The sequence below is a fragment of the Paramisgurnus dabryanus genome, chromosome 5 (genome assembly GCF_030506205.2).
Source record: "Paramisgurnus dabryanus chromosome 5, PD_genome_1.1, whole genome shotgun sequence".
NCBI lineage: Eukaryota > Metazoa > Chordata > Actinopteri > Cypriniformes > Cobitidae > Paramisgurnus > Paramisgurnus dabryanus.
The window spans coordinates 21,179,203-21,467,560 of NC_133341.1; the positions used below are offsets into that span (position 1 = coordinate 21,179,203).

General features: G+C 36.5%; 12 protein-coding genes and 1 long non-coding RNA gene across 16 annotated transcripts in view; 8 read left to right on the forward strand and 5 right to left on the reverse strand.

Annotated features, from left to right (window-relative positions):
- Positions 1 to 5,968: 5,968 nt before the first annotated feature.
- tacr1a (tachykinin receptor 1a) lies at positions 5,969 to 41,414 on the reverse strand. The gene is made up of 5 exons (XM_065250278.1): positions 40,692 to 41,414; positions 33,079 to 33,273; positions 19,820 to 19,970; positions 15,475 to 15,671; positions 5,969 to 15,242 (listed from the first exon to the last, which is right to left on the reverse strand). Exons 1-5 carry the CDS (start codon positions 41,093 to 41,095, stop codon positions 14,912 to 14,914), a joined length of 1,278 nt encoding a protein of 425 aa, XP_065106350.1. The 5' UTR covers positions 41,096 to 41,414; the 3' UTR covers positions 5,969 to 14,911.
- A 23,977-nt stretch (positions 41,415 to 65,391) lies between these two features.
- LOC135732327 (tetraspanin-15) lies at positions 65,392 to 85,897 on the forward strand. The gene is made up of 8 exons (XM_065250279.1): positions 65,392 to 65,685; positions 68,864 to 69,049; positions 69,379 to 69,453; positions 69,533 to 69,628; positions 76,531 to 76,647; positions 79,026 to 79,076; positions 79,578 to 79,694; positions 84,477 to 85,897. Exons 1-8 carry the CDS (start codon positions 65,599 to 65,601, stop codon positions 84,801 to 84,803), a joined length of 1,056 nt encoding a protein of 351 aa, XP_065106351.1. The 5' UTR covers positions 65,392 to 65,598; the 3' UTR covers positions 84,804 to 85,897.
- LOC135732329 (uncharacterized) lies at positions 80,408 to 83,241 on the reverse strand. 2 transcript variants are annotated; one of them, XR_010526743.2, is made up of 6 exons: positions 83,062 to 83,241; positions 82,219 to 82,364; positions 81,782 to 81,879; positions 81,557 to 81,642; positions 81,361 to 81,476; positions 80,408 to 81,194 (listed from the first exon to the last, which is right to left on the reverse strand). It is a non-coding gene; the product is annotated as an uncharacterized lncRNA (long non-coding RNA). The 2 variants fall into 2 exon arrangements; XR_010526742.2 differs by having other exon boundaries at positions 80,408 to 81,221; positions 83,062 to 83,236.
- Positions 85,898 to 97,612: 11,715 nt separating the features above from the next.
- On the forward strand, positions 97,613 to 136,369 carry slc4a5a (solute carrier family 4 member 5a). 2 transcript variants are annotated; one of them, XM_073814695.1, is made up of 24 exons: positions 97,613 to 97,840; positions 100,764 to 100,896; positions 102,242 to 102,402; positions 102,828 to 102,980; positions 103,261 to 103,344; positions 103,944 to 103,999; positions 107,595 to 107,752; positions 107,927 to 108,014; positions 108,103 to 108,257; positions 108,338 to 108,466; positions 109,183 to 109,357; positions 111,674 to 111,807; positions 111,997 to 112,268; positions 112,710 to 112,771; positions 114,345 to 114,536; positions 115,514 to 115,627; positions 115,721 to 115,882; positions 116,081 to 116,259; positions 128,824 to 128,896; positions 130,821 to 130,889; positions 131,383 to 131,556; positions 132,026 to 132,199; positions 133,430 to 133,485; positions 135,435 to 136,369. In XM_073814695.1, the coding sequence occupies exons 1-24, from the start codon at positions 97,687 to 97,689 to the stop codon at positions 135,613 to 135,615; spliced, it is 3,288 nt and encodes a 1,095-aa protein (XP_073670796.1). In that variant the 5' UTR covers positions 97,613 to 97,686; the 3' UTR covers positions 135,616 to 136,369. The 2 variants fall into 2 exon arrangements, with proteins under 2 accessions (XP_073670796.1, XP_065106355.2); XM_065250283.2 differs by having other exon boundaries at positions 112,737 to 112,771.
- Positions 136,370 to 136,495: 126 nt separating this feature from the next.
- Positions 136,496 to 139,290, reverse strand: ogfod2 (2-oxoglutarate and iron-dependent oxygenase domain containing 2). The gene is made up of 7 exons (XM_065250282.2): positions 138,955 to 139,290; positions 138,820 to 138,876; positions 138,613 to 138,723; positions 138,439 to 138,538; positions 137,798 to 137,922; positions 137,409 to 137,666; positions 136,496 to 136,972 (listed from the first exon to the last, which is right to left on the reverse strand). Exons 1-7 carry the CDS (start codon positions 139,066 to 139,068, stop codon positions 136,691 to 136,693), a joined length of 1,047 nt encoding a protein of 348 aa, XP_065106354.1. The 5' UTR covers positions 139,069 to 139,290; the 3' UTR covers positions 136,496 to 136,690.
- A 356-nt stretch (positions 139,291 to 139,646) lies between these two features.
- Positions 139,647 to 142,914, forward strand: LOC135732330 (gypsy retrotransposon integrase-like protein 1). The gene is made up of 8 exons (XM_065250280.1): positions 139,647 to 139,973; positions 140,156 to 140,349; positions 140,429 to 140,540; positions 140,622 to 140,763; positions 140,856 to 140,910; positions 140,989 to 141,246; positions 141,352 to 141,468; positions 141,908 to 142,914. Exons 1-8 carry the CDS (start codon positions 139,805 to 139,807, stop codon positions 142,154 to 142,156), a joined length of 1,296 nt encoding a protein of 431 aa, XP_065106352.1. The 5' UTR covers positions 139,647 to 139,804; the 3' UTR covers positions 142,157 to 142,914.
- Positions 142,915 to 143,784: 870 nt separating this feature from the next.
- abcb9 (ATP-binding cassette, sub-family B (MDR/TAP), member 9) lies at positions 143,785 to 146,409 on the forward strand. The gene is made up of 4 exons (XM_065250082.1): positions 143,785 to 144,455; positions 144,975 to 145,089; positions 145,831 to 145,961; positions 146,156 to 146,409. Exons 1-4 carry the CDS (start codon positions 143,825 to 143,827, stop codon positions 146,407 to 146,409), a joined length of 1,131 nt encoding a protein of 376 aa, XP_065106154.1. The 5' UTR covers positions 143,785 to 143,824.
- A 478-nt stretch (positions 146,410 to 146,887) lies between these two features.
- Positions 146,888 to 159,529, forward strand: LOC135732188 (ABC-type oligopeptide transporter ABCB9-like). Its single transcript, XM_065250083.2, has 18 exons — positions 146,888 to 147,060; positions 147,212 to 147,340; positions 147,435 to 147,623; positions 147,694 to 147,867; positions 148,087 to 148,246; positions 150,378 to 150,514; positions 151,514 to 151,815; positions 153,671 to 154,353; positions 155,073 to 155,187; positions 155,417 to 155,547; positions 155,751 to 155,956; positions 156,196 to 156,393; positions 156,520 to 156,648; positions 156,741 to 156,929; positions 156,997 to 157,170; positions 157,351 to 157,510; positions 157,775 to 157,911; positions 158,991 to 159,529. Exons 1-18 carry the CDS (start codon positions 146,932 to 146,934, stop codon positions 159,297 to 159,299), a joined length of 3,651 nt encoding a protein of 1,216 aa, XP_065106155.1. The 5' UTR covers positions 146,888 to 146,931; the 3' UTR covers positions 159,300 to 159,529.
- A 429-nt stretch (positions 159,530 to 159,958) lies between these two features.
- Positions 159,959 to 174,870, forward strand: vps37ba (VPS37B subunit of ESCRT-I a). The gene is made up of 4 exons (XM_065250284.1): positions 159,959 to 160,142; positions 164,051 to 164,222; positions 172,221 to 172,303; positions 172,439 to 174,870. The coding sequence occupies exons 1-4, from the start codon at positions 160,038 to 160,040 to the stop codon at positions 172,928 to 172,930; spliced, it is 852 nt and encodes a 283-aa protein (XP_065106356.1). The 5' UTR covers positions 159,959 to 160,037; the 3' UTR covers positions 172,931 to 174,870.
- A 537-nt stretch (positions 174,871 to 175,407) lies between these two features.
- Positions 175,408 to 214,144, forward strand: ppp3cca (protein phosphatase 3, catalytic subunit, gamma isozyme, a). 2 transcript variants are annotated; one of them, XM_065250285.1, is made up of 14 exons: positions 175,408 to 176,127; positions 183,413 to 183,610; positions 187,238 to 187,362; positions 192,819 to 192,930; positions 197,760 to 197,905; positions 197,993 to 198,132; positions 201,014 to 201,091; positions 201,361 to 201,455; positions 201,658 to 201,783; positions 202,212 to 202,289; positions 204,139 to 204,223; positions 204,909 to 205,006; positions 208,104 to 208,130; positions 211,645 to 214,144. In XM_065250285.1, the coding sequence occupies exons 1-14, from the start codon at positions 176,073 to 176,075 to the stop codon at positions 211,806 to 211,808; spliced, it is 1,527 nt and encodes a 508-aa protein (XP_065106357.1). In that variant the 5' UTR covers positions 175,408 to 176,072; the 3' UTR covers positions 211,809 to 214,144. The 2 variants fall into 2 exon arrangements, with proteins under 2 accessions (XP_065106357.1, XP_065106358.1); XM_065250286.1 differs by lacking the exon at positions 208,104 to 208,130 and having other exon boundaries at positions 175,409 to 176,127.
- Positions 214,145 to 216,501: 2,357 nt separating this feature from the next.
- On the reverse strand, positions 216,502 to 238,188 carry adam28 (ADAM metallopeptidase domain 28). The gene is made up of 22 exons (XM_065250288.2): positions 237,871 to 238,188; positions 229,537 to 229,762; positions 228,950 to 229,136; positions 227,935 to 228,023; positions 227,498 to 227,571; positions 227,223 to 227,301; positions 226,692 to 226,768; positions 226,230 to 226,425; positions 225,973 to 226,035; positions 225,676 to 225,747; positions 223,309 to 223,478; positions 222,857 to 222,938; positions 222,324 to 222,454; positions 221,532 to 221,709; positions 218,063 to 218,152; positions 217,778 to 217,973; positions 217,590 to 217,692; positions 217,345 to 217,501; positions 217,136 to 217,216; positions 216,887 to 216,977; positions 216,705 to 216,807; positions 216,502 to 216,628 (listed from the first exon to the last, which is right to left on the reverse strand). Exons 3-22 carry the CDS (start codon positions 229,008 to 229,010, stop codon positions 216,517 to 216,519), a joined length of 2,205 nt encoding a protein of 734 aa, XP_065106360.1. The 5' UTR covers positions 229,011 to 229,136; positions 229,537 to 229,762; positions 237,871 to 238,188; the 3' UTR covers positions 216,502 to 216,516.
- A 9,550-nt stretch (positions 238,189 to 247,738) lies between these two features.
- Positions 247,739 to 248,771, forward strand: tcima (transcriptional and immune response regulator a). The gene has a single exon (XM_065250291.2). It carries the CDS (start codon positions 247,895 to 247,897, stop codon positions 248,195 to 248,197), a length of 303 nt encoding a protein of 100 aa, XP_065106363.1. The 5' UTR covers positions 247,739 to 247,894; the 3' UTR covers positions 248,198 to 248,771.
- A 37,126-nt stretch (positions 248,772 to 285,897) lies between these two features.
- zmat4a (zinc finger, matrin-type 4a) overlaps positions 285,898 to 288,358 on the reverse strand; it is a 93,658-nt gene continuing 91,197 nt past the window's right edge. Inside the window, exon 7 of the mRNA XM_065250292.1 lies at positions 285,898 to 287,157. Coding sequence (XP_065106364.1) covers positions 287,130 to 287,157 — 28 coding nt within the window. The 3' untranslated portion in view covers positions 285,898 to 287,129. The remainder of the gene's footprint in view (positions 287,158 to 288,358) is intronic.

Here is a 288,358-nt window from a genome sequence, read left to right on the forward strand (position 1 = left end):
TAAACGCTCGTTTTTTGGGGTCAACAGCTTATAAAAACTTATTTCTGTTTTTTTTGTACATCTTGTCACACAGCAGCTTTTAGGCATTATTCTGTTTTTTGTTATAAGCCAGAAATGACAAGGAGGCAGCCTCTCGCAATACAAAGTCAATGGAGACGGATGGATTGTTTTCCCCCCGGTGGGCGTGATTTTCAGGTTATGACGTGCTGCGCACTCTGTCTCTATGATCGGTGTGGTTACAAACACACCTCAAATATCTTTCTTCGTGTTCATCAGAACGAAGAAATGTATACAGGTTTGTAACAACATGAGTGTGAGTAAATGGTAACAGAATTTTAATTTTTAGGTTAGCAAAAGTTCCTTTAAAGTGAACTGCAAGGTGTGCAGGTAACATACTGTGCACTGGTCTCTCAATTATTTGTCTTCAGTCTTTTGGATAAGTTGAGGGAACGGCTCTCCTGATTTTGCCAAGTGGTTGATGTCCTCAGGGGAACATTATGTTGACCCTGGGACAACATTTCAATCAACCAATCAGATTTTAGAAATAAGTTTACAGTTTGTTTTAAGTTTAAGCTTAAAACCAGGTTAGCTGTTTCTAGACCATTGTTTTTCACTTATCATGTCCCTCTGATTTTAGGGTTTGGTTATGGTTAGGATTGGGGTGGGTTTAGGTTTTATTTAGAAAAATGTTTCCCTGAGGTCATCAACCACTTGTCAAAATCAGTTCGAGCTTGGGGGCACGCATGTTTAGGGACTTGCACTCTTTGTAGACAACTTTTTCAGTTAACCCAATATGTTTCTATTGGGATTTACGACACAGGATTAAATGAGTTGATGGGTTTCTGGCAAGCATTACAGCACTTTTGGTATAATAGTGGCATTTATTTTTAATGTTATGCTTTATCATTATCCCAGGACTCATCAGGCTCCAGCAATTATCCAGATGTCATACATGTAAGCTTTGTCATTCCTTTCATTCTCAACACTGTATGCAAGGGTAAAATACAGTTCAAAATTGAAAGTCAAGGTTAGGAGAAATGTTTTATACATGTTTATATGATTTATTTTATGCATTTGTGTAATAATGAGTGATTGTGTAAAAGTAATTAAGACATTTTCAGTTGCCCTTCTTATTCTTTACTCAACACTGTCATAAAATATGGTCAAAAATGGTCCTTTGCTGTCACTGGGGCACTACCCTTTCAAAACGTACACCATACCTAAAGAGTTCATAATAGTACTTCAGAGGTACACACAGTAGCCTATTGGTACCATAAAGCCCAAAGTATAGTCTGATTTTATAGAATTAACAGTTTGATTTCTCACATCATGCCCCCTTTATTTTTACCTTCATTGGTGGTCTGCTCTGCCCCTCCTGTATCTGCCTTCACTTGTACTTTAATGTACTTTATCCAGTGGTGTGCAAATAGTACGTGCACACTCTTCTAATGACAAAAACAGTGTTGGGGTTACTTGCATTACGTAGTAATATTACTTTTCTGAAGTAACAAGTAAAGTAACGCATTACTTTAAAAATGTAGACATGAATATTTGAGTTACTTTTTAAAAAGATGAGACTACGGGCCTGTTGACTGCTTTATTCTGATTGGCTTAGAAATGTTTCATGGGTTTTGATTATTTTTCTGTAAATTGAACACCTAACCTGTCAAATGTCTTTAAAATAGGCACCAAAGTGATGTTTGTGGTATAAGAGGAAGAACTGACTCCTGTCCTTTGAATTATAAGAAAATAATGCACACCCCTGGTGTTGGGTGTTCATTATTTTCAAATAATTCAACGGCCCGTCATCAATTGTTCCTTACATATTAACTTAGAATTACACACTCTATGCATCGCGGCTGAGCGGGAACAGTTTAAGACAGAAAGGGAGATGGCAGGACAGAGCTTAATATTTTTGCGAAGGAAATATGCAATTTATGAATGCAGAACTTCTCTGTAATAAAAACACCTTCAAAGCCTGAAAGAGATCGAGCCTCAGCCAAGTTAGAAAAAGTAACGCAAAAGTAACTTAAAAAAGTAATGTAAGCATTACTTTCCATGAGAAGTAACTCAATAACACAATTAGTTACTTTTTTGGGGAGTAACTTAATATTGTAATGCATTACTTTTAAAAGTAACTTTCCCCAACACTGGACAAAAATTGCATCACACACACTGTAAAAATGCGTACGCATAAAAATGAACTATACTTTGGCACTTAACAGTGCACATTAGTAGCTACATTGGTACCAAATGTACGCATATCTGTACCTAAATGGTACTTATTGGAACTTTATAAAGGGCTCCAGGGACCATTTTGGCGATAAAGGCCCCTGTTGTTTTTCAGTATTTCCATATATAGCTTTGTTACCTCTTATCTACCTATAACTAAACATTTTAACCAGACATGAAAGAGAGAGATGTAAAAACCAGCAAAATGAACTGCACAAATAAAAAGTGATGAGTACATTTTTCCTTCAAGAATTGTCCTTGAAGCATGTTTGTTTTGTGTATGCTACTTGTGTACGCCTGGACGGGTGTGTGTATCTTTATGAATGTCTAAGTTGTTTTCTGCTTGCTGTGTCCAGCTGGGATCTAGCAATAGTTTTTTAATTCCATTAGTGAAGGAAGGAAAAGTGCTCATGGAGAAACAGGATCCATATATTAACTGCTGGCATTTCCCTGACACACACATATTCAGTGGGCATCCAGCTGTCTTTTAAACCATCGGTTTACTCACAGGAACCCAATTTGTTTATGTCACCTCAGTAATGGTTGGCTCCTGCAAACCCTTTCTTTGGAAAACCTTCATCTCCAAAGACATGAATGCAGCATGAGAGAAGCAGCATGTCATCTTAATATCACCATAAGCAATATCAACCTAAACAGTAAGATTGACTTTGTATGTGTGACCCTAACCAAGCTTTTTACATAAAATCATCCTACATAATGTAAATAATATTTTGTGAAAACATAACCTTGATGTCTTTAATACTGACTGAGTAAGGGCATGTCAAACATTGAAATTAAAGTGTAATCAAACTTTAGCCTTGATTTCACAGACAGTGTTACATATGTCACCATTTGACAAACAAAGAATCTGTCTACAGTTTACAGTTTTCTCAAAGAAAAATTAACAAATACGTATTTGTTTGGCACAGGGACATTTTCACTTCCACTCTTTTATTTCCTAGTACGCTCCTGGCAGAGATGCAAATGCTGCCATGTTAGTATTTCATTACTAGGCACCCTTTGTGTTCAGAAATGGCATTTGAAGATGCTAATGATAGGGTCGATGCTGTATTTATTGCTTTTAGTCATCATCTACTACAGTTTATTCAAATTCATAAAGCAACGCATTCAGTTTAGTACTGTATGTCTACAGCTGTGACATGGACCATAATGCACCTGCTCCCATCATGAAGTGGTTTACACCATTTCAGCATCTCACAGTATCCTAATGTTTAGAGACAGTATTATAGGCATACCTTTGCCATTAAAATGCTTTAACACAAAGAATGCTTTTCCCTGGAAAACCACTAGGTATTCGCTGTTTAGCTTCACTGGGAAATTCCACAGTACTTCACATTTTGACATGGTAGTTTCTCTCGGCTGAAAAATTATAAGCAAGCGGGGAAGCGGGAGGAGGATAATGCATCCCATGCTACTCTTTTTAAGGGTTGTGGACCCGGTAGGGGTTATTCCACCCTCCTTCAGGCTGGAATGTCAACATCTTCTCCTGCCGAGAAAACTGAAAGGATGACAGAGATAGAGGAGGACAGAAAGTGATTTAGAGAGGAACAGATGAGAGAATGCCCTTTTCGCTTTTCCATTAGACCGAATAGAGCAGCAGGAGAGACCTTCAGCCTCATTACGGTCTTTGTCACAAACAGGTGAAATTTCTGTCTATCCATAGTAAGGCAACCGCATTCAGCCTCAGTTGAGATCAGTGGCTGTGTCCCAAATATATTGGGAGCTCTTATTGCTTACTATAATGTTATTGCAAAAGTTTTTACTATTTTTATTCACGCTTTTAGTAATTGAATGAAGTCAAGTTTATTTAATCAGCACTTCTTGTACTTCGCTCAGCATAATTTTTTAAAGAACTAGACACCACAATGCATTGTGGGATTGCCTTCTCTGCAAAGGATATGTGGACTGTACGCGCCCCCCTTCCCCAAAATTTGCCTATGTTATTATTGTGTCAGAAACGCGCATTTAAGAAACATTTTTATATGATTTAAAAATACTTCATGAAACCTACAACCAGGCAGAATTTGGATTATTCTCGCTTGATGGGCGTTCCTTGGCTAGTATCTAAAAGCGGTATCAAAAGTCACTTTAGAGGTATTGTTAAGTTACAAAAATGATGTTTTTGGATTTAAAAGTATTTATTTCCTGATAAAAGTAACAAAATATATGAGATAAAATGCCAAACTTATCAGATATATACAGAAATACGCATTTTCTGCCATCTTGAATTATTTTCTTCGACTCGGCCATAGACCTATGTCACGCTGCCCCTTCACTCTTTGTCGCATTGCTTAGCATTTTCATAAAATAGCCTTCTTGTCTATTTTGGCGCAGCGCCGAGCTCTTCGCTTGTCGCTGGCAAACGGCCACTCTCCATCTTTTGTAGCTAATGTGACTGGGGGGGGTCAGAAAGCGAATGCAAAATTTCTGTTGCTGTTTCATTACATCTGCAATAAGGATGTAAAATGGGTAAAAAATCATAATAATGGCCTGTGAACAATATTCGGCTGTTTGCTGCAGAAATCCTGCATGACCTTTGAGTTTCTCCATTACAGGAAGTCAGTATTAGATTCAAGTCAGAAATTCAATCAAAATCGAAAATGAGTGAAATATTAAAGGTGCAAAATCAATGGAAGAGATGAGCTATGTGCACGCAGCAATGCAATGAAATCTTCTACTGTGCACATGCTAGGAATGAGAAAGGATAGGATAGGGCGAATGTAAGTTAAAGCTATTCTGACTTGTCTATGGCTAAGGACACAAGTCAACAGTACTCTCTTTTATAATCCAAATGATCTGTCAAAGAAGCAACGTGATCTGTCATGTCCAATGTGATTGCTGTAGGCCGAACACATCATTGCTATTATTATTTAATCAAATCTGGAGATGTTGATGGAAGAGGGAAGAAAAATAGGTTTTTATTCTCCTCGAATTCTTCTCTAACCTCAATTCTGACAAACCTCATGAAAATGTTTGAACCGGGGCCCTCGTGCTCGGGTTATTCCTGCTTTCTGATCGATTTTTGATCCCCTTAGATGATAGCATATTGACATTGACATTTCTCTCTCATCTCCTTCTTTACAATGGGAGAAAGTGAAAGGTTTAAAATGATTTGCTGCCATTGTGTCATTTGTAAACAATATAGCTGTGCAATGCAGCATGGAGACAGCAGTTAAAGTTAAATCAGTGGGGAAACCTAGAATTGTGAAAGTAGTTTTGAGCATAAAATAAATAAAAAGGTTCAGTAAATGGACAGTCTGTGTATTATTTTTGAACCTATTACTGAGATTGACATGTTCACTTCTGGTGTTTACAGATTGCTGATATTTGAGAATGAAAAGAGTGAGTCAGGAGACAGAAACCCAAATATAAAAATTCGTATTTACTTGTTTTGTTTTCTTATTTTTTCTGAGAAACGAAGAAAGGAGTCTTGTTTTTCGTTCTGCAACCATGGACTCTCATGTCATATCCTTTTGCCAGCCCTTGGTCAATAGAAATATATGTTTTATGAACAACAACAACAAAATGCTTTAATAAAACAACAAAAGCTCCACAAAAACAGCATATGGGTTTGGATTGACATGAGGAGGATATTTCTTCTAGTCTGTTCTTGTGAAAGTGTAATAAAACAAGCTGTATTCATCTTGATCTGATGTCAACTGAAATATCCAATCTTTTTCTTTAGAAGAAAACAACATGAACAAAACACAGAACATTGATGGTTTATTTTTTTAATACCCAAGCGATATATTTATGCTTTGATACAATATATCAGAGACCTAAACAACTTAAAGGGACAGAAGCGACTGGTTTTTCTTACAAACATTTTACAATGCCACATTTAAAATCATATCAGCATTGTTTAATGATGAATGGATCAAGTCGTCACAATTTAATAACACTGGACACAGTGTCAATTCGCAAATGTTTAACATCTCACCCATAACATGTCCAACTTCACTGTAATTATTTCTTTGATTCAATAAGTTTTAAGTTTAATCAATTCAGATTTACTATAAGTCAAATGACGAAATAAGTCAACTTCATTTTTATAATAAGTTATAATGACCCATAAATAATAATAAGTTAAAATTACTTGTAAATCCGAATTGATTTAAACAATAAATTTTAAGGCTGCAAAGATTTTTTACAGTGTTGTCCACCCATCTCCTTTCCTGTCTAAGTTTAATATTAAGTTAAAAAAAGACTGAAGCTCTGAGAGGAGATAAAAAAGCCAAAAACACTTGAAGCTATGAGAGGAGAATGGAGGCAGCTTTCAAAGGTCCACATTCACCTCTCTTGCTTCTCAACAAGGATTCTGTAAAAGAAATGTAAACATGTTGATATTCAAAAATGTGCCAGCCCACAGAATTGTGGGAAAAATAACTTCATATATTCAAGATCTTCACTGGTGATTTTTGATCACCCTTACTATTTTAGTCAAGCTGTCAATCATCTACTTTCAAGAAATGCTGCTCATAATCGAATAGGAAAAGGACAGTGACTCGGAGTTAAAACATAATCCTTGTAAAGCCCAGAGTGATTTGCGCTTTCATATTTTTTATTTTAGGCTCAATTATGTTTATTTATTGTTGGTTTATTAAACCTGATCCTGCAGTTAAAAGGCCGAGCTATTCATTTTGTCTGCCTTTCTGAAGCCTGTCATCATGTCATCTATCACAAGCAGGCCTTAACTTGGCTCTTAATTTTTCGGTTTTGTCTGCAATAATTCAATCATCAACAGGCACATTTTATTTTAGCTGTAAATGCCGAGCGCACTGTCAACTGCTGAGCTGAATGCTCAATGACTCATGATTCATTTCACAATCTACATTCTTAAAAAAAGATAACAGCAAGCAAGCAGATTGACTCCAATTCTTTTTGACAGCTGTCGTAGGAACAAAAGAGATCAGTCAGCTCGGCAGAAACAACTCTTTCTTTTCACTTTGAGCCATAGCCTACGTACATTCGTGTCCTTACTCTTTAATTATTAACTTAAATAGGACTTTTTATGTGTCACACAAATAAAATGCAGCATGAAGTTAAAACAACTTGGTTTTGCAACTTGTCCATTGAATCTATTATTTTAAGTTTTGACTTGTGATAAGTTAACCTAACTTATACAAAGTTGAAATGATAAAACTTTTAAAGTAAGTTGAAGTAACATAAAAATATAAGTTGATTTCACATCAGTTTTTACAGTGTGGTTAATATCTGTCCAGACTTTGATTTATCTGAGCATTTGTAATGAAGACGTTCAGATTAAACACAAAACTAATAGGTAGTATATTTGACAAAGCATACAGAAGCATATATACATAATCTCTATCAAAAGCATACATAAATGGGGTCAATACAACACAACATTAAAAGCAAAAATTGCTAAACATTATTGTAATTACACAACTTAGCTACTAGTACTAAAGCATTTTGTTTAGCATATCTAGAAGATGTTGCATCTTGAGTCATACAACATAGGGTCAAAGATAAAGTATGTAAAAGCAAGAATATAAACATTATCTTTAATATACATTACACAAACTCATATTTTGGAAATCATTGAGAAAATAATAAGAAGATATGTACATAATACTATTTTGCTTTGTCGAAAATGGTGAGAATTAAGTTTAGGGTTAATTTGTAGGTTCATTAGTTTAGGGTGAATTTATCAACACTTTTTAATACGTTTTACTGAAAAGTCTTTAGCATAGAGTATGAAGTGTGTAACTCTTAATAGGTCAGCAGTTGATGTATATTCAGAATAACCAATATGTTTTTTTAAATATTATTGTAAATATTACATATAAAAATATTAACCAAAATTTTATGGCATTCTAAACTATTTAAATATACATAAACTAATAATCTGTTTTTATAATGTAACATTAACTGCTGATGGTTTGTTAAAAGAGTCACGTTATCCTTAATCATTCAAAATAACAGTTCTGTAAACTTATTTTACATTTTAAAATAAAGTTTATATTTTACCAAAATCCACCATTGGTGAAGCAAAAAATCTATATAAACATTTTGGTAACACTTTACAAGGTTGTGTTTGTTAACAATTAGTTTATGCATTAACTAACATGAACTAAAAATGAGCAGTACTTCAACAGCATTTATTAATCTTTATGTTAATTTTGGCATTTATTAATACATTTATAAAATCAAGCGTTTTAACTGTTAACATTAATTAATGCATCATGAATAACTGTATTGACATTAACTAACATTAACAAGAATTAAAAATGGCTGGCTTATTTTTGACCCATAATGGCTAAATATTGGAACACCTGCTGGGTTAAAAGTTGACCCAATGCTGGGTTATTTTAACCCAACTGCTGGGTTATTATACCCCATGGTTGTATAACAACAACCCAACATTGGGTTATTTCAATCAGGCACAGGGTAATTTTTAATCCAGTGTTCTGTCCAATATTTACCCATTATGGGTCAAAAATAACCCAGGCATTTTTAGAGTGTGCTAATAAACTATATTCTTCATTGTTTGTTCATGTTAGTTAATGCATTTAATAATGTGTACTAATACAACCTTATTGTAAAGTGTTACCAAACATTTTTACACAAACTTCACAAATGGCAAAGCAGTGAGGACTTTGCAAAAAGATTGACTGCTATTGAAGGATGGTGCAGCGCCAACTATACACTCTATAAAATGCTGGGTTGTTTGAACCCATTGCTGGTTTGTCCCTTTTTGACCCAACACTGGCTTGAAAATAACCCAGCATTATGCAACACATGCAAAAGGCAGTGGCGGCTGGTGACTGCTTATCCGAGAGGCGCAAATTCAAAATAAGTGTTCGGAGTGTCATGTGTGTTGCTTGTGTTTGCAAAAAATGTGTTTGTTGCGTCATGTGAACCATGTGCATCACGTGTTTTGTCAAAATAAGTGCCTGCTGCACACGCGTCAAAACTGTTTATGATAAAAGAGACGCTCACGTTCACAAAATACACGCAAGACACTCCCTTAATAGTAAACTCTGATTACGCATGAGATTATGCGGGTATCTGGCAAACGCAAGCGTCTCTTTTATCATAAACCTTTTAGACGCATCTGCAGCAGGCATTTATTTTGACAAGACACGTGATGCATATAGGTTCACTCGACGCGGAGAACACATATTTTGAATTTATGGACCACACACATGACGGGCCACATACATGTTGTGACGAACTTTACATCCAGCGCCCTCGAAAAAAGAAGTCACCGGCCGCCACTGGCAAAAAGTGTATATGTAAGATCTAAAGTCACTGCAGCATAATGGAAAATTGAAGCTAATTTACAAAACATTTTGGTGCAAGTGGACTACAGGAAAAATTGAATGATAATAAAATGTATAAAAATATGATACGATTCCCTTTAATGTTATTATTGTAAGAGTTTGAAAAAAAATCTTGTTTAATCTAGGTGTTATGAGAGACTTCAAGCCAGCAAAACCAGCAGTCCACTGGTGTTAGGCCTCCTGTGCTGGCTGCAAATCAAAGCACATCTTACTTTGTGAATAACTGATGAACTCAACCAGCTGGCCTAATGTAGGGGAACCTCTAAACAAACGCTCACGCTCGCTATAGATGTTTACGTACAGAAATGAAAAACACCGCAATTTTGAGTGAAATTAAGCAGCCGTGCTGAATGGCTTGGGGCGATGGGAAGCATGCTGGCGGGTGTATTACTATGTGTTTCGATGCTTTCATACACAGCTGTTGTCCTGCCCTCTGTGTTCTGGTCTCTTGAGTAATTACTCTGATTATAGAGAGATAGAGCTGATGAGATCCAATCCTCCTGTGCTCACACTCGCATAGACAAATACGGCCCACCGAGGCACGGCGAACCCAGGCTGGCAGACAAATGAAACCTTTATAACTTTTTTGCCAAATATCTTTTTCTAATTCAGTGTTTTGGTGTTGTTTTCCTGTAAATCCGACTAAACTCTTAAATCTACTGTTTTTTTTTAAGCTGTCTCTATCCACTTATGTCCTGATTCCTTTGAGGGGGTGGTCTTGTGTATTTATACTAGAAGGCAAGAAAATTATTCTTTTTAAAATAACATTTTAGGTTAGGAGTTGCTAATAGGTTTCAAGTATATAAATCAGACGTTGAGACATGCCAGTGATGTGAGAGAGAGAGTTTGAAGGCAGTCACATTGTGCCAAAGCATCATCAAATGTGTTGAAGAGTTTTTTTTTAAATCTCTTTAAAGTGCTGGAACAGAACGTGGTTCATTTGCACCTGGAATAAGCTGTCAGCACCTGCCAAACAATCAGGCAACGCAAATCACGGTCATTTACTGCCTGGAATATTCTGAACATATTGCTCCATAACAAGCACTCTGCCAACCGTCACTTCGCCTCAGAGCTCAACAATGAAAGTACTAAGAAGAGACGTATAAATACTCCGGAGAGGCGGTTGATCAGAACGGAATGCTCAGTCTTGGAAAACGGACACCGCTGTCACTCACCGACTCCAGTCGAAACAAACAGCAGGTGTTTAACCTTCCCCCCAATCCGGTGTTTTCTTGTAACTGTTATAAACCCCTCAGCCCAGTCACCTCTTTAGGCACAATCTCGTGTTACATATTGTATCATCAGTATCGTATTGCTATGACACAACCTTGGTGAATGTGGGAGGTGCCTGAAGTCCTAATTTTACTCTGGCTTAAAAGGGACACTCCACTTTTTTAAAAATAATGCTCATTTTCCAGCTCCCCTAGAGTTAAACATTTGATTCTTACCGTTTCGGAATCTGGCGCTACCAGTTTTAGCATAGCTTAGCATAATCCATTGAATCTGATTAGTCCATTAGCATCGCGCCTAAAAAATAACCAAAGAGTTTCAATATTTTTCCTATTTAAAACTTGACTCTTCTGTAGTTACATTGTGTACTAAGACCGACTGAAATTTAGGCTGCAGGTGCACTGATATAACGTAGTGCCTGAAAATAGTCCCCTGCTAGTGAAAGATAATAAGGGGACTATTTTTGGCTGCTGCGTTAATATCATTGCGCCTCCTGCAGCCATGTTATGGCAGCAAGGTCCTTGATTATTACCCCAGAATAAGAGTATAGTTCCTAGCCATATCTGCCTAGAAAATCTGAACTTTTAATTTTCTGTCGGTCTTAGTACACGATGTAACTACAGAAGAATCAAGTTTTAAAAAGAAGTTTTGCCTTTGATAGCCAGAAGTTGGGAACGTCTTCTCTTAGAAAGCATTTTGAGACAAGACCGGGTGTGCCTCATAAACCTTAAAGTGAAGCCTCTGGCTCTTTGATCGCCCCCTGGTGGCTGGCTGCAGTACAAGTCATAAACCCCGCCCTCTCCATTCAAACGAATGGGACTCTGCTCTAAATAAAAAAATTATTTACACTTCCAATAAAAGTTTCCGAAAGATGGTTTTGGTCCTTTCAAGTAGTTGTTATCACGCTGATATATGTTCAAGTGTTCATTATTGTGGTAAGTTTCATTTTAGCTAGTAATTTGATGCTATAGAAACGGGGCGTGTCGTTTGATTGGCGTGGTTGAATTGGTCGCGCAAGCGTTTGGGCGGAAGTTTGATACCTGGCTCCACGGACGATTTCTTCTGTGCATGCCTTGGCTCCAAACTGACGTTTTTACGTAACATGGCGGCGACCGTCATGGCTTCAATTCATTACAATTGTGGGAGGCGACGTTGCGTCGTCCATCTTTTTTTTACAGTCTATGGACGAGACTTGTAGGAGCACAGCAGGGGTTGTGTAGGTAGATGTATTTTTTGTTGTTCTTTTTTCATTAATATGTCTATTTGGGTATAGTTATCAGGTTCCATAGCCTATTTAGGTGGCGATGGTAGGCTACTTGAATGGTGTAATACAGGGGTCCCCAACCTTTTTTTCACCACGGACCGGTTTCAGCTTTAAAAAAATTTCGCGGACCGGGGGGGATATTGGGGGGGGGTTCGAGGAGTTGCTGTTCAAACGTGCTGAAAATCCTCCTTTTCGAAATTTACGTTTTAAACAGAAGTAAAGATAACAACCATGCATTAGAAAAATTAATAATTGCTTTATTTAGGCTATAGTATAAGAAGTGTAAAACCATATTTTGGCGGATTGTTTTTTACTTTCATTGTTTTTACTAGTTTGGCTGCCCATTTAGTCTTAATAATTAATGGAACCTACACGAACTTGGCTTGCTGTTCTCAAAGGCAGCTCGAATTTTGGCTCGAGACCCAATTCCAGGTAACAGAAGAGAAGAAAAATGCAGTGAAGGAGGAGAGATGCCAGAAGATCTGCGGCTGGGCGCAGAGGCACGGAGACTCACGTTTACCATTATTAATGATGATTGACAAGTTTAGGTTCCTTTCAAACCTACGTTAAAAGTGTAGCCATTAAAATATTATTAGCCTAATAGTTTATTTTGATCATGGTGCTACGATCGATGGATAATACTGAAGTTGTTTTAAAGAAGAATAAAATAATTACTTTTCAGTCATTTGCGCTGTCACACATTTGAACGTCTCCGCATATGTACATCATTGCGACGTACATTTGCAAATGATTCATAAAGTCATACCTCCGCAATTCTTTGATCGATTGTGTTTTAGAAGTACTGTATGCTCAAACTCAAACTCAAGCTCTGTTCAAAAGTGGAAATGATGTTATTTGAAGTCGGCTCTTACAGTACAAAATACCCGATTAACGTATTACGTGGCTATTATACAAATTTTTTCGGGACGTTCTTGCGACCCGGTGGCAACTTGTCCACGACCCAGTACTGGGTCGCGACCCGGTGGTTGGGGACCTCTGGTGTAATACATAGCACTTAAGCCTGTTTCATTAGCCCATTCATGACGCCGTTATGACTGATGTTGAGAGAGGTACGAGATAAAAAAGAAAGCATTTTAATTGGAATGATTTTAGCGTGTGTGATTTATGCGGGTGCGGGTCGAGTAACGGCCAAATAAAGGGGCGGGGTACGCGTTATGATGAAAATTAAAATATTTTTATTTAAAACACTCAAATAAAACTTAATTTTGAAGAAACTATGACAGAAAATGAACACATACTAGATTATTGATAAATTAAATGTTTTTACCTCTAACGGAAATAGCTGTGTGATGAAACTAAAGGGTTAATAAACACAAACTGAAGCAGATGTTGTAGAACATCTGGCGAACGATGATAGATAGCGCAAATGCTAAAAACTGATTATTTCCCACTATTAATTACATTATCTTAAAGAATTGTACATAAATAACGTGGCACAGGCACGTGAAACCTAGCAAGCAGGTTGCTCAAACAACAAAATCACCTGCTAACTTACTTTAAATTTGCAATAACTATAGATTAATACAATAACAGTCTTAAATAAACCCAAAACATAAGTCCACTTACATTTCTAACGGGCACGCGTTTTATCAACTAGATATCCTCCAGACATGACGGACCATTTCGGTTGTGTGGTGTGCGTGCCCGGTTGTGGTGTTATGAGCGTCTGCGCTATTCTCTGAAATGCACTTGACGGCCTATTTTTTAGCAAATTTTTTTTTTTGAACGACCTAGTTAAGGCGGTAGGGTTTCCCAGCTTAGGTGGGCCGCTAGAACAGAAAAGTGCTGCGGGAAACCCTGCTATAGGTTCTCAAGATTAACATGAGATGAGCAGAAACAGCATGTGTTATGTGAGCTATAAGTTACTTGAGAGTAACACACTTCATAACAACCATGGTAAAAATAATGTCTATACAGTTTTTTCACATTTGAGGCAAATCTGAACTAAAATCGCCCCATCTCTAATGCATCCCTTTGGCACTGTTGTGTAAAGCTTGTCTGAACTGGCAGTGGTAACCAATGGGAGAGGAGCTTAGTAATTATCATAAAAATAAATATGCAGGTAAGACCCAAAAAATGATGCCAGAACGGCATTCAGGGCTTTCACCACCGAGCACTTATGTTTCCAGGTACACCTTAAAAAGTAATTTAATGCTGCCCTTTATATTTGCCTTTGAAGCTACAAGGTGCTAAAATTAGCAATTAACATTGTTTATGTTCATTTCACGGACTGGATCGCTGTTCTAACTGGCCATGAAACCACCAAGGCAGTCTTAAAAAAAAAACGAAATCTCTGCCCCCGCATGTTATTGTTCAGTCATTTTAGTTTTTGAAGGCTGAATGTGTTTCTGAACAACTTGCTGTGATATGCACAACAATCCACATCACGGTTTAAGTCCGGTGGGCCGTGTTTGTAGACTGTGGGGATCAGGAATAATATTTTTGTCACGTTTCTAATCACCCACAAAGGTTGTTTTGTTGTTTGTAAGGTGAGATCAATATTCAAGGGCGAATTTCATTTTTTTATTGTGTCTCATTGATCCACTGGGTTCAATGCCCCTTAATGTAAACTTTTTAAAACGTCTTCTGTGATTGCACGATCAATAAATCTGGCCCTCTTTTAGATACGAGTACATCACTTTGGTAAAAAAGCATTTTTCAGGAAAATCAATGTTAAATCATAAAGCTCATTCATAGAGTTTTTCAAGTATGAAGACAGTGACATTTGGTACACCTTACCAGCCAAAAAATCTGTATGCACACATACACTGCTTTAACAGAAGAGGCGTCATTAAAAGATTTAGATAAAATGGAGGCTCTTCTCCTCCGACTGTGTTTTCTATTCTGCTAGGTTATTACTGGAGTAAAAACTGGACGTCTCTGACACGGTTTTGGAGATACTACGAGTGGATGAACCATTGGAGGTGAGATCCCTGCATGGGCTGTGACCTGCATGCCTCCCTCTGGTCCCTTTGATGCTTCCGAAAGTGACCTTCTGGCTATCTTCACCATGCTGCATCACACAGGATACAGTGGTCTCCATTCGACTGGCCCTGTATAGACTGGTCTGGGTTTGAAGGAACCGGGTGGACTTGAGCTCCAGTCCCTCATAGGATCCCTTAGGGACACACGGACAACAGCGAAATGCTTGCCTGAACCCGGCGCGAAACCTGGGTAAAATGGACAGAAGAGGTGATGTTAATGGCTGTAATGATAAAAATCATTTTTGTGATTTGTTTGCTTTCAAAGGTTTTTGTGATGTATGGAAGCAGTAATATTGTGATGCATTACAGCCACGGCTGCGTTTAGGATCATTTTGAGCAAAAATGATATTATAGCCGGTATTACAGCGACGGTGGAGAGTGTTGTCAATTACCGTGTTTTTACTCCAGGTGAAATTACCTGTCATTGAGGCAGCAGTAGATAATGGGGTTGTACATGGTGGAGCTCATTGCCAGCCACATGATAGTCAGATAGACTTGCTGAGTGAAGGAATGTTCAGACAGGTTCGGGTGGAAGTGATAAATCAGGAAATACACATGATAGGGGAGCCAACAAACCGCAAAGGTACACACCACAACAATCATCATCTTCACCACCTGAGGGTCGGATAAGAGGAGAAAGGGAGATTTTCAATATTTGATGTATGTCTCTAAATACACATTTTTCAATATGTCTACTGGATTTCCTGGAGTTTGCATGCTGCCCAAATTCTACAAATCTAGCAGAAACCTTGACAGCTTTCAGGTGGTCCACTGGCTCAATGCCAGCCCCATAATCCAGCTTGAAAAATATGTCTGCATTGAAAGCGTAACAGTGTAACAAATAAACAGGGTGGCTTAGCACACTGTTGGAGAGCCATTCAAAACACCACATTAACATAAATATATCTGTAAACTGATGTGTGTGTGCGTGCACGCGCATGTGGGTGATTCTCGCGAAATTAGACTTATGAGGTGTCATGAAACATTTTGATAAAAAAAGTAAATGCAAAGTAAGAGTATCAAAATAAGAAGCCTACAGTTACAAACATCTCTTCATGTGCTATTTTGCACATGATTTCAAATGACATCATACAAACCAATTTTTTTTTCACATTTAAGGGGAAATTTTCATTACCGCAATGTGTCCATGACTGGATTTGGGTTCTTTGACATGGAAATATATATAATTAAAAAATCTAAAAAATAAAAAGCTTCAGTGCATGTTATACTATAAACATTTACAGTAAAGAAACATGTGGTATTTGGTGATCATTGGTAAATGTAGAGCCAATAATAAGGAATATAAATGTGTCCAAGACCAATTTTCTCATCCTCCGCAACAGTTTTCAATCATTGTTTAATCCCTCAAGGAACTAACATTTAAAAAAAATTTTTTTTGGAAGGGACATAATTAACTGGGACACTGAAGATGGCTACCAGGTAAGCAGTTCTTATTTTTTCTCTCCAGATAAAAGTTGAAATTTAGTTTGTCATAGTACCAAAACATGAGTTTGTAAATGCATATATTTAATGTAATATCACGTTGCGGTAATGATAATTTTTGATTATGATTATATTAAGAAATGTAAATAATTTTATAGGAAATATTTTTAAAATCCTCTAAAAATTAAGGTTATAGTAAGTTCAGACCTTAATCTTATATATGCAGAAAAAAATTGGCTTCAAGGGCTTTTTAAAAATTCTGATGCTGGACACCTTCTAAGTCTGGATTTCTTGAGAATCACATGTGTGTGCGAGCATGTTTTTTTAATGAATAAAACTGTTTTTTATTAAAATTTTTCAGGCTATGGTTAGACCTAGACATCTATAAAATTTTCACTAACATTTCCTTGTTTTAGATATCTGGGCTGTGTTTAGACAGCTATTATACGTCTTTTAAATGCAAAAATTGCTTGCCTGAGTACATGGATTTTAGCTGCTTCGGATCTGTGGGAATAGGGATTGTTTAGTCAATGTTCCCATCTGTACAAGAAATGTTTCAAGTGTTCTGTTTTTAAAGAGCACCTATTAGATTGCTTAAAACATTATTTTGTGTATTTCCTGTAATACAATGTGTTCACGTGGTTTAATAACACATTATTTTCCACATACCGTACATTATTGTTGCTCCTCTATGCCCTGCCTCCCTGAAACGCATTGATTTTGTACATAGCTCATTATTCTGAAAAGCGCTGTGTCCCCCGATTGGCCAGCTAACCAGAAAGTTGTGATTGGCATGAATACCTCTGCCGTCAGTCGGAAATATGTGACGCTTAACTAATTTGGTAGATCAGCTCCCAATGCAAGAATACTGACAGGAGTTAATATCGTCCTTACTAAATTATCAATACGAGCCAAATCTGATCCAGAAAATGCAGATGACCAAGCTGATCGATCAATCTTACCAGCGCAGCTTGAGCAGAAAATAACATATTGGTAATGCTGGGTACACACCAAGAGAGTTTTTACATCTTATAAGATTTTCAAAATGTGATAGACCACAAACATGAGTATAAAAATTTCTAGATTTAACCATTTTGCTCTTATAGTGTGTGGTCTGCCATGATGTGTCAAAGACAGCACACCACACACAAACAGATTTTCAACCAGAGTCTCGACTGTGAACAACAAAAATCTCTCAAAATTTCACAGAAAATTCCAAGGAAAAAAAGAAAAGGGTTTGGGTGAAGTCGTGGAGACAGCAGGAAATGGTCTGTTCAAGTTCACTTTGAATCAACTTCACTTTGTACTGCACCATGACTGCTTCTGCCTTCCATAATCACGCTTTCTGATTGGATATTGTTTCGTTTCACGTCATTTCAAGAGCGTTCATGTTTGTCCTCAGGGTTCTCTCCACATATCAGGATTTCTGATCATAAATATTTTAAATGTTTAATATTTACATTTCGTGATCGAGGCGGGTCCGACTTTCTTCCGATCAGGTTCGGACACTCTTAACACACCACACACCAAGAGAAAATCTGATAAGATAATCTGTAGAACCATCAAGATAATCGGGAAATAGCTAGGATTGTCGGAAGGGGGGAAATCGGCCCAAAATCAGCACCGATTATCTTTTGGTGTGTACCCAGCATAAGGTAACGATACTAAAACATAAATTGGAGACGATAACTCATGTCATCGTTTAATTTGGGACTTGTACCTTTGCATATCTTTAACATGTACTAACACACACTTAAGGGCTCATTATAGTTGTGCGTAGGTCCCACGGCGTAGTCGCAACGCCGTAGATTAGGCGTCGTTTTTCATTTATACTTTTGCATCGTCATCTGAGTCGGCTGGTAGGCAGTATCTACGTGTGTTACCACAGCAGCATGGCGACTGTCAATGAAGAAGCAGCTTGGCAAGATTAACCCACAAACGAAGGAAAAACAGCAAATTGTTGTGTATGTTTTGAGAAGACCAGCAGTGATGGAATTAAATAAACAACGACTAATGTTGCAGTTTGAGTTAAATCACTCCTCAAGTTGGTCCACCTTTGTTCTCACTGTCGCAAACTGAAATACCTATGACGCAGATATTTTTTACCTGACGGGAGGGGTTCTAGTGGACCAATCACTACTCTCGATCCGTGTGTGCTGTTAAAAATTTGGTGAGGTGCATGTCAGGCTACGCATAACCTACGCCATAGACCTTACGCACGACTATAAATTGGACTTCATACACCAAAGGAAGTGTAAAATCATGAATCTGAAAATAGGTGCTCTTTAATACATTCATGTACCCCAAATAATCCATGGCAGCATTATAATACCTGCTGCTTGCTGCAGTAGGCAAAGCTAAAAGGCAAATATCTGTTAAACGAACAATAAAACACAGGGAACTAGAAGCCAGATGATGGAGTAACTATTTGAAGACATTATTTTTGCAAATCCATTTAGAGCCAAAGGGACATGACTCACGGCAGCTACTTTTATACTAACATAATTAATTATAGCAATATTTTCAGTTAGTGACTGCAAGCAGTCTCACTTTGAAACTCTGATGTACTGCAAATCATTTTTAAGGAAACATGAGGTTGGCTGTCGCTATATTGACTGTGGTATGACTGACAACTACAGTCCGGTCCAGCCAGACATCAAAAGATACTTTAATGCCAATGTCTGCATCCCTGACAGGCAATTTAGCTTCGTCTTCAAAGAGTACTAATCCTTTTCTTGCAATATAAAAATACTTTACTAACCTATTACAGTAAATCGTTGCATAATTCAATGTATTTAATAACACACACTACTTACTGTATATAACGTAACTAGACAATATTTGACAAATGTACATGTGCTCTCTATAGTTTGACATTTAATGTGCCTTTGACTTGCTTACTAGTAGCTTAAAAACATCAAGACACGATTGTCTGTATACTGTAGCTGCTTGGAAACAATATGTACTGTGAAATCAGAAACGATGACATGGTTATATTAAGAAGAATAGAGGGCAGGGACTAAATCTTGTCTTCATGGGAATGCGGTGAATAGGGTAAGTGGCCCTGCACGCAGAATGCCAATGAATGAAGCATACAGACCTTCTCGCTCCTGGTGAGTTTCATAGTGATTATTTCATGCAGTCTCGTGTCTGACCTTCCTCTCCTGCTGCTCTGTGTGTGAACTCTGTCTGATCTGTTAACTTAAGGTTCAGTGTCTGACCTGTGCCATGTGTGTGTGTGTGTGTGTGTGTGTGTGCAAGTGTCAAGTGCATTAAGGATGATGAAAACAAAAGTAGCGATAGGACAATACATTAAAGACCTTGCGTTTGGCAGCCAGCTGCTCCTGATAGCGGTCCGACGAATCTCCAGGGATCTCACTGGCCCACAGAGTAAAACCCACCACCAGGTAAGCACAGCCCATTACCAAGAGAGGAAAGAAGTAAATCAGCACTGCTACACACACGTAGTACCTTTATGAGATAGATAGATAGATAGATAGATAGATAGATAGATAGATAGATAGATAGATAGATAGATGGATAGATAGATAGATGGATAGATGGATAGATGGATAGAAGAATAAAGAAAAAATATATTATATAATAAATATTTAAACATGATACGGTTCTAATGGAGTTCTTCACCGTATTGTCTTCTAATCAAAGGTTAATAAAATGATGATAATAATAATTCCAAAGAGTGCACCCGGGGAGCAATTGGGGTTAAGTCTCACGGCCAGCAGGTTGCAACTGAGGTACCCTTGAACAAGGGAATAGAAATGGCAACTTTGGGTTACAAGCCCAACTCTTAATCACCAGGCTACGATCGTACCAAATATACCATCCCGAAAAGGTACCATCGCAGTTTTTTGAACATTTTATATACTGATTTATAAGTGTACAGCCCACAATCCTGTTTAACCAAGTGAAGTGCCATGTGCTCAGATTTAGCTCTGCACCAAATTTAAATTAAGTAATTTTTCCTCCTTTCTATGTAAATCAGGCTTGCCAAATATTTCACCTCATGCACAGTTGTTAGCATTATTTGTCACAGACTCAGTAAAGATTGTGGCGTTTTTGACTTTGAGAAGCAGTCTGTGTTCAGCATTAATTTGGTGGCCATGTTTCCTGCATTGTTTCCTGCTTTACATAATTCCTTTAGTGAATTGGGTGCTAAAATGTTGCAGACGATGCATTAATCGAAGTTGCTATCAGCTGGCTCTGTTCATTTAAACTCCTCCTTTATTGTTTACAGAAAATATTTGTGTTTAGTTGCCTTGCAGATACTGGTTATTCTCTGAACATCTTCCTCTGAACAGGACTGTTCTTTTGCACAATAGATTGTAATGGAAAAGTTTCTTCAGACAAGAGCAAAAGTAAGACAGAAATGGTTTATTTAACTCTTTCCCCGCCCTTGACGAGTTATCTCGTCAATTAAAGACACGTCTAGCGCCCCTAGAGGCCACAAGCACCGCAGCACTGTCACAAAAGAAAAGAAGACAACTCTTTAGGTCACAAAGTCTGCCTTTCAGCATGTCATATGAATATAATTTCATGGGTTTTATTTTTTTCAAACACCAAAAGATCACGAAGCTCACGTTTACAAGTCAGTTGTAATGGTGGTCGCTTGGTTAAAGTTTATATAAAAAATTGCCTTAAAGGGGAATCAAATCCGGATCACCCATGTCGTAGGTCCATGATGCTACAACGGCACCAAAGTGTCATAAAAGTCTCTCTCTAAACTCTCCAAGTAGCCTCCAGAAAAATTCACAATTAAAAAAATCAGGACTTAGGACTCCAGACATGACTTATGCAAGCAATATAATTTACTTACTAGTCCAAAAGCATGACGGCCAAGTCAGCATCGGTCAGTAACCCCTCCTCCTCCTAAAGTTCACGCAAGCAAGCGAACGCTGGACCAGTATTGATCCTCGTTCTTCTTTTTATTCTGTCACTCTCCCGTTTTTTCTTTCTGGTCTCCTCCGACAAAACCTTGGGTTTCTTTTTCTTAGTTGCTGCTTCAGCCATGACAAAAACATCAGGAAAATAAATAGTTGCACTCTCACATCCGAATTTGAGGAAGTGACGTATGCCGTAAGCAGATTTTTGTAGTTCTTTTTGTGCTCTGGGTACTACCTGAAACCCCAAGTTTAAAAGTTCAAGTAAAAGCAATACAGACCCCGCAAGGCTATGGTAGACATGTCATTCAACCTATTTTAAGTCGATGTACCATCACAAGGGTCTTGAAAATATATTATGAAGGTCGAAAAGCTACAAAGTGTCACTTTAAAAGAAAACTCTACAATGATGAGTTTTTTTGGCAATCTATATTTCCGCTATTATCCACTAGGTGGTGCTTTTACCCAACTTATAAATACTTTTTCTACAGATTCAAAACAGTAAAAACTCTGTGGGACCTATTCTAACAATCTAAGCGCACAATCTAAAGCGCACGGTGAACAGTCTAAAAAAGTGTGTCCGAATCCACTTTTGCTCGTTTAGGGACGGACAAATTGTTTACGCGCCTGGCGCCCCACTTTAAAAGGTTTTTCCTATTTGTAATGGGTGTGTTTTGGGCATAATCTTCAATAAACCAGTGAGGGTCTAATCCCCCTAAAAGCAAGTTGCGCTCGCGCCAAGACGACATGAATATTTACAAGTTTGTAAGCGGAAAAATTGTAAGCAGAGGAAGAAGACCACCAATTTAAGATTGATATAAAAAAATTGTGTTTTATTTATTGAAATGGTTATTTTTGTAATTAATGCTTTGGTTCTATTTAAACGTCGTCCTTTCAGTAATAGAGTTATAAGTAAATTATACAGGGTTTTAATTGCTAATAAAGTATGATGCATGATCACTGTAATCTCAAAAAAAAAAAAAAAAAAACGGCAGATGGCGATCTAAATTTACCTGGTTTAGAGCGAATCAGTCACACAAGATACATTTTTTGGATATGCTGCGGTCTGTCCGCTAATCTGATATGTTTGCTACTTTAATGAAGATAAATGTAACTCACTGTTTAAAAAGTAAAATGTACAATTCAATAAATAACTATGTACATGCTTAGGATGTTTGGCTTGTAAAATCGTACAAGCAGACTTTATATATGAAAACGGAGACTGTTTTATCATTAAAAACTAATAACTTCCTATTCATTTAATAGAATGTTTGGGAATAGCAATATGGTGGCACGGTGTCTTCACAATTGTGATGTCATGCTCAATCCAGTAATTTATATGTGTCGAAAAAACAAAAAACCTTTACAAAAATGCAAATTTCCCAGATTCTTGCTCAAAATTTGGTATATTTAAAAATATTTGAAAAGTGATACAAAGAGATCAAATGAAGGAACTTTTTTTCTTTGTTTTGTGTTTTCTGGAAATATATATTGTATTGTTATATTTTTATAAAAGAAAATATTCTGATTTTTTTTTTGAAAATCATAAAAATAGCTGGCACTGGCTGGCAACTTTTTCTTAAAAATGCTGGCAGGGAAAGAGTTAACAACCTCTCACTAAAAGGTTCTTTGGAAAAACCAAAAAATTGGTTATTTTATGGCATCGCTCTGATGAACAATTCTATCACATTTATTCTTAGGAGTGCACTTCTCACCAGTTTTGACACATTTGATTTTACAAAATACACCATGCACCACAACGCTGAATTGACTACAAAATAATACGGCATTCATTCATGGAAAAGCAAACAAGCCATTTTTCGATACAAGCTGCAAACAGCAAATAAGAAATTGTGGAACAAGATGGAACTGACTGAGCTGACAAAATAATCTTAAAACTACAATTCAAACACAATAGATTTGGTCGGCGAGGCTGCGCTGCTTAAATGAACAAGCTGCTGATGTTTTATAACAAGCAGTCCTGGTAGACTATAAAGAGAGTAAACACTGCATGAAATTCCCTAAGGGCTAGACTGAGAGATCAGGAACGGCAACTGCCAATGTGAAGATAACAGAGAGGTCTCTGTAATATTGTTGCTACCAATGATTCTGTACATGTGGGAATGAAAAAATGAGGCTATGATTAATTACTCTTCCATTATTTTCTGTACCTTAGTGAGGCTATAATGCTGTCTGGAGACTGGCACTCCTTTCCAAAATATATAGTGAGCTGCAGTATTTTAAAGCATTTTAAGGAAGGCTACCGATGTGAAGAAATTGGGAGGCAGAAGAATTATGCCCTGTGCCATGCTCAATCCAAAAAATAAATCCAAGATGACAAAGCGAGAGAACTATTGCTTAAAACATAAAATACATAATTATTCATTATTCACATTATATTTATGTGCAGGATGCTGTCTTACTGTAGAAAGCATCCGAATATGGGGCCACTCACTAGGTTTTGGATCAAAGCCTTGCACATGGCCACTTCACCTTTTCCTCTCTTTCTCCAGTAAGCACTTCTCCATAGTGGGACCCATTTCTCATTGTTAAAAGTCTGTAACCAGGAGAGTTGATTGAACTACAGTATGCTACAAAAGAACTCTGATGAATAGAGCCAGGTAGTTTAGTCCTCTCACACTGACCGCATTGCAGCACAGGCCCCTCTCTCCATTTCCTAGCAATTAGCTGCAATGAGGAGAGCAGGAGACTGAGAAAGTCAAACAGAGAGTCAAAAAAATTGAGCAAATGAGTGCGTAAGATGGACAGAGCCAGTGACAGACAGAGAGAAACAACCATCTAATGGCAAACAGATCATTAGGTCTGGATAAAGCATGCAGTGGTCTTTCGATCAATCTGTATTTTTTTTCTTTTAATGAATCAACCAGATTTAAGTAGGTTACAACAAAGAAATAGAATATAACAAGATATATCACTGCTTTTACTATGAATGGGGTGAAATGCAACGCTCAACATGGTCAGACCCAGAGATCGTTTGTCGGTGTTTGTTGGTGTTCGTTGGATCAACGTCAATTTAACAAGTACATTTATATTACCAGTAAAATATTTCATCATAACTAAATTACTTAAAAGGGCTGCCAGATTCATAGATTTCGGGTATTTTATTATATTCAATTTTTTAATTTGGTGGCTCAGCTTGCGAGGTCACACAGGATAGTAAAAAAGTTTAGCTGGAAGTTAGTGTATTTTTTGCGTACTGTTTTTCGAATGCTATGATTTTGGACATACAACTCGCCTCGCATAGAGTTTTGCCTACTACTGTATTTAGTATGGAAGTAGACCATTTTGGATGCAGTGATTGCCTTTACAGTCACCTATTTCAGTGCAGAATTAGTGCTAAATAGCACTTAAAGCTCATAATCATAGGGGAACCATTTTAGTGCTATATAGCACCTGTAAAGCACCTATGAATAACCATACGAGGGTGATTTAGCACCACTATAGCACCAGATATGGTTCTATATAGCACAATATGGTTCTTCACAAGTGGTACAAGGGTGCTACATAGGTGTTATATGGCACTTAAAATGGTTCCACTATGATTTCGAGCCAGTGAACCACTTTTAGTGCTATTTAGAACCGTTTGTATTAGAGTATACACTGGAAAAATGGTTTAGACTTTATACAGAGACATCTGAATAAACTATTGTAATTCAAGTCAAATGTAATGTGCAATATTAATAATATGATAATAAGGCTCAATCCGAAATCATTCCTTCAGGAAACAAAAGCTTTGTATAAATAAATTTAAATTTGAATCTCCTGTTTTTACAGTATAGCAAAGCAAAATTCCATTACAGAGAGAAAGTGCTATTTCGTCTGTGGATTTGGAAACTAAATCAACATTAATTGCGCACTTCCCTTATGAAACATTATATTTGTTAAGTGCATGCGGTCGTGCACTATTGAGTAAATGAGAATGCCATATGTCAGAACACTCAATTCATAGTCAAAGATAACATTGACATGCAGCGCTACGTCAGCTAGACTTTATTCAGCACCAAAGACAAATGTGTCTACTTATGACAAAGTAGCTGACAGTAAACTGCTGCCAGTCTAGAGCTCTGACTTGATATCAAACTTCCCATGATTCCAATCTTTCAGTTTTTGAACTCTGTTGGAATATTTTTCCTTGTGAACAAACAGTAAAGAAGACTGTCACACAGCAGTAGCTAATACTCATTATTTCAGCACTATGTTTAGAATAGCACAACACTTCTATGGTTATCTACGTACTCCATACTCACATATGAAAGGAAAAATAAGAGATGGATCATTTGCTTTTTGAATGCCTTGGAGAATCAATTAAGTAAAACCTAAGAAAGTAACCACTTTTTCGAAAACCCATCCAAACCTTTGTGGCTTTTGGCAACCCCTTTCACCCCTTTCTTTCACAGCCTAGGTAATAGTGGAAGACATTTGTAGTGGAGGTAGAAATTGGCAATTATTTTATTTAAATCTAAACCCAGGAATGCTAAAAGTATACAACAAGACTACCACAAACAACTCAACCAGATGGAAACCTAATTACAAAACAAATAAAGGCTACACTTTCTCATTCACACCTCCCCATGTCCTCTAGCTTTGCCTAGATCTTGCCCAAAGCTTAAAGGTGAAATTTGCGAAAATGTTCTTTTAAGATTTGACTGCTTTGATTTGCTTTTGTTCCTTGTGGATTTATTGTCAAATAACAGAAAAACAACAGCAAGGGAGAGAGGCTGGTACATCTGATATGTGTTGGACTAGGTGATTATCAGTTATATTTAGCCGTCCTTTATATTCTCAAAACTTAACGCAGTTGCCAAATGTCTGTTGTATTATGGCATACTGCCTAGGTTCTTTCAGACACAAATTATATGCCAGGATTGGTCGGCTCTATGCCTCATCATGCCTCATTACAACTAATACTGCTGCCTCATTCTGCTGAGTAGCGTATTGCAATTAATGTCATCTTGTAAAGATATCCAAAAGTTAGTTATATGTCTAAAGCACTGCCGGTTTTTCTCACCGGGGTTTCATGGCGATTTGCAGAAATAAGTGTTATACTGAAAGGGCCCTGTCAGAATTCGGACTGAGCTCGATTTCACCCCGTTCTTTCACAAGCTTTCCAAAGAGAAAAAAAATCAGCCTGCGGCAAGCTTGTGGGTCGCCCGAAAAGCATCTAGGTTCCAGGCTGGGCAAACCAAAACAGACCAGCCACATGCTGTTAGTAAACTGTCAATCTTGACGTGGGGCTGGTATTGAATGTTTTATCTGCGAACTGCTACAGTATCAAACAGAGCGAGATGCCATTAGGTTTCATAGTCATGCGATCTGAGATGACACCACAAAGCCCTGTAGATTTTGTATTCATGCTTCAAGGCTAGGTTTACATGACAATGATGCGGTAAACAACACATAGTACAAATGTGCTTTTATCCAAAGCGACTTACAATGTATACATTTTTTATCAGTATGTGGGATACCTGGGAATCGAACCTAAGGCCTTTGTGTTCCTAATGCAATGCTTCCGATTGAGCTAACCTTGTATGTCTGTATGTAAAATGGGTTTTATTGTGTGCTTGTGCAATACGTTTGGCTGTGCACCCTAGGGATGGATGGGGTAATGTGGGTGAGATGATACACAGCACAATGTTGCCCCACCTCAATGCCTCCCATTGAAGAATGACATTTTGGAGTTTGCATAAGTGTCAGGGTCTGTATGTTAGAAAAAGAGCAAAGTTTACCTAAATGTCAATGTGTATATGTGTGTGAACAATATGTGATTAGCGCAAAAAAGTGTGTCAGCCGGTAAACGCAAGCATGTGAGATTATGTTACAGTATGTCTTATGTGAACTTTCACACACTAGACTATTTATACTGTAGCATATGTCTTATTATAACATCACAGCAAAGCATCGAATAAGAACTGAAGTGTCTGCTGTGCGACGCTCGAAACCCTACACTTGATCATGAGCTGTTAAACTGACCTGGTGTCAGTTTTAATCAGACTCATCTGTTATGTTAACACGAGATGAGTCTCAACTCGATTTGGCACACTTAACCCATCCGCCCCAGTCATTATTGCTTCATTACAAAAATAATAGGCGCTACATGTATTAGACACGGATAGCATAATGCCGTAAGCACGCTATCAATAGCTGACTAAAAGACAATGATACTCTAAAAGTGTAATTACAACCAGAGCAATAGGATGAGGTTTTTTAATATTCAGTTCATTAAAGTGAATGAATGCTCTATTACCCTAAAAAATGCTGGGTAACCCATGGTTGGGTAAAATATGGCATTTTTTAAGGGTTATGACATCAGAAATAGCTCCTTAAAGGGATACTACAGCCAAATATCAAAATTAGTTCATGATTTACTCACCCTCAAGCAATCTGAGATACATATGTCCACCTTGCGATTCATGCAAGTTTTAGCGTATTGAGCGCTTGTTGCCATGGCTACGTTGCGCAGTCCAAGATGTTGTCATTACCAGAAGCTAGATATTCTAGTTTATAAAGTTTAAAATGAAAAGTTTGCTTCCAAAACGCAATAAATCTATTTTGACTAATTTCGGTAAAAACGTGTTTTCTATACCAAGAAAGTGACAAGATGAAAACCACTATTTTCTGTTACAAACTTTTACACAGCATCTTTATGTTATAATAACATAAACAAATTTAAATCCATAATTTGCTTTTCAAATATGTATTATAAATTTTTTTTTTTCAAAATGCTATAAATCTATTGAATCAATATATAAATGTGCAATTATCTTTGCCATTTTATATTAATTTAGTTGACTAGTGGTATACACTGATTTAAAAAAATAACATTAATGGCATTAATCAAAACACTTACTTACTGTCATAAGAACACTGTCATTGCTCTGGTTATACTTGGGACGTCGTCGCTGAACTTTTTTCACAGCAATCATTTTGTCGTTATTATTTTGTTTTTGTTTGTTTGTTAATCACGAAGTATAAGATGAGGAAAACTAGGATTCTGTGTGCATTCAACGTGCTGCCATTGTTGTTTACAGTGTGTGGAATGGTGCGCTGTGATTTGTTGAGCGGATTTATTGCATTCTGCAGAAAAGGAGGAGTGGTGTTTATTGCGTTTGGGAAAAAAGGGAAAAAAAGATGACAGAATAACTCGGCTGACATCAGATTTTGTGTAAAATTAAGAATTTACTTTTAAATACTGACCTGATACAATACTGATTTTGCCGGTAACTCATTTAAAAAAAAATGCTGTTTATAGTGTTTTGTGACCAAACTCTACTTCAAATATATATATTTTTCTTACAATATCGCATTAATTACTTGCAAAATACCTTTATTAACCCCTTGGAGCCATGTAAAATTACTTCTGTGAAGGATAAATGCACTTTTTTGGGCTTTAAGAAGTTGTTACCTGAACCATGTTTTCTCCCATTATAAGATGATGGACATATATATTTTGGATTGAGTGAGTACATCATGAGGTCATTTTGATATTTCTGATGTCATAACCCTTAAAAATAGCTTTATGGTTGGGTTTGTCCATATTGTACACTACCATTGGTTAAAACAGACCAACATGTTTAGGGTAGTAGACCATTCATTCACATTCACCCAAAAACATATATTCTGTGTTCATTTACTTTTAACCTTCTTTTTTCTGTATTCAGTCAATAATATTATGTATGTGTTCAACATTTTCATTTTGGGTCCTATACCTTTAAGGTAATAATTGGAAATGTTCATATTTTACCGTCTCACAAAATTATGTACCTATAGTCGCGTAATTTTTAAAATCTTTTTCATGATACTGTCACGAATTTCCGAGTTTTTGGTAAACGTATCAAGAATTTATGTTTATGTGTCATTGTTACGTATTGGTTACTCAACTGCTTTTTCCTATTTTCAAACCATTTTTGCTTTGGTTTAGGGTTAGATTTGGTGTTTGCGTTAGGCTTTCACTTTAAGAATTCAGATTTTTTTATATATTTCTACATTTTAAACCATTGTCGCCTGGCGTTTGGGTTAGAGTTGGGTTTAGATAAAGATGTCATTTTATGTAAATCTAACCTTAAACCAAACCAACAATGGTAAGAAGATAGGACAAAACAGTTGAGTTACCAATACGTGACAGAAACATAAACAGAAATTCGTTATACGATCAAGAAAAAACGCGGAAATTCGTGACAGTATCACTAAAAAGAATAAAAAAAAATATGTGACTATGGGTACATAATTTTGTGAAACTGGGCTGATTTTACAGTGCTTAATTACTCTGTTATCCATGTGTGAAGTTTCAGTAAATCTGAAATCACAACTTTTTATTTAGAATGAGCTGGTGTTGATAGATGTTGGTGAGTTGATATCGGTATTAAGCACCAACAACTTGCCGTGCTTTAATGATCTCCCACTCAATGCATCTAACCTCAAGTGGCTTTGAAGATGCATATGCCTGTTTTATTTCCTGCGTGCTTGTGACAATCGTGATGTTGTTAGTTCTCACCTGTATGCTGCGAAATATAGTGAAATATACAGCAAAGCGGAAAATGGATCTGTTAGCTTCCATACCCCCTGGTTGAAACATCAGCGAATAGGCTTGATATCACAGCTTAACTGCGGTGTGAAAGGCAGAGTGATGGAAGAGAGGAGTTTGGGGGAAACGTGAAATGAGTTTTAGGCAGTGGGAGACAGAGAGAGAGAGAGAGAAATGGTGGATTGCTTGAAGGAACATGTCTGGGGCTTCAGAAGTGGCCTCCGTTACTAACTAATGGAAAAAAGCGTCCACTTTTCACTGACAGCGGTAAAGGGAGTGAGACAAAGAAATATAACAAGCACACCGGGAAGATATGAATGTTTCACAAAACAGAATGCGGGTGAGATATAGGTAGAGCTGAAAAACGGGGGATTGAATAGTACAAAGGATCCAACAAAATAACAGCCATCAAGGGGGAGATGAAGTAAAAGTAAGACAGTGGGTAGTGTTTGAGGCAAAGGGTAAAGCCCAATTAATGATCCAGCTACGCTGTATGCGTAGGCTGTGCATAGCTCTGTGTTGCCTGAGGCGCACTTTCAACAAAAATGTAACAACGTGCCCATTCTACGCGGACTGTTAGCACTGTGATTGGTCTCCTAGAACCCCTCCCGTAAGATCAAAAAAGATGTCGTTTCATGGCCAGTATAAAATAGAATTTCATGGCTGGTAATTTTGGCATGTGTGGCAAAAATTTAGCTTTAGACCCTTGCTGGTGGATGTTCATAGCATCTTTAAAGCAACAACAAAAAAAAGAATTATTCGACTTGCAGAGTTATCTCCACTTCTAACAGACCTGAACCCTACATTATGTCAGCCTTGTGCTTTTTATACTACAGCACTTAAAATTAAACAAGAACTTTAACTGAGATCTGCATACAAACCAGATTTTCAGATCAGTAGTCCCACTATTTAGAAGATTAGTAGTGATTGGTGTTTGTTCTTGTAAAGTCATTGTATTTAGCCTTGGGCAAGATTTTTAATTATGTTGGCTTTAATGGTCTTTAACTTTTTTTATTCTCTCTCTGAGGACCATGGTGCTCTTAGGACAATCCAAGGTGTAGTTGATGTTGTTTCTTCAATAAAACAATAAAACCTATTTTAAAACCCTTTCAGCCATACTAAATTGAATCATAGCTTTATTATAGTAAAAGTGCAGTAATCATGTTTCTTTGATTCTACTGATAACTATTTGTAAACCATGAGTTTACTACAAAAACACGAATTAACCTTTATTAAGTCTCATATGGACATAAAATGCAAGTCCTCAGGTGACAGTCAAAAAGGCAGATATACAGGGGACATAAAAATGAAGAGTTTGGTCCAATACGCAATAAATCCATTTTGACTAATTTCGGTAAAAATGTGTTTTCTATACCAAGAAAGTGACAAGCTTAAAACCACTATTTTCTGTTACAAACTTTCACATAGCATATTTAGGTTATAATAACATTAAAAATTCAAATCCATAATTTGATTTTCAAAAATGTATTATAGAAACGTATAATTTTTTCCACAAAATGCAATAAATCCATTGCATGCAAGCTTTTATTCTATTGAATCAATATATAAATGTGCATTCATCTTTGCCATGTTGTATTCATTTAGTTGTATACACTGATTAAAACATGAATGGCATTAATCAAAACATTTACTTTGTCATATTAAGAACACTGTCATTACTGCTGTCATCCTTGGGACGTCATCACTGAACTTTTTTTCAGCGATCAGCTGTAAAATGGTTTGGTCCTGCTCAATTTTTGTTGCCTTCAAGTAAAATAATAGAAAGTTTTTTATAAGATCCCCTGGGGTCAATGTGTTAGCTTTGCAGAAGCTTGATCCTGTCGTGTGAGAACAAGCAACAGCTGGCATTTTTCCTTCACCCGAGTGCCTTACGTTTCTTCCCCGCCACAGAAAACCACCACAGGTTTATCAATGCCATCAAAAGTATTATTTTGTTTTTGTTTGTTTGTTGATCATGAAGTGCAAAGTAGATGAGGAAAACTAGGATTCCATGTATATTCAAAGCACTGCCATTATTGTTTACAATGCGTGGAATGGTGCGCTGTGATTTGTTGAGCAGATTAATTGCATTTTGCAGAAAAGGAGAAGTGGCGTTTATTGCATTCGTTCTATCATTCTATTGAACAAATTTGACCCCGTGGGTTCTCCAGGGTTAATGGCGTTTATCGCGTTTTGGAACCAAGCTCTTCAAATGAATCCCAACAGCTTTTGATAAAATATTGACGTCTTATGGAGTTGATGTAACCATCGCTTGATGCAAGAAACGTAACATTGTTTACAACATTATCATTGGATTTGTTGAGAATTCACACAAAGTTTTAGACATGCTATGGACGTTTGGCAGAGGCAGTATAGTGGTAATAATGTTGCAAATAGCTTTCAGTTTCTTGCACAGACTGATCGATCCATTTATATATATCAGGAGCTATGGGGATTCATTTTGTGTCACCTGTTTCTGCTTTTTAGACTTTTTATGAATCACCAAGGACCACGGTTTTAGTTAAAAATCTTTATTGTTCTTCTGGGGAAACCATGTGACCTAGATTGATGGCTTGGGGTAAGTAAATCAACAGCAAATTTTCATTCCTGACCGAACTAATCCTTTAATTGTTAATTTAAATAAAGATTGATGCCGAAGGTTCTCTGTAACAAAACTCAACACTTTAGGGGAACACTTCAACACTTTTCCTTACTCTGAAAGGAAATATTTCCAACAATATACTGAAAACTGGTAAAACCTGTCGAGCAGATTGCCTAAACCTTCATTTTATTAAGTTATTTTATTGTAAATCTGCCTTTAAAAACAAAACAATGTTGAAAATCAGTATGTTCAACATCACCAACCTGATCTCACAGAAATGATACGTATTTTTCAAGTTGTTTAATTCATAGCATGAATTTGTATGGAGTGAATCGATTATTATAAAAAACAATCATTTTAAACCCCAGCCCTAACCCCAACTCAAAGGGGCGAAGCAAATCGTACAAAAATGTACGAATGTGGTACGAAATATTAAGAATTAGCCACCTCATAAAATAAGTATGAATTGCAATAAGATTGCGTTAGCACCACAGATAATAATCATGCCTAATTAAAAATTATATGTGAGATATTTACATCTTTTTGAAGTCCAGGAGAGTGTACTCAGGCCAGTCGATGTAGCAGACAACCCTCCCAGGCAGCTTTTCAATATTGGAGTAGTAGTACTGGGGAAAGGCCAAGAGAAGAGCCAGGACCCAGATCACTGTGATGATCACCTTCGTCTGGGTCGCAGACATCCTCTGCTTCAGGGGATGGATGATGGCCATGTATCTGTGGGAGAGCAACAAAATCCTGTTTAAGGCTTTTAGAGAGTTTATTTGGAACAATGCTTTCATTTAATAGGCTCTTGCAAGCCTTGACAAAGAGTTCAGATCAAATAAATGTTATTTGTAACCAATTTACTTCACATTTTTTCTTCACAAGTCTTTTATATCTCCTACTATACAAAATAGCAGTGCCTTCTTTGCAAAAAAAAAAGAAAGGAAAGTTTCTGTTGCCTTAGAAAACCCTGGTGTTACAATTGACATAATCCGTCTGCATGTGGGTTTAACTCAATTCACATATTTACTTCAATTAAAGCCAATGTTATTTGTGATTGTCATTAACACATCGCAGGCCAGGCTTTGCTGGAAAGCAGGAGGTATTACACTGCATTCGGCTGTTTCCACTGTCAACACAATGGTATCATGCACACCAACATAATTCTGTCCAGCATTCAAAGATGTGTTAAATCTTCTTAAATCATTTGTCCAATATAAAGGTCTATTAAAAAACTAAATAAGAAAGGGCAGACAGAAAATCCCCCACACACATTTTACAAATGTATTGAGCTTCATTAATATTGAATTTTTATAAGACTTTTGTTCATGCTGTAAAACAAACATGTTTATTATTTTGGCTGTACAATATGAGCCCTGTAAAAACAGAGGATCTGCTCCAGTCATCAGTTATACAGACAATGAATATATATACGTGTGATTGCATTGCTTCATTCATTTATGTGGAGCACAAAGACACAGTGTAGGACTCAATGTACCGTACTGCGTTCTGGGTTTGAAGGCAAGTGTAGTCAAAGTGAGACATTTATTTTTCCCAATTGGAAACTGCGTTAGGTGAGCTTTTACCCATTTATGAGCTGTCCACACAGCTTGCTACAAACACAGTGGCTTTTAAAACACTCAAATGTTAATTGCCTCATTTAACTTAATTACATATCGGACCACAGACTATTTCTTACAGTACATCACAAGTAGTTCACTTTTGTTATGGCTTTAAATTTTTCCTATTGAGTAACAGTTTTTTTTTTTGACACCCTCCATTCCTGGGGCATGTTTCCTGTACAACATATCTCTCTGTTCAACCACTAAGGTATAGTAAAATAATAAAATATGTCCTGATATGCACCATTTGGTGTACCAGTTTGGACCTTTGAGATACAGTACAAATATATGTTCCACTGATAAACTAATATGAACTCTTTAGGTGCATTGCTTTACCATTTTTTAAGGGTACCACCCCAGTGACAGCTGGGGTATATATTGACAATTTTTCATGAAAGTGTACGACGCACCCCAACTAACAAACTAAATAGTCATGAGTCATGACTGTTTCCCAAAAGCATGGTACTGTAATTTTGTCACACATCTGCTGTTTGAACGTTGGTGGAATACTGTTTATGTTGGAATTATAACATTATGAATTCATTCAAGATCGAATAAAGGTCAGATTATATAAACATGGCATCTGAAGAGTATTTTCTCATATTTTTGTTCTCCCCTATTTGGATTTATTAATTGATGTTTCATTCAATCCCAAATTGAGCTCTTTCGTTGCTTCGGGTTTCGCGGTGTACTAGAGCTTAGACATATGCACGCTCAAAACAACCTATCCTCCAACCCATACAAGTTTATTGGTTATCTTTCACCAAATACGACCAATAGATGATTTTACTAAATTAGCGCCTCTACCGGCAGCAGGTGAAACTTAATATATTAGGGTATAAAATTATATTTTGAGGTATAATTTTGCTATCATGACATGTACTGGGACAAGATTTTTAATTTAAACCACCAAGATTAATTGTATTTTATTACACATTACACTATTTAGACATTTAGGGCAAATAACATACTCATTTAGTTATTTTATGATATAAACACAGCATACAAAACAGTCACAACTTTTAAAAAATTGACTTAAAATATTCCAAGTGTACCGAGGTCAAACATCGATTTATTTGAAGAAACGATGCAAAAGTGATGACAATCCGCTGTAAATATTAGATCCGATGTACACTAATAAAAAAACTGCCGCCAGAAGCAGCGATGATAAATCATCTATTATTGTGAAAAGGCATTGGCTCTCGTGTCTCGTGACTGATTGCATCACTATGTCAGCTAAGAATGTGAAGCGCTACTGGCTCTTGTGACCGACTACGTCATGCTGGTTTATGTTTGAATGAGATCTGACTGTGTGTTTTGATCACTGTGTTCTTCACATAAAGTAATGGTATGGCTACAGTTCGCAAGGTTTGCAACGCGAATGGTTTGTAATACTTTTATACTGTTTTAGACTGTACTTTTACTTGCATGTTGTGTTTTATATGGTTGAGAAGTGGTTGTGTTTATGGTAAGTATCTTAAAGGAATATTCAATTTTCTTAAAAGAAAAATCCAGATAATTTACTCACCACCATGTCATCCAAAATGTTGATGTCTTTCTTTGTTCAATCGAGAAGAAATTATGTTTTTTGAGGAAAACATTGCAGGATTTTGCTCATGTTAATGGACTTAAATGGACACCTAACACTTAACTCAACACGTAACAATTTTTTTTCAACGGAGTTTCAAAGGACTATAAACGATCCCAAACAGGCATAAGGGTCTTATCTAGCGTAACGATTTTCAATTTTGACAAGAAAAATAACAAATATACACTTTTAAACCACAATTTCTCGTCTAGATCCAGTCCTGAAAGCGTCAGCGTGAACTCATGCAATACGTCATGACGTCAAGAGGTCACAGAGGACGAATGCGAAACTCCGCCCCAGTGTTTACAAGTGTGTTGGAAGAGGACCGTTGCGACCTTGTTGTATGTGGGATGATACTAATTAATGTCTTTGTGTCAGTTTATTGTTCACAATGGTCTGCAAATGTGCGTTTCATGTAACACATGACCTCTCTACAGTACGTCACTACGCATTTACGTTAGGTCACGCTGGACTGGATCTAGACGAGAAATTGTGGTTTAAAAGTGTATATTTGTTATTTTTCTTGTCAAAAATGAAAATCGTTTCGCTAGATAAGACCCTTATACCTCATTTGGGATCGTTTATAGTCCTTTGAAACTCCGTTGAAAAAAAACTGTTACGTGTTGAGTTAAGTGTTAAGTGTTGGTGTCCATTAAAGTCCATTAAAATGAGAAAAATCCTGCAATGTTTTCCTCAAAAAACAGGATTTCTTCTCGACTGAACAAAGAAAGACATCAACATTTTGGATGACATGGTGGTGAGTAAATTATCTGGATTTTTTAAATGGAATATTCCTTTAATGAAACCGTTTCTACATTTACAAATTCATAAAATTAAATGTGTCTAATCTGAAGGCAAAAACCTTAAAACGTAACAACAGGTTGTATAAGCTACTCCCGCTAGAGGACACTAATATACCTTAATAAGTCACTTTACTTCATAATAAGGCGCTTGCACAAATTACTTATGAGGTCGTTATTTTTCTTGAATTAAATTAAAATACATACATTTTCGTTTGTATTTATTTGTAATAATGAATATAAATGTAATACGTGTTTCTTGCTTCTTTTACTTAAGAGTGCGATCTGTATAAATAAATATGGCATAATAACATGGGAACTATGGGAGAGCTGTATGTTGGAACGATGGTTTTGAAAACAATCGTGTCATCGAACTATGCTGGTAACGACAGAACTTGCGATCATAGTTGGCTAACGATGCTTTTGGGAAAAGCACCCCAGAACAGTGTTGATGCAGGGCTCTTGATATGAACGACTGGTGAGCAAAATGACTTGGCAACTTCTGCAAGGTTACTGTTGGCCTCCCGTTCTCATTAAGCAGTTTTCATTATTTGTATATAGAGTTTTATTAGGAGTTAATTTTTGGACCCAATAATTGCCCCACTGGGATATCCAAACGGCTTTGACATTGTTTTGCACTTAAATTTTATTGGTCTTTCTCTTACTTAGTTTCTAACTTTGCCTGTAGTCTTAACATTCACAGCTGCTCTTCATATTCACAACCTGAATAATGATCATGCAACTGTAGAGATTTTATGCATAAAATGTAGTTTTATAATTTATTTATAGACGGAGACCAATTATTAAGCAACTGTGTCCTTGTAGAACTATTGTTAAAAACATTAAATATTTAAAGAACAACAATGTCACGTAAAAATAACTCAAGGAGTACTCAAAATCTGTATGCTATTCCAAACCCATATGATCTTCTATGGAATTAAAAAGGTGATTTTTATCGCACCCCCTCCGCTCTTTCATATAATGGATGTAAAAGAGGAACATGAATACAAGGTTATGAAATTAACCTTTTGTGTTTCACAGAAAAAAAATATGAATTTAGTGCCACAGGACAACAAAACTTGGTTAAGTACATCTGATTGTATTACGCAGACAATGGTTAAACCTTACCATCTAAACCACCTACAGATGCACAGACAAGCTTACATGTGATGGACAATCCGATTGTCTTTTGCATGAATGCGTTTTCAGCCTCTCTAGTCATTTTCACTTAAAGTCATTTTGCTGAAAGACAACATAATTACATACAATGCCAGCGAAGATTGGTGACTAATGAGAAAATGAAAATGGGCTCATGGCATACTCTCCAGCGGGTGAAGAGGTCAGACACAACAGCATCAACAACATTCAAGCACATCTGTCTGACATTAGACAAGCTCAAGGCAACAGATCATGAGCCTCAACAGCACCAGGGCTAAACCAATAAGAGCAACAAGCTATAGGGGGATCGAAGACGGACAGTGTGGTTATATAATTCGAAGCTTGCGGTGCTTTCCTTTCAAATTTAGCTTTTGTCCTGTAATTTCGTTAGGAATCTTATTTGTTTTTTATTATGTGTGTGTTGGGGGTGAACCTTCGGGGCATAATATTTATTTTTACAGAGACAACGTGAAATACAGTTTAGCTGAGGGAGGTTAAATAAATGTTGATTAAAACCGGGGACCATTATTTGTGTTTTTCCAGGCAGTTCCTCTCCCGAGTTCCTGTCCTGCATGACAGTTTTAGCTAGTTACCAGTTGGCCCTTCTACCAAATCTCGCACAAAGTCGCTCTTTAGCAATGCTGTCACAGATCATCATCGGGGTGAGTGTGAGAAACCAAGAGAGATGTGAAATCTGAACAAGTAACAAACGCCTGATGGGCAAGACAGGTGAGATGTTATACTTGGACGAGACAACAGATCTTCTCTCACTGCTATTAGCAGCATGTAACACAATTACATCACAGACGGCAGGACAATGCGAGCGACAGCCTGGCTGCTGTTGGTGACTGTGAGGCAAAGCAATAATGACTCAACCGCAGCAACACAGCTGAAATCTGGGCAAAGAAAAACATATCAAGCAAGGTACTTGGAAGAGCCTGTTTTGCTATAATCATGCATGATTAACTATAGAGTGAATAAAAACTCTTGCAAGCTAAGGCAATTAAAGAGAAAAAAGTGTGTTCGTAATTGCATATCCTTGTAAATAAATACCTCCCATGCTCTTGCCTCTGCTAATACTTTATTAATGTGAACTGCTTTTATGTTTTGTTCTTTGTTGTGGCTCCAGCTTGGACCTGGTGGTTTAGGTGTCTTACACTGAATTGTCAGGAACAGAGAGTATTATTTAATTTTTCAGTCTCATATTGGCAGTTATTATTGTTATTATTCATTAGCAATTCATGGAAATTGCATAATGGAAGTCACTCTCAGATTCTCCTGAAATAATCAAAGCCAAGAACATCCAAACAACTCACAGTGCGTAATGTTAAACACTGGACCTTAAGATAAATCAAGACATCAGTACGATGTTTCTAAAACCCATGATTAATTGGCGGTGTATATATTTAAAATACGTAGTCTAGACAGAATGTGATGTTGGCTAGCTTTGCTCAAATAAATCTTCAATGATAAATGATCCATTAGTGCTCTGACAGGTATTTTCTCTGTGTAACCCATCTCTCCTATAGGTCTCTGAGGTAATAGAATAGAAAAGGCAAGTTCATGTCCACATGTATGTTTGCTGAAAAAATAGAAATCAGTAATGGTTTTTTTATAATATATTTGCTGTGTCAAAAGGTGAGGGACCTTGGAAACAGAAAAGAGTGATATTAGGTTGTACATTAAAGGGATAGTTCAACCAAAAATGAAAATTCTGTCATCATTTAGTCGCCCTCATGTTGTTACAAACCTGTATACATGTTTTTGTTCTGATGAACACAAAGGAAGATATTTCAAGAAATGTTTGTAACCAAAGCATTCAGGGACCCCATTTACTTTCATAGTATTCTTCTTTCCTACTATGGAAGTGAATGGGGTCCATGAACGTTTGATTACAAACATTTGTCAAAATATCTTCCTTTGTGTTCATCAGAACAAAGAAATGTATGAGGGTAACAACATGAGGGCGACTAAATGATGACAGAATTTTTATTTTCGGGTGAACTATCCCTTTAACTGATATCTTTGGTATACCCAGCAACACTTATTATCACTGATAAAATTACGTTTTTAACCATCTAATACATAGCAGTCTGAGCTCTGATTATTCATTATATGAAGCTGAAAAACAACAACATTGCATTGTGAATTTTATGCATGATCATAAAATACTCAACACTACCATTATATGTTTTATGCATGATCATTCTGAAAGCAATTTATACTCTGGTACTAAACATTGCTATACATTTATCATGTTGGTAACATCAGTACTTTTAAAATCTTGCAAAACTTTTCACCACTTTCTCCACCAATATGCAGTAAAACAGTTGTGCCTGCCCAGTTGGTTGAGCTTGGGAGCAAATTTTAAATGTTACTAAAGTAAACACAAACAAATAAAAATGTCTATAAATAGCTATTATTTGTCACAGAGAGGACAATTAAAAGAACTGTTGCAAAGGTAATGGCTTTGGTCCACAGAATGTCAGAATAAAAGGTACAAAATTGTACCTTTATCTGTTGCTGGGTTTGTACCACTTTTTTACCTTTATGGGTATACAACAAATTAAAATGTTGTACCTTTTGGGGTACAATATTATACCTAAAAGGAACAATTTTAGGGGTAAAGGGGGTTCATTTAAAGGTACACAATAGATCCTTAAGGTGCAGTAATGTACCACAAAAGTGCAACATTGTATACCTGTAAAGGTACAAAACGGTACCTTTGGGTACCAATGAAATTCCACCCCTATTGAATGATTTGAAACATTAATTCTTAAGTAACATGAATTTTTCATTATTTAGCCGTCTCTCTTTATCGCACCATTGGCATTGAGGAACGTTTAAATCTGGAATACATTGTTCATATTTTGTCAGTTCTAATTGCAGGCAGCCAATGGGATGTCAATTTCGCTCAGACAGGTAATGTGAAAGTTTATAGGTTGCATATTTTTATATGTGAACTGTGACGATGAAACTTACCTGTCGAGCGCAATCGCCGTCATTGAACATATACAAGCGAAGACTGCAGCTATTGGAAAGAAGTTGTGAAATCGGCAGTAATAAAGCCCGAAATACCACTCGTTATGCACTGCGTACACAAAGTTTATAACGGTGTTAAACGCAGACATGGACGCTTCAGCAAAAGCCAAGTTTACAAGGAAATAGTTAGTCACTGTTCTCATACGTTTGTGCGCCAAAATGATCCATATAACCGTGATGTTGCCAACCACAGACACGACGACAATTGTGCTGTAAGCCACTGCCCAGAGCACTATCCTCCAAACTGGTTGCACAAACTGGTTCCAGTATATATCGGTTTCATTTGCTGTAAAGTCGTCTGTCCAGTTACTTGGCAAGTCAGTGGAAGTGATGAGCGGATCCATTTCTTTAGGAAAAGAAAGCTAAATGTGATTTAAATGTTACGAGGTTTTGATAGGATCTGGTATTGATGTGCAATCTTTCATATTCCCTTGTGAGTATAAAAAATCAGGAATCTCACTTTAAATGGTTATCCACGAGTTCAAATTAGTATTCCGGAGTTGTGTTATTTGGAAAAAGATGGAAGAATCCTCTGTTCTTTCTGAGAAGACGAGAGAACAGAGCGCAACGGCTCGCTCCTTCACTTTTCCTCATCACGAGACCAATTTTAGCTCTTGGTTACACACCTCACTCCTCTGAGCGAGCGTCGCTCCCAAGCGCTCAGCGCGTGCCAAAAGAGAAGTCGCGCGCTCGAGCACAGGCGCAGATGCTGGAAGCACGAGGTTTAAAAAAAGAAAACAATCGTCGCATCTGTAATCATTTATCTCTTTAATACGATATATAATTGACATGCATATAAATAGACTGAGCATACCAGGTGTGCAATCGAAGATGTTTGGTCGCGCATAATGCATAAAGTTGTGCAAAATGAGAAATGTCTTTGTGACACGAATTGATTCATCTAAATATACCCTGGCCTGTTATTTAGAGTGCACTACGCATGCTACAGAACGCAGGTTGAGGTATATTTGGTTCTTTCAGGCATGACACGCGTGAGAAAAGTAATTTGACTGCAAGGCAATTTAAAGCCAAATGCTAAAACAAGTTGTAAAAGTTTTTATATCGATGACGACTGTGTAACTTATTTGGAATGATGCACTGAGAACGTCCTTTTTTGACATTTCATCAATTAATGTACTTCTGCGGAATACGAAATTAATAAGCTCCTCCAAAATATTCGGAATCGTAATGAAGGCATTAATAAAGGCTCACGATCCCCTCCTGGTGGTTCAACGTGAAATTCGATAAGTCCGGTCAGGATGAATAGAATAGAATAGAATAGAATAGAATAGAATAGAATAGAATACAACCATGAAGTACTTGTTATAAATAGATATTTTTCACTTAAAAAAAATAAAGGTGCTAAGGTTCTTCACAACAGTTTCATAGAAGAACCATTTTTGGTTCTCCAAAGAACCATTCAGTCAAAGGTTCTTTCTTTTGAAACTTTACAGCAGTATCTGCTGCGAGATGGTGCCGGGGGGCCCAGTCTTATAAAATACATAATTTATCATAAATTATGTATAATTAAACCTTAGAAAAATGAAGATACTAACCAACAGCAATATGTTGTATAATTTAATATGTTTTGTTTAATTATAATTTAAAGTTTTATGTTTTATGTCATTCAATTTCTTTGGGAGGGCCGCAAAGTGATGAAACGTGCAGAAGTGGGGGCCACATGCCGAAAAAGTTTGAGAACCACTGATCTAAAGAACCTTTATTCACTACAAAGAACCTTTTGCGAAACAAAAAGATTTATTTGATGTTAAAAGTTCTTTATGGAACCATACAGCCAAAACCTGTTCCTTTATGGCAGGGATCTCCAACCTTATTTTTGATATAGTCTACTCAAAGGGTTTTAGATTTTATTTTATTTGTTAATATGTTTTATCATTGTTTAAAATGTTAACATATATAAAAGAAGCCAAGCTATAATAAAATGTGCTTTGGTGGGCACCTCACAGACTGCGGGCATCACGTTGGAGACCACTGCTCTATGGTATACGCTTAACACATTTTTTAAGAGTGTTAATACTCATTAAAATCAATATCAATAAATAAATGAGCAGATGTGAATGTACACGTGTATGTTAAAACAATGGGGTCAATATGATTCATTCTTTAAAAATTCAAAATGTAGGATCAGGAGTTTTTTTTGTTTTGTTTTCGTGAATCACTTCTATAATCACCAGTACATTGCTATGGGCATCTTTTTTTTAATTATCCGGTATATTGTGTTGTTTGCTATGAGACAATTGTTAATTGCATTGTTTCTTCCTGTTGATCTGTTTAATAAGTTCATTAAATCCTATCTTAATTGAGCTTTATGAATTGATTTCTAAGGTAGCCTATATGATTTCTAAATAGACTGTTACTTCTATATGGAGTGCAAAGTGATTTGATTTATATCTCACGTCATGCAAGACCTTTTTTAGCATCTTTTTTCAACATTATACTGTAGTCAGTGTATTTTTTAATAGACCTAATAGTCCATAACTCCAACGATAAACCTTTCATAATAAATTCAGTGGCATTAGGAGGTTAGAGCTAATCACATGCATTTCATGAATTGCAGGTTCTTTCAAGAATCTCTGCAGGACTTGTGTAAGCATACTTTAATGTGTTGGTGACTCATCAATGTTGATTGCCATCATGACAGTATTAGTGTTGCGGATACAAATGGGTACATTTCCATCACATTTTCATTTTTTTAATTACATTTCAGTCTTAGCATTGTTTTGTTTTTGTTTTTTTAATTAAACTTGCCAAAAGATTACCAGGAAAATTGGATTAAGTGTTGCGTAAAAAAGGGAAAACAGCTTTGCAAGTTCTGTATAATGTTCCCTTTTTCAGTCTTGAGTTTATTTTACCCTACCTTTGATCACAGCAACAAAATATCTTCTAGCAAGTTGCACTTGATCTGTAATCAAGATTTGTCTGACTACTGACCATTTCACAGGAAAAATTTTGAGATTTAATTTCACACACCAACTGTCATCCTCATGGTTTGTATAATGTATAACTTGAGCAAAAAAGAAGACTACAGTCTACAAATCGGGCTTTAATCATTTTAGAAATATTCCAATCTACCTTGAAGCTCAATAGAAATCCAAAAATGCATGCAAGTAAATGTAAAGTTATTTGATACTTTAGAGTTTATCTTTCTTTTTCGCACACTATGAAACTATTAAATATTGTATCAGAGACTTCACTGCCTTTCTAGATTTCATTGTTTGTGACAGATAGCACATAACTTGCTTTCATTGGTGTAGATTGATATTGCTTAGTTGCAGATAAAAGACAATATAATCCAGTCATTGAGCCATTAAAAACTATGACTTTATTCTTCATGGCAGTAAACCTGTGCTGTATGTCATTACACTTGCTTGTTCATTTTTCAAAAATGTAATTACACTGTAAAAAAAAAATCCGTAAAAAAACGGTAAATCTCTGGCAGCAAAGTTGCCAGAGAAATTCTGTCAAATTACGGGAAAAAAATGTTTTTCAAAATAACATACAAAAACCGTTAAAATACAGAGAATCTTTTACAGTCATAATTCATTAAATTACAGAATATTACTGTTAATAACTGTTATAAAACTGTATAAAAACGTAAAAAGTATGTAAAAATACATGAAAAACAACTACCTTTCAGGTTAATCTCTGTAAAAATACGGCTTTTATTAGTTACTTTATTAAGTTACTCTGTATTTATACAGTAATATTCTTTTTAAATACAGTTTATCTATTTAAAATAACTAAAAAAGACCTGCATAAAAACATAGTAAGTATGTGAAAATACATCAAAATACAACTACTTTTCAGATTAATCTCTGTAAAAATACAGCTTTTATTAGTTACTTTATTAAGTTACTCTGTATTTATACAGTAATATTCTTTTTAAATACAGTTTATCTATGTAAAATAACTAAAAAAGACCTGCATAAAAACATAGTAAGTATGTGAAAATACATCAAAATACAACTACTTTTCAGATTAATCTCTGTAAAAATACAGCTTTTATTAGTTACTTTATTAAGTTACTCTGTATTTATACAGTAATATTCTTTTAAAAAACAGTTTATCTTTATAAAATAACTAAAAAAAACCTGTATAAAAACGTAAAAAGTATGTGAAAATACATGAAAAACAACTACCTTTCAGGTTAATCTCTGTAAAAATACGGCTTTTATTAGTTACTTTATTAAGTTGCTCTGTATTTATACAGTAATATTCTTTTAAAATACCTAAAAAGACCTGTATAAAAACGTAATAAGTATGTGAAAATACATGAAAATACAACTACTTTTCAGGTTAATCTCTGTAAATGTACGGCTTTTAATAGTTATTTTATTAAATTGCTCTGTGTTTATACAGTAATATTCTTTTAAAACACAGTTTATCTTTGTAAAATAACTAAGAAGACCTGTATAAAAACGTAGAAAGTATGTGGAAAATACATGAAAAACAACTGCTTTTCAGGTTAATCCCTGTAAATATACGGCTTTTATTAGTTACTTTATTAAGTTGCTTTGTATTTATACAGTAATATTCTTTTAAAATACCTAAAAAGACCCGTATAAAAACGTAATAAGTATGTGAAAATACATGAAAAACAACTACTTTTCAGGTTAATCTCTGTAAATGTACGGCTTTTAATAGTTACTTTATTAAGTTGCTCTGTATTTATAAAGTAATATTCTTTTAAATCACAGTTTATCTTAGTAAAATAACCAGGAAAATTTCATAAAAACGTAATCAGTATGTGAAAATGCATGAAAAACAACTACTTTTCAGGTTAATCTCTGTAAAGGTATGGTTTTTATTAGCCATTTTATTAAAAGACATGTATAAAAATGTAATAAGTATGTGAAAATACATTGTTAAAAAACAGTTTACTCTTAAATATAGCTTATCTTTACAAAACAACTAAGAGCAATGTATGAAACCCAATAAGTACATAAAATCAAAGACTAAAATATTACAAATATATTTTAACAAAATGATTGGACAATAGAAAAATAATCATAGTATGTTAAAATACCTCAAAAGTAGCTACATACATAATCTGTAAATTAAGGTATTTAGTTGTCGTTATATAAAACAGCCATGTCTACCAACATTAATTTTGTGTTAAAATATAGCCAATCTCATGTATAGTAACTAAGAAATGTTATTTCTTGCAGTAAAATAAAAACTATAAAAAATCTATAGGGTACCTCCTTTAAAACAGAACAGTCATTTTAGTCAATTGTAACCAGTATTTAATGTTAACTGGACAGTAGAAATACAAGCAAACCATGAAAAAACAGCTACATTATGATAATTAATAAAATAATTGTGTCAAATAAAATGTTTTACTGGCAAAATAAAAACATTTCATTGAGGAAACATTTCAGGACTTTTCTCCACTCAATGGACTTCAATAACTTTATAATCAAAATTATCTAGCTTCTGCAAGACGACAGTATGCATTCATATGGTGTCAGAAGAATTGTCCATCTTATATTACACAGATTTCAGATTAAAAACAGTCTACTATTTCCACACCTGGGTTGCCATGGTCATCCGATGTAGATCCACAAGCACAGGTTTTTCTATAATCTGAAATCACAAAAGAAGGAAATATTTAAAAAAAAAATAAACTATTAAAATTTAGGGTTAGGACTAACTATGAATAACTCTTGCAGAGTGCACCTTTAAAGTGTAATGGATTAGTTTAAAGGGACACTCCACTTTAAAAAAAGAAAATAAAAAACACAGTTTCCACATTTTCCCGCTCCCTTAGAGTTAAACACTTGATTTTTACAGTTTTGGAATCCATTCAGCCGTTCTCCGGGTCTGGCTTTACCACTTTTAGCATAGCTTAGCATAATCCATTAAATCTGATTAGACCATTAGCATTGCATGTTTAAAAATAACCAAAGAGTTTCAATATTTTTCCTATGTAAAACTTAACTTCTGTAGTTACATCATGTACTAAGACCGACGGAAAATTAATTTGTGATATTCTAGGCAGATATGGTTAGCACTAGGGGTGGGCGATATCTCGATATTCGACCTATAACGATATATTATTGGGACTCGAAATGGATTTTGACATATCGTATATATCGATATGATGTTTATATTAAATTCTGATTTCGCCACTTTGCTTCTTTGCCTTTTCTGTGTGCTGTGCTCGCCCCTGCCTCCTTGCTTTTGTTCCCCCTCCCCTCGCGTGTTTTCTCATTTAACATGGCTGCGCCCGTCACGGAATCAACACTGGCCACCACGAATAGATCTTCCATGATTCCCATTTACATGTATATTTTACTGTTTAAAACGGCTTAAATTCATTGTTGCGAACATTCAGCGCACCCCTCTCTCGTTCCGTGAGGCGCTTCGACAGCGCGCATCTCTCTCTCAATGACAGTGAAAAGGTGGCAGTGCTTTAATGTCCGTTTCTCCGTATACTTTCTTTTTTCACGGATGTTACTGACAGAGAAGACGACTTATCTAGTTTATCATGACCAAACAAAGGTTAGCAGTAGTGCTACATACACACACAGACCCAAACACACGTTTTCTTGATGTGAGAGCTATCTCTCTCCCTATGATGCGGTGTGCAAGTGCACCTGTTCTTAAGTTTTCTGTGTAACAACAACAGTGTTTTCTCTCATATTTAACCCATTTACTCCTAAAACCTATTTTAGTCCAGGATAAATACCCTTATCTCCTGAGGGTTTTCAGAAAAAAAATTCAGTTGTTTTATTTTTGAATAAAAAGACGAAAATATGCATTTTCTTATTTTATAGTTAAAGTATAATTTTTGTATATATTTTTTTAAATGTTGCAGAAGCACTTTGTTCCTACCTCTTTGCACTTCAATAAAAAAAGCCCTTGTGGATTTTGACATTTGTTTTTCAGTATTTTTTTTTGGGGGGGGGGGGGTATTTTTCCATGCAAAGCCACTGGAATATATATCGTCCATCAAGATATAGCAAATATAATTTTCACTCCATATCGCCCAGCCCTAGTTAGCACTATACTCTCATTCTGGTGTATGAATCAAGGACTTTGCTGCTGTAACATTACGCAGTGCCCTGTAATTGAAAGTTACTAAGGGGACTACTTTCGGGCCCTGCGTAATATAATTGCCCCTGCTGCAGCCATTTACGGCAGCAAAGTCCTTGATTATTACACCAGAATGAGAGTATAGTTCTAACCATATCGGCCTTAAAAAAAAAAAACTATTAATTTTCCATTGGTCTTAGTAACCTACACAATGTAACTACAGAAGAGTCAAGCTTTGAATAGGAAAAATATCGAAACTCTTATTTTTTAGCGCGATGCTAATGGTGTAATCAGATTCAATGGATTATGCTAAGCTATGCTAAAAGTGGTACAGCCAGACCCAGAGTGTTTAACTCTAGGGGAGCTGGAAAAGTAGCATATTTTCTAAAAAAGTGGAGTGTCCCTTTATGCATTTTTTTTTTATTTCCAAACTCATTATGGAGGAAGCATTGATATTTTCCACCAAGGGAGAGCTGGAGCTGGTTTGGAGCCAGAGCAAAGCAAACCGGTTCTTAGTAAGCTTGTCAGTTAATCCATGTCTTTCTTTCCTCAGTGGAAGAGAAAAATGATTTCTGAACTTTTCTTCACAGATTGGAGTTATAACCCAAACTCTTCTTAGTTCAAATCAACGCAGTTTCAAAGGTCTTTGAGGTGCTTTCACAGGCTCTGCACGATACCAGCTGAGGACGGGGGGTGGGGGTCTAGCAAAACAATTGGTTAAAAAAAGGTATATACTTTATATACAATAATTCGGATTGAGCTCAAGCCGGGAACGGTCATCACGCTCAATGGCGCATGCGCGAGCGGAAGCACCGCCCCACTCTTTACACACAAACCGGCCGAGCGTGATGACGTACTAACGCCGCAGAACTAGTTCCCGGCTTCTTCCGGCCTGAGCTCAATCTGAACTATCGGATAAAAAGTACATACTTTTTTGTAGAAAATAATCCTTTCGTTAGATTGTTTCGTTAAAATCCCCCTCGTCCTCAGCTGGAATTGTATTGAGCCCGTTGAAGCACTTCAAAGACCTTTGAAACTGCATTGATTTGAACTGACAAGAGTTAGGTTCCACTGAACCCTATTTTGTAAAGAAAAGTCCAGAATGTTTTCCTTAAAAAAAAAAAAACTGAGGAAAGATAGACATCGATATCTTGGATGGCATTGGGGTCTTTAAAGGGTTAGATCACCCAAAAATGACATTTAGCCTGTGATTTACTCACCCTCAAGCGATCCTAGGTGTATGACATACTTCTTCCAGACAAATAAAATCTGAGTTATATTAAAGTGCCCCTATTATGGAATTTTGAAAATTACCTTTCATAGTATGCATCATAGATCTAAGTGAACGAAAACATCCAGAAATGCACTTTTACCATGGATAGATGCACTTTTATCAACTTCAAAACAGAAGCACCCATTGACTTCTAATATAAATCTGGGAAGAGCCAGGGCATTTGTTAACATGATTGTATTATGATTGTATTTGTCTGAAAGAAGAAGGTTATATACACTTAGAATGACTTGAGGGTGAGCAAATCATGGGCTAATTTTCATTGCAGGGTGAACTATCGCTTTAAGGCTTTAAAGGGACACAAGGCAGCATTTTTATGTTAATAAATCATCTTCGTAAGTCGGTATATGGTTAAATGACTCATTACATGACGAATGAAGACTCTCTCACCCGCCCCTACCGTCTGTAGGAAGAATACCCCACTTGCAAGTTCGCTGTATCCGACCCGGTGTCCTTCAGTCTCGTATAGTCTTAGATATAGAACGCATTTACTCCCAGACACTAGGGGGAGCTAGTAGAGAAATAATACTCAGACTTGCCTTGTGTGCCTTTAACATGCAATAAAGGGACAGATTTGTGACCTTGTTTACAAATAGAACTTCAAAATAGAACATTTGAGATTTTTTTCCCCTAAAATAATTGTTTTCTGTACTATTACCGTGCGTTCACACAGACGTGTTAAGAGATGGCAAAAAAAACGCTATTCGCGCGTAGTTGGATGCTTGAACATTTGGGGGCGGTTTCCCGGACAGGGATTAGACTAGTCCTAGACTTAAACACTTTTAAGAGCTCTCCAAACTGAAAATAACTTGCACTGACATATCTTAAAATACATCAGTGCCCTTTGTTTTACCTCAAAATGCACACAGGTAATGTTTTTAGTAAGGCATGTTTGTTAAAACTAGTTATATTTCCTAATTAAACTAAGGCCTAGTCCTGGATTAAGCTAATCCTGGTCCGGGAAACCGCCCCTTGGAGTTTACTCGCTTCATTCACGCCTGAAAACCGCACATGAAATTCTAGTTATTCAAGACATTTACGCGGAAATTCACATCACGGGAGGGGCTTCCGCGACTCCGCTCGCTTCCTGTAATTACGTCACTACTAGAGAAAGCTCCTGATTGGTTAAAGGTAGGGTAACAGATTTGATCCTGAAACATTTTTAGTTATGCTGGTTAAAAGTCTCCTCACATCCTGATAGCAATCACTGTGTTAAGTTGTTTAAATGTATTTGTAGAAATTTATGTCATCTGTGAAAGGCGTAGGACCAAAAAATGTTCAACAAATCATAGATTTCGGTCCGAACGGACGTTTCCTTTTTTGTCCCTCATACGCAAGCGTAATTTGAATTCCCACCGCGCAGCGAGTCCATGCAGACACCATACGTCATCGGCACGTTCACGTGCGCTCACCTCCTGTCTGTAAACAGCGAGAACAGCAAACTTTCTGCTGAATTGACAACCTACACAGGAGCCACAAAACTAAAGGCATTTTTTATAACAACAACGGCAAAAACTGCCTGGATCAGCAAGAACAAAAACCCAAATTAACATCGGTAACTTTACTGTAGGGCTGCACGATTTGGGTAATTTTTCCCATAGCGGTTATTGATGCTAATATTGCGATGTGCGGTTGCGATTATAATAAATGGTATCACGAGTCAAGTTGATGTGTTTTAAGGAAAATCCACACACAGTTTAGTGATAATGCTAAAATGTGTATTTGTAAAACTAGAAATGGTTTCGTATTGCCATGTGATGTAGCAACTGCTCAGTGTCAGTAATCCTAAATCCAAAATACCACCATACAACAGACGTAGATTTTTTTTTAGATACCAGATCACTGTCAATCTCCTCTGGATCCATCTTCGCTCTGGTATTTCCGCAGTGCGCACACACAAGTGACGACGCACGCCACACACGTTCATGCCACACGTGCACTGCCTTTTTTGTTCGTTTTTCTTTCTTTTTTTAAACAGTAAGGAAAATCATCAAACTGTTATCAGAAAATGTGTGTTAACAAGTCCACACATTTATTTATTTAATATAATTGCAACATTTTGCGGTCATATAATCGCACAGGCTGACATCGCGATTGCGATGCAATTAATTGTGCAGCACTACTTTACTGCTTTACCACGAGATGCATACAGCTGCAGGAGGCAGAGGGTCTGAAAGGGTCGTTGCACTGTTTATTTTGGTAAGGTAGGTACGCGATATGTTTGTATTGAGATGGATTCAGATATTCTACTTTGATGAAACGTTGTGTTGCTTATGAAATTTGTGTTCGTTTACGGATTAGAGTAACGATATAGTTACTACGTCTACACAACCGAACGTGTGCTTAAACTAATTCTGATGTAAACCAGTTGTTTATGTTGGTTATTTTGGAAGTGTTATTCACTTTGTACTGCAAAGTTTTCTCACTGGTGAATGAGAAATGAGACGTGACCGTCTGATCTGTGCGTGTTCATGTGTTTTGAAAGAGGCGTGACTTTGGATGGCGATTTGACTTGAGGGTGGGATCGGGATTTCATTGCTAGGCAGCTACAGTTAGCAGTTTAAAAAAAATTTTACCCTACCTTTAAAGGAAGGGTAACAGATTTGATCCTGAAACATTTTTAGTTATGCTGGTTAAAAGTCTCCTCACATCCTGATAGCAATAACTGTGTTAAGTTGTTTAAATGTATTTGTAAAAATTTATGTCATCTGTGAAAGGCTTAGGACCAAAAAATGTTCAACAAATCATAGATTTCGGTCCGAACGGACGTTTCCTTTTATGTCCCTCATACGTAAGCGTAATTTGAATTCCCACCGCGCAGCGAGTCCACGCAGATACCATACGTCATCGGCGCGTTCACGTGCGCTCTGTCTGTAAACAGCGAGAATAGCAAACTTTTCTGCTGAATTGACAACCTACACAGGAGCAACAAAACTAAATGCATCTTTTATAACAACAACAGCAAAAACTGCCTGTATCAGCAAGAGCAAAAATCCAAATTAACATCTGTAACTTTACTGCTTTACCACGAGATGCAAACAGCTGCAGGAGGCAAAGGGTCTGAAAGGGTCGTTGCACTGTTTATTTTGGTAAGGTAGGTACGCGATATGTTTGTATTGAGATGGATTCAGATATTATACTTTGATGAAACGTTGTGTTGCTTATGAAATTTGTGTTCGTTTTCCGGATTAGCATAACGATATAGTTACTACGTCTACAAAACCGAACGTGTGCTTAAACTAATTCTGATGTAAACCACTTGTTTATGTTGGTTATTTTGGAAGTGTTATTCACTTTGTACTGCAAAGTTCTCTCACTGGTGAATGAGACATGAGACGTGGCCGTCTGATCTGTGCGTGTTCATGTGTTTGGAAAGAGGCGTGACTTTGGAGAGCGATTTGACTTGAGGGTGGGATCGGGATTTCATTGCTAGGCGGCTACCGTTAGCATTTTTCAAAATGTGTTACCCTACCTTTAATGCGGGGCGTTTTTCCACCAAAGTTCAGATTTTTCAACTGCGCAAACTAGACACACAATTGAGGTGGATTTGCGTCTACCGAACCACGCTTAATGCCTCATTAGCAACGCAAGACCTCCAGATGCGCGTTAACACGTTTTTAAATTGACATAACATTGAAATCACTGCCGCTTTGTGCCTCTACCGTGGCTGGAGTGAACGCAGCATTATGATAGGAAATAATGTAATAATCTGACCTGGAGTAATTCAGTTTGCCCAGTAGAAAATGACTAAAACAGTCCCCTCTTGGGACCTGGGATGCTGTGGTCATCTGCAGTAGATCTCCACCAAGCACAGGCTTTTCCACATAACCTGAAATCAAATTTAAATATTTTAAAATACTCTTTACATATAGGATTTGCGAAATTGATACGTTTAAGCATTCTTTAAAATTTCCAAACTCATTAATGGAGGAAACACTTAACCTGTTATTATGATTGATATTAAGGTTTGACCACAATACTGTGGTGAATATATCATTTGATAAAAAAAAAAGTTTACTTTACTCTAATGATACAAAATAATATAAATATTTGACCACAGGATCACTTCTAACATTTCCAGGGTGTTAAAGAGGCTAAAAGAACATAACTGGGCCCGTTTTAGTCAACTGGGTGCAAATTTTAAAGAGGATAACACAGTGTAGCCAACAACAATTGTTTTTATTGTTCTCTGTACTGACAGCTAAAATGTTAAAATTGACCAAAGTTCTCCTTTAATGCACTCTAATAGTGTATAAGTAACGTTATACAACAACATTAAATATACTAGATTACATTGAAATATGTTATTAATTCATATTCCTATGATTTAACCTTCTAATGAAACAACTACAATGACATTAGGAACATCCAAATGAAACATACTAGCACCTACCTACACCATGTGCAGGCCTGACCACGTGCGTCAAGCACAGCACAAATCATTCAAATGGATTCTTAAAACACAATGCATGTTTATTAACAGGTAATAAGATCTATTTTCTTTCATAAAAAAATAACTAAACAAACAACATACCTGTAAACAGACCAACATCATCAGTGGATCGACGGGGCAATGTCTTTTCTCTCACTCTGTCCTGAAGACACTGAGCATAATATGATAATTATAAGATTATGAAATTCATAATATGCTTATTACAATTAAACACTTCATCACAACCAACACGATCAAATGCTGTTGAGCACTTGAGCAAAAATATGCATTTGGACGATAAAACTCAGCATACCAGAGAAACGTCCACGAGAAAAGCACCATCACACGTCGTACATGGAGGAACCCGGGAGATGTTCCCCCGAAGACGCTCCCACCCTAAACGAAGACCCGAAGAAAAGTTCCTTTAATTTAACGTTATATTCTCTTACTTGAGAACAATGATATGAACAAAATTGTTTGAGGTTCATTAACATATTTTAATTACAAAACGGAGTATAACCACCAGTAAATTTAAGAAAATAATACAATATAGGAAAAAACGATTCAAATAATTCACACCAGTTACAAATGCATACTTTTTATATTGAACTGAAAACACTCTTACCTTCGTTCGAAACGCAGGAGAAAACATATTCCTTATTCCGAAATGCCAATGCAGCTCCATGATATCCGAGGATGGCTCACCTAAACTCAGAGTGAATCGAAAATACCGCGCAAACCCGTTGACTGCGTTGAGACGCATCTGACATCCGTTTGTAAATTCAAACTTCTAAAACACGTGACCAAATCATTGCTGCTCATTCGACTGTTACGACCTACGACACATTCGCCGTTGTGGGCGGGAATTGGCGGCAAATTTGAATCTGTGTTGCACACATACACACACAAACAAGAGATGTATCGGAATAAAGTGTGCTGTTGAATAAAATTGTGAATGTTAAATAGTTGTATGGAGTTGAAATTAGAATAATGTTATTTTTATTATTCTGTGGAAATATTTTGATCTTTGTCAAAACAAACTCTGAATAGGCAACAAAAGTTACAATCACAATATATATATATATATATATATATATATATATATATATATATATATATATATATATATATATATATATATATATATATATATATTTATTTATTTATTTATTTATTTATTTATTTATTTATTTATTTATTTATTTATTTATTTACACATACGTAGTAGCAATATGTTATAGGCCATATATGTGTGTGCGTGCATGTGTATACACACACACACACACACACACACACACACACACACACACACACACACACACACACACACACACACACACACACACACACACACACATATATATATATATATTTATTTATTTATTTATTTATTTATTTATTTACACATACATAGTAGCAATATGTTATAGGCCATATATGTGTGTGCGTGCGTGTGTCATTTTGCATCATTGAAAGAAGGAAGTCCAATATCTTTGTTGAGGGAGTGAGACTACAAACACCCCTTTTCTCAGTCAAATAGGCACCAAATTCTAAATGTATGTTACATTTTGACTACAAATATGACACACTTTCAATAAAGATGAATGTTTCTACGGGTGAAATGCTTCTTTAAACGTGTAGGCCTGGAAAATTCCACAAGGAAAGATTCTGTTGGGGTTTTTCCCGTATGACTGTTGACCCTATTCTTCATTACATCATCCACCCTATTTTTCAACATGGACAAATCAATTTCATACAAGATAATTTTATGTATGAGAATTTTCCTTAGTCACTAGTTAAACAGCCTGAAAAATAACAAGAGTGTGGTAAACAGTAAAAATTACTTGTGCTTTATGATTATTGTGTGTTTATGATTATGATTACACACTTGCTGCACAGGTTAAATTAAAATCTCTGAGAACTGTGGGCAGGATAATTAAGTGTATTAGGGATGCTTTGCCCCATGCATTAATGTCATGTATAAACTCAGCCCTGGTAGATGATTTTACACCTCAGAACTTGCCTGAGCTGAAGGTGACCCCTAAAGATGGAGGAGATGTAATATAAACCAGACTGCATTGTTGAAAGGGATTTGGTTGTTCATAATGTGGCAAAGAAAAACGTTTATATGTGTGTTAAATCTGTGCATGTTGGACATTTGCAAGGAAACAGATACTAAATGAAGGGATAAAATCTCTATTTGCGAAGAAGTGCATCCATCATGGAGAGTACTGTGTAAAGCTCTTATCTCCAAGCGATGTGGAGATCTTCAGTGTAGAGTTGTGCTACAGCCTCAAATAGATATCATAGTTTAATAAGATTGTTCTGTCCTGTAATGCTCATGATGTTTTTCATATGTTTTTTGATTGTCCAAGACTTTCCTTTATTTGTAATACTTGAAAGTTGATCACAAAATTGGGGTTTTCATATAACAATACCTTAGTTTATATTAGGATATAAATATAGAAGTTCATGGCAACAACACCAATGATTCTTGTCATTTTTTTATGACAAAAGTTGACCTATGTTTACATGTGACTGCTACTCTGAACACTTCCAAGATCACATTTATGTTCATGCAAACTCGTTTTGTGTGTTTGTTTTTGCAAATACAGCTGCTCCATTATGTCGAGCAGAGACGAGTGCTCGGAGGTCAGCAATTTTACGCGTGTTTGACTTCATGTGGCGCTGCAAGAACCGATCAGACGGATGATGTCAAGGTACCGCCAGAGCGATTTGAAATTAGACTAGTGATTCCTCAACTCGCTCTCGCGGTACTTTGACGTCATCGATCACATACGGCAACAACTCCTCCCTCCAACATGAACCAGTTTGCGTCACCACCAGCGCTGCCGGTGATTGGCTTACGTGGGCTTGAGCTTTTCTTGACGGCATATATGCACGGGTACGTGTAAATAAACACTTTTCTGAAAACTGACATGTGTGCACGATATTATTTTGGAAACCGGAGAGGTTGAAATGTCCGTTTATGAAAATAGCCGCCCACGTGTAAACATAACCTTAGTGACGTGATACTGCATGTCTGTGTGGATGAACGGCAAAAAAAAGGTCACGGTTATAAAAATACCCGTGTCCGTGTGGACAAGGCCTAAGTTTGCCATTTTGAAATCCCACCAAAAGGCAGGAAAATAAGGCCTAGTCCACACGGACATGGGTATTTCTATAACCTGAGTTTTTCCTCCAAACAAATCCTGTCCACACATGCTCAGTTTAAAAGAAATCTCTGTCCACATGAAAAAGCAAAAACACGCTATCAAGCACTGTCAAGAGCATGCCACACCAGCAGGCGACAATATAACCTCTGACGTCAAATACAGCAGATAACGGCGCACACTCTGACGTCGCACGACAACACTGCAACCAGCGTTTTCTTAAAATCCTCACCTTGGCAGGGATTTTCAAAAATGTTTGGTTTCAGTGCACTGATACTGCGTTTTTGCGTGGACAAACGGCCGAACCACATAAAAAAATAACACGGTTATAAAAATACTCCGGTCCGTGTGGACTAGGTCTAAGTCTTTAATAGAATCTGTGTCCATTTAGTTTACATATTACAAATACACAGATAGTGATGCTTTGTTTTGAATGGAGATGGGGTGTGAGACTGACTGTGAGTGTGTACAAAAGCTTAGTTTTTAATAATGGTTGTTGTGGATCCTGTATAAAATTTGTCTTAAGCCCTGTTTTCTCTCTCTCTCTCTCTCTCTCTCTCTCTCTCTCTCTCTCTCTCTCTCTCTCTCTCTCTCTCTCTCTCTCTCCCTATACTGTAGTTTGCAATGAATTGTGGGAGCATGCTAAATGCAAATTTTACAGTTATGTCTGCAATACTGTATTTTTGAAATAGGCTAATATGTAAATGCTACAGGACAACATGTAATGACACTTATTATTTTATTTTATGTATTTATTTAAAAAGTCAGCTGTGGCACTAGTTTGGAAATAAAAGCTTTGGCACTTTACAATAACTGCAATAAATGCAGCCTATTAAATGAATTATAAACATTCATGTAGATTCTGATAATGTACATATCTTTGTCAAAAATGTTTGATAAGAAACACATTTAGACAACATGTGTGCGTAGCGCAGTACGTGTGATGTCACGACGTCATCAGCAAATTTGCGCCCGGTGCACATGCGCATTGCGAGTTTGCGCAGACAGGTGTCTACGGTCGGAGTGGAATGAAGAAGTTGCATCTGATAATTCTTCCATTGTGTAAGTAATATTTTTAATTTGTCACATTACAAACACCAGACTGTTCATCAGAGTTAAGTATTAGCGTTAGTTTCTCTGCTGAATTTATTGGGCGAGTCTGTAGCACATTATTTGATGTAATATGCGCGTGTTAGTTTGATGCACATGTTGGAAGACAGGGCTCTCGTGTCAAGTCGCACGCATTCACCGTTAGACACACGCATTTCAGTCAGTTCACACGCTCACACGCCACACCTTGTATTTCTCAGGCTGAGAAGTAAGAGATAAATTATCCTGCTTCGAGTTTTTTTGTGTACTCAACTTTACGCAGCGCCGCATGAACTGACAAAGATGACATCAGAGTACCGCGAGACATGTTGCGGAAGAGGCTGATTCCTATCGCTCTCGCGTTACTCTGATGTCATCCACTTGTCGTTTCTTGCAGCGCCTCGCCTCATGAAGTCGTACTTTGATCAAAGACAAGTACAATCCTATAATCTACTCAAAGTGCTCTTTTTTCATGTACTAATTTTGTACTTAATATAGCCTACATTATTTGTTCCTTAGTACATATGAAATATGCTAAAATGTAATTTAAAAATGTATTTAGGTACCACTTGTAATACATTTGAACCCATCTTTGTATGAAAGATGAGTACAAGTTTACTTAAATACATTTATGTAATACAAGATAGTATGTTAAATGCATTTCACTTCATATTCATGACATCTCAAACACGGAGGAAGATATTTTGAGGAATGTTTGTAACCCAATCTTTAATGAGCCCCATTCACTTCGAAAATAAGAAAAATAATTAATACTTAGTCCTTCTAATTGATGCTATTTCTTTTTTATGTCCTGTTTGTATGAAATATAGTTACTTTTTTTTTTTTTTAGGGAGCAGCAACTGCAGCTGACATGGAATGAGGATTATCGGATTCACCTCTCACTGATCATCCAAGGTAATTTGGATACAATGAATACAAACTATTTTTTGCTTTCTTTTGTAATCATTAATGTTTTTTTTATTTTCTAGTGTTATCTGTATTTTTTTGTTTACACAAGGTACCTACACTGCAATAAAGAGCTTAAGTAAATAAGTAAATTTACTCTTTGTATAGTCGAATAATCCAAAAAAGATAATTTTAAATTATTTTTTATTCACTTAATTTAGATTGAAGCTAGACAAAATTTCTTTCTTGATTTAAGAATTTGAATATATTTAGACTGGAAAAAAGACAGAATTACTAAGCTCTTCTTTGCAGTGCATGCCATGAACCATACTGTCACAACCATTATTAATCCAAGTTTACTTTATATAGGTGAATTGATGACCTCAAGCAAATGGATGTTGTCATCTGAAGAGAAGGTTGTCCTGGGCCCATGTTTAGAGGCATTTGGGGCATATCTGACACATATCACAATCAAGCTGCATGCACACTTGAGTTTATTCAGAGGTAATTCAGAGCATAAACTCTTAACCAATATCTATTGTATACTTGCAAGTTTTTTTGACTTCTAGGTTAGGTTTTTTAGTTAGTGACTTCTTTTTTCAGGGGAGCAAATTCAAAATATGTGTTTGTTGCGTCATGTGAACCATGTGCATCATGTGTATTGTCAAAATGAGTGCCTGCTGAACACGCATCGAAAGGGTTTATGATAAGTGACGCTCACGTTCACAAAATACTCCCAAGACACTCACTTAACACATCACACATGAGATAAAGCCAGTATCTGGCAAACGCGAGCATCTCTTTTATCATAAACCATTTAGACGTGTCTGCAGCAGGCTTGTATTTTGACATCTTGCGTGATGCACATACATTTACATGACGCGCTAAACACATATTTTGAAATGGCGAGCAACACACATGAAGAGCTAAATACATGTTGTGACGAGCTTTGCATTATGTGCCCTCGAAAAAGAAGTCACCGGCCGTCACTGGCTTTATCATGAGTTGACACATAGACAGTGATTATGCACTGTTTATCTATAAATCCCTGTCATGTTTCACACCAAACTCTAGAGCAGATACTAATAACTATGACACTACCACCACTGCATTATGGGTTGAAATTAGTCAAAATAACAAATACATGGACATTTCCCGGCGAACTTGATGCACGTTACAACTGTATTTTACCATACACAAACAAATGCCATAAGATTGGAATATATGAAATTCAGAATTTAAATGAATGTGTATTGATTTGTACAAATGGAGACATGTATGTGAATAAAATGTTTAATTTTTTTGTTTTGTATTTATATATATCATAATTTGCCCATGCAAAAAAGGAGATGTGAATTTGTGGATCAGGTGACACGCCTACATTTATCCCGTTCTGTTCATTTGGATTTTGAGATTTTCATTTTGCCGTTTAAAGCATTTTATGAGCCAAATACAAACAACTATCAATGAATGAACCAAACAAATGCGTTTCATTTTGTGTTGGAATTTAATTATGTGCATCAAACAGGATGAATGCACATGCATTGCCTGGTTCACAAATGCACATTGGTGGTTTTGTTTTTGCATGCACAAATTGTGATATTTGTGAATTTCAGTGATTATATTTTTTATTAGTTTATTACAATTTGTTAGTGCTGCACAATTAATCGCATCGCAATCGCAATCGCGATGTCAGCCTGTGCGATTATATGACAGCAAAATGTTGCAATTATATTAAATAAATAAATGTGTGGACTTTTAACACAAACTTTCTGATAACTGTTTGATGATTTTCCTTGCCGAAAAGAAAGAAAGAAAAACGAGCAAAAAAGGCAGTGCATGTGTGGCATGCACGTGTGTGGTGTGCGTCGTCACTTATACCAGAGGGAAGATGGATGCAGAGGAGGTTGACAGTGATCTGGTAGCTAAAAAAAAACTTTACGTCTGTTGTATGGTGGTATTTTGGATTTAGGATTACTGACACTGAGCAGTTGCTACATCACGTGGCAATACGAAAACATTTCTAGTTTTACAAATACACATTTTAGCTAAACTGTGTGTGGATTTTCCTTAAAACCCATCAAGTTGACTCATGATACCATTTATTATAATCGCAATTGCACATCGCAATATTAGCATCAATAACCGCAATGGGAAAAATTTCCCAAATCGTGCAGCCCTACAATTTGTGTATGCAAAAACTTCAATGTGCATTTGTGAATTAGGCGATGTACATGCATTCATCCTGTTTGGTTAAATACAAACCACGCAACAAAAGTCGCAAAATTTGAATGAACCAAACATGTGAATTTACATGCATCACCTGATTCACAAATGCACATCAGCATTTTTGCATGCACAAATTGTGATATAATGATACAAAATATAATCACTGAAATTCACAAATGTCTCTGTTTGTACAAATCTATGCACATTCATTTGAATATTGAATTTTACGGACACAAAAATGAAATGCATTTGTTTGGTTTATTCATCGATAGTTGTTTATATTTGGCTCATATAATGCTTTACATGGGGAAATGAGTCTCAAAATCCAAATAAACAGAACGGGATAAATGCAGGCGTGTCACCTGAACCACAAATGCACATCTCAGTTTTTGCATTTTTATTCACATACATGTCTCTATTTGTATAAATCAATACACATTAATTTAAATTCTGAATTTTATATATTCAAATTTAAGACATTTGTTCGTGGATGGTAAAATACATTTGTACTGTTCATCAAGTTCACCAATTTTTATTTTATTGTTTTAGTATATGCTGATTTTTTATAATAAGATCTTCTGGTTGTTGTTTTTTTTTAACAGAGAAGTTGTGGGCATCAGTCCTGAAACTGGATAAAAAATTTGCTGCTGGAATGTGAGACAAATAAAGGCATGGAATGAACCCAAATGTATGAACACTGCTACGAAAACTAATGGACTTTGAATGGCTTGCCAGTTAATTCCAATGGAATTGAAGAAGAGACTCTGACAAGATTTTCAAGTTTGTGTTTAATTTAAAAGTTTATCTTCATAGATAAGCAATTTAAAGGTAGGCACAGTTAAAACTATTTCTTGTGTGTTTGTTTAAACTGTAAATTTATGACTGAAGTTTGGTCACTATGTAGTAATGTGTTCCTTTGTGGTTAATTAAATGCTGCAGTGCTTAGTGGTATTCGTTGTTGTATTTCCAAGGCTAAAGCCTTATTTTGTGATCTGCATTGTATTGGAGAGTTTTGGAAACTAATACTTATTATCTTAATGCATTGGAAAGTTTTGGACTATTGAACAATAAATGCATTTGGCTACATCTGTGATTTTCTGTTATTTTAAGTGTTTTAGTTTACATTACATTAAATGATTTATCACAGCAGTTAAAAAAAATTACAGTAATTTTTTTTACAGTGTAGGCTACCATGACACAAGTTGCAGCTCCAAAAACATTTCTTAGTCAAGTTGTATAGCTACAAGCAGCACAAAACCAAAGAAGTGGATTTGATGAAGTCATGTTGTAGTATTGCTGAACAATGTTCACCAGTTAGAGATTGAGGTGGAATGTGAGTTAACAGTGGATGTGGTCTTACTTTGCAGCAAGAGCAAAACCCTAAAAGTTTCAATGCTGAAGAGGGATACATTTTAAACACTATAAATTTACTGATTTATGTAATTTTACTTACATTTCTACAGAAAAATAATCAATAAAACATTTACAGAAATTTTCTGTAAAAATAATTTTTTAATCTGTAAAAATGAACGGCAAATTTCTGTGGAAATTAACGGCAAATGTCTGAAAATTAACGGCAAATGTCTGAAAATTAACGGCAAATGTCTGTGGAAATTAACGGCAAATGTCTGTGGAAATTAACGGCAAATGTCTGTGGAAATTAACGGCAAATGTCTGGAAATTAACGGCAAATTTCTGTGAAAATTAACGGCAAATGTCTGTGGAAATTAACGGCAAATGTCTAAATATTAACGGCAAATGTCTGTAAAAATTAACGGCAAATGTCTGTGGAAATTAACGGCAAATTTCTGTGGAAATTAACGGCAAATGTCTGAAAATTAACGGCAAATGTCTGTGAAAATTAACGGCAAATGTTTGTGAAAATTAACGGCAAATGTCTGTGAAAATACATTTTTGATCTGTAAAAATAGTATGAATTGCCTTTAAAAAACATAATTTTGATGTGATTGTTAATTACAAGGAAATACTGTCATTTTAATGGTAAATCTTTAAATAACAGAAAATATCTGTAAAACAAAAGCATTTTACTGTTTAATGAAAAAATTGGAAAATTCTGTAAAAATATACAGAATATTACCTGTAAAAAAACGTTTTTTTTTTACAGTGTACTTAAGATGTTAAGTCAATTGCACAGAACGTTGCACGTTAAATAAGAGTGATGTCATACATTTCTTTAAGGTGTGGGTCAATGGCCCAAAATTATGGCCATTACTAAAACTCTAGTTTCTAAGCATGCTAAAATAAATCAGATGGGAGCTTCTCCCCTCCAGTAAAAGCTGGAGAGTTTAAGGAGCACTGTGAAGAAAAAGATTTTGAGAAATATAAATGCAGTCACAAGCTACCTGAGAGAGATAATCAGTGTCTGTTTGAGAGCTGTTTGGTGCAAGTATGTGTGAATTGAATAAGGATTATCTATGAAACACTGACATATAGGCTATTTCTCTAAGAAGTAAACCACATGAGGATTACAGCTATTGTGACATATTACATTATTTCCTGGGAGTATTTAGGAGGATATTATCCTTCAGGGTAGACACACACTGTCATCTTTCAACTGTTTGGAGTGGAACTGCAAAGTCAATGAATGTTTCAAGCTGTGTAGTAGTGGTTGATGGGAGTCTCATTAACTTGCACTCAACCAATGTTTGCATCAAAATCTCTTTCCTTGATCTTAAAAGAGTGGGGATATAAAAATAAGATAAAATAATGTATTCAGTTGTAATATAAATGACCTAAATTTTATATTTAAAAAAAAAACTAGATTTATTTTCGTAGGTCATTTTTCTTATCAAAAAATACATCTTGATTGAAGAAATTTTAGGCATTTCTATTGAAAACAAGACAAAAATACCAATTACGAAAGTCATTTTTTGCAGGCGGAATAAAATTACGCAGCGGCGAAAATATTCCCCTCGGTAACTGTAAATAGCTGGTTACTATTTTCGGGCACTGCATAATATCAATGCGCCGATTCTGTGTTTAGTAGTAAATCGCCATCACCTGATTTCAGATGGAGTTACTACACAGGGCCATATTTCTCAGCGAAGCTAGGCACTAGAATAAGAGTTTAGTTCCTAGCCATACTGGCATAGAAAATCGCAACTTTTAATTTTCCATCATTCTTTGTACTCGATGTATCTACAGAAGAAGTTTTAAATAGGAAAAATATTGAAACTCCATCTGGTCATTTTTGAGCGCGATGGTAATGGTCTAATCCGATTCAGTGAATTATGCTAAGCTATGCTAAGCTAGTGGTACCGCCAGACCTGGAGATTCAATTCAATTCACTTCAATTTATTTATATAGCGCTTTTCACAATTTGGTAATTGTATCAAAGCAGCTTTACATAATAGATGTAGTGAAAAGCACAGAAAATCGACAGATAGCATAACATAATACACGATAGCACAAGCAGCTAAATTTGCTGCGGCTATAAATCAACATTATAAGCAAACGTATCAGCTGAATGAATTCCAAAACGGTAAAACTCAACTCTAGGGGACCTGGAAAATAAGCCTATTTTTTTGTGGAGTGGAGTGTCCCTTTAAGACCCATACAATACTCTTCTAAATTTTAAATGTCCCATTTTCTTGTGTTTTTGAAGCTATTATTGTGTTTATGGTACGCCATATAACATGTTTTCATGTTTCTTGTGTAGAAAAAACGCAGTATTTTTGAAACATTTTACTTATCTCTATAGCGCTGTTTTCACTGTCCTAAAACAGGCTGATGTCTTCCTTGTTTTATGAAGCCCCTCCTTCAGAAATACGTAACAAGTTCTGATTGTGTAGCTTGTTTAGTGTGTTGTGATTCAACAGCAGCTTAGCTTAACCAGAGCCGTTTGAGCTTAGCTAAGGACTGATGTATTCGTGTGGGCGGAGCTTAATCAAAAACTTTTATTTTGACTGTAGGCTTTGAAAGGTACAGGGACTTTTATAAAAGAAAATATATTGCTTGGCATTGAACTTTGAGCTCTATCATTTTGCAGGTATTATTTATGCTCTAACACACTTACTAAAGTTTGAAAAAATAGGATCAGTAAAAACGGTACCTTTAAAGTCACTACTCTTCCTGTATTAATCTTTCAGTAAAATGCAATCTTGGTATTTTAACAACAATCAGTTGTACCTACTTTGTCTTACTTTTTAATCTCTCAATTATCTTATTATTTTTTCCTAATTTTAGACTAAGATTCATCTAAACTATATGAAATAAACAAATAATTATATTCCTATACAAAATATATATATATATATATTTTAATTAAATCTTTGTTTTTGCAATTAAACTACTATGTTTTCCTAATTTCAAATATATAACCCATCTCTGTGTGTGTCTCTTGTCTCTGCACGCTGGCCCTTTAAGAGACTCGTCCAGTCTGTGCTGAATGTTGTTATTGTTTAGCAGCAGTGCGGAAGTTGTTATAGGAATATGACCGCTGCTAATGTGCTCATCCAAACAAATTAGCTTTCTCGACAGCAAAACTAAACACTTGAAAGTGACCATTATGCATTCAGACCCATTTTAAAAGTCTTTTGAGCAGTTTGCTGTCTTTAAACAAAGCAATCTTAGCATCATCGGCTAATATTTGAATGCATTTAATGCTAATAGCTGTTTGGCGAACAGAAATTACTAAATGCTGTCACCATGCCTTCTTACAATGAATGGAGAAAGACCATTCACTTTTACTATTTCGTTAAATTCTCTCTTAATGTCTATTCAATGCTGTTCTCGGTAAGTGTGCTTACAATGAAAGGTGTCCTAGCCTTGCTTTGTTTTTCCCACACATTCACACCCTGATGCGTTTATGTACTTGTCTAGAGTTTATAGGGAATATTGAAGTAAGTAAATGTAACAACAGTATTATATTATTTGGTGAAAAATTACTTATTTTGAGCTTTGTGACTTTCAAAGGCAAGAAACGTGTCGCTGACAGATTTAAAGGTGCAGGACACTATTAAAGTAAATGTGTCAGTCACATACTGATCACTGTGAAGGGATACATTGATTTGCTCATGCTTTCTGTGAATTATTGGGGCTGATATATAATAATCTGTCCATAATAATCCAATGACACATGCTTATACATACTCTCTATAGATGAAACTGTATTATTTCTTGGCTTTGATCTCTCTGATTTTTTATTTCATTTCCTGATTCTAAGGGACTGTTTACACCTGGTTTTAAGGTGAACTTTGGTCGATCGGATCACAAGTGGATGACTCTAAATACAGGTGTAGATGTATTTGTCAATGTTTTGAGCTCGTCCACTTTCATTACCAACAAATAAGAGGTAGCCGAAAATGCATTTGACAGGATTGCTTTTGTGGTGCACATGCAACAAAAGACCGCCTACTCTCCACCTTTTGATCTAATGTGTGATGTACCATGCAGAATGTTCATTGTACATCGGTGAATCATTGATCATTATTTATGTTTCATTTTGTGAGCATGTGAAAGTTGCGCATGCTTATAAGGGCCTCATATGCAAAAGCTCCTAAACGCCACCTCCATCACAAATAACTTGATGATATTAACTGGATGATGACGGCACATGTTCTATGTTAATCAAATACTTTCTCGTCAAATTTGCTTAATCCAAAAATACTGGCCATTCAGAAACACTGGTTTGTTGGCAGAATCCATTAAATGATAAAAAAAAGCTTTACTTACAAAAAACATTTCTGTGCACTTACAGGGTTTTGCATCTAAGCTCTTCAGTTGCTCTAAAATATCTGAGAAAGCTCTTACATATCCATGTACAAAAGCATGTGCAGCATGTTAACTAACAACACAAGCAGAGGTACTTTAACATAATCCATCCATTCTCCCTCTCGTGTATAAACGACCATCCCCTCAAATTAATCATGACAGAAGTGGTCGAAAGTGGAGAAAAGAGACAGATTTAAACAGCAAGTGTGGACAGGAAAATTTTTCCCATCCACTTGTGATCCGATCAACCAAACGCAGCTAAATACCAGGTATAAACAGAGCCTAAGATCTATTCTTTTTTTTTTGTAAATTATGTTAGATTTGATTATCGGTGTTGCTGCTCTTTGCCGTTTTTTTCAGTCACTTTTGTGCATTTCTCAGATCACAAATTAAACTCATTATTAGTCACTTGTGCACATCTTAAAACCATAATAAGATTCATATTTTAATCGCCAGTATTTTGGTACTGATTTTGCATTATCCTTACCTTCATATAGATCAAAATATAACATGGGTTCTCTGTTGAAAATCTTACCCTTCAAAACACCAATGCATTGGCATTAGTCTATTGCATAATAATCCAAAATGGTAAAAACATAATTAATAATAATTCATAAAAAACTAATTTTTTATATGTTTCTAATACACTTTTTAATAATGATATATAGTTTTTGAATTTGAATCTTGTCTTTTACCAATGTAGAGGATGCCCTGATTTCTGCCTAAGGGCTGTTTATCTTTATAAAGTTTTATTCTTTTATTTGTGCTGTGAAATATATTTTTTTCTTTGCAATAACAGTTTCCCGTCATTTGTTGACAGGCTCTTGCGTTCAGTAACTTTGTTTCGAGTATATGCAATATGGTGAAAATATTACAGCCTTGCACATTTTCAGTCATCTAAACCAGAATCAATGTAACGTACTCAAAGATTACATAAGTAAATACTGGCAGTGTACACTTGATAACATGGCTAAGCATTTCGTTTGGTTTCTAAAAATGGTTTCTAATGGCACTGATATGCAGTTGTATCTCGTGACTGCTCATCCGAGGGGCGCAAATTCAAAAAAAGTGTGTCGTGTGTTGCTTGCGTTTTCAAAATATGTGTTTGCTGCATCATGTAAACCATGTGCATTACGCGTTTTGTCAAAATAAGTGCCTGCTAGCATGCGTCGAAACCGTTTATGAGAAAAGAGACGCTCATGATGGGCTACACACATGTTGTGACGAACTTCGCATCGAGCACCCCGAAAAAAGTCACCGGCCGCCACTGCTGATATGTTAGTTAATTTTTACATTTTAGAGATAAATTACGGTTTGTAAATAAGATACACGCTTTTTAAATCTATACTGTCTGTACAACATGTTTCGTGAAATAGCATTTACTGGTCCGCAAACATTAAGGATGGTTTGAGAAATGAACCAAAACGACTGAGAAAAACAAAATGAACCACCAATGAGTCATATTATTTTGATATTTTTATTGCAAAAAGGAAAGCCAATTATTTTACTTGGCCCAACCCCAAGATTATTTGCATTTTTAGGGAAAGTGCTATAAGTCACTGTCTTTTGGGAGTATTTTTACTATTAGGGTTTTAGGAGCATGATGATACACGCAGTAAAACCTCTTAGGATGCTGTTCAGCTTTCTCCTCTCAGGTTTGCCTTGTAGTCCTAATGCTTTCTTTATCTTACAAATACACAAATAAAAGGGCCACCATTGGTAAAAAAAAAAAAAAAGGAGGAGAAGAGAGAATTAATTAAAATTGCCAGGAAACAGAAATTGGCAGATGTCAAAGTTAATCAACCATCCTGACTTATTAATTAAATTAACCTTCCAAATGAAGAGTCTGGGACAAAAAATAAAAATGAAGTGGTTTCAATTAGCATGTCTTGTACTAATATATTCTCTCATTCAAATACGAACTGCTGTTAGGCTCTCTACATCAGTCTTATTTATGTTTTGCGTCATCCCATTGATATTGCTAATGTCGGTTTAATTCTGCACACCGAAGAGTCTTTCAACAATTAACACAAATGGGTCTTTGTTTAGTTTTATGTAAGATAATTAGATTTAAATTGAAGTTCGAGTTCATGTTCATTGCATGTATATATATATTACTGTAGCAATCACCTTGGTTATAGAAAAATGTCTCTTGTTAATTGTCACAAAATGTTTTACCCACGTCACCTTTGTCTCTTAGTTGCTAGGTCTGTGTGTGCTATGTATTGGAGTGTATGCAGAAGTGGAGAGGCAGAAGAATCGAACCCTGGAGGGGGTGTTTCTAGCTCCTGCTGTGGTCCTCATACTGCTGGGACTTGTCATGTTCACAGTGTCTGTGATGGGCATGGTGGGCTCCCTCAGGGACAACAAGACCCTACTGCACATGGTGAGATTTGTTACTATGTGCATATGTGACACTACCTGTGATATCCAGGTTAAAATCTAATAGACTAATTATGAGATTAGGGGCATGAAAGTTTGATTTCAGTCTTTGAAATAACCTAAGTCAGTATTAAAGATATCAAGATTATATTTTTACAGAATGTTTTTTACATTATGTATCATGGTTTTTTTGTAGAATTCTCAAAAAATGACTTTAGCTGGGTTTTCATAGATGGGGTCACATTTGAGTGCATATGTGTTTATTAAAGGTAGATCTGACATTTTACCAGAAATAATATTTGCGCTATGCTAAAAGCAAACTTATTTGTACAGTTCCTGTGTGTGCTCTGTGTTCTGCTGGCTCTTCAGGCTCTGGCTCTTATCATCGCCCTTATCTTTGAAAAGACGGTAAGGAGTTTGGAACGGGGTGGGAATTTTTGTGTGGTGAGGTTTTGTGTTTAACAAGTTTACATTTCTCTGTTTATAGACAGTCAAGGTGTTCCAAAACAGTATACGTGAGGGAATCAAGCATTACTATGATGACCTGGACTTTAAAAACATATTGGACTATGTGCAAGAAAAGGTTTTTATCTGTTTAATCTTATCAACCCTATTCACTGCATGAAAAGTGGGATTTTCGTCCCCGTAAGCGCCTGTAGGCTCCCGAAAATCTCCCGAATTTTCGGCAGCTTTCCTCAATTTACCAGCAGCGAGCTTCGCGTTTGTCTGTGTCACAAATCGTCATAAACGAACCATGACGTAGGTGGAGAGCCCCGCGCGGGTGCGATGCCTCTAATTAGCATATGAATAGCAGCGAAATCTCTGCCGGCCAGTTAGAGCGTCTCTGGCCTAATTAGCATGTGAATAGCAGCAAAACTAGAGTAACGGCCCACTTGAATGTAATCACTCAGTATTGGCTGAAGCCACAACTTTTAAACAAGTAAAATCCCCCGTGAATGGTTGGCAGATGACTTCAAGCCAATCACAAGGGATTTTTCTTGTTTAAAAGTAGTGGCTTCAGCCAATACCGAGTGAGTAAATTCAAGTTGGGCCGTTACTCTAAAGAGGGGGGTTATTGGGCACCCTGGCTCATTATAAATGTAAACCCCAATAAATAATAATAATAATAATAAATAATTTATGTTATCATTTTTTATATATTAATGTCATTGTGCTATGTACTACATTATTCACAACATCAAGGAATATAAGAGAAAACAAAGAGGTTTATTTATAAACACACAGCTGTTTATTCAAAGAAAGAGCTTTATTTATAAACACACAACTATGTACAAAGCAGCATAATGTCTCTTATATTGTACTCCAAACACGTCAAAAAGTGCCTAAGATGTTCGGGAAAGATCCCTAAAAATCTTTTTCAAAGTGTTGAAAAAAAAAAAAACTCAAAAACGTTGTAAAAAAGTCACTTTTTCACGCGTATATGGTGAGTTGCCCGGTACTTTGGTATCGCCTCTAATCTGGATTGCAGCGTGGCACAGAGCTCGGAGAGTTCCAGGCTGCGAGAGGGCGGTGGCCGCACAATCCATCCAGACACCCCGCCAACAATGCCGTATTCCTCATCAGATATAAGATCTATGGTGACGCACTTCCAAATGTCCATCTCATCCTCAGCCAACACACTTCGTCTCGCTTCCAGCAACTGTAATACAATCAATAAGGACAATAAGTGACCTGAAAAATACTCACATTGACAAAAAACTGATCTAATATAATAAATCTTACCATTTTTCTTCTGGATCGACTCCGAGCTAAACTTTTCGCATTTTCCGCCTGCGATGCGAGTTCAGGTTGTTTGTATCTGAAACTCCGGCGTACCGACTCATAACACGTCTTACGGGCAGCTGGAAAACAATTAAATGAGACTTGTATTAATAAAAAGAGTCACGGTACAATTAAACAAGAAATGAGGAAAAACATTAGAAGTTATACTTACAAACAATGTCGTCATTCTCAGCAGTAAATCTGGACTTGCTGAAATAGCCCCAAGCAAATCGGAGGTCACGGCTTTGTTATGAGGCGACGTTAGTCTGTGAAAACAAAATGTGTGGGTTTAAGCTCGGATCTATTAACGTATCTATTTCCTTATACAAGAATAAAAACATATTCTTTAAATCGTAACGTTACCTTTGCTCTGGTTCATAGCGCCTGCAGTGTGCCTCAGAGACGCCGTACTGCCTCCTGTAAATTACAAGACAAAAAACACCTCTTAGTTATAAAACACACAGCTTGGGCTACTTCAAAAAATATGCTTATACATAAAATTATTCTTACCGCAATCTTGGGATTGTGCACCCGTCTGCTCTTCTTGGAGAGTTACGAACACCAAACCAAACGTCTGTTACGCTTGTCGACACTGCTGTGTGAGCCGTGACCATGACCTCGCACATGATTGGACGAAGGCGAGAAGCCTGTCGGGCTCCTCCAATCACATGCGAGGTTATTGATATAAGGAAAATCTTGTGAGACGTGTGCGCATGCGTATGATATAAACAACAAACGCGATGTGCCGGAAGCTCTGTGTGAAATCAACACAGTGTGCTGTCAGTTGAAAGATGTAAGTCCCAAGACTGAAGAAACGACCTCGGCGCTTCTGTAAACATTGCAACACTGAAGTGTGTCATACACAGTATTTTGACCACAGAAAGCGCTATTTAAAAAATGAAGTTTGGGAGAAAAAAATCCAAAAGGGCTACGTCAGATAACGTACAGAGCCTGCTGCTACCCAGTCATGAATCCGCTGTGAGTGATGTCCCGTCATGTGTAAAGACCCGGAAGATAACTTTACTGGAGTTAGAGAGATTGGTGAAAGTGAAATGCACTCCGAGGATCCAGAAAAAGAAGTGATTGAAGAATTTGAAGAAACGCACCCAGCGAATTTCAGTTCAGACAACGGTGAGCATAAATACATATTTTTTATATAAGCTTGGCTTGCTTTACGTATGTTATCATTTTAAACAATACTAAAACATATCAACAAGTAAAGTAAAATAAAATCAACAAGTTAAACAAAAACGTTGGAGTTAAATGTGGTTGATTATCACTGTTGTTGTTATTTTAATAGTAAATTATAATTGAATAGGAATATCGCGTTATAATGCATAACGTTATCTTCTGTTTGTTGTTTTTCAGACGAAACAGCAGATGACCAAAGCATTCGTCTTTTCCTGGACATCTCTTGTTGTGTGGTAAGCATGAAATTACATTTGGATATACTAGTATAAAGTTCAATACATGCTAATCCAGAGCTGAAATGGGAAAACCTAACAATTTTCACCCACATGATTGTTTTCCACTCTTAAATTTCTGTTAGTTAACTAATGAAAGCAACTAAAGTATAAACACACTTTATAAAGTATTAAAAAATCCTAAAATGAAGTTGAAGTGGATGAAGTTCCCACAAAGTACTTAACTGGTTCATTGCACTAAAGCTAGCTGTTTGAGATGCACATGATCTTTTTCAACTACAGTTTTCAAATCTTTTCATACTCAAATGGCCCTATTGATGAGAAATGAACATATTAATTATGTTCTTTTTAAATCTCAAATGACCATATTAACAATGGGCTTTTCAATCTCAAATGGCCACATTTATGATGGACTTTTCAATCTCAAATGGCCACATTCATGATGGACTTTTCAATCTCAAATGGCCATATTAACGATGGGCTTTTCCATCTCTAATGGTCTAATGGTGGTGCTGAGTATGTGCATTGCATGTGTTTTAAATATGTCCTTTAAAATTTCATAGGATGACTATGTGGATGAAGAGGGGGAAATCCTTGCTGAGGAGCAGAGTGAACCCTATCCTCACATACAAGATGGGGAGGAGCATGGAAGTGATCAGGCCAGAAGTGAAAAACCAGAACACTTGTTAATGAAACTTTTGGGCATGATGAAATTGACTGGTATCCTCCGTGACGACTTCTTACAGTATGTGGGTTGTCCAAAATGTATGACAGTGTACATGCTTACTGAAACCTATGAGCTCAGACGGGATGGTACAAAGGTTTGCAGGACTTGTGGTCACATCCCATTCTATAATCACCCACAGCAGAGGTCTGCATTAAGGAAGAAATGTGGCTCTGCCTTGCTAAGCAAGACTACATATTTGAGCAGTGAAGAGTATGTCCATCCAATACGTTCTTACTGATACAAGAGTGTTGTGCAGTCTCTGGGAGGACTTGTTAAAAGACTTGGATTTGAAGAGAAATTAGATGAAAGGCGAAAGCGGGAAATGCCAAAGGGTGTGTTAGGAGATGTATATGATGGACAAGTATGACAGGATTACACAGTATTTGAGCTGTGATGTAATTGCACAAGTTTCCTTGCTTCATTCCCTTCCAGACAGACATTTTGTTGTTTGACATGTTGTTTGCATAGAATGCACAAATTGAGCCTGATTAAAACTCTGTTAAAACAATTAAAATTGTTGAAATAAATTGTTTTGTGTATCTTTTTTTTTACCTAACATTGGTTATTGCTAATGACATACAGATATATTCATATATACTGTTGGCCTGGACAAACTGAATCTACTTAAAGGGATAGTTTAAAAAAAATTAGGGAAAAATATTTTGATAGTATTTTGATAAATGATGAAGAAAATATTTTGATAAATGATTGTCATTAAACTTAAAGATGATTTTGAATTACTCTGTCCAACATCTCCGCTTAGTTAACTGAGTTGAAAGATTTTCTATTTTTAATTCATTTATAATTATAATTCTCTTAGTGTTCTAAATGGTATTATAACACAAAACTCATGAATAAGTCAGTCATTGAATAAACTTGATTCTCCACTGAAACACACACAAAACTGCGAAAAATACAGTACAATGTGCTGTTTATGTCAATAAACACTGATCACCTGAACGGTGACTTTCATTAACAAAAATGGTAATTTATCATTTAAAACTAAACAACATGAATAATATTAGAGCAAAAAACCTCTATGACATTTTAACAAATATTTAAGTAGTTAAAGTTCTTATTAGTTCTTAATTCTGTAAAAAAGCTTAAATAATCATAATATTCAGGGACAAAGGATTATGGGTATAATATATTTTTAAGTATATGTCCAAAACTCAAAATATTAAGTAATGTTTATATCATTAAGACAATATCTGGGTTAACAGTGTAGCATACTTTGAAAATAAATCAATTCAAGCTACAATTTAAGAGTTTGTAATTTGGCTATACTGATACCAGAGATTTTATTAAAATCAAAGTTTAAAACCTCTCAGAATGTCACCTGAGTAAAACTCCCCCAGCTGCTACCCTCATTTGCATTTGTATAGCTCACAGCATGTTCATTTACATGTTAAAGCCTCCCCTAGAATTAGGGGAAGGGGGGACAACTTCAGAGCAAGACCCACGTCAACTTCTGACAACTTATGGCAGTTTTCGGTGTTGGCTGCAAATTGTCAAGCGCAGTCGTATACTTGGAGTTTCACAACAATCTACAGTGCCACATTCTGGCGAAAATTCCACTTTTCATGCAGTGATTATAATTTAGCATGAAGGAATAATTCATCCAATAATGCACATTCTCCCATTATTTACTCACCCTTATGCCGTATAGGACTTCTTTCAAACAAATAATTTTATATTGAAGGGCACCTACTATGCAACAACCCTACGATAAAAAAATCCACCATTTTAATCCCCATTAAACCAAAGCAGTCTGATTGGACATTCCATTTTGATTCTCTTATCAATATGACATCACACTGATAAAGCCCTGCCCACAGCCACTGACTGACAGTCCTGCATTACCATAGTTTCCTCCCTCAGCAAGTTGTGTGCTGTCCACCATATCTCAAGAGTGAGATACTATTGTCTCAGACTGGTTTCACAGAAATCAGATCTATTTTAACAAAAAGTGCTCACGGTCTCTTTTGGTATGGGAGTGATGAGTAGTTGCTCATTTGCATTTAAAGGTGCACACACAAAAACTGTGCATTTTTGCTCCCACCCAAATAGGGGCATTTCTGACATCTTTGGGATATTTTTGACCTGAAGCTTCACAGGCAGCTTTTTGGCGCTTTTTGTTGAGCCCCCTAATAGAACTTAAACAAATAATTTTATATTATCATGCTGTGTTCAACTGATGAAAGGAAGTCTCTTTCATTCACGTTATTTTAGACCGTTTCCTGCTGGAATGATCTGCCTGTCGCCACAATATCAAAAGGCAACCTTCAAAAAGCGACTAAAGACACATTTCTTTCGTCTACACCTGACCCTGCACTACTACCTGTAACACTTACTAGTTTTCCTATTCTGTTCTTTCAAAAAAAATTCCTCTTCCATTCAGCTTTGTGTACCGTGTTTGCTTAACCGAGACTGGATTCAGATCATTTACGCACTGCTGCCCTTTTGTTAATGTGATTGCTTCCATTGTTTGCCTCATTTGTAAGTCGTTTGGATAAATGAAGAAATGTAAATGTAAGTTAAATATATCTGGCTGATGGCATGACGGTGAGTAAATTATGAGAAAATGTTCATATTTAAATAAACTACTTCTTTATAGTTATACTTACAAATTATAATAAAAGCACTAAATTAAGGCTTTGAAAGGCACACTCCACTTTTATATTTTGAAAAAAATGCTTATTTTCCAGCTCCCTTAGAGTTGAACATTTGATTCTTACTGTTTTGGAATCCATTCAGCTGATCTCCGGGTTTGGCTGTACCACTTTCAGCATAGCTAAGATCCATTGAATCTGATTAGACCATTTACCATCGCGGTCAAAAATAACCAAAGATTTTTGATATTTTTCCTATTTAAAACTTGACTCTTCTGTAGTTACATCGTGTACTAAGACCGACAGAAAATTAAAGTTGCGATTTTCTAGACTGGTATAGCTAGGAACTATACTCTCATTCTGGCGTAATAATCAAGGACTTTACTGCCATAACATGGCTGCAGGAGGCGCAATGATATTCCCTTTGGTAACTTTCAATAGCAGTGGACTATTTTCGGACACTGCGTATTGCGTAATATCATTGCGCCTCCTGGAGACATGTGACGGCAGTTAAGATTATTACGCCAGAATGAGAGTATAGTTCCTAGCCATATTGGCTTAGAAAATTGCAACATTTAATTTTCCTTTGCCCTTAGTACACGATACAACTACAGTAGATTCAAGTTTTAAATAGAAAAAATATCAAAACTCTTTGGTTATTTTTAGTGCGATGCTAATGGTCTAATCAGATTCAATGGATTGTGCTAAGCTATGCTAAAAGTGGTAGCGCCAGACCCGCAGATCAGCTGAATGGATTCCAAAAATTGTAAAAATCTTTTTTTAACTCTAGGGGAGCTGGAAAATAAGCATATTTTCAAAAAAAGTGGAGTGTCCCTTTAAATATTACAAAAAATTTAGATTTTTATTAATACTATTACATTACCTATAGTTAAAATCTTTCTTTTAATCTTTTAGTCATTGTCTTTGTTTGTTCTCTCAGTTTTCTTGTTGTGGGGGAGATGAGTTCAAGGACTGGGAAGTAAACCAGTACCACTTTTGCAACGGCACGGGTGCTTTGGCCTGCGGCGTTCCCTACACCTGCTGCGTCCGTCACAAGGTGAGCCACTCACTCCGTGCCTTTTCATTCCGGTGAGATTTCAGATTTCACCTTTCCACACGGGAGTCTGATGAGAAGGCTGTTTTTTTATTTTAGCCAGTAATCTTTTTCCCAAAGAGAGTATGCATTTTTTAGTGAAACCACATGTGGACAGAGTGCAGGAGTTGATTTCTTACAGTAGCTTTTTCCAAGTGAAGTGTAGGCTGATTTCTGGTAAGCGCTGTTCTACATGAGTAGTGATTTGAGTCAGTAAAGGAGTACATCATGACTCTTTGGATTTCATTTGCCTGTCCAGTATGCTCCATAGATCTCTCTCTCTCTCTCTCTCTCTCTCTCTCTCTCTCTCTCTCTCTCTCTCTCTCTCTCTCTCTCTCTCTCTCTCTCTGTGTCTCGCTCTGCCTTAATGGTGTTGATTGAGCACTAATGCACTGTTCTCTTTATGGCATGACAGCTCACTACACAGTGAGAGAGCACAGGTTTTTCCAAACTTGGAATGAATAATCAACAAAATAATCACATGTACCTACATCCTGTCCAATTGCTTCCATTTTCATCCTAGGTGATGCATAAGGATTTGATGTTGCATAAGTTTAATGATGCATGGCACATGATTGCTAAGTAGATGTCTTTCATTTAATTAGTTATTACTTCTACATGTATTTCTAAATTTTAATCCCTGTACCTGGTCTCTGCATGCAGGTCACAAGAGTTCACTACAATATAGAAAGTGCTGGGTTGTTTCAACCCAATTTCTGGGTTGTTGTTACTCAACCATTGGTTAATGCTTTTTTACCCCAGTGGTGTGTTCTGTCTAGGGGTGCATAACAACTAATCGAAACTAATAGTTTGCAGAATAAAAGTTTTGGTTTACATAATATATGTGTGTGTGTGTATTGTGTATAATAATTATGTATATATAAACACGCACACATGCATGTAAAATTTAAAGAAAAAAATATTTGTATATATTAAGTATTCATTTTTATGTATATATAAATTATATACACTCACCTAAAGGATTATTAGGAACACCTGTTCAATTTCTCATTAATGCAATTATCTAATCAACCAATCAATCACATGGCAGTGGCTTCAATGCATTTAGGGGTGTGGTCCTGGTCAAGACAATCTCCTGAACTCAAAACTGAATGTCAGAATGGGAAAGAAAGTTAAATTAAGCAATTTTGAGTGTGGAATGGTTGTTGGTGCCAGAAGGGTCGGTCTGAGTACTTCACAATCTGCTCAGTTACTGGGATTTTTCACACACAACCATTTCTAGGGTTTACAAAGAATGGTGTCAAAAGGAAAAAAACATCCAGTATGCGGCAGTCCTGTGGGCGAAAATGCCTTGTTGATGCTAGAGGTCAGAGGAGAAGAGCGACTTTGACTGAAATAACCACTCGTTACAAGTGAGGTATGCAGCAAAGCATTTGTGAAGCCACAACACGCACAACCTTGAGGCGGATGGGCTACAACAGCAGAAGACCCCACCGGGTACCACTGATCTCCAATACAAAAAGGAAAAAGAGGCTAGAATTTGCACGAGCTCACTAAAATTGGACAGTTGAAGACTGGAAAAATGTTGCCTGGTCTGATGAGTCTCGATTTCTGTTAAGACATTCAGATGGTAGAGTCAGAATAAGAGTAGAGAACATTGATCCATCATGCCTTGTTACCACTGTGCAGCCTGGTGGTGGTGTAATGGTGTGGGGGATGTTTTTTTGGCACACTTTAGGCCCCATAGTGCCAATTGGGCATCGTTTAAATGCCACGGCCCACCTGAGCATTGTTTCTGACCATGTCTATCCCTTTATGACCACCATGTACCCATCCTCTGATGGCTACTTCCAGCAAGATAATGCACCATGTCACAAAAACTCGAATCATTTCAAATTGGTTTCTTGAACATGACAAGGAGTTCACTGTACTAAAATGGTTCCCACAGTCACCAGATCTCAACCCAATAGAGCATCTTTGGGATGTGGTGAAACGGAAGCTTCATGCCCTGGATGTGTGTAAAGAATTTGACACATGATGAAAAATGGATGAGATGAATTGTACTGGGCTTATGGGAACTGGTATGTTTATTGTCTTGTAATCTGATTAGTTTGCCCCCTGCTAATCAGTCCTATTGCAGATTCCAGCACGGAAATGGCCCTCTGGTTTAAAGTTTGCATTAGTATGGTTAAGACAACACCTGGAAATTCCCTATACAGTTCTGTAATAGAAGATTCACCATAGGATCAAGAGTCACCATTACCCAACACTCTTCTCCGTAAAAGGCATCTATGTAAAAACTGATCATGTCTTTGAAAATTTTCAAATGGTAATAAAAAAAACACTTTTTTAAAATTAAACATTTGTGTATTTTTCATCAGGTCGGAGAGGTTGTGAACACACTCTGTGGCTACAAAACTCTCAACGAGCACGTAAGTGTAATTTCACTTTGAATAGATGTTATTTTGTCCTTTTCAAAGCAAAGAAATATTAGGTCTCTGATATATTTCATTTTAAAGTACACATCCAAAATGAAAACTTGCAAAGGTAGCAATTTTCTGTAACCACTCAACACTGACTGGTGGCTGCATTCATTTTACATAATACTCACTCTTGTACTTTTTCCCACTAACGCATTTGGAGAGAATCGTTTGCCGTACCTTTTTCAAAATTATTTTTAGAGGATCTGTGATAGGAACACAACCCATCCCATCCCCTCCACCATAGTCATTTTCAGCGCAATCATCTGTAATGGTGCCTTTATTCTCTTGTTTATTCAGTAGATAAAAACAACCAGACCCCATCAGAGCCATTACAAGCACCATATCATGCCATTACTGTGGACTTTAGTTAAAATGTTGGAACCTTTATCCTTTGTAGAATTGGTGCATTATCTGTCACGTGTGTAATTCAATTTCTTATTTGTTTTACAGCGTGAAACTTTAGATGGCATAATACACGTTCGTGGTTGTATCCATGCTGTCAACTTGTGGATGGGTGACAACATTGGACCTACGATCGGAATTTGCTGTGCCGTTGGACTGCCACAGGTTGCTTGATCATATTTCTCCTTTCCTTCCTTACGTTGCTCTCTTCCTGTCTTAAAATTCATTTATCCCTCCATCTCTTTTTCGCTTCGCTTTCTTTCTCCCCCGACATGCAACATTTCCATTTTGATTGCCTGCTACTCTTCTCTCATTAGAGCTTCCTCAGCCACACAATAAATTCTATGAAACAGGCATCTGCACTGGCCAGATGCAAATACCCAAAGAGGCATGCATGACCCTTGGAGAAGCTGTTGGCCAATCTTTCTAAAGGGCAAGCTAAAAACTTTTGCCTGATATAATTTGCCAACTCATCTCTCAACTCAGATGGTCTTGTAATAGGGGTCTGGAATGGGAATATTGACGTGACTAGCTGGCAGCATCCCTCTATAACAGCATTAATACTCCAATTAAAGTGAAGGAAGAGCCTACAAATGCAAATTTGATGAAATGTGGAAAAGAGCATTTGTGTAACAGATCATATTGTTACATGGCTTTTTGAAATGGTTTATTATGATGGGTCACTTCTGGCATTCTGGTGTCATATAATTTCGCATAATGACCTTTAAACTGTATATCATGTGCGTAATAGCATTTTATGCTACACAGCAAAATCACTGGTGTTAAAATAACACCCAGGGTGTCAAATTTAACACTGGAAAAGTGTGTATATGTGTCCACACTACACTGTGTTAATTTAGTTAAAAGTGTAGTGTTAATTTAACAACACTCATTATATGTTAATTTAACACTCAATATTGTTAAATTTTACACTTTGTTCAACACTATTCATTGTTGTTTCCACACTACACTGGTGTTGGCACAGAAATACAGTGTTAAAAATTAACACTCCTAATTTAAGGTCAACACCAGTGTAATGTGAATTCAACAATGTTAAGTGTTAAAATACTGATTAATAGCCACTTTTGTTGCTAATGGGTTGTTTCTATAAAAGACAAATGACAAGAAATATTGCAAAACCTCTTTTTATTAAAGTACATCACATTTAATATTTACATTGATACACACAACACTTTGCATTTAATACTGCTTATTTAAATACCTCAGCTACAATTAGAATACAGAATACAGTATGGAATAATGAAAGTTATCTTATACCACAGCGCAGTGACATGAAAACCACTTATTATAAGGTCTTTAATAAATCAAATGAGAGTTAAAAAAATTAGCCACCCTACTCAAAACTTGAACATTAAAATACACTGCAATTACCTTACTGGCAGGCAGAAATGCTTATCCTTCACAATACTAAAGATTTTTCCATAACAAAACAGACATTTCAATTCAAAAGACGTTTCATTTTTCTTAAATACGTTCCAACCTGGTATTTAGTTCTGTAGTTGTTTTACTCATGATGTAGTGGAAGGCTGCATCAGTGGTCTTCATCATGGAGGGAATGGCTTTTTGGTCCAGAATGATGCAAAAATTCTGGATGCAACTTCTGTTCCCAACGCAGTGCAGGCAGGGCTGTGCTGATTCATCCACCTCAAAGCATGGATTGATGCTCATCACCTAAGTGTTTTAAAAGAGTGAATTTGATGAATGTATTTGATGTGTATTTATGAACTTGTATGCATTTACATGGGGTGAACAATGCAAGCAAACTAACTGCTGAATAAATAACTAGAACAAAATACTAAAAAAAACTTACATAGCACAATCAGTAGCTTCAGTTGCACATTGACCCTCTCCAGTCTTTCTTCCTTTCACAAATGAAAGTCAAGAGGTGAATGAGCCAGGGAAGAGCTGCCACATCACTGTCCCATCCTAGCAAAACAGAATTTAAACACCATGAGTATACAGTTAAACTTTAAAACTGTAAAAGTAGCAAACCCATGTACACTTACCATATTTAAACTCCTGTTGACCAGACAGAGGGTCATCCATATTGTTGTATGTTGGCTATTTTGCAATACATCACCTCAGCATATTTCTGCAGATTTTCAAAGACAAAAAGAGTCAAGAAATACCAAAAAGGGTGCAGTTTTAACCGTTATTTGAATCAAAATCATCTCAGTATAATAAATCATGTTAGAGACAGTGTACAGTACAAATGTACTGTGTGTACTCACATAACTAGTTGGTAAGCTCTTATCCTCCAAACTGGGTTAAGGAATAACAGTTCCAGAATTCATGGGTATGCCGTATTCAAATATAGTCTGGTAGGGTCCTGTCACAAAAAAATGACAATAAAGATTCTGAAAACTCAACATTCTTTTTATATTAAAAACAGCACTCAAGACAAGATGAATCTTCATTTATACATTTTCAAAATAGTAATCAATTTGATTACTATTTAATATGACATCAATAGCAAAACGATGTATGAGAAGATAATATATCTTTATTAAAGTTGGCAGCAGGTCATGTGAGTTTCTTTCCAGATTAATAATAATAATAATAATAATAATAATAATAATAAGCAAAAAACTACATATACTAAAAAGATTGGTTAACTGTTCAGTTATGTCAAATAAAATGATTTATATGTATAAATATATAAACTTACCTTCTGTAATGAATTTATATAAGTATTAGCAGTCGTTTCTCATTGGAAGTCATCCATGTCAGGTCTTCTTTAATAAACTGCCCTAAAAACAGCATCTCTTCTGAATGATTTGAAGCACTCAGTGTGAACTTTCACCAAACTAGCATCTATAATGACAGAAAAAAAACAAATGTTCGCCATACACGTTTTACACTATCGTATGTATTTGCCATTTGCATCTGTCTGACATAGCGCCACGAAAAGCTTACAACACACAATGCATCCAATCTGTGCATACAAATGCTGATATATTGTGAGGTTTTGGTCAAATTAATTGTTGGTTTGGCGATATTTCCCCTGTTTGCATACATCTTAGAAAAACACATGACGATGCGGTTGCGGTTTTCTCCGTGTTTTTCAGTAATTTGAATAATTAACCGATATCCGTGCACTCACGTGCATGTAAACGACATCGTTAACTCACGGTATCTAGCCTATATGATTACCTCATAACGAGCATCATATGGTAAATAAACGAGCTTTCATTTAACTTAATTTCATACCTTCAATTTGTAGTGCATGTCGCGTTTTATCATGGTTCAATTCTTTCGTTCATATCTCCTGTTAAAATTATCCTTCTTGGCTTTAAACTTTTAGCTAGCAGTTTAACTTTATACTAAACTAACAAGGGAACAACGTAACACAAGGTAGCTCTGATTAAACTGAACCAAATAACGAACAAAGGGGAAATAAAATGGGAAAAATATCTTATTTAGGTTTTTTGGCATATGGCTGCGTAGAGTCAGACAGAGAAATAACAGTTTAATTTAGCTAAACCATGTGAATATTATGAGACTGATTTACCTGATCTCTTCAGTCCTCCTGTGAAAGAAAATGGCGGTAAAATCCCTGACAGGAAATGTTTAGTGGAGGCGTGGCTTGATTTACACCGCTCAGAGTGAAATCTGATAACACCCTTGTTTAACACTGACACTGTCGTGAATATAACACTGGCCTGGCAATGGCAGTGTTATTTTATTACCAGATAGTGTTAAAACAGCATCAACACTGTGTATTTAACACCATCCCTGAAAATTTAACACTGGTGATTTTGCTGTGTACCTTTCTTTTCATAATGTTTTTTTTATTATTAATCTACGCTACAATTTGTCAATGCCACATATCTTATAATATAGTCATACTACACTGTAAAAAAGTGCTGCAAGTAAGTTTAAACAAAGTCAAGAACCTACTATTTTAAGTTATTAATTAGTCTATAATTGACCTAAATTATAAATAAGACAAAATTATTTAACTTAATTTGCTAAATTAAAGTAAACCAAATTTTTTCAATTTGGAAATATTTTATCTTGAGTGATGAGTTGCGGTAACTTATAAGGTTGAATTTGCTCAAGTTATTAGGTTCCTCAAATCCTACCCTGGTAGGCCGGTGCCCTGCACAATTTAGCCCCAACCTTGATCAAACACACCTGAGCAAGCGAATCATTTTCTTTATAATCACAAGAAAACCATAGATAGGTGTGTTTGATAAGGGTTGGAGCTAAACTCTTTATTTTATTTTTGAGGATTTGAGGAACCCTGAGCTACAGGTTCTCATCTCTAGTCAAGTGGGGGAAAAATCAAAGATGAAATGACTTGTACATGACTTGATTATACTTAAAAAATATACTTGGGGTGGTTTCCCGGACAGGGCTTATCCTACTCCCAGACTAAAATGCATGTTTGAGCTGCCATAATTTAAAAAAATCTTGCACTGACATATCTTAAAGGAAACCACCACCGTTTTTTTATATTTTTCTATGTCCATTCCTCATCTTAGATTAATTAATATATCCATATCTTTTTTCAATGCGTGCTCTTAATCTTTGTACAGCGGGTCGTGAATGTGTTAGCATTTAGCATTCATTCCTTAAGATCCAAACAGTGATGAATTTAGAAGCCATCAAACACTTGTATGTTTTCTCTGTTTAAAGAATGTTACATGAGTAGTTACATGAGTAAGTATGGTGGCACAAAATAAAATGTGGCAATTTTTTAAAAATGAGAACTATATTGTATGGCGGAGAGCACTTTAGTTTGCAGCACTACGACATCAGCATGCAGTAACATCATCAGTCCTGAGTCTGACTACTCCCCCTCTCGCATAAACCTCCGTCATTACTGCGCCCGAGGTCGAAGTGCTGCATATCATTGAAGTAAACCATCTTTAAGTAAATGCATTTGTACCATCTTGACATCACCCCTTCATTTCTCTTTAGCTACTGGGGATACTTCTGAGCTGTATCTTCTGGAACCTTCTGGTGGAAATGAGCGAGTCTGTTGACATGGTGGACTTTAAGTTCCTAAAACGTGCCGGTTTCGACTACAGCAATCTGGACCTCTCGGGGGCCGGTTGGTGTATGTGTCTACCTCGGGAAGGTGGTTATCTACCTGTACATGTAGAAGAGCCTGACACCTGGGCTCCGGATCCCATTCCTTTCGACCTGGACCAAGAGCAGTCCGAAATACTTTTCACAGATTTTAAACCGGAAAGCCAAGGAACAGAGACGCTTGTGGGAATGGATGAAGTTGACAATCATGCCTAAGAACCACAGAAAGCATTTCAACACGTTTTTTTATCGCAATCGTACAGTATATAAGGTTTTCACATTTACACTGTGTGTTAAGATAAATTATTAGTTGCACTACATGTTGGTAAAACTGTCTTGAAACAAAATGATGCTAGATTGAATAGGTTTGTATACAATGATTAGTCATAAAGGGAATCTAAACATGCCTCTGCAGGCTTGTATTTGGGAAACTTTTAAGAATATATCACTTTAAATGCTGTATTTGTTTTATACCATTTTTATCAATTCTGTCTTTTACGAGGTTAAAGGGATTCGAATTGTTTAATGATGTTTTTAATAATGAAAGGGAACATAGAAGGGATTCTATGAATAGATGGTTTGCAATCATTTCTGCTCATTTTTACATAATTTAGCAAAATCAGGGAAGTTTACAGTTGAAGATGAAGCTGGGCTTTCATCACGTTGTTTCTAAAACATTTTGTGTGCTTTTTTATTTTTTTGTTTCTTTATTACACTACTGTCACGTACCCTTGATTTTTTTATTTTTATAAAATAGGGAACTTGATAGATCATGATTTTCTTTTAAGAGGGACGTGAGGTGCTAGAATTCATTTGTAATGGTACCTAAAATTAACTTAATTTTTATTTATTAAAATGTTGCCTTAAGTACAACCGAAGCTTTGTATGGCTTTTAGCCACAGATGCTTTGCAGGTAAATTGTTAAATGAAAAGTTATTCTTTCTGGCCATGTGTTATATACTCCTTGAAGTTTAATTGATCATTGACTAATGCTCAAAATTATTGTTTAATAATTGTAAACTGCTGTTTTAATGTGGATTTTGTGTTTTGTTTGGTGGTTGATGGAAAATGTTTGCCAAATTTAGGTTGAAGGGTGTCATAAATTGAATTGCTGTTAATTTATAAAAGCCGCCTTTTAGATGTAAGTACAGTAGTCATTTTGAAATACCTCACGTTCATACCTTTTTGCTAACAGACTTATTGATGATGTCTCTCAAGATCCAGTACGCATCTCCAGCTAATGTACTGTTGTTCTGATTTTGTAGTAACCATAATGTAACTCAATAAAATTTTGCTTGAATTAAAGAGCACCTATCGTCTGGTACACAATTTTAAATGTCCTTTAGTGTTTAAGTGTTCATTAGTACATGCAAAAGGTACAAACCCCAAAGTCAACGATGACACGAGTTATCGTCTCCAACGTTAATCTTTTTTCTTGGACTACAACAAACATACGGATTTTAGACAACAGTTTACTTCTTGGGCCGGTTACATACACGTGTACTGTATAAGACCGACATTATCATATTTCCTCCCACTTTGACTCAAAGCCTGTAAATTAACTCCTGTTTGCATTGTGCGTAAATCTTTCAAACATGGTAAGGAGCGTCACATTTCCGGCTGACGTCAGAGGTATTCAGGCCAATCACAACGTACAGATTAGCTGGCCAATCAGGGACACAGCGCTTTTCAGATCAATGAGCTTAGTACAAAATCAGTGTGTTTCCTGAAAACAGAGTTATTTGGAGCTACAAAAATGTATGGTGTGTGGAAAATAATGTGTTTTTTGACCATAAACCACGTGAACACATTGTATTATACCAAATACACAAAACAACATTGTTTTTAGCAATGAAATATAGGTGCACTTTAATCTTTTAAATAAGCCTGTCTGCATTATAAAAAAAACATGAATGCAAACTTTTTGGTTAAGAGCTGAGAAAATATCAGTGTTTCTCAATTCTTCAACTGATATCATATGTAAGTTGCTTTGGATTTAAGTGTCTGCCAAATGTAATCTATAAATTAAGTTCTATAAGGTTAATGTATGTTTCATATTTCAAAATCAGCTTGTAACAATGCAACGCTAATTAAAGATCATCTTTTTATAAAGCTGATTACTGTGCATCATCACATCCATCCAATCATATTAATTCATGTGTAATGTTACTTCAGCCTCTCGCCTATCATTTTCCTGATGCTCGCTGTATTTTCCCCTTCATGGTGATGACCATCAAGAGTCAGCTTGTGGAATAATTATAGCGGGTGCTTCAATGGGAGGAAATGAACTGCAGCATCGAAAATAACACTGTGTGCCAGGAGAGCAGGGAACAAAATGCATCCACACTGGCATAATTATGATAATAACAAGAGAGTTAATAACAGTAATTAACAATTGGCGACTTGGGACTCAAGGACGACTTCTCCATTCTCTTCATCAGATGAATGATTACAGCAGAAGAGTGTGAGACGAGCAAATGAAGTGAAGAACTGCAGAAGAATAATCAATACTCAAGATGTCTTCTGCTGTATGGGGTCCAGGAAAGCAGACGGGGTGACGTGAGGGGAGTAAAAAACCTGAACAACCAAGGAGAGGAAGCACAGAAAGCATTAGTTCATCTACATAGTTAATTATAAAAACTCTAATATTAGAGAACATTTTGACATTTTCTCAAAGAAGCCATTCTACATTTTATAAGCAGCTACTGTATAAGCGTATTTGACAAAGCTATCTTTACAATAGAGTTAAAGCTATAGGGAAAGCTTAACAACGGTTTTTCAATGTATAAACAAGTATACACTCACCTAAAGGATTATTAGGAACACCATACTAATACTGTGTTTGACCCCCTTTCGCATTCAGAACTGCCTAAATTCAATGTGGCATTGATTCAACAAGGTGCTGAAAGCATTCTTTAGAGATGTTGGCCCAAATTGATAGGATAGCATCTTGCAGTTGATGGAGATTTGTGGGATGCACATCCAGGTCATGAAGCTCACGTTCCACCACATCCCAAAGATGCTCTATTGGGTTGAGATCTGGTGACTGTGGGGGCCATTTTAGTACAGTGAACTCATTGTCATGTTCAAGAAACCATTTGAGCTTTGTGACATGGTGCATTATCCTGCTGGAAGTAGCCATCAGAGGATGGGTACATGGTGGTCATAAAGGGATGGACACAGTCAGAAACAATGCTCAGGTAGGCCCTGGCATTTAAACGATGCCCAATTGGCACTATGGGGCTTAAAGTGTGCCAGGAAAACATTCCCCACACCATTACACCACCACCACCAGCCTGCACAGTGGTAACAAGGCATGATGGATCCATGTTCTCATTCTGTTTACGCCAAATTCTAACTCTACCATCTGAATGTCTCAACAGAAATCGAGACTCATCAGACCAGGCAACATTTTTTTCAGTCTTTAACTGTCCAAATTTGGTGAGGTAGTGCAAATTGTAGACTCTTTTTCCTATTTGTAGTGGAGATGAGTGGTACCCAGTGGGGTCTTCTGCTGTTGTAGCTCATCCCCCTCAACGTTGTGCGTGTTGTGGCTTCACAAATGCTTTGCTGCATACCTTAGTTGTAATGAGAGGTTATTTCAGTCAAAGATGCTCTTCTATCAGCTTGAATCAGTCGGCCCATTCTCCTCTGACCTCTAGAAGACATTTTCGCCCACAGGACTGCCGCATACTGGATTTTTTTCCCTTTTCACACCATTCTTTGTAAACCTTAGAAATGGTTGTGAGTGAAAATCCCTGTAACTGAGCAGATTGCTGGCCCTTAGACCAAATTGCTTAAATCACCTTTCATTCCCATTCTGACATTCAGTTTGGAGTTCAAGAGATTGTCTTGACCAGGACCACACCCCTAAGTGCACTGAGAAACTGCCATGTGATTGGTTGATTAGATAATTGCATTAATGAGCAATTGAACAGGTGTTCCTAATAATCCTTTAGGTGAGTGTATATGGGTCTCCAATGGTTTCCATCTCAAGACTTTTCATAACATGACAAGACAATGTTCTGAAGCAGTAATTTTCCATTGTCTTTGCTTGGTATAATAACACGTTTCTGTTTCTAATCACATAAAGGGTTAGGTGAATGCAACTAAGATGGGGTTCCCAAACTCGGTCCTGGAGGGGCGGTGTCCTGCAAAGATTATTTCCAATTAGTACCCCTAAACTAACTGAGACTTTGTCTCCTGCCTGCTTTTCTTCCCTTCGATGGTCTCCATTTCTGCTTGAGTAGAAGTGTTTACTCGTATCACAGTTGAATATATCTGAGAAACAGACAGTGTAATTTTCCTAGTGGGTTGGGTCTAAATCTGGCATAGTTGAATCGATCAGTATATTTTGGCATGGATGAAACTGACCTTTAGTCTATTAGACTTTAATTAGACTTCTTGATGGTTAAGCATTAACATTTTAAGACAGTAATGATCGTGCTGCTACCGAGGAAGCGTAACGTTATTAAAAGGCCAGGGCTGTATGTGGTGTCTAATAAGGGGTCTCATTCCACCAGCAGCTTAGAAAGCTGTCTCTTATCTATGTAATGAATCCTGCTCCTCTCTCTCAAATGGGACTATGAATCTAAGCAGTCAATTCAAAGAGATAAGTGGTATCACTTCAACAGGGATTTGGAGGTTTTCAGTTGAAATGCTTTTAGCCTCTGGATAAAGATACGTCAGTGTTTATCTGAGACGAGTGATTTCAATATGATGTTGATGTTGAAAGACAACTTCTCTTTATTTTCTTCTCTCATTTCACGGTTTATTTCTATTTAGTTGCACATTTACAACGTGGAAAAATGCTAACTGTTTATATTCGAAGTAGATCACCCTTGAAATGTTATAGATCACTATTTATACATTATATTCTGTACTTGTATATAGAATTTTTAGTAACTGTATTTGTTACACAGGTTATGGGTAAGGATTATAGCAATAACAATTCAATTATGCAAAAATACATGCAGCTAACCCTAAACCAAACCCTGAACATATAGTACATGTTGTTCCTGCAACATGATCTCACAGAAAGTCATGTTATAGTCAAAAAACAAAATAATTTGATTAATTTATTTGTGTCCATGGCATGGAATTCAGCTTTTTTTTGCCTTAAGCACAAATGTCTTTGAATTTCTATAAAAAGTTTTTTGTGTCCGTTGCACAAATTTCTTTTTCGTGTCATTTTTAATTTGTGCGAGCGACACGACAAAGACATTTGTGCTCAAAGCACAAAAAAGCGGAATTTCGTGCCATGGACACAAATAAATTAATCTTATTTTTCGTGACTAACACGACTTTCCGTGTTAATGAGTTCTCTGTAAATGTGTATTATTACACTGTTACAGTGATACCTCAAAATAAAGCGTGACCATATTTTGTATAGCTTATCTTTATGTAAATATGTGAACATTTACTAAAATATATGTAAATATTTACTAAAATATTATAATGCACTGATGAAGGCTAGCCCAAGGGCAAATTAGTTGTGCTTGCACAGTGACAACAAAGTTGACAACAAAGTTCTAACTTCTGTCCACGGAAAAAGAGTTTGAGGAGACATTTAGCTTCTAGAGACATTTAGTCACAAACATCATGTCACAAACAAACAACCAAACCGTTCAGTACCAATGTTGGGAAAAGTTCCTTTTAAAAGTAATGTAAAGTAATTACAATATTAAGTTACTTCCCAGAAAAGTAACTAGTTACTTTTCATGGGAAAAAATACTTACGTTTCTTTTATGTTCCTTTTAAGTTACTTTTGCGTTACTTAAATTGCATATTTCCATCACAAAAATGTCAAGCTCTGGCTTGCCATCTCTGTTTCGGACTCAAACGGCTCAGGCGCGTATGCATTTTTTTTTTCAAATTAATTAAACTGAAAAGTAACTCGCATTACTTTTTTAAAAAAGTAACTCAAATATTAATGTGTACATTTATAAAGTAATGCGTTACTTTACTCGTTACTTCAGAAAAGTGATAAGGTTTGTAACATCTAAAAAATTTAAGTTTTGTCAACAAACTTTAAGTTGAATAAACAATTTTTTTGGGGTGTTACGTATTTTTGAGGTTGATCCAACTTTTCACATTTTGTGTGTGAATGGTTTTGCATCCGATCTTGGAACTGCTTATTGACTGCAAGGACAAAATGCAGCATGAAGTTAAAACAACTTTGTTATTCAAGTCAATTTAACCTACTATATTAAATTTTGACTTGTGATAAGTAGACATAATTTGTAAAAACTTTTTTTTTAAAGTTAAAATAAAAATATATTTTGATTTGATATAATTTTTTACAATGCGTCATCATTGATTATAATGTAAAAGTACAAAAAAGTACACAAACATTAGTCCAAAAAACCATTATTTTGTCTACTTTCTTATTGGTGCTGTATGGTGTGTTGCATCATAAATCCTGTACTGTATTGTTGTTAGACTGCAGCCTGGAGCCAAGTCATATTGCAAAAGAAAAAAAATAATATTTAAATATTGGTCTATTAAAAAATCTTCAGTATTCAGTAAAGCATTTTTATCCATGGCAACAGCTGTGAATACATGATGAAGTTTTGTATAAACAAAAGTAAAAAAAATAATGTGCAGGAAGAGCCTAAATCAGGCTTATAAATAAACCTAATAAAATAATGGAGGTACAATTTCAACTTTAACCGCAAGAAAATGGGTTTAAAATTACAGTGCATCTGTGCCCTTCAGTAGTGTAATTTCCCACTTTGCGTTACCTGTAGCCTACAAATCTACAGTTATATATGACCCACATTTTTAAACTTGAATGTCCAAAACATCGGAAGCAGCTTTTCCAGATCTGATCATAAGTTTCTTAATCAACATCTAAACATTGAGGTTTCCATCTCATAGTTCAGACTGGCAGTGTAATAGGTATGCACTCTGCCTTGCCTTGCCATTTTCCCTAAGGTAATATGCATCTCTCATCTCTCATCATCTCCAAACAAAAAACCCATATGGTGTTATCACTGAACGAATCGAACTGGGACAGCCATGCTCCGGGCCTCAGAATGAATTCAATCTCAGCTATGAATATCATTGAGTGGCCCTGATTACTCACACAAATGCAATGCAAAAACTAAAATGGATTCTGTCGTAGGCTCCTGTGTGCCACACAATGAAAATGGGTTTTTATTTTCATCCACATGTCATTTTTGCTGGAAATAGTTTTTGCGCAGAGGACTGAGAGCTGTCTTTCGATTGTCAGCTGTCAAGTGTATCTGATGGACGAGTCAATAAGGACCCCGTGTGGTTGGATGATAAAAGAGTAAGAGGTTATTATTGCTGGCTTTTCGGATCTCGTAGTCATGGTGAGCGGTTATTAATTTAAAATCATTAATAAACATAGCGTCTCAGAATGATGTTTAATCAAATGTGTTAAAGGTTTTTCCAACTTGCAGGTAATAAGAGACCTTTAAATAAGTCAAAGATTGTCCTCAGTGTCCTTTTTTAATAATATGAATTAAAATGATTTAAAATAAAGGTCTTGAAAACAACAAGATCAGTTCAGGTCAGGCCAGAATCAAAGCCTGGATCCCTTAGGATAAGATCATCAACCAATGAGCTGCTGGATACAAGTTTATCTTCATTCCGTCTCTATTTTGTTATTGACGCATGTGTGCTTTGATAGGCAGTGTGTGTGAGGAGTTTCTGTGCTCACTGCTTTAAATTGGATTTTTCCTAGTAGTCAATAAATGTCATATCCTGACATTATCCTGTCTGATTTGGACTATGGAAAAATAGCTTGAGGCCTTGAAATGAAGTATTTCTGCTTCAGAATCACATTCAAAATCTCTCTAAAAATATGTTTTAACACATAAAAAATCTATTAAGGAATAAAATGATTTCAAATAATAGTGAGGGATGAATCAAAGTTTATGACTTTTATTTCTTTGACCATTTTATATATGCTATGCTAAAGCAACATTGCAATAGTGAATAGTCTGGTTAAAGGGATAGTTCAACTTAAGATGAAAATTCTGTCATCATTACTCATCCTCATGTTGTTCTAAACCTGTATGTTTTTTTTCTTTTTTCTGATGAATGAAAAAGAAGATATTTTGAGAAATGATGGTAAACTCACAGCAGATAGTGACTATTGACTTCCATAGTAGGAATAAAAAATATGATGGAATTTAATGGATACTGTCAACTGTGTGCTTACCATCAATTATCAAAATATTATCTTCTTCATTTATCACAAAACTTCCAAACTATTTTTTTTCCTGCTATGGACGTCAATGGTCACTGTCTGCTGTGTGTCTTTTGTGTTCATTAGAAAAAAGAAAGTCATACAGGTTTAGAGCAACATGAGGATGAGTAAATGATGACAGAATTTTCATTTAAGAGTGAACTATCCATTTAAATGAGCTAATGTGGAAATAAGAGGCCGATGTAAAGAAAGTCAGTTAATTTGGATCTCAATGGTTCATTTGCCTGAGTCCCAGTTATCTACTTATTGACCCTGTATGTCCACCATTGACTCACACTACAATTGTGTGTGTCAGTGACAGAGAGAGAGAGAGACTGAGAGAGGGAGAGAGAGACAGAGAGAGACGGGGGTAAGTAATTGTTTATTCTGTTACATGTTTAGTTTTTGTCCCATGCCCAATAGAGCTCTGATCCTCAGTGATGTTCTGTACTGATGAATCCTTTTGATCAGCAATTCACTTCAGCACTTCAACAGTGAACTGTGCCTGGAAGCAGGTAAGACTTTTTTAGTTGTTTTTACAAACCTTTCAAAAAACATTTCTTGTGTGCATCTTGACACTAAAAAATGGCACTGATATTTGTTAAGATACGTCTGTGCAAGATATTTTTTTTAAATAAGGCAGTTTAAACATGCATCTTACTCCAGGACTAGAATAAGTCCTGTCCGGGGATCTGCCCAAAGATGTTCATGGTGAAAGTTTTTTCAAATCCTACTTTAAAAGTTAAGTTTTGATGTGTCGACCATAAACTAGTACAATTTGAACAATGTTTGTGAGAAGCAACAAGGTTAGCAGAAATTAAAAATAAATTTACAGTAGTGCATACTGTATAGGCAGACTTGGGAGGTTACTTTTAAATGTATTCTGTTACAATTCACATTTTCAAGAAACATCATCCTTTTTGATTTATAAGCTTGTTTCTTCATGGGGACCTCAAAATGTCCCATGTCCTGCATGCTCACGTAAGTCATCACTGACAATAGAAACAGGAACTATAGTGTACAGTCAAGCAGTGCTTGAAAATAAATGTTAGTTTGCCAAAATAATGAGTTATTTTAAGTGAAACTATTGTAATCCTGAAAGTATTCCCATTTTTTTCAAAATGTAACTGTAATCTGATGACTATGTTTTTTTTACGAAAGAAATAATTGACGACGGGTCATTGAATTATAAGAAAATAATTAAAAGAAAAACTCAGCTTCGCGTCGTGCCGCATTGCACCTTGGGTGTGCATTATTTTCAAATAATTCAAAGGACCGGAGTCAATTATTCCTCTTATACCACGGTTACCATGCACAAACATTGCTCTGGTGCCTATTTTTAAAACATTTGACAAGTGTGCGGTTATCAGAAATTAATGCATACCCACGGAACATTTCTCAGCCAATCAGAATAGAGCATTTAACAGACTCGTGGTATAAATAACTTTAACAGATTACAATTAGGTTTTTGTATCCTAAACAGTGTTTGTATTGGGGGGGTGTAGTCTCAGACCTCCTATAAGCATTGAGGTACCTCTATAAAGCACAAAAATATAAATTAGGAGGTTAGCTAAGGACCCGCCATAATCTTTGACATTATTCAAACACGGGTCCTGAATAGGTAATCCGGTTAAATGTAATTTGTAACTCCCCAACCCTGTGTATAGGGTGAAGAGTTAAAGCTGCCGGTGTTGATAGGGCTTAGTTGGTTGGGCACAAATGGCTCTGCCGACCCATTGATTTGGCCTCTGAATGAGGAAGGCCGACAGCATCCAGTTTCTCTATTGTTCACTCTCTCTCTCTGCTGGCTGGCCATTAGGTGTGAAGGACACTGATGTGACAACTAATTATCCAGCTTGGTATCCAGCGGAGCTTCACTGCAACAGTGCACTTGCTTTATAAACAGTGGCAGTTACCTGAGCAAAAACTTAGCTGAACCTATCTGAGCTGTATAACAGTAGTAGGAACATTTAGAGGAATAAGATCAATTTGATACATTATAAATTGCTTTAATTAATAACATTCTGAGAACCCTAATAAACATATTCACATCAGGAGATACAATTTGTGACCCTACCTGTGAAAAACTCAGATAAAGTAATTTTTGTGATCATCCTACAGAATGTAAAGAACAGTATGTAAAAATTTAACCTTGATAACTCTAATATTGACTGAGGTCATGTTAGAGATTGAAATCAGTAATTAAAATCAAACTTTGATGCTCCTAGTCTCATTATTAAATTATGAGCATGGATTTCAAATGCATGGTCACATTTTTTTTTTTTCATTTTCATGTTCATTTGGAAATTCCCCAGTAATCCATATTTAAAACATGATAGTAGAAGTACATATTTTCCATTCAAATTGCAAAACATATTGATAGACGATAAACAATATTGCATTTATGTAAAAGCTGCAATTGCACAAAATCATTGTGCAGATCATCATATCATAGGATCACCAGCTGGATGGCTTTATTTTTAGATCATATGAGTTTTCCTCTGGATAATTATGCATCTTTCCGTTGGCTATTTGTTCTGTTAATTATTTGACTATTGATCATTGAATGACAGGGATTCAGCAGGCGGCTCAATGCTCAGTGTGTCACTGCCTCAAGTCATGCCAACCACTTTCTGCTGTGCATGATTACAAAAGTCATTACAAAGCCATACAAAATGGGATTGTTTTGAGGAAATTGTGAAATCTGAATACACTGTAAAAAATTCTGTAAAAAAACAATAACATTTTTGTCACCTGGCGTGCTGGAAAAATAGAGTAAAAACTGGTCACAATAAATTACAGAAATTTTCTGTGATACAAAAATATTTTTTTTTTTCTGTAATTAGTATGCAAGCAACCTTTTTCATACTTTTAAAGCCACATCTTTATCAATATTATGATTCCATATTTACATTCTCACAGGATGGACCATGATCGCGGAGTGGGCGACAGTCACTACCGCTATGAAGAGGAGGAGGATGAGGGTAGGAATTAGACACACAGACACACAATCCATTGACTTCCATTGTTCTATATTAAGCTAATGATTTTCTGTTAACTAACCCTGAACTCCAGAAAAAAATGTATATCTGTTGTCATGATCATCTGAGTGTTGAATGTTATATGATGCTTGATATAGGCTAAAATATACAGTACAGTTTCATATATGAACTTAAAAAGACTAACATAAAGTAATGTTGTTATACTGTAGAATTAGTAAAACTGTCTTATACAAACTATTATTTAAAATTTATTTAAACACTTTAACAAGATATTTCTCATGCGTTTTATAAAAATGTATTTATAAAAATTTATATTAATTTATTAATTTAATTCCGGGCAAGGAATGCTTGAGGAATGCTTAATAAATTGCACTCCATTCCGCGTTTTAGCTACAGCATTGACTTCAACACTGCTGTCTCCTCAAATCCATTCCACTTGGCTCATTCAGAGTCCTTATAAATTATTATAAACTCCATTTCGTGTTTTTACTACTGTCGGGTCCTGCATTCCCGCCGGCCGCATAGCAGCACGATTCCGCAACAGAGTCAGCAAGGTAAACAATGCTTTTGGGCTGTAAAAGCATATATTTAACTTAATTAATCAACCAACCAGAAAATACCAATGATCTACCTCTACCTTTTTGCTTCCGACACAGGACATTATGTGAAAATACAATAACTTTAATATCTTTAATATAGAGGGTGTGCAACGACGTCAATTTTCCACGTGACCACGCCGGAGTTCGCACTGTCGAGTGGCAAAACTTTCAACAAAATGACTGGTTTTCATAGCGGCTGCTGACTATTATCAGCTTAAATTTCATTTATTTGGCCAGTGACCCTAACAACTTGCCAAACAACCAGTAGTCTGTGGACATTGGCATATAGCCACACATTGCTTTTCCTGACATATGTTTGTCTCGATTAAACGATCCCACTTTTGTAGAACACAATTGGCTCATTATAAGGGGTGTTTTTTTTAATAAAGGCTCACTGACAAAACTTTGCAATTACACAGAATAAGAGTATTGGTGTATTTTTCATAGGATTTTTTATCCCAAAATTTTACTTGTTTTATTGCTACTAGAAAAACTACTGATTTACTTTTTCTTTGAGTGTTTTTTTTTTTTTGCAGTCTAAAAAATCTCCCAATTTTTGTTGAATCTGCTAATTTAGCACAGTCGACCACACAACTACTTTCCCATTTAGACGTTTTTCATGCTATGCTAATGCTGTCATTCAGACTTTTGGCCACTCAGTGGGCGTAACCGCAGTCACTTTCGCCGAAGGTGACGTCACGTGCATACCCTCTATTGAATGTTAATTAATGTCTAGTAAATTCATGTCAAAAATTGAAATCATAGTGAAATCAATGATTGAAATCAAACTCTGATGCTCCAAAACTCATTATTTTTAACTTTAGCCTAGATAAACAATTGTTGTTTTTTAGATTCATCTTTGAAAAATTGTGTAAAAGTTTTGTTCCTAGACACAGATGTCTAGTAACTGTCCATGTTTGAGAAGCACTGGAAAGTTTTATCTGAGGTTTATTGTAGTGCTGATATTTATTGAGATGTTACAGTGTCAGTTATGACAGGGACAATATGTTCAGCTGCACCAACAGGCCTTGAATAAACAAAACAAATACTTTTTATGAAGCATGAAATTACTTTTTAAAATCAATGTCCAAGACATCATGCTTTTGTTGTTGTTGTTTTGCCATTATTATAATTCTATTTAGTGAAATTTTAGGGAAAACTTCAGATGCCATCATACCAAATTATTTAATGCTCTACCTCCCTCAGACCCCCAGTCGATCTACATTGGTGTGCCAGTGCCCAGCGGTTACCGTCGAAAGCGCAGACGGAGACGTTCATCTATGTCAAGTCGTGAAGCGGATATAGAGCGAGGACTTCATCATGACCATCACAGACATGAACACTATGATTTTGATGAGAGGGACCGCTATGATCTCGAGACGGGAGGCCTGGATCAACCAGACCACAACCTGCAACCGGACATCAGCAGAAACAGTGAGTCTAATCATCTTCACAACAATGCTTGAAGTGATTCACATGATGTCTGGTATTTTACTTCCCCCACAGGTAAAAAAATTGTATAACTTTACCTTAAAATCTTATAACAGTACAACACTTTTGCCAATGTGGTATAATCATCTTGAAATAACAGCACAAAATTACCCCATATGTGACCCTGTCTGTGAAATCCAGGCTAAAGTCTCATAAGCTAACTAAAGTTTGATTTCAATCATTCATTTCACATTTATTTCAAACTTTGACATGGCCTTACTGAGTCAATAATAATAAAGATATTAAGCGTATATTTTCACAGAATGTTCTTTACTTTTTATGTACAAAAAAGTATATCACAAAAAAGACATAAAATGCAAGGCATCAGTTTGCAGTTTGCACCGAAATTAGTACAGAAATATGGAATAAAAAAACATTCACATAAAACACCTTAATTCAACACGTTAATTTATGCTAAATTAATATAATAATAATAATTATAATAATAATGTTAGTGATGTATGAAATAGACTCATTATCCAATATAAAAACAATTCTCACAGCTTAATTATTTTTTTGACAGGAGTTTATAAAACAGACTGTAACCTAAGTTCCCGTTGACATGAAAGTCAATGCCATTGATCTTTACCCGCCCTTATTCACAATTACAGCTCATCTCAGTGGTGTGAAAACGAGTTCAGTAGACACACCATCTGTGACATAACGAAACTACAATTTAACAGTTTGGACACAACTACTCATTTTTATTATTTATTGGACATTTTCAAAAAGAGTACAAAGAACTCAAAAGTATCAAACATATGTTCTAACTGAAAAATGTTAAATAAAACGTATCTTATAAATATGCCTCTTTTTTCAGCCTGGATTACAGCACATGCTTGGCATTGTCTCAGCCAACGCCTTTCCTCATGACCTTCACTATCTGTTCCAACTCATCCATTAAAATATAAATGAGAACATAGGCACAATTTCTCAAGCACAATTATCCAAATCAAATCAATCAAAAGAGTTGTTTAGGATAATGAGGAACATTCATTTAGTAAAGTATGTCTAAACTTTTGACTCATAGGCCTGGTTTCACAGACAATGCTTAGCTAAAGTCAGGACAAGGCCTTGTTTTTAAAAAATGTTTGTAAACATGACATACAAAAATATGTTACTGGTATGTATCTCAAGACAAATCAATGGAACTGGCATATTTTAAGATCTGTTAGTGCAAGTTATTATATTAGTTGAGATGGCACTGTAAATTCTGCGGGGTTATTAAACCCAATGCTGGGTAAATATTGGACAGGACACATGTTGGGTAAAGCCTATGCAACAACCCAGCATAGGTTTATTTATAACCCACCATGTGTTCTGTACAATATTTACCCAGCATTGGGTTAAAATAACCCAGTAGACTTAAGAGTGAGTTCAAACATCCGTCTTAGTCAAGGACTAGCCATAAGCCTTGTCTCTAAAACCAGAGGATGATGTTAATCCAGCTTTAATTGATAGAGGATTGCACTCCACTACTTGGAGTAAACATTTAACTGGTAACACTTTGCAAAAAGGTTTTATTTGTTAACAATTACACTTTTTAAAATGGCTGGGTTATTTTTGACCCATAATGGGTAAATATTGGACAGAACACACCAATGGGTTAAAATTAACCCAATGCTGGGTTGTTTTAACCCAACTGCTGGGTTATTATTCCCCATGGTGCAAACCAACAACCCAACATTGGGTAATTTTTAACCCAGCATGGAGTAATTTTTAAAGGACAAGTTCGGTATTTTACACTTAAAGTCCTGTTTTCAGATTGTTTATGATGAAATAGAACGGTTTTGACTAAAATTTCGACATATGCGGCTGCCCCGAGAATTTTCGGGTGTTTCTTGTATCACCTCCCACCTCTATAATGGCTATAGGTGCACTGGAACAATCCTTCCTAAAATGCATTAAACTTTCGTTTACAAAGACGTGAAACTCACCGAGTGGTCAGGGGTGTTCAATGATATGCTCACACAAAAATCACTGCAAAAGATGCTTTCCAACAGGTGTTTTACCTATTTTAGACCTATTTTTCCAAACGCCTCACACCCGTATATTCTTTCGTCGAGAGCTTGAATAATAGACACTCCAGCCCAGTTGGTGGCGATAATCCGCCTTTGCCAATTGCAAGAATACGCGGAGTAATACCGTACCTCACAGCACATCTAATACAAGTCAATGGAGTTGGACAAAAACTACGATAATACCTGTTGGAAAGCATCTTTCACAGCGATTTTTGTGTGAGCATATCAGTGAACACCCCTGACCACTCGGTGAGTTTCACGTCTTTGTAAACGAAAGTGTAATGCATTTTAGGAAGGATTGTTCCAGTGCACCTATATAGCCATTATAGAGGTGGGAGGTGATACAAGAAACACCCGAAAATTCTCGGGCCAGCATCATATGTCGAAATTTCAGTCAAAACCGTTCTATTTCATCATAAACATCTGAAAACAGGGCTTTAAGTGTAAAATACCAAACTTGTCCTTTAACCCAGCGGTGTGTTCTCTCCAATATTTATGGGTCATATATAACCATAAGGCCATTTTTAGAGTATAGTTAATGCATTAGCTAACATGAACTAATAATGAACAATAAATCTATAACAATAATTTAATTGTTAATTATACAATTTAATTTCAGCATTTACTTACACTTTTATAAAATCAGGAGTTGTAACTGTTAACATTAATTAATGCACCATGAACTTTTATTTACAATTGGTATCCACATTGTTTCTCCATAAGTATTGCAAATACCAATGTTGCATGCAGTTGCATGATTTTATTTGTGGATGTCAGAAAGCATTCTTCTGTCTAACTGAGAAACAAAAAATGATTTTCAGTTGCTATTCCTGTTCCTCTCAAAGTGTCTCCAGCAGCAGAGCGATTGCGCTACATATTAGGGGACGATGAGGACACCATGCCCACACCCACTCTCTTCACTGAAATGGACACACTGCAACACGAGGGAGATGAGCTGGAGTGGAGGGAATCAGCTAGGTATAAAACACAGACGAGTAAGCCAAAACTGGATAGTATCTTGTATATATAAATAGCTGTTTTGAAACAGGATCTTGATCAACTGGTTACCAAACAGAGTACCAAAAACCATAAAAAATCATACAGAGAGTAAACATTGTATAAAAATTTACAAACATCAAATCATGTTCATGTATTTATATTACAGCCCACATTCAGTAATAAAGGTACAAAGCTGTAGGGTGGTACACTTTAGAGCATGGGTCTTCAACAGAGGGTCCGGGTGGTGTTACAGGGGGTCCTCCAAATAAAGTGCATGTGCATGTCCCCGCTTGCAATTCAAACAAAATGAATTAATATGCTAATAACAAAAAAAACTTTAAATGAAAAGCATAAAGTACCCAGAATAAAACATATTCGGACAAATTAAAATGTAATGTAGTATGCCAAAAATTATTATTTTAGTCTCTTTGTAACATCACCATAATAACAAAGTATGTATTATAAATAATAATAAATACAGTCCTAATTTGATACATGTACTGGGGGTCCCTGTTCCTTCTCTCAATTCATTAAAGGGTCCCTAGCCTGGAAAAGGTTGAAGACCTTTGCTTTAGAGAGTACACATTTGTACCTAAAGGATGCATATTAGTAAATCCTAAAGATACATATTGGTACTTAAAGATACATATATATGTAATCATAGGTACACATCTGTACCTAAATTGCACATAGTACCGTCCCAATACCAGCATTTGTACCTTTATTTCTGATAGTGAGCTGTTCCAGGTAGATACAGATGCAGATTGGTTATGGGTGTCAACTCCCAAAGTGGGCGGTACCTCCAAAAGGGAGCAGATCAGGGTTAGGCGGGGATTGCACGTGTCATGTCTGATTGCATTAGCATCTGTCAATAAGAGGTTGCCACACCCAGTTTCTGAGTTTTCCGCCCCCATTTGGAGATCTCCAGGCTTTAGGTATACCCTTCTCAGGTGTATGGGCACAACAATATGCAAAAACTGTTAGTGTGACTAGACATAGGCTGAATAAGAAAATTAATCATTTTATGTATGCCTATTTAAAAGCATAAGTGCGATTTACCTGTGAATCTGTATTAAATGTAATCTGGGGTATTTTTGGGGGTCCTGTAACCTATTTTGGGCCATGATTCATCATGACCTATTTGTTCAAATTTATCGTTTTTAGGTGGGGCTCACAAGTAAAAAGTCATGCTTTATTAACAGGTTTGTGTGATGGTTTGGGGCTTTAAGTTGTAGATTCTTTTATACTGTATTATGCATTATCTTGGTGTGAAAACAATAGACATCCATAATATGCCCTCACTAATATGTGTGTGATTGTGAAGATGGGTGAAGTTTGAAGAAAAGGTCGAGGAGGGCGGTGAGAGATGGAGCAAGCCCCATGTTTCAACACTATCTCTGCATAGCCTGTTTGAACTGCGAACATGTCTACAGACAGGAACCGTGTTGCTAGACATGGACGGTTACTCTCTTCCACAGATAGTCGGTGAGCAATGTCATTTAGTTACATATTTTTAAATAAACAGCATGAGCACATACATCTATCATTAAAGTAATCCAAAAGTCTCCAGTAGGTAAATTTTTGAAAGTAGAATGATTTCATTTTAACCATTTTTAGACATTGATATGTCAGTATCCATGGCAACACAGATCAGTCTTTTTAGTTTAAATATGGCGGCATGTCGATAATGTTGAATCTCATTGGTTCTTGTTCTCACTGATCACAACTAGTCATGAGACACGTGAGAAACAGTGAGATTAATTTTTATCCACAGTCCGCCATATTTTGTAGTTGTAATAAAGTTTCTGTATTACGTGTCCAGAAGGAGTTATTACATCTGACATGACATGAAGGTGAATAAATTGTGAGAAAATTGGGCACATTTTTCCTTTAACGTCTCTCTCATGTAGATGACATCATTGAGCATCAGATAGAGGAAGGGTTGATTGGTCCTGAACTGAGAGATAAAATCAGCTTTGTTCTGCTGAGAAAACACAGACACCAGACAAAAAAGCCCATCCATCGCTCCCTGGCAGATTTGGGAAAGTCCGGCTCTGGAGGCAGTGAGTTTTCTGTCTCTTCTGAATGATATAGGTGGAAAAAGTTGATGAATAAATAAACTATCTGTGGTATCGCAGTGAAATGACTGTAGTGATTTGTTATCTTATGATGCTTCATTAAAAGAATGAAAAATCCATATTTTGAGTGAACTATCACTTTAAAATCTTTTAATTGCTGTAGCTTTTTCATTGAATCGGTTTTCCACAGTTCATTAGCATCAGCTTATTAGAAGAACATTGCCTGCTTAATAGTTAATTGAAAAGTTTTTGTTGTTTCCTATAGCCCGAACACCAACCGCTGGTGCAAATTTCATCCGCTCAACTGAAGATCTACGTAGCAAGCAAGCATCCAACTATGGCCGACTACGTGAGTCTGTGGGCCACTTTTCATAGTTTCTGTTCCTCTGGATGCTGTCTGCTTCCATTCAACCACATTCTAAAAAAATCTGGGTTATATTTAACCAATAATGGGTAAATATTAGACAGAATACATGCTGGATTAAAAATCAACCCATTCTGGGTTCAAAATGACCCAATGTGCAACCATGGGTTATAATAACCCAGAATGTTGGGTTAAAACAACCCAGCATTGGGTCAATTTTAACCCAGCGGTGTGTTCTGTCCAATATTTACCCAACATGGCTTAAAAATAACTCAGCCATTTTTAGAGTGCATGTTCTCTGGATCTATTGACTCATTACTGACATGAGTTGTAGTGAAAGTATGGTTAAAAGCACGAAAGTTCATTCAATAGTTTATTGTCATAACTGGCTCTTTAAAGATTTAATTTTCATAAAGCTACCATATCAGAAAGTATTTAGGTGCTTTATTGGTTAGGAAACAGCCAACACTTTATGAATATACTTTATGAAGATTGCTCTTGTCTAATGCATGGGTTAGGGTGACTATCAATGACAATTTTTGGCTATCATGCATTTATGTTTAGTTGTGCTTCTCTGTCCGTAGACCATGCACAGAGCAGAAGTATGAATGACATTGCAGACACACCGAGCACAGACCAGGTGAGTCTCATGAAGTCACTGCTTGGTTATCTGTACATTGCCACAAATTCACAGATAATTTTTCGATGTTCAAATGCTTAAAAATATGTTATATTAGTACAGTATGTCTATTAAAGTTATTTAGTTGCCATAACCAGTTTTTTGACTGACATATTAGAGCGATTCTAGAAATCAGGGACGTATTTGCTTTTTCAGCCAGTATAATTTTAATAAATTTAACCTTTGATTTTAATGGCGATGAGGTGAATGTAATTGTGTGGCTTTGCCTGTTAAATATGCTCAGCGTTACTGTGGGTCAGGATTGATTTGTGATTGGGGAAACGTGTTCCGGTCACTGTGTGGTCCTCGTGCAAAGCAATCACATGCATGGAGACACCAGAGAGCTGCAGGCTGTTCCCTTTGGAAAATGTGTCACTCTCTCCGTTGTGTTCATGGGGACACAATGTACAGGGAAAGCTCTGATTACTGTACAGCAATCATTCATAGTGTACAGCATTTGTTCTTTAAGATATACTGTAAAAGGAAAGTTTTATATTTCATTTTCAGTCATTCACGACTAAAATCAATGACATGCTTTTTAAATGACAGCAAGATTTTCAAACTAACATGATCAATAGAAGTCCTTGTTATTAAATAAAAAGTAATTCAACATTCATTTTTGATGTAAGACTCTCGCCCAGCTTCTAAACCCATTTCTGCTTGTTTACTGGGCTGAGCAGGAAGATGAGATGTTGCTGTTACCCATAAAGATATTGTTTTATTGCCTATAGGCCTATAAACTGTACATAAAGCTCTGTCTGTCTGAAAAGCAATATAGCGTTGCTAAACTCAAATTGTTGTTGTTCAAGTACAATATAGATATAAAAATCTCTCCAAAAGCGCTAGAGGACATCATGTATTATACAGTATGCTTGGTTTACACTTTGTTTAAAGCAAGACAGGAGGAGAACAATGAAGCAAAGCCTTTAATCCAGAGGATCTTAGAAGTAGTACCATTAAGTAAAGTAATAAAGTGTGAGAGTCATTAGCAGTAAAAGGCCGTTTTGTCTTTTAAGCACATTGTTCCAGTTTATTTGTCCTAAAGTTGTCCGATTAAGACCTACACATTCTCACAATCAAGCACAGCCAAATGGGGAAAAAAATCGAAAAATACTACTGCAGGTGAACAAACTAATTCATGTAAATTAGGATAAAACTCTCTTAATAAGAAAAGATTGAATGCAAAATTGTTTGTAGTGATACTCACAAAGACAGCTATTTTGAGACATGTTAATGTGTGCTTGTCCGTAAACCTTAAAGAACATGAACTAATTTTGCTCTGTGCACGCGTACTATGGTTGGGTAGGAAGCGCCATGCTGCGCACACTATGCGTTGTCAAGTTCAAGGCAGCAGTCCAGTACAACACAGTTAAACTCATCACAGTAAAAGATCACTTCAAGAATAAAAACATGGTTCTGTTGTAAAACAGTACAAAGAGATAAAGAAAGCACAATCCATAAGCATAGACTTTATTCAGTCCACAGAAAGACAAATACTATGCATCCTCTACCAGTCTAGGGTGAAATCATTATGTAAAATTTGCAACGTACAGCATACGTGTAAGGGTCTCTTGAGAGAAATGCAAAATAATATACAAAACTATATTATCAGTGGTGTATAAAGACCTTTTTATAATGAACCAATACCTTTTTATTACCTTAGAATGAGACGTTTTTATCTACATACACAGAGGGTCCCCTTACATGAAAGTCGCCATTTTGTGCCGCCATGTTTCTACAGAAGCCCTTAACGGACAAACTTTTTTTACTAAGTTGTCTCTGACGATGACATGTTTGTCTGGTGGCAGCTACCGTAGCTTCTCTATGAGTTTCAAAAGTGAGGGGTGAGCAGTAAACTGAGCCATTGGTTGCAATTTGAAACCTCACCACTAGTTGCCGCTAAAATGTACACACTGCACCTTTAATATTTTATTTTAACAATGCGCTGTGCTGCAGCACGTCGAAACAAACATATCAATTAACAGGAAATATTTTTTTTGAGGGAGTGAAAGTAGCAAATTAAAATTTGAAAGCCCTCTAGCTCTGCCACCTTATCAGAGTATTCCACTGAATTGCATATATGAGCTAAACGTGATGAAAGTCGCAGAGGGGAAAGAGACAAAGTCTGCCCCGCTGCCGATTTCAAAAAAAATTTTAAGGGGACTGAAGCGATCACAAATCCTTGTACAGTTTATGGACCTAACATAGAAACATTTTTAGGGGGGGACTGAGAAGAATTTGGGGGGCTAAAGTCCCTCTAAAAATGGCCTAACAAAGCCCCTGCTGCTATTTTTCCGTAGTACTAACGAATTGTGGAGTGTGTCATGAACCTTCGTCCTGTCATAGTTGTTCTTAGTCATGTGGAAGGATCGTGACCCATGTTTTGTGTGGTAGCACATGGCCTATGTTTGGGCTGTGTACGTCCATGTGTCGTTTATGCCCCTGACCCCTCGTCTCCTCGTTAGATCATCCAATCATTGTTTGATTAGTTTCCACTGTTCCCTCTTGATTTTTTCCCGTATATAATACCCTGTTGTCTTGCATCCTGTGCTTGTGTGTTATATGAATTTACAATTGTATATGTATATTTCTCCTGATCATGTTCTTTGTGTCGTCTGTCAGGTCTCCCCGGATCACGTCGATCAGCTTGTGTCCAGTCCATGTTTGGGTCGAGACCAGTCCGTGTTCCTGTCAAGTCCTTGTGTTCCTGTCAAGTCCTTGTTTCAGTTCTGTTTGTGATGCCAAGTTTGTTAGAGTCAGTCCTGTCTAGTCTGTTTTATTTCTAGTACTGTTTTTCCAACAGTTTTTTGATTTGTGTTTGTATTATAATAAAAGTCTTGTTGTGTGTCCTCCAACCTCTTCTGCGATTGGATTTGTTCCCCCTCGCTGTCTCTCCCAGTCGTGATAGAGCGACCGTGCGTGAAGTTCATGACAGAGTGTGACTGTTAAACAGTTTTTCACCATTTCTGGGTTAAGGATTATTTGGGCCGGGCTAAAATGTTGGCACGATGATGCACTGGAGCCACCGAGCATTGCCCCATTCCTAACACAATCACGAGCAGGTTTTAGTGGTATTTGAAAGTTAAAAGACAAGGGTTGTGGCTACAAGAGATATATCAAACGCCTAAATCTAGTGAAATATCTCCCGATGAGCCTGTTTTTATACTAATTTTACTCCCAAACCTAACCCAAAATTTCACTGGATTTAGGCCATAGCTGTATCCAATCTAGACAGAACTACTGTTTTAATCATAATCCTACCCCAAACCTAACCCCTTAACATGTCAGCCATTGCTGTATCTCTTCTAGCCAAAACCAAAGAGAATGCAGCTTACCCGTGAGTGAGTGTGGTTTCAACACAGCAAGATTTCAAGATTTTTATAATTTATTTTATTAATTTAGTGATTTTTTTATTATTCAAATTTGGCTAGGTGGTTAAACACATTTTTCTGTAATTTAACATACTCATAACAAATATCTAATATCACTTTAAAAAACTTAAATAAAAAGGGAAAATTTTGACCAATTATTCAGTTTCTTCTTTGTTGACTTTTAGCTGAAGAACAAATTCATGAAGAAAATCCCCAGAGATGCAGAGGCATCAAATGTCCTGGTGGGAGAAGTGGACTTCTTAGACAAACCCTTTGTGGCTTTTGTTCGCCTGGCTCAGGCCACAACTCTTGGGGGACTGACTGAAGTCCCAGTGCCCACCAGGTAACAGTTTTGTTTTCTGTGTTGACTCAACAGCGGAATAGTTTACACAAAAATAGCTAATTCTTGTTATTTACTTAAGTTGTTTCAAACCTGTATGTTTGTCTTCTATCTGAGATGTTTCTCTCATATGTTTTAAAAAGGGATTCACATTGATATATTGCATGTTTTGAACAGATTCATTTTTGTGCTTCTTGGGCCTTCTGGTAAAGCCAAATCTTACAATGAAATTGGACGTGCCATTGCCACTCTCATGGTGGATGATGTGAGTATTTTCAATATGATTCTTTTAAAAAAATGTTGTTTAAAGTGGTCCAATTTTCCTGACAAAAGTGTGTCTGTTATATCTGTAGCTCTTCAGTGATGTAGCATATAAAGCCAGGGACCGGGAAGATCTGATTGCAGGAATCGACGAGTTCCTGGATGAGGTGATTGTGCTTCCACCCGGAGAATGGGACCCCAAGATTCGCATTGAACCCCCCAAAAAAATTCCTTCGGCTGACCAAAGGTAAACCTCACTCTTTGCAACTTTATTGAAGGGCCCATATGCGTTTCATCTTTAACACTGCTCTTGGTTTTGCGGAAAAGGAAGTCTGTGTTTTCTCTCAATGAGCTGGGTCATGTGAATGGATCCGTGGGTGGTGGAGGACCCATTGGTGAAGATGAGGAGATGCCTGTGCCACATGAGCTTGGAGAAGAGCTGGCGTATACTGGGAGGTGTGTTTGAATGCGTTGACAGCGAGGGGATCATCTTTAGTTTAAATATTGGCTTATTACAATAGACTGTAAATAATATGGACGTAGTGTACATGATGTCACCCATAGGTTAGTGGAGAGGTTTTTGAGCCTCAAGTGGCCACGCCCTTAATTATGCAGAACTTTAAGACTAATAAAAAATGTATTCATACAAAATAATCACTCCTCTCACAGTTTTCATGAAGGGCAAATTACACTATATAGATCAAAAACATATATTTATTTCTGCTGTGAAGTTGGCCATTTTAACATAGGGGTCTATGGGATTGACTCCCTCTTAAAGACAGTCGATGAATTGCAGCTTTGCGTTGACTTCACGATAGAGACAGAAAATTGCCACCTTGCCCAAAACATCTCCGAAATGCTTTGGTAGAAAGGTTTAAAACCCTAAAGCTCCGAATTATTTTGTCTTATCTGTCTTTACATATAATTGAAAGATACTTTAAGGTTCACTCAGCCGAGTTCAAGTCTTAACCATTATGTCAATATAAAGAAAATGTAACCGGTCATTTGGCACTTCTGCTAGAGGGTATGTCAGGACAGATTCAGAAAATAGCAGTGCTCTGCCAATACTTTGTGATAATAACTTAAGATAGAGCTCACCTCTGCCTGTCTTCATAATATGAGGTAAAGAGGAGAGCTTGCTGATGAATAATGCATTTCTGTTTGTCGAACAGGTTCTGTGGCGGCCTTGTGCTTGACATCAAGAGGAAGCTTCCCTGGTACCTGAGTGACTTTTATGAAGGCTTCCACATTCAGTCTATCTCTGCAGTGCTCTTCATTTACTTGGGATGCATAACCAATGCAATCACCTTCGGGGGTCTTCTAGGGGATGCCACAGACAACTACCAGGTAAGTCCTGCAATTTTCTGCTTTTCTGACTCAGGATTTGGCACTTTTGATTAAAGTTGAATGCTGTTATCTTTTATTGAGCACTTTACGAGTAGATTTGGTATAACCCTCTTTATATTTTCTTAACCACTATTTTTTAAACACAATATTTTTTGAGTGGAGAAAATCATTAAAAATAAACAAATAAAATGCAATACAGGATTACATGCTCAACTGTTGCCACCAATTCTGCTGTTGTTTTTTTCAGGAATCTGAATCAATATCTCTTAATATCTCAACACTGTAAACAATTCCTTGTTGCACTTCAATCAACACGAATTTACAATTCATTTAAACTTTCTTGACTAGTGAAGTTATTTCAACTTTATTTTTATAATTTATAGCAACTCCTTGAAAGTCAAATTAATTTCTAATTAATTAAACACAATAATTTAAGTGCAACAAGGAATTTTTACAGTGTAGAAATAAACACTACCATTCAAAGGTTTTAAAACACATAATTCATCAAAACTATGCTATTTTTTAGCATCTTCAAAGTCATAATCCTTTGCTTAGAATTTCTAAAATCATACTCTAAGGGTGCGCAGTGATACCCGTAATTGTTAGTGCAGTATTCATAGCTGTGTTTTTTTAATCATAAATAAAATAGCTATTGACCAATCAGAATCAAGGACTAGAACTAACCTGTTTTATAACTTGGACTAACAATTGAAGAGCTCAGATGCAAAACCCTCTAAGTGCATCTGACATGTTTTCTTGTAAATTTGCATTTTTATCAGACCACCCATCTGGTATTTCTGAATGCCCTGAGGGTGGGATTAAGCGGATTGAAGCAAAAGTATTTGATAAAGGTAGTATACATGCCTTGAACTTTTAATATGAGAGGATTTGGTCAAAATCAATTTATATAATTTTTGACTCAGGATCCGACGTTGATCCGGCGTCAAAGTCCAACGTCAAAATCCGACGTTGAACCGGCGTCAGGATCCGACGTTGAACTGACATTGAATGCAAAAGTATTTGATAAACGTAGTATACGTGCCTTGATTTGGTCAATATCAATTATCTCATTTTTGACTATGGCGGCGTTTAGCAGCTTTTACAACTTGGCTCCTCAATTACATTACAGCCGTTCTGTCATAAGACTTAAAAGCAGGGTCCATGATTTTCGAAAAAACGCTTTGGAAAAAGGAGTCGGGCTGAGTATCAAAACATACTTGTAGCCAATCAGCAGTAAGGGGCATGTATACTTATTAACATCGTTGCCTGGGTTGTGTATGTGTGGGTGGGTCTATCAATAGAAGGTCCAGATTTTATTAGGTTAGCGGAAAGCTAATATTTCATAATAAATGTGCACAGACTTTTACTGGAAAAACATTTATGTTGTCAGTTTACTGTATCCACTTGTGTTGAATTTTGACATCAGATCGAAGTTGGGTCTTGACATCAGGCCCAGGATCCGACGTCAAAATCTGACGTTGTTCCGACATCAAAATCCGTTGTTGAACCGACGTGAAAATCAGACGTTGAACCAACGTCAGGATCCGACGTTGATCCGACATCAAAATCCAACGTTGAACCGGCGTCAAGATCCGACGTTGAACCAGCGTCAGGATCCGATGTTGAACCGACGTCAAGATCCGACCTCAGGATTCGTCGTTGAACATACCTTGAATGCAAAAGTATTTGATAAACGTAGTATACGTGCCTTGATGAACTTATAATATGAGAGGATTTGGTCAATATCAATTATCTCATTTTTGACTGAGGTGGCGTTAAGCAGCTTTTACATCTTAGCTCCTCAATTATATTACAGCCGTTTTGTCATAAGATTTAAAGGCAGGGTCCATGATTTTTGAAAAAGGGAATCGAGCCAAGTACCAAAACATACTTGTAGCCAATCAGCATTGACATCAAAATCCAACGTTGATCCGACATCAAGATCCTATGTTGAACCCACATAAGGATCTGACGTTAAACCCACGTCAAAATCCGACTTGGACCGACGTCAAAATACGACATTGTTCCGATGTTAAAATCCAACGTTGAACCAACTTCAAAATCCGACATTTATTATGAAATACAAGCCTACAGCCTAAAGAGTTTCTGCAGGTATTAAATAGTCTTAATTCACCTTGACATCTGCTCAAAATCCAACATTGACCTGATGTCAAAATCAGACATTGATCTGACATCAAGACCAAGGTGATTTCAAATGTCAACAGAGATCGTGAACCTCGCCTTTTAATACCTTGTTTCCCTTGTCTTTAACCTTCTCTTACTCACTGATTATATCTTTGTCTCTCTCTTTCTCAGGGTGTGATGGAGAGTTTTTTGGGAACTGCTTTGGCAGGCACCGTCTTCTGTTTGTTTAGTGGTCAGCCTCTCATTATTCTCAGCTCAACAGGCCCCATCCTCATCTTTGAGAAGCTACTGTATGAATTCAGCAAGTGAGAGAGCAATCCATCATAATTTCACACTCCATTGTTTGAGGACAATACAGAATAGCCTTGATTGTTCACTTCATTAGCTCTCCCATAAATCATGTCTCTTTACCGATGCAAACTAGCAACTTTTGTCTTGTCAGGACATGCGTTCATCACCCAGTTTATGTTTCTTTAAACTTTCCTTTTCTTCAGAAATAATGATATTGATTACATGGAGCTACGGCTATGGATCGCTATGCACTCATGTGTTCAGTGTTTATTGCTGGTCGCAACGGACGCCAGTTACATCATAAAGTACATGACCCGTTTCACGGAGGAAGGCTTCTCTAGTCTCATCTCCTTTATCTTCATCTCGGATGCTATCAAGAAGATGGTGGGAGCCCTCAAGTACTATCCCATCAACACTGACTTCAAACCAGATTACGTTACTACCTACAAATGCGAGTGTGTCGCTCCTGACCAGGGTAAGTCCGTTCTTGGCATATAAGGGCTGATGGTAAAATGAAATAATTTTGCTTGTCAATAAGTACAGTATGAATTGGATATTTATGTCTTCTTTAATAGTATGTTAATTCAGGTGTTTGAAGAAAACTGGCTAAGTGCATGTGATTACTGTAACTTATTTGTGTTACGTTTGTTTTTGCTGCAAAACCCAAACATGGCTGCTGATTGATGTGAGTACTGTTCAATATTCACAAGACTTGAAGCTGTGTGTGAAATTTAGCACCAAGGCTTTTTAAAATGTATATTACACATCCAGGTCTGTTGCAAAAGCCATATGAAAATACATTGTGGCCATACCTGCAGTCAGTTGCCACAGTTGGCTTTGATCCTGGAAGGAATTTTCGTTTGTTCTCATCCTCCTGTCTGTCTGTCTGTTTCATCCTTTCTTTGTTTGTTTTTAGTGGGAACAATGATCTTCGCTGTTGTAGTCCCGGTGCCAGATAATAGCTCTGCTCTGTTTGGTGTAAGTGCCTTAAATATCTTCATCTCACTCACAAATTTTTGTCTTTGACCAGTGGTAGGCAGTGATTTCTTTTTTGAGGGCGCACGATGCGAAGCTCATCACAACATGTATGTAGCCCGTCATATGTGTGGCTCATCATTTTAAAATATGTGTAAACTTATGTGCATCACAAGTGATGTCAAAATACGAGTCTGCTGAGGGTTTGTGATAAAAGAGAAACTCGCGTTTGCCAAATACTTACTTAATAATCAGAGTTTTGTGTTAAAAGTGTTGATTTTAGAACCAAATAATCTTTCCAAATTTACAGAATAATATTTCTTATATCTATCAGGGCATCATGTTTTGGGGGGTAGTTACGACGACCCCCAAAAGCTTTGACACAATTAGCATCTGCCAAATGCAAAAATGTAGCCTAAATGAATTCTGGGATGAATGAATGCATCTGTAGTTTTGACTGCTCATCCGAGGGGCACAAATTCAAAATAAGTGTTCGGAGTGTCATGTGTGTTGCTTGCGTTTTCAAAATATGTGTTTGTTGCATCATGTAAACCATGTGCATCACGTGCTTTGTCAAAATAAATGCCTGCTGCACACGCGTCAAAACTGTTTATGATAAAAGAGATGCTCACGATCACCAAATACACGCAAGACACTCCCTTAACAGTAAACTCTGATTACACATGAAATTATGCGAGGATCAGGCAAACGCGAGTGTTTCTTTTATCATAAACCTTTTAGACGCTTCTGCAGCAGGCACTTATTTTGGCATGACACGTGATGCACATAGGATCACCCGATGCGCAGAACACATATTTTGAAATTACGAACCACGCACATGACAGGCTACATACATGTTGTGATGAACTTCGCATCGAGCGCCCTCGAAAAAAGAAGTCACCGGCTGCCACTGGTTATTACCATGTTCACACTGTAAAAAAAGATTTGATGGTTCAACTTAAAAAGTAAGTTACCTGCTTGCCTTAAAATTTCGAGCTCATTCAACGTACATTTTAGTTACTTTCACGAGTTCGCATTAACATGTAATGATAGGGAATGAGATAAAGCATATTTTGCGTGCTGTCCGAGGAGAGGGTTGCGAGCTCGAAATTTTAGCCCAAACCCGAGTGCTCCCCACTCTTTAACTGGGATGAATGAAACTAGATGAGAATGAGGTGATGGGGTGGAGCAGGGATGCTGCAAAAAATCTGTCACGGGACAGAGGTGAGGGACTGCCATTTATAGGCCCCTCTTTGCACTGATTGGTTGGATCACATGACCATGCTCCTCATGAACTTAGTTTAATAAACTTCATTAAAAAAGTATGTTAATGCAACTTTTTAACCAACAAATCTTTTTACAGTGCACGAGTCAAATCAAATGAATTTATTACAGATAGATCCAATATTACAGGGTTTGCTGTGTTTTTTCTCTGTACTCTGTCCTGTTTTATTTTCTCTCTCTTTCTTTTTCACTCTTTTGTCCACCATGCATCCAACCCTTCTATTCTTTCCTGTCTTTATGTTCCCCCTTGTCCTCGATTTCTCTCTTTCTCTATGTGCCTGCTGTCTATCAGTTAAATATAACAGCTCTGGACTGGACTCAGTTGAGCAAAAAGGAGTGTGTGAAGTATGGCGGCTCTCTGGTGGGGAATTCCTGCAAATTTGTGCCAGATCTTGCTCTCATGTCCTTCATTTTGTTCTTCGGGACCTACAGTATGACAGTCACTCTGAAGAAGTTCAAGTTTAGCCGATACTTTCCCACAACGGTAAGACCAGTGGATAGAGCTTTTACCAAAAAAATTTTTACAACTACAAGAGTTTCCCATTCATCATTATCTTGGATGCTTTTGGTTAGATTTTAAACTTTTCTTTGAAACATTGTCTGAAATCTGATGAAGGCCTTGACAATGCCCAAAATGTTACATGTTTTAACTCTTTACCCAATTTATTAAAAAAACTGCAGCAAAAAAAATATTTATTTATTTTACGCTGTGTGTACGTTTTGATAATCGTTCCAAATCTGATCTCTGACAACATTGCAAAAAAAAAGTATTTTTGAAAAAAAAATCCATATTTTACCCATAGTTTATAAACAGAGAAAAAAAATCCCATTTTGTTTGTTTGTTTGAAAGCAGAGGGTCTGTTCTTTCATTTGACATATTTGAATGTTTATATATTTTTAGAAGAAATTTTTCATGGAAGACATTTTTTAAAACAAAAAATGTTGGCGAGCAACTTTAAAAAAAAAGGCTGGCAGGGAATGAGTTAACCAATAAAATCAGATGTTTCCAGATTACATAAACATTTCCATGTCGAAACCATGGAGAACATCACCAGCTTGAGATTTGTAATTAAATAATGATAATTTTTTACATTCTGAGGTTATTTGCAAGATGTAAATGTTTTACAAGATGTCTAGGCCCTATGAATTCATACAATCTCATTTGTATGTTTTACAATAATCTGCTTTTGCCCCTGTGATGTTCTGGTTAGGGTCAGGGCTCATGTTTTTTGCATAACCATACATTTTTGTATTATTCACATCATACAAATTCATACTTATCCACCACCATGTAAAATAGGTATATTTTCCCATGAGATCAGGTTGGTTGTTATAAATGTGCAAAACTGAAATAGAAAATCCTCTTTCTGTAATCCTCTTGTTTAGAAAAAAAACAGCCTTAAACTACACAATTTCTTGTACTTTGTTTGTTCATATTTGTTTATATCCTTTTCTTTCCAGCTGAGGAAATTGATAAGTGACTTTTCTATCTTCATGTCCATCATGACGTTTGTGGGCTTGGACATGCTTATTGGTCTAAACACGCCCAAACTCATTGTGCCCACAGAGTTCAAGGTACTGCAAGAGTACATAGAGTACCAATCCCATACACTTAATACCAATTTTTTTTCTCAGTGGTGTATTTTATGTGCTTTATGATTCATGCAGCCCACTCGCTCAGATCGGGGTTGGTTTGTGATGCCTTTTGGAAAGAATCCGTGGTGGGTTTATCTGGCAAGCTTTGTCCCTGCTCTTCTTGTCACCATCCTCATGTTTATGGATCAGCAGATCAGTGCTGTTATCGTCAACCGCAAGGAAAACAAGCTAAAGGTATTAGTGGTAATAGATTTAACATATTATCCTACTTTTAACACTGGGAACACTTTTCTTTATGCTTTATCTTCTATACTTTTATAAAAGGGAAACCTGCGGTTAACCAGCTTTCTCAAAGGTTCATTGTGGATGGGTCATTAAATCCCTGTTCAATTCATCACTATTGATTTTTTCCATTCTCTCTGTCTGTTAAAGAAAGCCTGCGGGTATCATTTGGACCTGCTGTGGGTGGGCATTCTGTTGGTAACCTGCTCGTTTTTGGGTCTGCCGTGGTATGTGGCTGCCACTGTCATTTCCATTGCCCACATCGATTCACTTAAAATGGAGAGTGAATCCAGTGCTCCAGGGGAGCAGCCCCAGTTCCTGGGTGTGAGGTGAGACAGGCATAGCAGCTGCATATGTGGTTTTCTTTAATATACTTTCTACCTGTAAAAGAAGAGTGTGGGTACATATACATTAAATGAAATATTGGCCATTACACAACACTTAATGTGCTCTCTTAATGGCTGCAAAAATATCTGAAGTTGTTTTGTTCACATCTGCATGTCTGCAAAACAATTACATTTAAATTTTAAACCTTTAAATTAACAGCATTTTAAGGTTTTGCAAAATGTAAAATATGTAATGCATACACTCTTAAAAAAAGGCTGGGTTATTTTCAACCCAGTTTTGGGTCAAAAAGGGACAAGCCTAACCCAGAACATTTTTATATTTGACTCAACATTGGATTCAAAGGTTAAATTACAACCCAAGGGGCTGGGCTCATCCCTCTTTGACACAATGCTGAGTTAAAAATATCCAAGCATTTTTTTGTCTGTATGCAATTTGCATGTAAAATATATAATATTTAATGTATAATATTTAAAGGGACTCTAAGTAGGATTTTAAGCGTTTTATTAATCAAAATCAATGTCTTTATTCATAAATATGTCCTCATTGGTGTCAAATGACATCTGCCAATGATCTGACTTTTCTTTGTTTGGACTCGGCGCAGTAACACTCTCCCTCTCCCATTATGAGAGGGAGAAGGGGAGCGGATTTTTCAGGCGAGTCGAAGTACTCCGAAAAGTGCTATTCGCCATACAATATAGTTACCCTTTTAAATCCGCTTAGAAAAAGTGCTACGTTTTATTTTGTACCACCAAACTTGCTCGTATAACTACTCATCTTTAAAAGGAAAAACGTTGATGTGTTTGGTCACTTCTAACTTTATCTCTGTTTGATACCATTGAATGAATGGGGCTAAGCTAAATGCTATCGAAGTGTTGGAGCGCGCCCCAGTGCTTACGTGCACGCACTAAGATGATAGAGGTATATATCAAATCTTCTTAGTTAAGGTAATAACATAGTTTAATATTGAAAATGAGTAGACTATTCCTTTAAAACTTGTTATATTTCCTAATTAAACTAAGGCCTAGTCCTGGCTACAGCTAATCCCTGTCCGCGAAACCTTCCATATAAGAGCAGAACCTGGCATAAAATAGAGAAAATTTGTAATGCATGAACAGAGCTCATAAACAGAATGTTGGAAAATAACAAATGAGTTGAATACAATTTCACAAAGAAAATGAATATCAGACAAAGTATTCAGAAGTTATAAGCAGTTATAACCCCTAGGTGGCACTGTACTCAGACTTCCCAGGTACCTTCAGGACATCATGCTGAAGCTCCCTACTGATTTTTGCACTAATATGTCCAATACTTCAAAACATATAGCAATTTATGACACATTTCAAAATGGCGGACAGGCGGTTTGGTCAAACCCGGCATAATACATAGACAGATTCGGCATGAGCCAAGGAATCCATAGACACCAAGATCATTAGAAGTTATGGGCAAAAGTATCCTTTTTTTTATATCTCATGACCCATGGTGGCGCTGTCCTCAAATTTGTCATGGACCCCCAGTTCATGGTCCACATGAAGGGTACCACGTTTCATTTAAATTGATCAAAGAATGACCAAGAAACAACCTCAGAACCATTTTTGGGTCAATATCGATACTCGTTCATCACTCGAATTCGGTCGCCACTCGAATTCGGTCACCACTCGGATGCCACTCGAATTCGGTCGCCACTCGGTCGTCACTCAAAATTCGGTCGCCAATCGAATTTGGTTGCCACTCGCAAATTGCAAAATGCAGATTGCAGTGCTGTGGTTGGATAGTGCAGATTAAGGGGTGGTGTTATCCCCTTCTGACATCACAAGGGGAGCCAAATGTCAATTACCTATTTTTCACATGCTTGCAGAGTGGTTTATCCAAAGTAAGTTACTGGGTTGATCTTTTTCACATTTTCTATGTTGAGAGAAGCACTGGGGACCCAATTCTACAGAAGACCTGTAGTTAACATTGTATTTAATACACATTTTACATAGTAACGTTAGCTCAGTGTAGTTTTTGTGCCTATTTTTTGCAAAATATGTGAATGGCAAAATATGCGCATATTTGTAGCAAAATATGCGAGTGGCAAAATTGGCGAGTTGCAAAATATGCAAGTAGCAAAATATGCGAGTGGCAAAATTTGCGAATGGCAAAATATGCGCATATTTGTAGCAAAATTTGCGAGTGGCAAATATGCGCATATATTTAGCAAAATATGCGAGTTGCAAAATTTGCGATTGGCAAAATATGCGAGTTGCAAAATTGGCGAGTGGCAAAATATGCGAATATTTTTAGCAAAATATGCGAGTTGCAAAATTGGGGAGTGGCAAAATATGCGAATATTTTTAGCAAAATATGTGAGTTGCAAAAATGCGCATATTTTTAGCAAAATATGCGAGTAGCAAAATTGGCGAGTGGCAAATATACGCATATTTGTAGCAAAATATGCGAGTGGCAAAATTGGGGAGTGGCAAAATATGCGAATATTTTTAGCAAAATATGCGAGTGGCAGAATTGGTGAGTTGCAAATATGCGCATAGTTTTAGCAAAATATGCGAGTGGCAAAATTAATGAGTGGCAACTATGCGCATATTTTTAGCAAAATATGCGAGTGGCAAAATTTGTGCATATTTGTAGCAAAATATGCGAGTGGCAAAATTTGAAGATAAGAAAATATGCGCATATTTTCAGCAAAATATGCGAGTTGCAAAATATGCAAATATTTTAAGCAAAATATGTGAGTGGCAAAATATGTGCATATTTGTATCAAAATTTGCGAGTGGCAAAATTGGTAAGTGGCAAATATGCACATATTTTAGCAAAAATGCAAGTGGCAAAATTGGCGAGTGGCAACTATGCGCATATTTTTTGCAAAATATGTGAGTGGCAAAATTGGCGAGTTGCAAAAAGTGCGAGTAGCAAAATATGCGAGTGGCAAAATTGGGGAGTGGCAAAATATGCGAATATTTTTAGCAAAATATGCGAGTGGCAGAATTGGTGAGTTGCAAATATGCGCATAGTTTTAGCAAAATATGCGAGTGGCAAAATTAATGAGTGGCAACTATGCGCATATTTTTAGCAAAATATGCGAGTGGCAAAATTTGTGCATATTTGTAGCAAAATATGCGAGTGGCAAAATTTGAAGATAGGAAAATATGCGCATATTTTCAGCAAAATATGCGAGTTGCAAAATATGCAAATATTTTAAGCAAAATATGTGAGTGGCAAAATATGTGCATATTTGTATCAAAATTTGCGAGTGGCAAAATTGGTAAGTGGCAAATATGCACATATTTTAGCAAAAATGCGAGTGGCAAAATTGGCGAGTGGCAACTATGCGCATATTTTTTGCAAAATATGTGAGTGGCAAAATTGGCGAGTTGCAAAAAGTGCGAGTAGCAAAATATGCGAGTTGCAAAATTGGTGAGTGGCAAATATACGAATATTTTTAACAAAATATGCAAGTAGCAAAATATGCGAGTGGCAAAATTGGCGAGTGGCAAAATTGGCGAGTGGCAAATATGCGCATATTTGTAGCAAAATTTGCGAGTGGCAAAATATGCGAGTGGCAAAATTGGCGAGTGGCAAAATTGGCGAGTGGCAAATATGCGCATATTTGTAGCAAAATTTGCGAGTGGCAAAATTTGCGAGTGGCAAAATTTCAGAGTGGCAAAATTTCCGAGTGGCAAATATGCGCATATTTGTAGCAAAATATGCGAGTTGCAAAATTGGTGAGTGGCAAATATACGAATATTTTTAACAAAATATGCAAGTAGCAAAATATGCGAGTGGCAAAATTGGCGAGTGGCAAAATTGGCGAGTGGCAAATATGCGCATATTTGTAGCAAAATTTGCGAGTGGCAAAATTTGCGAGTGGCAAAATATGCGAGTTGCAAAATTTGCGATTGGCAAAATATGCGAGTTGCAAAATTGGCGAGTGGCAAAATATGCGAATATTTTTAGCAAAATATGCGAGTTGCAAAATTGGGGAGTGGCAAAATATGCGAATATTTTTAGCAAAATATGTGAGTTGCAAAAATGCGCATATTTTTAGCAAAATATGCGAGTAGCAAAATTGGCGAGTGGCAAATATACGCATATTTGTAGCAAAATATGCGAGTGGCAAAATTGGGGAGTGGCAAAATATGCGAATATTTTTAGCAAAATATGCGAGTGGCAGAATTGGTGAGTTGCAAATATGCGCATAGTTTTAGCAAAATATGCGAGTGACAAAATTAATGAGTGGCAACTATGCGCATATTTTTTGCAAAATATGCGAGTGGCAAAATTTGTGCATATTTGTAGCAAAATATGCGAGTGGCAAAATTTGAAGATAGGAAAATATGCGCATATTTTCAGCAAAATATGCGAGTTGCAAAATATGCAAATATTTTAAGCAAAATATGTGAGTGGCAAAATATGTGCATATTTGTATCAAAATTTGCGAGTGGCAAAATTGATAAGTGGCAAATATGCACATATTGTAGCAAAAATGCAAGTGGCAAAATTGGCGAGTGGCAACTATGCGCATATTTTTTGCAAAATATGTGAGTGGCAAAATTGGCGAGTTGCAAAAAGTGCGAGTAGCAAAATATGCGAGTTGCAAAATTGGTGAGTGGCAAAATTGGCGAGTGGCAAAATTGGCGAGTGGCAAATATGCGCATATTTGTAGCAAAATTTGCGAGTGGCAAAATTTTCGAGTGGCAAAATTTCCGAGTGGCAAATATGAGCATATTTGTAGCAAAATATGTGAGTGGCAAAATATGTGCATATTTGTAGCAAAATTTGCGAGTGGCAAAATAGCCGAGTGGCAAATATGCGCATATTTGTAGCAAAATTTGCGAGTGGCAAAATTGCCGAGTGGCAAAATTGGCGAGTGGCAAATATGCGCATATTTGTAGCAAAATATGCGAGTGGCAAAATTGGTGAGTGGCAAATATACAAATATTTTTAGAAAAATAAGTGAGTGGTAAAATATGTTCATATTTGTAGCAAAATTTGCGAGTGGCAAAACTGCCGAGTGGCAAATATGCGCATATTTGTAGCAAAATATGCGAGTGGCAAAATTGGTGAGTGGCAAATATACAAATATTTGTAGCAAAATATGCGAGTGGCAAAATTGGTGAGTGGCAAATATACAAATATTTTTAGCAAAATATGTGAGTGGTAAAATATGTGCATATTTGTAGCAAAATTTGCGAATGGCAAAATTGCTGAGTGGCAAATATGCGCATATTTGTAGCAAAATATGTGAGTGGAAATATTGGCGAGTGGCAAAATATGCGAGTGGCAAAACATGCGCATATTTCTTGCAAAATAAGTGAGTAGCAAAATATGCGAGTGGCAAATATGCGCATATTTGTTACAAAATTTGCGAGTGGCAAAATTGGTGAGTGGCAAATATGCGCATATTTGTAGAAATATATGCGAGTGGCAAAATTGGTGAGTGACAAATATATGAATATTTTTAGCAAAATATGTGAGTGGTAAAATATGTGCATATTTGTAGCAAAATTTGCGAGTGGCAAATTTGCAAAGTGGCAAATATGTGCATATTTGTAGCAAAATATGCGAGTGGCAAAATTGCCGAGTGGCAAATATGCGCATATTTGTAGCAAAATTTGCGAGAGGCTAAATTTCCGAGTGGCAAAAATGTGCATATTTGTAGCAAAATTTGCGAGTGGCAAAATTGGTTAGTGGCAAATATACAAATATTTTTAGCAAAATATGTGAGTGGTAAAATATGAGCATATTTGTAGCAAAATTTGTGAGTGGCAAAATTGCCGAGTGGCAAATATGCGCATATTTGTAGCAAAATTTGCGAGTGGCAAAATTGCCAAGTGGCAAATATGCGCATATTTGTAGCAAAATATGCGAGTGGCAAAATTGGTGAGTGGCAAATATACAAATATTTTTAGCAAAATATGTGAGTGGTAAAATATGTGCATATTTGTAGCAAAATTTGCGAGGTGCAAAATTGCGGAGTGGCAAATATGCGCATATTTGTAGCAAAATATGTGAGTGGAAATATTGGCGAGTGGCAAAATATGCGAGTGGCAAATATGCACATATTTTTAGCAAAATATGCGAGTGGCAAAATTTGCGTGCGGCAAAAATGGTGAAAGGCGAGTGGGGGACAATTTTTAAATGGCAAAATATGCAAGTGGCAAAAGTAGCAAAATAAGTGAGTGGCAAAATATGTAAGTAGCAAAATATGTTAGTGGCAATATTGGCGAGTGGCAAAATATGCGAGTGGCAAAATTGGCGAGTAGCAAATATGCGCATATTTGTTGCAAAATTGGCGAGTGGTAAAATTGGCGAGTGGCAAATATGCGCATATTTGTAGCAAAATTTGCGAGTCGCAAATTTGCAGAGTGGCAAATATGCGCATATTTGTAGCAATATATGCGAGTGGCAAAATTGGTGAGTGGCAAATATACGAATATTTTTAGCAAAATATGTGAGTGGTAAAATATGTGCATATTTGTAGCAAAATATGCATATATTTCTTGCAAAATATGTGATTTACAAAATATGCAAGTAGCAAAATATGCGAGTGGCAAAATTGGCGAGTGGCAAATATGCGCATGTTTGTAGCAATATATGCGAGTGGCAAAAATGGTGAGTGGCAAATATACGAATATTTTTAGCAAAATATGTGAGTGGTAAAATATGTGCATATTTGTAGCAAAATATGCGAGTGGCAAAATTGCCGAGTGGCAAATATGCGCATATTTGTAGCAAAATTTGCGAGTGGCAAAATTTCCGAGTGGCAAATATGTGCATATTTGTAGCAAAATATGCAGGTGGCAAAATTGGTGAGTGGCAAATATGCACATATTTTTAGCAAAATATGTGAGTGGCAAAATTTGCGAGTGGCAAAATTGGTGAGTGGCGAGTGGGGGACAATTTTTAAATGGCAAAATATGCAAGTTGCAAAAGTAGCAAAATAAGTGAGTGGCAAAAAATGTAAGTAGCAAAATATGTGAGTGGCAATATTGGCGAGTGGCAAAATATGCGAGTGGCAAAATATGCGCATATTTCTTGCAAAATAGGTGAGTTACAAAATATGTGAGATACAAAATATGAAAGTAGCAAAATATGCGAGTGGCAAAATTGGCGAGTGGCAAAATTGGCGAGTGGCAAATATGCGAATATTTGTAGCAAAATTTGTGAGTGGTAAAATATGTGCATATTTGTAGCAAAATATGCGAGTGGCAAAATTGCCGAGTGGCAAATATCTGCATATTTGTAGCAAAATTTGCGAGTGGCAAAATTTCAGAGTGCCAAATATGTGCATATTTGTAGCAAAATATGTGAGAGGCAAAATTGGTGAGTGGCAAATATACAAATATTTTTAGCAAAATATGTGAGTGGTAAAATATGAGCATATTTGTAGCAAAATTTGTGAGTGGAAAAATTGCCGAGTGGCAAATATGCGCATATTTGTAGCAAAATATGCGAGTGGCAAAATTGCCGAGTGGCAAATATCTGCATATTTGTAGCAAAATTTGCGAGTGGCAAAATTTCAGAGTGCCAAATATGTGCATATTTGTAGCAAAATATGTGAGAGGCAAAATTGGTGAGTGGCAAATATACAAATATTTTTAGCAAAATATGTGAGTGGTAAAATATGAGCATATTTGTAGCAAAATTTGTGAGTGGAAAAATTGCCGAGTGGCAAATATGCGCATATTTGTAGCAAAATTTGCGAGTGGCAAAATTGCCAAGTGGCAAATATGCGCATATTTGTAGCAAAATATGCGAGTGGCAAAATTGGTGAGTGGCAAATATACAAATATTTTTAGCAAAATTTGTGAGTGGTAAAATATGTGCATATTTGTAGCAAAATTTGCAAGTGGCAAAATTGCGGAGTGGCAAATATGCGCATATTTGTAGCAAAATATGTGAGTGGAAATATTGGCGAGTGGCAAAATATGCGAGTGGCAAATATACGCATATTTGTTGCAAAATATGTGAGTAGCAAAATATGCGAGTGGCAAATATGCGCATATTTGTTGCAAAATATGCGAGTGGCAAATATGCACATATTTTTAGCAAAATATGCGAGTGGCAAAATTTGCGAGTGGCAAAATTGGTGAGTGGCGAGTGGGGGACAATTTTTAAATGGCAAAATATGCAAGTGGCAAAAGTAGCAAAATAAGTGAGTGGCAAAATATGTAAGTAGCAAAATATGTCAGTGGCAATATTGGCGAGTGGCAAAATATGAGAGAGGCAAAATATGCGAATTTTCTTGCAAAATATGTGAGTAACAAAATATGCAAGTAGCAAAATATGCGAGTGGCAAAATTGGCGAGTGGCAAATATGCGCATATTTGTAGCAAGATTTGTGAGTGGCAAAATTGGCGAGTGGCAAATATGCGCATATTTGTAGCAAAATTTGCGAGTGGCAAATATGCGCATATTTGTAGCAAAATTTGCGAGTGGCAAAATTGCCAAGTGGCAAATATGCGCATATTTGTAGCAAAATATGCGAGTGGCAAAATTGGTGAGTGGCAAATATACAAATATTTTTAGCAAAATTTGTGAGTGGTAAAATATGTGCATATTTCTAGCAAAATTTGCAAGTGGCAAAATTGCGGAGTGGCAAATATGCGCATATTTGTAGCAAAATATGTGAGTGGAAATATTGGCGAGTGGCAAAATATGCGAGTGGCAAATATACGCATATTTGTTGCAAAATATGTGAGTAGCAAAATATGCGAGTGGCAAATATGCGCATATTTGTTGCAAAATATGCGAGTGGCAAATATGCACATATTTTTAGCAAAATATGCGAGTGGCAAAATTTGCGAGTGGCAAAATTGGTGAGTGGCGAGTGGGGGACAATTTTTAAATGGCAAAATATGCAAGTGGCAAAAGTAGCAAAATAAGTGAGTGGCAAAATATGTAAGTAGCAAAATATGTCAGTGGCAATATTGGCGAGTGGCAAAATATGAGAGAGGCAAAATATGCGAATTTTCTTGCAAAATATGTGAGTAACAAAATATGCAAGTAGCAAAATATGCGAGTGGCAAAATTGGCGAGTGGCAAATATGCGCATATTTGTAGCAAGATTTGTGAGTGGCAAAATTGGCGAGTGGCAAATATGCGCATATTTGTAGCAAAATTTGCGAGTGGCAAATATGCGCATATTTTTAGCAAAATGTGTGAGTAGCAAAATTGGCGAGTGGCAAAATATGCACATATTTTTAGCAAAATGTGCAAGTGGCAAAATTGGCGAGTGGCAAAATATGCGAATATTTTTAGCAAATATGTGAGTGGCAAAATATGCGCATATTTGTAGTAAAATATGCGAGTGGCAAAATTGGCGAGTGGCAAATATGTGCATATTTTTAGCAAAATATGCGAGTGGCAAAATTTGCAAGTGGCAAAATATGCACATATCTTTAGCAAAATATGTGAGTGGCAAAATTGGCGAGTGGCAAATATGCGCATATTTGTAGCAAAATTTGTGAGTGGCAAAAGTGCCAAGTGGCAAATATGCACATATTTGTAGCAAAATATGCGAGTGGCAAAATTGGTGAGTGGCAAATATACGAATATTCTTAGCAAAATATGTGAGTGGCAAAATATGTGCATATCTGTAGCAAAATATGCGGGTGGCAAAATTGGCGAGTGGCAAATATGCGCATATTTGTAGCAAAATATGCGAGTGGCAAATATGCGCATATTTGTAGCAAAATTTGCGAGTGGCAAAATTGGCTAGTGGCAAAATATGCACATATTTTTAGCAAAATTTGCGAGTGGCAAAATATGCACATATCTTTAGCAAAATATCTGAGTGGCAAAATTGGCGAGTGGCAAATATGCGCATATTTGTAGCAAAATTTGTGAGTGGCAAAAGTGCCAAGTGGCAAATATGCACATATTTGTAGCAAAATATGCGAGTGGCAAAATTGGTGAGTGGCAAATATACGAATATTTTTAGCAAAATATGTGAGTGGCAAAATATGTGCATATCTGTAGCAAAATATGCGGGTGGCAAAATTGGCGAGTGGCAAATATGCGCATATTTGTAGCAAAATTTGCGAGTGGCAAAATTGGCTAGTGGCAAAATATGCACATATTTTTAGCAAAATTTGCGAGTGGCAAAATATGCACATATCTTTAGCAAAATATGTGAGTGGCAAAATTGGCGAGTGGCAAATATGCGCATATTTGTAGCAAAATTTGTGAGTGGCAAAAGTGCCAAGTGGCAAATATGCACATATTTGTAGCAAAATATGCGAGTGGCAAAATTGGTGAGTGGCAAATATACGAATATTTTTAGCAAAATATGAGTGGCAAAATATGTGCATATCTGTAGCAAAATATGCGGGTGGCAAAATTGGCGAGTGGCAAATATGCGCATATTTGTAGCAAAATATGCAAGTGGCAAAATTGGCGAGTGGCAAATATGCGCATATTTGTAGCAAAATTTGCGAGTGGCAAAATTGGCTAGTGGCAAAATATGCACATATTTTTAGCAAAATGTGCTAGTGGCAAAATATGCGAATATTTTTAGCAAATATGTGAGTGGCAAAATATGCGCATATTTGTAGTAAAATATGCGAGTGGCAAAATTGGCGAGTGGCAAATATGTGCATATTTTAGCAAAATATGCGAGTGGCAAAATTTGCGAGTGGCAAAATATGCACATATCTTTAGCAAAATATGTGAGTGGCAAAATTGGCGAGTGGCAAATATGCGCATATTTGTAGCAAAATTTGTGAGTGGCAAAATTGCCGAGTGGCAAATATGCACATATTTGTAGCAAAATATGCGAGTGGCAAAATTGGTGAGTGGCGAATTTACAAATATTTTTAGAAAAATATTTGAGTGGCAAAATATGTGCATATTTGTAGCAAAATATGCGGGTGGCAAAATTGGCGAGTGCAAATGTGTGCATATTTGTAGCAAAATATGCGAGTGGCAAAATTGGCGAGTGGCAAATATGCGCATATTTGTAGCAAAATTTGTGAGTGGCAAAATTGCAGAGTGGCAAATATGCGCATATTTGTAGCAAAATATGCGAGTGGCAAAATTGGTGAGTGGCAAATATACGATTTTATTTTAGCAAAATATGTGAGTGGTAAAATATGTGCATATTTGTAGCAAAATTGTCGAGTGGCAAAATATGCAAATATTTTTGCAAAATATGTGAGTGGCAAAATGAGTGAGTGGCGAGTGGGGGACAATTTTTAAATGGCAAAATATGCAAGTGGCAAAAGTAGCAAAATAAGTGAGTGGCAAAATATGTAAGTAGCAAAATATGTGAGTGGCAAAATATGTAAGTAGCAAAATATGTGAGTGGCAATATTGGCGAGTGGCAAAATATGCGAGTGGCAAAATATGCGCAAATTTCTTGCAAAATACGTGAGTTACAAAATATGCAAGTAGCAAAATATGCGAGTGGCAAAATTGGCGAGTGGCAAAATATGCAAGTTTCAAAATATGTAAGTGGCAAATTTGGTGAGTGGCAAAATATGTGAGTTACAAAATATGCAAGTAGCTAAATATGCAAGTGGCAAAATTTGTCGAGTGGCAAAATATGCAAATATTCTTTGCAAAATATGCGAGTGTCTAAATTGGCAAGTGGCAAAGTATGTGAATATTTTCAAAGTAATATAATATACAGGGGTGGACACCACATGGGATATAACTGATATCTCTTTAATCGATATAAGGTTGGATCACATTTAATACAGCTGCAAACCTTCAATACAATTGAATAACTGAATAGTGTCCATTGTAATTTTGTACCAGACCATTAATTTTTCTTCCAGTTGTTTGAGAGAGGTTGGAGTAGTGAACCTGCTTCTCACTAATCTCATAATTTTGGAGACTTGATTTTGAAACTTTTGAAAGTTTGCAGATGCTCCTGTAAATGAGCTCGATTTGTCCTCTGTGGAAATCTGACAAGCCATTTCACCATTTTCTTGTTCTAAACACGCCTGGACATAATTTGTTCTGGCACAACCTTGCTTTGGCATGCAATCTAAATAATATAATGTAACAAAAGATAATCACAATGATTGTTTTTTCACAAAAAATAATAAAAACCGTATAACAATGCTGCCCACTGAAAAAATAATATTAATTCAATTTCCAAAATTTTTAAGGTAAGTGGCTGCAATCAATTTATTTATGCTACATTTAAACAAAAGTTTTTTTTTAAAATGTAGCTTAAATAAATTGATTGCAACCATTTTTTTTTCAGTGTACGAAGGCAAAAGGCATAGTTTTTGGTTGAAATGAGTTATTGATGTTTTTTGTATATTCAAGACATCCTTTATTATATGGATATCTTGAGTCGATTTTGTTGTTTTCTAAAGAAAATAACTATATATTAAGAAGAAAATAACTGACTACTAATTCACTAAAAAGTCTAAACTTAAAGTTAAGGTCTTTTGCCTTTGTAGGGCAGAACTGGTGTCATATTATTTTGTCCACCCACTGTTTATGCAAATGAAATTATATCGCACTGTACAGAGAATTCAAAACATATGTTACATATCTCAGCTTTTCCCTTTCTGTTTCTCCTCCAATTCCAGAGAACAGAGATTGACAGGAATCCTGGTCTTTGTTCTGACAGGAGTGTCTATCTTCCTTGCTCCCATCCTGCAGGTGAACTTGTTAAAATGACAGATTAATTAATACTGACTTGCAGTGATTAGCATAATAATGTTCAAAGTAGATATCAATGTCTGCTTCGAGCAAACTATTTCAAATGGGCTAAAGGGCACATATTATGCCCATTTTTACAAGATGTTATATAAGTCTCAGGTGTTGCTAGAATGTGTCTGCGAAGTTTTAGCTTAAAATACCCCATGGATCGTGTCCAATATGCCCATATTTGGGTGGGAGCAAAAAAGCATGTTCAGGTTTGTACCTTTAAATGCAAATGAGCTACTGATCCTCGCTTTCTTACACTGCAAAAATTAATGTATTAGTACTTAGTATTTTTGTCTTGTTTTCTAATATTTAAATATCTGAAAATTCTTAAATTAAGGTAAGCAAATAGATATTAAGTCTTGTTTATTGAAATAAGTTATGAAAATCAAGAGCTTTCTTACTTAAAATAAGTCAAAATATCTGCCAGTGCAGTAAGAAAAATAAACTTAATTCAACAAACTTAATTTAAGTTAATTTTTCTTACTGCACTTGCAGATATTTTGACTTATTTTAAGTAAGAACCCTCTTAATTTTCATCATTTATTTCAGTAGACTTAATATCTTAAGCCACTTGCTTACCAAGTAAATGCATCTCAATTTAACAATTTTCAGATATTTATATTAGAAAACAAGACAAAAATAGCCTACTAAGACATTCATTTTTTGCAGTGTACCAACAGACATTGAGCGCTTTCGGTTAAAAATAGATCTGATTCCATTGAATTCAGTCCGAGACAGTAATATCTTTAGCCAAATATTAGATTTTTACTATTTTGGAATCCATTCAGCCGAACTCCAGGTCTGGCGGTACAATTTTTAGCTTAATTCATTGAATCCCATTAGTCCATTACCATCTGGCTCAAAAAATGACCAAAGAGTTTCGATATGTTTTCTATTTAAAACTTGACTCTTCTGTATACATTGTGTAGACAGACGGAAAATTAAAAGTTGCAATTTTCTAGGCCAATTTGGCTAGGAACTATATTCTCATTCTGGCGTAATAATCAAGGACTTTGCTGTTGTACCATGGCTGCAGGAGGCACAATGATATTACTCAGTGCCCAAAAATAGTCCCCTGCTATTGAAAGTTACCAAGGGGACTACTTTCAGGCACATGGTTCAGTCATGGTACAACAGCAAAGTCCTTGATTATTATGCCAGAATTAGATTTTTAATTTTCTGTCAGTCTTAGTACACAATGTAACTACAGAGGAGTAAAGTTTTAAATAGAAAAATATCAAAACTTTGCTTATTTTTGAGCGCAATGCTAATGGTCTATTCAGATTCAATAGATTATGCTAAGCTATGCTAAAAGTGGTACCGCCAGACCCGGAGATCGGCAGAATGGATTCCAAAACGGTAAAAATCAAATGTTTAACTCTATGGGAGCTGGAAAATTAGCATATTTTTTTAAAAAGTGGAGTGTGCCTTTAATCAGTGTGACGTCACATTAATAAGATTAAATGAAGATTAAAATTGAAGTAGAGGGTGGAGTTTTTTCATTGTATGGTTGTTTTGTTCATACACTGCCAACACACATTTATACCTAAACACCTTGCAAATGTGGATTTTGCATAATATGTGCCCTTTAAAAGCTGACAAATTCTTTGTCTATATCAAATTTTATGTGTTTATTAAAAACAGAAGGGCAGCTATGACATTCAGTGTTTATTTTTTGGGACATCAAATATTGTTGTATCATGTTTAAAAGGTCAGACATTTTTAAGAAACCTTTATAACGATGAAATGTATTTGACTCATTGCTATGTTAAAATCAAGGGCATATGCAGCTACATCAGTGCCTCCAGTTAAAGCCCTGAAGTGTAACTGCTGTTACTTTGAAGTCTAAAGTGTATGATTTTTTTTCTGCTTGTAGTTCATTCCTATGCCTGTCTTGTACGGAGTCTTCCTCTACATGGGTGTTGCCTCTCTCAGCGGCATCCAGGTTAATATCCTTTTTCGCCCACATTCCTATAGCATTGTTACCTATCATCTATACAGGGAAAACTTATTGTGCAGTACAGTCATGCTATATCTCTGTGTTGGGTGATTATAAATGAGTGATTTATCCACACTGTGACAGTACAATGATATGGGAACTCATATTTGTATGCTGCCTGGGTTTACCGAAGCAATTTTGAGCTGCATTTTGATGAGGCTGTCAGACTGCAGTGGCTTAGCTCTGATTTGCCGTGTTTTTGTGATCTACTTTAATGTTAGCTAGATGAGAACAACAAGAAGACAAAAGCACTGATGGGCTTTGATCTGCGATCTTACAAATACAATGTCATTTAAATATTAAGAGATTTAAGAAATACTCAAGTGGTTTAAAAACAGCAATGTGCACTTTTCTGTATAATCATGCAATTCTCTTAAACTGTGGGCTTAAAAAGTCAATAATGAGTAACTGTGGTGATCACATATTTTGTCTTTCACAGTTCTGGGACAGAATTAAACTGATCATGATGCCAGCAAAGCATCAGCCAGACTTTGCCTACCTGCGTCATGTACCCCTGAGAAGGGTCCACCTGTTTACATTGGTGCAGATTGTGTGCTTAGCTCTGCTCTGGATCCTTAAATCCACATTCCTGGCTATTATCTTCCCTGTCATGGTATGAGAGCATATTATACTGAATTATCATCTTTTTATAGCACGAACAATACCATACGCATCCATGTATATCACTATTATTAAAATTATATTTGTTTCCATAAAGCTTCCAGAATATAAACTCTTTTGTTGGAATCGTATACCTCATTACTTTATATGATTTCAATTTGTAGGTAAATTGCGATGTGGGAAAAATGTGACCCTTTCTAAGAAAACCAGGCTAAAGTTTCATATTACTGAGATCAGGAGCATTGAAGTTTGAGCTTCACTTTACTTTCCATCAGTAAACTGTCAGTATATTTAAGAAATCAAGATTATATTTTTTTACAGAATGTTCTTTACAATATGTAGGATGATTTTATGTAGAAAAAAGCTGTGGATTCATAATTTCTCAGATTTACTTGAAGTTTGAGGGCGACAAACATGCATTGAAGACACACACAAACACTTTCTGCCTCTCAATCCCTCAGATTCTTGGTCTCTTGGTGGTGCGCAAGATGCTGGACATGGTTTTTTCTCAGCACGATCTGGCATGGTTGGATGATATCCTACCCGAAAAGGAAAAAAAGAAAAAGGAGGATGAGAAGAAGAACAACAAGAAGGATAAAAAGAAACTCAAAGGAGGGCATGACAGCGAAGACGATGTAAGTGTTTTATGCGTAGGCTTGAATGGGTGATGGGGCCGACTGCTGCGTCGCTCAATGTAAGAGTCGCTCTGCTGGAACCAAGAAAGAAAAAAATTTTATTTGTGATTTTTAAAGATAAGGATTGACTGAGATCCCCTCTAGTCTTCTGGATCTCAAAACAACTTTTGAACTTACTTTAAGATTTACACCAGGAGTTTTCAAACTGGGGTCTGTAGCAGGAAATGAAAGATAAATGAACTTTACTATTTTTTCTGTCTTTTTTCACAGAAAGTTTAGAAACTTTCAGTGAAAAAAGACAGAAAAAATTGAAAAGTTAATTTATCTCTCATTTCCTGCTACATACAGTACTGTGCAAGTCTTAGGCCACCACCACTAGACATACTTGTTGTTTTAATGTCCATCCATATTTATTTTATTAAGATACAAACAGAAAAAACAGGAAAATTATAAAAAAACAACTTCTTTAGGCATCTGTGTTTAGTGTGACTTCTCTTGGCACTAAACACATCTTGAGCGTTTTTGAGCAGAATGAAGAAAAAGACTAATTTCTCTAAAATTAGAAATTAAGAGATCCTGCAGTTTCCTGTTATTGGCAGGGGAGATTACCCTAAAAACTTGACACATCACTTTACATTTTATACAGTTTTTAATATTATATACACATTTTCTGGATGAATTTATTAAAAAGACTGAGAAACAATTATATATGATCACTATAACATTGCAAAAACAACAAATCTAATTGTGTCATGATGGCCTAAGACTTTTGCACAGTACTGTACATTTCAGAATCATTTATATTTGCTTTGCATCTTTTTACTGTGTTTTTCTTATGAGTTTTTATAAGGTACTTTTAGTTAATAAGGAATCTGCTATGAAACAAGATTTATTGTTAAATTTGCTGCAATACAAATGAATTTAAATGAAAAATGTTTGTCTTGACGTTAATACACCCAGTTTTACTGTAAGTGTAGCCACTTATATTTTCATTATACATAAAAAATTTGTTTATAAAGTTTAAGGAAGGGGGTCCCTCACCAAAGTTGCATCATGTTTGTATGATCCTTGACATCATAAAGTTTGAAAACCCATATCTAAACTATTGCTTTGTGTTGCACTGGTGCCCCCTTTTGGTAGAAAAGTTTCATGAGTGAAGAAAAAGACCTTTAAGATTATAAACATGCCATTGGTATATTTACTTATCTTTATCCTATCTTTGGCCTACAGGACAAGTACCACCATTATTCAAACTGCACTCCCAATGATTCAGACTTGGACCGCAGGTACTGTGTGCTCAAACTACACGTTCCCTACCGTGACCTCTTACAGGCGCCAGACTCCAACTCCGAGTGGGCAGCACGATGCCAACCAGGCAGTTACCAATACTGATACTGATAAACACATCCTAGTGCTCATAGATTCGTATCACTCGACTAATTTGCATTTAACAGTAGTAGACTTCTCTGAAACTTAAATAAAAGTAGATGCTATAGACTGGAAGCCGCTCAGAATATCAAATGTATTATTGCCAAGACTCATAAATAAAGCGACGCAAGCCTAGCATATATATGCTGAGTATTTATCTTCTATAGATTTTCAAATTAGTGCCCTTGCCATGCGCTTTGAAGCAATGCAGATAGGCTTTTTTTCAAAATGCAGCAATAAAAATGTGTCAAAATTAATGAGCTATACGTATGTTTTATCTTTTTTTTACATTTTACACTTGGTAAAATAGCACACATAAATAATAATAGATTTGAACATGAATATACTTTAAGTATATAATATGTACTGACTTGTTTTATTTTTTTGCAAGCTTTAAAAATTTGTTTTTAGTAGAATATATATTCTGTAAGTGCACCTTTTCCAAATATAGTTTATCTGTTGATATAATGCTTGTGTAGCATCTAAATACATTAGTTCATTCGAGGACTTTTGGTTGTTTCTTTCTCCTGTGTGATTGTGGTTATCTATTATGAGCTTGTACTATAGGTTAAAATGTGATGTTGCCAGTTGTTTTTGCTTTATGAAGGTTTTGTTGCATTATCCACCACTCATCTCCTTATCTTTGTGTGCCTGTTTGCTTTAAACAAGACTTAAAATCAGTTGGGTTTCATGTCTGCATTGCTTGTCAGGGAGCATGGTTTGGATTATATTGTTTGACAGTATTTACCCTTGTGCTTTTCAAAGATAGCTTTGATAACGCATGAAAGAAATATAACTCCTAAAACCCTGAAGATAAGCATGTTAATTAATCTTCTTTGTGATTTGGGATCAGCTTGGATCCCGAGTTCCTCCCTGAAGCATTTGCGTAGTCGCACATTTTCTTTAAAGGGATAGTAAAAATAAAAATTCTGTCTTTATTTACTCAGCCTCACTTTGTTACAAACCTGTATACATTTCTTGGTTCTGCTAAACATAAAGGAAGATATTGGTATTATTTGGAAGATATTTAGAAACAGAAGCACCATTGACTTCCATATTAAGAAAAAATACTACTTTGGAAGGCAATGGTGCTCAAAAATGGTTCGGTTACAAATATTGCTAAAAATATCTACGTCTTTAGCAGAACAAAGAAATGTATAGTTTTTTAACAAAATGAGCGTGAGTGCATAATAACAGAATTTCAATTTTTGGGTGAACTATTCCTTTAAACATTTCTTTTATAGTTTCACAGGGACCCCATTGGCAGAAATGTTTGCTTGTTTTAAGCACAAATTCACTAAAATTGTGTATTTTTTGTCTAAAAACTAGACTTATTTTCTTAGGTAAATCTTAATTTAAGAATTTTAAGATATTTCTACCGAAAACAAGACAAAAATACTAAGTAAGAAAGTCATTTTTTGCAGTGTATGCGTTAACTAGAAATATAAAAAACAAAATTTGGACTTTATAATTCACTATTTTTTTTTTATTCATATAAAGTGTTTTCATCTAACTTGTTGGACAAAATTTGTAAGTGTGTTAAACTTTTGTTAAACACAGAGCTTATTTTTTCCGATAATCCAAAAGTTTATGGGAAAATTAATGGCCTTTTTTGTAAAGGAACCAGTGTACCACTAACTTCAAGGTTAGCCTAAAAAAACACGTCATCCCTGCGGCACTCCATATAATATATACTGCTACATCATCCCAAACCTCAACTGTTCCTCACCTTCTCTTCTCTCGTACATCCCTATCCTCTCTCCACCACTCTTCCTCACTCTTGTAACTGGACGTTGCCATTCCACAGCATCACTCTACACTTAAAGATCTCCTGTCCGTCATCCCCGGCGATGCCAATGGCTAGAGGGATGTCCTGTCCTTTGCCTCAGGTGAAGATTGAGATGGAGTCGGATTATGACGACACGGATGTTAATCCTAGAGGCAGGCACAGGGAACAGAGGGATATGAGCAGTGAAACAACGCTGTAATGAAAGAAGACTGAAGGTTGACGGTTTTCCTGTTGAGAAACTCTGCAATGTGACACGGCCTGCATCGGCTTCTTTGGAGCTCCCATGTGGCTAAATCGTGTTTGTGTTCAACTTGGATAAAGTGTGGATCAGCAATTTAAGAGACATTAAGAACTGCGATGGCATTAGAATTCGAACAGCATCGCAAATATATTTTATATTATTTATTTTAAAGGAAAAATAAGTTAAACAATGAAAAATATATATATATTTTAAGTTTGTGTAACTATGCATAAAACATACCAGGGTTGAAAATTTTTCTAAATTTTTGCATTGTTTAGTTTTTAGATGAACTTGTATTAAAGATTCCGATATCCAATATGTGGGTCTATTAGTGTTGGCATTCTCCAAACAATCATTTGCTTTTCCTTCCTTTCCCTGTCTTTTCCTGCTTATGACACCCAAAACTCAAAGTTGGGGAAAAGAAACAACCAAATAATTACCTTTGAAATAACAAATGAATCCGTTTTTGGTTTTTATTTTCTTTGCTTTGCAGTTTAGGAATTTGTTGATGAATTTCAGACAGTATTAATGCAATCTCTGTATTTTGTGCTGCGTGTGAATATGTTTACTGTAAATGGATGGACTTAGCTGATGTGAGATTTAAGCTCTGGAGAAAGGAAGAGCAGTTTTTAATGTCAGTAAATCTCCTTTATTTGTTTATTTATTTATTTTTTGAGAATGAGTCCTGTAAAATGTCTTTCTCATGTGAATTGAGTAAATCTCTCCTGACAATTTGAAGTCCTAATACAGAAATAAAACAGCCAAAATGTATTTACTTTTTTTTATAAATTTTTGTCTGTACTGTATACTGTATTACTGTATTATTCAAAAATAAAGATACATTTATTAAAATTACTTTATTAAAATACATTAAAAAGATACATTTACAATCAAGTAAATATTAAAATCTGGTGATTTATTTACACTTGAGAACATAAAGCTATCCATAAACGTTTGGTTTTGTTAAAGGCACAATACACCAAATCCAAGTTCATTAGCTACAAAGAACAGTACCCATATGAACTACATCATCTTATGTTACATTACATGACATCTTACTACTAGTGTTACTACTAGTTTCATCAGAGTCCATGGTGAAGCCATCACCGTATCCATCGCTCTCAACTAGTGTGGGTTTCTTACCACACATGGGGCAGAGTTTGTTCCTCTCATATGAGGCTCGCATCCATATAATCAGATTCCATCGTGTACCTGAGGAGATGGGCAAAGCTCCATGCATGTGCTGACCCCTGTGAAGCAGACCCTCGGTTACGTGATGCTCCACCTCCACACACTCAGTCTCACTTAAAGGAACCTGAAATACGCACAAAAACACGCACTTTCAGGACATTGTAAAAACATTTTTCATTGCAATACTAAGCTGAATGCTTGTGCTGGCCATCTCCCCACTGTTTTACCAAAACTGTCTATATGAACTAATGTATTGTATAATCATAAAATAAAGTCCTTATCTGATCTTTTGCTGGTTGTGTTTTTGGGGTGGGTTGAAAGTTAAAAGCAATGCATGTATCAACGCATTATGATACACAAGGTAGTGTTTTTAAGTATATTACCAGGTAACTCACCTGATTATGGACAACAAATTTGTTGACCAAAATTCTATGATCGCATATTTCAGCATTGTTTTAAATCATTCTCTGAGAAACTTGACATAAAATATTGCCTTTATCATCAAAGTGATAATCATTATGATCAAGTTAAGGTGTAGTCCATTCTGTAACTCTCAGCACCTGTCTCATATCTCCAAAGAACAGGTTCCCCTCTGTAAACTCTTTCCCCAGTGAAACGTTGAGAGTGACTTCAGCATTGTCGTAGTGATAGCTAAGGTCCAAGTCTTCATGCATTGCGTACTTCACCACGAAAGCCTTGTGACTGTCCAGACAGTTTCCTCCACAGTCACAGAAGAGGAGACCCGTGAGTGGCCGTAGATAGAGCTCTCTCAGAGGTGTGATGAAGGTCTCATCAAAACCCAGTTCGTTAAGGAGAATCTGTATTCATTTTAAAAGAAATCACTAGTATTATAGAATGTGCTGCTAAAGAATACAGTGCACAGATAGATAGATAGATAGATAGATAGATAGATAGATAGATAGACAGACAGACAGACAGATACTATTACCCCATAATTGTTCATGGTGTTTGGTCTCCCCTTCGGTGCATCCGATTGTTCAAAATGCTCCAGCTCATTTATAAGGTCCTTGCAAAATTCCCTTCTGAATACTGGAAACCGATAGACTCTTGGTGCTGCAAAAGATCATTAATTCAACAAACAACAGAATTTCTTGACACGTGATTGGTTGATAGACGTATATTAAAGGGCACATTTCACAAGCCTTTTTACATAAATCTGTGGTGTCCTCAGAGTACATGTGTGACGTTCTAGCTCAAAATACCATATAGATAATTTATTATAACATGTTAAAATTGCCACTTTGTAGATGTGACCAAAAATGTGTCTTTTTTGTGTGTCCTTTTAAATGCAAATGAGCTGATCTCTGCACTAAATGGCAGTGCCGTGGTTGGATAGTGTGGGTTAAGGGCGGTATTATCCCCTTGTGACATCACAAAAGAGCCAAATGTCAATAAAACATTTTTTCACATGCTTGCAGAGAATGGTTTACCAAAACTTACTGGGTTGATCTTTATCACATTTTTTAGGTTGATAGAAGCACTGGGGACACAATTATAGCACTTAAACATGAAAAAAGTCAGATTTTTATGAAATGTCTTCTTGAAAAGATTTGTGAAGGATCCGCCCACCTGCCTCTTTCTGGATGAGTTTAATCAGTCCATCTACTGTAGCGTCACTTGAAGAACAGTACTTCACCATCTGTAAAAACTCTGGGGCCAGGAATGACTCCTGCAGACAGTATAGTGAAATACTTAAAATGAATGGGAATCACAGATTGTCTGTGCTGTTGACTATAAATTTACCTGTAGGATATAAACATGTTGATGTAGAGGTTTATAAATCTCCTTGATGGCAGCAGTCCTCTCTGCTGACTTCAATTCATGATTCTGTCGTCTCGCGATTTCTGCATGAATCTATGATTGGACAACTAAATAAATATAAGCACCGGCTTACAGCTTTGATGATATTAATGCAAACATGGTTTAATGTTTTTGCTCTTGAGGTCTCACCTTTCCAAGCACGTCGCTGAACTGAGATTCAGTCACGCATCCTGAAGTTCTCAAAGTCTTATAATGGAAATTGCATGTTGTTCAAACAGAAATGGCTATGAATTCCATATTAAGACATTGCTGTATATAACTCACGTTTTGATAGTCCTTTTTGAACTGGCTCTCTGAGACAAAACGAACGTGCAATTTGTATTCTTCAAGAAAAATGTTATCTGTCATAAAGCAACTGCACATGAAAAATCTCTTCATGTTGACCTCGGACTACGTACCGTTGTATTGTACAATGTGTTAAACCTTATAGGCGGGCGGTCTTCATAAATAATTACAGCTCAGGGAACATTTTACTAGTATTAGTACACATTACTATACACACTGTTTGTTCGGGGAGTTGAAGTCCGAGGTGCGTTCGACTTCATGCGGTCCTGCGCAGATCGACACGGTACATGACATCAAATATCGCGAGAATTTGGTTTTCTGAATCTAACACGCAGAACGTTCGAATCTCTCGCGCGATACTTTGATGTTTAAAACCGATAGTTGTGCGCAGCACTGAATGGAACCTAAAGACCCGTCCCCTGAAGGATTGTTTTGGTCCAACACGAAATACTTCCGTAGGAAAACCACTGCTGTTTTGCTCAATAAAAGCACCGCTCATGCTATTAACACAATTAATAATACAACAGATGTGTTTGCATCTGACATTTGAGCCAGATACAATATGAATTTGAATTCTGAAAACGGGAAATATTAACTTATTTGGACAGAGAAAGAAAGACGATAGATTATGTTTACTTCCTGGTACATCAACAAATTCAGTCCGTCCTGCGTTTATTGTGTGCTGCAAGTTTCGAGTCCTTAGTTGTTAGAAATGCATTTAACAGTGTTCGTGTATCGGTGTTTGTGATTTGAATTAAAAAGTTGGATGGTTGGTTTGCTATGTTATATGTTATGCATATAAAGTCAGTAAGGGTAAATTCACGGCACAATGTTGAGTGTGGACTCGTTGCAAGTTGCCGAAGAGGAGGTGGTGGAGTCCAGCTCAAACAGACTGGGGGAGATTTACACTTTCGTCGCCGATGGATGTTTTCCCCAAACCATGAATCCCATTCGCAAGAAAAATCTTAAACGATATGCTCAAAAATTTATAATTGATGGTGAGAGTATACCTTCTCTGGTTTTTAATCTTATATTGTTAGAAAATCAGACTTGTATTATTTTTACGTTTTAAACATTGAAGTCAAAATTAAGTTCATAATTCTTATCTAAATGTTTCATTACTGGTGTACATTATTATTTAAATTATAGGTATACCAATTGTGTATCATTAATTGTTTAGATGGCCGATTGTTTTACGTTGGACCAAAGAAAGAAGAAAAGCGAGAAGTTGTGATTGAAGCAGACCGGAAGAGACAGATATTCTTGGAGTGTCACTTTAATGATATGGGGCATCACTTGGGACAGAAGAAGACTGTTCACAGGATTCAGAGTAAATACTACTGGCTTGGCATTGTCAAGGATGTTGTGGATTGGGTATGGATGTTACTATCCTTTAAAATCCCTGTTATTCATTTATAACTTTATCTACATATCTCTGTTTTATCTGTTTCAGATTAAAGTGTGTGAAACATGTCAGCACACAGAGCGAAATAAAAACCTGGCAAGAACAATACGACCCATCAAGGTGGAGGGTCCGTGGGAGATTCTGGCTATTGAAATAATCGGTGAGGGATTTTTAAGCATCCCCATCTGACAACCAGATGTATTAATTTACAATAATCATCTTTGTTTTTTGTTTAAAACAGGTCCTTTTCCAGGAACTGTACATCGAGGAAACACACACATTGTTATCATTACAGATTACTATAGTAAATGGGTAGAGGCCTTTCCTATACAAAAGAAAGATGGTCTTTGTGTTGCAAGATGCATTTCATCATCTTTTTACAGGTGAGTAAATAATACACTATTAATGCTGTAAAAAATGATAAAACATGCATTATAATGAATGACAGATTTATAAAAATGTGTCATTTTTACAGATTTGGCCCGGCAAGGACAATATTTTGCTCTCAAAGTATTGAGTTGTGTGAAGAGGTACAGGCTTTTTTCAAATACAGATATTTTATACAAAACAAGTGTTTAATTGTCTTGTAACAGCATTGATTATTTTAGGTTACTAAGCACTTGTGTGACCGGTGGAACATAGCATCCAGGGTGTTGTCAGTAGACCAGCCGCAGCGGAGCGCACTGTTTGATCGCAGCAGTCATCTACTCAGAGATGCCATAAAACAGATGGTGGTGGAAAAACAGGTGGAATGGGATGATTTTCTAGATCCAGTTTTAGCGATCTTCAGAACTTCAGTCAACCCTACGACAAAATTCACACCTCATTTTTTAATGTTTAACAGAAAAGCCAGCGTGTCTCATGAGGTAAGACTGATAACGTTTAAACTAATCGTAATTCAGTGAATGAATGACTCAGTTTATGAGGCTATAACAACATTTAACTGGTGTTATTTATGATCTTTTTTTAAGTTAAAGTTTGATCCTCTTAGTTACAATCAAGATCAGGATGGATATACCCTTAATGAAAAAGACACCAACTCCATTCTGTCCTCTATTCAAGAACAACAGAATAATGTCAGACAGATGGTAAGATCTGTATCAGTAAATTAAATGAATTAGACTAGTTTCTTTAACCAATAATTAAAGGGATAGTTCATCCAAAAATGAAATTTCTGTCAACATTTACTCACGTTCATGTTGATCTAAACCTGTATGAGTTTTTTTACTATGTTGAACACAAAAGAAGATGATGGAAAGCACACAGTTGGTGGTACCCATTGACTTCCAAGGTATTTGTTTTTCCTCCTACTATACAACTCAATGGGTACCATCAACTGTGTGCTTACCATCACTTATCAAAATAATTTAATTTTGTGTTCAACAGGATAAAAAACTCATGCAGGTTTAGAACAACATGAGGGTGAATAAATGATTTCTGGGTGAACTATACATTTAAAGTATAGAGTGATTTTGCTGTTTTTAATTGGAAATTGAAATTTGAGAACGTTTATTTTGTCTTTTACAGGTAATTACAAATATGAATGTTGCCTACAGACAGGAGAAGAAGAATGCAAAACACAAAGCTAGAAACATGCCTTCTATAACTCTAACTGTGACGGACCCAATGTTCAGCACAGAGGGTTCATCCTCACCAAAAAAAATTACAGAAAGCCTGTACTTGTCTCTTCCAGTAGAGACCGTCCTTACCACAGTCCAGAATGTAGCTGAAGACAAGAAGAATATCTTAGAATATTCTCTAACAGATGTGCACTGATTGGGTGAGAATTGGAAAGCACAGGGTTCATCATGTACAGACTCCAGGACTATGTCTGCTGTGAGGTGATCCATATGACAAGTGGGCAAACATCTGGCATGGTTTTAGCTATTGGTCACTTTATGTACACACAACTGGGCCTGAACTAAAATCAGTTCCTAGTGAAACTGGGACTTGGAAATAGGTGTTCAAACACATAATGTAGCAATATACAAATGTTTTTTTTTTTTCAACTCAAAGGCTTTCAGTAACACTTATTTTTCAAAGTGAAAGCATTATGTTAGAGTTGTAGCTAAAATTAAAAACACATTTTCTTGTACGTCATAAATCAGATATTCTGAGTATTACATCTGAATTGACTTACAGTATTGTTTTAAAGGATGTCGATATGAAAAGTTTATTAATAATGCCTGTGAACGTTTTATGCTCATGACAACTTATGATTATTTTTATGTCCAACCGTTTGGTATTATTTATTCTCTAACACTACCCTTATGAAAATTAACCTTGGTTTTACTACAGTAAAAAAAAACATGGTTACCACAAAATAACCATGGTTTTGACAACCATGGTTTTCAAAAACCATAGTTTACACCGTGGTAACTGTAGTGAAACACAAAACCATGGTTCATTTTTGTAAGGGTATGAATTAAATATTTAGATTTGAGCAGTCTTTCACAAAGTCAAGTGTATGTTGATGTCAACCTGAGTTTTAAATGTATATTATGTGATATTAAATGAATGTGCGCGTTATTCTTTTTTTTATTATTTATTATTTGATAAATACCGTGGCCAAGGGCGCACGTTGTTGCTGCAAACTACGTGCAACTTCCGGTTTGCCTTATAAAGCTGGTGCTAAGGTGCAAGGCGGTCATGGATTGCAATGGACTTTACGATAAGCATGACCTTATTTTTCCCAAGTGTGCTGTTTCATTCAATCATGCATTGGGTAAGATCACTTGCATCTAAAGTACAAGATATTGCGTATCGGCTTCAAATGAATTAAGTAAAAAAAAAAAAACCAATATAAGCAAACTGCACGTCTGCACGCGTTTTCCTCAAAATGTTTATATTTTACCAACGTGAACAAAACGCTGTCTGATTGGTCGGTCCTGACGAAGGCGGGGCTTTGGTACTGTATTTCCTTTAATTACTCCAATGCACGGCGATAGGGCATAAAATCAGTGAATGTTGGATGGGAAGTATGAGAAACTTTTTACTGAGTTTTTGCTGTCGGGCCTGGGATGTTTTGGAAGGAAATACAAAAATTTACAAACAAGATTCAAACAATGAGGCGATAACTGCGTTTTAAAAATACATATATACGAAAAAAATACATCTGCGTTTTATTATCTAAATACAGACCGGCGGATCAACGTGAAATACGCAGCATGTTGAAATAATGCTTCTTTTATTAAAACCTTTTTTTTTAGATTTGACAGGCAGGTTTCATTCTACCATATCATCGTAGTGTTAACCCTATAGATCCACTTCTAGATATAATTAACGCATAGAATATAAGTGAGGTCGTATGTTTTAAATGTTTTAATTTATTTATTTCTCTTATGTGTAATAATGATTAATATGTAACTAGTTTGCATTTTGCGCGTTTACATAGTGGAGTAAGTTTGTATGGTAGTTTTTATTTAACTCTTCAACCGGTGGAAGATGAGGGTTGCAGTGATTGTAAGTTGCAACCTGTTTTTCACTCTTGTGGACATTGTGGTCTCCACAGTCTTGTATGTCCATGGATCAGACCTTGATATATTTGCAGATGAATTAGAAGACTTTGATATACACCGCTTTACACTGGACCTGTGGGCAACGGTTCTCATACGGGCCAGTCTTCTTTGTGGTGCTTGTATAGGTTTGTTCTTCAACAGGAGTGATGGCCTGATAAGAGTATCAAACCTGGGCACACCAGTTGCTCTTGTCTGCCTTACCAATATAGTTTATGCTGTGGCCAAGATGTTGATTCTTTCTGAGGAGGGCAATCTAATGTACGATCCATGGTTCCTGAGTTTGTTCTCCTGGACTTGTTTGTCAGCAATAGGCACCATGGTCTTATGGAATCAGCTGGCTCAGGCTACAAGTGTTGCATCTGACAGGAATGATAGCGAGGAGAGGGAGAGATTGATGGATGGTGTTGACACAGAAGATGAGTACAGCGAGAAGAGCAAGAAGACAAAAAATGAAGAGTTCCATTCAGGGGCCACTATTGGCCGTCTGTTGTCGTACTGTAAGAAGGACTCTGCATTGCTGACCGTTGCTTTTTTCTGTCTTCTCCTCTCTGCTGTGTGTAAGTTTTCCCCCAAATGTCTTTTTTCAATAATATGACCTAAATATTATTAAAATGACCTGAACATGTAAAAGTGCATAATTATGCAAAGTGTAACTAATCTATTACCTTTATCTTTCAATATTGTTGCATAGTTAAAATGCTAATAATTGCCCAACCATTTTTCTTGTATTATGGACCTCATTTTTTAAGAGTGTGCCCTGTATTTTTATAATGTAAGATGCCTATAGATATATGTTAAACATTTAAGTTAATCATCAAACTTTCAATGAAAGAAACTTACTGTTGTAGATTGTAGAATTCTTACATTTTTCGCTCCATTGGTAATGTTTTAATGTGTGTAAAACTTATATTGTGCTGCACAACAAGCTTGGGATTTAAACTTGGGTTTTGTGTATCCTGTGGTTGTTCCAGTATTTTTCACACCTGGTATATAGCACCACATATATACTGTACTGTACAGTATGTACTTTTCTATTGCTTATCTTTTTATTGCTTTTAATGTTATCTGCCCCACAGGTGAAGCATTTATACCATATTACACAGGGAAAGCAATAGATGGTATGGTTATTCATAAAAGCATTGATAGTTTTACCAAACCAATAGTTCTTCTCGCTGGGTTTGCTTTGATCAGGTGAGGCATTCTTGGATTTATAAGACTTGTCCATTTGCAATGTCACATTGATTGCTTTAAGTCAGAAGCTCCATGTCAAATGTTTTAAGTGATGTAAAAGTGTGCCAAACCACTTGTGGTGTTGCCGTGTTTGATCCTCTGGTGTTTGATTAAAAGTTGGTCTAAACCAGGGGTCTCCAACCTTTTTGTGAGCAAGGGCTACCACAACGGATAAAACAACCTGGAGGGCTCCTTTTTTGATAGTCTACTTAAAACTTTTGCTTTACTTGTCTTGATTTAATTTTTGTGTTTTATCATTTTTTAAAATATTAACAAACATGAAAAAAAAGCATATAAAAATATGTAATTAATAAATATTCAAATTGAGACTATTAATAGAATGTGCTTTGATGTGCAACTCACAGACTCCTTGCGGGCAACCTGGTGCCAGTGGGCACCATGTTGCAGACCACTGGTCTAAACTCTTAAGGAAGATGGGTTGTCAAAAGTGGGACTAGGCATCACTGCCCTAAACCAAGCACTACCTCAATTCTATTTTTAATGACAAACAACAAAGACTCGTAAAAATGTGATATTATATTCTAAAAAACACGAATAAATATTGCGCTAAATCTGCAATGTGATTTTGCAAATGGGATTGTGGTGTTCACTGTCATGTTTATTTTATTTTATGTTTACATTCTGATCAATGTTAAATGTTATCATCTGTTTGTCCCTATGAACCTTTTCTCACTTTATTAGCTCCATAGCTAGTGGGTTTCGTGGAGGAGTCTTCTCTTTAACATTTGCCCGGTTGAACATTCGCCTGCGAAACCTTCTTTTCAGATCACTACTGCACCAAGATATTGGTTTCTTTGATGCCAATCATACAGGTAATATTAATTTTTTTATCAATTATAATTAACATGAAACATGTCATGCTACTGTATATAATTCCTTACATTATACCATGGCATTTTCATACAAATAATACAAACACTGTTCTTTTTAACATTACTGTTTCACAAAAGTAGACATGCAGGGCAGAAGATATAAATGATTCACGTCTCTCTGTCTTGCTTTACAGGTGATATTACCTCTAGACTTACATCAGACACTACTCAGGTGAGCGATCTCATCGCACAGAATGTGAACATTTTCCTGCGTAACGTTGTGAAGGCACTGGGCATGTTCATATTCATGTTTGGGATGTCCTGGAAGTTGTCCCTTGTCACCATGTTTGGCTTCCCATACATCGGTGTCGTCTCTAAGCTTTATGGAGAATATTACAAGGCAAGTAGTGCTGTAGATTCCCACAGAACGGAAATGTTTCATCTGTAATCCATGTATAGTTGTTCATGAATATTTTCATACATTTCGAAGAAATTTTGATAGGAAAAATTTTGTTTGAATCATGTTTTGAACGTCACTACACACATTTCACGCCTAAATTCGTGCATGCTTAGTGAATGAGACCCATTATTTTTTATAAGGAATGTTGTCTGTAGATGACAGAATGAAACAAAAATCATCTTAAACGCATACCTGTCTATATAGTAAATATATGTACATTTATACACACACACACACACACACACACACACACACACACACACGTAGATTAATTAAAAAAGCAAAAAAAGCAAACCTTTGAATGCAAGATTCCTTTACACAAACTGAAATATTTAAGACCCTTTTTGTTTTAATTCTGATGACTACAATTTACAGCTTAAATTCTGTACCTCAAAATATTAGAAGATTCCAATAAAATTATGCATTACTGACATTTTATAGAAACTCAGCAAAGAAGTTCAGACAGCACTGGCTCAGGCAAATAAAGTGGCAGAAGAGACGATATCAGGCATGAGGACAGTGCGAAGTTTTGCAAATGAAGATGAAGAGTGCGACTTGTATCACAGCAAGCTGCAGGAGATGTTCAGCCTTAACAAAAAGCAAGCGCTTGCCTACACCTGCTTTATGTGGTCCAGCTATGTAGGTATCCTCACACAACATTCAGTTATACAATATCATTCTTTTTGCTAACCATTTCTTTCTGTTGAAATTATTGAGGCATCTGATGTACATTTGCCGATCTCTCTTAACGCGAGCTTTTTCTTCTTTTCAAATGTCCATCTGTTTTCAGATCACTGAGTTCGGCTTATATATAACAATTCTTTTTTACGGAGGTCACCTGGTAGTGACCAATCAAATGACTGGAGGGACCCTTATTTCCTTTATCATTTATGAGCTGGAGCTCGGAGAGGCCCTGGAGGTTTGTTTGGTTTTGCTTTAATGTGCATTTGTGTGTCATAGTGTGACTCCTAAAATGATGACTCTCAAGAGACTCGCTCGGTCTTATCTTGCAGAATATATCATCAGTGTACACGGGTCTGATGCAGGGTGTTGGTGCTGCAGAGAAAGTGTTTGAATATATTGACAGGAAACCTGATCATTCTCTTGATGGCCAAGAAGCGCCTGAGACATTTGAAGGGCAGGTGGAATTTAAAAATGTGACATTTGCCTATCCAACACGACCAGAGATGGAAATATTGAAGGTAATGTTTTTTATATTTTATGACAAAAAAAAATTGTAAGAATGTAGCTAAACCCACATTTTGTTTCCAGAATGTGTCCTTCAGTCTTCGTCCAGGGCAAATAACTGCACTGGTAGGGCCCTCTGGTGGTGGCAAGAGCTCATGTGTGTGTTTGCTAGAGAACTTCTATGCCCCTCAGCAGGGCCAGGTGCTGGTGGATGGCCGACCTGCTAACACCTACCAGCACAAATATTATCACTCTAAGGTGTGATTTTCTCATCTCAATTAATCTCTGATATTGTCTGTAACTTTTTTCACCTGTAAAGTGTTCTTTTGCTTCATACAGTTTGTAGTAAATTGTATGACCTTAAGAGGGCAGGAGTGGCTGTATGTACCGTATGTAATCTTCTATGTAATTGTGCTTGTGTTTGTTTTGTTTTGTTTTGTTTTAGGTTGCATTAGTATTTGTTTTGTTTTGTTTTAGGTTGCACTAGTGGGTCAGGAACCTGTTTTGTTTGGCCGCACTGTTCAGATGAACATCTCCTATGGTTTGCCTGAAGCTTCCATGGAGGCTGTGATCAGATCTGCCATTAATGCCAATGTGCATGACTTCATAACTGGCCTCCCAAAAGGCTATGACACTGGTTAGTTAATTTTTCAGCAGATGTTAACTGTACAACACAGTGATAACACAGTGATATATTGCAGTGTTTGTAAATTTCTTAGTGTCTCCATTAACTTTTTGCTATACAGTATATACAGGGTTTCCGCGGGGTTGTAAAAAGTAGTAAAAGGTAGTAAATTAAATTATGCCAAATTAAGGCCAGTAAAAAGTAGTAAGCGTCATCTGACGAGGTAGTAAATTTTCGATTGCATTTTGTAATGTTATGATGCCTGGAAATTAGTTCAAATCACCTGCATATCTGGGCAAATAATCAAAGATCTTTCATCTCTGGGATGTGATCAAAGCCTGAAGTGGAGCCAAATCACGTTCCTCTCTCCGCTGTAAGCGTTCTGTAATCACTACGGACCGGATCCACTCCGGGTTTTCTGACTGTATCACGTTAAGCTGAGGTAAAACTTTTTCAGCTAGCATGGTCAAACTTATAATGCAGGAAGGCTCCGATGTTTTGAAGATCGATAAAGGTGTAAAAGACGATTGACTTGGCTTAGCGAAATAATGAAGATTGGCAAGCCTTTCAGTTCGTGGGATAAGAAAACCAAACAGGTAATTGCGTGTCTTTGCACAGTTAAGTATGACTAACGTAAGGGGTCCTGTATTTTGGGGGTAAATGATTTCTCACGTTACTGATCATCCGCGGCACGCTTTTACATGCTATGCTGATATAGCCAGTGGCTGGTACAACGGGTTTGTTTAACTCGTGGGTAAACTTCATGTGGATCCACAAGAACCAAGAGGCAGATGACATCCAAATCCTGTGAGAGCGATTGACGAGGAATCATAAGAGGAGACTGCTTCCGAAATGCTCTCGCGGGACTTTGATGTCATCCACCTGTCGGTTCTTGCAGTTGCATTTGCGTGTGGTCACAAAAACGTAACATTTGTACATATATTTAAGCACAGCAGTTTAAAAACAGGTGATTTTAAGCCATTCAAACACAAACAACAAGGCGTCCGCAGTTTCTGTGTCAGAAGAGCATGCAAGCCGCGCATTCGATTCTCATTGAGCATGTGTTGTACGTATTTTTGCCGCTTTATTGGCCTTAAATAACACATATGCCTCAAAAATCCCGTCTTTGCAAATATCCTCATATAAACACGACCATTTAGGTCTTAGGAGAAAGTAAACAGCAGAAACATTGCGCATAAACTAGCAGATCAGCGCCGCCTCTATTGTAACATAATATTTTGTTGAGAAATGTGCAGTCATTCAATTAACAACATTCACTATGGTTACAGACATCCTGTGCGAATTCTACACGAGTTTGACTCGAGTTACTCGTTCAGGGTTTATATTCATACATAACGTTACTGTATTAGAGCTGTGACTGTAAACTGTTGTGTGAACAGAACAGACCCTGGATTATTTGTTTATGTTTACTGAATAATATGATATTAAAAAGTTGTATTTGTTTACATTAGTAAATGCATTATATAACAAACAAACAATGAAAAATATAGAGTATATAAGCATTAATTAATTCTTGTTTATGTCATTACAGTAATTGACGGTGGTTCATGGTGCATTCACTAATGTTAACAGTTTCAACTTTGATTAAAAAATTATTAGTAAATGCTAAAATAAATACATTTACAATGAATAAATAATTAATAAAACAATCATTAAAGGTGGTGATATTCATGTTTTCTTTTTATATAGTGAGTTATTTAGCTGTTTCGCCTTAATCTGAAATGCCCTGCAAACTACAGCTACCTATATGCCACATGAGACTTCAATATGGAATTTATGGCAAAAAAATCTCCCCTTAAAATGCTATCGGTCTCGCCTACATAAAGTGTTAGGTAAAGGAATATGACTTGGCCTGAAAAATATTTCAGTCAGAAGAATTTTTTCACTTTAATTCTTTTTTGTATGTTATATATGTCAAAATCTGTGTAAATAATAGAAAGGTCGCTGATTAACACTTGCAATTCAGTGTCGTGATGGTTTAAAAAAATATTCTGAAGGTAGTAAAAAAGGTAGTAAAAAGTAGTAAATTTAACTTAAGGATTTCTGTATAAACCCTGATATATTATCTAATTTTTCTGATTTAAATTCTCCTATGTTCTGCTTTTATATGTCTCTATTACAGAGGTCGGGGATAAAGGCACTCAGCTGTCTGGAGGCCAAAAGCAGAGAGTTGCTGTTGCTCGAGCACTCATCAGAAACCCTCGCATTCTCATTTTGGATGAAGCCACCAGTGCTCTTGATTCAGAAAGCGAATACATAGTAAGTTATGCATGTAGCATTCATATAATGTAGAATAAGAAGCATTTGGTATAACAATGAATATTAGCTCTTGCTTTATAAATTTATGTTATCCTTTTATTACAAAAATACATTGATTTTTTCATTGATTCAAAATTTTCATTACTTCAGAAAATACCAACATGCAATACTCATTTTAAGCTGTGGAGGCCGCCAGATCTTTTTTTAGATCGTTCATTCTTAACTTTTGATCATCTTTTATTTGTATGGTTTCTGTATTGTTCATCATTTATGTTACTGTTCACATTGAAAGGGCTGGACAGAAGATGTTGATGTTCTTGTATTTTTAATGGCAGGTGTCAAGAACATATACCACCACCTACTGTCTGCTTGCTTTTATAACTCTCATCTTCTGTTTCACATCATTTTACAATTTACTGATTGAAGCCTTGTTTGTTTACCATGTTGACCTTGATGTAGCGCAGGGGTGCTAACCTTTTTGTTAGCAATGACTTTCACAATGGATAAAACAATCTGGATGGCTACTTTTTTGATATAGTCTACTGAAAACTTTGTTTTACTTGTTGATTTAATTTAATTTTACTTGTTCATATGTTTTATCATTGTTTAAAATGTTAACAAGCATAAAGAAGCCAAGCTACAATAAAAATATAAATATGTAATAAATAAATATTAATAGAATGTGCTTTGGAGGCCAACTGCTGTAGCATTAGTAGAACGCGTTTTGATTGCAACCTTTTGACACCATGTATTGTGATGTAAAGAAAATGGCGTCCTTCGATTTTTTTAAGTTTATAAAACTATGACATTTTTACTTTTTTAAATTTTACATTCATATAGCCACTTCCAGTGTTATCTGTTAAGCCATGTGTTTATAGTCAGGGTACCCTTTAAGTGTGACCTTAAAATATATATATTGCATTGGCAACAAGTACTAGTGTTTGCTGTGAAGTTGTACATATGACAATAATTGAAACTTTAATTTGTGCTTTGTTTCAGGTTCAGCAAGCTTTGAATAACTTGATGCGTGAGCACACGGTTTTAGTGATAGCCCACCGGTTGAGCACAGTAGAGAAAGCGGACAACATCCTAGTGATTGACAAAGGTACTGTGGTGGAGCAGGGCCCTCATGCCGAACTCATGGCCAAAGGAGGCCTCTACTGCAAGCTTGTTCATAGACAGATTATGGGGGCTGAAATGGCGGTAGAGGATCTCAATCCACCCCCACCTGCACCACGGGCACTAAAAGAAGTGGATAAGGAAAGTGAAGATGACTGCAGTGACAAAGAGTTTGAAGCACGGTATTAAGAGGAGGTTGATAAATTCTTTATTTATTTTTTACTTGGAGGCTTTAACTGTAAACTGATTTTATACTGTGTGTTTGGACAATTACATAGTGTGCTTGTCACTAGACTGGGGTATTACAGTTTTTAAATAAAGCTTTAGGCAATAAGCATATGATATACTTGAAGTACTGTACATTTGTTTGTAAATGTAACTGTCCAAATAACTTATTTTGTTGTTAAGCCCAATTAAAGCAACAAAATGAAACTAAAACTACTTTTTTCCATTATCTTCTGTCTCTTAAATAAAAAACAGAATGTGTTGGTCTTCACTAAATAAATAAACTGAATCAACAGCACATAGTAGTTTGAACAAAGTTTTTTTTAACCAAAAGTTAAAGGGATCCTTCACCCAGAAATCTAATTATGTCATCATTTACTCACGCTCGTGTTGTTCTAAACCTGTATGAGTTTTTTACATCTTGAACACACAAAAGAAGTTACTTTGAAATATGATGGTAAGCACACAGTTGGCAGTTCCCCCCTACTTTTTTTTTAAGTATCAGATTTTTCTACTATAAAACTCAATGAGTACCATAAACTGCGCCTATTTGTCTTTTCCAGTAGAGACAGTCTCACAGTCCAGAATGTAGCTGAAGACAAGAAGAATAGCTTTGAATATAACAGATGTGCGCTGATTTGGCGAGTATTAGAAAGTACTGCTGGGTTCACTACATGTACAGACTCCAGGACTATGAAGTGGTCCAAAAGTGGGCATTGGTCACTTTATGCCCACACAGCTGGGCCTGAACTAAAATCAGTTCCTAGTGAAACTGGAACTTGGAAATATAGTATTTCAAAGACATAATGTAGCAATATGCAACACGTTTTTCAACTCTAAGCAAATGACTAAGATTTAGCTAGATTTATTTGATAATAAATAACTCATACTGCTCAGGTCAAGGGCGCACGTTATTGCAAAACTATGTGCAACTTCCCGTTTGCCTTGTAAAGTTTGTGCTAAGTGCAAGAATGCGGCCATGGATTGCAAATGACTTTACGATAAGAATGACCTCATCTTATTACAACTTGTTACATCATTTTGACAACCTGCCCACAAGTCGTTACATGTGTTGAAGTAGGTGTTGAAACCTATCTTTCACAAATGTGCTAGCTTATTCATTTATTCATGCATTTGGTAACATAACTTACAACTAAAGTACAAAATATTGCCCAAACGTATCGATTATTTAAACGAATTAAATAAAAAAGAAACACCTATAAGCAGACTGTACGTCCACACGCGTTATCCTCAAAATTAATGTTTATATTTTACCAACGTGAACAGAGCGTTGTCTGATTGGTCGGTTCTGACGAAGGCGGGGCTTCGGTACTGTATTTGTTTTTCTTCCTGAATCCTGTCATTGCGTGGCGGTAGAGCATAAAGTCAGTGAATGTTGGATGGGAGATATGAAACACTTTGACTGAGTTTTTGCTTTCGGGCTTGGGATGTTTTGGAAGGAAATAAGCTGATTAAACAATGAGGCGATTACTGCGTTTTAAAAATAGATATAGGCTATAGGAAAAATTGCGTTTTATTTTCCAGGAGTGCCGGGTTTAAGGTTACGCAGTCCATCGGATCAACGTGAAATAGGCAGCATGTTGACATATTCCTTCTTTTATTTAGACATTTTCTCCATATTTGACAGGCAGGTTTCATTCTGCCATATCATTATAGTGATAACCATATAGAAGCCACTTATACATAAGCTAGTAACGCATAGAAGTTTTAAAGGTGTTCAATTGTTTATCTTTCATATATGTAATTAATGCTTGATATGTACTTAGTCTGAATTTTGTAACATTTGCATAGTAGAGCAAGTTTTTACGGTAGCTTCATTGAACTTTTCAACCCGTGTTGGAAGATGAGGGTTGCAGTGATTATAAGTTGCAACCTGGTTTTCACTCTTGTGGACATTGTGGTCTCCACAGTCTTGTATGTCCATGGATCAGACCTTGATATATTTGCAGATGAATTAGAAGACTTTGATATACACAGCTCTACACTGGACCTGTGGGCAACGGTTCTCATACGGGCCAGTCTTATTTTTGGTGCCTGTATAGGTTTGTTCTTTAACAGGAGTGATGGCCCGCGAAGAGTATCAAACCTGGGCACGCTGGTTTCTCTTGTCTGCCTTACCAATATGACTTATGCTGTGGCCAAGATGTTGATTCTTTCTGAGGAGGGCAATCTAATGTATGATCCATGGTTCCAGAGTTTGTTCTCGTGGACTTGTTTATCAGCAATAGGCACCATGGTCTTATGGAATCAGCTGGCTCGGGCTACAAGTGTTGCATCTGATAGGAATGATGGCGAGGAGACGGAGAGATTAATGGATAGTGTTGACACAGAAGATGAGTACAGCGAGAAGAGCAAGAAGGCACAAAATGAAGAGTCCCATTCAGGGGCCACTATTGGCCGTCTGTTGTCGTACTGTAAGAAGGACTCTGCATTGCTGTCCGTTGCTTTTTTCTGTCTTCTCCTCTCTGCTGTGTGTAAGTTTTTTCCAAATGTCTTTTTTCAATGATATGACCTAAATGTTATCATAAATGACCTGAATATGTAAGTTCATAACTATTATAGGTATAACTAATCTATTACAGTATAAAAAAAATGCAGAAAGGTTTAAACAACTTGGTTTTGCAAGTTAATTCAGCGTTCTATTTTGAATAGCTGACATAACTTTATTAATTTTTTTTTATTAAAGTAGCATAAAATATATGTTAATTTGACAAAAATGTTGCATTATTTTTACAGTGTACCTTTATATTTCAATAGTGTTGCCTAGCCATTATTTTCAAGTTTTTTAGTGTATTATGGACCTCATTTTCAAAATTGGGCCCTGGATTTTTAGGATGTTAGATGATTAAAGGTAGATGTTAAATCAAATGAAACTGTTTTATATTATCAGCACACCAAGCTACAGTCTTTATTTTCAAGTCAAATGATACTATAAAACCATTAAATGATATTAACAAGAGAACTTGGGATTTCAACACCTAACGGTCTGAGTACTGTTAGATTGCACATCACTTCAGTGTTGTGCAGTATGTCTTGTGTATCCTGTGGTTGGTCTTATTACACCTTCAGGATGATATATCCCAATATACCATATAGTATGTACTGCAATTACACCATAAGATTGTTTAACATATTGTTCTTGCATCTTTTCATTAATATTCTTTTAATGCTTTTAATGTCATCTACCCCACAGGTGAATCATTTATACCGTTTTACACAGGGAGCGCAATAGATGGCATAGTTATCCATAAAAGCATGGATAGTTTTACCAAACCAATAGTTACTCTCACTGTGTTGGCTTTGATCAGGTGAGGCAATTTTGGGTTCTTAAAAGCATTGGTCTCAAGATTTTACAAGACTCTTAAGTGTCAATGTGATATTACATTCTGAAAACAAAACTAAATAAACCTTTGCGCTAAAACTGCATTGTGATTTTGCAAATGGAATTGTGGTGTTCACTCTCATGTTTATTTTATTTTATGTATATTAAAGGTCATCCTCTGATTGGGCCTTTTAACCTTTACTCACTTTTTGTAGCTCCATAGCTAGTGGGTTTCGTGGAGGAGTCTTCTCTTTAACATTTGCCCGGTTGAACATTCGCCTGCGAAACCTTCTTTTCAGATCACTACTGCACCAAGATATTGGTTTCTTTGATGCCAATCATACGGGTAATATTTATTTTTTTATCAATTATAATTAACATGAAACATGTCATGCTACTGTATATAATTCCTTACATTATACCATTTATATGGCATTTTCATACAAATAATACAAACACTGTTCTTTTTAACATTACTGTATCACAAAAGCAGACATGCAGGGCAGAAGATATAAATGATTCATGACGTCTCTCTGTCTTGCTTTACAGGTGATATTACCTCTAGACTTACATCAGACACTACTCAGGTGAGCGATCTCATCTCACAAAATGTGAACCTGTTCCTGCGGAGCTTCGTGAAGGCCCTGGGCATGTTCATATTCATGTTTGGGATGTCCTGGAAGTTGTCTCTAGTCACCATCTTGGGCTTCCCATACATCGGTGTCGTCTCTAAGCTTTACGGAGAATATTACAAGGCAAGTAATCCCACATCACAAAGCAGACAATAATTAGGGTTGGGGAGGAACGGATTACATGTAACAGGATTATGTAATCAGGATACAAAATCCGTTACAGTAACGGAAAAGACATACTAATCAGCTTACAGTTACATTTTGTAAAAAAAAATGGGAATACTTTCAGGATCACAATGTTTTTTTTAATGTACTTACTTTTACAAAAGATACTATACAATAACAATTTTGATGTTCAATAGAAACTAACCAAAGAAGTTCAGACAGCACTGGCTCAGGCAAATAAAGTGGCAGAAGAGACGATATCAGCCATGAGGACAGTGCGTAGTTTTGCAAATGAAGATCAAGAGTGCGACTCATACTACAGCAGGCTGCAGGAGATGTTCAGCCTTAACAAAAAGCAAGCTGTTGCCTACGCCTGCTTCATGTGGTCCAGCTATGTATGCATCCTCACACAACCTTTAGTTACAATGTCATTCTGTTAAAATTTCTGGGGCATCTGATGTACCTGTGCCGATCTTTTAACACCTGCTTTCACTTCTTTTCAAATTTCTATCTTTCTTCAGATCACTGAGTTGGGCTTACAAATAACAATCCTTTTTTACGGAGGTCACCTGGTAGTGACAAATCAAATGACTGGAGGGACCCTTATTTCCTTTATCATTTATGAGCTGGAGCTCGGAGAGGCCCTGGAGGTTTGTTGCTTTTGCTTTAATGTGCATTTGTGTGTCATAGTGTGACTCTTAAAATGATGAATCTCAAGAGACTCGCTGGTCTTATCTTGCAGAATATATCATCAGTGTACACGGGTCTGATGCAGGGTGTTGGTGCTGCAGAGAAAGTCTTTGAATATATTGACAGGAAACCTGATCATTCTCTTGATGGCCAAGAAGCGCCTGAGACATTTGAAGGGCAGGTGGAATTTAAAAATGTGACATTTGCCTATCCAACACGACCAGATATGGAAATATTGAAGGTAATGTTTTATATATTTTTTGATAAAAAATTGTAAGAATGTAGCTAAACCCACATTTTGTTTCCAGAATGTGTCCTTCAGTCTTCGTCCAGGGCAAATAACTGCACTGGTAGGGCCCTCTGGTGGTGGCAAGAGCTCATGTGTGTGTTTGCTGGAGAACTTCTATGCCCCTCAGCAGGGCCAGGTGCTGGTGGATGGCCGACCTGCTAACACCTACCAGCACAAATATTATCACTCTAAGGTGTGATCTCATCTCAGTTAATCTCTGATATTGTCTGTAACTTTTTTTCACTTGTACAGTGTTCTTTTGCTTCATACAGTTTGTAGTAAATTGTATGACCGTAAGAGGGCAGTAGTGGCTGTATGTACCGTATGTAATCTTCTATGTAATCGTGGTTGTGTTTGTTTTGTTTTGTTTTAGGTTGCATTAGTGGGTCAGGAACCTGTTTTGTTTGCCCGCACTGTTCAGATGAACATCTCCTATGGTTTGCCAGAAGCTTCCCTGGAATGCGTCATCAGATCTGCCATTAATGCCAATGCGCATGACTTCATAATTGGCCTCTCAAACGGCTATGACACTGGTTAGTTAATTTTTCAGCAGGTGTTAACTGTACAACACAATGATATTTTGCAGTATTTGTTTGATTGCTTAGTATCTCTATTATATTAACTTTGCATAACATCTTTTCCTCTATTTGATATTCATATGATGGATTGATAAAGATACAATATAATTACTTTAACATAAAATTATATTTTATATGTAATATAGTATATATTATATAATTTTTCTCATTTAAATTCTCCTATGTTCTGCTTTTACATGTATCTTGTCTCTGTTACAGGGGTTGGGGAGAAAGGCACTCAGCTGTCTGGAGGCCAAAAGCAGAGAGTTGCTGTTGCTCGAGCACTCATCAGAAACCCTCGCATTCTCATTCTGGATGAAGCCACCAGTGCTCTTGATTCAGAAAGCGAATACATAGTAAGATATACATAAGAAGCATTAATATAACAGTAAATATTAGCTCTAAGGCACACACTAGCTAGAAATTATTGATTTTAGACAGCAAAAACATTCACATTTGATAAACTTTGTTTGAGTTTCTGCTTTAATTGTACTTTTAATGATATTTTTGAACTTATAGGGACCTTGCGTTACTACTTACCTTTTTTAAATACTTATTATTCTAATTAAAGGGTACCTCAACTATGAATACTTGTATGCTTTATTACATTATGTTTGTCTTCTACTACTAAAATACATTGATAAAAATATATTAAAATTTTTCATTACTTAGTTTAAACAATCCCAACATATAAAACTAATTTTAGGTTGTGAAGGCCGCCATTATGTTTAGCTCATAGTGCATTCTGGGTCGATTACATGTAATGGATGTAAATGTAGTCGAAATACTACTACAGTAAATAGTGTGGTTTCTACTAGATACATTTTTAAAGTTTCACTCCCAACCTTTTTACCTGTCAGATCGTCTTTATTTTGATCATCTTTATTTGCGTTTCCTGTATTCATAATTATTTATTTTACTCTCCGCTTCACATTGAAAGGGCTGGACAGAAGATGTTGATGTTTTTGAATTTTTAATGGCATACAGGTTTAAAGACCACATAGCGCCACCTATTGTCTGTGTGCATTTATAACTCTCATCTTCTATTTCACATAATTTTGACCTTTTGTTGTCATATACTGTGATGTAAACAAAATGGCAGCCTCCAAATGAGAACAGTTTATAAAACTATGACATCTGTACTGTTTTGTTTTTTTTACTTTTTACATTAATATAGCCAATCCCAGTGTAAACATGTTAATGATACATATGTTTATAGTCAGGCTACCCTTTAAGTGTGCCCTTGAAATATACACTAGTCAACATTTGAAGTGGATCAAAACCTTTCCTAAAAGTTGTCCTAAAACCAATACCCAATACCCTTTCATGTCTTAGGACAACTTTGATGAACGTTTTTGATCCACTTCAAATGTTGACTAGTATATATTGCATTGTACGTTTCACTATTAAAACTTTAATTTGTGCTTTGTTTCAGGTTCAGCAAGCTTTGAATAACTTGATGCGTGAGCACACGGTTTTAGTGATAGCCCACAGGTTGAGCACAGTAGAGAGAGCGGACAACATCCTAGTGATTGACAAAGGTACTGTGGTGGAGCAGGGCCCTCATGCCGAACTCATGGCCAAAGGAGGCCTCTACTGCAAGCTTGTTCATAGACAGATTATGGGGGCTGAAATGGAGGTAGAGGATCTCAATCCACCCCCACCTGCACCACGGGCACTAAAAGAAGTGGATAAGGAAAGTGAAGATGACTGCAGTGACAAAGAATATGAAGCACGATATTAGAGGAGGTTGATAAATGTTTTATTTATTTTTTTATTTGGAGGCTTTAACTGTAAACTGATATTTTATACTGTGTGTTTGGAAACTTACATAGTGTGCTTGTCAAAGAATATGTTTACTAGACTGGGATATTACAGTTCTTGAATAAAGCACTTGATATACTTGAAGTACTGTACATTTGTTTGCAAATGTAACTGTCCAAATAACTTATTCTGTTATTAAGCCTAATTAAAGAAACAAAATTAATTGAATTTAAAATTCAGTTTTCTTTCGTCTCTCAAGTAAAAACAGAATGTGTTGGTCTTCACTGAAAAACTTACCGAATCAATTAAAGGTGACACAGTACATAGTAGTTTAATATGTCGTTCTATCCATATTATCATTCTGAAAATAAAAAAGCACATCAAAGGAACCAGTTTTTATTAAACAATTTCCGAGAATTTATCATTAACTGAAGATAGCAGCTGACGTCACGCAGCTCCTCCTGCTGTCTTCCGGCTGGGATCAGTCTTCATTCGGCGCTGCGCAGACCGATTGACGTATGGCATCAACGTAACGCGAGAGGGATTCGAAAGCCAGGTTTATGAATCGCTCTCGCGGTACTTTGACGTTGGACGCCGATGGGTCTGCGCAACAACGCATGAAGTCGAACACACCTAAAACCTTTAGCCCATTCCGACTCCAACTGACTAGAGAAAGTGGTCCAGAGTGCGGAGTGTGAAATTCGCTGCTGTGCCAGACATGGCAGGCTTTGCGAGCAAGTTGAGCTCTTACTCCTTAGTGCAGTTGAACGAACTCCTCGAAGATGACGAGAAGCTCAATCAAATTATAAACGACATGGAGGAGGTGAGTTTATTTTCCTCGTACACAGCGTCGCGAAAGTTACCGTGTCAAAACTGCACCACTTTATTCAGAGGGTCTGCCTCGCGGGCCGTGTTTATTTTTACTTCTTCAAGTTGTTTGTTTCAATGTTATCGTGTCATTAGTTTTCACTGAGAACTACTAACATCTGAATTCTCGTGAATCCAGTCGAGTTTGTTTTTCAAGTCGCTGACTGTGTATTGTGCCATTCACTACACTGTTTTTCTGTGAAACAAAGTGGCCTTGTCACAGACATATAACATAGACATGCTGAGCTCTGTATGTACGTACGTATACATTTCCTGTTATATGTTTAATCGACTTTTTGTAGTCATTTCTCGGTCATTTTCTCGTAATTTTCGTTAACAGTACATTTTTGACATAACGTTACCAACATATTTCTAACTGGAGTTGTGTACGTTAAATATGAAACTGTCATACGTAATTTATTTTTATTAATCACGTGTTCTTTACTAAAACTGCCTTGTCATAATAGAAACGTCATGTATTAAATAGGCCTACCTTAAAAATAAAAGCTTTAACATACAACACAATGTTTGTAACATCTAGCACTGATTTGCTTAAAGATTGATATATTATTTTTGGCTTTTTCAAATATTATATTAAGTTCTTTTTAATGTACAGTGTATATTATGAAGTGTTTGCTGCCTTGTTACAGCATACAAACTTCCCAGTTTAGTTAATGTCAACAAACAAATTTACTGTTGATGATATGATGCCAGCAGAACTTAAATGTGGTACGAATTTGGAGCAGTGTGACATCTACATCTGGTTTTTGACATTCATGACAGTTATAATTGCTGGGGTGAAAACAAAATGTGTTTACATATTTGAGTCCATTTTCACAGTATCACTACAGTATCGCTGTTTACGTTTGGGGTTTGCTCAGTTGTGTTTGCAGATCAATCGATTAGTTATTTGAATGTGTTCACAGCTTTGAGTTGATTTAACCTCCAAATTCATTGATTGATGGTTGACCTTGATTCCGCCTGTGTTATTTGTGCATGTTTGATTTGGCAACATTGGTTTTGCAACTTTTAAAATGTAACTTGTTTAAAATCTGATGTGCTATAAACTTTTTTATTAACAATACCTTACAATATCTAATTTAACAGGCTGATTAATGACTTGGTTAGTCTTAAAATTGATGTTCTGCATCCCTTGTTTTAATAAACATCACACTTATACCTAAGTGGTCTGAAAAAAAAATTGGCTTGAGCTAGAGAGTAACTGAAAAAGTTATTGCTGGTATGTTGTTTCACAAGCCAAATACAGTAACATCTGCTACTGTATTACATTACCATATAAATGAAAGGGTATATTATTAGCACAGACTCAGACATAGGTCTATTAAAATGCTTTTTTGTGTTTTGTGCTAGAGCCATACTAAATCAGACTGCAAGGGAACAGCCTTATGTAATCAGTGAAACAAAATGATTTACATGTCACTAAGCAAGGGTTTGGTGTATTAAGGAGAATTGGAATGGGAGGAGGCTACCAGTTATTGCGGTTTAATGTCCCTCATGGAAATCACAGGTTAATGAGTCATTGGCAGCAAGTATTTAACCTGTTCATTTGTGAGGTGGTTGGATGTGATTTTATTTCTGAAGAAACTTTTATATGTGACACATATGTGTGACTAACAGGTGTATAAAAATACATCATTATGGATCGACAGACACATCTATTATATTTCTAACAATACGATGCATCGATGCCACACATAATATATCGATATGAGGAACACTGTAAAAATTACCGTAGAAATTACAGTATTACTGGCAACAGCTTGTTCAAAGTTAAATGAACATGAAGCATTTTCAGTCTTTATCTTCTACAGTAGGTTACTGGCAACCAGCTGCATAATTATTACAACAAATTTTTTACAGTGTTACCTTTATTTTGACACACTCCATGTCCTCATACCTTGACATATGTCCATCTACGCATTTCTGCCAAAGTGTGCTTTTTCATTTATTTTTGTCCGCTAGTGTCAGCAAGTGAATGCGTTACAGAAACAGAGCAGTTGTTGCAGTGAAAACACAGCAAAAGAGACAGAAGACGAGCGTGTGTTTTTTTCCTTACATAATGCAGTGTCCTCTCTTTGATCAGTGTTGATCAGTTGATTTTTTTAAAGAAAAAAATCTCAAAAGAGACCACTGCAGCACTTGTTTGACTGATATGGCGCTTTTCCATTGCATAGTACCCCACGGTTTAGTTTAGTTTGGGTCGGGTCAGCTTACTTTTGGGAGCTTTTCCATTGGGTGCAGTACGTAGTTCCCGATACTTTTTTTCGTACCACCTCGGTTGGGGTTCCAAGCGACCCGAGCTGATATCAAACGTGACGCGAAAACACTGTAGGTCACTGATTGTTCTGAGAGAAGCCTCAGCGCTATAATGTAAATATTAGCTTTAGCTTACTGCTAGCTTGCGCTGTCTCAAGCAAACATGTTGTTATCTGTGTTCTGCTATGAGGGTCAGCGGAGCGCCGTCGACTGCCGCCACGGGTCGGGTGTTTGAACAGAAACTGTCATGTGAGAGAGGTAGTTATAAACGCGATGTGCAAACATCTATTTGTGGTGGCCAATTTAAATTTTGTGGCAGACTGAGAAATAAATGAATGTATGGGAATGTACAACAACGCTCTCACTTGTATGATGTCACAGCAGTAGGCAGCGTAAATATAACGACACGCCTATAATCCCTCCCACTCTGAAGTGATACTATACTCGATGGAAAAGCTAACCACGCCAAAGTGAGGTGAGTTGTGTGACAGATCAATTAATCAGATTAGTTTATTTTTCAATGTAATAATTTTTTTTCTACAACTACCTCAGTGATAGTCACTATTGCACATTTTTGTACTAAAAGACTTTTGCTTCATTTTTCTTTATTTAAAAAAATTTTTTTTGTTACTTTGGTGTTGTAAATGTTTCAGTTGGTACAGAGTTCGTGCCATTGTCAAAGTCAGGGGTGTCGGACTGGGGGTAAAACCAGTACTGATTACCAGGGCCCCAAAGGAAAATAGGGCCCTTGATAAGTCTGGAATATATTATGGGGGTGGGGCATGGGGGCCTATCAGGACTGCCTATGCATAGGGCCCGAGATCTTTTGCAACGCCCCTGAGTTTAATTAAATGTTCATGATATATATTTAGGTTGCTTTTGTAATTTATTAAAAATGTAACTGCTTATATAAAATATTGATAAAGTAATTGAATTCAATCGAATCGTAATTGCATCAAAGAAGTCGTAAGTAAACGAAAGTGGTAGTAAAGTTCTGCCTCTCAAACAGTAGTTACAGTTATTGTCATAATTCAGTACAGGGGAAGGCTTAAGGTGGGATGACATAGAAATCCAATAGTGCCTCACTGCAGAACACAATATCTAGGGGGCAGGGTTGGATGCAGGTCCAGGGGGGTGAGGGGAAGAATTCAGGGACATTATTAATACATTAATTTCACACAGTAATATTAGCTCAGTGTAGTATTTGATACGCTTTAGCTATCCTTTGAACTTAGGTAATTACTTGTTATCTATTTTGCCTCTTTTTAGAAATAATCTACTCTATAGGGACTCTGTTATTATTGATTCTTTGCAGAAGTCTACCGGAAGTAAAGGTTGGGCCAAGAAAGCCATTTGTTTTTGTTGTTAACACCGAAACCATCTATACATCAGCAGCAGTAACCACCCTGTCTGTGGCAAAAAATTCATAATGTAATTATAAGATTAGGAGAATCAGAGTTAGATTTTAGTCACTGATTTTAATCTTTGACATGACCTTACTCAGTCATTATTAAAGATATCAAGGTTATATTTTCACAGAATGTATAATATTTATTGAGAAGGAACATCTTTGTTGTGTATTCTCAGATTAAAGGTCTACAACAGAACAAGGAGTTGACATTGGCTGGTAACCGCACTCTGGCTGAGCAAAACCTTGAACTCCAGCCTAGGCTAGACCACCAAAAAAATGAGCTTACCAAACGGTACCAGTGCCTACAAGAAGACTTTGAGGCCTATCAGCTGCGCAAGTCCACTCTAGGTAAGAAAACTGGGGTAAAACGTATTAAACAGTCATAGTTTAATCTTTTTCATTTCATTCATTTATGCATTTGGCAGACACTTTTATCCAAAGACACTTATAGTAGATTACAAGGTATATATTTTTTTTATCTTGCCCATCTTTCTGTGTAGCACTCATGGTGGCATAGATGTACTCACAAACGCTTAGCCTTTTTACAAAACTTGGAAAAGCTTTGGAAGCCACATGGGACAGAAGGTAAATCAGTGAAGTATAGCATGTGACCCCGTTGACTTAAACATCGGAAGGCCTGTTTTTCCAGTTTGCACGTAATTTTCATGAAGACTTGTACAACAAGATCTTTGTGCTTCACTTTTTTCATTTGTTTCTTCCTCGTGGAAGCAGTAGGCAGAACTGTGTCTAGTAGCAGATCACCGTTTCACAATTGAGGCGGATCTGTGACTTCAAAGAGAACAGGGAACAGTATTTAGTGACCTTCCACACCCCTTAGCGCGCTGTGTCTCGGTATCATAAATAATGTTGTCACTGATTGCCTTTTGTGACACACTGGTTGCCTGGAAACTGTTTTCAAACATCATAACAGTTTCATTTTACCATCTGTATAGTCAATGTCATCTGGCTTTGCCTTTGAGTTATATTGTAGCATTGTTGCCTCCCACACTATATACTGGATGCAGTTTTTAATTTGTGTATCATGTAGGGCTGGTGCTAGGCAGGAAATCCAGTATAAATCCATACAATATATTTGTGATGACTGCTGTAATTCGTGGCAGTCGTGGCGTAATAATAGTTAGAATCTTTGGCTTGTAACTGTAAGGTCGCTGCCGGTTCTAGTCTCATGTCAAGGCATCCTAATTGCTCCCCGAGTGCTGCATGGATAGCTGCACTACTTTGGTGTGTGTTCTTGACTTGCAGTGTTTGTGTTCACTACTCAATGGGATGGTTTAATGCAGAGGTCACATTTCGAGTATGTAAATTTTTGACAATCATGTCACTTTCAAAGCGTTAAAAAATAGCTGTAATGGTTCTAATATTGTAAAAGCTAATTCATACTTAAATACCAAAACTGAATTGGATTAATTTAGCTGAATCAATTATTATATAGAGCTGCTCAGCCTTGTGGTCCTAAAAGTCAGAAAACAATCTACATTTTCGTGGGTTCACTCAAATTCCTGTTTTACAATAACGGTTTTTCATTAATAATGGAACAATAAGGTCGGTGGTTAACACTTCAACCTTTGTTCTGCATGAATTAGTGATAATGACATGAATTAGTCATTCCTCAAACCATACACTATGTCAAAGTCGCACAACCACTGTTATAAAACAAGTCATAGCTGATACCATCATCTGCAGGGGCTGTGTCTACTTTAAATATGAGTCAACCTTAGTACTCCGATGTTTCATTTTGACTTTTGTCATGTGTTTTTACTCCTCACTTGTCACTTGCAGACTTTTAGTCTAGAGAAGCCAAACACTTGTTTTTTGATAAAGTCAATGTTGTCATCTATATACAGATATGGGCAATATTACTGATTTTGGGGGAATCCAATTTGGGTCACACATAACCAACTTTTTTTTAGGCTGGGTGGTTATGTGTCCCAGCTCTACAACCTAAAGTATAGTCCAGATTTTACACGTACGCAAGGAAAAGCTTACAATCTGTTGCTGTCCAGTGTGACGCAAATATCGTATCAGAATAGTACTGGTATGCGCACCGGTGGATTTTTTTAACCGCACGTACTTCGTACGCATCGGCCGCACTTGCGCATACAGGATTACGATGTATGCAGGCCAGTAGGGCTGTAATGATTAATCGGGCAAATACACGTTTTTTCAATGTATGAATTTTACTCAATTACTGTGAAATCTCGGCACATCCCAAAGCCAGGGGGCGCTCTTGTGCAGAAACTTTCTTTGGACCACAGAAGAAGTAGCATTACAAACGTTATTCCAGGAAATGTCTATAGGAATCTTCTTCAAATTGTTTCAGGTATTTTCATGATAATACATTTTTTTTTAATGATTTTGTTTAACAACGGTTGCTTTTTTATATGCACGTTATAAACGACTCCGACTCATAATGATTTTAGATTGATAAGGACTTCCTACTGATCACAGAGCCGTAGTACAAGCACAAGCTGTGCATGAAACACAGATTCAGAATCGATTTCAGACAGGCATTTTTAACGGGACATGTTATCAATCGTTACAGCCCTACAGGCCAGGAGAGGTATTGCAATTTGTTGCAGTGCCATGTAAGGCTGTGCATTCGACCGAGCATGTACTTGTTAAAAACTAACTATACTCCAGGCTTAAGCACCCCAGACGGCAGCTGTAGCGTCATAGCATCTGGATGGGACTGTCAGCATTGCTGGCCAGTCAGCCGTTCACTTGACCCAGATAAACAAAAGCCTAGTCTTCAGGCTAAATTGTGTGGTGAGGTTCCTGTGTGTACATTATCCCGCAATCCCCCTCATTTCTAAAGCTGAACCATGACAACAGAGCAACTCCGTGTGGGGGTGTTTTTGAGTCCTTAAAGCACCATTCAGCAACAGTGTGGCTTTGTGTCTTAAGCAATGTCAGAAACACAAGTTGGAGAGGGGGGAACGCATACCCACACACAAACAAACACAGAAACACACACGTACACACACCCACTTTCTGGATTTCCCCTTTTGTCTCCTCTCTCCCACCCTTGCGTAGAGCACAAAGGAAGCGAGGCTGGATATAGACTGATTACAGTCTCATGATCTGCAGAATATTAGTGGGAGAAAGAGGCAAGTGTTGAAGCACAGCTTTTATGCTGTTTTATACCGTTTGCTATTCATGGTCACTTTGGACTTTTGGCAAATATACTGCCATCCAAGTATTCAATGCGTGGAAGTATTCCATGACTGTGAAAGCCCAGCCAAAGTCATTTTTTATATACAAAATTATAGTGAAATCAGCTATTAAAATCTGATTTTGATGCTCCTAATCTCAAAATATGTTTGAAACTTTAACCTGGATTTCACAGACAGAGTTACAAATGTGACCCTGGACCCCAAAGCCAATTTTAAGTAGTACTGGTATATTTGTAGCAATAGCCAAAAATACATTGTATGGGTAAAAATTATTGATATTAACTTTTTATTTATTTACAAAACTTTATTTTTGAGAGTGGCTAAACTTGCTTATGACTTCATTTTGACAACTTCTCAATATTTAGATTTTTTTGCCCCTGTAGATTCCAGACTTTCATATTTCATATAATAGTTGTATCATGACCAAATGTTGTCCTATCCTAACAAAATTGACCCATATGTCACAAATGTGTATACTGTGCACAGTATAAATACTGTATGTTGCACCAACAGGAAACAACAATACGGCAGTGTGCGCAGTATGTTTGCCATATGATCCTTTTAGGCAAATGTGGTTGGTTTTTTGCATAATGCCTACTTTAGAATTTGTTGTATTGTATTCTCATGTTCTAATTGAAGTCCGAGGTGCTGGTCACATGTTCAGATCACAAAAATCTGACTGAGAAGTGAAGGAGGAGAGATCAAACTTAAAGGGCACTGTTATTATACATAACCCAATCGAACCGTGCTCGAGCGTGATGGTTTCCCCTCCCTACTCCCACAGAAGCACACACTCACACTGTACTTTTACCGATCCGAGCTTGGGCACGCTTTCATCATTAGGATGCAATTGTTTTGAAGAAATAGGAAGTAAAGCGCTCTCTCACTAAAGCCCTGAGTGCGCCCTTAGTCATATTGCGTTTGCCAACAAAGCTGTTTTTTCTTCCGGGAGTGATTGTATTTACTTTGCAGTTCAGGCTTAAAGTAAACATAAGCAATAATGTGTGTCTTTGGAAAAACTTGGAAAAATGACACTCACTCAGATGGACACACCTTCCAGTCTCTAAATCATTCAAGGTTTTTGTGCCAGGTCTCATCCATTGCTTCATTTGTTGTCTATTTCTACATCCCATTGTTAGTACATTGTTGTATTTTTGCAATTTTGCACAAGGGACAAGCACATTGACTAGTTACAGTTAGCAACAACCATAAATCTTAGTGTTGTGGACATTAACTCTTTTACCGCCAGCGTTTTTAAAAAAAGTTGCCAGCCAGCGCCAGCGTTTTTCATGATTATCACCAAAGTTTAATGCCTTCCAGAAAATGTTCTTCTTTAAATATATAAACATACAATATACCAAATGAAAGAACAGACCCTCTGCTTTCAAACAAAAAAAAACGTTTCATCCTACCTTTAGTGGTTCTTTTGCAATCAGCTTTTGAATATGGGTAGGTTTTTGCAAAAACACCATATTTTGAGCAAAAAGCAAAGATAATTCAATTTTTATGACGGACTTTTCATAGAGATCCCATTCAGAGCGATCTTTAAAACAGACACGGACATGCAGCAGCTTGCCATAGGGCAATACTTCCGGTTTTAAAAAGTTGCGGAAGGGCGCCACCTGGTGGATAATAGCGGTATTGCGGAAAGACGGAAAATCTCGTCATTGGCGGGGAAGCGTTTTCTCTTAATTGACGAGATATCTCGTCAATGGCGGGGAAAGAGTTAAGGTGATCGGTGGTCATTAAAAATCCCAGGATGTCCTTCGAAAAAGAGTAGGGGTGTGCCCCGGCATCCTGGCCAAACTTGCCCATTGGCCTACTAATCATCCCTCATACTAATTGGCTATATCACTCTGTCTCCTCTCCACTAATAAGCTGGTGTGTGGTGGGCATTCTGGCGCAATATGGCTGCCATCGCATCATCCAGGTGGATGCTGCACATTGGTTGTGGTTGAGGAGATTCCCCCGCTCATATGTAAAGCGCTTTTAGGGTACTGAGAAAAGCGCTGTATAAATGTAAGGAAAAAATGTAAGGAATTAAATCTTGGTTATCTTCCCTTGTCTTGTCAGGCATTTATTGTTGTTGTAAACAAAGTATTACATATGTAGCTATAAATAGATCATTTGTAGAACATGGCATTGATGACAGATACTGGGAATCGGAGTGGTTAGATAACATACCCATATTATTGCTCACATTTTTGTTCCTGTCTTCTTGCTGCTGAAGATTGTCTAGTTAAGAACTCAGTGGTTGAGCAATGTGTGCTGCTGTATGGCTTAGGGGTAGAGCATTGTGTTAGCAGTGCAAAAAGTTGTGGGATTGAATCTAGGGAATAAACATTCTGATAAAACCATACATGTCCCATGTAATGCTTTTTTAGTCAATGGATAAAACCGTCTGCCAAATGCATAAATGTTAATGTAATGTTCACAATACAGTGGCTTATTCACACATAGTTCTGCTTCAGTCAACAGTCTTTCACTTCCTTATTTTGACTTCTTATGTTAATCAGTTAACCTTACTCCATTCTTATTTTTCTGCATGATCTGGCACTCTTAACCACAAACTGCTAATGTAGAAGTGTTTCTCAACTGTTTTTGCTTCAGGAGTCAGCTTTTACTTTGCACATCCAATGAGAACCCAGTGCAATATCAAAATTGCACACAAATTTCATGGCTTTATTCTTGACATCCAATCCTTCACCGTGCAAAGTGTGTTATGGTTTCTGACCCTTTTAGAATAGACCTGCAACCTATTTTTCAGGTCGCGAGAACCACTGAATGATAACCTATAGCCTGACTGCTTTTAACTTATATGCCATGACGTGTCGTGAGGCGAAACCACAGTCAGCTGGTGTACATTTGGTGTGTCGCGGACTTAACCCAAACATAATAACCTAACAACAATAGATACTATAGGAGAGATATGCCTCTGCCTCTTGCCAAGATTATGGTAACAACAACACTTTAAAACTCTTGCATGTTGCCTGTGCCAGGAAAATTAATGTAAATAGATGTAAATCAATAAGGGGTGCTCGATGGCCACAAGTAAAAGTTAGATGACAAAGGTTTGAGTGCTTTCTAAGGGTTTTTTGATTCTATTTTATTAATATTGTTGTTTTATGTCTCATTTGTATTCTCCCAGGACAAACCAACTGAGTTTTAATACCACACCTAAACATGAATTTTGACAAAGAAGTGCTTGTGTATTTCTATTAATGCACAGCCTCATTACCACCAGGGTTGAGCGCTCTACACAAAGCATGTGTGCAAATTTATACTTCTGTGGACATTTAACTCTCAAGTGATGGGAAAATGTTTTTTAATTTTTTTATCTTAATCTTATCTGTACAAAACTGCTACTTTTCTTTTTCTTTAACCATCAATAAATCCAACACAATGCAGATCATACATACACATAATGAAAGAGGTGATTTCCTTCCTCAGTGTGACCCACATTCACACACACACACACACACACACACACACACACACACACACACACACACACACACACACACACACACACACACACACACACACACACACACACACACACACACACACACACACACACACACACACACACACACACACACACACAAACACACACACACACACAAACACACACACACAAACACACACACACAGATCTACAAACAAGAATTTGAATGAGCCTATAGAGCATTTGTTTTTTTGTTTTTTTTTCTAATAAAAACAGCTACACATGTATACATATACACAGTTGTATCCATTATTTTTTTTCAACAATTTTAGCTTTAACTTAAGATTTTAGAACAGTCATTGAAATTACGTGTGTTTTGATTCCATCAGATTTCACAAAAACAAAAGGGAGACTTATTTTGATGGTTTTCACTGTGTTTTAATTAGTGTAATGAAGATTTTAACACATCTTTTTTCACTGTATTTTTACAGAGAAGCTAGACAAAATCGCATACAATATCAGAGGTGATTTTCCACGATTATGAATGCGATTTTGCAATCTTCTTGGTGAAATTTGGCTCTGTGTAGTTTATGCCGCTCCATCTGAAAGCAGGTGATGGCGAGTGAACACCGAACCGGCTTTACCGAGGAGACAGGAGACACGCATGAGAATCTGAGAAACGCAGGCCAATTTATTTTATTTATTTTTTGCCCAGCTTTAGTAAAAATAATATAAAAAGCTTGTTTCATATTTACATTAATATTTAATGTAATTTATATTGTTATTGCATCAGCACCTTTTTTCTGTTCTAATTAGTGGAATGGAGTTTTTATGGAAATCACATCTTATTTTAATTTTGGGTGAAAAACAAATAAAAATGCTTATTTTACATTTTACTTAATGGAGGAATTGAGGTTAAACACAAAAGATCACAAAATAAATCCCAAAATAAATGCATAACTCTATGTTCCCACGGGTCCTTGAAAGTTTGTGAATCTGGGGGAAAAATTCAAGGCACTGGGAAGTTTTTGAAAATATACATACATAGATACAAGTCATTGAAAGTGATTGAATCTATTTTATGCAAGAATTTTTCTGGAAAAAATTCATATTATTCCCTGTGTAGTGTAGGATAAGATCATACAATTCTAGACATTTTAAGTACACATGCTAAACTGTTAACTTTAAATGCTTATATTTTCTGTCTGTGAATGTTGATTCATACCAAAATGCTTTTTGCTAGTTGTGTTTGACACATGAAGACGTCTCGGGTTACATGTGTAACTGATCCATGAGAAGGGAACAAGACGCTGTGTCTCCCTTGCCATATGCCGTCTTTGCAATATTTCAGATAGCGATACGCACTTATCCCTGAATGTGTCCCTAAAGTGTCACCACAGTAACAGCAGATTAGTACAGTTGTAAATAACACCACTTAAGGGTTAAAAGCAGCCACCTTTTAAGTTAGACAGCACATGTAGAATCAATCATACAGTACTCCACTCTCCCAGTATAATAGAAAAACTAAACCTACATAATGTAATTATATAACCAACTGGAAAGGTATTTAAGTTCTGCATTATTGTTTTAAAATGAAATAATGGCTGGGATGATTGTCATTATTTCTTAAATGTAATAATTATAAATGAATAAAAGGCTTTTGTTCTGTCCATCTCACAATGCTTTTTCTCTGTCCCCTCACAGACCACAAGTCTGGAAACACTTCTTTGGACACATTGCTTGCACTTCTACAAGCGGAAGGGGCCAAAATCGAGGAAGAAACTGAGGTACTTCCACAAAACCTTGAATGTTTCAACATGCTTTGAAGCTATGCTGAATCACACATTATTCTGTAGACCGTTATTGTGGGCTAACTGAAAATCTGATTGTGCCTTTATCTCTCTTTCCCTTTTTCGAATCAGAACATGACAGATTCTTTCCTTGACGGTGCAACCCCCCTTGACGCATTTATTGATGAGTACCAGACTAAGAGGAAGCTCGTGCACCTGCGGAAAGTGAAAATTGAGAAGCTTCGGGAAATAGTGCTAAAGGGACCCCAGGTAGCCCCGGCCGCACCTCAGCCTTCTCGCTCTCAGGACCTTTCCTCCGTGCCAACAGCTCTTCAAAGAGAAGTCAATGGCTCCCCATTGCCGATGCCCCGCAGGGCTCCTCCTCTTCCCCCTCTTAAAGTTACCCAAAGTCCCACTGTCCAGCCACCAGCAGCTTTCTCTTACCCCTCTCCGTCCCCGTTTCCCCCTACCTCTCCATACCCCCCTATTCCTCCAAGAGTCGGAAATACACCAACCAGTCTTAATCAGGGATACCCCAACATATATATGCAGCAATACCCCCCACCTGTGCCCCAGAGACCCCCACCACGCATGGCACCCCAGCCAGGTTTCATAATGCAATGAGTGGAGGAATAACGATCAGTGGAGAAGAAACAATATGTACACTGGACGTTCATTCAAGCCTTTTGTAGGTCCTTCAAGCTGCATATTGTATAACATTGCGTGCCAAGATGGAGTTTTGTCATATACAATAATTTAACAGGACAAATCTGCAGACAAATGGGTATCTACAACTGGGACCTTTAATGTGCACTTTAGACTTTTTTGTGTATTTGATCAGTCAGCGCTGGTAACAGAGTCATTTTTCATATTCTGTACTCTGATAAATTCATTGCTAAGTCAAATTTAAAATTTACATGAGCTACATTAGTTTAGCACACTTGAAAATTTCTAAATTGAGGATCGGCAGTGATGTAAGGCATCTTAGTTAATCCTCATATGCTAATGCTAATATAATTCACCCACTTTAATATCATCTGACATTTCATAATTGACAAAAGCTGCTTTAACGTTGATGAAGGTGATGCCTATGCAAACGGGCTGAGACTAAACCCTGTCTAGTTCGCGGGGGGATTTTATCACTGCATCCAGTTCTTATGTGCTTGTGTTGTTAGCCATAGAGCAGTGATTTCATACCAGTTTATTTTTAAAAGTTAAGTATCACTTTGAGTACATGTGGGTGAAAACATTTGGTACTAATGTGGTTGATGAAGCAGAGATTAGAGGCTACTGCTATACAATAGGAGGACCGCAATGCCTTATGTATCTTAGATATGAGCAAATTCATTCTGACGGAGGGAGTTAATTAGCTTAGATTTGAAAAACGTGTGAGGGAAGGAGACTGTGTGTACGTGGGGAAATGTGTAAATTAGTTATATTTAGTAAATGAGTCATGTAAGTGTGAACATTTGTGAGGCATATGTGCTTGTACTGTCTTATCCAACATACTTAAACAGATGCTCTATGCATAATGTACAATTTATTGTTTATATCTAACACCATTAATCATCCATGTGCTTTTTTGCCATCTGGTTTAAAAATGTTGATTTTAAATAAGTGCTTCCTTTTCATAAACCTTTTTATGTCAGTCTATATTGAAACCTTGTTAGATAATATAGCCATACTATTGTAACTTATGTTTACCATTAATCTTAACTTTTTCTGCCTCATCAGGTCTGTTACATATCCATGTCTTGTTCCATCTATAATATAACTTCAATATGTATAATAGCTTCCATTTCTGTATATAAATATTTATGGTTGGCATTATCTGTGACTGAAATAGCCACTTTGTGCCTATGGTGGGTAGAAGGAGGACTTGGTTACTGTGGTGACCAGTGTGTTTTGTGCTTATATCTCTTTGCCTTCCCACTCAATAACTAATGATCTAAAATTTCTAGAATGCAAAAATCTGTCTTTAAAAATATGCTGTTTATGCAGGTACATCCTTACAAGTGTCCTTTCATTTAGCTGTGTATGTTAGAGCCATAATTACATTGTCACACATTCAGGAAGTTGATGTCATAGAAACAGGAAGAGTGCAACTTTGTTTAGGTGAAGTCCTCTCTTTAATCATTGGTGCTGCTACATTTATCTGTCAACAGAATCATTTAATCAATGAGATCTCTTTGGCTCTGTTTGAATTATATCACGTTGTGTTTGTCAGTCTTGGCCGTCTGTTTTGTTTAAATGCACCAGAATTAGGAGTAGAAACATTTGAGTACAGTGACTTAATACCTGAAACACTGTGTACTTTAATGGGCTTGCCAACCATCTGGAAAAAACAGCTTTTGTGTCTCTCTTTGTTTTAGAAATAATTACAATGCCTAGATTTATAACTTGTTACTTGGTTGAATGCTGTTGGTGATATAAAATAGTGTTTTGAACTCTCATAATGTGTAATATGCAGACTATTCTGTTCTAGTTGTTCTACATTGAAAGTGAAATAAATAGTAAATGTAACTGACATTTCTATTTTACAGATAATAAAATGTATCTATAGAGTTCAAACTTCCATGCATTTTATTTAGGCACTTGTTTGGTTCTGTGCAAAGTGTTCAAATTTTTTGGTGGACCCTTACACGGCATTTGGCTCCCCCTAGTGGATGCAAGTGTAAGTGCACGATTTAATGTTGTAATTATGTTAACCATATATAAACATCCCTGTGTGTATAACATGGAATGATGCAAACATACAAATGTATACGACGCACCAGTAAGAACAAAAATAAATATACCCATAAATCCACAGAATTTGGTGCTGTATGGTGTTGGATACACATTATATTTACCTACATTATAGACGTCATATTTACTTACATTATTAATAATAATAATATAGTGTATTATTAAATAGGCTATATACAGGTATATATATATATATATATATATATATATATATATATATATATATATATATATATATATATAAATTGACATTTATGTATGGAATGTAACCATATGCTCCGCATGTATGTGTCAAACTGTACGCGCTACGTCACGCCTACGTCAGGGCGTCGAGCGCCACAACTCCGCCATATTGCAGGAAATCCGTCTGAGGTTTACAGATTAGCGTTTAATCTGGCGCTGGGAACGACAGTGTGATTGGAAGTTACTGCCAGCCATATGGTTAGCTTGAGTGGGCGGGTTCATCTCACAATCGCTGGTTGTCACACGACAGGACATATGTTTATTAAGACAAATCGGAGCTCTTTTGGGCGCTATTATTATTTTCAACACTCTTATGAGTGTGTTGAACTGGCGAGTTGACATTCTGACTCTTAAAAGTGCAAAATCGGATTACCGTTCAAGATTGCGCACCAAACCCTAATCATCTCGTGTCGCTGGTTCGAAGAGATCTGAGGCTGATAACGTTACCCCAATGTCATTTGGGAAAAACCAAGAACGGACTGCATTGTAGTGGGATTTGAGCAAGGAATCGGTGATTGCGGAGAAAATCGATCGAGCTTGTGTCTGCTGGCGATGGGCAGACTTTCATGTTATTATGCTGCCCTGTGACCCGTGTACACAGCTGTTGTTCAGTGTCGACTGAATTAGCATTATTAAAGAATTAATCCTATAATTTTAACAGTTATCGGAGCCTTCACCTGGCTACGTCGCGATCCCTTGTTTGGACTGGCAGCAGCAAACACGGAGAATATTTGCTCGTTTACTGGCTAATAAATCCTGACTGAACTGTGAGAAGATGTCGACTAAAGAGCCGAAAGAAAAACTGTCGACCACTGAGCGACTCATTAAAAGTAAGTTTATTTCAGTGTGTGTATCAGTAGATATCACGAACTTCATCTCTGTGAATTTGCTGCAGACAGAAGGATGTCTAGACAGCGCGCGTGCCAGATAGTTACAGTATTTTACCTAGTTGGTTTGCTCCCACTGTGGTATTTTGTATCCAGTCAGTGTGAATCATTTCAGCTCTTCCACTGCAGACCAGAGTTTGGCGAAGAAGACAAATTAGTCTGAGATATAAGTTATTTGTAGTGACCTCTAGAATGCCCATCCTATTTTGTTTTTGACTTCCAGTCAATGCAGCTTTTACGTCACTAAGTTGAATTATAAAATCTAATATGAGCCACACTAAATTGACATCCAGTTTTTTTTTTTACAGTCAAATTGGTTTATATGGTTTAACCATCTCTTTTCCCTGTTGAATGCATGCATTGCCAAACGCCAGTTTTTCAGGTGCTCATGTACAGTTACCTGATCAGTAGATCATTGCGTTAGCACTACAGATATCATGTACATATTGTCTGCAGTGCAAAGTCGCTTTGGAAATAAGTGTAATACATAAATGTAAATTTAAGTGATTTTCTTACCTGTCAGATGGTGTGTTTTGTAATATATTGTGTCTGGATTTTGGATGAAGCTATATTTGACATGATTGAAGTTAAATCAGGTACCAGTGACATTTGATTCTGATTCATAGATCTAAAATTTCACTATTTCTGTCTACACAGCAAGTGGATGCAGTTAGAGAATCATTACATTTTAAACATCAGTGTTATCTTTTGCCACTTTGAGGGAAACAAAATAAAGATGCATTTTCGATGCATTTTTTATGAGCCAGCCATAGCAACAGCTTTGAATTATTTGTGCTATATACAGAGTAAATTGGAAGAAAACAAGGAAGGACTACACATTACCTCTATGAATCTGCTTTGGGAGCTTTTGATAGACTCTCTGTAACAGTGGCGAGCCCAGAAATGTTAAACTGAGTGTTCCTTGGTGAAAAAGGGTGGACCTCAATGCTTACTCTCAAATTACATAATTTTACAACATTGTATTGTTTAAACAGATCACATTAAGTTTTTTGAGTCATGGATTAAATTATTTTCAGATCTGCAAAAAGGGGGTGAGGAAAAATAACATAACAAAAAATCAAGAAATTACAAGCATATGAAAATCGAAAAGAACAAAGTGACAAATAAAGTAAGGTCTAACAGTATTATTAAGGTACAGAAATAGAGTCAAATGAAAAATAAAATTCTATAAATGATATATAATATAATGATTTTTTTAAAGCTACAGAAGTGATTTTCCTTTTGTCTTTACATAAACACAGAGTTTTTTGAGGGTACTGCCACTTTAAGTGTTGATCCATATAACCACAAACATGAGGATAAAATCCTAGGTTTATCCGTTTTGCTCCTACAGTGTGTGGTGTGCCATGCTTTCAAAGACAGCACACCATACACTAACAGATTTTCAACCATAGTCTCGACTGTGAACACAGGAAATCTCACAAAATCTTGTGAGACTTCAGAATAAGCATGGCGGATGATATGCAGGAAGACATTTTTTATTTTATTTTTTCATTTAGCTGACGCTTTTATTCAAAGCGATTTACAATTGCTATTTATGTCAGAGGTTAAGTGTTTTGCTCAGGGACACAGTGGTGTGTCACAGTGGATTCGAACACGTTTGTCCTCGGGGTTCCCCACACACATCAGGATTTCTGTTCGCGATCAGGTTCGGACACTCTTAACACAACTCACACTAAGGGAAAATCTGATAAGATAATCTGTAAAACCATCAAAATAATCGGGATATAGCTAGGATTGTCGGAAGGGGGGAAATTGGCCCCAAATCAGCCTGTTTATCTTTTGGTGTTTACCTAGCATTATTTAAAATCGTTTGAATATTAACATTCGCAAGGTTTAGAAACACATGCCAATGATTATCCTATAAATAGTTTTTTTTTCTGAATGATGCGTATTTTAGTGCTTATTATTAAAGAGATTATTATTATTTATGCGTGATTTCTTCTGCTTTCCAACAAAATAGTTTGTGTCTCTTTGGACTGGGTGGACCAGCCGTCAATCTGAGTTGGCCGGTGCCACCCTTATGTAGCCTCGTCGTCACTGCTTAGTAGATGAGAAAAGTATGATGGCTTCATATCACTATAATGTCTTGTTCTGTCTTGTTCAATCTATGTAAGTTTTATATGTTGGTTAGACTGTACAGTGGGGCCGCACAATATATTGAAATTACCGAAATATTTTAGATTTGCATATGGTAATATGCGTATCGCAATAGTTTGCAAGAACTAAATGATAGTTCCAAAGGTTATGTATACGAAAAGAGATGACTGAGTGCTTGTGGTGCCCTGACGTGTGGAAGATGATCAGTTATGAGAAAGAATGTGAAACGTATATAAATGTAAGTTTTTAAACATATTTAAAAAAGTTCAAATTGATTTTACAAACTTAATGCATTGCCATACCGCAAAGCAATTACAGAATCGCCAAGCAAGTTATTGTATATTACATGGTATATTATGTATTTTTATGTTTATAATTGAGTTTGGCTATGGCAAGATGTTAAGTTTATCCAATAGGGTCAAACTGGGTAAACCTGACCAAATGACACTCACTAAGATCACTAAGATCCGTTTGTTTGTTTACCGTGTTGGGTATTTATTCATATTTGAGTATATTGTCACCAAGTATATTGTCACAGAAGCCACAAACCGATTACACACTGTTTATTCTGCACTCATCGGTAAACATTTTACAACACACAATAGCAATTACAGTGAAAGGACTTTTCATTGTCCACCTCTGCAGTTTTTCTGAAATAGGTTATAGATACATGCTATTGAATGTCTTTCTTTTTCAACATAACCAAAAGACACTTGAAAATGAGTTTGAGAAGATTGGGAAGCAAGCAACACACTAATAGCAGCACATTAATAGGTCAACCGAGGGATCTTATTTGCCTTTCAAATGTCAGTGTTTTGAGTGGACACTTCTAGTCTCCCTAGATGTATGCAGGGTTGGAAAAGCCCTGAATGAATCTGCATAGTGCAAATCTTGGTTTGCAGGTGAAACCTTTCCATGTTAACACTGCAATGCAAAACATTCGGTTCAGAACTGTGTCAAATGCAAACGTTGCAAAGATTGAGGATCTGCGTGTTAAACCCAACTTGGTACTTGCATCTCCATCTCTCTCTATGTTTTGAATCCACCAGCTGAGAAAGAGATGCTACAGCAGTATGACCTCAGTGTGAACCGTTTTATTTGCTGCCTATAATAGTTGATGATTTAGTGACATCTTATGAACACATCTTATGAACATCCGGTAAGGATTTTAAAGTAAGAAGTCTCTAAATAAACAGACTCCTGGACCTGGAATCCCTGGCTAATAAAGACTTTGCCTAATCTGTTCTTAGTGCTCGTACCCAGCTCACATCCCTATATCCAGCCTGCACCGTGGTTCTTATGGTTTATTTATACTCATCAGGAGAGTACTGAGTATAGTTGCTTATGCCCTCAGGACAGTGAGCTTCAATTGAAGTTTTGCTTAGTAAGTCAGTCCACTTTAACTTGGGTGAGGTGGGATTTCTCACTTTTTCCCTTGTTCACATACTATTTATATCTGTTTAGTTTAAAGATGTAAAAGGGCTGGGAGGTTAAAGTTGCCATAAAATGGAAGTAGCAATGCATGTCTTATTTTCCCCGTGGTGACGTATATCTGAGTGAAACGGCTTCTTAAATTGGCTAAACTTGAATTCGTCCATCGAGAACTGTTTGGATCGTTTGAAGTTAGGTCATGTTGCTATTTTCAAATCACCGCAGCTCTTCCCGGACCCCGCCCACCTGCCATACAAATAGACCCTTTTACTGTTTGTACACAATGATGACGTGGCAGCATATGCGCGCCCATTTTGGCTACAGAAGTATGGCAAGAATCAGCAGTGAAGCAACACAAACAGAAAGTTGACTTTATCAACTTTTTCGACACAGCTACCAGATTCGTGTACTATAGTGGAGTGGATAGAAGACGTTAGTAGATGGCCAAATATAAAGTGGCCAGATACATATATACTTATATTAGTATATTATATTAGTGCAAGCAAACGCAACAACCAGACATTTTGATGCTGGGAAACCGTTTTGATAAACTGTTGCTAAGACATTAGAACCACTGGGGAATAACACCACTTCTGTTGCCAAAATGCGCTCTCAGGCTTTTTGATCAGGTGGGCTGTAAGGGTCTATATCAGTGGTTCTCAAACTGGGGGCCACGAGATGGTGCCAGGGGGGCCCCAGTTTTATGACATTTTATAAAATAAATTAATTTATCATGAATTCTGTGCAATTAAACCTAAATAAATAAGGCTACTAACCAACAGCACTACTTTGTATCATTTAATATGTTTTGTTTAATTAAAAGTTGAGTTTAAAAGAGTTTCTTGTCATAAATTTTCTTTGGGGGGGCCATGAAGGAATGCGCCGTACACAGGGGGGGGGCGCACGCTAGGAGATTAGCATTTTTGATTTAAGATTATGATGCCACATTAATTTTTTTTTAAATAATGAAGCTTACAGATAAATCATTTGTAAAAAATACCACCAAATTCCAAATCATTTAAAATAACATTTCATAATGTAAAAAAAGCACTTTGTTATTTAGTAACTGCTCTGTCACTTAACTGGTAGAGACCGGGTGTGCCTCATACATCTGAAAAGTGAAGCCGCTGGCTCTTTGATTGCCCCCTGGTGGCTGGCTGCAGTATAAGTCATAAACCCCACCCTCTCCATGCAAACGAATGCGAATCGGCTCTTAATCAAAAATTATTTACACTTCCAATAAAATTGGAATTAATTCCAATTTACAAAAGATGGTTTTGGTCCTTTAAGGTAGTTTCATTTTAGCTAATAATTTGATGCTATAGAAATGGGGGGTGTCGTTATGATTGCCGTAGTTGAATTGGGCAAGCGAGCGTTTGGGTGGGAGTTTGATACCGCAGATCCGCCTCTAGCTCCACAGACAATTCCTTCTACGCATGCCCTGGCTCCAAACTGACGTTTTTACATGACATTCCAGCCCCCATGGTAGGACATTATTGGCTTCAATCATTACAATAGAAAGAAGTGACAATGCGTCGTCCAGCTTTTTTCTACAGGCTATGGTAGAGACACTAACAATGCCACAGTTATGGGTTCAATATGATAACCTCAGAGTACACAAACTGATCCTTGTGCAGTATATTTTGAATGCATTGGAAGTCACTAGATAAAAGTGACAACTATAAGCATTCGTGGTCCATTTATGTAACCAATATTTGCAACATAACACGCATTAAGTATGATACCATTTACTTACTGTCATATTGACTCAATTATTGGTGAATTCTCATCTCTCTTCTATAGTCTCCAATGTGGCTATTTTTTTACAGGTGTCAGAAACCAGGCAAAAGCTGTTGTGCAACTTGCATTGTTTCCACTGTTAGTCACTGAAAGAAAAACAGCAGCTGCACAGCATTGGCTAATTTTGCCAAATCTTTTATCCCATTGTCTTGAATTGACGTGTCAGTTGTTGCATGCTAGGTTAATCTTGAAGTACTAAAATGTATTGTGAAAGTCACACGAAAAGATGTAGGGTAGTGCTTGCTTTGTCAGTTTCCATGTTCTGAAATGCTGGGAATATTTGTCTGTTGATGGGAAAATATCAAAACCTTTTGCTGATTTTGGGAAAGCCCTATTATAAAGTTTATTTAATTTCTGTAGGTAACAGTCAACATAAGGATTTAAGATGTTCTGCTTGATGCTTCAACAACCACGTTTATTTGATTTTATTAGCATACTGAGACTATTACTTCACAGTAGCAGAGTCTACACAGACAGATCTTTGTTTGTGGGATCCAGTGGCTTGATTTGCATCCATAATTGCAGGAATGGTTGAGGAACCAGACGTTATTGGTCTACCATTCTGAGCACGTAACAGTTCAGACAGATTAACAAGAGTGTTGTCAAACCGTCCAAGTCTGCCCTAGTGCAACTAGCTAGAGAGCTGGTAGTTCGTCCAAATGCTTTACGCATGTCTTCAGTTACATGTCTCTCAGTTCATTCCATAAAATTGTGATCAACCCCGACTAACTAAAGCATGTGGGGCTTGCGCTGCTTATCAATCAAGTGAATACTTGGAGCAGAAGGCCGAGCAGCCAAAACACGCTGTGACAGATGCATGCAAATGAGGTCGCGTTGGAAGCGACAGTCTCAGCCCCGCTTTTGTGATGGTCTACGGGGAAGACTGTGCCATTGCAAAGCAGGGACCTTGGCAATCTGTGCTGCTTCCTGTTTTCTTCACGGTGTTTGGAAACCTCATTCACGTCAGGGTCACAGTTGAGCTAATCACTTTATATTCAGTAATGAACTCCTCAGAACATTTTACGGAGACGGACCAATATTAGCATGAAATTGAATGATGCTCATGAGATTTTATTGTGATTGTGAAGTTCATAAGATTGGATTTGCTCCATTAGTCACTCGTCAGCTTATGTTTTAAGTTCTATCTATGTACTATTATTATACCACCATCCGATCTACAATTCAGGCTTGGATTTCAGATTAATCAAAGTTTCTGAAATGACTCATAGCCCTCACTATAGCAACTGGTGTGTTTTCGCTGGAGGATTTGGTGGATCTAGATCACCAGGAAGTTCAGTGCAGGTTAGGGATTAATGCACGCCGTCTCAGGATCCTTTCGTGCCAGCGAACTTAGAGCTAAATCAATAAAATCCTCATGATACCATAACTTTTCTTATTAGCCTCAGCAACCGCAAATGTCACGATGCTCCAGAGAGAAGCAGAAACTAATAAAGAGCAGATATGAAAATACACCATTACCACGTCTTTATCAGTGAACCAAAGATGCATCTTGGGAAACAAGAATCACAAAATGATGTGCAAATGTTAAGTAACTGTAACAAACCTGTGAATGGTGCTTTTCACTTTTTACCTCCAGATGCCATAACAGTTTTAACTTATTTATGGATTGCTTTAACCACTTTCTAACTTCTTTTTTTGTTTCAGAAAACTATTAGCATCTAAGCAAATGACAGTGCATTCATGGTCATAGAAGAACCTTTTATTACTTTATGGTTCCATAAAGGACCTTAAACATCCAAAGAACACAAAAGGTTCTTTATTGTGGATACCATGCTTCATATTCCTGTCAACCTGACTTGATAATAATAAGTCATTCATTTTTTCCACTATTGATTTGCTCTTCTCATACCTACAGCAGTGCCACTGCCCCCCCACCAGCGGCTGACTATAAAGGACCTGTTTGTGGATGGCAAGCCCAATACTGAGTTACTGAAAAACCATTTGATCAAAGAAGGACGTGTGGAAGAAGATGCAGCACTGCGCATTATCAACGAGGGTGCCAACATCCTAAGACAGGAGAAGTGCATGCTGGAGGTGGAAGCACCAATCACAGGTAAGAATGCAAAGCCTCATCTTTAGTTGGGCTTGAGGGAGATCACAGTCTGGTTTGATAACAAAGATTCATAAAATTAGTTATAGATATTTAAGACCTCCTTTATCAATTGTATCTTGAGTAAATTTCATTGTTTTTCTGGGTAAATAACCATCAAGAAGAATAACTTGACAACTAAAAGTCACTAAAAAGTCTAAACTAAAAAGTAATTTTTCTAATTCATTAATATGGCTTGAAATAATGATCCTGATCCAGCTAATCATTGTCTCACTAGGCAGACTAGATACTTTGAGGCAGGTGTGTTGAAGGAAGTTTTAGCTAAACTCTGCAGGACCCCGGCCCTACAGGACCAACTTTGGACTCCCCTGCCTTAAAGGAATATTCCATTTTCTTAAAAGAAAAATCCAGATAATTTACTCACCACCATGTCATCCAAAATGTTGATGTCTTTCTTTGTTCAGTCCAGAATAAATTGTTTTTTGAGGAAAACATTGCAGGATTTTTCTCATTTTAATGGACTTTAATAGAGCCCAACATTTAATCCCATTCGATCCCAAACGAGGCACAAGGGTCTTATCTAGCAATACGATTGTCATTTTTGACAAGAAGAATGAAAAAATATGTACTTTTAAACCACAACTTTTCGTCTAGGTCCGATCCAGCGCGACCTAAAGTAAATGCGTAGTGACGTAGGGAGGTCACGTGTTACATATATGAAACGCACATTTGCGGACCATTTTAAACAATAAACTGCCACAAAGACATTAATTAGTATCATTCCACATACAACAACATAGGAACGGTCCTCTTTCAAGACGCTTGTAAACACTGGGGCGGAGTTTCGCGTTCGTCCTCTGTGACCTCTTGACGTCATGACGTATTGCGTGGGGTTAGCTGGCGCATCATGACCGGATCTACATGACGAGAAGTTGTGGTTTAAAAGCGTAAATTTGTTATTTTTATTGTCAAAAATGACAATCGTTTTGCTAGATAAGACCCTTATGCCTCGTTTGGGATTGTTTATAGTCCTTTGAAACTCCGTTGAAAAAAACTGTTAAGTGTTGAGTTAAGTATTAAATGTTGGGCTCTATTAAAGTCCATTAAAATGAGAAAAATCCTGCAATGTTTTCCTCAAAAAACATAATTTCTTCTCGACTGAACAAAGAAAGACATCAACATTTTGGATGACATGGTGGTGAGTAAATTATCTGGATTTTCTTTTAAGAAAATGGACTAATCCTTTAAGGGAATACTTTTGGGTTTTATAAGTTAGGTAAGCGCGCCACCTGGTTGATAATAGGAAAAACTTATCATTGGCAGGGAAGCGTTTTCTCTTAATTGACAAGTTAACTCGTCAATGGCGGGGAAATGGTTAAATGTCTGACCGGTCAGCAAGTCTGCAATTTTAGGACTGTTTGTTTCATTGCACTACAGTAGCCTGGTTAGCCAGACCTACATCAAGATGTAAGGTCTGGCAACTCTTCACACAAACGGCTCAATGCAAGGGGCGGGATATAAGGTTGTCCCTCAAAATGCCTCTGCACGCAATAGGATAGCGCTATGACCAATCAGAGCAACGAAGAAGGTGACGTAGTTACCGTAACCAGTCGACAAAACTCCAAACACATCTTTCTTGCTTAAAAAGGACTTCAGTAGGGTTATTTGCTCTTCTCTCAAAGAAAAACATAAGTCTAAGTCCTCCAGAGTCGCGGCCAAAGCCGCTTCAAAAGAAAGCTGTTCGCCAGCAGCAGCAGCCATTCTTTGTTTTCAAGTAGGAACCGTTGCAGCTCTGTCGTCATCATGTTAAGCCCGCCCCACAGACGCTACACACGATGTGATTGGCCTGACCAAATTTTGGTTTTTGGAGCTGTTAAGTGTATTGTGAGTGCCTAGACTAAACCCTGGCAGCAAATATATTTTGCGGCCGCTAGGGTGCGTCTAGATTTCTAGGCTAGCACTACAGTGCTGTTGAATGGAAATCCCCAGAATGCACTGCAAAAAGTTAGTGAGCATTGGTTTCTCACTAGCTTTGTTTTCATTGCGTCACATGGTAATCGTGTCATCAGTGTGTTTATAGGATCAAGTCCCTTGTCAGTGGTGAAATTTTGTTTACACAAAAGCGATTGACAGCATAGGGAACAAGGGAGCAGAATGAAACGCGGCCTGCTGTTAGTTTTTACTGACAGACACTGCGGATCAGTGGAGCACAGATGCTGCACCAGAATGGTCAGTGAAGCTTCATTGGTCACTGGAGAGAAATTGCATGATAGGAAATGTTTACTCTTTGGCTTTTGCCTCTTTTGTTTGACAAATGTATTAATGAGAGTGATTGAAAATCATATCAGGGAAATGTACAGATTGCACAGCAGAATAATTATTATACTGTCTGTGTTACGTCCGAGTAATCTTGAATTGGTTAGGACCTTATCAGTGACAAACCACTTTCTCATTTATGAGAATGAAGATGTCATGCTTCAAGGTTTAATTGTCGGCGGCATTGTGTGCTTTGTGTCACAGTATTGTTTGAGGTAGATGAATTGTCCTTTATCAGAGCTCATCTGTCCTCCAAAGATATCACGCCTGTGAGCAAGAATTAATAGATGTCACAAACCCTTCTGGCTGTAGATACATTCTGTTTTATAAATGGATCCAGGCTCTGTATTTTCAGATATAGTGTCGGTGTTGCTAAGTGACGGAGCAGTCTTGTACATGTGGCCGTTGCTGGCTAGATGATGCAGGTAGAATAGATTTAAGTGAAATGCTTGGTCTCAGCCCAGTTCTCTAAGCTTCATCTATAGCAATTTTTAACCCAGACAACTAGGGCTGCTTGATATGGAAGGGGGCTTGCTAAATAAAATATGATACGATAATGCATTAAGTTATAATCAATTTGAGCTTAAACAAATATTTTAACATCTGCAAATTATGTAAAAAAAATATATGTTTCACATTCTTGCTGAACACTGATCATCATTTACACTTTAGAGCACACACAATCACTAACATTTGTGAACCACAAAACAAGTTATAGGTAGCACGGATATATTTGTAGCAATAGCCAACAATATTATGGGTCAAAATTGATGATTTTTTAATGTCAAAAAATTCATAAGGATATTAAGTAAAAATCATGTTTCATGAAGATATTTTGTACATTTCCTACCATAAATATATAATTTTTTAATCAATTGTAAAATGTGTTGTTAAGGACCATATTTGGACAGCTTTAAAGGCAATTTAGAGGTTTTTCCACCCTCACATTTTCAAAAAGCTAAATATTGTCCTATCCTATCAATGGAAAGCATATATATTCACTTTCAGATGATGTAAAATTCTCCAAAATTGACCCTTTTTGTGTGATTTTGTGGTGCAAGATCACATTTATGTGCCAATCTCTTTGCTAAAACTTTGAGGATACATAACCCTTAAAAGTATTAAAATGATTTAGTTATTATTGCAAATCATGCCTGTATGCATTGCATACAGCAACATGCACATTAGCAGACTTGTGGTGATTTTGTTAAATAAATAAATATGTCCTTACATTAAATGCTCTCTCAGTTGCAGGCGCTACATATAAATCTCACTGACCATAATATACTTTTGTTTTGATATCTTTCACTTTAGTGTGTGGTGATGTCCACGGGCAATTCTTTGACCTCATGAAGCTCTTCGAAGTTGGTGGCTCACCTGACAACACACGCTATCTTTTCCTTGGCGACTACGTGGACAGAGGGTACTTCAGTATTGAGGTGAGTGCATCTTGCTGATCTTTGCAGAAAGCTAGAATGTTTGATTTACATTGGATAAAATCAACTGCTTGTCAAATGTGTAAATGCAAAGGTATTTGAAGCACACATTTTTATCAGTATATATGTTCCATGGGATCAAACGCACAACACTTGCTTTGCTAACGCAATGCTGTACGAATTGAGCTGCAGGAACACCTACAGATTCAAAACACTTATCAAATTCAACACATGCCCTCTCCTAGGGTTTTTTGTCTTTATTTTTTGCACATTTTGGGTAATAGGATGATGCTTTTAGATACGTAGAACCCTGATTTAATGTTTTTTATTTTAAATACGTTTGAATTTTTTTCCAATAGAATAGAATCAGCAGAACATCTACAGATGTAGATCTACAATGTAAAAAAGGCTCATTTTGCAAGTTCCACACTCACCTCAAGCCTCCATTGTGTTTGCTTGCTTTTTGGTGAACCATTGGCGCGGGGTATGCATATTCTGTCCATGCAAAAGGGAAAAAGCCATGGATTTGAGAGCAAACGTTTTCAAGAGACTTTGTTAAGCCGTATGGTTAAAAGTCCTTTCTCTGCGTCTCATTTGAAAGAGTCTCAGGGGGAGTTTTCTGAGCGGTGCTATTTGATAAGCTGTCAGACACGGTACCCTTTTATAATAGCTGAGTCACCGAGCATTAAGGCATGGACCGTTTTACTTGTCGTACATCTCCGCTGAATTACTGACGTGGTGCGCTTTGATCCTGTGAGGAGTTTATTAGCTGGACATCTTTATTTAGCATTGTCTTAATGTTATTTTTGTCTTACTGCGTATATAGCAGGCGTCAACAACCCTTTGACAACATTTTAAGTTTTCCTGTAGCTCAGTTGGCAGAGCATTGTTAGCAGTGCAAAGGTAATGGGTTTGATCCCAGGGACACACATACTGATAAAATGTATACCTTATAATGCACTGTAAGTCGCTTTGGATAAAAGCGTCTGCCAAATGCATGAATGTAAATGTTTGACACATACTTTTCAGGGATCTCACAGGTCATTAATTTTTTTGGAATATCATGGAATTTGAACTCTTTCCCCGCCATTGACGAGTAAACTGTTCAATTAAGAGAAAACGCTTCCCTGCCAATGACGAGTAATTCCGGCAATCCGTAATACAGCTATTATTATTATCTTCCGCAACTTATAAAACATGGAAGTAACGTCCTAGGGCAAACAGCTGTATGTTCGCTCTGAATCTGATCTCTATCAAAAATCCTTCACAAAAATTGAATGATCTCAGCTTTTTGCTCAAAATTTGGTGTTTTTGAAGAAACCTACCCATATTTGAGAGGTGATAAAAAGAGAACCAATAAAGGTAGGATGAAATGTTTTTTTTTTTTTTTTGAAAGCAGAGGGTCTGTTCTTTCAATTTATATATTGTATGTTTATATATTTAAAAAATATATATTTTTTTATTTTCTTTGAAAAGATTTTCTGAAAGGCATACAATTTTTTTGGAAATAAAAAATTCTAGTGCTGACTGGCAACTTTTTTAAAAAGCGCTGGCGGGGAAAGAGTTAAAAGGTCTATTCCAGACATTGTTTGTCCAAGTCATGGAAAATCTGGGATTTTGTTTGTCGCTATAGGCATTTGCTGTATCGAAATGTAACCCGCTTGTTAAGTTGTGACGTAAGGAATGCGGTTTCCGGGTCCAAGCCTCTACTGATTTCAAGTGACACTACAATCTTAACAGCCGTTTCTTGGCATTATTTATTTAATTTACGCATTTAGGCTAAGTTTTTTTTATAACCTCACGGTCAACACTACATTATTACGAATCTCAATCATAAGTCATGAAAATTCTGCTTTTTAGTCAGTGAAAGTTCAATTCAGTTTTATTTATATAGCGCTTTTCACAATTGTTTAATTGTTTCAAAGCAGCTTTACATTCATAGCTGCAAGAAAAAAACACTGGAAAATCATAGAACATAAGCAGCAGAATACAGTGGTTAAGATTAACCATACTAGTGATTGAGTAATAATGTAACATATGTAAGAGGGTGCTAAGTTAAGCCAATGTCAATGTATAAAAAGCCCCTGTGGGCGAAAAGTCCTAGGGGGATGAAGTCCTCTTGGGATCCAGTCAAAGCTGATTCTATAGATGATATATTATATAACAGGTATGATTTTCACAATTTTATAGGGATTAAAACATAATATATATGTATATATACACGGATAAGTAGATTAGATTGGGGAAAGTCAGGGTATTTGACGTTTGGTATTTTGGAACCCTGGCTAATCAGAAAACAAACAAATCATACAAATATTTGCTATGTAGGCTGTTTTGTTGTATCTGTGCTGCTGGAATCTGTTTCCCAGCATGCATGGACGAATGAAAAACACGAATTGTCACCTCATTATTTACATTTGCTACTTTCACTGTATTTGCACGGATGATGTCGTGTTTACGGTTCCCCTGGAGTTATGTGTCATGTGGCGATGTCATCTCAATGCTTCTTTTAATGATTTTTTGTGTTATTCTGTATCGAGTTTGGTATTTCGGCGACCATCCCAATTCAAAACCTCAACATTAATATATTTATGACCAAATATGTCATCATATTGTGAAGGGTTTATTTTGTTTGAAACATTGACAATGGTAAGAATTTGCCAAGAAAAGTACTTTTGGCATTTTATCAAGCAGCTTTACCTTGAGATGGTTTATAAATGGTATTGTAGGAATTTCCATCTATTATAGGCTTGTATTGGCTTTTTCTTCAGGAAATCCATTTCAAAAGTATTCTAATGAAAGAAATTGCATGTGTGTGTATATATATTCATATATATATATTCATTTAGCCTGTCATCGTGTCTCTTCCATTATGTTGGTCTATTTCTCTTTGATAAAGGGAGTGTATTATTAATGCATCCGTAGTCTCCCACCACCATGACCATCCACTGCACACTAACACACTCACATACGAGTTAAAGGTCTTAGTGTGAGCGGCTCTACCATCACAATGTCTGCCCTATTGTCTTCGCTCTTCATGAATGAGAACGAGTGAGCAAGAGAAATGTACCACTCATTTAACCAGGCAATACTCTGAACTACCATGTAAACTTTTTATTGATCCATCTGTCTGTCTGTTTTTATTCTCTTTCTCATATTCTCTTATTCTGTCTTTGTGTTTTGTTATTTCTCTCACATCCACTCTCTCATTCTCTTATTCTGTCTCTCATTCTACATCATTTGAATCTCTCTTCAATTTTATTTTCTCATTATGCTAGTTGTATATTATCTATTATCTATCTCATTCTATCTCTCTGTCTCTTACTCAATTCAATTTAATTCATTACTTTATTGGCATGATTGTGTGTGCTTACAATATCTTATTTTATGTTTTTTTTCTCAATATATGTTTCTTTCTCTTATTCTCTTATTCTCTCAGTTTCTCTCTCTAATTTTATCTCTCTGTCTCTTATTCTCTCCTATTCTCTCAATCTCTGCGTCTCTCATTCTCTCTCATAGTCTCTCTTTCTCACTGTGCCATCTGCCATTCAGATGTAATAGCCTTTGTTCAGAAGCTCCTCTTATGGCCACTATTACCTGTAATTTTCTGTTCATTATTTCTTTTGCGTAGGCTCCGGTCGCGGATCTCTGAGCTGTCGCATCCCAGCGCCCGCTCGCTGCCCACCTACACGTCTATTATTTCACATGCCATTTAAATGCACACCTGTCGTCCTTGGTTACCTTGGTGTCCCGATCTCCACACGTTGAGTGGTGTCTGAGATTTTGCATGCAAATGAAAAAAGGGGGGGGGGGGGGTTAGGATAAATGGGTTGTAATGAGGCTGAAACGAGCGCATGTGAGCTCACACACACTGTAATGTACAGAAGATCAGGCACCCTGTACGCTCTGCATATTGCCAGCGTTTGTGTCATCTGCAGCCAAATACATTCTTTATTTGTGTGCGGATTTTAGATGTATAAATTAACCAAACAGACCACTAATTATAATAATGTATTATTTGAAATAATTGTCATAAGACCAATTCACTCCCACTTTTGCATTCCCTCGTGCATCCAGCGGCCATCTGTCGAGCACTGAATGTTGAAACCGCATCGGTTGTGTTGCTTGTAAATGAGGAACTGATATGAAATATGTTTGCCAATTTGACGTGTCTTGCATCTAAAACACTATCAAAAATTGTTTTTAAACGTTTTGTATTTTATGAATAATTACAGTATTAGGCCTTCAGCTATTATGTCCTTATTAACAGTATCTATGCAATATTTGTCATTTCAAAAATTCATATGTCACTGCGGCATAATTTAAAATGAACTAGCAATTGCAAAAGGTGTCTAAAAATAGTGGAAACCCAATGGGGGCCATTTACAGGACCCAAAATGTAGCCTGCATTTTTGTTGCCAAAATAGATTACTTTGAAAGCAAGATGATATCAGATTTTACAGTATAACTCAAAAAAATACTGGGTTGTTTTTACCCAGGATTGCGTCAGTATTGGACAGAACCAAAGGGCAACCTTTCGATCTCTCTGATGACGCCAACATGGCTCCAAAAGGAATTAAATTCCCATGGACATCCATGTTAAAATGCCCAAATATGTTTACAGCCTGGTACAAAAAGTTTTTTTGTCTATATAGCTAATTTTGCCCTTCATGATAACTGTGAGGGGGGTGAATTTTTTTGTTACTCATCCGTTTAAATTGTTAAGCCTTAAAGTTCTGCATAATTAAGGGCGTGGCCACTTGAGTGACGGGTGAACTGCCACTGCTGTCACTAGAATTGAGCTAGGCGGGCATAGTTTCAGCAACCAGCCACCTCAGCTTCACCTGTCCCGCCTTGCTTAAAGATAACTTTTGTACTGAAAAAAGGGAAAATTTAGAAGATCATGCCACATTACTCTCATTGCTTGCTGGTTGACATTATTAGTAGGGGCGCGCTCATACTTAACCGGACCCGAGTGTGATTGTCCCTACTTTCCCGCTGGTCTGTGCTCACAATACACTTTATGATCCAGACCTGAGTACATTTACATCAATAAAAGAGGCGATTGCTTTGAAGAAAACTGGAAGATATGCACGATGGAGCTCATCATAATTCTTTATGGCTTATTAGGTGTGTTCGAAATCATGCTGCACAGATCGATTGCCGTATGACATTAAAGCATTAAAGCATGCTTTTATTAATGATCTGATCTGTCCACGCAGTGGGAATGATGAGGGGTCATTTTGGACTCTGTGATATGTGGCTGCATGTATTGATGCTGCGTGCATCAGAATGTTTTACAGTGACAGCTGAACATTTCGTCACGAAAGCGAACATGCCAGAGGCCACCTCTGCAAAGCATACCAGGATACACTAAAGCATAACACACTCGGGTACTCTGGTATGTTACTGTATGAATTATGCGAGTACACCCTAAATCTCTCTGTATCTCTGTCTAGTGTGTGCTGTTCCTGTGGACACTGAAGATCAATCACCCCAACACTCTCTTTCTCCTCAGAGGCAACCATGAGTGTCGGCACCTTACAGAATACTTCACCTTCAAGCAGGAATGTGAGTGCTATGAGAATCAACTGTCAATGAGTGCTGAGTGATGTGTTGTCTCAAAATATCCATCAGCCTTTTCATCAGCTTCTACTAAAGTTCTCTCTTTGATGTGTGAAAAGCTGCACTTTGCCATTACTGTCACCAGCTACCACTTTCATTTACTTTGAAAATAGAACAAAATTACATTTTGTGTGTGTGTGTGTGTGTGTGTGTGTGTGTGTGTGTGTGTGTGTGTGTGTGTGTGTGTGTGTGTGTAAAGGTGTTTATACACTTGTAGGGGACAATGTCTCCACAAGGATAGTAAAAGGCAGACAGTGGTCCTCACAGTGTAAATTGATTATTAATCAAACTAAATTATGTTTATTTAAAAAATGTAAAAATGCAGAAAGGTTTGTATTTACACAAATTCAAGCTGTCCTGTTATTACTTTACATATGGCTACAACCACATCTGTGTTACAGTGTAGTTGTGGCCAATAGGGATGTGCATTTATGTCATTTTTTTATTTAGATTAATCCATAGGTCTGAAGAACGAGTACTCGATTAACTGGGGGCGGGGCAATCAAAGGGACGGGGCGTACACGACATGGTGAAAATATTTTTATTAAAAACACTCAAATAGTTTCTTCAAAATTAAGTTTTATGACAGAACAATGAACACATACTAGATTGATGAATTAATGAAATAAATGTTTTTACAGAAACCTCTAACAGCAAAAGCTGCGTGATGAAGTGAAACTAAAGGGATAATAAACACAAACCGAAGTGCTTTCTATATGACGCACTCTACATAATATTAAGCCTTTATACAACATAAATGTACAGTGTGCATCTATCTACATAAAATGCTAGACTTCAACTAAGTTATCTAAAAAAAGAACGTTTAAGGGGCTAATCACACCAACCGCGTTTTAAACGCTTTGACGCACTGCCTTTTTTTAAAAAAGAGCAGTGCGAAGCGGCTTTTTATATTGCTAAGCAACCATCGAGCCAGCTGTCTTGTCAATCAAATATTGAAGCGTGAAAATCAAGGGATCCTTTAAAACCATAGTGCCTCAGTGATGTGAGGTGTGGCCGGCTTCACGGGATCGACGGGCTGCCGCGCATTGCGCGCCGCGGATCGGCTGGTTGCTGCGGCGCGGTCGCGTGGAATTATATTCTGTTTTGTTTTTGAATCACGCATGGTAATGTCATACGCCGGTCTGCGTTGCTCGACATGACGTCAAACACGCATCTCCAGATTGTAACGCTAATCAGACATCCAAATGCCACCATATCAACAATAAAAAAATAAATAAACCCACATGATCATCGTTTTCGTGATCGATCATCAATGCCACGTTCGAGTACTCGAGCAATCGAGTTCCTGTGCCCATCCCTAGTGGCCAATATGGTGCTCTGCTGTTGTGAATCCTCATTATTTGTTGTTGTTAATTGTCAGACACACAGCAATACAGTCTGTATAATAACACCGACTGTGACGTTACAGTCAAGAAGTACACCCCAACATTAAATTAAGTGCAATGTTGTTACAATGCTAAAACAAAGTTTTGACTGCTGTGTTAGCGTTATATGCTAGTTAATGCTATATGGTAGCAATTAGGCTGAAGTTCTACTATTGAATTACAGTTACCTTTTGCAGGTCCATACTCAGAAACGTCCATTTAACAATCTCCAAAGAGTTATTATTCCTTAAATAAAAAATTAGTATCTATGTCTGATACAGGCTCAACCATAAGGTCTGTTTACACACACACAGAGCTTCTCAAAAGAGCCGCTCTGAGAAACAGCCAATCAGATCAGAGCTCAAAATTATTATTCATGATCCTTTCAAACAAGGTAATAATAGACCATTTCATTCTGGGGGCAAATCCTAAGGTTGTAAATTGATATGCTGTCCATAAAAACTGCCTCTGGATAATTTTTACACTTAATAAAGAGAACAATTGAATATATTATTTCAGCGGATTCTTTGGCACGTTTAAATGGCTCGTGTCACATTGGCATCTTCTCAGACAAACATTAGGAACAGGTCTGAATGGTTTTATATAAAGATGCTATACCTGCGTTGTTTTCATCAAACAGCACTTTCTTTCTCTAAGAGAACAGGCTATAGCAGACAGCTCTATTAGAGCAAGGCTTGTGAATGTCCACTGGCAGAATATGTCCAGGTGTGAGATATTAGTATGCTGGACAGTGAAGTGGTTATGCTGGACAGTGAAGTGGTGTCTCACAAAGAGGTAAACCTGATGAACCATTGTAAGCTACATACAGCATTACCTCTCGTAATTTATGAAAGAATGATGTGTTTTAATAGTGAAGCCTTGCATTAGCATTTTTTAGCATTTTATTTATTTAAAACCTCATTAAAATCACCGCGATCAGCCAAGATATTGAATAAAAATTCAAGGAGCTGTTTAGATTTTCAGTCTTTTGTTTGTTCTTCTGCAAACACAGAAACATCATTTTTTTACGAAGTGATATTTGTATACCGAAATAGTACACATGTCTTCATCCAATGTGGTTTACCTGGTTGCGTCTACTGAGCCAGGATCCCATCTGTCAGGAGGTTATTAAAGTCGGCGCTAGATCACATGACCAACCTAAACTATTTTCAGCTGTTGACACCTGAAGTGCTCATGTCTCTCTGCCCTTTATGTCATAGCAGGAGCTGCCTTTTTTGGAAAACACTGAAGGATTACCTGTTTGTCTATATATATATTTGCCTGTGTGCTGCTAGCACTAGCGGCAGTACTTATACCTTAATATCTTTGTTATTGTTCATGCCTTAGATGCTGTATATTGTATATAAATATAGGTTCTGTCTATTTTTATGTATTGTATTGTATTGCATTATAAAATATTATTATTATTCATAGACTAGTAGTGTATTTTGATGCATTCACATTTTTGTGTATGTTATACATTTTTACATGATCTGAAATCGACAGTAATCAGTTATATGAGTGACTGAAGCAAAATGTTGTGAAATGACTACTTCTAAGTCACTATTTCCGATGTTACCATATGACGTCTCCAAAAAATGTAGTTCAGGGTTCCCACGGGTCCTGGAAATCCTTGAAAGTTTATGTAACTGAGGGAAAAAATGTAAGGCCGTATTAATTCCTGTGTAGTGTAGGATAATATCATAAAAATTCTAGACTTTTTAAGCACACGTGCTAAACTGTTCGCTTTAAATGCTTATATCTTCTGTATGCGAATGTTGATTTATACCTAAATGTTTTTTTGCATAGTTGTGTTTGACAAATGAAAACATCTCGGGTTACGTATGTAACTGTTGTTCCCTGAGAAGGGAACGAGACGCTGCATCTCCCTTGGCATTCTTCCTGCGTCCCTGTAACGCCGTTTTTGGCAATATTTCAGATAGCGATATACTTCCTGGCTCCCGCGTCACCCTGTCTTTGACGTTAAGCCTCATCATTGGTTGAATTTGATATACACATTTAGACGCACTTACCCTTGGAGGCGTCGCCTAAGTGTCACCTCAGTGACGCAGCGCGGGTTCCCTTAAAAGGGAACTGTAACACTGTATGTTTAAAGGTAACACAATGTAACCTTGCTCTCACTTGAAATGTGTCCCCGCATTAGAGTGTATTAGACCTGGAAAGTCCTTGAAAGGACCTTGTGTTTGAAGTTAACTTAGGTGTGGGAACTCCGATAGTTTTATAACATTTTACGAGTTTTATTAATTAATTATGAGTTAAACAACTACTTGGTCGCTTTTTACAAGTTACAATCTAGTAATTACTGTAATTCCCATTTTGCGCAAACGCACCTTTGCATCTTGTTTAAACCCAAACTGAATTCAAATGAAGGCTCTTTTGAAGTTCTGATTAAATGCCTGTTTTTGGCACAAATGCATTGTTTTTAGATGAACATTGTTCGCTTTAAGGCCTGTACAATAGCATGGAGTATGTTGCACTCTGCATAACAAAGGTGGAGGTGGCTTCATGGTAGATGATTCAGCCCAAGTGCTCTTCACCAGACCTTGTCCACAGAATTCGGTATTTGTGAATAACCCAGCTGCATTTGGTGGAAATGAAGACAAGACTAATGAGACTGCTTTAGTCCAGATACTGAAGTATTAATCAGCTTAATCAGCAGCTAAATTAAGTATTCGCATAGCACTAATTAGACTCATTTGAATTTAATTCAATAGTCCCCTAATGCCTTTGTGTCTGCTTAGTGGCAGGTTTTGTCGCTTTAGGTGTACTTAAGGTTTGGTGTTACATCAGAGGTATAGTTTTCACGGTCGCACAGATCAGTAACAGTCCACAAGTCCTTTTCCCATTTGTCGTTCCCAAAACATTAACATAAAGAACGTATACAGTATGTAAAACAATATGTAGATGTCACTTGGGCAGTACACATTTAAAGGTACTCCGTAGCATTTAGGTGCAGATATGTATACATTTGTTATCAATATGTGATTTGAGGTACTTTTTGAAAAATATTACCCCACTGAAAGCTAGGAACCATGTTTTATCCATTTTTTGGGTGGAAAGCACATAATCACCCAGACATCTTGTCCTAACAAAATGATGTTATTACTCAAACATGTCTTATACTGCTTGAGTTTCATCAGTTGTTTGCCCAAATGACAGGGTCAGCCTTTGATAAACAATACAAAATGAGTGATATACTCATTGATTGCTTTATGTTTAAGTTGTCTGCTCCTGGGCGTCACTTTGTTTTGAAAAGCGGTGGGGACTGTTGGGTGGGTACACAGATGACAAGAGCCCTGCCCATAAATGATAATTAGGTTATGCATATAATTTATAGGGATTATTTACTCACTTATTTTACCTCCACAGGTAAAATCAAGTATTCAGAGCGAGTTTATGACGCATGCATGGAGGCTTTTGACTGCTTGCCCCTTGCAGCTCTTCTCAACCAGCAGTTTCTCTGTGTACATGGAGGTCTCTCACCAGAAATCAACTGCTTGGATGACATTAGAAAGGTAGGCATCTGCTTGTTATTTAAGTATTGTATCAGAAAGCCAGCCCTGCTAATTTTTGTTTCTTTTCCTCTGTGCTGTGTTGTGCAGTTAGACAGGTTTAAAGAGCCCCCGGCATTTGGGCCTATGTGTGATTTGATCTGGGCTGACCCGGGGGAAGACTACGGCAGTGAAAAGACATCAGAGCACTTTAACCACAACTCAGTCAGAGGCTGCTCCTATTTCTTTAGGTACCAGAGTCAAGCTTTTCCCAGTTGGATTGGATTTGTTTAAATGCATACACTGGCTGTTACGGACATCAAAAGCAAAAAATAGCTTATCTTTGACATCTGATAGATAAGGTTTCAAATACGCTAGCTGACAGAATGAAGTTTTAGCAAATATACACATCCAATGCATTTACTATTTCGACCAGTAAAAGTTCTATAGAGCGAGAATATCCCTCCCACCTACCACATACAGTACTGACTATCCACAGCAGATATTGTATCATGGTCTTTAACTATCAAGTATCAACACTGTAAAAATTATGCAGCATTTTTGTCAAATCAACATATAATTTTGTTACTTAAACTTAAAAAATTAAGTTTAACAATTTCAACTTGGTTTTATAAGTTATGTCAACTTTTCACAAGCCATAACTTAAAATAGTAAGGCTGGGTACACACCAAAAAATATTTTACATCTTATAAGATTTTCAAAATGTGAAAAATCTCAAGAGCGTGCACGCGTTTGTCCTCGGGGTTCCCCCGGATTTCTGATGTAAAATTAAACATGCGCCAAGGGAAAATCTGATAAAATAATCTGTAGAACCATCAAGATAATCGGGACAGAGCTAGAATTGTCTGAAGGGGGGACATCAGCCCAAAATCAGCCACCATAAGTTGAATTGACTTGCAAACCAAGTTGTTTTAACTTCATGCTGCAGTTTTTTTCACAGTGAAAGAATCATGGTTCATGATATTGTTTCAACCAAAAACGGGAAAACTTTATGCGTTCTGGCTGTTTATTTGCACGGCAACTGTGTTTTGGGGTCCTGGTAATGCAAACTTCTGAAATTGGCACGATTATAGTTTCTATTTAAACTACAAAAACACAAGTCTGTGAAAATGTTGACATTGGCTGCGTCCTATCTAAAATGCATTCGGAGGCATCAAGGCACGTCTGAATCCAATGTTTGGTTTACTTCCTGTCTCCTGATATACCTTCATTATCTTGTCCCACAATTCTATGCATGCGCTGGGAACGTAAGGTCGAGCCTGGTCGAGTTTGAAAAAATTTAATTGGACCCAAGAAAGCCCTGGAACACAAATTTAGTGTAAATTAGGCTATATTTTATATTTTTTAATTGCATTTCTAGCAAGAATTAGTATTGTAGATTTAAAATATGGGATTAACAGAATTCCTTTACGATGCCGAATGTGTTTCCCAGAGCTGTCTTCATGCCACCAAGGCAGCGAGACAACTAGTCACCAATTATGTGCATGCACAGGGCCGTTTTCTAATGTGCGAAATCCCTATTGGTGACACCCCCACCCAAACAAGGTCATACAGTATAACATAACTGTAACAAACAAAAAAACTAATCATGAACATACTCAAATCGTAAATGCATTACATTCAACAAAGCGGTTTAATAAAAGATGTACTAATATTTTTTTAATTGCCTATTAAAGTTTTTTATGGGAAAACACTGACCCTTTACTAATGCGTTGTACCAATTTTTTAATTGATCATTTAACGGAGCCTGTTGATCCAATGGTGTTGAGCACTGAAAATGCACAATTTACATTAATGATCATCCAATGACACATAGGCATCATCAGATTGACAGTACTTCAGTTCAGTGGTGTTGGGGCAACAGTGGTGGCAGCAATCACATTTAAGGTTGGCTTTGCCCAGGCTGTGCCACCAGTAAGACCAGGGGAAACTTTTTTTCCTCTAAAGACCTCATCAGGTTTTGTAATATAGATGAAGGGCTGCATACTGTGAACAACAGATTTAGCTTTATTTATTCCAAATTCTCATGTTACGAATGTACTATAGGTATACATGGACATTTATCTTTTCCCTGCTTTCATATTTTGATAATAATAAAATTAGTCACTGGATAAATACCAGTAACCATTTGTATTTGCATAGTTTTACTATGAGTTTATCTTTACATTTTGTCGCCTGCCTTAAACCGGCCCTGTGGATGCATGTTACATGTTCACTTTAAGGCATTACGTTTAAGTCTTTAGGCATTAACGTGTACAACGTGTTCTTTATAAATGGACATGCAACTACTGGCCTGCCATGCATAATACATAATTTTTAGTGGTTTTCGTGGATCTGTTTGACAACATTGTCGCGTGTGCTTTTCAAAAACAAAAACAGTTTTTTTACTATATTATTGTTGTGTAAACATGATCTTAGTTCTTTTAATTGTCCGATCTCAACGTCCTATTGGAACAGGAAATTCATCAGCAGATGAAATAAAACTGTGACCTTCAAGCTGCTTTATATGACCTATTACCATTTTTAGTGAAATTCCTATCAACCTTCTTAACCTCCCCACAGCACTTATAGGTTAAGTTCCTAGAGCACTAGAATGCTGTATGAGACTAGAATGATGTAAAACATGAGAGCTGCTTATTTTGACCACACTCTTTGTACTAGCTCCCAAACATATAACTGAGTCATTCAGACATCTGTTAACTAGTATGAAAAGCCTGTCTGATTATACTTGACTCCTGGAAATAACCTGACCGATGTCACCCAGCTGGTTTCGTTTGGGTGAATATATAAGTGTGTTTATTCACAGTTTGCTTGTCCAGCTGCCATTTGTTTGTACCTTGCCAACTGAATGCTAACTAAGCACAGGTGGTGGTCTTATTGCTTAAACATTCACTGTGTTGAGGCAGGGTGGGCTTGAAGAAAACCACACAAAGCCGTATTATGAACCTTCCAGTACACTGGCTCATGCTGGCCCGGTTGCTGTCACAAAAGCCCATTAATAACAAGTGAACTGTCAGAAAACTGTTGAGAGAAATAAAAGTAGCTGTCTCACTTTTTGTGCTGTTTGGGTTTTTATTACGAGACCCTCAAGGTGTTTCTTATGTCTTACAGTTATGCAGCAGTCTGTGACTTTTTGACAAACAATAACTTGTTGTCAGTAATACGAGCACATGAAGCACAAGATGCGGGGTAAGTGTTTATTCTACTTTTTTAAAAGGAATAGTTAGTCTAAATACCAACATTCAGTGTTCATTTACCCATGTTATTCTAAGCCTTTAATTTTTAATTATTTAAATATCAGTTTGTTCTGTAACAAAGAGTATATGAATGCTTCTATAGTCCTTTTCGAAAAGTAGTAGTCTTTAGTCCCAATCTATTTATCAAAAAAGTGAGAACTGTAATGATCCATCCCAAATGCCCCTTTGAAAGCTTTTCATAGACAAATGTTTCTGTTTCAGGTACAGAATGTACAGAAAAAGCCAGACGACAGGCTTCCCTTCGTTAATTACTATTTTCTCAGCACCAAATTACCTAGATGTCTATAACAACAAAGGTATGTTTACATCTATCAACACTGTAAAAAAAATCAATATCCTAATTCAGTGCTTCTGTGGTATCTGTTGTGTCTTTTTGTGAACCTGTATAGCAGCCTATCAGGTTACTTCACTTAGTTGTGGAACATCGTGTTTTATGAAAAGCAAATATGATTTATGTGCATGACTTTAAACGGTCCCTGTCCTCTTTTGTCTCTCCAGCGGCGGTATTGAAATATGAAAACAACGTCATGAACATTAGACAGTTCAACTGCTCTCCTCACCCATACTGGTTACCCAATTTTATGGACGTGTTTACGTGGTCTCTGCCATTTGTGGGAGAGAAAGGTAAGTGTCGAACATTAGAGCTGAAGTGCAGGATGTGATGTTCATGGACTATGATGGTGTTACCAAAGAGACAGTTGCGTGTATTTGACTGTTACGTATAGGTGAGATGACCTTGTTGATGATAGTATGTTTGTGGTGCCTGACTTTGTCTGCTCAGAAGGTAGAATATAGAAAAAGTCAAACCCACAACATCATAGCCATGGATCTGTGCTGGTGTGCTAAAAGGCACCTATAAAATATTTCCCAAGTCTTCACTCATTTTACAGTTACATTGCTATTCCTGTTGACACCTTGATATCACACTAATTATGACATGTCATTTAAAATAGTAATTTATAGAATGGTAATATGACTAAAATGTAAATGGCAGTATGAAGCATGCCTGGTGTAAGTTGTGTGTATATTATGAGGTTGTTTTGTATCTGCAGTGACAGAGATGTTGGTGAATGTGCTAAACATCTGCTCTGATGATGAACTCATGTCAGAGGGAGATGACTTGTGTGAAGGTAAGTGTTTTCCTAAACGCATAACTGTATACACTCACCTAAAGAATTATTAGGAACACCTGTTCAATTTCCTGTAATGATCCTTTAGGTGAGTGTATGTATATTTCCTACTGTAAATTTATCAAAACTTGGATGCAGTAAAATCACAATAAAAATTGGCCAGAAACTCGCCTATAAACTTGCGTTGCTACCTGTTTCTTGGGGGTTTTCCATTCAAGTTATGTTTTTATGTGCAGTAAAAGCTTATAAGTTCCCCCAGTTCATTCAATAAGGCAATTACAGCGATAAACCAGTAGAGAGCACTAAAATAGACCTTTTCATTAAAGGGCACCTATTTCATTGATAAAAATTACTTTATTTTGTGTTTTTGTATAATACAATGTGTTTACGTGGTTTATGGTTCAAAAAACAAACTATTTTCCACATACCATACATTTTTGTAGCTCCAGATATCCCTGTCTTTCTGAAACGATTTTGTACAAAGCTCATTGATTTGAAAAGCTCTGTGTCCCTGATTGGCCAGCTAATCTGTACGTTGTGATTGGCCTGAATACCTCTGACGTCAGCTAATGTGACGCTCCTTACCATGTTTAAAAGATTTGCTCACAATGCAATGCTCACAGGAGTTAACTTGCAGGCTATGAGTCAAAGCAGGAGAAATTATGATAATGTCGGTCTTGTCTACATCACCTATACCAGGAAGTAAACTGTTGCCTACAATCCGTGTGTTTGTTTTAATCCAAGAAAAGAGATTTATGTTGGAGACGATAACTCATGTCATCATTTGCTTTGGGTTTTGCACTTTTTGCATATCGTGAACATGTACTAATACACACTTACACACCAAAGGAAATGTAAAAACGTAAATCGGACAATAGGTGCTCTTTAATATGCTTTGGTAAGGACTTAATTTGGATTTGGAACGTTTTTCTCTCAAGTTCCAGATTTTAAAATCGTTTTATCTCTGTAAAATATTGTCTTAGTCTGACAAACTATACATTAATGGAAAGCTTAGCTTTTAGATGATGTATAAATCTCAGTTTCTCAAAATTGACCTTTACTACTGGTTTTATGGTCCAGGGTCATGTATGTATGTATGTATGTGTATATATTTGTATATGTATCTAAATATACCCAGAGTGAGCTAATATAGACTGTTGTCCCACCACTCCAATGCCAATGTAGTATTTATTTGACATATTGGCTTTTAATTTTTATTTATTCATAAGCATGCAAATATATGTGATTACAATATAGCAAAAGACAGCCAACAATAAAACTAAAATTGCGAATGTTGGCAAAAGGTCTAATGTTGTGCACCATTTCAAGTTCATGGTAACTTTACACGAAACCATAGGTAACAGGCTACAGACCGAAAAGGTGAAGCACCTAGAGCCACCAAACAAAGCATATTAAAGAATAAATTAAATATATTAAACATTTCTTTTGGTTCTTGTAGTGACCTGTATTTTATAGCAACTAGAATGTGGTTGCATAGTGTTTATGTTTCTGGTAATCATCAAAAAGTGTAGACAGAGAAGTATCCTGAGGTCCTCAGAAGTGTCCAGCTGTCAATCTGGCTGTCTGAGATTCTCTCCCTGGAGGTCTGATGTCTGTTCATGGTGTCCCTTGATACTCCTGCACAGATGAACTGAAAAATTCTCAGTAGTTAGACTACATGGTATAGAATACATGACGGTATTGAATACATGACAATATTGTGTTTATTTCTGTGTCTGTGTGAGTCTTGATTCTCAGCATCTTAACATTTTCAATTTATTTCTCAGCTGGTTTGTGGGCTAAAGGTCCTAAGGGGTGACAGTGATGTGATGCTGGGTTTGTGTTGCAGGTGGAACTCCAGCTGTCCGTAAGGAGGTGATCAGAAATAAGATCCGTGCCATTGGGAAAATGGCCAGAGTTTTCTCTGTGCTCAGGTCAGTCAGTAGATAGTCGCTGCACTTCCCGTGATGTCATTAATACAAACCTGAAATCTCTAACCACCTGCAATACAGTTTAACCAGGCACTAAATGCATTACAATAATGATGTGCCATAGGTAATTGTGAAGAGATTTTGTAAAAATGTTTTTATGTAAGGCATGAAAAGCTTCTCCTACAGTGAAGTTTTGTTGTAATGCCGCACACAGACGCACATTTCCTCCATTAGTATTAATGAGCTGGCATCAGTGAGTCATCGTGTGGAATAGCGGTCTAATTATATTAGACATTATTCCAGATGAACAATGCCATGCATAATGGAGGAAAAGAGGACATCATAAAGTCTTTTGTCTCTAGTGTTCTAAGCAATATTCAGATTAGGTTGGCGCAGCACAAGTTTCAAATCACCATTTCCTAATTCCTGCCCCCCACGCAATGCCACCCTAATTCCTAGAATGCAGTTTAATACTGTTTATACCACGGGCCTGTTGAAAGCTTTATTTTGAATGTATCATGGGTGTTGATTATTATATAAACGCAAACCTAACATGTTAAATGTCTTAAAATAACCAACAGAGCAACGATTGTGGTAACCATGGTATAAGTGTATTAATTGAATTTCTGTTTAATTCAATGGCCTGTCATCAACTATTGCTTACAAATATGTGTTTATGTGTACACAGGGAAGAGAGCGAGAGTGTTCTGACTCTAAAAGGGCTCACCCCAACTGGAACGCTACCACTAGGAGTATTATCTGGAGGCAAGCAGACTATACAGAACGGTAAGTGTGCATGTTTGTAGTCTGCAATAGTATGTTCCTCCATGAGGATGATGAAGCACGTTTTCAGCCATTTCGCATTCAATCTGCATGCTTAACCAGTGGCATAGACGACCCGGCGCTGTGCACATCACTTTCATAGAAAAGCCGAAAGTACCAGCACAAGACAGCAGTGAATGAGATGTCTAATGATGTCATCAACCTCTATCCCTCGTGTGAGCCGCATCAGAGCTTGTAGCAGCAGAATTCGATGAGGGCAGTGCTTTCCATCTCTATCGCCTGAGCTTTTTTGGGGGCTGCACCCAACCGTGTGCTTTATTTAATTTTAAGTAACTATAATATCACTGAAAAAGTCTAATTCCTATTACCCCTTTACTAAATTGGGGAACTTTACACCCAAATCAAAAGGAATAAAATAATAATAAACTGTATTATTCTGCAAGATGAAGCCCATTTTAGGACAGTCAGGATGGATTTAGAAATGCATAAAGATTTTATTATTTTTATGATATGGCAAGTTTAAATATTACTATTATCTTATTATTACCATAATGCATCGAGAAATTCCATAATTCTCATTACTTGTTATGGTCATTTTTACAGTAAAATTAGTGTAGTGCAATTTTCACAGTAAAAATTAGTGTAGTGTGATTTCTAGAGTAAAAATTAGTGTCGTGCAATTTTTACATAAAAATTAGTGTAGTGCAATTTTTACAGTAAAAGATTAGTGTAGTGCAATTTTTACAGTAAAAGATTAGTGTAAGCTATTTTTAAAGTAAAAATCAGTGTAGTGCCATTTTTAAAGTAAAAATTAGTGTAGTGCAATTTTTACAGTAAAATTAGTGTAGTGCAATTTTTACAGTAAAATTAGTGTAGTGCAATTTTCACAGTAAAAATTAGTATAGTGCAATTTTCACAGTAAAAATTTGTGTAGTGCAATTTTCACAGTAAAAATTAGTGTAGTGCAATTTTCACAGTAAAAATTAGTGTAGTGCAATTTTTACAGTAAAAGATTAGTGTAGTGCAATTTTTACAGTAAAAATTAGTGTAGTGCAATTTTCACAGTAAAAATTAGTGTAGTGCAATTTTCACAGTAAAAATTAGTGTAGTATAATTTAAGTAAAAAATTAGTGTAGTGCAATTTTTACAGTAAAAGATTAGTGTAGTGCAATTTTTACAGTAAAAATTAGTGTAGTGCAATTTTCACAGTAAAAATTAGTGTAGTGCAATTTTCACAGTAAAAATTAGTGTAGTATAATTTAAGTAAAAAATTAGTGTAGTGCAATTTTTTAAGTAAAAAAATAGTGTAGTGCAATTTTACAGTAAAAAATTAGTGTAGTGGAATTTTTAAGGTAAAAATTAGTGTAGTGCAATTTTTAAAGTAAAAAAAATGAATGTAGTGCAATTTTTAAAGTAAAAATTAGTGTAGTGCGTTTTTAAAGTAAAAATTAGTGTAGTGCAATTTTCACAGTAAAATTAGAGTGCAATTTTCACAATAAAAATTTGTGTAGTGTAATTTTTAAAGTAAAAAATTATTTTAGTGCAACTTTTAAAGTAAAAATTAATTTTAAACTTTTAAACATAAAAAAAGTGTAGTGCAATTATAACAATAAAAAATTGTGTAGTGCAATTTTTACAGTAAAAAATTAGTGTAGTGCAGTTTTTCAGTAAAAATTAGTGTAGTACAATTTTTACAGTAAAAATTAATGTAGTACACTTTTTACAGTAAAAATTTGTGTAATACCTTAAAACAACATGAATGAAAGACAGGGTAGTTAAAAAAGGCTACATTTCTGCTCATGCAAATTTCTTTTTTCCCAAACAAATTCCATTCATGTTCTTCATGAGATAAGGTTGACTGACTGATATACTGAGAACTGAATCTTTAGAAGTGGCCTTAATATACAGACACACACAAAGATTTTTTTAATGCAGACATCCAAAAACAACAGCATGACACATTCTAGTAATTAAGTAATGAGCAGGCTAAAGAATATACATTTAAATGAAAAATATAAGTTGCACAGAAGAGATATTTTTGTTATTATACACATATAGTATACAGATGCTGTGTACACCTGTGCAAGGGTTAATAAGATGAGGACAACAACACAATGGCGCCTGTTATTCTTGGTCTGTTACGCCTTTTTCATCCTGCAGTTCACCTATGAAACCTTTAATGTTTCAACTGTTTATTTGGCTATGGGGTGTACAGAGCTCCTCCCCGTATGCTCATTTTAAGCCTGGCGATTTAGCCACCTGCCATGAAAAATCAGAGAGCCAATCAGATCATGATTATCAGAGCCGCATCATGACACACTACATTGAGCTGTCCTCTCTGAGTGGGCGAGACCGCCGGTGACTTAAGGTCATTAAAGGCCAATAGCATTTTAGGACTTTGGGCCACTGTGGGGTGATGGAGTCAAAGAGGAAAATCAAAGGAGACAGTGGGTGGATGTCAGTTTTTGAAGATATTGAAAACTAAGTGACCTTTATAAAGACTAGCTTCATTGTCTGTGTGGGATGGGCATCAAGCCGGCTAGACCTGAAGAACTGTGAGGAAACTGCTGATAGGAAGCTATTGGCTTGGCCTTATGATTTTTGAATCTGTCTGTCAGACTATAGGATATTTCAGTCTATAAATATGCCATGAGCTATATAGTGAAAATTAGTGTGTGTGTATATATATATATATATATATATATATATATATATATATATATATATATATATACATACATACATACATACATACATACATACATACATACATACATACATACATACATACATACATACATACATACATACATACATACATACATATTTTTTTTTAATACTATCATCTTTCATAAGCTCTAATGCATTATGGGAGATAAGCAAAGAGTCATTCACTCAAATACTGCTTTTTAATTTCATACACTGATATTTTCTGCACTTCCTAATGTATATCTTACTGTTTGATTCTTTTAACTACTAATATTACAGCATTACTGTATTGTGTGTAGGAGTAATGTGCTTTGGGTGTAATGTAATCACACTGTTATAACCTCTCTCTCCATTCATTTTGGGCTACTTCCTGCTACGCTTGCTAAAACAGCTGCCATAGATGCAAAGGAGGGTCGAGGTACGCTTACTTTTTGTGGCCAAAGCAATACTTTACATCCTGACCCCATATGCTGTGCTATCTTTCCTTGTTGTCTTGTTCATTTGTAGTTACTTCAGCATGTATCGTGTGTGTCGAACTTGTCTTTAAAAATCTGTATTCTTGCACCACCATCAATTATTTATATATCATAACAAAATTTAGCTGAAAGCAACGTAACAAAGGTATCGCAAAAAACTGCAGTTATTCCTAACCAGCATTTTTCATGATAACTGATGGATGCAGACACTTGAAACCATCCATCCAGTAAGGGAATGAGCTATCGCGTAGCATCTTGTGCCCGCTCTGCTTCACCTCATTAATTAGCGTTTGCCTGTTGAACAAAGGGTTTGCTGGTTAGTCCTGGGTCCCGGCTAGAGCTGGCTAATTCCCATGCTGCAATCTCATTGGAGGAGAGGCCAAGACCTCCCTCTGTCGAGTATTTTCAGATTCTAATCTTGTTATGACCGTGCTCTCCTAAGACTGTCTGTTCCTGTTCACGCGTAACACTCTTGCCCGAGGCTTTGAACTGTTGTGCAAACAGACACACGCTGGCCCAGAATGTTAAGTGTGCCAAAGCAAGACACTAAAGTCACTGACCTGATTTCAAAGATGGATACTAAAATGAGTTTTGTTGTTATAGATTATACTAAAATCCAGCAAGTTTAACTTAATTTTTACTCGGGCTGAATGGGTATGTTGTGTTTGCTCTCTCAACTGGAACCAGTCATGATTCACCTTGGCAATTGCATGGTGTTGTAAAAAAAATGCCAGTGGACTTAATAAACCTGCTGGTTGTGCAAGAATCAGCTTTCCTGTTTTTGCATGTTATTTGTTTGAATATGGGTTTCATTTTCGGCCTTTGTTTTCTTGTAACATAAATGAATATATGTGGCATTCTGTACGGAAGTTAAAATATGATGGCATTTATCAGTGCATTAAATTTGATACAGGTCACAATAATGCATTTTTTATAGTTTCTTTATAGTTTGTTCCTGTAGCTGAATTGGTAGAGCATTGTGTTAGCAGCACAAAGGTCATGGGTTTAATTCCCAGGGAACAGACGTACTGAGATAAATATGTATAGACCAAATGCATACATTTTGGATGAAAGCGTCTACAAAAGCTGGGACCACAAAACCAGTCAATTATGAGCCATCCGTTCCATTTTGGAGAGACCCAAAGGTGAACTGTCCCCCGCACCCCGCTCTGCTTTCCCCATCTCACACAGCTTCTGTGCGACGCACCTTCTCAGCAAGCACGGGTGCCAATTTGCCAATTCCCATAATTAAATCATAGAAAACCACCTCGTGGCGGCGCAGATGATTTTTTTTTACTGTTCGTGTCGACCCCCCCCCCCATGTTTAATAAAAAATGTCCCGTTTTGCTTGTGCCAAAAAACACTACTGAATATACCTATGCATCTTATGAATGGTTTTGTGGTCCAGTGTCACCATTTTAAAGGTCATTGAAAATGTTCTTAAATTTACATTTAGCAACTTAATTCATCTTCTGTCTGTAAAAAAGTGGGAGTTGATGTGGTAGTTACTTGATTATTACATTCATTGCCACCCTCTTGTACTCTGTATTTCCGTGTTGACCCTGTTTTGCTTATGATGTCCTGTATTTTCTGTGGCAGTAAAACTGTTATTTAATTATAATTTACAGGATAAATTACATGACATGAGGTTGACTATAGGTGTTGTGTGTCACATTCTGTTTGTCCATAAGACATTCTTGTTAAATATTTGGTCTGTTGATCTTGTTGTTTGTCATAGATGGTGTTTAAAAAGCTTAGCACAGTTTTTCAACCCTCCCATACTCAGATCAGTTAATCAGTTTGTTGAGCTCAGCATTAAAAGTTAAAGATAACTCAACCCCAAAATAAATCATCATCGTGTCATCCACGAACGTGTCTTGCTTTTCTTCAGCTGAACATTTCTGGCATCCTAACATCCTGGCTCAGTATTTCTTTATAATGGCTGGGGTTCAGTGTTTTGAAGCTCCACAAAGTGCATCCATGCATCATAAAAGTACTTATGACTATGTTTTTTTTACCATAGTTAAGACGCTTATGTAATGAAAACAGAAAATAACAACTCCGATATGATTCAGATAGAGTGCCACAGAGATTACATATTTTTGTAGGGCCACCCCGGAAGTTAGGGGGATACTGAGTCCCTCGCTAAAAATCCCATACAATTTTTCTATAGACTTTTGTATTATAACATCTACATTTGTTTGATTTTGATTTCTAGTAAATGCATTTACATGTATTACATGTAAAAAATCATAAAAGTTGTGTTTGTCTTTTAAGGTTATCTTGGTGGACAAAACGTTTTAAAGGAACACTTCACACATTTGAATTAAGCTTGGTATAGTTAGAACCTCAGTCATGTTTTTGAATGGTCATGCATCATTTTCTCAGTTGCCGCTGAGACAGGAGAAATACAGATTTCAGTGTTGCACTTCCTTTTTTTTCAATGATGTAAAAATCATAATTTTGCATCATTAAAAGAAGGAAGCCCAATATCTTTGTTGAGGGAGTGAGACTACAAACACCCCTTTTCTCTGTCAAATAGGCACCAAATTCTAAATCTATGTTACATTTCGACTACAAATATGACACACTTTCAATGAAGATTAATGGTTCTAGGGGTGAAATGCTCCTTTAAATGTTATAAACTTTTGTTAAACACAGAGCTTATATTTAGCGATAGTCCAAAAGTCTATGGAAAAAATGAATGGGCTTTCTGGCGAAAACAGTGCCCTGCTAATTTCTGGGTTGGCCTACAAAAATACATCATCCATATGGCACATAAAAAACGTGAAATCTTCCATGTCTTGTGACTATGTGTTTTATTGACACATTTGACGACTAGTCATTAGACATGCGAGAACCAATGAGATTTCACGCACAGCCATATTTGAATCTAGAACTGTTATTTTTCCATTACATACACCAGTGGTTCTCAAACTGTGGGGCATGGCTCCCTTGGGCAGGGTGGGGATATGGTGCCAAGGAGGCCCTGTTTTTTGACATTTTATGAAGTACATAATAAATGTATTATCATAAATTCTGTGTAATTAAACACCAGAAAAATAAGGCTACTAACCAAGATTATTTAACCAATTTTTGTCAACAAATTTTGGGGGGGGGGCTCTACACAACTATGACATACACGCCATTACACGGTCCCTAAAAAGCTCAAAATATTATTTTATATTTTTCTCACAAACCTATCGACTGGGGTCATATGGATTACTTTTATGATGAATGAATGCACGTTTGTTAATTTTGAAACCCCGAGCAATGCCTTAATATTTAATAAATGTCTAATTGTGTTCAGCTGAAGAAAGAAAAACATAAACACCCTTGAATAACTTGGGGGAGAGTAAATAATTAATACATTTTAATTTTTAGAGTGGAGTTATCCTTCAACAAAAGTTCTCTTTTTCACCACCCTGTTGTTTTCCTTGATTCATTTCCCTGTAGCCATCCAAGGCTTCTCTCCTACACGGAAGATCCGCAACTTCGAAGAAGCTCGCGGCCTGGATCGAATAAACGAAAGGATGCCTCCTCGGAAGGATGGCAAAAAATCCGACGGTACCGCAGTTAACACGGTCAATGAGAAAAATGGCACGGATGGGAAAGCGTAAGGGAAGATTTTGCACTTTTCCTCTCCACCACAGCATTTCCTCTCTCTGTACTTAGTTCTCCATGAGACTCAACTGCTGGAACCTGCAGGCGAGGCCCCGGGATGTGGAGAGGAATAAGAGAGAGAGGAGAGAGATCACTGACAACTAAGTACAAACATAAGATTTTATTTATTACATGAAATGTTTAGATGTACTTGCTAGCAACATTTTAAAGATGAGTGAACATTTTAAAGTGTGCAAAAAGAGGTAATCAATCATGACGTGTCAACTTTTAAACTGTACAGTAAGTACAGTTTTGTAACAGACGTGTGGGTTTCAGATGCTTTACTGATCAGGAGATCAACTTAATCCTGTTTTTCTAATGTTGGATGTCATAATGTATTGGCAAGGGATTCTTTGACTGAATATACTGATGTGCGTTATCAATAAATATGTCTGTGAGGGATTTAGCTAAGGGAAACTGAAACTGAAAAATGTTTTATATTTATGAAAGTAAAACTAAACTCTTGAATATTATTTCCTTATCTCTTCAATTTTGAGTAAGATTCAAACGTGAAAATGTTAGCTGCTTTTGGTTCAATGTGTTTGTTTTGGCATTTAAAAGCTAGCATTTATATTTGTCTAAAATAATCAGCACTTGAGTTTTGCCTGGGGACAGCGATCCTAAATATAATTTGTGTTTGATTTTGCATGTGCGAGTAAAACTTAAACATGAAACAAGTCTTATGAAAGCACTGTCAAAATGCATTTAGTGTCTGAAAACTACTGCAAGTTTTTTTGGTATCTTTGTGGTTATCGTTTGGCAGAGATTTCAAGACCCCCGTTCTTTCTGCCACACATATTTTTGCTATATTTAGTAAAGAGATGAGAGATTAGTTTTTTGTTTAATGCAACAAAAAAGTCCTATTTGTTCATACAGTATATATACAGTGAGTGCTTTTAGTATATCTATAAGGCCAGTGTTGGGCGATTTGGGATTTTGAAATTGTACTTGCTCAAGCCAAAGTTTAATAGTGAGATTATGGTTTTATTTGTTTTTTGTAACATATGGCATTAAATGCAGCAAAAGGCCAACTCGAATGGACAACACCTGCATTTACCTCTAAAGCAGCAAGTCTTATTGTCCCTTTAAAAAATGTTGTTCTACAGGCCATATATGAAGTGTTTCACTAAAAGATGGACAGAGCAAACTAACTCATATTGCTCATACAGACCATTTTTATCTGGTTTGTGCCATTAACAAAGCATGTAAACTTAATATATATATTTGACAAAGTGACTTTGTGGTTCGAGTCGTAACACTACATGAGGTTTTGGGGGTGGGAATTTTTATTACAATTTAGGAAATGTTGTGGAATGGCTCCACCTTCTGTCAAGATGAAGAACTTTTCTTCCATTTCAGGTGACCTCAGAGGAACAGCATTAATCCACACATGCAGTGTCTTTATTCATTTACCAGTCAACAATTTTGAGAGCTGTAGGTTTAAAGCGGATCATGATTTGCGAGGATGTTGAATGTCTTATGCTACAGTATGCACATGAGCGAGCAACCCATTTTGTTATAAAGACAGGATCATCATGTCTGTCTTTATAATGAATCCGCACTTGACAGATTTCTGGAGTTAGTTGAAATGACATGTGCAACATTTTAGAAAACTATTGTAATGTTTTTGTTGTTTATTTAGGCTGATCCTGTTGGATCACACTTCACATGTGAGATATAAAAGGCATTTTTTTTATGTTTCGTTCTATGAAAGTGAAATTTAATATGACCAATTTGTTATGCTGTCCCATCTAGATGTATGAACTCATCGCTTTAACAGAGCGAAATAACAGTGCAGCCTACCAACATATGATATTTCCTGAAGTTTGTGTGCGTTTTGAAGGATCAAATCGATGCAGTATGTCTATGGACTCTAAAGGGAAAATTGCACATGGGCACTATAAATGCCAGGCATGATCATGTCACAGATGATGTTTCATTTATTTGCATGTATTACAACTGATACCAATTAAAGTCAAATAAATTAAGCAGCTGATCAAAGTCCGTACTTTTTTTTTAGAATGGTGTGAGAGGTTCTGTATAAGGAATTCTGGTATTCGTTCAGCACATACTGGTAACATCAAGTATAGGTCTTTGGACATCAGGGACAGCTCAAATGTCCAATACAAGTTCGAATCTCTTTAAGATCTTTATTTACAAGATGTTTCTTTACATTCCTGATGATTCTTGATGTTAAAGAGCTAAAATTAGATTGTTAGGGCCTTGATAAACTCATTGACAGAATCAAGTCAGAATGTACATAAATCTTCATGCACAATCTTAAAAATTATTACGGTATTAAAAAATTAGGATTTCATTGAGCTAGCCTTTTTTTAAGGAAATGTAATACAAAGCTACCATATATTCTTGATATTTTTATGTATTATTAAAGAAGGGAAAAACTGAATATTGAAAATGACTGCATGGTTGGTCCTATTTTTCTTATATATATATATATATATATATATATATAAGAAAAATAGGACCAACCATGCTGTGATTTTCAATATTCATGGTGTGAGAGGTGTATATGTACTGTAAATGTAATTTAACGCTGCATGTTTGTGTGTATCTTACAATAGTATGCCTTTGTATACATTAATCAATGAAGAGTTCAGATGCAAAACCCTCAAAGTGCATCTGACATGTTTTCTTGTATATAAGCATTTGTATTAGTGAGTAATTGAAATGCCTTATTTTCACAAATGTCACTGTTGTCATTTCATTTTAAGTTAACAAATTTAACTGTCTTTAGCGGCAAACCCCTCTAAGTGCATGCAAGCTTTTGTGGTAAAAATGTTCACTTAAAAAAAAAATCCACTTCTTTGAACAAGGCATACTAAACAATTGCAATATGTTGCACTAGAGATGAAACTAAACATTGCAAATTATAAAATGTCAAAGTGTAAGATTGAAAATACTGAACCACACATTAGGTGCCGCTGTAGCCCATGTGACTGATACAAACGGTTGTATTCAGGTCCAAGTCACAGGGAACACAATTTTTACCCCTTCAACCTTATTTTTTAGGTTGATCAGCATTTTTATTCGTTTGAACCACAAAACGTGATGCCATTTCCAGTGGACACGGGATCTGAATAGGTTTGTGACGCGCTGTACAAAGATTAAGTGTACGTGTTGAACAAAGATAGGTATGTATATTAATTTCTCTAAGTTGAGGTGAGAACATAGTAAAATATTGAAAAACTGCAGTTTTCCTTTAAGGCTATTTCTCAATATGAAGGCTGCAGCTTCCGGAAGTCACAGTTCTAGTGTGCATACTTAATCGAGACTGTCTTATTTCAGAATATTAATTTTTATAAATTAAAATGATAAAGTTAACTATTATTCTTAGTTAATGGTAAATTGTAGTAATATGCTAATGACTTTTGAATATAATGCTTAGCTAACTTAAATCAACCAGGCTTGATGACATATGCAGACTGCATGTCATCATATGCAACCTCCACAGGCTGCAGTATTCGGATTAAGTAACGGCCTAAATGTGATGCATGGTCGTTTTGCAAATTGCACGTCGTAATTCATCAAATGAACCTTTTGTGCACTTAGAGGACAAGTGCACAAAGTCAACGTTTAGAGGATTCTGCCAACAAATCTACATGGCGTTTAGTTGATTGGTATTTCTGAATGGCGAGCTAAGTGGATATGAATCAAAGGTATTTGATGAACATTTAATACATTTAATCAATATCATTAGCCTATCTCATTTTTGAGGAGCTGTTTAGCGGCTTTTGCATCTGAGGTCTAAATTCAAATACAATCACAGTAGTGAATAATACATCTTCAGTTGTGATCTTATAAACATTCTGTATGATAATATCAAATGAAAACATAATGCTACAAACTGCAAGCTTATATTTGTGTACATTGATGACACAAAAAACTTTTTTTTTTTTCATTTTAATAGAAACACTAAACAACACATGTTTAGTGCTGGATTGGCAAATCATAAGTCAGACTCATTTAAAAAAAACTGTACATATTCACATAAAAAAACTTTGCCTGTTTTGACAATTGGATATCAAATAAGTATAAAAGGGTAAAAACACAAATAAATGGCTTTCTGAGAATCAAAGACGATCTTCTGAATGCTGTAAAAGCAATATTAAATTGTCTTCTTTCTTTAAACCTGTGAAGTATTCCCAGAGAGACTTTATGTCTTGAAGGGGTTAAGCCTCTGTGTGTATGTTTCAAACACTTGTAATAATTCAGCAGGCACTGAATTGAATGACCATCTTAAAGTGCTTGTGCTATGCATGTAGTTTGACCGACGCTAGACATCACACCCTTGGAGGAGGAGGAGGTCTGAGGGCCTAAGGAAGAAAGAGGTCAGATGTTACAGATGTTTATGCTGATTTTACTTTCAAATTGTTGAATAATCCTTGCTGCCCAAACGTGAAGCCAGTTGTGTTGAATAGCCTACTGATTCAAATGTTAAATATCACATCCTGGACAGTTACGGTACCTGTCGGGCTGTTCTGTAGTCATCATGTACAGGTTTGGATTGAATGGAGACAGGTGGAGGTGGAGGAGGTGCTGTAGGCTTTATTATCTAAAACAATACCGTAAATATCATGCTGTTATAATCACACATCTTTATTCATTCCTGATACTATAATCATGAAAAAATTTTTTTTAGATAAATTATAGATAGATAGATGTTCTTACTGCTGTTGGTTTCTGGTTAGGCGTCATCAGTCTCTGTTGGCTGTAGCTGGGAATGTCGACCACATGAGTTTTCCTATGGGTTGGAAGGCTACAAAAAAAATGATTTTGTTTATTTTATCCACATTGTTTTATACACATATGAGTTTTTTGTCATGTACTCATACCCAGTTGGTCTTCTCTGTCTCCGTTTGAACAGGAAGACGCCCAGCCCAATCAGAATGATCCCAACCAGCAGACAGACAATCACGGCGATGGCTATTTTTGCATCTGAAAGTGCAAACAGTGCAAGTCAGTGTTAAATAGCAGAAATAATGTTTTGAAAGCATTCGCTGTATAGTAGTACTACCTGGAGACAAGCCTTCACTTGATACTGGTGTATCACAGTTCGGTGGCAACCAACCAGGCTCACATCTGCACTCCAGTTTGTGATCACACACCTGTAATGTACACACACTCACACTTAGACTATTTTGTGTAACATACATGTACGATGTTATAACTGCTTTAATATCAAAGGTTTAAATTGTAAAGCTATATTACTGGGAAGAACGTTTAAATCTCATTCAAAAGTAGCATACGGTATTTAAAGTATTACCCCATGTCCTTTGCACTTGGCTGAGCAGTTGGTTGCTTTGTAAGCCGTCTCTAAGTCAACACACTCATTCTTGCTGCAAACCTGAGATAAATGGGACATGGATTGGAAATGGTGTTATCTGATGCTTAAAAAACATCATTATATAATACAATTGTAAATAAATGTACAAAATGAATTTGATGTGTTAGAGATCTGGAAATCGCTCTTACCCTCCCATCATCACATTTGGTGCCAGTGTCAACTTGTCCATAATCTTCGGCAGGGTTGCTGTAGAAAGTAGCTTTACAGTTGTTGAATTGTACCAGGCGTCCGTAATTAGGATTTTTATTGCCATTTTCACAGAACAGTTTTCCACACATAATATCTCTGTAAAGAAATTATTCACGTTTTAAACAATCATACTTTTAGTTATCTAAAAGTATTAATGGATGGAAAGAAGGATGTGAAATCTTACTCTTTCTGGCATCCAATATATTGATCAGCAGTGCGCTTGCAGTAGGCAAAGTACTGTGCTCTTGTGTTTTTGTCGTAGCAATTGTTTTGAGCCACATCGGCAGCTTTAGTTGACAAAGCAAAAACGTTAATATTTTGACCAAAATCTAATTTTAAGGCAATTATGGACGGACTAAGTGGCATACTCACTCGGACCCCACATTTTAACGCACTGGTCTTCTTTTAACGGGCACTGTCCGTTAAAGCAGTAGCCTTTTTCATTCATGCAAGGAAGTCCATTGACTGTAAAGACATCTTCAGGACATTCAGCTGCTTTTCCACTGCAGTACTCGGGTAGATCGCACTCATTGTTTACTGGACGACACATATGTGACGGTGACATTATCTGGGAAATTAAAAATGTATTTACATATCGCATGTAGGTGCATCAAATTTTGCATACTTGTTCTACTTGATTCAGACTACAGATCTTACCTTGCAATTGTCACAACAATCTCCCGCTGCACATTGTGAGCCCTCTGATAATTTGCAGGTGGTCGCATTGCAGCATGGGTTTGTACACTCCTACACAAAAAGACAAAATCTAGATAAGCTGTCTTGAAATAACATTTATTTAGTCTTTGCACATTTGTTTATATGTGAACACATTGGGTGTGTGCAAAATAAATTGTCTTCTTTTGTTCTAGTTCTTAGCATTTGGAGAAGTTTTTTGGCAGTAGTTCAATTGTCAAAGCAAGCAGTACATCCTGTTTTATTTAATCCAAACGAGTGCATGTATACACAAATCTGCACACATGCCTTGTCTGTTTACCAGATTTCACAGAGCACCGCAAGAATTGCATATCTTATCTCAAAACATCACTGTGTCTGGTGTAATTTTCTTGTTAAAGAATGCAAGCTCGAAACATTCCTGTCGAGAATTGCTTGTGCTTGTCTAGAACATTATCTTATGAAAGAAAATATTTGGCATTATGTTGTATCTTCAATAGTTTTCATAATATTATATGTCCATAATTAACATGTAAAACGTGCAATAATTAGAGTTTTTAATGTAACTAGTGCTTAATGTCTTCACATCAGAAGTAGGGCTGCAACTGATGATTATTTTCATAATCGATTAATCAGGCAGTTATTTTTTCAATAAATCGACTAAACAGATAAAAACATAATCATTTACTTAATTAGATTCTCCCCTTATTATAGCTAAATAAGGCACTAAATGAGGGGCTTCACATGTAATAGTGTACTTTAAAATTGCAAAAGTTTTACTAATATATTAACCTTTTATTAACCAGTGTTTTTTTGCGCTTTTGCTTCCGTCATTGTCCTGGCAGGGTTTTCAGATCTGCATTACAAAACCACCCCAATGGCTATTTAAAAGAGCAACTATTATCCGATTCGCAATTTTACATTACCTTTGGTGTGTAAATGTGTATTAGTACATGTTAACGATATGCAAAAGGTGGAACATCCCAAGTTATGACGCGAGTTATCGTTCCAACGTTAATCTCTTTTCTTGGACTACAATAACACACGGATTGTAGGCCACAGTTTACTTCCTGGGCCTGTTGACGTGGACACGATGGTCATTATCATAATTCTGCCTGCTTCTGAAATAGAACCTGTAGTCTATGTTTTCATATTTAAAGAATTAACTATTGACTAAACCATGACTCAAACACGAGTTTTGTGCAGTGCAGAGCGCTTGTTGTTTGTCGTTTCTACGATCACAAATGGTTTTAATGTTTTAGTATCCTTTAAAGACGATATTTACTCCTGTCAGTATTGCATTGTGAGCTAATCTTCAAAATATGGTAAGGAGCGTCAAATTTCCGGCTGATTTCAGAGGTATTCAGGCCAATGGTAAACTGGCCAATCGGGGACACCGCGCTTTTCAGATCGATGAGCTTTGTAACAAATCAGAGTGTTTGAGGAAGGCTGGGACATCTGGAGCCACAAAAATGTACGGTATGTGGGAAATAATGTGTTTTTGAACTAGGGATGGGCATGATTAATTAATAATCGATAATTGATCGTTATGAATTTAGTCGATGACGTTAATTTGTTATTGATTAATTATTGATTTTATCTAATGCAGGTTGCGTTGCCTAGCGTAGCGTGTGTCTTGAAGCAATTAAATGAATTTCACCGTGTGGCAGCAATTCCACATTTTACCACCAGGGTGCAATATTTGACACCATACTCCGTTATCTGTGACATTCCGTGTTTTGATTTTAAAAAAAATAATCATGAAGAGGTCATGATTTTTTGGAACAAATGAGGTCTCTGTTTAAGAATGCGGCTTGCAGCTGCAGGTTCCGCTGCTTTAGAGCACCGCATTCAAGCGCATATATGTTCCGTTTGTCTAACTAAATGTAGTTTAACTGTCTGCCACAAGTTGATCTTGTAATAAAGGTCTCATGGAGGAAAACACGCTGTATTTTTGTATTCAACATTTTTGAATTATAAAAGTTAAATAATTATTTTTATTATAAAAATATTAATGATTAATCGATAGTCAATCGTTAGTTCTCCCGACAATCGACTAAATTTTTTTTTTTGAATGCCCATCCCTATTTTGAACCATACGCGAACACATTGTATTATAACAAATTGACAAAATAACGACGTTTTTTTGCAGCAAAATAGGTGCTCTATAAAACTAGTCCAAAAGCATCCCTATTCACATCTCGAATACCAACAACTAATCAACAAATCATTTCATCTCTAACCCGCAGAATAACATCAACCTGCTGAAACGGATTAAAATTAGCCCAATTCAGGACTCCGCAGGCCTGGCAATACTGCTTTATTTTTAAACAAGGTGATCGTGCAGGTGGAAAGAAGAAGCACCTGATAAACCTACAGCTCGCATTGTATGAAGAAAAAGTGCCTGACTTTGAGCATGCAGCTCACGCTGTATGAAGAAATCATCACCTGACTTTAATTACAAGTGCACAGCTCGTGCTATATGAAGCGAACACATGTCCGCGCAGTCCAACAGTGGTGCGATAGTATGTGATGTAACATCGATACATTGACAACAAATTGCATTATAGATTTTTTTAATGATTAGTTGTTGCAGACCTTATCTTAAGATTATTGCATGGTTTTCACACGAAATTTCGTTATATAGTCACGTATTTTTTTGATTCTTTTTTCGTGCTATTATCACGAAATTTCGTGTTTTTTTCGTGATCGTATAACGAATTCCTGTTTTCGTGTGATTATCACGTATTGGTTACTCAACTGTTTTGTCCTATTTTCTTACCATTGTCGCTTCGGTTTAGGGTTAGATTTACATAAAATGACATCCCTAACCAAACCCAACTCTAACCCCAACGTCAGGCGACATATAAAAAAATAAATCAGAAAAAATAGTATAAACCAATATATAAAGTGACATTCTAATGCAAGCACCCAATCTAACCCTAAACCGAAGCGACAATGGTTTAAAAATAGGAAAAAGCAGTTGAGTAACCAATACGTGATAATCACACGAAAACAGGAATTCGTTATACGATCACGAAAAAACACGAAATTTCGTGATAATAGCACGAAAAAAGAATAAAAAAAAATACGTGACTATATCACGAAACTTTGTGAGACTGGGTAGGGTTTTCAATAGGCCTACCATTCTGAAAATGTATGTTTCATTTGTGAGAAAATAAATCACAGTTCGCAGTTGCATTTCTTTGCTTTAAAAAGCTGTAAAGAGACAGGATATTATTAAATATAACTCTGACTGTGTTTGGCTGAAAGAAGAAATTCATTTATAACTAGGATCACTTGAGTAAAACATGGGCTAAATATGGGCCACGCTTGCCCATTTGTTGGGTTAAATTAACAAACTGACTTGGTTTAGCGCATATTTGTTCTATTTTATATTTTCTATCAGCCGCTGGGCAATAAGTCGGTTTTCATTAACTCCAATCCTGTTTACCTGCAATGTTCCACAATCACATTCTTCTCCTTTCTCCACAAACCCATTACCACACACTGCAGGCTGAAGCAAATCTATGGCTTTGGGCACATTTAGAAGACATTCCGGGTTTTTGGTGTTCAAGTACTGCTCAAAGCTTCCAGTACTACAGCTGCTGAAATGTTGAGGGATCACATAGCTGTAGAGAGATAAATTGGTGATATATGTTAATATATACGATTTGAGGTTCTCTGGAAACCCATGGTCAACCACAGTGTTGGTTACATACACTCTAGAAAGGATGTGTTCATTTTAAAAAAATTGTTTTGTGTTATTCTATTTAACACATGATTTTTAACACATTATGTGTCATTTCATGTTGATTTGTGTTCAAATAAATAAAAGATGTGTTAAGTTAAGGACAACACATTAGATGTTTTAAGAGTATACAGTGGCGGCCGATGACTTCTTTTTTGAGGGCGCACGATGCAAATCTCGTCAAAACATGTATTTAGCCCGTCATGTGTTTGGGTCGTCATGTCGCGATCATGTGAACCTATGGACATGTCAAAATAAGTGCCTGCAACAGATGCTTCGAAGGGGTTTATGATAAACGAGACGCTCACATTTGCCAGATGCTTACATTATCTCATATGTAATCAGAGTTTAGTGTTAATTTTTTTTTAATTCATGCCCCATAGAAGAGAAGTCACCGGCCACCACTGGTTACATAAATTCATTTCAATGTGTTTTTATTTTATCAATTTATAAATTACGTTTTGTTTTGGATCTCTGTGATTGCCATGGAAGTACCTGAGAGCGGGTGTCATGATGCAGGTTTTTTCAGTACAGCTGCAGATGTTGGTGTCATGGTTCATGCCAAGATTGTGACCCATCTCATGGGCCATTGTAGCCCCAACAGCTATGGCCCTCGCATTATGATCCTGTGAGTTTGGAAAGGAAAAATTTGTTATAAAAAGTCACAAATATTTTTTTTAGTCAAGATTCTGACTGGCTATGAATTTACAGAGACTTTTAAGGGGTGGTTTCCTGGACAGGGATTAACATAAATTTAAATTAAAAGCTTAGAACAAGGAAGTGCGACATTTAACACAATAAACCACTATCAACCAAACAAGAACACACCATATATGGAGAGAGTGTGGTGGATAGTTGTGGTGTCTGCTTCCTTAGTAATACACAAACACATTTTCTTTTCCTTTGCTTCCTCCACTATGTTGAAATGACTTTTTTCTGTTCATTTTAATATTTTGATAACATTGCATTCACATGATTGGTGGGATGATCTATTTTCCCGAATAAAATGTTAATGACTTTTGAATCACCTGTATAATCCCCGTTGAGAGACCTCCACACGCAGTTGCAATGTAAGCTAGGCCCACAGTCGCTCCTTCAAAATCAATCGCACTGCGACAACAAAAAATCACTTTTTAATCTTGCAACCTGTCCTACTGGATTACATTTCGGATAATGAGGTGTAATTATTATCTTTAATCTTGCTTTGAAAGCTATTTAATCAGGGGTGCCCAACCCTGTTCCTGGTGGGCTACCGTCCTGCAGATTTTAGCTCCAACCCCAATCAAACACAGCTGAAGCAGCTAATCAAGGTGTTCAGGGTTGCTTGATAATTACAGACAGGTGTGTTGGAGCTGGGTTGGAACTGAAGTCTGCAGGACGGTAGCCCTCCAGGAGCCGGGTTGGGCACCACTGTTTTAAATCAACCAAGCAAATCGAAGAGATGTTTTGAACTGATTCTGTGCTTTATATCTTAGCTGACCTGAGAAGTTGGGCATTGTCATGCCGTTTTTTTTTCATGAGATCACTGCTCCTCCACTTGCTAAAGCCATCCAAGGTTGCTCCAGCAACAGAGGATACGGTTATCTTATCGGTGTCTGTCCACACTTCCAACCCAGTCAGAGCCACAAATGTGTTGATTTCTTTATAAACCTGCATAGCCAGTAGAAACCGTTTTGGTTAGTAGATGTATATTGTGTAGAGTGAGGTCCAGCTTGTGCAAATGCTTATGCATCTCATGTTTCTAACACTGTTAACAAAAAAGGTCAAAATATGTACCCCAGTTGTGTGAGCTAGTACCCTTTATAAAGGTCATAACATTTACAGGTACCATTAGATAGATACATTTGATACCAGTATGTATCTTTGTGTTACTAATAATAAGCTCTTGTTGGTACCAGTATGTGTCTCTGAAGTAGTAATATGAACTTTTTAGGTGCAAAGCTGTACTTTTTGAAAGGATTAAAGGATACAGCCCCAGTGACAGCTGGGGTACATATTTAAAAAAAAAAATCTGATAGGGTAAGAAAACAATATTTAAAGGAAAACACCACAGTTTTCAATATTTTACTATGTTCTTACCTCAAATTAGACAAATTAATACATACATATCTTTTTTCAATGCGTGCACTTTTAATCATTGTACAGCACCTCGTGAATGTTTTAGCGTTTAGCCTAGCCTCATTCATTCCTATGGCTCCAAACAGGAATTAATTTAGAAGCCACCAAACATTTCCATGTTTTCACTATTTAAAGACTGTTACATGAGAAGTTACATGAGTAAGTATGGTGGCACAAAATTAAACTTTTGTTTGGAGCCATAGGAATGAATGGGGCTAGGCTAAATGCATTACGAAGCACATTCACGAAGCACTGTACAAAGATTAAAAGTGCGAGCATTGAAAAAAGATAGGTATCTATTAATTCATCTAACTTGAGGTAAGAACATACACTCAAAAAAATGATTCATTGGATTAACTCAATAAAATTGTGGGCAGGATTTCCATCCAATATGAATGTGTACCCCTAACTCATAAAAAACTGCTTAACACAATTAAAATATATTGAGTTGGTCCAACTCAATTTAAAGTAAATGGCAATACTCAATTAGTTGCCTCAACTCAATTTAGTGTAGTCTGAATAACTCAATTTAGCGTATTTTGAATAACTCAATGTAATGTAGTCTGAAGACCTCAATTCTGTTATTTTATATATAACGTTTTTATATCATACTAATTAGCATAAGCACATGTTAGTATGCTTATAATAATAACAAATGATACTTTGGATGAGCATTTGAGAAGAGACTGATCTCCAAACAGGCATAAACACTGTTATTGCTCATTGAGAGGAATATGTCACATCCACAACCTAACCACAAGCGCCACTCTTCTGCATGATGGTAACCAAACAATTTGAAAAAATATAACACAAACGCTTCTAAATCAATAAGATAAACGGACATTTAACACTATTAAGTCTTTCTCTTTACCTAAAAATGCATAAAATAACACTTAATTAAAAAAATGACTCTCCAAAAGCAGTTGCATGCAAAGCATGCTGGGAAATTCTTTTTCCAGAACCCAAACTCAAACTAATTGTGTTAACGCAATTAAAAAGAAATCAATAAATTATTGTACATATTTTTTTGTGTTATACTAATTAAATATATATACTTATTGCTCTTAATGAGGTATTTTACATTTATTGAACACAATTTTAATGTGTCATGTCTTGAGGCTGCCTTGGAAATATGTGGCCCCAGCCCCCTGGCTGAGAAACTATGGTCTGTGATTAAAGGAAAACGCCACCGTTTTTCTATATTTTACTATAGTAAAATATAGAAAAACGGTGGCGTTTTCCTTTAATCACAGAGCATAGTTTCTCAACCAGGGGGCTGGGGCCACATATTTCCAAGGGAGCCTCAAGATGACTTAAATTTATTCAAAATATGAGAAAACAAGCATTAAAATAAGCTAAAACAACCAGACATTAATATATTTCTTATTTTTATATTTTATTTTATAGAAATTGTGAATGGGGGCTTCAGATATTGTTGTGGGCAATGGGGGTGGGGGCTTGACGTAAAAAAGTTAAAAACCACTGCTTTGAATGGTTTTCTGTATCTGTGATAAATTAGTTGTAACCCATTGATAGGTATAATATGGACCAACCAACTGTTGGCTAAATTTGACCAAACTATGGGTTGAAATAACCTAGCATAGGTCATCAGTTCAAACCCAACAGTTGGATTTGTCCATATTGTACTCATCCATGGGTTGAAACATCCCAGCATTTATTTTTAGAGTGTTTTAACTGCATATACAGCAGTATGATGTCAGTGACTCACATTATTGATGAAGTTGATGATTTCAAATATCCTGTTTCTCAACTTTTTGAGATCGCTGTCCATTTTTTTAAACTGTGGGAACATTAGTCACAGGGTGAATCATTTATGGAACACAAAGCATAAAACTATCTGACTGCGACACATGAAATTCTCTCAGAGATTTGAATGCATCGACAAATTTGGAAACAGAAAATGCTTCATAAGCATGTTTTATAAAATTACAATTTCTGACTAATTTATAAGAAATTATTTTTTTGGTAACGTTGTTTGTCGCAATCTTGTACTTCCCTTTCTTACCTCCCTGTTGTCGGCCACAATGAACAACTCAATGTACTTTTGTTGCTGGAACAAAGTTGGCCCCTAAACAGAAAAAGCATAACAATTATGTAGTTAAAAAACAAACTATGATTTATTATGATTTATGATTAATTCGAGACATTTTGTAAATCCTGTTTCCGTAGTTTGCTGTAATTTTCACTCATCAAATATTTATCCGACATTACCCATTGTCTCTGATTACCATTAAAATATTGTTCATAAACATGCAAACGTACTGAGGAACGAGAACGTGATTTGCTGAGGCGTGGAGGAGTGCCATCCTCACTCTTATCCCAAGTAGTGTTGGTTACTCCACAAACCGCAGGTTTGTCCTCTTTAATGTCCTCATACTTAAAGACAGCGTGATCGCCATCAGTGTTTTCAGATAATGGCTCAATCAGAAACCTCTGCTCCGCTGTCTGGAAATATCCTCTGTAAAGACATGATATTATTTTGGTTGCAATGTGTGATTTTTGTAGGGAACAACATGTGATTGTCACTTTTATCTATGTAGTAACAAAGGGTATTGAATTGCACAAAAGTGAAAAAAAAACACACAATGGAAACAATACATTGCTTAAACTCTTATAGTAAGATAATTAAAATATTTGAATACTGTTCAAAATGTGTAGATACGGTGCACTACAGAAAACAACGTGTGATTTTATAAATTCCAGAAGAAATGATTGAAGTTTTACCGTAGTCCATCACACGTGCTCATGCTAACCGATGAGTCGCTGTCGTTCACTATTTTCCCATGATAGTAACATAAATCCTGTTTAAGGGAAAGAGAATGAAATCATAATCTCTCTTATGTCTTTGCATAATATGTGTAGCCAGTGTAATAGGGTAAGATAAAAAAACATACCATATAGCCTACTGTATATACTGTAATTCTCTATATCAGTGGTTCTCAATCTTTTTTGGCGTGCCCCCCATTTACAGTGCATCCCTTTGCACCCCCCCCCCAGAAGAAAATGTATGACATGCAACATTCTAAAACTTAAAATTTTAATTAAACAAAACATTTTAAACACTGTAAAAAATTTGCTGTAATTTTGCAGCTGGTTGCCAGAATATTTAATGTTCATTTAACTTTGAACAAACTGTTGCCAGTAAATTAAATAAATGTAAAATCTACAGTAAGTAACTGGAAGCTAGTTGCCAATCTTGTGGCACAATCCACGGCCTCCAGGTTAATAACTGCTTGTAGGCCCTATATAACGTACCAGATCATCAGGCGTGGATGTGACAAGCGTCCCATCTTCAGTGTAGTGGTTCTCACTGTAATCATCTGTCAGTAGACCACTGTTGAGTAACACACATAAGTCCCAACAAAAGTCATTGTATATGTGTAAACAACAGTGTTTGTGTAATGCCTGTTGCTTGTATGTGACATCAAGGAAGTTTTTGCGGGTTGATATATTTGCAGACTTGCATAACTGTACATCACAAGATGTGTTTTTTTTTAAATAAAGTGATGACAAAGACAAGACAAACTTACTCATTTCTCTGAAGATGCATTTCAATGTCTCTACCACCCAGTGTCATAGCATACTTCATTGTGTCAGGTCTTGACTGCAAGAAACAGAAACTAATTCAGTTTAATACAAAATAATAGATAGATACACTTTAAAAAACGAATGGTGCTAAATAGCACTAAAAGTGGTTCACTAGCTCGTAATTATAGGGGAACCATTTAAGTGCCATATAGCATCTATGTAGCACCTGTGTAGAACCATATTGTGCTATGTAGAACCATATATGGTGCTATATCAGCCCCATATGGTTCTTCATAGGTGCTTAATGGTTCCACTATGATTATGAGCTTTAAGTGCTATTTAGCAGATAGATAGATAGATAGATAGATAGATAGATAGATAGATAGATAGATAGATAGATAGATAGATAGATAGATAGATAGATAGATAGATAGCTCACCTTTAAATCTCTTTTGTGCAGGTCATGTATCCTGATTGGTCGAACCACATCATAAACCTTTATTCCATCAATCTCAGAAATGTGACTAACTACAGCAGAGAGAGATAGATTTAAGACACTGACTCGCAACATATATTTCATTGAATACACATTCATTCATTTAGGTGCCAGTTGCCAGTCAATAATCTTACAGTACATATCGCATTTCTGTAATTTTAAGATGTAGGCAGAGTATAAACATAATATATTTTTTTTTGACACAGTTTTTGTAAAAGCTTTAAAGAAAATTAAGTCGCTTTTTGATTTGCGTTTCAAAAAACAGCTATTAACTGTATGTGTGGTAGAAACTGAAACATTAACAATGTTTGTAGTTAATGTTTATCCGGACATAACAGTGGCTTTGCATGTTCTAGTTTACTTTACCAAACAACAGATAAGATCTCAAAGAAATGATATGAAATGATATAGTCAGTTTTTGAAACTCCACAGGTGCACTAATGTTCAGCGTGAGTTAGGGTGTAGCGTCAGTCTAACAATAACACTGAATTAGTCTCAAAACACTTACAATGGGACTAAAGTAAGGTGTGCTCATTGTTTTTGAAACTGCCGCATGGATTGAGCACCCCCGCTCTACACTGTTACCAGTGCATTATTAAGATTGTTCATAATAATATTGTTGTAAATATTACATTTATGTAATAATAGTACTATACATTTAAATGTCCAAACACACATACATAAATGAAGCTATAAACAAACATGAGATCTGTACTCAAATCTCAATCATTCCAGATAACAAATTCACACATTTCTCCAGTCATATCAATAATACAATTCTACAACCTGAAGCTATACTACAGTACAGTAACATTTTTAAATGGTAACATTACTACTGAAGTGTCTCTTTAGACTGAGTCAGTACAAGTCAGCGATAGCTTTAAAGAGTCTATAGCAGTGCAGAGATCAGTTTAACAGTCATTGTTAAGCAGATCCACTGGTATATCCAGTATCTTACCTGAGGGATCAAATGAAAGACTCAGAGTGAAGATCCACAACATGAGATGTTGCCCTGCCATTGTCTCTGTGCAAAACAACTGATACAGTATCGGTCAGTTAGGCGTAGGTTACGTCCAATGTGTTGATCACCTGGGCTGTGATGTAGGCCACACCTTAAGCAGGGAAGTCTTGGAGCTATACATGGACTTTCAGGAAATAAGACAGAGGTATAAAAGAGTTGTGTCCTGCTTGAACACGCCTCTAAATGTGTGTCAGAGGAAAGGAGGAAACATGCGGGCAGACTGTGACATAATGATACTTGTTTGGTAAGACCAAAGTGCTGTAAAAAGAGTCACATGCCAGATTTGGAATTTTATTTGACCGGTGCTAAAACAGTGATGTAAGCAGTAGTCATGCATAGATTGCTTCATATATCATATACAATGTTTTGAGTTTTTATTATTATTAATATAACTTTTATTCATTCAACAGAACACATTATCTACAGTACAATCACATATCATGCAGGGCACTTCTGCATTTATAGTGCAAATATAGCCAAAATATTTTCTACTCTAAAGAATGAGGAAATAAATCCAGCCATACCTCAAAGAGAAGCTCTTCACTTGCCGTTGCCGTTATTTCACATGAGCATTCACTAGAAAGCATGCAGAGGTGTTTTGGATGATCATCATCATTCCTTCTACTTATTTTCAGTCTTTGAGCTTTCACACATCCTGACAGTGTCAAATTGCCAAGCCATGCATGAAAACTGATAATTTGAGCCAAAACAGAATCCGCTTTCTGCAGTGTAATATCCTCTGATTTTATTCTAAAACACAAGGTCAAGTAAAAGACAATAATGCAGTTACTGTGTTTGTCCTGAATCCTCAAACAAAGCTATTGTTCAGTTGGTGGAATGGAAAAGGCAAGCAGTGTCCGTTATGGCTTGTGTGTCCTCTTCCCTCCCCTCTTGCCTCCTTCTGCTCTCTGTCCATTCATGGACTATATGCCATTTCTCAGCATTGCAAATGAATTAAAATTGTATGTGTAGGCTTCATGAATTAAGATCTGTTGAAGCTGGTTCTGTAAATTAAACTTTTAAAAAAAGGTGCTTCCTCATGCCATAGAAAAACCTTTTTTGGTTAAATGGTTCCATAAAGAACCTTTTTGGTTTTAAAAAAGGTTATTTGAGGTGAATAAAGGTTCTTCAGATTATATAAAGAAATGGTTCTTTGAAAAACCTAAAATGGTTCTTCTGTGGCATTGCTGTAAGAAAAATTTTAAGCATCTTTATTTTTAAGAGTGAAGGAATAAAAAACCTGTAAACTGTACATATGATAAGGATTGAAATTGCTTGTAAACAGCACACTCTTAAAATGAAAGGTGCTTCCCAATTCTATAGAAAAAATTGGGCTAAATGGTTCCATTAAGAACCTTAAACATCTAAAGAACCTTTTTGTTAAAAAAAAGTAATTTGTGGTGAAAATGTTTATAAGGAGCTAATGAAGAAATAATCTTTGACTGAAAGGTCAGAAATTATTCTTTTATGACATCACTGTTTACATGAGTGTACAGGATGTGCTTAGATAAAACCTGTTGCTTCAGGCAAAAAAACAGGCAGATCATAAAGAGAAAGTACTATCATAATAGAGAAAGTACTATTACTCCTTTAAAAAGCGAAATGTTAGACAAAGCTATCGTGCATAAGATATAATGTCCACCGAACAGGTGAGTGGATCATTGTAAAGGTATACATTTTTTTTATGTTGACTGACTTGATTTCAAAACCTGCATGCCTAAGATATTTCATTAGTTTAAATAATTTTATTGAAAAGGATATTTTCTATTTTCGAAAGTCTTGCCCCATGAATTTAAGAAACAAATTAGGATTTGATGGGGACATAATGTGAGAGCATGAGAGGGTTTGTAAGCTTTAAATCAGTGCCACACTGTAATTAAATGGTTTTGAAGCTCCTCGAGACTTAAAACGCCTCATTGTGAAATAGTGCATTCCAAGAAGAACACGGCTAAACATTGAAATAGCTTGTTGTACCTTGAATAAAATCATATAAATATTATATTAAATATAATATAATATCTTAATCATTATCTACCATACTTTCTCACACGGGTTAAAACAATAGCTATTAAGCAAACAGACATGTCAACATTAACATTAATGTCAATATTAACTTTCATCAAATAAGGGCAGGACTCAGGGATTATTTTGTTAGATTTCTGAGAAGTCTTTGTTGTGATTACTCGATCAACAGTAAACAATGTTAATAAAATAATATATGTGTAATTTTAAGTGGGGAGAAATATTTATAATAATGGTAATTTAACTTTTATTTTTCTAGTGACTATACTGCAATTGATGAATTGAAATTGGGTATGTGTAAAAGAGAGTCCTGTCATTGAAACTAAGTGAGATGGTTATGGTATATAGTTTTTAACAACAAATGAAGCTAATGAAATAACATGTGTAATTTTATTAACTGATTTATTTATTGTTAACACTATATATTTTAGTGTCTAATGTTATCGATTAATTAAAAATGGTGTATTTTTAGTGAGGAGTCTTACTGATGAAATTTATAGATGATTGTTGTCGTTACCCTTACGAAAAAGAAGTTTATTCAAGTGTGCTATAAGTATACTTCTTTTAAACTTAAAATAAGAAAGTATACTTTCAGTTAACTTTTTATGTACTTCTCTAAAATGTACTTTAGGTACTTCTCAGAAATATACTTAAATTGTACTAAAGTATACTTGACCTATACTGACCGAAATGTCTAAGTATATTTGGCCTATACTTGTTTATTGACATATACTTAAAAGTTTAAAGTAAAAATGCAACAACGAAAGCTACATCAAGAGAACTGCAAAAAGCCATATGATTAGCCCTGGTGAAAAATAAATATACTTTATTGTATTTTAAGTATATTTAAATTAGTACATTACAAATATACTTAGAAAGAAATGTACCATCTTTGAATATATTGAAAGTATGCTTACAACATATTTGCTTACAATTAAACTTTTAACATATTTCAAAATAATTATACTTTAGTATATTTTCTAAAAGTATACTTTAAAATAAGTTCAAATTAGTATACTTTAAAAATTACACAGAACTTTAACTCCAAGTATATTTTTTAAAGTTTATTTTAGGTATACTTTATCTGTTAAAGTTATCATTATAATAATGCACTGACAGCATATTTATAAAATACATTATTTAGCATCCTTTAGAAACAGTATATTTTAAGTAAATTTTGAAAGTATATGTAGTGTACAAATGTATATTATCTTTATGGAGAATCTTTAGTGTTAGTAAACTAGTAAGTTATTAATTTTGTGCTGCAGGTATACTTGCAAGTATTCTTTTACTATACTTTTAGTTAACTAGTGTACTCATACTGAAATTGTACATGTAAGTGTTCTGTTAGTGTACTCTTAGTAAACTAGTAAGTTACTAATTGTGTGCTGCAGGTATACTTGCAAGTTTTCTTTTACTATACTTTTAGTTAACTAGTAGTTTACTACTTAACTTTACTTTAAATGAACTTAACATCATACTATAAATATAAATATAATGCACTTAAAGTACAATACAATGTTCCTGTGTATTAATTTTTATACTTGTACCTTTTAATTGTATTTTCAATTTGAAGCTAAATCTTTCGTGTGCTATCAGTGAGCTAATCAAACAAAAATAATAAATACAAAAATTATATATATATATATATATATATATATATATATAATGGGACACTACAGTGGGACACTGCAGAAATTGTGAGTAAAAAAGGAATGGAATAATTCACAAATCTCATAAACTTATATTTTATTCACAATAGAAGACTATCTCTGCCCATCTTGACTTCTGAGAGACACTGGCACACTTTTTATACTCAATCATGTTGCCAATTAAGTTGCAAATTGGTCCTTTAGTTGTTCCTTATATGTACATTTAACTTTTATACTCTTATTGCTACCTGTCCCAACTTTTTTGGAATGTGTAGCTCTCATAAAATCCAAATTGAGCCAATATTTGGCATGACATTTCAAAATGTCTCACTTTCAATATTTGATATGTTATCTATTCTATTGTAAATAAAGTTTATGAGATTTGTAAATTATTCCATTCCTTTTTTACTCACAATTTCTACAGTGTCCCAACTTTTTCTGATTTGAGGTTGTATATATATATATATATCTATATAATATGGCTGAACCCCCTGAATATTAACTTTCTTTCTGGACTCCATTTCCCATAATCCTGCATGCCTGGACTGATTGGTCTGCCACCTGAAACTCATTGGACAGCCTATATAAACTCTCTGGAACCATTCAGTCAGTGCAAAGTCTTGATTTGTACCGGCTATCATTGCTGAGCGGTTTGCCTACCTGCTTATCTATCTGTATTTATTAATCTTGATCTGTTTTACCTGGTTTATGTTTGTTGACTGCCCTGACCCATTTGCCTGTTTCATGACTACAAGATTTGCCTGCCCTACATTGCTGTGTTTGCTGTTGTTTGACCTTGTCTGTTGGAATGAGTGTGTTTAATAAAAACCTGCAGATGATCCTCAGTGTCAAAGTGCTTTGTTACACAAGCAGCACACAATAAGTAACCTACTAGTTTAGTACACTAACAGAACACTTGCATGTACACTTTCAGTATATGAATAGTAAACTACTAGTTAACTAAAAGTATATTAAAAGAACACTTGGAAGTATACCTGCAGCACACAATGAGTAACCTACTAGTTTACTAAGAGTACACTAACAGAACACTTGCATGTACACTTTCAGTATATGACTAGTAAACTACTACTTAACTAAAAGTATATTAAAAGAACACTTGGAAGTATACCTGCAGCACACAATGAGTAACCTACTAGTTTACTAAGAGTACACTAACAGAACACTTGCATGTACACTTTCAGTATATGACTAGTAAACTACTAGTTAACTAAAAGTATATTAAAAGAACACTTGGAAGTATACCTGCAGCACACAATAAGTAACCTACTAGTTTACTAAGATTACACTAACAGAACATTTGCATGTACACTTGAAGTATAAGTCTAGAAAACTACTAGAATACTCATGAGTTCACTTGCAGTACAAATGAAGAACTAATTGTGCACTAGTTGTACACTTAAAGTTGACTACTCTTACACTTATAGTACACTTAGAAGTATACTTCTATATACTAAAAGTGGGCCAATTTAGTCCCAAGCGGTATTCAAGCAGTACACTTTCAAGTATACTACTAGAACATAAATGTTAGTACACTTACTACATAAAGTATACTTAAAACTATACTCCAACATTACTTAAGTATTCTTAATAAAATTAACTTGAAGTATACTTCTTTTTCGTAAGGGTATTGTTGAACTGAAGTGCTCATGATCATTTTTAAGGGAATTGTTTTTATGCAATTAGTGTATGTTAGATTTTCCAAAGCTATGGATTCAAATACCACAAAAAATACACAAAACCTCTGCCAAATCCTTGAATGTGTCTGAAACTGCATTTTAGATGTTTATACTTGTCTTTCATACAAAGTCCAAATGAACTCCCAACACTACATAACAGAGTGTTAGAGTCAGCCAGCAAAGATCATTTCTGTTAAACACAAACCATCATCCATCTCAAGGACATGCATGGACTAGCTTAAGATCTGGAGCATAGGGCCACAACATTCTTTCTCTAATTTGCATGCATGCTCATCTTAATGCATTTACAGATTCAGTTTCAGATCATATCGTTTTATTAAAAACTTAAAAGTAATCTAATCAAAGCTAACTCTAATTCCATTGTGCTTAATGTTTTACAGATTATCAAAGTGTAGATAAATGACTGGCATTGGCTCTTCATTTTAAATCTTTATATCACTAACTCACTAACAATTATTAATATCAGCAAACATTTATCACTTAATTTTGGAAATATTTCTAAATATTTTTAAAGTTTAAATAATTGTCGGCATTCTCTGTTACAAAATGCAAATAATTTTCAAAATATTTTCAAACTTTATCTACTAATATTGCAATGTATTGCCCCAGTCTTAATACTGAAAGAGTCCTCTTTAATAAAATGGGGGTTTAGCCGAATATTTTTTTACTAATGGTTTGATTATTTATCAGCGGAATTTTAAAAAGTTCAAACCAATTTTATATCTGGTTACATTTACAGAGTTACATTGCCAGACTTTAAATATATCTTTGGGTTGAACAGTGAATTTGGTGGGCCATAGAGGTTAAAAAACCTAACCTCCCTACTGAAAAATCCAGCTAAACCAGCATAAGCTGGTAGCTGGTTTAAGGTGGAACTAGCTGGTTTAAAGCTGGTCATGCTGGTGGGACAGCTGTTCTTCCAGCTTGACCAGCTAAGTCCAGCTATTAAAAAGTGACCAAAACACAGCTAAACCAGCTTGCTACACCAGCAAAACCAGCTAAAACTAAACTGGGAGACCAGCTAAAACCAGCTCACCAGCTTATGCTGGTCTTAAGCTGGATTTTTCAGTAGGCAAGGCAAGGCAAGGCAAGGCAATTTTATTTATATAGCACGTTTCGGCAGTGGTGCGATTCAAGGTGCTTTACAAGGTGCAAACATAAAATATAAAAGCAACATTTAAAAGAAGAGAAAAAAAAATAAATAAAATTTACAAAACCAAAATCAATACAGATCTAATACAAAATACAAGAATAAAATTTACAATACAGTACAATGATTAAATAGATTAAAAATAAGCAACATTAAAAAGATAAGTCTTCAACCTTGATTTAAAAGAATTGAGAGTAGTAGCGAGCTTACAATTGTCAGGAAGTTTATTCCAGATATGTGGCGCATAAAAACTAAACGCTGCCTCCCCCTTTTTTGTTCTGATTCTGGGGACAGTAAGCAGGCCTGTCCCAGATGATCTAAGAGGTCTTTTTTAGTGTGAGGTCATACATTTTGACCAGGGCTGGGCCGATACCACTTTTTCATGTCTGATACGGATGTTGATACCACAACCTTGAGTATCTGTCGATACCGATCCAATACCATCTCTATTAAGCTGCAAATAATACATTTGTTATCCCTACAAAAAGCATCATGCTTAAACAGAGCTACAGATATCAAACATTTTACTGTGCAACAAATTACTGTGCAAATTATAGACTCAATGAAACATTGTGCAATACTGCTGCTTCAGTTTTATTTAAATCAATCAGATTAGAAGCAACATTTTTAGTTAGTCAGCACAAAAATTCAAAATGAAATTTAAGGTGTAACTTTGGACAATTTAAAGTGCAACTTTGTGCAAATTCATGTTGCTCAGCAAGTCGCGCTTTATGCCAAGTTGCCATGACGTTATGTTTTTTTTTACATAAAATCATAAAGAACATTCTGGGATGAACAAGCTTGATAACTTTAATACTGACTGAATAAGGATAAAGACAAGCCATGGCTATGGTTTTGTTAATATATCGACTGCCCTCTACTGAACATGACATGAATTACAACATTTAACACAATTACATCTACTGGATTTACACAAAGCAAGGACCCCGCTGCAGTGCTCAAAATCATTTGTAGTTATTTTATATTGATAAAGCGAGCAGACTATGTTAGGCTACATGACTTAAAGTAAGAAAAAGCTGATTGTAACCATTGACTTCCAAAGTAGGAAAAACAAATATGATGGAATTCAATGGGTACCGTCAACTGTTTGCTTACCATTATTTATCAAAATATCTTCTTTATCATTTATCACTATACTTCCATAATATTTGTTTTCCTACCGCGGAAGTCAATGGTTACAATCAGCTACTTACCATCATTTATTAAATCTTCATTTGTGTTCATCAGAATAAAGAAATTCATATAGGTTTAGAACAACACGAAAAGGAGAATATAAGAGAATTGTAATTTTTGGGTGAACTATCCCTTTAAACTTTCACTTTTTACATAGTTTTTTGCCTATATAAAATGTGATTGAAAATTTGTTATCTTTCTCACTATCTTTCTGAATTATATTAATATTACATTTTGGTATGCTTATAATGGTTCAACTCTTAATATGGACTAAAAGCATTTTTTTTCTCTGATTTCTCACTTCATAGTTTTTAGTGAAAATTCTAATACTTTTAGAAACATAAATAATTACGGCCACTAGAGGGCTTTCCATGACCACTATTTAAAAACAGAAGTACTGAGTCACCTTTGACGTTTCAGTTATTGCATGTTCTTTTGCTTCTTTGTGATCAATTTGCTTGCGTTTTTATTTTTCTGCATAATTTTCTATCCATTTAATAATGTAAGGCAAACAGTGATCAACCTCTGCTACACCAGTACCAGACATTTACAATATACAGTATGGACACATTACAAATTGTAATTCACTATTTAAAAATCTCTAAAATCTTAAGTGCCTGCAGTGGCACACTGGATTTTATATTTGATCTTTCAACCTTATCAAATCATGCAAAAACCTATTTTTCATATAAAAATATCTTAAGGCATGGTTGTCTGTCCATGCAATGTACAGTATGCATAATTCATCCACTGAGCTTTTGACTCAAGTTCTGTTTTTGTCTTTCTGCATCACCCTTCATAGTCAGAAATAAAACTTCAAAAGAACACACAAAGCAGACTCTTTATGCCATTTGTTGGATATTCTTTGTTTTATAGATCATCTGATGGAGATTTCAGCTTTAGGATGAAGTAATGCATGATGTCTGCGGCTTTACATTTATTTTTATATTTTTGTATTATGTGCCTGCCTGTGTGGCCATGAGTTTCTATTCAAATATGACACGACACAAGGAAGTTTGCATATGAAAACTATATATCAATATGGTGGCAGCTGCTTGTGCCATGTACAAACCATCATTTATAAAATATAAAGTGATGAAAATGTAATAATTGTATTCTTACTTTGTACAGCTAATATTAATTCAATGTCCTGCTTCCCCCATCGTCTGTGCTTTTGAAGGATATCAAAGGCTCTTCACACTAGTAAGTTAAATCATCTGCGAGATTAATTCCTTTATAATGACTGGTCTGCTGAGATAGTTACCAGGCTTTGGTTTCCACCCATTGCACAGTGCCCGCTTCAATCACCCACATTACACCCAATTAAATCCTATTCTCTTAGGCTCATTTAAGAGTGCAACAAGTGGTCAGTTGCTTAATTCCTTTATCCCCTATTTCAGATGAGTGAAACTCAAGGCACGCTGACTTCATATCTGTCTCTAAAATTCATTGAATGTGCTTTTTTGATGTTCTTGGGTGTGTTTGTGCTTCTAGTTTACAAGCTTCTGCTGATATAGACGTTACTGAAGTTCCACTTTCGGCATCCTGTATGACTCAACTACTTGTGTAGGCTTACTTGTTCCTTTTGAGAGCTTCTTAAAAGTCATTTTGCTCTGAACATATGATTTTTTTTCTTTTGAACACAGAAGATATTATGATAAATGATGGGAACCAAACAATTGACACGCAGTAACCATTGACTTTCGTAGTATTTGTATTTCCTACTATAGAAGTCAATGTGTATACTTTAGTACAACATGAGGGTGAGTAAATGATGACAGAATTTTCTTTTTTGGGTGAACTATCCCTTTGATAAGATATGACCTTGTCTGTGAAATCCAGGCCAAAGTTTCATAATCCAATTACATAATTATCAATTATTCATCTAATTTAACATGCATGGCCTTACTCAGTCACAATTAATGAAATCAAGGTTATATTTTCACAGAATGTTCTTTATATTATATACAAAGATTTTATATAGAAAACAGTACATCACACACAAATAAATAATTTTAGCTAGGTTTTCGCGCAGGGGTCACATGCTGATCACATCTTACAGCTTTAACCTTGTACTTGTGTATATGTTTCAGATAAAAGAATTTTGGTGATACATAACTCCTTGACAAAATTAAGTAACACAGGAAAAAGGTTGGAGCGCAGGGAGGGTTACTGGTCATGGCCCTATAGCAGGTAACCAATCACAGCCTTCCATGACATTGTTCCCTGACCAGGGTGAACAGTAAGATATGTCGGCATGCAGGCTCCAGATTTTTCTTTCTCTTTCTTTTTTGGCTGTCCTCCAAAGAGATCCCGGCCGCCATGGTCAGGTCACAGAGTCAGGGAGACAGAAAGTGAGAAAGACTGAAGGCTACGGGAAATGACCCTTGAGCCACCAATAAAGGGCCAGTGTTGTTGTGTGTATTTAATACGCTGAACTACATTTACATGCTGTGCAGTTCTGTGTATGCCACAATGTTATTGCTATAGTAATTAATAACAGTAACAATATTTGTAACACTGTCACTGTATAACAAAAACCTTATCTCATAGTGGACTATGCTACCTCGCCCATGTACTTGCATAATATTTACAGTTTGGGCAATGTCTGAGACCTCAGTGATTGGCCAGTGCTGATCTAACATTAGCCTCATGAACTTACATTGCATTAAGAGTCACGGTTTACTCACTAATGAGGATTTTACAAGAATGTACGTCACGATGGCCACACTATGACATGGTTTGCTCTGACAAATAGGCCTGCTTGATTTCGAAGCGCTCTGTGTTTATGTTCGTCACAGTGACATGCTGCGTTAAGTTTGTTTGATCAATGGATTTCCCGTTAGGAAAACCAGATTTAGAATTTACCAGATTTATTTATCTATAAACAACTTTCAAATCAGTATTAAAGTGTAACGATAAGTTATAAACAGCACATGCTTTGGCTGACCTGTTTTGGGAGTATAAAGTAGCCAGACGTTTCTGTTCTCCCACGTTTACCCAGTCAAGTTGTAGAAACCAGATACTACGACAACGATCTCTAGTAACCATATACAAGACCAGCACTGTTTACATAACAATGATCTCTAAAGCTAAACACAACTATTGAGTCCAAAGAGGATAATAAAAATAGAAAAATTACGTTTAAAAAAATTTTGCATTAATTATTCTGTCGAAAGTATTAAAGATTTAATTTGCAAAATTGCATAAATCCCACTACATTTTAATGTGAATGAACCTTTAGTTATGCATTACCAGTGTAATTGCTGTAGGCGGAGTTTGCATGTAAACAAAACATGCAAATGGTTATGCCACATCCCATCCTTGGAATTTTTGCATGCATCAAGTGGAAGTTACAGTGTTTATCAGACTTAAATGGTTGATGTTTAACCTTTTCAGTAAATGCACATACGGGGTCTTTAGGGATTTGTGATGTCGGTGCTTAACGTTGTATATTTTCTGGAATTTGTTTGATGACATATTAAATGTCAAAATATATTTTTTATTTAAATACGTAATTATTAAAGGGGTCATGACGTTAAAAACAACAATATTTTGTGTATTTTCTGTAATGCAATGTGTTTAACTCATTTCCCGCCAGCATTTTTTGTGGTTTTCACAAAAGTTTTAAAAAATGCCTTCTATGAAGATTTTCTTCTTAAAATATATAAACATACACATTTATCAAATGAAAGAACAGACCCTATGCTTTCAAACAAACAATAAACAAACAAACAAAACGGTAAAACAATTTCATCCTATCTATATTTTTTTATAAAGTCTTTAATATGGGTATTTTTCTTTAAAAATATTTTTTTTAGCAAAAAGCTAAAATAATTGCATTTTTGTAAAGGAATTTTGTTAGAGATTAGTTTAAAATTAGTAAATAACATTAGTTTTTTCATAAATTGGGTGCATAATCGGTATTGCAGATTAACATAAAAATTAATCAAGAACACTTTTTTATGCAATTTTTTTTCTTAATTGACAAAATAACTCGTCAATGGCGGGGAAAGCGATCAGGTTCAAAAAACATTATTACGACATAACATAACATACATTATTGTTGCTTCCCTATGCCCTAGTCTCAGCCTCAGACGTCACGCCCACAAACTGTTGGGTGAACAGTATTGAAGATCTGGCTACGCGAGACTACCTATGCCCCGCCTTTCAAAATTTTTACCAAGCCCATTTTTCCAAAAAGTGCGGTGTGCTCTTATTGGCCAGCTATCTAGTGCGTTATGATTGCCTGAATACCTCAAATGTGTAATGAAAATGTTACACTTCTTACCATATTTGGAATATCAGCTCCCAAAGCACAGCGTCTCCACAACAGGACGTGGCGGCAACAATAGCGAGAATATAACTTGTACCTTCTTGCTTTGCATATAAATTTGGGCTGTGTTATGCAAATATTCCCAGACAGTGACGTAGATTTGTGGTGGACGTGTTTGAATTAGCCATTTAAGGTAGGCGTGGATGAGCCTTCACTTTTAGAAAAAGAATATCTCTTTTTGGTGGTTTCCCGGACAGGGATTATCTTAAGACAGGACTAGGCCTTTGTTTAATAAGAAAATATAACTAGTTTTAACAAACATGCCTTAAATAAAAAAATTACTTGTGTGCATTTTGAGGCAAAACAAATGGCACTGATGTATTTTAAGATATGTCAGTGCAAGTTGTTTTCAGTTTGGACAGCTCTTCCATTTATTTTAGTCTAGGACTAGTCTAATCCCTGTCCGGGAAACCAACACTTTTGGTTTAAGACTTTAATATTTGCAACTTCTTCTACATGCACAAACAGCATTTAACATTCCAAAGGAAATCGCATCATATGACCCCTTTCATGAAGTATTTGGATAGTTTTAGACTAATATGAAAGTTTAGAGCTGGTTTTAAATATATGCTGGGTCACTAAAGAGACAAATATGTAATAATGATTGTTGAAACATTCATGCATTTAAGAGTTAACATGATAGAAAGGAAGCAAGCAGTCATTAAATCCAGGGTACAAAACTGAAACAAAGAATTTGGCAGTTTACTAGGAAACATCCCTTCCTGATGACTGTGGGCTTCTTAATCTCTTACCATCAGATCTTAAAATGATTTTCTGTAGTAATTAAGTGTGATGTCACAGCTATTGTAGATACGTCTTAGGGTATTTAAACAGAATTTTGTTGTACAAGTCCATTGTCAATTGTGTATGTTAATAAGAAAACCAATATTGTAAAAAAACACTTTATGACATCAAACATATTTGAAATACCCATGTTCTTACACAGCAAATTAATATCTTAATGTTGTACATTGTCCTGAATGAACAATCCGCCTTTCACCTCTACAGAAGACAATTATGTACCATAAGACAAAATTTCTTCATTGTTCCAAACTCAATCACCCCTCCTTCAAAATCATGTGAGATTGGAACGGTCAGTACAGAGCAAACAGCTTGATGGAGTAAGATAATAAAGTGGAGGGGTCACTAAGGGGCTTTGTGAAACAAGACACTTGAACCTCCCAGGCAAAGACAGGGATAGTAGTCTGTGTCTGACACACAGTAACATTAGTTAGCTGTGGATCATGGCTAACACAGATCAGAGATCAGTGGTCTGACGTAAATGTATATCGCTTAATGAAAGAAGAGACACTGTGCGTTGAGAAAGGGGTGGGGCTTTTTCCAGTTCTGACTGGTTTGGTGTGTAATGCCGGCTGGGTGCTTTGGTGAGAAGTGGTGTTGACTCATGTAATCTGCATGCTTAGGCCTATCTCCGAACGCTGAATGTATTCCAGTGTGCGTATATAAATTTGAGAAAAGACAAGCTGTCAGCATTGAGAATGTGCCAATGGTTGTTCTGTACCATTGTTGACCAGTTATACGCCCTCTCTGTGAGATATGCAGAATTAGAAAAAAGCAGATTATTTCTGTCGGCTGTTAATATTATTATAATGAATACATTTTTTGGACTCTAAACATATCTGAGGAATTTTTCTAGGATCGCTGGTTGCATATTGGTCTGAATCTGTGCCAGGTAAAGACAACAGAGAAATGTATATATTATCTGAGCCAAGAAATGACTAAGCATGTTCGGCTATTTGTGAGACTATAAAACCCAATAGCATATCTGTGATTAACACGTCATTTTGTGCCAGAATCAGTCTGTTATTAAATATGATTGTTTAAGGGCCTCGAGTAAGTGGTATTTGTAAGTCTGTGAAATAACAAATGCTTAACTGTTTTCTGGAAATGTCAATCCAAATGGGTTCTGTTTGTATTACACATAACATTTAGCAGACACATTTATCCTAACAAACTTACAAAAGTGAGGTAAGCAATGAAACAATTAATTCAAGGAGGCAGTAATATGAGACGTGCAACAGTATACGTTTTCAAGAGCTGTTAGAGACAGACATGTGATAAAGAAGTAGACAAGAGTAAATTTTAAGAAAGGAGATGTTGTGTCTACTCTTTTATTTCTCCTAAGGAAAAACATCAGATGCTGTTGATGCTATAATTAGAGATAAATGAGAATTTCTAGGAACATCAACCACTGAGCAATCATTTTTTCTTCTTGGATGTAAATATTCAACCTAGTATCACGAAATTATGTATCACGTAAATTTGTGAGTCTTTTCCGTGACACTGACACGTTTTTCCGCCTTTTTGCGCATTTCTGTTTATCTGTCACTGTATCTGTCACATATTTGTTACTCAACTGTTTTGTCCTATTTCAAACCATTGACACATCGGTTTAGGGTTAGATTTACATTAAAAAGACATCCTTACCCAAACTTAACTCGAACCCTAATGCCAGGCGACAATGGTTTAAAAATCATAAAATATTAAAAAATATGAAAATGAAAAAAGGTATAAACCAATACTTAAAGTAACCCTAAACCGAAGCATCAATGGTTTGAAAATAGGAAAAAGTAGTTGAGTAACAAAAACGTGACAGTGACACGTAAACAGAAATGTGTGACATGTTCACGCAAAAAGGCGGAAAAACGTGTCAGTGTCACGAAAAAAAACCTCACAAATTTACGTAACTATAGGTTCATATCATTTCGGGATACAGGGTTGAAATATTGCCTCAAAACAACTGTCATGTTTAAAGGATGAAAAAATCATCTGAAAACTCACAACAGTTGTGTTCACACCTTCTACAAAGGCTCATTTCATCCAAACAAATGATTTTAAAAATAATTTTTTGGCACCAAGTGTGATCATTTGCATCATGCTTTGTCACATTTGTATTATTAATGGGATGATTCATTTGCGTTTCTCCACTCATTTGGCCAAAGAAAACATTAAGTGAACATTTTGTCCCAAATTAAGCCCTAAACAAGGGATGACATTTCTGATTGGCTGTCTGATTCACTGTTGTAATTAATTGGATAAAGAAATAGTCATATTGCTTCCAAACACAATATAAACTTTTTGTGACTAGCTAATGAAAGGGAACATTACACATTTTACACATCATGGCTTTGCATGAGCTCTTATCAACACAAATATATCAGCCAAATATTGTTTCCATGTATAATAAAAGGACAAGGTCATTTTATTTCCAAGAAATGTTTCCAATGTGTCATATTACCCCAGCGATATCTAGTGATTTTCTTACTAATAAATTAAAACATGTTTTTTTTTACATCAGCTACAATATCGTTCCAAACTTTTCTCATAGGCCAAAATAAACTGATGATGACTGCATTACATCACCTTGTCAATAATTCATGGTCAGAGTTTAAAAGTTAAATGAACTTTGTCTGAACTAATATCTTATGTGGTTTACATGCTGTGAATTATGTCATCTGCCCCGGGTGCAAATGTCATATGCGAAAAGCTGAGGAGGACTCTGGCCCCATGGTGCTGCTGAGTTAAGCAAAGCATGCAGGAAGGCAAGAAAACAAAACCAAACATTCTTAAGTCCATACAGCATACTGAGGTAAATGCTTTTTATAAACATCTTCACAGCTGCTTCCTTTCATTTTGGAAGAGTAATTCAGTAACACTGAACCTGCGTACATGTACTGTAGTGGAGATTATGACATTGTTTGGTTTGTTGTATGACATCATTCTTTTAAAAAATTACAGCTGAATGTACATTATTTACTTTGCGCATTTGCGTGCACGTGCATGTTTGCAATTTAGTCAGTACATATGATTATCTTTTAAAATGTTACCATTCTTCTTTTCGGAGGTTTATTGTGTTTGACTGCAGATCCCATTAAAGTCAATGTAAACAGCACAGTAAATTAAATGTGTTCATGTGTAAAACTACTTTGTTTTCATCTTCTTTATTGAGCACATTGTTTAATTTCCCCTTTGAAGTTTTATGGCCTTGAATATGGATACTATGCAGTTATTAAAAAAGGTGCTAATATCAGACTGTCAGTGCACTGATGCTGGAAAACTAACCATTGCATGCGCTGTATTTTGTATGCGCATAAAATAAAAATTAGGGTAAAATAATAGATATCAGAATGTTTGTCTTGTTTTTGGAGTCAAGTGGTTACATACTGAAATCTGCATGCATTTGACTTTTCAAAAAAATTGTTTAACAACAGCTTCTGGCTCCAGGCGTGTGTCGGGGAGGGAACTCCCTCTCCTTCAGGCAGACCAGCTGAAACGACCTTTGACACAAGTTAAATTTAGTGTTCCCATTGTTAGGATTTATACAGTACAGTGTCTGAAAGGGTAGCAGCAGGCGCTTAATCTAAAACTTCCTTTTCTCTGTCAAAAGGTCGAATCTATAGTGTGCTCTCTGCTTACAGTATATTTATGACATGTTCCTGGCGTCTGTTTCTTTACATTCGCCCATCCTCCTTGACTCCAGTCTTTACTGTTACTGCCAGTCTGAGAAAAACAGGTATCCTGTTTCAAAACAAAACCGAGACCAGCTCACAATAGATGCCATGTTAAAGGCATTCCACAACATTGTTGCAACAATAGCAAATTTTTGAGGGGGTCTCATGGGGGGAAAATAACATGTCACTGCAGAACCTGGTATTTTGGCATTCCTTTGTCAGACTTTTCAGCACCAAGACTGCAATTCCATGTTGTTTTCTTTTTTTTTTGAGTGTGGGGGTGAAAAGGTGATGTGCACCTTCAAATTAATATAACTCTGGCATTCTTTGGTCTAGATGTCTAATCTTTACTTATTAAAAACTAAAAGAAATAATAATAAAGTAGGTATGCAAATTTAAAAATGTAAATGTTTTAAGCCCAAAAAAACAATAATAATAATAATAAAATCAAAACTACTTTTGATCCAAATTTCAAGTTATAAGATCACAAAAAATTTGTTTTTTTGTCACACTTTCTGTGTTTTTCCAACAAAGGCCAGTATATACAGTATGTATCATTGGTTTGCTGCATACCTTGTCACAAATAATAAATTATTGTCACTGCATTGTTAGTATTACAAAAATGTTTTGAAATAATATAAATCTTAGAGCTTTCAAATGATATATAGTTTGTTGAGATAACTTAGGTGTAGTATAAGATATAATGTTATAAATATGTAATAACAACTTGGGGCCACCTGTGGGCCCGTGACATTTTACAAAATTACTTTCAATGTCATTCTTTGCAAAACAGTGATATAATATGGAAACTACACTCTTAGAGCTTTTCGACGAAATGTAGTTTGTCATAATTAGTTTTAGAATAGTTAATAGTAAACAATTTGAGCCACCTGTGGGCCTGTAATAGTTAAGGGGTTAAAGAGAATAATAACTAGAATTTCTAAACCTGAACAGTGGGAAACCAACAAATGTGTGTCTTTGAGATGTAAGTGGAGAGTTTTGCGTATATCCAATACTCACAGCATGTTAAAATTAGTGCGTACATTTGTTATCTCCAAGAACAGATTTAGCAATTGCTTAAGCTAATTTACTGTAATAACTCGCTGCAGGCAAAGATAAATAGGACAGATGTGAACATTTTTAGTCCTACGGGAATGCCTTTCTATTTTTAAAGGTTCCCACCTTATCTTACAATTATGTCAAGCAAACAAGTAGATTTGTAGCGTTCTTTAATGATAAACTAAATTAAGATCTAAAAATAAAAGTCTGTGTATGAAATACATAACATGTACAGAGAAACAAAATTAACTCTTTAATGTTAACAATGTCTTGATCAGATCGCCCCGTCACGTGTTGTTTGATACAATCTCACAATAAAAGAGATTTCATCAACTACAGACTTTGAACTCTTTTAAGCTAAAAGGTTGTGTATGTGTAGCTATATGGATGCTGTCACTGTGTTTGTTTTGTAGTACTGTTTTAAGAATTGGTTAACAAGGTTAATGACATCTGTTACAACATCATGTTGACACTAATTATGAAGAATGTAATGACACTACAGTACCGTAATATGTTCACAATAGGAACACTATGTATAACCATAGCAAACTCTAAGAGGTGCTTGTGATTTCAAGCCTTTTGCTTATTCGTGCCAAACTACACTTTTGTTTACAGGGTCAAAACAAAGAAGACAGGGTTTGTCTGGTTAGCAATGTCAAGTTAGCAACTGCGGGTAGATGTCATAACAACACCATCTGGGCCCGAAAAAACATCTCTTTTCAATCGACAGTGATTCAAAGTTGTGTAGCTATTTGAACAAAATAAACATTTGCAAGCAATATAGTTGGTAAGTTCACAAAACCAGTGTCTGGTTTTATATGCAGGACTCTTAAAAGCATGAACCTATATTGTTCAAAAGTTCCCTTTTTTGAATTCCATAAGAAAAAATATCTACATTATGTAACACATACAACTTGTAGTGCTTTAAGAATTACCTTCTTAAACTAACGATTGCGCAGTTTGCTGCAGTAGGCTACTGCCTGTGTATATAATAATAATTAAGCTTACAAGTCTTGCTCACTATTAAGTCATCCTCCTCCTCTGTTGTGTCATCCATATTTACCGGCATTTCCACCGACACCAACGGCATGTTTGGCTCATAGCCCGACGGGGAGGAGGCGGCAGTGATGATGTCATTCCTGAAGCTGCTCGAGGACATCGCTCCGCTATAAGAGCGTGCGGTCCCACTAAACTCCTCACTACTCTCACAGCCGTCAAAGCTGCTCATCTCAGTCGAGTTGGCGACTCAAGCGCTACAAAAACTAACCGACACGGCAAAATGTCGACGCTCGCTTACTCTGAATCTCGCCGAGTGTGCCCGTCAATCCGTGGCAACAGGTTTGACACGGCGAGCCGCAAGCGCGCAGTGGCGAACATCTTCGACAACGTGAACCAGGACGCGCTAATGAGACTCTTCCAGAAAACGGGAGACATGAAAGCCGAGGAGAGAGTGAGAAGCATCTTCTCCTATGCGCATGATCCCGAAGAGACGGCCAAAGCTTTGATGGCCCTCAAGCAAAGGAAGAAGGATAAGTTCTTGCAGATCGTGGGAGCGGTGCGTCAATTTCTGAAACTACGTTGACTGACTGCGCGCATTGAACGCGGGGTCGTTGATTCAGACGCGTGCCAGTGACGCATTTAAACCTGGCCATGAAAGAGTCGTCCAGAATGGGCAAGAGACGATAGATGAAGGGAAGTCTCGAAAAGCCAATACATGGCACGAACTGTGAAGTCTCGCACACTGCTCCGGTTGCTTTGTTTGAAGACATGATGAAGGACGGCTATGTGACTCGTGATGTGCGCGCGAGAGAGGCAATAACGTGAAGGAATGCCGGTGCGCCCGGACCCCTCATGCACTATAAGAATATGGAGACTCAAGAGAACTTTTCTAAAATGGACTTCACGTACTGTCACACCTTATGGGTGTATTTCATTTGGTGCACCAGAACTGTGATTGGAGACCGGTGCTGAAGTTTTATCGCCTATTATAAACATTGAAATGCCTTATCTGTTTTCCAGTTTAATATTGTGATGCTTGTTGTAACATTTAATGGCTACTAATGTATTTGTTACAAACTCACAATGTTATGAGAACACCACTTAATGCATTGTTATTCATTTTTTATATTATTTATTTAATAAATTAACAAAAAATATTTTTGCCTTGTGTTATATCTTCCTTTGAAATAAGCTATCTATATAAACGGATGGAGTAAAAAAAAAAGATGAGGTCAGCAGATGAGGTACCATGGGTCTTGTAAAGTTGTAGTTGTGGGTCTTGCAAATTTGTACAAGACTTTTGGACAGTCACAATAATGCTGGTTATAGTAGTTTTTGAAAAACATAATAATGCAAATTACCAGTGTTAAATCTTCACTGTTGGTGTTTATATGGGTACCACCAGACCTTGTGGTACCCATATATACACCAGGAGTGTACATTTAACACTGGTGATTTTGCTGTGAATCCAAGAATAAAGCAATGTGCACAAAAACAAAATTATCAGCAATATATTTGTTAAAATATAATATTTGTTTCCATTTGCTTTTTTCTTGCAGTTTTTGAGGTCTGGTTAACTTTCATTTAGACCTCTTTGTCTGCAGCCACTACAGACCAGAATGAAACAAGTTCCTAGGTAGATGATTTAGCAATGATGGTGTAAGTTATATTACTGTCCTGCAAGAACATCTGAAAAAGCATTTTCAGCGGTGTCACTGGCTCCACAGAGCAACAGCTTTCCCAGTTTTAAATAATTGATAAGTGGTTAGTAAACCTATACAGGTGTTTCATCAGATTTTGCCATGGTTAAGGATTAGGCCAGCAGGATGGGGAAGATCAGTGGAAGTCTGTTAATCTTAATACTCTGACCGGTCTCTGTGCTAGTTCAAACCAGTTCTCAGGTGCGGGAGAATACGTCATTTGACATCTTAATACCTTGTTGCCGTGTGAGGTCTAATGTGCAAAAGCCCAACCCAAACCTGGCTTTCCCTTCTTTATAGCCTTTAGGAGGGAATTTCCCAGGTAAATACTTACCTGCCAAATGGAAATGTGTGGGTGGACACACACACACACACACACACACATACACACACACACACACACACACACACACACACACACACACACACACACACACACACACACACACACACACACACACACACACACACACACACACACACACACACACACACATTCTGCTTTCCATGTTTTGTGGGGACAAAACCCTAACCCCAACCATCACAGAAAACTTTATGATACTTCACATTTTCATTACAACATCATTCTGTTTGATTTATAAGCTTGTTTCCTCATGGGGACATCAAAATGTCCCCACGAGGTCCCAAAAACACTGGTATTCCTATCTTTATGGGGACAATTGGTCGCCCCAACGTGTTAATTACCAGGTCACACACACAAACACACTTTATGTGACTGCTACAATCTGTTTGAAGTGTGAGCTATTATTAAAACCCTTTGAAGTAGCGCAGCTGTGGGAGTTTAATAACACTTTGATATGCAACACAGTATTGTTAAAAACAGACACTGCAATGTGGTTGAGGTTTAGATAATCTACAATCCTCTGACAGCATCCAACTTTCCATTTAACCACATTTTTCTATTCACCTTGTCATCATATATTTCCATGTTTTTATTTCCTTTTACAGTCAAACACAATGCTGCAAAATATTTTAGCCAATTGTCCTGTCTGTCTACTGATATGCTTGACTTAGGATTGTCCTCTCTCTCTCGCCCACCCATTTCCTGTCTTTCACTGAATTTAGGATAGTGAACTTTGAAGTGAACAGATTGTGTGACAACAGTATGTGTGTGTGTGTGTGTGTGTGTGTGTGTGTGTGTGTGTGTGTGTGTGTGTGTGTGTGTGTGTGTGTGTGTGTGTGTGTGTGTGTGTGTGTGTGTGTGTGTGTGTGTGTGTTACTACAGTGACGGAGACAGGCACGGTTGAATTGACCGCAATGCTTGCTTTAATCAATTTACATGGGCACTCCGTCCACTCCAGTACAAACTGGTTCAGTGACTGACAAGAAAATAGAGGAACAAAGAATTCTTGTGGTGTTGTGTTTGGCAGTTGGGGGGGGGGTTGATTTAGGTGAACAAGGAAACGACTTCTCGCACATTTTTAAATGACTCAGAGAACATTTAAAACAAAGATCTCATGCAAATACAGGATTATTGTTTTTCAGTCTTAGTGCAAATCATTTGCATTTCCGTGTTGCACCTTCAGGCTGAGAGGTCTCTGGGTGTAGCATTCAAATTGAATCTTGAAATGACGTATGAAATATGAAAACAATCATTAGGGGGTTATTAATTTCCTCTTGTAGAGAAATAGGATTTTCATAAAGCAGAACCAGACTGCTTTTCATTGTGGTGAGACAGGGTGCCCACGTCAGCCAAGCAGCAGACAAACTAAACCAGCTGACTAATACATGATCTCAAATAACCTCAAATGTCTGATTCTTTATAGTTCAACAGTACTATACTATATACTATACTATACTTTACTATACTATATACTACACTCGTATTCTAAAGTGCACCTTTGCACCTAAAGAGCATAGCTCAGAGGTACATATTAGTACTTCAGATGTATATTGGTATCAAATGTATACACATCTATATATACACACTCACCTAAAGGATTATTAGGAACTCCATACTACAGTTTTTCTGAATTGCTAAAACACTTTTTTTGAAACCATCACTCATTTTCTCAAAACCTTAAACACAAATCCCAATTTTAAACAAAATTCACAGAACCCCTGACTCTTCTAGCAAAATCAAACAATTCCTTCAAAACCATTTCACTTGTACTCAAAATCAAACTGTGTAGAATTGTGAGTTGTTGTGTTTACTCGATGATAACGGTGTTTTAGTTGTGTTCAACTTTTGCCTGCCTGTGTTTAGCATTTATAAAACAAGTGCATTGCAGTGTGAAATGTGTGTTTTAGTAAGAAGTTTGTGTTTAGAATTTTGCAAAAAGAGTGCATGATTTGAAAAATGGGTTTAGGCCACTATGAATTTGGTTCAGAGATTGGGGGTTAGTGTTTGAGCAATTCAAAAAAACTGTAATACTGTGTTTGACCCCCTTTCACCTTCAGTATTGCCTATTCTATGAGGCATTGATTCAACAAGGTGCTGAAAGCATTCTTTAGAAATGTTGTCCAATATTAATAGGATAGCATCTTGCAGTTGATGGAGACTTGTGGGATGCACATCCAGGGCACGAAGCTTCCTTTCCACCACATCCCAAAGATGCTCTATTGGGTTGAGATCTGGTGACTGTGGAGGCCATTTTAGTACAGTGAACTCATTGTCATGTTCAAGAAACCAATTTAAAATGATTCGAGCTTTGTGACATGGTGCATTATCCTGCTGGTGGTCATAAAGGGATGGACATGGTCAGAAACAATGCTCAGGTAAGCCGTGGCATTTAAACGAAGCCCAATTGGTACTACGAGGAATAAAGTGTGACAAGAAAACATCTCCCACACCATTACACCACCACCACCAGCCTGCACTGTCCAATTTTGGTGAGCTTGTGCAAATTGTAGCCTCTTTTTCCAGTTTGTAGTGGAGATAAGTGGTACCCGGTGTGGTCTTCTTCTGTTGTAGCCCATCTGCCTCAAGGTTGTGTGTGTTGTGGCTTCACAAATGCTTTGCTGCATACCTTGGTTGTAACGAGTGGTTATTTCAGTCAAAGTTGCTCTTCTATCAGCTTAAATCAGTCGGCCCATTCTCCTCTGACCTCTAGCATCAACAAGGCATTTTCGCCCACAGGACTGCCGCATACTGGATGTTTTTCCCTTTTCACGGCATTCTCTGTAAACCCTAGAAATGGTTGTGTGTGAAAATCCCAGTAACTGAGCAGATTGTGAAATACTCAGACCGGCCCGTCTGGCATCAACAACCATGCCATGCTCAAAATTGCTTAAATCCCATTTTTTCCCATTCTGACATTTAGTTTGGAGTTCAGGAGATTGTCTTGACCAGGACCACACCCCTAAGTGCATTGAAGCAACTGCCATGTGATTGGTTAATTAGATAATTGCATTAATGAGAAATTTAACAGGTGTTCCTAATAATCCTTTAGGTGAGTGTACATGGTACATTATAGGACCTTTTTAAGGGTACTGCCCCAGTGACAGCTAGGACAATTTTTTGTCATGTTTATTCAACATTATATACTATACTGTACACTATATAATATACTCTCTTTTTTGTTACCAAACCCTCTGATCACTGATGTGTTAAAAAACAACTGGCAAACTAAGTGATGAAATCACAAAATGTTCATTTTACACTATCCCTATGTTTCTTTATTCACTATTGTTAAAGTAATGGTGATGCTGATTTCAGGAAAAAAGTTGACAGGAAAACATCAACAGTACTGTGATCATTAAAAAGACGTCAGACAGGATGAGTATGGCCGCTTTACAGGAAAGAAGGGATTATGAACGTGCACAGACGTTAAGTGGCATGTTCAAACTGTTTTCCGTTATGCATGTGGACATTTACTTTTTCAGTTTTTTCAACCACACACTTTTTTGCACGTCAATACAATTCTGCTGGGTGAGGGTTACCCATTTCCGTGATAAAATGCTTATTGTTAACAGTGGATGAATTCAATCTTTGTGTGTTTGTTTGTATCTGTTTCCAACATTTGCAAATGTGGTGCGTCAGCAGCACACGATGTAGTTGACCTCCTTGCATCACTCGAGATCAGCTATGCTCACTCACAGACTGAAAGGTCACATCCCATGCAAAATATTTGGGACATTTCAACCATATTTCTGCAATTTATCTTCCTGTAGGCATGGCTCGATAACAAGTGATGAGTTGATTAATGGTTATTGCTAAGTATAAATTTGTTTTTAAGAATGAAGATACAAACATGAACAAATTCCTGACATAGTTTTAGTAAATGTAGATGTCAAAATCAGCTTATCTAAAGCTTTAATAATACATTTCTGTATAACATGTGCACATATGGGAACTTTTATATAATATATATAAAGTATATCATTAAATATTTGTCAATTTTGGGATTACATGCCCATTTGGGATTACAGAATCTGTGCACTTAAAAGATGTATGGCTTCGAATGACTGTAAGTCACATTGGATACATCCGTTTACCAAATGCATGTAAACAATAGGTCAGTCATTTGCATTGCACAATTCTGTACATTCAGTGTCCCATATTTGTGTACTTGACATTTTAACCCCATGTTGTTCTTGGACTTTGGATAGACTCAATCATTCAATGGACTTCTCTCTGGAGGGGAGCATTTCTCTATTGTTTTTGCCTTGTCGTGTCTGTTCTGGACAGAGGAGTGAAGCCTCTTCCTGTGTGGCTCTTTTGGCTGCCTCTCAGGGCAGGGCGTCTGTCGCGGTCTGCAGACACACTGTCTCGTTGCAGTTCCACTGGCCGGCCTTGCCATTGTTCGAACCCTCCTCTCCTTTGTCCTGTTCGCCTCTCCACCTCTCGGCCCACTCCCTATACGTCCTTTTTCTCTCTGCAGGTGTTGAGGAGGAAACCCTCTTGTACCACACAATAGTACCACAAGCCACCTATTTATATATCCATTTCTTTGCTTATTTATTTATTCTCCTGGGTAATTTTGGAGTGCTGTTGATTGTGAGGAGAGGTGCTTTAGAAACAAAAAAGGAAGTGCTACATATTTATTTGCTTCATTTATTGAGACAAATAACGTTTATACATGGATGGTTATATCGAGGAGACTGGGGAGTGTTGGAATATGTTGGATTGGTTTAACCAATCAAAAATTAGCTAGGAGGGAATATAGCCACACTCATCAGCAAAGGTTGTACGTCTCTGTGTGGAAATATTAAAGATTTACAAGGATTTAGATTAAAGTACTTCTACAGGGACAGTGAACAACAGTGGATAAGCCATTTTTTTTTGATAAGCCCATTGTTACTGTACACTCTCAGAAAAAGGTACAAAAGATCAGTAACTTTGTACCTTTTAAAAATGTACCATTTAGTTACATATATGTACCTTTAAGGTTCCAGTACTCACCTCTAAGGTAGCAACGTGTACCTTTTAAGTACAAAAGTGTACTTTTTGAAAAGGTACCGCCCCAGTGACTACTTTTGTACTTTCATGTCCTTTTTTTCAGTGGGGGCTCGTGACTGCTCATCCAAGGGGCGCAAATTCAAAATAAGTGTTCCGAGTGTCGTGTGTTGCTCGTGTTTTCAAAAGATGTGTTTGTTGCGACATGTGAACCATGTGCATCACGTGTTTTGTCAAAATAAGTGCCTGCTGCACGTGCGTCAAAACCGTTTTTGATAAAAGAGACACTCACGACGTTCACAAAATACACGCAAGACACTTCCTTAAACACTGATTAGTAGGGGTGTGCATTGGCACTGTCCCCACAATTCGATTCAATTACGATTCATCAGGTAACGATTCAATTCAATTCGATTCTACGATGCATTGTGATGCATCAGAATTCTACTGTACACAACAAGGCAAGTGCAACTATTCTCAACAAAAACGGAAGCTTAGCAGCTTTAAGACAATGACAATTATATACCTGAGATGAGAATTTACACACAGCGTAAGTCTTGTCTAGTTGCCCATTAACTTCGTAGAATCCGAAATGTGCCCATATGTCCAGTTTCCATGGAAAAGGGTGCGTTTTTATTTACCCGTCTATTACTGTCATCTCTCTCCGCCTCAGCCATCTTGATTGTTGTTGTTATGCCCCCGGAAGTAATTGAAACAACTTTATTGTCCACTCGAAGCCAGAAAATAAACAGTGACATACATAATCGATTATGGCACTTTGCTGCATCGATGCTGAATCGTGCATGCCCGCATTGCGATGCATTGCCGAATCGATTATTGTTGACACCCCTACTGATTAGGGATGAGGTTATGCGAGTATCTGGCAAACGCAAGCGTCTTTTTTATCATAAACCCTTTAGACGCGTCTGCAGCAGGCACTTATTTTGACAAGACACGTTATGCACATAGGATAACTCGATGCGCAGAACACATATTTTGAAATTACGAACCATACACATAATGGGCAACATACATGTTGTGATGAACTTTTCATCTAGCGCCCTCGAAAAATCTTTATATGGTATTTAAATTAATTTACTAACATTTAAAGGAACAGTATGTAAGAAATGTATATTAATTCATCATAAAATTGCCCTGATATGTCACTAGACATTAAGAAATCATTTTCATTTCAAATACTTATATCACTCACAACAGTGGTCTGGCCAGGATATTGTCATTTAAAAAGTGGAGTTGCAGCCCTCAACTGATGTTTATGTTGTCATGTTGTGTATTGGCCACCAGTTTTGTGATTGCAGTACCAGTTTTGACCACAATCCTACATACTGTTCCTTTAATTAGAGAGGTACAATATTAATTTGTATCAGTTAAAACATTAAATATTATAGTGACAGGCCTTTTTATTTCTCTATGAGCCTGTGAATCTGTCATATTTCATGGGAAACAGAACACTAATGTTAAATTGTCAATGGTTTCAACATGGCATTGTCAGTCTCTGTAGAATTTGTTAATGACCGGAAAAACGGGAAATTACGTTTATTTAAGTTTCTGATACTCTGTATGGTTTCTTGCAACCTTAGATGTCTAACAGCAGGAAGTGAAGGATTCAGGGACCAGGCCCCTTTTTCCAGTTCAGTCTTCCGCCATTGCAAAGTGCAGTTAATGCTTCCTATAAAAGATCCTATCAGACTGAGTTACAAGGAAGAGTCATTGTTATAGAGTAGGAGGCTAGGAGCTTTAACAGGTAAAGCCATTATGATTACATTACCGAGAAGAGCTGTCATAAATTATGTCTGCTATTGTGAGCTTGCCTTTGTGAAGTGCTTGGCCGTTTGGTATGTCCTTGAAAAGATGCTATCGTTGTCACTAAACTTGAGTTACTCATCTGTATGAACTCCCACTCAGACTGTCTTACATGTTTGTCTGAATTTTGTACACAATCTTTAACTGTGCATAAGCTGTGATTTATTTTAAGTAACACTGGCAGGTTTTTTATTATTTATGTTTTATTCCTATTTCTTTTTTTATCTCTGCGCTGTCTTATGTCACTGACTCTCGATCTGTTTTTCTTAAAGAGACAAATACGGTCTGGTGTGTGTGTGTTTGTGTAATACTGGGTCAGTGCATGCAAACTGTATGATGGCTCCAAAAGATGTTTTGAGGGCTTAACAACACTTCACTTTGATGTTCCAATGGGTGGAGGCGTAAAACTTGGTGATGGTAACGTGTTTAACATAGTTAAGGTGACCATACAGTACGTGCCATTCTGCACGAACGTGTCCTGGCCAGGATTTCGAGTGTGTCTTCCGGAAGTCATATTTGTTGACCACATACGTCATTGAGATTTATTATTTCAGGTTCTATTTCAGAAAAGCAATCATTACATTTTAAGAACCGTGGCGGCTCGTGACTGCTCTTCCGAGGGGCGCAAATTTAAAATAAGTGTTTGGAGAGTCATGTGTGGTGCTTGCGTTTTCAAAATATGTGTTTGTTGCATCATGTAAACAATGTGCATCATGTGTTTTTTTTCAAAATAAGTGCCTGCTACACACGCGTCAAAACCATTTATTAGACGCTTACGTTCACAAAATACCCGCAGGACACTCACTTAACAGTAAACTCTGATTACGCATGAGATTATGGGAGTATCTGGCAAACCCGAGCGTCTCTTTAATCATAAACCCTTTAGACGCATCTGCAGCAGGCACTTATTTTGACAAGATACGGGATGCACATAGGTTCACTCAACGCACAGAACACATATTTTGAAAAAAGGAACCACACACATGACGGGCTACATACATGTTGTGACAAACGTCGCATCGAGTGCCCTCGAAAAAAGGAGTCAACAGCCGCCACTGGGTAAGAATTAAACTACGATTGTATGTCTTATGTTTTTAACTCAGATGCGAGAACCTTGATGATGTGTGCGGTCGACAAATACAAGTTCCGGAAGATGCACCCGAAATCTTGGCCAGGACACATCTGGGAAGAATGGCACGTATGGTCACCCTAAACATAGTGCAAGGAAAAATGGCAAATCCCAATGATGTAGGTGACATTCTTCAAGTCCATATTTACACTCTCAGAAACAAAGTACAAAAATTGTCACTGGGATGGTAAAAAGGTCCCATGTACCATTTTGGTACAGATGTGCACCCATGAATATGCAACTTTTAGGTAACGCCCCTGCGACTTTTCTTGTACCTTTCTTAAAGAGAGTGTGCAATAAAAAAATCCAGCAGTGGTACAGTATATGTTACAAGTATGTCCACTGCAGCTGGAAGATTATGATGGTGACCTTTTAAGAAGTGAAACCAGAGAAACTGTGATGTGAAAAGTGACCTAAATAGGCACAAGCTGACCAAATCCTAATTTTTATTTAATTCATTAATATAAATTTTTTTTACAGTTAAAGATGTTTGAAATTGAACTATGAAATACAATTTCTGGAAAGAAAACTTTATGATAAAAATCATAAGCACCTTCAATTTCTAGTTTAATTCTTGCTTGAGAAGTGAAAAGTTAGTTTTGCTATAGCATAATAAATGATATTAACTGACCAATGAGTGTTTGCTAGAAATGCTGACAAACCCAACCATTAAAGTAGGCCAAACCTATGCTGGGTCTATCCATATTTTACCTAACCATGGGTTGAAAAGTGCATTAATAGGTAAAAAGTTGTTTTTACATGCTTGTCTAAATATCCTTCCAGTTCTGGCCACAGATATATAATTTCTAGCCAAAACCAAAAATAAAAGTTTTTTTGGTTACAATAAACAGAACTTTACTCTTTTATCACTCACAATAACAATACTGATTGTGAAACAATGTGTGGTGTCTTGTTTTAGTTTGTCCTTGGCAAAAGTTCCAGCATAACAACCCCCTGCCTTTTATTCTCTGTGTTATAATAGATAACACTAACAGAAGCGATCAAGTGTCAAAATAACAGACCCGACTTCAACCACCCAATGACAGTTTTGGAGACATCTAAGGCATCTGCCTTTGTTTTTCTAGTATGTCCATGCGGGTTAGTGTGAGCAACAGAAATACAAGAAACAAACAGTCTGTGTGCGTCAGGCCTGTAGCAGAACCAGTCTCAAACCTGTTCAGCTTAACCATAGCCGGCTCACACAGGTGAGGAGAGAGCGCATGTGGGCTTAACATTGACACCTGGTATCCAATGCCAATAAGCAGCTCAGCTGTCCGAGCACAGCATTGTCAACACTTCTTCACACAACCTGAACTAGATCATTTCACCTGATGATGTAAATCATAAACAAAATTGGGTTGGCCTATATGTTATAGAGTTTGTTCAAAACTGTAATTTGCTTAGCTGACTGTAGGTCACCTGGAATAACCTCAAGCTCTGCTTGCTGGATTCTGATTGGCTGACTTGGAATCATCTCTAAGTTTTCATATATAAAGGTTATTAAAGATTTTTTGTAAGTTAAGACCCACCCTGGATCACTTTAGCAGATTTTGTATCTTAAAGCATCAGGCTGTGAGTTAAGGTAACTGTCATACAGAGTACATTGTAGTCTTCTGCTAAACACTTAATTGATTCACACATTTCAACTATCTGTTGATCTGTAGAAAATGCTGTATGTGCCACAGTTGATAATTTATTATTTACCTGATAATTTATTATTTACATTTATTTTAACCTGTTTCTAATGGCCTTGAATTAAATACCCTGAATTTTGAGATAAATACACAGAATGTGAAAAGTCCTTCAGACAGGGTATAAAAACTGGTTGTTTGAAAGCATGCAGCTTTTTGCCAAAAAAGCTACTGTCCTTAAGATTATTTATCATCTGTTCAGCTGTTTTTATGTAGCCTATAACAGACTAAATGTGCCAGAAAAACAAAAGCTACTTGTTTCTGTTGACTACTGCTTCTTCAGCTAAGGTCAGGCACGTGGTGTCTGCTAAGCATATTCAGCTTGCTTGCAGCTTGTGTGTGTGTGTGTGTCAGGATTTGCAGACTTTGATGACCAGTCCATGAGGAAAATGGCTTAATAATTATACTTAATTATTTAACAAAAGTGTAAAGGTTTCAGGATGATTAGAGGACAGAAAAAATATTAATATTAAAGTCTCTGACATGACACATATCTACTTACCTCAGATTACATTAAGCATGTGCTTAAGGTCTGTCTTGAACTATGAATCAGGAATAGGAAAATTTTGAGAAAATATTTCTAAATATAAGAAAACTTATGTAAATATGTCTTCTAAAATAAGTAGCCTGTTACATTGCATAAATCCTTTAAATAGCAATCACCTTCGCACATTAATCTACGACGTCTGGGTGATTTTTGAGTGTTCTGATGACATTATTGTCTATTTTTATAATGATTATGTTTGCATAGGTCTTTTACAGTTTTTGCCTATTGCTTACACACTTTTTGCAAAATTTGGCTCATTATGTCAAAATTCTACACACAAGCCACACAGACATAGCACTTGGAGATTAACAACTCACATCCATGCCAAAATGAAACACTGCAATCAAAACTTAGCACTCCTTTCTAAAAATGAAATTCTTGTAACAAAACCATACACACAAGCACCATTTGAATTACTCTTTCATATCACCAGCAACACACTAATCCGCTTTATATATATAACACTGCACCCTTTGTGGTTTTATTTTTATCGTAATTTTCTTAGACTCAGTCTTTAGTAAAACTCAAAAGTAGATTTATTTAAAGATATATTTATTTGTTTAAATTTATTCAGTAATCAAACAAGAGTTTTTACCCCAAAAAAAAAACATTCTTAAAGGAATAAAGAAAAATAGAGCCACAAGTCATCACATTTAGCCACAAAACAAAAATAAAAAACAAAACAAATACTGGATAAACTGCTATTGTGGGGAAAAACACACTTGTTTTGTGTTTGTGTGCGCATGTATGTGTGTGGTGGGGGCCTGGGGGTCTTATGGATCCCTCCCTCTGTTCGTATCTGGGCACAAGACCTCGTCGACATCACAGGCGATGTCCTCGCGGGCTAGGCATCGGGGAAAATATCGTCTTGTGTGCCTAATCCACCCTTGGATGGATCCCACCTCATTGTAACATTACAATGATACTCCTTTACATTCATTTTTGAATAGTACTGTACAGTAATACTGTAATATGATACAGAATCATGTGACACATACAGTAGGTACAGGAGTAGAAACTTGAAGATATACCTGTTCTCCAGTCGGAATGTTCTTAGTATTGACGCTACTGTGTAGCGACTGAGGTTAGGGTGGACTCTTTGCCCAGCCTCCCTCATAGATAGGCCATGATGTCATCCGATACACGTCTCCGCACTGGTCCTCGTCTTTGTCCTCTTCCATGTTCACATCCACGTCCAACTCCTCTCTCTCTTTGTCCTCCTCTTACTCTTACTCGCATTGCCTCCATGCTTGCAAAGTTCTCAGAATGTCTTATCTGAGGCCTATTTGTAGTGCTAAGACTCAGACCGATTGGTGTTCTGTTTTCTGTACAAGTGTATTCAGGTGTGTATGTAAGTGCCTATAATTGCCAGATGACTTTTGGATTTTGAACAGAGTGTTTTCCCAATGATAATAGGTGATTTCGTTTGTGAAAAATGTGTCTAATGTAAGAAAACGTGTGTAGTGTTTCGCAATAAGTGTGCTACAGAATTGCAAACAAAGTGCAAAGTTGACAATGTGTTTAAGCTATGGTTACACTGTGTTTAAGCATATGCTACAAGAAGTTTAGGTATTGAGGCTTTGGTCTAAGCATTCGGATTTAGTGTGTAAGCAATAGGCAAAAACTGTAAACACATTGATTCATGTTAAATTAAATTAAATTAAATTAAACTACTGTATGTGTAAATTACAGTCCACGTTACTAACACAAACTCTGTTCCTTCTTTTTGCGGTTTTTAATTTATTCCTTGTGTCCAAAGGGTGTGGGCGCCATCTAGTGGTTAATGAATATAACGCATGAATTGTGCATGACACAAAACAAAATTGGTATCGTTATCAATAAAAGAAAAACAGTTTTTGAAGATTTTTAAAAACTTTGTTTCATAAAATTGTCCGGCAATTGCCCTGTCGAGAGAAATAACTTGCAAATGAATTAGTTACGATTATGTTTGAAATTAATTGGATTGTTTCATTTCGTTTGTAGAAATGAATCACATAAGTCTTGTGAATCTCAAAATAAGCAAACATTTTCCAGGCAAAATTTTTGTACGATTGCATACAGTCTTTAATATAAAATATATAGTCTATTTAAAAAAATCTCAAAAACTCATTTTGCTGAGAAAGAAGCCAAAACGGTGAATTAGCTTTCTCGGGGCACCACCTTGTGGCCAATCCTCGAATGTACAACACTGCTTGAACTGATATGTGGTTTAATACATTTGTTAATTTATTAACAATAAACACATTAGTATATAGTACATATAGTATAGAATACATTAGTTTCAAACAAAAAATAGTTGATTTTTGAGTTTTAATTGAAATGTTTTGGATAAGGTAACCGAAGAGCCTTATTTCTAAATTTTATCAAATTTGGGTCTGTCTTTACATATGCTTGTTGATTGCAAGACCATATCTTGGGTCTCTATGCGTTGTGGGCTTTGACACAAAAGATAGATGATAGTCAGTCATATACAAATTTCACCAAACATTCAGTTTAACCTCATTTCACTTTCAGCACTGCAGTAATGTAACCGTTCAGCCCCCAGTCCATCTGTCTCTTACCATTAACCTCAGCTTCCTGTTGCCCTCAGCAACGACACATAGTTGTACATCCTCCTCCTGGTCCAGGTTAGCCAATCAGGACACTCTAATACCACCCACATCTTCACACCCACTTTCATTAGTTCACCATATCAACAACAGATATCATGCTATGTGTGGTGCCACGTGAGACTCCTGCAGTGTGAGACTTGTAAAATGTCATAGAAACTCAAGCATGGGTTGAAATAACAAAGCATTTTAGGTTGAAACAATCCAGCATAGATTCATTTAAATCCAGTGGTTGAGTTTGTGCATATTTTACTTAACCATTATTGATACGTGATAATGTGTTAGAATGCTATCTAGTGTGTGTATGTAACCTCAATCTTTTATTCTGACTAGCTTTGATGTTCAGCCTTTCAGCATGAGAGTGTTGAACAAAGGCAACAGGGTAGATGTTTTCCTCAGGGCCTGATACCTGACAATATCCAGCGGTCACAGAAAGCTAATGTATCAGAGAGTGGCACAGCAGTAAATTGCATGCATATATAATTGTTGTTTTTCAGGGTGCACTAAAACATGAAACACAATGAAACCCCACATGGGAATGTGAAAACATTGTAGCATGAATCTGTTTATTCATCTATCCATCCATCCATCTTCCCTGTTTTTGTTTTACCAGCTTAGACTATTCTATGCATGATCAAAAACTTTGTATAAACCATCTTAAATGATTCATATTTGTGTAACTGATCCTGAAACTGAGTGTTGTTTTTTAAAATAATAGTAACACAAAGCAATTGCTTGGGGCCCTGCTGGCCACAGGCTGTTAACTCATTTAATGATTCCTTTTGACATCACTATGTGCGGCCCAAATACATAGATAAAAAAAATCAACAAGCAAACGGACAAAAAAGACTCTTGCTTAAAGCGACACTCCACTTTTTAAAAAAAATATGCTCATTTTCCAGCTCCTGTGGAGTTAAACATTTGATTTTTACCGTTTTGGATTCCATTCAGCTGATCTCCGGGTCTGGCAGTACCACTTTTAGCCTAGCTTAGCATATTCCATTAAATCTGATTAGACCATTAGCATCACGCTCAAAAATAACCAAAGAGTTTTGATATTTTTCCTATTTAAAACTTGACTCTTCTGTAGTTACATTGTGTAGGCCTACTAAGAACGAGAGAAAATGTAAAGTTGCGATTTTCTAGGCCGATATGGCTATAGGATTATACTTTCATTCCCGCATAATAAGCAAGGACTTTGCTGCATATTTTCAGGCGCTGCGTAATATCATTTGCCTCCTGCAGCCATGTTACGGCAGCAAAGTCCTTGATAAATCAGGGTTTGAGCATTTGAATTTTTTAGGATTGATGAAATGTCAGGTACAATGATCCTGTAAAGGAGTTACATTTACAACTCTTTGTCTCTTTCTGACTCTCTCTCTCTTGCTCTCTCTGTCTCTTTGTCCCTATCTCACTCGTTCATTTCCTTTGTGTCTCTATTTCACTCTAGGTTTCCAAAATGTCTTTGACTGTGGCTGTATTACCTACAAGCCAACGCTCCACAAAGGGAAAACAAAAGGTTGACACAAAATCATTATGGGAAAAACTGTTTGCTTGTGCATTTTTAGTGTATTAGTGGCCAAAAAAATTACAGACAGCCTTGAGGCAACAAAACAAACAAACAAACAAACAAACAAACAAACAAGCAAAGCAAATCTCAACAAAAAAGAAAAGTTGACATTACATGTCTAAAATCATCACCTTTGGTTACCATAATAACCATAACCATAATAACTGTGTGACACTGGTTCCAGTGAGACCTGCATGTACAATCTGCTGTTTGCAGTTAATCACAATAATTGACTTTATATGATTTTAATTAAAAAACTATATAACATGATATAACTATATAACATTCTGTGTCATTTTGCTTTAATGTCTCAGTTAATGAAAATGATCTTTTGATTATGATATTAAGCATAATGGCTTTCAGCCACATTTGAACTCATATGCATATGCTCTATTAATTTATGAAATAAATTGTGGTGTTACATTCTGTTATCTTCAGTAATAGTCTTAAAAATTCTAAAAATGTATTTTTAGTTTAAACTCTGATTAGAAAACATTTTGACATTGCCATAAGCTTTTCAGTATTGCATTTTACTACAGAGACTCGTGAATTTATTTGACCCAGACAACAGCCCTTTTAAATAACTCCGATCATGGCAGATTTTCAATAGTTTGTCATTAATCTTGTCAAAAAATTTGACTAATCTGTTTCCAAACAACTGTGTCTCAGATGATCAAGTGCATATTACTGCCATTTCAGATTGTTGTTGGATGTAAATGCGAGCAATGTGAACTTTATATACAGTAAGGATCATAAACTGTGTAGAGGCAAATGATATGAAAATCTGTAAAATACACACAGATTACTTGGCTCACCGAAGGCATGCTGTCAGATTTTTGAAAGATATCTATTAAATTTGTTGCTTTTGGGGCAAGCACTAGGCATAAATCTATGAGATGAAGTGTTAAAGTTCCTGTTTCTCTGGAGAGTCACTGGTACTTTTGGAATTTAGTGTAAAATGCTCCGTTGATTGGGTGCCGCCGAGAATAATGTGCAGTGCAGCCAGACGGGACCCTACAGCACACAAATCAAGATTAATGGCCGTGCGCTATTGACTGCCAGATCCATCCATTATTTAAATTTTGAAAAGCCACAAATCAATCGTTCCTATGTAGAGAGAAGAAACTAACACTCCCAGCATGCTTTTTATTCCTATTGGATGTCTATAGCTTCAACAAGATTTATTTGCCGGATGGATAAAAGTGAAATCTACAATTGTTTTGCTGAAAAGTATTGCTTAAATACTGGCAGCACTAGCAGGAATTACTTTACAGTTCACTACCGTAAAAATAAAATACACAGTATATTTCTGTATTTTTCTTGTTTTTCATTTACAGTAAAGCACTGGCATCAGAGACTAATTGTATAGTATTTATTTGACAGCTTTTCCCCCTTAAAAATAAATAACATTTCAGTAATCAATAACATTGTTTATTTATATTTTTACTTGTTATAACAGAAAGGTATATTTGATAATAAAATAACTTTAGACTTCAAATAAAAGAATCCAAGTCATGCATCAGTGGAATATTTTTGTTCTGTGGGATCAATTGTTTCTATTGTTGGAGAGGGAAAAGTCAACACAGTATGTATGCTTTAATTCCTCTTGAATGATTTATTTTTGCTGGATGTCTAACATATCAGGAATTTTGGAACAAAAGGGAAATCTACAAAGTATGCTTTACTTGCAGGTTACATGCATTGACATTTTCATTAGCTTTATAGTTTTGCCTGATAGTTTAAAACTGAATCATGCATGTGCACAAACCTATGGTTTAAAAATAATTTATGCTTCCTGTAGTAGGGGTATAACTACTTGGAAAACTGCAGAAACTTGATCCCAGACGTGATCATTGATTCTCAACGATTTCTAAACTCTGTGTAAATCGAAACCACATAAATAAAGAATGTACTTACCGTGCAATCAAACATATAGTAGAAATCACTTTATCTTTGTGAGTCAAATGGAAGAGACTGATAACGTGAGCCCATAGTGCTTCTGTTTTCCTTCAGTTTTTACATCTCATTTAACAAGCGTTTTCTCTTTGCTGCTAGATTATGGTGAGTCTTCAAAACTTGATTGGTACGGAGTTGACAACATTTTTCATCTTGTTCTGCATTTCAGTTGCTTTTTTTCTTGCTGTTTTGACATTAAAGGTTTATTGTGTAACTTTTAGAAGGATCTCTTGACAGAAATGCTATATAATATACATAACTATATAATCAGTGGTGTATAAAGACTGTACATAATGAACAGTATTGTTTTTATTACCTTAGAATGAGCCGTTCTTACCTCCATAAACCGCTGGTCCCCTAGTCTCAGCCTCAGTAGTCAGGTTGGCTTAACAAAGCTCAGATGTTCGATCGAGGAAGAGGAGTAATCGTATTTACATGGATAATATAATGAGCAGTTATCATGATCAGCTTGACATTGGATTCTCGAAAAATATGCAAAGTTCACGGCATAGACTCTTTAAAAGACGTCCAGGAGTTTTGCTTGAGGCAGTTAGCGGAATCAAAAGGGATATGTTGACCTTTTTGCTAGTGGGATTTGGGAAGAGTATTATTTTCCAAGCCTTTGTCAGCAGCTGGAAGGATTCCCTGCAGATCCAATTGTACTAGTTGTGTGCCCCCTCGTATCGATTATGGAAGATCAAGTAAGTACTTCCTGAGAAGGGGATATCAGCCCCATATGTGGGCAAACATGAAACAACCGATGCTAACATCGCAGCTGGCCGATTGAGTCTTGTGTTTGGTTCTCCCAAATTGCTTGTAGGTGTTAAAAAGTAAAGAGATATGCTTCAAACAGATGTTAACCGGGAGCGCCTCATTGCTGTTGATGAAGTGCACACCGTTGTTGTTTGGTGAGTAATGTTGTTTATTTAGATACAATTTGGTTGCGGCTGGTTATTTCTGACTTGTTGCACGCCGGTCGGTTGTTGTGGGGACATTGTGATTGGTCGGTCAAACGGCCTCACGGGCGGGCATTGGCCAAAAAAGCTGCTATGAATTGCAGACCATCAGTACTTATGTACAGTACGGGTCCCCTAACATGAAAGTCAGCGTCATGTTTTTACAGTAGCCCTAAACGGACAAACTGTTCTACAGAGCACGTTTCGTCTCAATGTTTGTCTTGTGGCGGCTACCATACGCGTTTTAAAATTGAAGGGTGAGCTGTTGGTTGCAATTTCACAATCTCACCACAAGATGCCGCTAAAATTACACACACCACCTTTAAGAGCTAGAGTTTCCTCCGTATGAATAAATATAAATAATATTTTAAGACACTAGAAACACTTGAACACTCAAAACTCTCATAGAACATGCTTTTATTTGCTGTATAAATTTAGGGTCAGCTATTAGCATTAAAGAGAATATTCTATTTAATGTCTGTTTATTATTCACTTTCAAGGACGATGTGGCCAGGATTAATGTCATTCATATGCAAATTTTCTTCTGTACCGATGCACATGTTTTTATCTCAAATAAATCACCTGCTTTTCAATCTATTTGAATACTAAGGAGGCAGTGTTAGAGCTTTTAACACTGTTTTAAAGATCTGAGGAATAAGTTTGACAACACTGCTGGACCTATTGTAAATTTAGCTAGTTAGTGCTTGTTCTGATCTAGTTGGCGGACCACATTAGCCATGTTGGTTAACCAGCATGACGATCCTTCTAGCAAAGCTGGTTAATCAAGGAAGTCTTGCTGGTTAAGCTATTTAAGCCACCTGGTGGAGCACATATTGAATTTGAGAGTGAATACCAAATTTTTTTTTGAGAATGTGAAGTTGTCTTTCATTTACTTAGGCTTTGAGATTAATAGAAAGGTGCTTAAAAGCTGTAGACATTAAAGGCTCTATATGAGGCTATCATCTCAACTCTATTAGAATTTAAATACTTCTGTCTTGCGTTACTGAAAATGTTAGCTTGTATTTTATTTAGAGGCATTTGTAGTTAATACACCTGTTAGACAATAGGTCTCGCAGACCTGCTGTCAGGCGTAACGTCCCCCCCCAAAAATGTAGCAAAATATGCAAATATGTAAAAGTGATGTTTATTTTTACAGTGCCAGAGGGGAATATAGACCCAAACTATGTACAAAAGAACAAAGAAACAAAACTCTTCTTATTTTTATTCTTATTCTTATTCTTATTGGCGGCTCGCATTCTAAAAAGAGCATTACCGTCATCTACCGCTGATCTATTGGTGCGTTCCAGGTAGGTTTTTAAACCCGTGAGTTACGACTTCAAAACCACGACTCACGACCTTATGCGTTCCAGGCAGCCCGTAACTCGTGTTTTTACAACCTTCTACCGGTGAAAGTGCACTGGAACGGCAGTCAAACCCGTGACTTCCCACCCGTGAACTCGTACTAGATCGATGTACTCCCAGTTCAGAGTCGTGAGGCGTGGTTTTGAACTCGTGAGTTACGGGTTACGGGTTGCCTGGAACGCAGCATATCTTTGGGGCGCCTTCTGCCAAGCCCCGCCCCTTTTAGTTAAGACCATCATCGACACAGAGGAAAGTAAACAGGTAAGTATGTACATTTACAAAAAACAAAACAATAAATATATATAAACATATCAATGAAATATTTATAGAAACTAAAAAGTGATCAAAATAACCAACACAAAGAATAAACAAAAATAATAAACACAGAATAATATCTAATTTTAATTATTCCCCCTGTAACAGACAGGATAATGGACGAGCCGGCTTCCGGCTGCTTCACGCCGACACGCCCACTCACAGCGGACCCGGCGCTATTTATCCAGGCCGCTGGTAGCGCTCGGGTTCGACCGACCGATAATGGAGAAGCAACGCAGACATGCTGACAAACGCTCATAACAGGTAAGTGTAGACACAACAACAGGACAAAACATCAAACAAAAACCAAGCTAATGTGTGTGTGTATTAAAGCCAGTGTGAATTAGTGATGAGAAACGAAGCCTTTCGAAGCTTCGAATCAATTGAACCAATTGCTTCGCAAATTGCTTCAGTTTTTCGAAGCGTTCAAAACCCCATACACGCTGGCGACATCTGCTGGTCAAAATAGTGTAAAAGCAGCAAGATCTGTCCAAACATGTTACACTCTTTACAAAGTAATAGCAAGAGCAAAATTGTTCTAAAGATATGTTTTTAAGAAAAAAAAATTATTTAATTGAATGAAGACATATTTAAAAGTGTATTCTGTGTTTTTATTTTTATTTATGGCAAACAAATCATTAAAAACGATCTCCCTTTTTAATTATGCACATTTTTGTCATTAAATCTGTGTATAAACAAAAAGTAAAGAAAATGGTAGTGTTATTAGATAGGAGGATGAATGTTTTATGAACTTTTATAATAAAACTGACCCGAGTTGACCTACAATGGTCATTTGTGCTCAACTCCTCCTTGTGGTGAATCGTCGTATTTTCGAAACCGTTATGACGTAATGAAGCTTCGTTTGCTAAAATCACTTATTTTTGGCCAGTTTGAAACAAGCTCCTATAACCAATGATTCGAAACAAAAGATTCGTAAATGTTTCGAAGCCTCAAGAAGCTAATGGATATGTATGCATGATGTGTGAAGAAGACCAGCGTGCTATCGGCGTGCGTGTGCGCCCGCCTCAGCAGGAACGTAGAGGTATGCAGGGGGTGCGTGCGTGCGTGCGTGTGTGTGTGCTGCACGGACCAACGGGCATAGGGAAAGGTCACTGAGATCAGGCTGTCATTTTAGATATTTTTATTTGTTTTATGTATGTACATTTACGGTAGTTGAACATGTCCATCCTCATAAGACTTTTCCTCCATTTCTTAGAAATAATTGTCACCTTTAACCCGCCAGTGCCTGTTAAGCTGTCACTTTTCTAGTCTACCTGAAAGTATTGAGCATATGTTTAAACAATACTAATAGATTGGTGACTTTTTAAAGGTTGGTGCGAGTTTGATCTCCCCAAGGATTTCCAGTTTTCTGCAACGTCTTTGTTTCTCGGCTCCTATACAGAGCATTCACATTTGAGAACACACGGTTATCTTTAATATATTCATTGGCTTGTTTGTATGTTGAACGTATGGCCTGCTGCAATTTTAATGGATTTGCAAACCGATTTCTAAATCAATCTCTCTGTGATCAAATAAACAAACAAACAAATAACAGCAACATAAACCAACACATTAAAATACATTTGAATCTTTTGTGACCTACCTCTTTTACACAATACCCATCAATCATCCATCTATTTATTCTCCAAACCCACTTGTCCTCTTCAGGGTCAGAGAGGGATGAATCTTATCCTATTATCTGGACCACAGGCCCAAGGTACCCTATGGTAAACTTCGGATAGAATGCCAGTAAAACATGATATTGATCACAATCACCAAAGCTCTGCTTCACATCACCAATCCACATCAGTTGTGGGGCGGTTATTTATTTAAAAATTACCCACAGTTCTAAGGGGAAATTACCTTCACATCAGCAGGGGATCTTTGTCACTTGTCACAGCAAAGAAACTGCGTGAATCAATATGGTTCCTGCAACTCATTTAAAAGTTGTAATTACTGTTTCTCTCTGTGGTCTCTCCTTAACTGAATGTGAAAGCTTTCCTGCCTAATCAAAACATTTGCCCCCCATCAAGGGCACATATAGAGGGAAAGGCTGGAAACTTACTTTACACATATTATTGTCACATACCTGACATTTGATGCAATGCATCTTTCATATTATAGTTTTGCTAATTAAATATAAAATGTGTGTGCATTTTATTCTTTTTTTGTGATAAAAATCTTAGCGTGCCTTTTCGTTAGACATTAAAAATTCATTTCTTCATTCAGTTCTTCAGGGCACATAATATCTAAAACTGTACATTCATAATTGCTACACAGAAAGGTGGTGATTAATGAATTTTTTAAACAAAAGGCCGAATTGATGTGCAAGAAATTAAACCCATTTTATCACTGTAGCCCATGTGCACCTTTTTATGCTTTTGTGAGTCTCATTTTTTATTCTTCGCATTCATTTTTAAGATGAATGGGTTTTGGGCTAACTTTGTTTTTTTGCCATCTTTCAAGACCAAAAGATCAGACAAAAACATTTGTTCTCGAGAACCAGAGTGTTGCTTTTGAGGTCTCTGTATCAACAACAAACACATGACTCATCTGCTGTGTATACCAGGTCTAATTTTTTCTATTTCCTGCTCACTGAAGTTCAATTCAGTGGATCAGAAGAGCTGTGCCCTCCATGCAGCCGGCTTGTATAGGTCATCATGAATGTTTGATGCAATTATTTGCCAGCAGGAGGAAGCGGGGGAGCAGGGAATGGAATCACTTGACATTTGGGATTTGACCATTGCTAACATGATGTCTCTGAGACTTGGCTGGGTAGCAGAAACCTAAACCTCCTGAGTGAACTTTTCACATTTACTTTATAACTTTTCACCTTTTACCAAGTTTTGGTATAAGACTTTAGAATAAGGTTCAACTTTATGGATAATTATTAAGTTATTTACACTATATACCACGGCTGTCAAAAGATTAATTGCGGTTAATCGCATACAAAAGAAAAGTTTTTTTGCATAATTTATGTGTGCACACAGGGTGTAATGATTTTATATAATTAAATACACACACATTAATGTCTGCATTTAAGAAACGTTTACATGTGTGTGTGTATATATATATAGATATATATAGATATAGATATATTTTATATTACAAATATAAATAAAAAATATACCTAAATAAAAATTTTCTCAAAATTCATACATGTATGTGTGTATTTATATATACACAATATATACAGTACACACACACACACACACATATGTTATGTAAACACAAACTTTTATTTTGTATGTGATTAATCACAATTTATCTTTTGACAGCCCTACTATATACACTTAAGTTATATAGACCATTTCAAAAGATGTAAACAACACTGGTCCAGAAACACTTCCTATTTCATTTTGTGACTGTTTTTTTTATTTCATATAGCATTATCTTTAAGATTTTTGTTTTAACTTTTTGACTCAGTTCTATGTGTTCTGTTGGTTGTATTTTATTCCAACGTTTATCTAGTGTTAAAAAACTGAAACAGGAAGTGCTTTTGGACCAGTGTTGTTTACATCTTTTGAAATGGTCTATAGATGAAATTATGTATTATTAAACAATAAAAAACTGTATATTTATACAGTACTGTAATTTATCAAGATTATGTAAAGCCGTAAAAAGTGATGTTTGATCTTAATGAAACTAGAGCTGCAACTATCGACTATTTTTTCAACCGATTAATCTATCGATTATTTTTTCGATTAATCGAATAGTCTAATGATTTTTTTATACATATAATTCCCCAACAAATAATAAATGTAACATCTGCCATTAACGCCAACATTTTATTTAAGCATTTTCTTAATTAAACAAACACACAAACCAAAATTTTCAACATGAAAAATAAAGTGGCAGTGCCACTTTAAAAGAGGCATTATTCACCTTAAACAATAAAATAGGCATATATTAATATTTTAAACATTAGTTTATGATTAGTACATGCATTAACTCAGCATTAGTTCAGACTGAAGTAAAAATAAGTTCATTGTGACTCATGAACCCTTATATAAAATGTAATGGTTATATTATTACTGTTAATATTATTACTATTAGTAGTACTGCATTCTCATTTAACTTTAACATTTAACTTTTCTTAAGTTCCGGGTAAAAAACAAGTTCAGTTAGTATGATCTTCTAATATTTTATAAACAGCGTTTACGCCGCTGTTACTTTAAATAAACGCATGTCAGGAATACCTTACAAGACGAGCTTATATTCGCAAAAAAGACGTTCATTGGGAACTCCGCACTGCCAGCTGGCTTTCAGTGCACGCGGGCACATGCCTATCAGTTCTCAATGTGACAGTAACTTATTATTTCATAACTTCTTAATATAAAAACATGTCCTGCTCTTTATTTACTGTTTCAACATACTGCCCAGAAGCGATGCAATGTCGCGTCTGTCAGGCGTCTCGCAGCTCGTATTAAACGAAGATGTAAACGCAGCTGTATTAAGCACAATATGTATTGATTCTATTGTTTATAGAGTAAGTATAAAAACTTACTGTAATAGTTCAAATTCTTACGCTGACGTCTCGTCATTTTGAGGTCGGAGAGCACCAGGTTTTCTTCTTTTAAGATGATCATACACAGGTGTTGCGCTGCTGTGGTATGCCATTTCAGTTTTACACAGTATGTGTTTTATTTGGTCTCTGCTTAAAGTATTCCCACACTTTTGATCGCGTTCTGTCTGTTTGGTATAACACTTGTATCACCCGGTCGGAGCTGAAGCCCGCCTTCATTTCAAAATGTAAACAGTGCGACGCATCGACGCATTTCCGGCAAATCGACGTAATTACGTAATCGACGTAATCGACTACGTCGACGCGTCGTTCCAGCCCTAAATGAAACCCAATGTGTTATTTATTATAATGCATATTAAGGACTTGAATCTTATTGTTAAGTGTTTTATTTTAATCCAGTGCATCATGTGAAATGCAAAACTTGAATCCTAGTCTTAAGAAAAAAACCTAAGAAGGACCTTGAAGCACCTTTACCTTTAATTATTTTGGAGTAGCACGTGTCACATTTGTTTAGTCAGTGAAACTGCTGCTCAGGCAAGATAAGAAACATCCAATTTGTTTGCATAATGTGTTTTAAAGGGTAATTTATACGGTTGTAATTGCTGAATGATTCAGCTGATGTAAGCTGATGGTTCTATCCATGCTTCGTAATTGATCCCAGATATGAATAATGAAAATGTCTGCTTCCAAATAAAGCATCTCTTTAGCTTTTATCTCATTTATTATCACTCTGCGCAGCCTTTATAAAGCTGCCATAAGTACAGAGCGCCTTTAAATTCTGGGTCATAAATCAGTATGCATTTACATTGGTCAGAAATTGAATATTTACTGGAAAATTGACCTCGGATGCAAATCAAGTTTTTTATTATATTATCACAAGGCCATTTGGACTGTTATAATAATGAGCTACATAAACAACACAGCGGCATTATAATAAACAGCATTATCTTTATCACTGACAGTAAAGTTTAGTGCACTGGTGCACTCTGCTGGCAGCGGCTCTGGTTTAGCGCTCGATCCTAATAGATTTCCCATTTTTCCTTGTTGATTTTATTTCATTTTTAATTATGTTCCTCGCTTGGAAAAATGAGACAAAACCATCATGATTTATGGCAGAAAAGCTGCAGCTGCACATTTCTGAAAATGTTCAGTGCTGCAGAAATTTATGCCTGCTACGGTCCACAGAGGCCAAAGAGATCAGTAACAATTTCTTCCATGTGAGCGGCTGCAAACATGAAATCGCAGAAGAACAAGGCATGAGTTAATGTACCACATTCATTTTAAATTCAACAGCAGATTTCACCAAGTACAAGCAGTAAAACATACTTATTATAAAATGTGTTCTTTTAATACTAATAATACAAAAATATATATATATTTTTTATTTTTTCGAAAGTATGGTTGGTGTATGGGTTTATTTTAGTCTGCAGTAAATATGTCTAGCTTTTATATAAAAAATTATGGTGTGTTCTTTTAAGTTAAGCAAATGCGTGCATGTTCGACTTGCATAACCCACTCTCCAGAAATTTCAATTGATTTCAAGAGTGCATATTATACCTCAAAGGTACATAATGGTACCAAATGTATCTACATATCTGTGCCTAAATGGTACATTTTAGGACCTTTTAAGGGGGACTTTTCCAGTGATAGATTTTGTACCACTCCGAGAGTGCAGGAATAAAAATAGCCTCACAGCGGATGAAATCCTAATGTGAAAAATGCAGAGGTATCTCTGACGCTTACTTTCAGTTGCAATCTGGGGATAAAAAACATCCTTAGCTCAGTATACAGTATATGTATGTTCATAAAAATTGTACTTAGGTCTGCGTTTCATTTCTCTTATCCTATTAAGCTTAAATTTAGTGCAGCAAGTTGACCCATAGTTTAATAAGCCCATGTACAGTATAACAAATACTTGACCTTACTACTCCTTATTACTATCAGTGTATCATTGGTCAGCAGGTGTCTCACTCTCTTTTCCTATTTTTCTCTTACAAGCAGACACACATACATGTATGCACGGCACACGCACACCTCCTCTATGCATTAATCTTCATGTCAAGCTGACTGAAATGTTTAAAACATCAGTTCCCAACTCTTCTAATGCACTTTACCTCAATTAACCTCAACAATGTCTAAGCACTGTCATATGGCACCTATTGCCTTTTGGCATTATAAGTCATTTTATAAGTCTTTGGCATAAAGTGGTTGGCAGACAGCCTGTGTAAAGGAAAGGCTGACATAAATGTCCGTCAAAACCACAAAGAACTTTCATGTCAAATGGAGCTAGAAGTGAGTGAGTTGCCCTGACCAGCTATAACCCATTGCATAATAGTATCCTAAGGCCAAACATCGAAGCTTTTTAGGAGAGAGCAAGGAGAGAGAGAGAGAGAGAGAGAGAGAGAGAGAGAGAGAGAGAGAGAGAGAGAGAGAGAGAGAGAGAGAGAGAGAGAGAGAGAGAGAACTGGAGTGATTATATTGACTCTTATCCACATTCACTGTAACAGAATTGTATACTATTTGACCAAATACTGTCTGACAGGAGGATCCTAATCCTTTATTGGGCCAGTGTACAGCATTTTATCACCTATGTTATTTTTGCCTACTATTCCTCCCCATAATCCAACAGATGATTGCATCTTTTGTTAAATCTCATTGTTTCATGTAAACTTAATGGCCTAATCGTCTCAGATTTGTTTATCCTATCTGTTATCTTCCGCAGACATAACTTTACTTTATAGATGCTGTGGAACTTAATACGAACCGACCGCTGATATTTTGATTAAACCGCAACTGAATCCCAGAACAGGCCCTGCATCTACCTGGGCCTCAGACATGTAATGTAGCAAGGTTGGTAAGGGTCAGCGCTTATGTCTTGTCTTCCTCCCATATCTAAATTACAACTGATACCTGAACAAGTCTGCTGAAAGGGTCTGATAGCTCATATCATATATCCAGTAGCAGAACACTACCAACTAGTTGACATGTTCCTTCCTTACATCACTGCTGGGGACAAGTAACAGGGCACTGGTGTTGAGAGGAGCTGGGCTCCAGACCTTTGTGTTATCTTTTGTATTATCCATAGGTTATGACCTCTCTCTCTCTCGCTCTGAAATCATATGTAGCTTTAATACCTATTTATTAAAGGTCACATTCTTCCTGATCCCATTTTGAAACCCTAGTATAAGTGTGTAATGTTTTAATAATACCTGTAAAATGATAAAGCTCAAAGTTCACTGCAGGCGATGTATTTTCTTTAAAAGAAGTCTCCTTTCAAAGCCTACAGGGAATGGCCGGTTTGAACTACAGCCCTCTACTTCCTGTTTAATGACATCAGTAGAACAGTTTTTGAATAAACTCCGCCCACAGGAATATGTCAGTCGCCAGCTTTGGCTTAAACCGCTCTGCTAAGCTAAGCTGCTGTCAAATCACAACACAATCAGAACTTGATACGTATTTCTGTACGTAACCGCGTTTTTTTTACACGTGAAACATAACGCATGTTATATTGCACACTGTATTTCTGTATTGCACACTGTAACACAATCAAAGCTTCAAAAACACACAAAGAACGGGACCTTTAAAATGAGCTAATACGTTTTTACTAGGCTTTATGCTTATCTATTTGGTTTGAATACTGTATCTGTTTTTCTGTTGTGAGCTTAAGAAAGATGGTTTATATACAATGTAAGCATTTGACAGAATGAAGACATACAGTAAGCCACCAGAGCGAAATATGAAATGAATTTTTTTTTATACTTTTTTCATGAATGGTCTTAATGAAAATTAAACTGAGTTAAACTGAGAAATTGGTTGTTTTTCTTAGAGCAGCAAACTTACAATATTGACATGCAGTCTGATTACATTTGACAGTAGCATTTATTTTCATGCTTGCTAAATAACAGAGTTATAACTGAATAAGATCTCATAGCACCGTGACTAAAGCAGGCACACTAATAACCTCCATTAACTGAAAGGAGATAATCTTTTCTATAATGGCTCAATGCTATTCCAGGCAAAAGAGTACTGACATAGTCTGAAATTTTTTTTTAATAGAGAACTAGAGACACACATTGGGTTCACCAATGAGACTTGCAGTGTGTTATCACAAACAATAATGTATGTGACGTAAATACACTAAAATAATTTATCTGTATGTTTCTCATAGCTGGATTTATGTAATGCGGTTGTTTAATGGCCTCCCCTTAGATGAATTAAAAATACTTATTTAGTTCTCATTAAACAATAAAACTTACTGTTGAGTGGTAAAAGAGGAAACATACCAGCCATTCACAAGTATTAACAGCCAAATGTTGCTGTCTAATAATACATCAAATTGCAATTAGAAGAAATTTATGTTTGATGTTAAAACACTGGTAATGGATCCACTATATGTGATGTAAGCGCTAAATGGTTTTCAATAAAATGAAACTACATGAGCATATGGCATCCACACACTGCGACTCAATACTAAACGCTGTCTTAATTTCTCTTTATACCTCTGAGCGGAGTGATTTGTGTTAAAGATAGCACAGTTTTGGGGCATTTTTCGATTTCTTAATCATCTTATAGCCCCGCCTCATGAAGGCTCATGCATTATTTCTGTATTTGGGATGGCACAGTGGGTAGCACTGTTGTCTTACAGCAAGAAGGTCCCCGGTTCGAGCCCTGGCTAGGTCAGGTGACCTTTCTGTGTGGAGTTTGCACGTTCTGCCTGTGTCAAGGTGGGTTTACTCCAAGTCACTCCGGTTTTCTACCACAGGCCAAAAATATACAGGTTAGATGACTTGGAGATGCCATAGATGCTGGAATGATGCTAATAATTAACAAACAAACAAGATTAACAGTATTTGCACTGTAAGCACTTTGATGGAAGTATTAAAGAGAATCTGGGTGAAAGATTGCCGTGAGAGACGTAGGCTTGTGTGAGTCTTGGAGAGAGAAAGCATCTGCCGCTGCAGGGTTATAAATTGTACAGGTGGATCTCATATTGATGAAGATCATTTCCTGAGACATAAATAATGCTTGCCAAGATATGAGGCACAGTTTGATTCATAGAATATTATATCCTGCAAATGATATTACCACAGTTCAGGTGTCTCTGATGTTGAAAGAAGCATTATAAATTATGAATAAGATCACATTTAAAATAGTAACCCCTCTGGGATCCTAAAGGTTTTCACCAGCAGCTGAGGGTCAACAACACTCTGGCGAGCTTACCAGTTTGTATGTAAATATACCATTTAGTACATCACACAAATGTTAGGTGCAAATGCACAAGGCTGTAACACCACCTTTTTAAAGAAGCTGGTATGAAACATTCAATAATCAAGTTTCTGAAGTGCTCTGAGTGTTACCTTATGAGTAGCTAAATAAGCTTTATGGTGAACAACAAGGCAATAACTCTACAAGATTTAAACATGACGTGATTTACACAGACCACCTCCAGCTAAATCTTCATTAGTGACGTTGGCGTGTATAATTGCATAAGGTTAATGGAAACATAACCAGTTCAGTGCAATGCTTACACAGATGACTGGCCATGCTGTCAATCAGGGGTGTGAATGATTAAATGAAAATGGTACAGTTTACGTTGATACAATTTAATAATTTAAATGCATTTGCTAACATGAACTAACAATGAGCAATATAGTTTTTCACCATTTATTGATCTTTGTAAATGATAGTTAATGCCAATACAACTAGTCATGTTAGGTCATTGTATTTTAAGTAATGCACCAGTTTCACTGTTACTCATGTACCAGGAATACTCTTAATGTAATTACTTACCTGAGTAGTAGGGGGCGATCTGTCCAGGTGATACAGGAAATCCCTATTTAAGGTAACAAAGAAGGAGTCAGGCAGGAAGTTAAGGCCCTGTCCCAAATGGCACACTCCGGACTTGTGAACTTCCTGAAAGTGCACAGTTTGATGACATCATGTAGTGCAGACCTAATCTGGCATTCACACCAGACGCGAAGAGATGGCAAGCGCGAGTGATTTACATGTTAAGTCAATGCAAAGACGTGGTACGCGTGAATGGCGGGGTACGCAAAAACAAGGCGGCGTGGAATCACGAGCTTGCTCTAGTAGTGACGTGATTACAGGGAATGAGCGGAGTCGCAGAAGCCCCTCCCATGACACGAATTCATGTGTGTGAATGTCTCAAATGACTAGAAGTTCACGAGCGAATGAAGTAAGTCAACTCAAAATGTTCAAGCATCCAACTACGCGCAAATAGCAAATTTTTGCTGCCTCTACCGCGGCTGGTTTAAGTAAGGCCCTTCCCGTGAGTCCATGAGCGCGCACCGGAGTCGTATTTTGGGACAGACTCGAGCATCACACGAGAAATAGGAAGAGAAGTTGCCCATCAGTGTGAACTCCTCCCATCAATTGTCTGTTTGCTCTTTCGCAAGGACTTCTGGGTTGGTAAAGTGCGTGAAGTATGCAGCAGTGCAGGCTTCGCTGAAAACCGCATCAAGGGTGCAGAGGGGTCGCTGATGAGCAGACTTCAGAGTGTAAAAATGACAGATGGGACACCCTACAGACTCGTAGACTAAGCAAGCATGTGCAATTTAAGGCCACAAGACCGAAAGTCCACATGAAGTGCGCCATTTGGGACAGGGTCTCATGGTGGTTTGGGCCATTGTACCCTGGCTGAGGAACTTTATAGTTCTAGATTCAATCAGGGTTTGTGTTTTGAGCATGGTGGGTTAAATACTAGCTTAAACATCTAAGAGTGTGGAAAAAAGAAGTTGATTTACGTCATTTGCTAAAAAAATCAAACCTTGGACTTCAAAGGTTGATACAAAACTATTTCTGGTTGAATGTTATTGGTGAAACATCTGGACATTCATGTACTGTTTTTATTCTACACTTTATGACCGGGGATGTTTATTGCTTTACAAAGACTATGCAAAGAAGATATAGGATAAAGCAAACCAAAGACTTTACAATTCTTGCAGCACATGCCTTCACCATCCCTCACCAATTCTAATTTATCTCATTTAATCAAATTCTGTAGCTCAGTCTCTTAGGACAGCAAGCCAAATTCGTTTACTATTATTTCCGTTATGATTGGATGGGTAGATGAATTTGTGAAGTACAGTGTGTACAGAAATAAAGCACAGCGTGTCTGATGAATATGTGATGATCATGTGTGTCTAAAACGACGACAATAAACAACAGTTATATTTATGAACATTCGGATTTTTTTCTGGAAAGAGGTGAGGGCTTACCAAATAGATGCTGGCAACTTTACTGCCCATAATTTTTCAGGCTAACCAGGATTATCAGGAGGTTCTTATTCCTTGACATAATGTCACATCTTGACACCAAAGCTAAAGAACCGTTTCTTATGGTGCACTACACTTATCCTTGCAGTTATCTCACCTCTCATTTTTTTCTCCTTGACCTATCTGCCTCAAAGCTGCCCTATCTAATTCCATTATTTTTCCTGCTGCCTCCCACGGCCAATCAATACACATAAAAAATATAACAGACAATAACTCACAGAGTTATGAGGGCATGACCCATCCTCACTTCCTCCGGAAAAGACGATGAGCTTTGATGCTACACTATTATGTCCTGTCTCATAACGTTACAAATGAATGTCAGTACAACTCATAGGGTGTCATAGATAAATATGCTACAGTAGATACTAGATTGCCTCTACAAAATGTAGGACTCAAATGAGGTCAACACATGAATATATGAGAGAATTATTTAAATCTAGAGATGCACGCACACAAGTTCTCTAGACAATATTTACATTTGAAAGCACATGCTCAATGCTTTGATCAGCTAAAAACTTAGATCTACGAAAAAAACTACATTGAAGGGGAATAAAATATATGTGCTTTTACATACATAATGTTATAATAATAATTTGTTACATTTATATAGCGCTTTACTTTAGCACTCAAAGCACTTTAGATTTGAATGTGGGAATCTTCTCAACCACCACCAATGTGCAGCATCCACCTGGATAATAACTAGCATGGCAGAAGCAGATGTACAGTAGCTGACAGCTGCAAGTTGCACGTAAAATATGAAGTCTGCAGTAGCATGGCTTTCATAAATTAAAAACAAATGAATATAGCGATGTGATTACTATTCCCTTTAGTTTAATCTGTTTATGAATGCTGGGAATGGAATTAAACAGATGGGTTGTCCTTGATGAGAAAGTCTTTGCTTTTCTGAACTTTAGTTAATATGCTGCTTCAACAGAAATGTGCATAAAACATATAAGAGGAATTTTGTATTTCTCTTCCAGCAGAGCAAAGATAAAGCGGATGTATTATACAGGCTTAAGACTGTTCAGGGCGATAGGAAGGAGGAGCAGAAACTCTGGACAAGCTGCTGGCCTTTTGAATTCATGAATAATGGATGTATGCAGATTTATTCTCTTAAAGGGACACTCCACTTTTTTGAAAATATGCTCATTTTTCAGCTCCCCTAGAGCGAAACATTTGATCCTTACCGTTTTGGAATCCATTCAAAAGTCTGGCGCTAGCACTTTTAGCATAGCTTAGCACAATCTATTGAATCTAATTAGACCATTAGCATCCTGCTAAAAAATAACCAAAGAGTTTCGAAATTTTTTGACTCTTCTGTAGTTACATTGTGTACTAAGACCGACGAAAAAATAAAAGTTGCGATTTTCTAGGCAGATATGGCTAGGAACTATACTCTCATTCTGGCCTAATAATCAAGGACTTTGCTGATGTAACATGGCTGAAGCAGGCGTAGTTATATTACGCACTGCCCAAAAATAGTCCCCTCCTATTCATGGGTAACAAAGACGTCACTTCCGCCATGCCCGCCGCCATATTTGTGTCCGTCTCGGCAGCGAACACAGCATATCTAATGCAATAAATGGGCAGATTTATTAGTTTAATTGAGGGCTTACCAGAGAAAAATTACTGATTTTACAATGTGGAGTTAGATGTCGGCTGCCAGTAAGTCCCTCCAGTTGTTCGCAATTGATTGCAGAAGAGCGCAAAATCAACAAAATGTCGAATTTTGGGGATTCTGCATTATTTGTCATATTCTGTATTAATCTTTCCAGAAATGAAAAATGTCTCATAAAAATAAATGTAATATAATGTCTCTGTCATTATAAATAGACAACTTGGTAATTATTTTTGGCTTTAATTTCCTAACGCAAATGAAAGCGATCTCTCTCATAGCACGCTGTATCCCGTTACCATAACAGCCATGCACCTCACACAGTTAACAGTGAATCACATCTTCTGAGAACGCATAAACCATTATCTCTACTATATTTCTAAGTTTAATGGTAAGTTATAATGCATTATTTTCATGACGATAAACACATGAAAAGTCCTCTTGATGAAACCTGCTCGGCGCACCTGCTGTCTCATATGCAAGGATCTGGTAAAGCAATATCACCTTATTGTTTTGTAATCCTTAAAATAAGTTGCTGGGAGAAAAAAGAAAGTCTGCTGTCCATAACATCTCAGCAGGAACAAACGTGCACATGCAGAACTGATTTCAGGCGACGGTCACATATGCTCATAATTAAGCCAAAATGTTAATTGGCGTATATATATATATATATATATATATATATATAAAAAACAGTAAGAATCAAATATTTAACTCTAGGGAAGGTGGAAAAGCATATAGTTGATTTTTTTCACTGTGATTATATGCTTTAATGTACAGCTTAAAGAAGCCTGCTAAATAATTTTATCGGTTCCGCACCCATAATATAACTCTATTTCTAATCTACTTTTGTTTAAACATTCCTGGACAATTACCTTTAGTTTACACATGCACATTTTACTGACACGCTTCTGTGTTTTCATAAAAAATACATATGAACGCATCATTGGTTCTTGAATAATTACATTATCTCATGATTACAATTTAAATCAGCTTCATAATATTATCATGCAAAGCAATTCGACCTGAATGAATTGTGGTCTGGTGGAGCATTAAAAAGATTAATAATGCACATCAAAAAGCCACAGCACGCTAACATCAATTAAATCTTTGTGCTTGGTGGCATTGGGAAATTGCAGCGTGTGTGAAAAGGCCGGTCATGAAAACCACAGGAGATCGTAGGTTAAATTTAAGCCACTTTCAGCAATGGGAGCCCAGAGGAGGGGTCCCGGCGTGTATAAAGCTGGCTCTCTGGAACCATGTGATGTTGACTGTTTCAGCAGCAGAAAGATTGCTCTGGTTTAGCCTTTGACCGCTGGCCTTGACTATTGCTGAACTAACATGCATTGACAGCATATGTAGCAATAGTAGACAAAAAGAGAGAAAGAGGAATCTGGACAGAGCTGTTTACAAACACGCACAACTCTGAAAACAAGTAACCAATTAAGTAGCAACAGATAGGCATGCACAGGGAAGGACCTTGACAGTCTGAATGCCTCCCACTGGCTCAAGGTTGTGCTGCGGCCATGCGATTGTAAAGCAGAACTGACAGCATCTCCTCTCTATAAATGTACACTATGTAACTCATTGTAATTAGATTCTATACTGTACATGAACATTAGGGCTAATTGTTCATCTTGAGTTGTCAGTGTTGCCACACAAGTGTTTGGCTGCTGTATTTTAAGGGGTTTCTTAAGGGGGAAGCAATAAATGCAGTTCTGCTTTATCAGTTTCCCACAGGTGTAGCTTATCCTGATATAGAGATTATCCGGAAGGGTGTGTATTTTGCAGAATTTTCACATTTTTCAATATTATTTATTTGGTTTTCAGAGTTTGCAGAAACATTGCAAACACACGCATGCACGCTCAAAATGTCCCCAAGAGGTCACAAAAATACTGGTATTCCTATCTTTGTGGGATAGGTGGGATTGGTCCCCACAACGTGATAATTACCAGGTACACACACACACACACGCACACACACACACACACGCACACACACACAAAACATAACATATACAAAATATACATGAAATGATATACATGATTCCAATGAAAATATTGCATAAAGGTAAACATGTAAATGCATCATTAAACATTGATTTATGTTCATTATTTTTTTCTAATGGCTTTCATTCAGTTTGTATGTGAAGACCAAACACTATTTCCACAAAACGATAGAATAAAAATATCAACCTTTTAAAAGTAATTACATTTACATTAAGAGATTTCTTTGACCCATTGTGTAGTCTCACTTTGATTAGCAAGACACACTGCACTCTCAGAAAAAGGTTTCATGAGTTCCCATTAACATGTAATCGATAGGGAATGAGAGAAAACGTATTTGGCATGACATCCGAGGGGTAGGGCATCGAGCTCTGAGTTTTAGCTCAAACCCAGAGTACTCCACCCTCTTAAACTGAGATAGATGAAACTAGCTGAGAGTGAGGTGATGGAGGGATCCTGCAAAAAACTGTCACGGGACAGAGGTGAGGGACAGCTGTTTATAGGCACCTCTTTGATTGGTTGGATCACATGACTGTGCTTCTCAAACTTAGTTAAAGGGGACATTTCACAATACTTTTTTCAGATGTAAAATAAATCTTGGGTGTCCCCAGAGTACATATGTGAAGTTCTAGCTCAAAATACCATATAGATCATTTATTATAACATGTTAAAATATATATATATTATTAACACAAATAGGAAAAATATCCTTTTGATGATTAAAGATCTTCTATAGTTATACTTTTCTAGCACAAGAAAGGATGTTGAAGGACTGGATTATTTATGGCTTAGGTGAGCTACCGACTACAAGGCACTTACCTGTATACCAAAAATAACAGTAACGCAGGAAAACGTAGATAACTATCCAATGCAGCGTGCATGGAGAGTTACGAGTATCACAGTAAAAGCACATTAAATCTTTCACTGTAAGATGTACACAAATAAATGTGCAAAAAAGGTTTGCAGCAATTCCATATAGAAGAAACATTTTTGATTTCCCGGAGAACCTTTCTTCAAAGAATTATTTATTTCTTACCTATTTCTGTAGCACCTTTTTCCAATAACTATTTGTGCAACAGAAACCATACCATACAGTCCTTTATGTTTAAATTCAGTTTCAATGGACAGAGGTCACTTTTAATGACTATTTGTCTATATTATTGTCCTGACGTAGTCAGATGCTTTTGGGAACCTTCCCCATTTGCATTTCATTATTTAAATTTCCTCATGGGCAGAATAATGAATAACTCAGCCCTTCTGATGAGGTGCCGCCGTTGTTGGTGCCTCTTAATTAGAGTAATCTATCTCTATGGGTCAGGATGCATGCAAGAGGACACAGCAATGAAATGTTTCATTAGAAAAGTTCATTATCAAACAAACAGATTTGACTTGCAAAGAGGCTGACGATAAAGAAAGGCTGTTGGAATGAGCGCTAATGAATAAATATCTGTCCTTTGAAAGGAAACCCCAACAGCTGATTTATTATCCAAGGTAAAATATCAGAACCATAGTGGGACCCTGACAGGTAATTTCTTGTCGTGCTGCAACTTAATTAGTGTCAGAAATGGGACGTCTGAATGTTAATTGCGTTTGCAGAGAGAGTTATGAACCTGTGCTGTACAATTTTGGAAATAAGGGCGTCACACAGAGACGTCACCCACTGAGACTTAAATGATGGAGGAATTGTTATAAGCAAATTTACTGCATATTATAACACTGCAGTGCACGTCTTTATTAGTGATGTTTAAATTAAAACACTGCCACCAAAAGTCTTTGTAGTGCCTTTTATTTTGTTTAAGACACAATAGACCACATGACCCAGAGCACAAAAGGGGAGTGAACAACAGCCTGCTGTCTTAAAGGGAACACACATTGAAACTACATGGATGTCTTTGAGACAAAGTTGATAAAGTATTTGTGCACTGAATTATTTGTTAAAATTATAATCTTTATATACATTACAACAGATTACATTCTACCATGCTTGGTTGAGTAATCTTGCTTTCTATTTTTTGTCTTTTTTTAAAACAATTTGAGTGATTTTGTTATTTTTTGTTGTAAATTGACATCTTTTTATCAAGGACAAAATAAATAAATAAGAAATCTCACTACCATTTTTTTCCAAAAAATATTAGAATATAGCATTATTGGAATATAGACCAATGTTAACAGTAATCTTGTCACACTTTCCAACCATTTTTCACAACCATAGCAAGCTGTAAAATATGTAACTATCAACCAGATGATGGATTAGCCGTTTGATATTTTGTTTATTGATCAAATCTGTTCAAAACTTTAAAAACGTATTAAAAACCAAAACCAAGTAAGTTTATAGTTTAGCCGTTAGTTCACTATTTCAAATAATCTCGAATGCCCATTCATCAAACACATCTAAATTGCTACAGTACAGGTCACACATACATAAACAAATAAATACATCTACAGAGTCTCTGTAGTACCCTTCCCCAAATACCCACATTTTAGCCCCAAACACCCATTATATTTCAGTATAACATATTTCTTTGCACACATGAACAATAAATAGTACATAAAAATGAGACATAAAAGTTGAATCGTGGACTACAGTTTCAACAGATTGCATTCTCATGTTAAACTGTTGTTACAATTTCTTAACTCTTAATTTGGCAGAGTTCTGGACAGATATTGCTTAGCAGATAAAGTGACCACAATTAGCGTATTCAGTCATGCACACAACAATTGATTGAGATTAGATACACTATATAAATTGTACCGTAACAGAGAAACTGCCAGGTGGCCTTCACTGAATGAAGTCTGCTCCAGAGTTTTAGAGCATGATGTCTGATGTCATCAGGAGGAGAGCTGCTGATGAAGACGCTTGGAGGCAAAGGTGGTTTTGGAATGACCAAAGGCTGGTTTTTAAGAGGATCATTAATCTTTTGCAGTCAAGTTGAGAGTCAAGTCAACAAAGTGAGATGGCGAAAAAGTGTGAGAGACATAACAGAGGCAGAAAACCAAGGGCAAGCTGTTCACAGCTTGTCTGACATCAATCCAATCTTCTTGTTTCTCCTATGGCTCACTGGACACATAGTTGATTTTTTAGGCTAAGAAAGGAAAAAACATGTTCATATGTCAGGTATATGCACAAAAAGCTGACATTGTAAAACATTTGTCTTTAGTACAAATCCCTAAAATCAATAAACATGATCTCGCTCCTCATTAGTTATAAGTGACCCTGCCTGTAGAAAGCTCAGTTTTTTATAGTTTACTTTATTGACTGAGTAATAGGGCATACACACTAAACGTGAAGCGTGTATTCGCATCGTTGGTTCAGGCAAATATTTCGCTCAAGATTAATTTTTTAACTTGCACAGAAGACACATTTGAGGCAAATAGAGCGTATCTGGGTGATTCTTGCGAAATTAGACTTGTGAGGTGTCATGAAACATTTTGATAAAAAAGTAAATGCTATGAAAATAAGAAGCATACAGTTACAAACATCTCTTCATGTACTCTTTTGCACATGATTTCAAATGACATCAAACAAACCAATTTTGTTGTTATTTTCCACATTTAAGTGGAAAATTTTCATTACTGCAGCGTGTCCATGACTGGATTTGGGTTCTTTGACATGGAAATATTTATAATTAAAAAAATCAAAAAAATAAAAGCTTCAGTGCATGTTATACTATAAACATTTACAGTAAAGAAACATGTAGTATTTGGTGATCATTGGTAAATGTAGGGACAATAATAAGGAATATAAATGTGTCCAAGTGTAATTTCTTATCCTCCACAACATTTTTCAATCATTTTTAAGCCCTCAAGGAACTAACATTTAAAACAAAAAAATAATTGACTGTGACACTCAAGATGGCTACCAGGTAAGCAGTTCTTATTTTTTTTTCTCCAGATAAAAGCTAAAACTTTGTTTGTCATAGAACCTACAACTTTTTAGTTTGCATCACCCTGCGCGATTTTGCATCTATTTACGTCTTTGCCTTGACTTTGTATGTAATCTACTTATGCAAATCGTTGAATTCGGTTTTGGTGTGTGGAAAGATTGAAATTAATTGAATTGATGCTCCAACTCTCATCATTAGATTATGAGAATTTAGCCTGGTTTTTACAGACAGGATTACATAATCCATAACACAGAAAGAGCTAAAATATACTAAACTAACCCTTTGCATTTCCTTCTTTCCCAATTCATTAAAACACTTCAGTGCAGCCTTAAGGGCCAGGTATACCTTTTTTCCGCGCCTGGCTCGTGCGCGCACGCGTCAGCGCGGCTTTCAAAGTATA

Bases quoted from the DNA above. Each gene is read 5' to 3' on its own strand.
- ogfod2 (XM_065250282.2), bottom strand. From the start codon at position 139,068: ATGAAGAGATTTTTCATGTGCAGTTGCTTTATGACAGATAACATTTTT. The intron at 138,877-138,954 runs GTGAGTTATATA...TTCCATTATAAG, and splicing joins TCAAAAAGGACTATCAAAAC to ACTTTGAGAACTTCAGGATG. The intron at 138,724-138,819 runs GTGAGACCTCAA...GTCCAATCATAG, and splicing joins TCAGCGACGTGCTTGGAAAG to ATTCATGCAGAAATCGCGAG.
- tacr1a (XM_065250278.1), bottom strand. From the start codon at position 41,095: ATGGATCCGCTCATCACTTCCACTGACTTGCCAAGTAACTGGACAGAC. The intron at 33,274-40,691 runs GTAAGTTTCATC...GCTCTCCCACAG, and splicing joins ACGGCGATTGCGCTCGACAG to ATACATGGCCATCATCCATC. The intron at 15,672-19,819 runs GTCTTTAATGTA...TCCGACCCTCAG, and splicing joins AGCTGGCTGCCAAACGCAAG to GTGGTGAAGATGATGATTGT.
- LOC135732188 (XM_065250083.2), top strand. From the start codon at position 146,932: ATGAGGACAGTGCGAAGTTTTGCAAATGAAGATGAAGAGTGCGACTTG. The intron at 148,247-150,377 runs GTTAGTTAATTT...TCTCTATTACAG, and splicing joins CCCAAAAGGCTATGACACTG to AGGTCGGGGATAAAGGCACT. The intron at 156,930-156,996 runs GTAATGTTTTAT...TTTTGTTTCCAG, and splicing joins CAGATATGGAAATATTGAAG to AATGTGTCCTTCAGTCTTCG.
- tcima (XM_065250291.2), top strand. From the start codon at position 247,895: ATGTCGACGCTCGCTTACTCTGAATCTCGCCGAGTGTGCCCGTCAATC.
- adam28 (XM_065250288.2), bottom strand. From the start codon at position 229,010: ATGGCAGGGCAACATCTCATGTTGTGGATCTTCACTCTGAGTCTTTCA. The intron at 223,479-225,675 runs GTGAGTCACTGA...CTGGCTATGCAG, and splicing joins TCATCAACTTCATCAATAAT to GTTTATAAAGAAATCAACAC. The intron at 216,629-216,704 runs GTATGAGTACAT...TTTTTTTTGTAG, and splicing joins AGACAGAGAAGACCAACTGG to CCTTCCAACCCATAGGAAAA.
- slc4a5a (XM_073814695.1), top strand. From the start codon at position 97,687: ATGTCAAGTCGTGAAGCGGATATAGAGCGAGGACTTCATCATGACCAT. The intron at 104,000-107,594 runs GTGAGTCTCATG...GTTGACTTTTAG, and splicing joins ACACACCGAGCACAGACCAG to CTGAAGAACAAATTCATGAA. The intron at 111,808-111,996 runs GTGAGAGAGCAA...CCTTTTCTTCAG, and splicing joins CTACTGTATGAATTCAGCAA to AAATAATGATATTGATTACA.
- abcb9 (XM_065250082.1), top strand. From the start codon at position 143,825: ATGAGGGTTGCAGTGATTGTAAGTTGCAACCTGTTTTTCACTCTTGTG. The intron at 144,456-144,974 runs GTAAGTTTTCCC...TCTGCCCCACAG, and splicing joins TCTTCTCCTCTCTGCTGTGT to GTGAAGCATTTATACCATAT. The intron at 145,090-145,830 runs GTGAGGCATTCT...TCACTTTATTAG, and splicing joins GCTGGGTTTGCTTTGATCAG to CTCCATAGCTAGTGGGTTTC.
- vps37ba (XM_065250284.1), top strand. From the start codon at position 160,038: ATGGCAGGCTTTGCGAGCAAGTTGAGCTCTTACTCCTTAGTGCAGTTG. The intron at 160,143-164,050 runs GTGAGTTTATTT...GTGTATTCTCAG, and splicing joins TTATAAACGACATGGAGGAG to ATTAAAGGTCTACAACAGAA. The intron at 172,304-172,438 runs GTACTTCCACAA...TTTTCGAATCAG, and splicing joins AAATCGAGGAAGAAACTGAG to AACATGACAGATTCTTTCCT.
- LOC135732330 (XM_065250280.1), top strand. From the start codon at position 139,805: ATGTTGAGTGTGGACTCGTTGCAAGTTGCCGAAGAGGAGGTGGTGGAG. The intron at 139,974-140,155 runs GTGAGAGTATAC...TTAATTGTTTAG, and splicing joins TCAAAAATTTATAATTGATG to ATGGCCGATTGTTTTACGTT. The intron at 141,469-141,907 runs GTAAGATCTGTA...TGTCTTTTACAG, and splicing joins AGAATAATGTCAGACAGATG to GTAATTACAAATATGAATGT.
- LOC135732327 (XM_065250279.1), top strand. From the start codon at position 65,599: ATGCCTTCTTACAATGAATGGAGAAAGACCATTCACTTTTACTATTTC. The intron at 69,050-69,378 runs GTGAGATTTGTT...TTATTTGTACAG, and splicing joins ACAAGACCCTACTGCACATG to TTCCTGTGTGTGCTCTGTGT. The intron at 69,454-69,532 runs GTAAGGAGTTTG...CTCTGTTTATAG, and splicing joins CCCTTATCTTTGAAAAGACG to ACAGTCAAGGTGTTCCAAAA.
- ppp3cca (XM_065250285.1), top strand. From the start codon at position 176,073: ATGTCGACTAAAGAGCCGAAAGAAAAACTGTCGACCACTGAGCGACTC. The intron at 176,128-183,412 runs GTAAGTTTATTT...TCATACCTACAG, and splicing joins CACTGAGCGACTCATTAAAA to CAGTGCCACTGCCCCCCCAC. The intron at 197,906-197,992 runs GTAGGCATCTGC...TGTGTTGTGCAG, and splicing joins GCTTGGATGACATTAGAAAG to TTAGACAGGTTTAAAGAGCC.